At 61.5% G+C, this 267,865-nt stretch overlaps 69 protein-coding genes and 2 pseudogenes across 71 annotated transcripts in view; 39 read left to right on the forward strand and 32 right to left on the reverse strand.

Annotated features, from left to right (window-relative positions):
* Positions 1-2,910: 2,910 nt before the first annotated feature.
* PUF5 (putative pumillio protein 5) lies at positions 2,911-4,356 on the reverse strand (the record flags this gene model as incomplete). The annotated part of the gene is made up of 1 exon (XM_001463052.1): positions 2,911-4,356. One exon carries the CDS (start codon positions 4,354-4,356, stop codon positions 2,911-2,913), a length of 1,446 nt encoding a protein of 481 aa, XP_001463089.1.
* A 4,078-nt stretch (positions 4,357-8,434) lies between these two features.
* On the reverse strand, positions 8,435-9,403 carry LINJ_06_0060 (conserved hypothetical protein; the record flags this gene model as incomplete). The annotated part of the gene is made up of 1 exon (XM_001463053.1): positions 8,435-9,403. The coding sequence occupies one exon, from the start codon at positions 9,401-9,403 to the stop codon at positions 8,435-8,437; it is 969 nt and encodes a 322-aa protein (XP_001463090.1).
* Positions 9,404-11,070: 1,667 nt separating this feature from the next.
* On the reverse strand, positions 11,071-12,441 carry LINJ_06_0070 (annotated as a pseudogene). Its single transcript has one exon. A coding segment is annotated over exon 1 (1,371 nt).
* A 2,317-nt stretch (positions 12,442-14,758) lies between these two features.
* putative ABCG1 (ATP-binding cassette protein subfamily G, member 1) lies at positions 14,759-16,732 on the reverse strand (the record flags this gene model as incomplete). Its single annotated transcript, XM_001463054.1, has 1 exon — positions 14,759-16,732. One exon carries the CDS (start codon positions 16,730-16,732, stop codon positions 14,759-14,761), a length of 1,974 nt encoding a protein of 657 aa, XP_001463091.1.
* A 3,464-nt stretch (positions 16,733-20,196) lies between these two features.
* Positions 20,197-22,188, reverse strand: putative ABCG2 (ATP-binding cassette protein subfamily G, member 2; the record flags this gene model as incomplete). Its single annotated transcript, XM_001463055.1, has 1 exon — positions 20,197-22,188. The coding sequence occupies one exon, from the start codon at positions 22,186-22,188 to the stop codon at positions 20,197-20,199; it is 1,992 nt and encodes a 663-aa protein (XP_001463092.1).
* Positions 22,189-23,601: 1,413 nt separating this feature from the next.
* putative ABCG3 (ATP-binding cassette protein subfamily G, member 3) lies at positions 23,602-24,438 on the reverse strand (the record flags this gene model as incomplete). Its single annotated transcript, XM_003392170.1, has 1 exon — positions 23,602-24,438. The coding sequence occupies one exon, from the start codon at positions 24,436-24,438 to the stop codon at positions 23,602-23,604; it is 837 nt and encodes a 278-aa protein (XP_003392218.1).
* Positions 24,439-26,053: 1,615 nt separating this feature from the next.
* Positions 26,054-27,859, reverse strand: LINJ_06_0110 (conserved hypothetical protein; the record flags this gene model as incomplete). Its single annotated transcript, XM_001463056.1, has 1 exon — positions 26,054-27,859. The coding sequence occupies one exon, from the start codon at positions 27,857-27,859 to the stop codon at positions 26,054-26,056; it is 1,806 nt and encodes a 601-aa protein (XP_001463093.1).
* Positions 27,860-29,210: 1,351 nt separating this feature from the next.
* CYP2 (cyclophilin 2) lies at positions 29,211-29,774 on the reverse strand (the record flags this gene model as incomplete). The annotated part of the gene is made up of 1 exon (XM_001463057.1): positions 29,211-29,774. One exon carries the CDS (start codon positions 29,772-29,774, stop codon positions 29,211-29,213), a length of 564 nt encoding a protein of 187 aa, XP_001463094.1.
* Positions 29,775-30,717: 943 nt separating this feature from the next.
* Positions 30,718-31,278, reverse strand: LINJ_06_0130 (conserved hypothetical protein; the record flags this gene model as incomplete). Its single annotated transcript, XM_001463058.1, has 1 exon — positions 30,718-31,278. One exon carries the CDS (start codon positions 31,276-31,278, stop codon positions 30,718-30,720), a length of 561 nt encoding a protein of 186 aa, XP_001463095.1.
* Positions 31,279-32,812: 1,534 nt separating this feature from the next.
* On the reverse strand, positions 32,813-33,556 carry LINJ_06_0140 (putative 20S proteasome beta 6 subunit; the record flags this gene model as incomplete). Its single annotated transcript, XM_001463059.1, has 1 exon — positions 32,813-33,556. The coding sequence occupies one exon, from the start codon at positions 33,554-33,556 to the stop codon at positions 32,813-32,815; it is 744 nt and encodes a 247-aa protein (XP_001463096.1).
* An 832-nt stretch (positions 33,557-34,388) lies between these two features.
* Positions 34,389-34,718, reverse strand: LINJ_06_0150 (conserved hypothetical protein; the record flags this gene model as incomplete). Its single annotated transcript, XM_001463060.1, has 1 exon — positions 34,389-34,718. The coding sequence occupies one exon, from the start codon at positions 34,716-34,718 to the stop codon at positions 34,389-34,391; it is 330 nt and encodes a 109-aa protein (XP_001463097.1).
* Positions 34,719-35,344: 626 nt separating this feature from the next.
* Positions 35,345-36,709, reverse strand: LINJ_06_0160 (conserved hypothetical protein; the record flags this gene model as incomplete). Its single annotated transcript, XM_001463061.1, has 1 exon — positions 35,345-36,709. One exon carries the CDS (start codon positions 36,707-36,709, stop codon positions 35,345-35,347), a length of 1,365 nt encoding a protein of 454 aa, XP_001463098.1.
* Positions 36,710-38,077: 1,368 nt separating this feature from the next.
* LINJ_06_0170 (conserved hypothetical protein) lies at positions 38,078-38,503 on the reverse strand (the record flags this gene model as incomplete). Its single annotated transcript, XM_001463062.1, has 1 exon — positions 38,078-38,503. The coding sequence occupies one exon, from the start codon at positions 38,501-38,503 to the stop codon at positions 38,078-38,080; it is 426 nt and encodes a 141-aa protein (XP_001463099.1).
* Positions 38,504-38,993: 490 nt separating this feature from the next.
* On the reverse strand, positions 38,994-40,982 carry LINJ_06_0180 (kinesin-like protein; the record flags this gene model as incomplete). Its single annotated transcript, XM_001463063.2, has 1 exon — positions 38,994-40,982. One exon carries the CDS (start codon positions 40,980-40,982, stop codon positions 38,994-38,996), a length of 1,989 nt encoding a protein of 662 aa, XP_001463100.2.
* A 1,580-nt stretch (positions 40,983-42,562) lies between these two features.
* On the reverse strand, positions 42,563-44,326 carry LINJ_06_0190 (conserved hypothetical protein; the record flags this gene model as incomplete). The annotated part of the gene is made up of 1 exon (XM_001463064.1): positions 42,563-44,326. One exon carries the CDS (start codon positions 44,324-44,326, stop codon positions 42,563-42,565), a length of 1,764 nt encoding a protein of 587 aa, XP_001463101.1.
* A 1,886-nt stretch (positions 44,327-46,212) lies between these two features.
* On the reverse strand, positions 46,213-47,706 carry LINJ_06_0200 (conserved hypothetical protein; the record flags this gene model as incomplete). The annotated part of the gene is made up of 1 exon (XM_001463065.1): positions 46,213-47,706. The coding sequence occupies one exon, from the start codon at positions 47,704-47,706 to the stop codon at positions 46,213-46,215; it is 1,494 nt and encodes a 497-aa protein (XP_001463102.1).
* Positions 47,707-50,282: 2,576 nt separating this feature from the next.
* Positions 50,283-52,286, reverse strand: LINJ_06_0210 (conserved hypothetical protein; the record flags this gene model as incomplete). The annotated part of the gene is made up of 1 exon (XM_001463066.1): positions 50,283-52,286. One exon carries the CDS (start codon positions 52,284-52,286, stop codon positions 50,283-50,285), a length of 2,004 nt encoding a protein of 667 aa, XP_001463103.1.
* A 903-nt stretch (positions 52,287-53,189) lies between these two features.
* LINJ_06_0220 (conserved hypothetical protein) lies at positions 53,190-54,050 on the reverse strand (the record flags this gene model as incomplete). Its single annotated transcript, XM_001463067.1, has 1 exon — positions 53,190-54,050. One exon carries the CDS (start codon positions 54,048-54,050, stop codon positions 53,190-53,192), a length of 861 nt encoding a protein of 286 aa, XP_001463104.1.
* A 691-nt stretch (positions 54,051-54,741) lies between these two features.
* Positions 54,742-55,383, reverse strand: LINJ_06_0230 (conserved hypothetical protein; the record flags this gene model as incomplete). Its single annotated transcript, XM_001463068.1, has 1 exon — positions 54,742-55,383. One exon carries the CDS (start codon positions 55,381-55,383, stop codon positions 54,742-54,744), a length of 642 nt encoding a protein of 213 aa, XP_001463105.1.
* A 1,104-nt stretch (positions 55,384-56,487) lies between these two features.
* Positions 56,488-59,031, reverse strand: LINJ_06_0240 (conserved hypothetical protein; the record flags this gene model as incomplete). Its single annotated transcript, XM_001463069.1, has 1 exon — positions 56,488-59,031. The coding sequence occupies one exon, from the start codon at positions 59,029-59,031 to the stop codon at positions 56,488-56,490; it is 2,544 nt and encodes an 847-aa protein (XP_001463106.1).
* A 1,893-nt stretch (positions 59,032-60,924) lies between these two features.
* On the reverse strand, positions 60,925-61,761 carry LINJ_06_0250 (conserved hypothetical protein; the record flags this gene model as incomplete). The annotated part of the gene is made up of 1 exon (XM_001463070.1): positions 60,925-61,761. One exon carries the CDS (start codon positions 61,759-61,761, stop codon positions 60,925-60,927), a length of 837 nt encoding a protein of 278 aa, XP_001463107.1.
* A 1,786-nt stretch (positions 61,762-63,547) lies between these two features.
* Positions 63,548-68,047, reverse strand: LINJ_06_0260 (putative 5'-3' exonuclease; the record flags this gene model as incomplete). The annotated part of the gene is made up of 1 exon (XM_001463071.2): positions 63,548-68,047. One exon carries the CDS (start codon positions 68,045-68,047, stop codon positions 63,548-63,550), a length of 4,500 nt encoding a protein of 1,499 aa, XP_001463108.2.
* Positions 68,048-70,433: 2,386 nt separating this feature from the next.
* On the reverse strand, positions 70,434-71,372 carry LINJ_06_0270 (conserved hypothetical protein; the record flags this gene model as incomplete). Its single annotated transcript, XM_001463072.1, has 1 exon — positions 70,434-71,372. The coding sequence occupies one exon, from the start codon at positions 71,370-71,372 to the stop codon at positions 70,434-70,436; it is 939 nt and encodes a 312-aa protein (XP_001463109.1).
* A 705-nt stretch (positions 71,373-72,077) lies between these two features.
* LINJ_06_0280 (conserved hypothetical protein) lies at positions 72,078-74,645 on the reverse strand (the record flags this gene model as incomplete). Its single annotated transcript, XM_001463073.1, has 1 exon — positions 72,078-74,645. One exon carries the CDS (start codon positions 74,643-74,645, stop codon positions 72,078-72,080), a length of 2,568 nt encoding a protein of 855 aa, XP_001463110.1.
* A 2,161-nt stretch (positions 74,646-76,806) lies between these two features.
* LINJ_06_0290 (putative ribonuclease H1) lies at positions 76,807-77,559 on the reverse strand (the record flags this gene model as incomplete). Its single annotated transcript, XM_001463074.1, has 1 exon — positions 76,807-77,559. One exon carries the CDS (start codon positions 77,557-77,559, stop codon positions 76,807-76,809), a length of 753 nt encoding a protein of 250 aa, XP_001463111.1.
* A 2,287-nt stretch (positions 77,560-79,846) lies between these two features.
* On the reverse strand, positions 79,847-80,356 carry LINJ_06_0300 (MYND finger domain-like protein; the record flags this gene model as incomplete). The annotated part of the gene is made up of 1 exon (XM_001463075.1): positions 79,847-80,356. One exon carries the CDS (start codon positions 80,354-80,356, stop codon positions 79,847-79,849), a length of 510 nt encoding a protein of 169 aa, XP_001463112.1.
* A 3,871-nt stretch (positions 80,357-84,227) lies between these two features.
* Positions 84,228-86,261, reverse strand: LINJ_06_0310 (putative folate/biopterin transporter; the record flags this gene model as incomplete). Its single annotated transcript, XM_001463076.1, has 1 exon — positions 84,228-86,261. One exon carries the CDS (start codon positions 86,259-86,261, stop codon positions 84,228-84,230), a length of 2,034 nt encoding a protein of 677 aa, XP_001463113.1.
* A 594-nt stretch (positions 86,262-86,855) lies between these two features.
* Positions 86,856-89,930, reverse strand: LINJ_06_0320 (conserved hypothetical protein; the record flags this gene model as incomplete). Its single annotated transcript, XM_001463077.2, has 1 exon — positions 86,856-89,930. One exon carries the CDS (start codon positions 89,928-89,930, stop codon positions 86,856-86,858), a length of 3,075 nt encoding a protein of 1,024 aa, XP_001463114.2.
* Positions 89,931-91,400: 1,470 nt separating this feature from the next.
* On the reverse strand, positions 91,401-94,955 carry LINJ_06_0330 (conserved hypothetical protein; the record flags this gene model as incomplete). Its single annotated transcript, XM_001463078.1, has 1 exon — positions 91,401-94,955. The coding sequence occupies one exon, from the start codon at positions 94,953-94,955 to the stop codon at positions 91,401-91,403; it is 3,555 nt and encodes a 1,184-aa protein (XP_001463115.1).
* Positions 94,956-95,690: 735 nt separating this feature from the next.
* On the reverse strand, positions 95,691-98,408 carry LINJ_06_0340 (oligopeptidase B-like protein; the record flags this gene model as incomplete). Its single annotated transcript, XM_001463079.1, has 1 exon — positions 95,691-98,408. The coding sequence occupies one exon, from the start codon at positions 98,406-98,408 to the stop codon at positions 95,691-95,693; it is 2,718 nt and encodes a 905-aa protein (XP_001463116.1).
* A 752-nt stretch (positions 98,409-99,160) lies between these two features.
* Positions 99,161-100,384, reverse strand: LINJ_06_0350 (NAD(p)-dependent steroid dehydrogenase-like protein; the record flags this gene model as incomplete). The annotated part of the gene is made up of 1 exon (XM_001463080.1): positions 99,161-100,384. One exon carries the CDS (start codon positions 100,382-100,384, stop codon positions 99,161-99,163), a length of 1,224 nt encoding a protein of 407 aa, XP_001463117.1.
* Positions 100,385-100,969: 585 nt separating this feature from the next.
* LINJ_06_0360 (conserved hypothetical protein) lies at positions 100,970-102,325 on the reverse strand (the record flags this gene model as incomplete). The annotated part of the gene is made up of 1 exon (XM_001463081.1): positions 100,970-102,325. The coding sequence occupies one exon, from the start codon at positions 102,323-102,325 to the stop codon at positions 100,970-100,972; it is 1,356 nt and encodes a 451-aa protein (XP_001463118.1).
* Positions 102,326-108,674: 6,349 nt separating this feature from the next.
* On the forward strand, positions 108,675-110,129 carry LINJ_06_0370 (putative glutamine synthetase; the record flags this gene model as incomplete). The annotated part of the gene is made up of 1 exon (XM_001463082.1): positions 108,675-110,129. One exon carries the CDS (start codon positions 108,675-108,677, stop codon positions 110,127-110,129), a length of 1,455 nt encoding a protein of 484 aa, XP_001463119.1.
* An 806-nt stretch (positions 110,130-110,935) lies between these two features.
* Positions 110,936-112,141, forward strand: LINJ_06_0380 (conserved hypothetical protein; the record flags this gene model as incomplete). Its single annotated transcript, XM_001463083.1, has 1 exon — positions 110,936-112,141. One exon carries the CDS (start codon positions 110,936-110,938, stop codon positions 112,139-112,141), a length of 1,206 nt encoding a protein of 401 aa, XP_001463120.1.
* A 951-nt stretch (positions 112,142-113,092) lies between these two features.
* On the forward strand, positions 113,093-115,816 carry LINJ_06_0390 (conserved hypothetical protein; the record flags this gene model as incomplete). Its single annotated transcript, XM_001463084.1, has 1 exon — positions 113,093-115,816. The coding sequence occupies one exon, from the start codon at positions 113,093-113,095 to the stop codon at positions 115,814-115,816; it is 2,724 nt and encodes a 907-aa protein (XP_001463121.1).
* A 382-nt stretch (positions 115,817-116,198) lies between these two features.
* LINJ_06_0400 lies at positions 116,199-117,100 on the forward strand (annotated as a pseudogene). Its single transcript is given in 3 exon segments — positions 116,199-116,600; positions 116,605-116,775; positions 116,777-117,100. Coding segments are annotated over 3 exon segments (897 nt in total).
* Positions 117,101-119,097: 1,997 nt separating this feature from the next.
* LINJ_06_0410 (putative 60S ribosomal protein L19) lies at positions 119,098-119,835 on the forward strand (the record flags this gene model as incomplete). Its single annotated transcript, XM_001463085.1, has 1 exon — positions 119,098-119,835. One exon carries the CDS (start codon positions 119,098-119,100, stop codon positions 119,833-119,835), a length of 738 nt encoding a protein of 245 aa, XP_001463122.1.
* A 1,317-nt stretch (positions 119,836-121,152) lies between these two features.
* Positions 121,153-121,722, forward strand: LINJ_06_0420 (conserved hypothetical protein; the record flags this gene model as incomplete). The annotated part of the gene is made up of 1 exon (XM_001463086.1): positions 121,153-121,722. One exon carries the CDS (start codon positions 121,153-121,155, stop codon positions 121,720-121,722), a length of 570 nt encoding a protein of 189 aa, XP_001463123.1.
* A 794-nt stretch (positions 121,723-122,516) lies between these two features.
* On the forward strand, positions 122,517-123,233 carry LINJ_06_0430 (putative 60S ribosomal protein L19; the record flags this gene model as incomplete). The annotated part of the gene is made up of 1 exon (XM_001463087.1): positions 122,517-123,233. The coding sequence occupies one exon, from the start codon at positions 122,517-122,519 to the stop codon at positions 123,231-123,233; it is 717 nt and encodes a 238-aa protein (XP_001463124.1).
* Positions 123,234-125,364: 2,131 nt separating this feature from the next.
* LINJ_06_0440 (conserved hypothetical protein) lies at positions 125,365-127,083 on the forward strand (the record flags this gene model as incomplete). The annotated part of the gene is made up of 1 exon (XM_001463088.1): positions 125,365-127,083. One exon carries the CDS (start codon positions 125,365-125,367, stop codon positions 127,081-127,083), a length of 1,719 nt encoding a protein of 572 aa, XP_001463125.1.
* Positions 127,084-128,644: 1,561 nt separating this feature from the next.
* On the forward strand, positions 128,645-130,720 carry LINJ_06_0450 (conserved hypothetical protein; the record flags this gene model as incomplete). The annotated part of the gene is made up of 1 exon (XM_001463089.1): positions 128,645-130,720. The coding sequence occupies one exon, from the start codon at positions 128,645-128,647 to the stop codon at positions 130,718-130,720; it is 2,076 nt and encodes a 691-aa protein (XP_001463126.1).
* A 1,227-nt stretch (positions 130,721-131,947) lies between these two features.
* On the forward strand, positions 131,948-134,926 carry LINJ_06_0460 (conserved hypothetical protein; the record flags this gene model as incomplete). Its single annotated transcript, XM_001463090.1, has 1 exon — positions 131,948-134,926. One exon carries the CDS (start codon positions 131,948-131,950, stop codon positions 134,924-134,926), a length of 2,979 nt encoding a protein of 992 aa, XP_001463127.1.
* Positions 134,927-136,880: 1,954 nt separating this feature from the next.
* Positions 136,881-138,251, forward strand: LINJ_06_0470 (hypothetical protein, unknown function; the record flags this gene model as incomplete). Its single annotated transcript, XM_001463091.1, has 1 exon — positions 136,881-138,251. One exon carries the CDS (start codon positions 136,881-136,883, stop codon positions 138,249-138,251), a length of 1,371 nt encoding a protein of 456 aa, XP_001463128.1.
* A 2,355-nt stretch (positions 138,252-140,606) lies between these two features.
* LINJ_06_0480 (ATP-NAD kinase-like protein) lies at positions 140,607-144,437 on the forward strand (the record flags this gene model as incomplete). The annotated part of the gene is made up of 1 exon (XM_001463092.1): positions 140,607-144,437. The coding sequence occupies one exon, from the start codon at positions 140,607-140,609 to the stop codon at positions 144,435-144,437; it is 3,831 nt and encodes a 1,276-aa protein (XP_001463129.1).
* A 1,291-nt stretch (positions 144,438-145,728) lies between these two features.
* LINJ_06_0490 (conserved hypothetical protein) lies at positions 145,729-149,202 on the forward strand (the record flags this gene model as incomplete). The annotated part of the gene is made up of 1 exon (XM_001463093.1): positions 145,729-149,202. The coding sequence occupies one exon, from the start codon at positions 145,729-145,731 to the stop codon at positions 149,200-149,202; it is 3,474 nt and encodes a 1,157-aa protein (XP_001463130.1).
* A 1,019-nt stretch (positions 149,203-150,221) lies between these two features.
* On the forward strand, positions 150,222-151,199 carry LINJ_06_0500 (conserved hypothetical protein; the record flags this gene model as incomplete). The annotated part of the gene is made up of 1 exon (XM_001463094.1): positions 150,222-151,199. The coding sequence occupies one exon, from the start codon at positions 150,222-150,224 to the stop codon at positions 151,197-151,199; it is 978 nt and encodes a 325-aa protein (XP_001463131.1).
* Positions 151,200-152,362: 1,163 nt separating this feature from the next.
* LINJ_06_0510 (conserved hypothetical protein) lies at positions 152,363-153,823 on the forward strand (the record flags this gene model as incomplete). The annotated part of the gene is made up of 1 exon (XM_001463095.1): positions 152,363-153,823. One exon carries the CDS (start codon positions 152,363-152,365, stop codon positions 153,821-153,823), a length of 1,461 nt encoding a protein of 486 aa, XP_001463132.1.
* A 1,164-nt stretch (positions 153,824-154,987) lies between these two features.
* LINJ_06_0520 (conserved hypothetical protein) lies at positions 154,988-156,625 on the forward strand (the record flags this gene model as incomplete). Its single annotated transcript, XM_001463096.1, has 1 exon — positions 154,988-156,625. The coding sequence occupies one exon, from the start codon at positions 154,988-154,990 to the stop codon at positions 156,623-156,625; it is 1,638 nt and encodes a 545-aa protein (XP_001463133.1).
* Positions 156,626-157,365: 740 nt separating this feature from the next.
* LINJ_06_0530 (hypothetical protein, unknown function) lies at positions 157,366-159,348 on the forward strand (the record flags this gene model as incomplete). Its single annotated transcript, XM_001463097.2, has 1 exon — positions 157,366-159,348. The coding sequence occupies one exon, from the start codon at positions 157,366-157,368 to the stop codon at positions 159,346-159,348; it is 1,983 nt and encodes a 660-aa protein (XP_001463134.2).
* A 2,813-nt stretch (positions 159,349-162,161) lies between these two features.
* Positions 162,162-167,807, forward strand: LINJ_06_0540 (conserved hypothetical protein; the record flags this gene model as incomplete). The annotated part of the gene is made up of 1 exon (XM_001463098.1): positions 162,162-167,807. One exon carries the CDS (start codon positions 162,162-162,164, stop codon positions 167,805-167,807), a length of 5,646 nt encoding a protein of 1,881 aa, XP_001463135.1.
* Positions 167,808-168,490: 683 nt separating this feature from the next.
* LINJ_06_0550 (conserved hypothetical protein) lies at positions 168,491-169,372 on the forward strand (the record flags this gene model as incomplete). Its single annotated transcript, XM_001463099.1, has 1 exon — positions 168,491-169,372. The coding sequence occupies one exon, from the start codon at positions 168,491-168,493 to the stop codon at positions 169,370-169,372; it is 882 nt and encodes a 293-aa protein (XP_001463136.1).
* A 1,101-nt stretch (positions 169,373-170,473) lies between these two features.
* On the forward strand, positions 170,474-173,404 carry LINJ_06_0560 (conserved hypothetical protein; the record flags this gene model as incomplete). The annotated part of the gene is made up of 1 exon (XM_003392171.1): positions 170,474-173,404. The coding sequence occupies one exon, from the start codon at positions 170,474-170,476 to the stop codon at positions 173,402-173,404; it is 2,931 nt and encodes a 976-aa protein (XP_003392219.1).
* Positions 173,405-174,283: 879 nt separating this feature from the next.
* On the forward strand, positions 174,284-179,530 carry LINJ_06_0570 (conserved hypothetical protein; the record flags this gene model as incomplete). The annotated part of the gene is made up of 1 exon (XM_001463101.2): positions 174,284-179,530. The coding sequence occupies one exon, from the start codon at positions 174,284-174,286 to the stop codon at positions 179,528-179,530; it is 5,247 nt and encodes a 1,748-aa protein (XP_001463138.2).
* Positions 179,531-180,465: 935 nt separating this feature from the next.
* On the forward strand, positions 180,466-181,272 carry DUT (dUTP diphosphatase; the record flags this gene model as incomplete). Its single annotated transcript, XM_001463102.1, has 1 exon — positions 180,466-181,272. The coding sequence occupies one exon, from the start codon at positions 180,466-180,468 to the stop codon at positions 181,270-181,272; it is 807 nt and encodes a 268-aa protein (XP_001463139.1).
* A 1,364-nt stretch (positions 181,273-182,636) lies between these two features.
* LINJ_06_0590 (putative 60S ribosomal protein L23a) lies at positions 182,637-183,074 on the forward strand (the record flags this gene model as incomplete). The annotated part of the gene is made up of 1 exon (XM_001463103.1): positions 182,637-183,074. The coding sequence occupies one exon, from the start codon at positions 182,637-182,639 to the stop codon at positions 183,072-183,074; it is 438 nt and encodes a 145-aa protein (XP_001463140.1).
* Positions 183,075-183,531: 457 nt separating this feature from the next.
* Positions 183,532-183,969, forward strand: LINJ_06_0600 (putative 60S ribosomal protein L23a; the record flags this gene model as incomplete). The annotated part of the gene is made up of 1 exon (XM_003392172.1): positions 183,532-183,969. One exon carries the CDS (start codon positions 183,532-183,534, stop codon positions 183,967-183,969), a length of 438 nt encoding a protein of 145 aa, XP_003392220.1.
* Positions 183,970-185,608: 1,639 nt separating this feature from the next.
* Positions 185,609-190,132, forward strand: LINJ_06_0610 (conserved hypothetical protein; the record flags this gene model as incomplete). The annotated part of the gene is made up of 1 exon (XM_001463104.1): positions 185,609-190,132. The coding sequence occupies one exon, from the start codon at positions 185,609-185,611 to the stop codon at positions 190,130-190,132; it is 4,524 nt and encodes a 1,507-aa protein (XP_001463141.1).
* An 872-nt stretch (positions 190,133-191,004) lies between these two features.
* Positions 191,005-195,105, forward strand: LINJ_06_0620 (conserved hypothetical protein; the record flags this gene model as incomplete). Its single annotated transcript, XM_001463105.1, has 1 exon — positions 191,005-195,105. One exon carries the CDS (start codon positions 191,005-191,007, stop codon positions 195,103-195,105), a length of 4,101 nt encoding a protein of 1,366 aa, XP_001463142.1.
* Positions 195,106-196,345: 1,240 nt separating this feature from the next.
* On the forward strand, positions 196,346-197,266 carry LINJ_06_0630 (putative carbonic anhydrase family protein; the record flags this gene model as incomplete). Its single annotated transcript, XM_001463106.1, has 1 exon — positions 196,346-197,266. One exon carries the CDS (start codon positions 196,346-196,348, stop codon positions 197,264-197,266), a length of 921 nt encoding a protein of 306 aa, XP_001463143.1.
* Positions 197,267-198,992: 1,726 nt separating this feature from the next.
* On the forward strand, positions 198,993-202,025 carry LINJ_06_0640 (conserved hypothetical protein; the record flags this gene model as incomplete). Its single annotated transcript, XM_001463107.1, has 1 exon — positions 198,993-202,025. The coding sequence occupies one exon, from the start codon at positions 198,993-198,995 to the stop codon at positions 202,023-202,025; it is 3,033 nt and encodes a 1,010-aa protein (XP_001463144.1).
* Positions 202,026-203,652: 1,627 nt separating this feature from the next.
* On the forward strand, positions 203,653-209,382 carry LINJ_06_0650 (hypothetical protein, unknown function; the record flags this gene model as incomplete). Its single annotated transcript, XM_001463108.1, has 1 exon — positions 203,653-209,382. One exon carries the CDS (start codon positions 203,653-203,655, stop codon positions 209,380-209,382), a length of 5,730 nt encoding a protein of 1,909 aa, XP_001463145.1.
* Positions 209,383-211,808: 2,426 nt separating this feature from the next.
* Positions 211,809-221,258, forward strand: LINJ_06_0660 (putative protein kinase; the record flags this gene model as incomplete). Its single annotated transcript, XM_001463109.2, has 1 exon — positions 211,809-221,258. One exon carries the CDS (start codon positions 211,809-211,811, stop codon positions 221,256-221,258), a length of 9,450 nt encoding a protein of 3,149 aa, XP_001463146.2.
* Positions 221,259-222,786: 1,528 nt separating this feature from the next.
* On the forward strand, positions 222,787-225,810 carry LINJ_06_0670 (putative lanosterol synthase; the record flags this gene model as incomplete). The annotated part of the gene is made up of 1 exon (XM_001463110.1): positions 222,787-225,810. One exon carries the CDS (start codon positions 222,787-222,789, stop codon positions 225,808-225,810), a length of 3,024 nt encoding a protein of 1,007 aa, XP_001463147.1.
* A 2,226-nt stretch (positions 225,811-228,036) lies between these two features.
* LINJ_06_0680 (conserved hypothetical protein) lies at positions 228,037-230,076 on the forward strand (the record flags this gene model as incomplete). The annotated part of the gene is made up of 1 exon (XM_001463111.1): positions 228,037-230,076. The coding sequence occupies one exon, from the start codon at positions 228,037-228,039 to the stop codon at positions 230,074-230,076; it is 2,040 nt and encodes a 679-aa protein (XP_001463148.1).
* Positions 230,077-232,614: 2,538 nt separating this feature from the next.
* Positions 232,615-236,526, forward strand: LINJ_06_0690 (conserved hypothetical protein; the record flags this gene model as incomplete). Its single annotated transcript, XM_001463112.2, has 1 exon — positions 232,615-236,526. The coding sequence occupies one exon, from the start codon at positions 232,615-232,617 to the stop codon at positions 236,524-236,526; it is 3,912 nt and encodes a 1,303-aa protein (XP_001463149.2).
* A 1,563-nt stretch (positions 236,527-238,089) lies between these two features.
* LINJ_06_0700 (conserved hypothetical protein) lies at positions 238,090-238,821 on the forward strand (the record flags this gene model as incomplete). The annotated part of the gene is made up of 1 exon (XM_001463113.1): positions 238,090-238,821. The coding sequence occupies one exon, from the start codon at positions 238,090-238,092 to the stop codon at positions 238,819-238,821; it is 732 nt and encodes a 243-aa protein (XP_001463150.1).
* Positions 238,822-239,563: 742 nt separating this feature from the next.
* On the forward strand, positions 239,564-240,775 carry LINJ_06_0710 (conserved hypothetical protein; the record flags this gene model as incomplete). The annotated part of the gene is made up of 1 exon (XM_001463114.1): positions 239,564-240,775. The coding sequence occupies one exon, from the start codon at positions 239,564-239,566 to the stop codon at positions 240,773-240,775; it is 1,212 nt and encodes a 403-aa protein (XP_001463151.1).
* Positions 240,776-241,893: 1,118 nt separating this feature from the next.
* Positions 241,894-249,789, forward strand: LINJ_06_0720 (conserved hypothetical protein; the record flags this gene model as incomplete). Its single annotated transcript, XM_001463115.1, has 1 exon — positions 241,894-249,789. The coding sequence occupies one exon, from the start codon at positions 241,894-241,896 to the stop codon at positions 249,787-249,789; it is 7,896 nt and encodes a 2,631-aa protein (XP_001463152.1).
* A 1,942-nt stretch (positions 249,790-251,731) lies between these two features.
* On the forward strand, positions 251,732-253,951 carry LINJ_06_0730 (conserved hypothetical protein; the record flags this gene model as incomplete). Its single annotated transcript, XM_001463116.1, has 1 exon — positions 251,732-253,951. The coding sequence occupies one exon, from the start codon at positions 251,732-251,734 to the stop codon at positions 253,949-253,951; it is 2,220 nt and encodes a 739-aa protein (XP_001463153.1).
* A 6,133-nt stretch (positions 253,952-260,084) lies between these two features.
* LINJ_06_0740 (hypothetical protein, unknown function) lies at positions 260,085-260,606 on the forward strand (the record flags this gene model as incomplete). The annotated part of the gene is made up of 1 exon (XM_001463117.1): positions 260,085-260,606. One exon carries the CDS (start codon positions 260,085-260,087, stop codon positions 260,604-260,606), a length of 522 nt encoding a protein of 173 aa, XP_001463154.1.
* Positions 260,607-263,643: 3,037 nt separating this feature from the next.
* LINJ_06_0750 (conserved hypothetical protein) overlaps positions 263,644-267,865 on the forward strand; it is a gene marked incomplete at both ends in the record, with an annotated part of 5,289 nt that continues 1,067 nt past the window's right edge. Inside the window, one exon of the mRNA XM_001463118.2 lies at positions 263,644-267,865. This exon is cut by the window's right edge and continues 1,067 nt beyond it. Coding sequence (XP_001463155.2) covers positions 263,644-267,865 — 4,222 coding nt within the window.

Raw genomic sequence — 267,865 nt, forward strand, 5'->3', positions numbered from 1 at the left:
CAGCGTGAAAACAACGCGACGTGCGACTGACCGCCGGCTGAAGAAGAGAGGGAAAAGGTGAAAAGGAGAAAGCCCAGAAGAAAAAGGACACAATCAGCGTATGCAAACGCAGGCGCGCGTACCACCACAAGCCTCGCAGTCCTGCGTCAGCATGTGTCTGCCTGTGTGTTTGCACACCGACAAGACGCTACACGCGCACGTACATGCACCGTTGGATGCCTCAATCTCCTTCAGAGACCAAGACCCACGTGCTCAACACCAGCAACGAGAAGATTGCGGCTTCGGCCCACACGCAACACCCAAGTGAAACAAAGAAAAAGCGAAGCAACATGGGAATGCGCTCTTACAGCTACGGCACGAAAACGCGCGCGTCCGGATGTGTGCGAGTGCAGGTGCACAAGCATGTCGGCACATCGTCGCCTTTTTGCTATCGCGTCTCGCCGCAGATGCACACAAGAAACAACTATGCTTAAAACCCATATTCACCACTAAGTGTTTCACATGGCAGGCCTTCCTCGCAATAGCGTTGGCGATTCCCTTGCTTACACCCCCCGGCACACAGCCCAACCTCTACCCTTTAGCACGCGCACGTGACAGCAACCGTCGAGGACAGCCGCCTCCGTACGTCAGGACGGGGTATATGTATGGCACCAGACACGTTCTCTATTGAGTCGCTGAGTGCCTTCTCTCCCCATCTTGCTTCTTTTTCTCCCCCCGCTCCCGTTTCAACTACGTCGTTAGAGATAGCTCGGGCAAGGAAGGAAAGGGCAAGGTGGCGGTGTGTGCGCCAGCGCGCTCGTAAGCAGGGGACGGGGGTAGAAGGGAAAAACATGAGAACATGCCGAAATGCCGAGCAGGAACGATGCAGCAGCACACAACACAGAAAAAAGTTTCAGCAACAGCGACCTACAGACGCCGTCCAACACTGTGAGCGACACGCAGGTGATTGACATCCCGCGTACCTAAAGCTTCCGGAAAGAATGCACGCAGAGACGCGCACACAGAGAGAGAGGAGCGAGCACGAGAGCCATTTATGAGAAGGGGAACAAAGGCAAGAAAGCCGAGGCACACATCAGAAAATCGGGGCAGAGGGCAAAACCCGCCTAGACGGGGGGATCGAGAAGGAGAACCACACAAATCAGCAAGCGCATACAGAGAGAGAAAACATCACAGGCGTGGAGACGTGTGCGCTTGTGTCCGTGCACGGGCACTCCGACAGGCACCGACAAAAGCAAACATTGTGGCTTACCAGCCACGTACACTCGACGCTGAAGCCCCGCTGACGGCGTCACCGGCGTTGCGGCCGCTAGCGCGGGTGAGCTACCGGTCCGAGAGGAAGGAGGAGATAAGGGGAAACAGAAAGGGAAGCGAGCGAAAGGGGTGTGAAGAGATGATGATGGAGGCTTTTCTCCTTCGTGGCCGCTCTCCGTCATAGAACGCGAACTCAACCCCACGCGACCCCCTCCCCCCTCAGCCTGCCACTGGCCCCATCGTGCGCTGCCAAGCAGCCCTAGATGCGTGTTTTACAGCCATGCGCCGACTCCGCTACTGGAGCAGGGCCTGGGCAGCACACTCTACCCACCACCCGCTCCGCAGGTCGCCCCACAGCCGCTCCCACATCACGCCGGTCGCCACCCCTGGTGCGTCCCCCTCACGGCGGCCCAGGCTCCCCACACCAGCGGGCAGTGCGAGAGGGCCGGGTGTGAGACGTTCGCGCCACGTTGGCATTCCGCCTAATCTACGGCTGGTGCAGACGCGTTCACTGTCGCAGGTCGCTCTCGCGCAGCGCCATCCACGGTCTGATCGCCGACATCAGCAGCGATACATCGCTCTGATCGCACCCTCCGTTGTAGGCACTTGACCCTGTCACCACCACAGGTAGCTCGGCACTAGCAGGGGATAAGAAGAGGAGGGGCTGCTCCGGCTTCTCTCCACACAGAGCGTGGCATCACAAGACACTGAGACACCACGCGCTGAGGTGTCCCCACGTCGTCAAAGGCTGACACAGATACAGGAACGAAAAAGAAGACAGAAGGGGCAAGTGGTGCGGAGCACGCGAGCGGGGGGAGAGGGGACAACAGTGCAGGCAGAGCAGGTAAACAGAGGATGGGGGTGCGGAGGAGGAACAGAGTTGCGGCGCTCCCTCGGAAACACTCGCCACCAGCGTCAATCGCCTCGTACCCTCCCTCCCTTATTCGGTCACCGCTCGTTTATCTGAGGAAGAGGGGTAGAGAGATAAGACGTATCGGAAGTGGGGCTCGCGTGTGCGTGTCGGCGATCCAGAGGAGAGCGGGAGGGGGGGAGCTGGACAGAGGCGGCTGCGGCGAAGAGGAGCAGAGAAAAGATGGCGTGAAGGCAAATGAAACGAGGAGAAACAGATAGAGGAGAGGAAAACATGCGTTGTTGGAAGCACAAACACACGCACATCGTAGCAAAGAAGGGAAGAGATCAACGAGAAACCATTGTACAAGAGAAGGGCGGTGGAATCGAGAGAAGAGACAAGAAAAAAGAAGAAAGGGGGCCATCCGTCACTACCATCATCGTCGCCAAGGAACTCGTCACTGCGTTAACACCTATATATACATACACAAGCACGCAAGCCCGCGCCTAAACGCAAGCACTCGTAAAGAAGTGCATGAACATCGCGTCTCATCATGGGGGAGGGGTCGTCACGGACACACACGCAGCGACTCCACGGAAGGCCCGCTTGCTTTCGTTGGTGTCAGCCACCGTTTGCACTCACGACTCGAACGACTCGCGTGTCATGCGTTTCTTTTCTTTCGTTGCTATCAAATATGCAGCTTCCTTTCCCGCGTCGCTCCTTCACTTGCACTCCCTCTCTTACTGTTGTGCGCAGGGGGGGGACACGAAATAGACGGGGCTAAGAGGGAGGAAGCCATTTGCCGTTCTCTACTTGTTCATGGCATCCACTGGAGTGGTGCCTGCCGGGGCCGACTTGCTGTAGAGAGCGTCACAGCGACTCTTCAGCTTCGCCTCGATCCGGTGCCCGTACGGACTCGTGTGCAAAAGCGGCGTGACGGCGTCGTAAATCAGCCCATACTCGTACTGGTTCACCGCGCTGCCAATCACAGCCTGCAGGACGTAGTTGCCGAAGCTGTTCTGCATGAGGCACTGGAGGTGCGCGACATCGAAGATGAGCTCATTCACAATGCGCTGGCGCAAGCTCCCCTGAAGCATCCCGACAATCTTCTCCATCACGTTGGAGCTGTACTTGTCACACGACAGCTCCACCCAGTGCCCCTGGAAGCTTGCAACCAAGTCGTTCAGCGAGACGTACCCCTCCATGTTCTTGAGGATGCACTGCACCACGTAGTTGCCGAACTGATTCTTAGCCAGTGTCGAGAGGAGCGGCACAAGGGCGCTGATGAGCGTCCGCTTCTGTGCCGGCTTCGCGTACTCGATGATGCGAATGATCGCTATACACCCCTGCTGCGTGACCGAGAGATGTTGGCAGTCCGACGTCACCACCTCAACGATCGGCATAAGCGCATCGGACTTGTGGTGCTCGAAGATTGCCTGGAGAACGCGGCGTGTGTGCTGCGTGGTGGTGGCCATCTGCAGAATGACATGTGGGTCTATGTACGGCACCAGCGCCTCCATTTGAGGGGTCGAAATGTATTCGATGAGCGTGCGCGCCACGTGGCAGCCGTGCTGGTCCATCGCGATGATGTTAAACTGCGGCAAAAGCTCGTCGTAAATCATCTGAATCTTATCCATGTGCTGCAGCCAGAGCACGTTGAGGAGAATATGGCGGCCACGCGACGACATCGCCGTCGAGGGAATGTTGCCGAGGACGCTAAGGAACTGGTCCTCCAGCATGTTTGCCAGCGCGCCGGCCTCACAGCAGCTGCCCTCCGACGCGGCGTACACCGGGAAGGTGCTGGCGCAGCTGGAGTGCGGCGGCGTCATGGCAGTGGTGCGAGGTGCCATTGCAGTGATGTAGGGCGAGGTGAAGCTGCTGCTCTCCATACTGGTGCTCTGCGAGAGGCACGCGGACGGGGTGGTGCAGGTAGAGGCGTAGGGGTTGTGGGTGTATATCTTGCCCGACTGCTTCGAGGATTCGATAGTCTCGTGGCCGGCCATCGGAATGAGCACCGTCGGGCGAGGAACGTGCGCCTGCAGCATCTGCGGGCTCTGCAGCGACGTGGGCAGCGAAAAAGGCTGTGTCAGCGTAGAGGCGGCGGTGGGGTTTGCCGATGCGCTGTTGTAGCACGGGCTGCGATACGGCTGGGGGCCTTTCTTCGGTGGCGCCCCCATCGCCGTCGGCGGCTGGGCATCGGGGTAGTTCGACTTCAAAACCATCGAGGCGTAGAAGTTCTTCGAACCGGCAGACATGGCTGCGAATGAAGGGGGGCGGAAGGGAGAATACGATGTGCAGTGGGTCTGGAGAGAGGAACAGAAAAGAGCGGAAAGGGTTCACCAAATGATGGCCACAAGCGCGCACAGTGAGAGAGAGAGAGACACGCTGCAGCGAGGTAAGTGAGGTACGGCTCTTCCACCGAATCGCAGTGCAAAGGGAGCAAGCTGCTCTGCTTGTTCTCCTGTAGTGGCCGTTGTCGCCGCGCAGGGGAGGGGTTAGGAAGCACCAAATGAAGGGAAATAGAAATAAGAGAAGAACACAAAGTCAGAGGGGGGAGGAGATACGTGAGGCGCGATCTATCCGAGCTGGGAAGTGGCGGCGGGGGAAGGAAGGGAGGGAAGGAGGGGCTCAAAAGAAGAGAGAGAGACAAAGAAGAAAGTGCGCGGAGGGAGGGCGAGGGGAGCGAGGAAGGGGAAGGAGGGCAACGAAGAAAGGGGGGCAGAGGGGAGTGTTGGTGATAGTGGGAAGTGCGCACACACACACATGCAAGCCCACAGAGAGGGAGACGGAGAACGAGAACCACCTTAAAACTCCCTCGCAGACACCACTACTGCCGCTAGACGCTGGCTCACAGGCACACGTAAAGGTAGAGAGCAGAGAGACAGGACGGGGGATGAGGAAGAGAAGAAGTAGAATTGTAGAGTGACCTCGTGTGCGTGTGTGTCTGGCTGTGTGTCTCTGTCTGTGTGAATGGAAAAGGGCAGGAACAAAGAGATAGCAGAGCCTTTGGGTGGGGGTGGGGGGAGGGGGTTCTGTCAGCGATCAGCCGTCGAGGAGGCGGAAAATAAGAAACGAAGTGGGGGAGGAAGGCGATGGACGGCGCAGCGGCAAGAAAAAGGAAGAGGAGGGGAAGAGCAAGGAAGAGAAAAGGCGAGATGGTTTTGTATTGCTGCCGGGGAGCTACAGTGGTAAACAGAAAACGAAAGAGGGTCACTGAAACGGAAGAGAGGGAGGGGGGCGAGAAGGACAGCCAAAGAGAGGAGATGAGAAAGAGCGAAGGCAGAAGGAGGGGGACGCAGTTCGAGTTTGCTTGTTGCGTTCTTGTTTAACGTGTTTCTCTTTCTTGTGTGTGTGCGTGTGTGTATCGTTGATGCGTATCTTTTCGCTTGTCGACTGTCCTCCCAATGTGTCTCTCTCTCCTGTGCGAGTATCTTCTCAGAACACGAGAAAGGAGCAGAACTCGTAAGACGGCGGTGGGGGGAGCAGAAGAGTAACGCGACAAAGACGAGAGAAGGAGAGAAAGAGAGAAAGAACGCGAGCGAGAAGGGGTTTGGGGAAGTGGAGAGCGTACGTTGATGGGCTCGTGGAGGAAATCGGGGCGGAGAGAAAAAGAAAGGGAAGGGAAGAGAGAAACACTCGATCAAGCATACACACACGCACACGCACGAGAAAAAAAGAGCGCAATCAACGTATGACTGATTTTTCTGCGTTGGGGGGCTTGGCAGGCGAGTGGGCGGGGGGGTCGCCGTCGAGTGGATGACTATAGAAGGAGAGAGCGGAGGAGAGGAGGGCACACACACAGTAGTGATGAAGGTCACGCAGGGGCGCACACTGGATCTCTAAAGCTGCACGATATGCGTGGCGGCAGTGGTGATGCGAGAGTGAGCACACAGAGGGGAAAAGATGGTCAAGGAGAAGAGATGAAAAAGGGAGGTAAAAGAACGATGGAGACACATGAGCGAGGCAGGCAGAGGGGAGAGGGGTAGATGGGTTCATGCGCCGGAAGGTAAAGGGGGTGATGTGGCCAAGCGAGTAGCCAGGGATGTGGAGGGAGGAAGCAGAGACGGGGAATTCACGTGTGTACAAGACAGGCAGAGATACACACAAATGTCGAAGGAGGGAGGAAGAGAGGGACGGCACAGGAAGCCTTCTGCGAAGGCGCGATGGCAAGGTATAACCACACTCCCGGCACAACACGTTTCTCAGCCCCACCCCCCACTTTCTCCATACTTTAAGGGTTAATCGTGTCGTCTTTTTTTGTTTCTGGCTACTGTGCACGCGCGCGCACGCAGAGTACAAGTCACAGACGGTATGAACAGCGGTGGACAGAGAGAGGAGGGAATAGGAAAGGACGAGGTCACCTTAGCGGGAGCGGAGAGGAGCACAGAGAGAAAAAGTGAGTCACAGGAAGAGCGAAACAGAATAGGGAGGAAGACGGTGTGTTGGGGAGGGGGAGGGGGTCTGCGGCGAATCAGCCACACAAACGAGGAGAAGAGGGGGACAATGAGCAGCGACGGCATGGGGTGGGCTTGGAGATTTGAACGCAGGAGAAAAGGAAAAAGAGAATCACATAAAGGCGGTAAAAGTATATAGAAGCGACGGACTGTGCGCCGAGAGAGAGCACAGCAGCACCGCAGACGGTGCAGGCGTGAGGTGACTCCGGCGACGGAGTCACGGGCAGCCGCCACGGTTCTGCGGCGGCAGGGAGCACACAGAGAGAAAGATTGCGAACAAAAAAAAGGAGGAGAGCAACCGACACACAAGCGCAGCTGGAGAGAGAGGGGGAATTGTCCGCCAACGACGACAACACGCGAAATGACTAAGCGAGGCGGTGGCATGAACAATGCAGGGAAAAGGAGCAACTTAAAGTGATGCAGGCGTGGCAACGACACGAGAAGATAACAAGAGGAATAGACATATGATACAAACAAGTGTCTAGCAGGAAGGGATAAAAAAGTGCTGCCCACCCACTTCCTCTGCCCATCCCTTCCCGCTTGATCCGCATCCTCTCTTTCCTTCTTGATTCGAAGGGGGGCCGCTGTTGTTGCCTACATATGTGCGGGCGAACGCAGTGCGCTCTCCCTCTCGTTTCTGTGTTCTTCCTCAGCGGCTGTGAAATTTGCGCCCCGAGACTCGTCTCTGTGCACCGTCAACAGCGGCACGTTCCGCTTCATAGAAGAGACAACCGAAGTTGAAGAGAGCACCGAACACGGAAAGGGGAGGAGAAGAGGCGGGTGACGAGGGTGACAGAGACATATTGTCAAAGCCCCTGCCTCTCCCCCACCTTTTCCCTTTCGGCCTGTGCGTTGATGTATGCGTGCGGAATTTCAGCTGGGCGCGCAAGTCGCTCTCTCTCCCTACAGCTGTCTGCCTCTCCTTCCATCGATGGCTGCGCAGCAGCACCTGTGAATGCCACTCCACGGCCGCTGCTGTTTGCCCGCTCGCTTCCGTCTGTCAAGGACGAGAGAGAAGACGCGAGAGAGTTGGTGAGCGGACTCGCACATACGCACGTTACGTGCGCCAAGTACTACGGCCCCATACAGCAACGAGGGACCGTGCGGAAAGGCACATATGATGAGCATTGAGGGGAAGAAATACAACGGAAAAGGCAGAGGAAAGCCAAGAACAGACTAGCGGCCACCCTCCCGAGAACTCCGCATAACCACGCATCAGTGGGCAGCCGGCATAACATCAGTAGACCGTCACGAATGGACTCTATCGTGGTTGCAGAAGACAGTGAGGCAGAGAGAGAAAGAGGAGAGAAGGAGCAACAAGGAGGAGTGGGAGAGTGTCTGCAGTCACAGAACCAAAATCGAAAAAGGAAAACAGAAAGGCTACGGCGGGTGCCTCGATCATAGAACGTACACATAGTGGCACGCAGATATAGAGAGAGAGAGCGGTGTACACACGCGGTGAGCTGCGGGGTGTCTTCGCGGCAGCATCGCGTAGTGAGAAGCCCCGCAGTGAGCCTCGTACCCACCCACCCACGCGTCGCCAGCGCCGACGCCCATGACTGCACACTCACACAAACCCCGCCGAAGCCTGTCGTTCGAAATGGCCAAATTCCACCACAAGAGACGCGAAACTGAACGAGCTCGGCAGCGGCCAGAGTCATCGCCCAGCCTCAACCTTGACACTACGGTCTGTGGGGCCGCAGCGTGTGGAGAACGGTGGAGCGTGGGAACATGACGCTTCCCTGCTCGATAAGGCTGAGCAAGTCGAGGGTGCTGGTAGGCATCCAGAGTTAGCGACGTAACGGCGTGCGCGTCTTGTCCTCGATCTCTGCAGAGGAGAGTACCGCCTCTATTGTCTTGAGCGCCGGCGGAGGCTTGTTCATGTTTGTGCGAGAGCGGCGCAATGCGACGGCGACGGATGCGTCTCCGCGTTCACGTGTTTGGATGCTGGCGGGGCCAGCGCGTGCGATGCCGTGGGCTGGGGTGGCTGGCAAGGGAGCAGCTGTGAGAGTGGCCGTTGGTGCGACACGTGAAGTTGCGAGCACACCGGCTCCTGCTGCTGCTGCTGAAATACTTGCGGTGCGGGATCGAACTTCGGTAGCTGCGCACTGCGGCTCCACATTTTTCGGGTCTCCTCCGGCGTCTCGCTTTCAAGCGATAAAGAGGCCGATGGGGCAACGCGCGCCAAGCGGAGCCGGTTTACGGCATAGCGATGCACATCCTCCTCAATAGAGTTGATCTGGTCTCTTGCGTAGCGCCGGTTTGCGTGATCAAGATGACTGGCCGTGGTGGTCGCTAGTGATCGCCACTGCGCACACTCGTACGCGCTGACCTCGCCTTCCCTACGGAGCTTTTCGAGGTGGTGGAATAGTTGTTGATTGCGCTTGTCCGTCGCCTCTAGAAGGTGCGCGGTGGCTACACTCTTCGCTTCGGCATTGCGCACCTTGGCCTTCCACACATCCTTCTCGCTCTGCGTGTGCAGTTGTTGGGCGTACAGCTGCGCTGAGATGGTGCTCACCTCCGCGCGCAGCTCGTCGACGAGGTCGCTGAGCTTCTTGTTCTCGTCCTCCAGCGTCTTCACGCGGCGTCGCAGCTGCATCTCAGATACGTAGGAAAGCGTGCCTTTGCGCCCATCCGCCTTGTGCGCGGCCTCCAGCGGTTTTACGTCGGCCCGCCACGGTTGGGCCTCGAGCTCCTCTACGCGCTCCTTGAGGGTGCTGACGAGCTCCTTCTGGCGAAGGATGATGAGTTGCTGCTCATTGATGGTCCGCAGCGTGAGGGCATCAAGGCCGCCAACGAGTGGTGCCTCGTCACCGGCACTCCCGCTACTGCCCAGGGTGCTGTTCATGGCACCCGGTCCTTCAAAGGGGAGCGTGTGCGTGTGTGTGTGTGTACGTGTGTGAGTGAAGGCGAGCAGGGGATGTGAGCAAGCGAATACGATCCCGTGCCCGCACACCTGTGTCTTTTGCGCCAACCGAAGAGAGAAGCGGAGCGCACAACCACACAGGCGCACCAAGAGAGTAGGATCTATAAACACCCAAAACAAAGAAGAGGAGGAGAGGGAGGGATGGCACGCACAGCTACAGCAGCAGCACTGGGGGGAGGGGGTCAGTGAAGTCCTCAGTAACGCTCTAAGAAGGCGAGAGCGTCTAGGACGAGCGCAAGGATTGGTAGAACAAGCAGTGTACACACATACAGATCGACACAAAACGCACGCTGGCAGACGCGCGTGAGGGAAAGATCAGCTGCTGAATAGCAATGAGCGTGAACGCTTGTGGCGCGTTGTGTTTGGCTGCGTAGTTGTTGCGCTTCCTGTGTTCCGTCTTGGATGTCTCGAAACGAGGCGCCCGCGTGTGAGTGCAGGCGTGTAGGCGTATGGTTGTGTGCAATTGTGAATCGATCGATGGTGCGCACGACGACAGAAACAGAGGCAGAGCCGGAGAGAGAGAGGGGGTGGAGGAAAGACTCAATCACGGACACATGCACAGAGACAGTGATCAAAAAGCACGCACTCGCTCGGCACATCAATGAAGCTAAAGTAAGTGGGACCTCTGCGGATGTACTCGACTTTTCTGTATGCCTGTACGCATGAGAGTACGAGTGAGGCGTATGCTAGGAGGTGATGATAAACTACGACACCGACTCGCACCGAGGGCGCCAATGTACAACTAGCACAGGAAGAGGGGAGAGACATGTCGGTACGACAGACCACAAAAAAATGGCCAGCGATAATGGCAGTGGTGTCGGGAGGAAGAAAGAAGGAGAGTAAGTGTTCCGCAGCCACCACAGAGGAAGAAGAGAGCAAGAGAAATAGGCAGATGGAAAGGGGTGAGAGAGATGAAAGGGAGAGGGGGCGATCTCTGAAAAGTGCGCACATACCAAAGAAAGGCTTAACGCGCATCAGTAGCAGAGATGGCGTGTGTGACTGCGTCTCTGTGATCGTGCATGCGTGAGCGTCCGTCGGCGAAAGACGTGTGAACCGTATCAGCTGGTGATGAGCCCGCTGCATCTCCTTCAGATTCGAAGGCAGCCATGCATGCATGTATCCATGAAGACAATTGACGTGATGCACGCAAGCCAGAGGGAGAGAAATCGAGAGGTCAAAGTCCATGCGGGGTGGCGCAGCGGAGAAGGAAGCGCAAAATGAAAACGGAGGCACATCGCGTATACACATCGGCCCAGTCCGCCAAGAAAATGAAGACAGAGGAAGGAGTGCGGCACGGCAGCGGAGAGTTCGGCGAGAGCGAAGAGGCAACTCCGAGAATCTTGGTAGGAGAGTAGCAAGCGAAGCAGTAAAGCGCGCACGCACGCGCGCTGACGCAGACCGACACAAACTACGCCACACCCACACACTCGCGAGATGCTGGAAGTGGCACACAACGAGAGCGAACGAGCGAATAACGTGAACAACGTGAGATTGCACACGTGGAGCCACAGCGCTAACATGAAGAAAACATAAATCGGCAGCCGACTCAACAACACACACGCCGCTCTCCGCCGTATCCCGGTGCGCGCTCAGGCCTGGGCAGCGGAACCCGACATGCACTCGAGTGTCTCGCGCACCACTATGACGCGCAGATCCTCAACATCGAGGAAGCCGTCATCGTCCTTGCGCATACTCGAGGCGCTCCTTGAGAACTTCACCCTGCGAGAGACCGTTGCGCCGTGTCGGGTGTCCAGGTACTGGTTGCACGTCGTCTCCACTGACAGGCATTCATCACCGCTCTGGTCGTGGAGGCCAATGGTAAAGCTCATCTTTGTGGTGCGATACACAACACAGAACGTGGCCGTCTTGCGCATCGGCGGTGGATGCTGCGGCGGCGGCGGCGGCGACCACGACAATGGCAGCTGCGGCGTGGTACTGTCAACCGTTGCAGTCAGTGCTCTGCAGCTTGCGCTGACGTCGATTGGGCTGCCAAAGTCCACCATGAGCCCCAGAACCAGCTTCATGAAGTGTAGCGGCTCGCGGATGCGGCGGTACAGCGTATGCTCCAGTCGTGGAATATGATCTGGGAAGCCGGCACCCTGCTGGGTCATGGATAGTCGCGGAAGGCCGTGCAAATCGACTCAGCTGTGCAGAAATGAGATAAGAGAGTCGGCAGCGCGCCCCTCGGTGGTGGCACCCGCTGCTGCGCCAGCAGCAGCGTCACGAAGGCGCAGCACTACCGACTCTGCAATGAGAGTAATCCTGCCAGTCCGCTGAGCCGTGCGGAAGCGCGTGTGCACGTCGGCCTCGACGCTGGTCAGCTGGTACGATGGCTTCCACTTGACATGGGACACCTTGCAATACAGCACTGCAACCTTGTTCAGCGATTGAAACACCTTCGCTGCCCGCCCCTTCACGAGCAGCGGTACGGTAAAGCTGATGAGATGGTGGCCGCTGCCGTCCAATGTAGGCGCGACAAGACCACGCACAGTGCGCTGCCCATCTGCCGAGCTGATCAGTTTCAGCACCGAGTCGTATTCGAAAGAAAGCGCTGGGGAGGCGCTGCGCAGGTGGTCAATGAAGCGTGCTGCGTAGTACGCCGCATAACAGGCCTCCATCCAGTGCTTTAGGCGCGCCTGGCACGTTACCAGAGCCTCGCCAGGCACCCGTGATGGCTGCGGCTGCGCTGTGAGGAAGGCGTAGTCGACAACCTCGCTCTTATCGTTCATGGCACTCGCCTTCGCGTCGTAAAGCACAAAGTCGAGCTGAAAATCTTCGTTCTCCGTCAACGTGCCCCCATCATGTGACCTGTGCTGCTGCCACTGCTCTTTCTGAGAGATTCGTGCCGCATCAGCGGTGGCGGAGGCCAGCAGCAGGCTGTGGGTATCTACGGCAAGCCACGACACATTGCACACGGACACTTCGGCGACGACGAGCACGTCGTCGTGCATGAGGGTCATGCTGATAGTGGTGCAGCGCCGTCTCCCTTCCGAGTCTCCTCAATGGATGTATTGGCGTCGTGTGACGCCCGTGGGCCTTTGCGTGGAGGGGGAGGGGGAAAGCGAGCCAATCGCCGAGCAAGCACGGGCACGCACACTACACGCGCATGTCGGGAGGGAGCGAAGAGGAGCGAAGAGGAGCGCAGTGCATCGTCTGCTTGCACGCGTATACACGCGCGATGCCACGAAAGACGCTCGGTAAAGCGATGCAAGGCACGGGAGGGGATCGCACAGCAGCAGCAGCAGCGGGCAATCAACTGGGCTGTCGGCTTTGCTCTTGCCTGTGCGACGCCGTGTGGTAGGGTGGCCTAGAAGAAAGTGGGGGAGAGGGAGAGGGAGAGGGGGTGGGGGCATCGATGAAGGAGGTGCGTGAGGGAGGGAGGGGCATGAATGGCGTCGTGGAAAACCGCAGAAAAGGCAAAGGGAAGAGGCGCGACGCCCTTCCCACGAGAAGAAGGGCACTTAAACACATCTGACAGCAAGTGCCAGCTACCAGGACCGGAGACACAAAGAGAGACGAGCCCACACGTCGTCCTTGATGCCCGCTTCCATGCATCCTCAGTATCGATGGCCACGTCAAGATGCTCCGGCATTGCCGACAGGAGCGGCTACCTTCTCGAACGCGCTTGCGCCGTGGCTGTTGACTTCGTAATGCATTTTCTGTGGTGCGTATGGCGGAGTGCATGCACCACGGTACGGAACCGACCCATGAGAGAAACCACAAGTAGAGCACACTGAAAGAAAGAGCGTGGGCTGGGTAAGCTGGCGCGTGACCTGGTATATGTGATGGTGGAGCGTCGCCAGAGGTCAAAAGAAGGAGACGCGCAGGAGTAGCACGAGTCGAGTGGTCTTTGCCGGAGAGCGGCTGCAGCGGCGGGTGTCGAAGTGAGCTCTCCCACCCCCTCCCACGCTGACACCCTGGCCAGATAGAGATGCGCAGCCATCTTCCACTCACCGCGGTAACCTGGACACAAGAGGGAACCGTAGCGCGAAGAGGAGGAAGCGCGCCAAGACGTGTCGCACCGAACACAGCGAAGCAGCAGTTTCAACCATCACGCAGCTCATGCAAAACACGCTCTCTTGCACTCCGTGAAAGAACACTTCAGCCAACCAACACACACCGCGAGCGGGGGCACAGCCGTGCTGCACGCGACACGACGACTAGGTGGCTACGAGGGGAGAGGAGAGGGAGGGAAGGCGTGTGGATGTGCGCTGGGGACGGTACAAGTGGTATGCCGTCACCCTGGCAAAACAAGCAAGAGGAGCACAGAAAGCGTCCGGCACAGCACCCGCACCCAGACGCGACTCACCAACAGAGAGAGCAGAGGCGTTGCAAGGTAGCAGCAGACAATAGAAGAGAGACGAAAATTAGTCCCTGCCGGCCCACAACGTGGCACCAGGGAGAAGAGAGGTGAAAGCCCTCCATGCAAGCACGAACGACACCAGCATCACGGGCACATGGCGAAATGCAAATACATAAATATATAGATATAGCGGAGCAATAGCAAGAAAGAGGGAGGAGGCTAGAGTGGCAGGAGAGACAAAACATCACGGGCACCCACATACCAACGCACACACCGATGCACGTGAGTGCATCCCCGCCCCGCCTGCCCATGAAAAGACAAAAAAAACCGCTATAAGCGCGTGACGTGGTCATGTGAGAGCTTTCCCCTTCTAGATCTCTCGTCGAGACAGTGAGAGAGCGAGCGAGAAACAAAAAAACGATGCAGCAGGAAAGAGAAGCACAAGCAGCGGCCGTTGGAGAAATAAAGCACATCTCCTACACGCAGCACGATGTGCACTGATAGGCGGGCTCCAGCGCACCTTGCCTCATCCAGTGTTCGCGCGCGTCACCAGTTGAAAGAAGAGGGCGGCAACACATCCGCCGCAGCGTCACAACCTGACAGCAAGAAGAATGGTCACGAGGGGTGCGGCACCGCAAAAAGACAGAAAGCACTAAAGGCGTCCGCCCCACCCTCGGCAGAGCACGAAACAACTCAGCAAGAGCGATGAGGGCGCGCATACTCATAGGCTGCAGTCCGCGGACAGGAGGTCTAAAGCCCTGAAATTGACCTACACCACATCCACCGTCATTGCACATCGATGAATCTATCCCCGCTACACCGCTCCACCTTCTAACCTTAGCCGCCACTAGGCCCACAGGAAGGCGAAGCGGTGTCCTCATTCTCCCTCTGCCAGCTTTACCACGGCCAGGCGCCACAAAATCGCGTGATGCATTATCCACAACACCCGTTACGCAGCACAGTCGTCTGTGTCGCTACGTCTTCTCGCGAGCAGCCACCACCAGCGCGATCACGCTGATAGTGCGGAGCAGGAAGAACATAATCACAAGCGACACCCACATGTACACGCTCGCCGACTGCGCATCACCATCAAACCCAAGCAGACGCATCACCGTGCGTCCGTCACGCGGCTGGTTGATGCAGTACCCGTCGCCCCAGCGGTAGTAGTCGCACGCAATGTGGGGAACATTGTGCAGCTCATTGCGCAGCACGAGGATGTACGCGTGGCGCATGAAGGACGGCTTCTCCAACCAGTACCAGTACGGGCGCAGACGGTCCGTGCTTGCGAACAGACCACCGCCTACAGACAACAGCATAAAGGAAACCGACGCCATGGCAGAGCTCACCACAAGCGACGGGCACGAGGTGGAGATCGCGAAGCCCAGACCAGTTGCCACCTGCGACAGCAACGCAATCACACCAAAGTAGTAGAAGAAGGAGCCGGGATGACGATGCAGCCCCACCATCCAGTAGAGGATGCAGCTCTCTACCAGCACTGCAAGAATCTGTACGGGAAACTCGGCGAAACTACGGCCAAGGAAGAACATCAGCGGCGAGTACGCACCAGCTTGCTGCTCACGCATGAACACGGCACGCACATTGTTGAACGTATTGATCATGATGAACGTGGAGCTCATCACACGGTTCATCACGATCAAGAACAGCACGCCTTGGCGATCCTGAATTCCCTCTACGTTGGCCCGCACATTCAAGAAGATCAGGCCCACAACGGCGGCGAAGAAGATCGCCTGCGCCGTGTACGAGAACAGATACAGGGAGTCGCGCGAGATCTCCATCATCCTGCGCCGCGTCAGCTCGTACAACTGCACAGCCGGCGAGCTGCCGAACTTCACAATGTATGCATCCAGGAACCGCGCAGCAGACGACTCACTGCGGCTCTTCGCGAAACGCACAGCGGCAGTGTGCGGCGTGCGAGGTCCGTTCTTCAGGTACTTGCGCCAGCGCTTGATCAGGACCTTGCTCGTCACGCTGTCCTGCAGCAGCACCATGTAGTAGTCCGTCGGCGTGTACTTGCTCGGGCACGGGAACCCGATGGACTCGAAGTAGTCCAGCGACGCAGCCATCGTCCCGTGGTACGCAATGCGGCCCTGCGTCATCAGCATCACGTCGTCGAAGTACGACAGCACCTCCGCAGTCGGCTGATGGATCGTGTAGATCACAGTGCGGCCGGTCCGCGACAGCTGGCGCAGCAGGTGCACCACCTTCGCGGACGTCACGGAGTCCAGCCCAGACGTCGGCTCATCAAGCAGCAGGATCTTCGGGTCGCAGATCAGCTCGATCCCGATGCTGCACCGCTTGCGCTCCCCACCAGACAGCCCAGCCTCCAGGCCGGGAATGCCGACCTTCGTGCCGCGGCAGTGCCGCAACCGCAGGACACTCAGCATCTCCTGCACACGCTCCTCCGTCTCCGCACGGCCCGTCCCGCGCCGCGTGCGCAGCGAGAACCACAGCGCGTCGTACGGCGTCGACAGCGGCGAGATGATGTCGTCCTGCGCCACGAACCCCATCGCCTTGCGAAAGTGCCGCTCGAACTCACAGTCGCCCAGCTGGCGCCTCCCGCTCAGCTTCAGCTCACCGCCAGACGCTAGTCGGTCGCAGATCGCGTTCAGGAACGTTGTCTTGCCGGCACCGGACGACCCGAGGATTGCGAGGCATCGCCCGGGCAGCGCCGTCCCCGTCAGCCCGCACAGGATGCGCTTCTTGCCAACGCTGTAGCTAAGCCTGTGCCACGACAGCGGCAGCGAGTAGCTGTTCGGCACGCCGATGGCAAGTGGCGTGCTGGAGTCAAATTCAACGATGGAGCCGTGCAGCTGGGGGTTGTCCTCGCCAGAGGAGATGGTCTGGTGACCGTTGCTGCTGATATTCTGTTGGTCCTCCGCATCGGTGGTGATTCCGTTGTGTACCTGTTCGTTGTGTAAGCGGGGCATCTGGGCAGGAAGGAAGGAGGGCGCAGTAGGGCAGAGCAGGCCGCCAGTAGGAGGTATAAGGAGACGCGCTGTCCGCAGCACTGTAGGATCGTCGGTTACATGCTTGGTAACGACAGAGAGGAAAGATGACGAGAGGAAGTAAAGAGAGACAGTGGCCGCAGTGCAGTGGGGAGAGATGGGAGAGTGAGAGATGCGGGTGGGAGCCGAAAAGGGAGAGGGGAGCTGCGCGTGACGGAGCAGTGGCGCCAACACTCTGATAAACGAGCACACTCCAGGACGGTTGCAGCGGCATCATCCATCCTCTCCCTCTTGTCTGTCCCCACACTCAAGGCGACTCGCACGATTAAATTTGATCAGAACGCCTACGCTGTTGAAGTGAGTGGATGCGGAGAGTGCGCGCAGTCTGCAGAGATGCAAGACGGCGGCAAGCCAGTTGTTCCAGAGAAGGCTGAGAGGGCGACGCACCATCGTCATACAGTCCCAGTGTGCCGGGCTCCGTTGTTCTCTCTTTTTCGTTTCTAACATTAAATGAGTAGGACGTATGTTGGTGTAGTGGCGCGGCTTGTTGGGGGACGGTTTCCTCCGCACGCCCCACATGCCCCCCCCCCCAGGCGCAGACGCACGGGTGTACGTCGATGCAGCATGCACGCGTGTCGGTAAAGGTGATGAGCGAAACGGAAAAGAAAGAGGGGTTGCAGAGACAGGGAGGGAATGCTGCTAGATGGACACGGTGGATGAAAGAAGAAATAGCGCGTGGCGGTGGTGAGTGAGAGCGGGCTCGATGGAGCAACAAAAATGGGGCGGGGAGGGGAAACGGAAGGAGCGCACACTCACGCGGGCGCGTACGCAAGTGGAGGCGAACAATGGCAAGTATAAAAAGAGCATCCGCACACGCGAGCGTGAGAAACCGAGACGAGGGAGATGAGAGATGAGACAGAGGCGCAGGTGTGCGCACAAGGACGCTGAGGAATGCTGGACGGTGGAGACGCACGCACACGTGCACACAGAGACGAAAACAAAACAAAAACGGCAGTTAAAAAATTGAACCACGTTAAGAAGGGGATGAGGGGGAAGAGCGGAGAATGAAGACGGCTGAGAAACAGCGGCAACAGATAACAAAACGCGCACCCACGCACAAAGAAGGAGAAAAAGAGACGAAGGAAAAAGAGCGGACGAGAGCATCTGCAGCGTGCGTGCCCTCCCCTCCCCTCCCCTCGTGTCCCTCATCACAATCCTGACGACCACCGCAGCCGCCTCCTCCCCCATTCCGCATTTGCAGACGCATACACACACACACACACACACAGAAAGGGAAACGAGTGCGGGGGAGAGGCGCTGCATGCAGATCAAGATGAGCAACCGCACAACTCCGCGACGGGAGGCATCGAGAGGAGCGCGAAAGGAGAGGGGTGGGAGGATGGAGAAGGAAAGAGAAGCGCGCCAACGAAAAGGCACAAGAAATAAGTGCGCAGACGCTGAAGATGTGCAGTGAGCGCAGGCAGGCGTGCAGACACACACACACACACACACACACACACACACAACGCACATGCAAGCACATCTGTAAGCAAGTTCTTGGCGCATAAAAGCTTGCCTTCTGTCCTTTCAGAAGAGCGACGTGTCCCTCGCACTCCATCCCTCCTTCTCGCTCTTCCTTTACCCTATTCTTTGGGCTCTCGCTCTCTCTCTCGTCAGTGGCGCTCTCTCCTTCTCTCGCCCTTCCTCTCTGTGGACGACTGGGCTGCAAAGGACGAGGACCAAGACACGAGACGCATGGCAAGAAGCGAGGGATGGGAAGAGGGAGTCGTGGGTGAAGTCTACATGCGCGCTCGCCAATATCGGCGGCAGCGGTGGGGGAGGAAAGACGGGGGAAGCCGATAGAAGCAACACAATACGACAACAGCAACAACCAGCCGCTGCAGCACGGGAAGCGAAAACAGACACAAGGAAAGCGTAAGGAGAGGGAAAGATAGAAGGGCTGAGAAATCAAGAAAGAGGCGCAAGACACACACCCGAGCACAGCCGAAGACGCGCGCACAGGAGAGACAACCACAGCGCCCCCACCCCTTCACCAATTGCTGTGATAGGCAGCCTGTGCGTGCATGCCCGGTAGGCGAGAGGAAGATGAGAGCGTGTGGATGTGCTCGTGTGTGGTTGCTGTTCGACGGAGGAGGGTGATGACTCCGGAAGCAGAGGGGTCCATGTAGTGTCCCCCTGGGAAAGCACAACGGCCAACACCGCCGCCACCACCACGAAGCGCGCAGATACGATTTCGAACGAGAGACACAGCTGAAAAAAGGGAAAGACGAGAGGCCACACTGGCGCACACACAGCGAAACACACGAAAGGGTCTGTCGGCGCAGCGGAGTGGCAGCAGTGCGCTAACATCCACCCGTCGGCACGTGCATGTGTCTGCAGACGACGGTGGCGTAGATGCCGGTGAGGGGAAGCGGGCGAGAGAGGCGAGAGAGAGAGGCGTAGTTTGTTTTTCTCACCATCAGTCTTGTACTCCGCTCCTCTGTGCCCGTATCTTGCAACGGGGCATACCGTCCCCGTGAACAACATCAGCGGATATAAGGGTACTCGCAGTGGCAGCAGCCACCACACCCACAAGTCGCCCTCCTGCTCCGAGCCCTCAAAGTCCCTCTTTCAAACCAAAAAAAAATACACGCCTGCGTGGGTGTGGACGCCGGAAACGGATGGCGGGGGAGAGCCAGAGCGGCACACATCAGCAGCACTCGATGCGAGAGAGAGTGAGAGCGTGAGACACACAAAAACGAAAACGCTGCTGAGGCAAACACGCAGAACAATGACGAAGTCAAGACGAAAAGCAAAAAAAAAACGGCACGAACGAATCGTGCACATGATGTGACACTGCCATCCACAGCACTGACAACGGCAATGCCCCCGCCGTGCCGGCCGCTCTCTACGTCCATCTTCCGCCTCCTCGCCTGCACCCCCTCCCTTCATGGATTCCATCTACCTCTGATGCTCTACTCACTTACCCCTCCCCCTAACTCTTCTGCGACTGATACCGCCGCGTCATCAGGCGCACGCGCACGCACACATAGAGACAGGCAGACAGAGACAGCGATCTATGATGCTACAGTGAGCCCCGGCCATGTATCAACGCACCACAAACGGAAGGAACGCGAACCAGCGCACACGGGCAGTGAAAGCGCGTGTCAACTACACGCCAACACGAGACAGAGAAACATAGAAGAGAAGCGCACGCACGCCCACACCGACGCGCACAGAAGAAAAACAAGAAAAATCGGATGAGACTGGAGGCGCACGTCCGTGCGTCGCGGACACACACACGCACATGTTCACACACATCACCTCATCACAGCTGCCCAGATGCGCTGCTCATGCACGCGAGACGTCATGGATAGCTCATGGCACATGCGCCGGAAAACAAAAAGTAAGAAGCTCCACCAAAGTCAGAATTTCCACCTCAGTGTTCATGCCGTTCTCCTGCGGCCCGCCACAGCGAGCGCGATCACGCTGATAGTGCGGAGCAGGAAGAACATAATCACAAGCGACACCCACATGTACACGCTCGCCGACTGCGCATCACCATCAAACCCAAGCAGACGCATCACCGTGCGTCCGTCACGCGGCTGGTTGATGCAGTACCCGTCGCCCCAGCGGTAGTAGTCGCACGCAATGTGGGGAACATTGTGCAGCTCATTGCGCAGCACGAGGATGTACGCGTGGCGCATGAAGGACGGCTTCTCCAACCAGTACCAGTGCGGGCGCAGACGGTCCGTGCTTGCGAACAGACCACCGCCTAGAGCCAGCGGAATCAAGATCAGCGGCGCCATGGCAGAGCTCACCACAAGCGACGGGCACGAGGTGGAGATCGCGAAGCCCAGACCAGTTGCCACCTGCGACAGCAACGCAATCACACCAAAGTAGTAGAAGAAGGAGCCGGGATGACGATGCAGCCCCACCATCCAGTAGAGGATGCAGCTCTCTACCAGCACTGCAAGAATCTGTACGGGAAACTCGGCGAAACTACGGCCAAGGAAGAACATCAGCGGCGAGTACGCACCAGCTTGCTGCTCACGCATGAACACGGCACGCACATTGTTGAACGTATTGATCATGATGAACGTGGAGCTCATCGCGCGGTTCATCACGGTCATGAACAGCACGCCTTGGCGATCCTGAATTCCCTCTACGTTGGCCCGCACATTCAAGAAGATCAGGCCCACAACGGCGGCGAAGAAGATCGCCTGCGCCGTGTACGAGAACAGATACAGGGAGTCGCGCGAGATCTCCATCATCGTGCGCCGCGTCAGCTCGTACAACTGCACAGCCGGCGAGCTGCCGAACTTCACAATGTATGCATCCAGGAACCGCGCAGCAGACGACTCACTGCGGCTCTTCGCGAAACGCACAGCGGCAGTGTGCGGCGTGCGAGGTCCGTTCTTCAGGTACTTGCGCCAGCGCTTGATCAGGACCTTGCTCGTCACGCTGTCCTGCAGCAGCACCATGTAGTAGTCCGTCGGCGTGTACTTGCTCGGGCACGGGAACCCGATGGACTCGAAGTAGTCCAGCGACGCAGCCATCGTCCCGTGGTACGCAATGCGGCCCTGCGTCATCAGCATCACGTCGTCGAAGTACGACAGCACCTCCGCAGTCGGCTGATGGATCGTGTAGATCACAGTGCGGCCGGTCCGCGACAGCTGGCGCAGCAGGTGCACCACCTTCGCGGACGTCACGGAGTCCAGCCCAGACGTCGGCTCATCAAGCAGCAGGATCTTCGGGTCGCAGATCAGCTCGATCCCGATGCTGCACCGCTTGCGCTCCCCACCAGACAGCCCAGCCTCCAGGCCGGGAATGCCGACCTTCGTGCCGCGGCAGTGCCGCAACCGCAGGACACTCAGCATCTCCTGCACACGCTCCTCCGTCTCCGCACGGCCCGTCCCGCGCCGCGTGCGCAGCGAGAACCACAGCGCGTCGTACGGCGTCGACAGCGGCGAGATGATGTCGTCCTGCGCCACGAACCCCATCGCCTTGCGAAAGTGCCGCTCGAACTCACAGTCGCCCAGCTGGCGCCTCCCGCTCAGCTTCAGCTCACCGCCAGACGCTAGTCGGTCGCAGATCGCGTTCAGGAACGTTGTCTTGCCGGCACCGGACGACCCGAGGATTGCGAGGCATCGCCCGGGCAGCGCCGTCCCCGTCAGCCCGCACAGGATGCGCTTCTTGCCAACGCTGTAGCTAAGCCTGTGCCACGACAGCGGCAGCGAGTAGCTGTTCGGCACGCCGATGGCAAGTGGCGTGCTGGAGTCAAATTCAACGATGGAGCCATGCAGCTGGGCGCCGACCTTGCCAGAATCCCTTCGCTGGTGATGAGGCGCATCGGGCTCGTGGATATCGATGGGAGAAAAGGAGTATTCGGTGTAGGTGTCGTCTGTAGGCGCACGCGTGGCTGCGGGTGGGGGCATGTTGAAGGCAGAGTGTCAGCGGGTCGGCGCCGGCGAATGAGAAGCCAGTGGAAGGATGTACAGGAAGGAAAAGAAGACACAAACGGGGCCTGGGAGACGCTGGCCGGAAGACAGGCGGAGAAGGCAGGGAGAAAAGGGTTGAGGAAGATCGTCCTAGCGCGTAGGGAAACCGGGCGGCCACTCGAGAGAGAAGACGCGAAATGGGCGAGGATAGATGAAAGCGGTGGCCGGAGAGAGGGAGGGGGAGACGAGTGTAAGGTAGGACCAAAGAAAAAGCGTGTCCGCAACGGAGGGGCAGGCGACAGGAACAGGGATAGCGGCCGTGGCACGAGCGCCGTGAGCAGCGCGGTCGAAAGCAAGTGCGCGGAGCCAGAGCACACGGGAAGCGACGAGCGAATCCCAAAAACACGTGAAAGGGCGTAAGGAAGAGCCGGATCCAGGAAGGAGCGCGCCAGAGAAGGCGCGCACGAAGCAGCTGGCGATGGGCAACGTGGGGCGAGTGTCAGGCTGCGCGAGACGCACAAACACACAGAGAGAGTCGTGCAGACGCAGTTATGAAGTCGACAGGGAAGACGGATGTCGGAGAGGTGAGCAGGCACAGAGCAGCGGTTGGACAACTAGGAAATACAATGCGACCCCATGGAGGCGCAGGGGCACGAAGGGCACAAGCTCGCACGAGCCAGACGTTGCTGAGCGAGACCCGCTGCTGGAAATCAATGGAGGCTGTGAGAGAGACGAGAGAGAGACAGCGAAGGCGGCTACAAGTGCGGTGGTGAGTCAAGAGAAAACGCGGAAGAAGTGCGAAGGAACGAGCCGCTCCGTGGCTCGATGCGCAACCGTGTCCGCCGCAGAGACAGCGATACCTGCGCACTGGCAGAGAGAAGGCAGAGAAGGTGGGGGTGATGAAGGACCCCGCACGCCACGTTCCCTAGGCGCACCGGAGCACGCCAAAGGCTAAAAGAGTCGGGCGTAGGCGTCACGGGCCCTGAGGAGAGCCCGACGCGACAGACGCCGTGGGGAGGGGATGGAGAAGGACGTGAAGGTGAGTGTCGTCCGGCCCGCACGCCTGCCCACCTGTGTCTGTCATGGGAGGGAGTGGAGGGGGGGGGGCATCTCTGTGCGACTTTGCGCGTCATCGGCTACGCGGGGCATCGTCTTCACAGAGGCGCACGCCGGCACACTTCCCTCCGCAACATAACAGCGAGTTCACATGGAGCCGTGCTGGAGTCCATGCACTTCCCGCTCATGTAGGAGTGAAGGTAACGAGAGAGAGACCCGCACGCTGTAATGCGGGAGGGACACCGAACCGATAGCACAGATGAACAGCCATGGAGAGACACACCGCGCCAAACAACCCACACAGAGCACACAGACAGAGTATGGGGAAGAATGAAGAGGAAAGTGGGGCGCTGTCTACGTAAAAAAAAAAACAATGAAGATCAGGCCCACAACGGCGGCGAAGAAGATCGCCTGCGCCGTGTACGAGAACAGATACAGGGAGTCGCGCGAGATCTCCATCATCGTGCGCCGCGTCAGCTCGTACAACTGCACAGCCGGCGAGCTGCCGAACTTCACAATGTATGCATCCAGGAACCGCGCAGCAGACGACTCACTGCGGCTCTTCGCGAAACGCACAGCGGCAGTGTGCGGCGTGCGAGGTCCGTTCTTCAGGTACTTGCGCCAGCGCTTGATCAGGACCTTGCTCGTCACGCTGTCCTGCAGCAGCACCATGTAGTAGTCCGTCGGCGTGTACTTGCTCGGGCACGGGAACCCGATGGACTCGAAGTAGTCCAGCGACGCAGCCATCGTCCCGTGGTACGCAATGCGGCCCTGCGTCATCAGCATCACGTCGTCGAAGTACGACAGCACCTCCGCAGTCGGCTGATGGATCGTGTAGATCACAGTGCGGCCGGTCCGCGACAGCTGGCGCAGCAGGTGCACCACCTTCGCGGACGTCACGGAGTCCAGCCCAGACGTCGGCTCATCAAGCAGCAGGATCTTCGGGTCGCAGATCAGCTCGATCCCGATGCTGCACCGCTTGCGCTCCCCACCAGACAGCCCAGCCTCCAGGCCGGGAATGCCGACCTTCGTGCCGCGGCAGTGCCGCAACCGCAGGACACTCAGCATCTCCTGCACACGCTCCTCCGTCTCCGCACGGCCCGTCCCGCGCCGCGTGCGCAGCGAGAACCACAGCGCGTCGTACGGCGTCGACAGCGGCGAGATGATGTCGTCCTGCGCCACGAACCCCATCGCCTTGCGAAAGTGCCGCTCGAACTCACAGTCGCCCAGCTGGCGCCTCCCGCTCAGCTTCAGCTCACCGCCAGACGCTAGTCGGTCGCAGATCGCGTTCAGGAACGTTGTCTTGCCGGCACCGGACGACCCGAGGATTGCGAGGCATCGCCCGGGCAGCGCCGTCCCCGTCAGCCCGCACAGGATGCGCTTCTTGCCAACGCTGTAGCTAAGCCTGTGCCACGACAGCGGCAGCGAGTTGCGAAGGGAAACAGTATAGGTTGCCTAACGCGCCGCTCTAAAGTTCCTAAGCGGATGCTGGCCAGCAGATGGTCTGCTCAAGAGGCGATTTGAACGCGGGCTCGTGCAGCTCATCATAACCAGGCGTGTGGCGGTCAGAAGGCTCATCTGCCTGCCAGTAGTGCGCTGCTTGCTTGTTGCTCTGCGGGCAGCCAGTGCGTCGTTTGCCGACAGCCGTCATCAGTCTATGTCATACTTGGCGCTCCGGTGGTGTTCGTCGTGCAGAGCCAGCAAGGAAAAGGCGTGGCGGAGAGGCGGAAGTGAACGGTGAAAGAAGGCACGCACGGTGCCGATGCAAAAACATGCACAGATAGAGGGCACCTGTCCAAACACGTTGGTGTATTCCCTGTAGAGAGAGCTGCAGGGCCGGAGAGGAATCGGCGAATCAACATCGTCAGTCGAACCTGCCGCGTGCGCCTACTGTCATTGCTTCGTTGGTGTTGTCGTCGGTAAGCGAGGGAAGAAGGACGGAGGAGAGAGCCGAGCAACGCAGGATGTGCGGTGGCGGTGGCGGGTGAAGAGACGGAGTAGTCAGACGCAGGCGCAGAAAAGCCGCCAGAGAGGAAGAGAGAGGGAGAGCAAGAGTCGCCTGGTGGGGGAAGGGGGAGGGGTTGTTCGACGTGTGTTGAACCGTATACACGCGTGGAGAATCTGGGAAAGGGATGGAGGAGGAGGTGGTGGTGGTGGCTGGGTGGGCGGTGATGGTGGTGGTGGCAAGTCACACTAACGATACCACCACCACCCCCTCCTCCTCTCTTAGCTGAGCGCGGGTCTTCCAGTTCGTCTTTGTCAGACTGCTTATCTTCTGCGAGTACATGGCATGATGCACACGCAGAGGTACCGAGGGAGAAAGACGAATTCAAGGGCTGAGGAGCGGAAAGGCAAGAGGCGACGGTGGGCAGCGGGCGGTTCGGGGAGCGTTATGTCTCCCTTTTTCGTGGTCTTCTCCCCTGACTTCCTCGCGCTCGCCTTCCGATTGGCGCATCGCCGCCGCCGTTGCAGTTCCCCCCCCCCCCAGCTCGCTGCTTTCCGCTTCAGCTTTTATATGTAGATTCTAAGCCGTGCAGAGCTGCTGTGGTTGGAGGGTGCTCATGTGTGTGCGGCTCACGCTCGTCGCCGTCGTCCGGATGCCTCTGACATCTGTGCACCGGAAGAGTCCACCGGTGCGTGTGTGCGCTCTGGAAGGAGGAGGGCGTCGGCGTATCGACACTAACGGAAGGGTTGGGGGGGAGGCTGCGAGTGTAGTTGAACGGGCGGTGTGAAGGCGTGCGCTACAAGGGCAGAGAGGGCGCACCACAAGAGTCCACATGCACGGCCACGCTCGTCACGCGCGTCGTCACGACTCTCCTCCGGTGCTGGCCCAGGCGGCACGACGACCCTCCGTCACCACCTTCAGCAGCCCCACCTCGTTCAGGTCCACCGTGCTGCGCACCCCGCCGTACACGTCGTGGTAATAGACGTGCACCACCGCGGCAAATGCTAGTATGGCTTCCATGAGCGACGTTGGGCCTTGTCGGGTGGACAAGAGCGTCTCGTTGCTGCCCTGGCGGAAGCGTACGTAGAAGTACGGTTCGCCGGTGTCGCCAACGTAGAGCGCAAGGTCCTGCGTCTGCAGCCCTGTCTGGTAGCCGAACAGCACGTATTCCTTCAGCCCCTTCACCGACGTACGCAGTACGTGCAGGAGGAGATGGGCGTCGCAGGGGAAGCCGCTGCGCCACGTCTCCACATCACCCCCGCTACTGTTGTATGAGATAAGATAGCGTTGCTTGGCGAACGTCCGCAAACGCTGCAGCACGTACTCGCGGCAGGCCGTCAGCTCGGCATTCGAGGGTCGCGACGCAGACGAGGAGGGGAAGGTTCCGCTGACGTCGAGACGCGCTTCTAGCGTGAGGCGCTGATCGTACCGCAGCGCCATATCCAGATCCTGCATCCCCTGCTGCGTCTGACGGCAGTGCCCCTTCTCCCTCAAGAGGGAGACCAACTTGGTTTCGTGCTGAGGAGCGGCGGCTACGGAGGGTACCGGTGCCGGGGGACCCCAGCGCATTGTGGACGCCGAGGTCATCGCTGCCGGCTGCGGATGCGATGGCGGCACCGGTGCAAGCTCCTGCAGGGAGTGGTGGCAGTCGTACGCCTCGATCTGATGCTCGTTGAACCAGCGATCGCACTGCTCCACGTCGGCCACCAGGCGGCGACACACATCACTCATCCACTCCCGTGTGCGCTGGAGGGTCTCCTCGAGGTGGAAGATCCCGAGCTCCGCCCAGGGAATGGACAACGACGACGACGAGGGCGAGGAGGTGTGCGCGCCGAAGGCGGCGGGTGCTGCAGTGCCGCTGCGGCCGCGCTGATGCAAAGGCTTGTTTTCATACAGTACCGAGATGACATCGCGCTCGGCAGCGTCCACTGGACCGCTATCCACGCCACCGCCACCCGCCGCAGCAGCGCCACCTCTATCGCGGTAGCGAAGCGCAACTGCACCGGAGAGCGCAGCTTCCGCGGAGCGCCGCTGCTGCTGCTGTGCGTTCTCGCACGCCAGGAACCACTCGAGGTCCTTCTCGGTGCGCATGGGCCGCGTTGGGTCAAATATGCTCTTCTGCCGGGCCAAGGCGGCGGCGGCAGCTGTCGCATCCGCCGGCACAGCGCCGCGAGTGCCGCGTGGCAGGTTTCCATCGGATCGGCGCCGAGCCCATGCCGGCACCGCAATCGTGCTGATCTCCTTCATGAGTGATGGCTGACTTGCGTTGTGGGCGGTAGCGGTGCCGGCCCTCGTTCGGCCACCTCGCGTTCTCTCGCGGGCAGTTGCCGTGGCCCCAGTGTTGCCGGCCGGCGCTGCGCTCGCAGCGGGGCATAAGACGCAGTGTAGGAGGGCGCGGAGGGCACCGCAGCCGACGCTGCCGTAGAGCAGCCAGGGTCGTGCCCTCTCCACCCAGTCGTCCTCCACCACCTCCACGAGCACACTGTCGATCCACACATGACGCACCGGCCGCGGGTACCGCCACACGTTGTACGTGCAGACAATGTAGAAGCTGAGAAACACCACGGTGAGCCACGTTAGGTGCCACATGCGCGCCTGCCACCCGTGGCGGCCGTCCCGCTGCTGCCGCTCCACGTCAAGGAGGGTGCGGGAGTGCGAGTAGCGCATTACGGGCTGCCGGCGTCACGTCGCAGTCTGCCTAAACTGTTCCCTCGAAGATGTGGGAAGGACGCGCGGGTGGCAGTCAGTGGCGGCGTTCCTCAGAGCGCGCAGCAGCGCAAAGTCGCCCACCTCCTCCTCTTCTCGATCACTGCCGAACTGGCCAGTGGGGGCGGAGAGAGATTTGTGGCTAGAAAACAAGAGGCCACAACGATACGCGATGGCAATGATGTGCGAGTGGCCCGACACGGCATGAAGAGAGGAATGGGGATGTGGTGGCCGATGCCCCCGCCTAAACAGGAGTTGGATGCAGAGGGGAGGCAATAGCAGTCCACCTGAGCCTTATCTGCGTTTCTCTGCGCGCACACGCTCACGCAGCCACAAACAAGGATGCGCTAGAGATAGCTGAAGAGGTGCACGTGCGAGTTGGAAAAAGAGAGGGGGGAGTTGGAGAGTATCTTACTCATATCGACGTGCACGCACTCATAGCTGCAGGGCCTGCACAGGGGCAGGAGAGGGAAGAGTGAGGGTGGACGTGGTGTGTGTGTGTGTGTATGTGTGCCGTTCGCCGCAGACCATCCGCGTGAAGCAAGAACAAGGCAGAGGGCATGAGAAGGGAGCACGGAAGGAAGAGGCAGATCTTGCTGCCATTCCTCCCTCCCTCACCCTTCCCCACTTGGAGACACGGACGCGCATACGTGTCCGCGATGGCAGTCACGACTCAGAGGGCGCACGCACCCCTAACGCTGCCGTTGCACGTTTGATTGTTCCTTCCGTGCCTACACAACCACAGCACCGCCACACGCGTACACGGGGGGAAAAGAACAGAGAAAGAGTCCATGCGAGACGATGAGGGGAGTGCTGGCATCGACGATCGGGAGGAGAGGGCCATTCTCTCGGGTACGTGCGCGTGCACCACCTCCGTCTCGAACGTACGCACAAGGAGAAGGGGGTGGACGGGAGTGAGAAAGGCGGGTGTGTGTGTGTGGGGGGGGGGGGGAGGGGCATGGAAGAGAAAGAAGAGTGAAGACACGAAAAGAGAAGATCACCAGAAGGCGCATACATACACACGCATGAAGAAAAAATGGAAGAGAGACTACAAGCTAGAGGAGGGGAGGACATGCAGCGAGAGGCGAAGAGCGGGGCGGAGCACGCGCACGCACTCTCGAAGCAGAAAAAAGAAAACGAGGAGGGGGAGGTGGGGGAGGGCACCGCACTGTCAGTTTGAGCGACCTCCCGCCTCAGCCTCCCCCTTCCTCTCTACGCCTCTCCCCATGCTGCTTCTCCGTGCACTTGACCACATCACATGAGCACATCTTCACACCCAGCACTGCCACCACCCAGCGCACTCCTTCGCGCTCTACAGCTCACCACTGGCAACGATCTTCACGGGCTTCACCGGGCGATCGTGGCTGTTCGTCTTTGTCTTCTCGATGCGGAGCACCACGTCCATACCATCAAGCACCTTGCCGAAAACCACATGGCGGCCATCAAGCCACGGCGTCGGCGCTGTCGTGATGAAGAACTGCGAGCCGTTTGTGTTGGGGCCGGCGTTTGCCATGGACAGCGCACCCACAAAGTGTTTTACCTTCAAGTTCTCGTCCGCGAACTTTTCGCCGTAGATCGACTTGCCGCCCGTGCCATCGAAGTTGGTGAAGTCGCCGCCCTGGATCATGAAGTTTGGGATGACGCGGTGGAAGATGGAGTCCTTGTAGCCGAACCCATGCTCACCCGTGCAGAGCTGCCGGAAGTTCTCTGTCGTGAGCGGCGCATCCTTGCCGAACAGGCCGATGGTGATGCGGCCAAGCGGCTCGCTATCGATCATCACATCAAAATACACCTTCGCGGTCACCTCCGGCTCCGCGGCGACGTTGAGAAAGGAAAGGGCGCACAGCACCACCGCCAAGACAGCCACAACACGCATGATGAGGCGCACCGAGACAACTCTGCGGAACGACGTGATAAAGAGTGATAGTGACGGAGGGCAAGAGAGAGGAGAGGCAAAGACACGCATGCAGACCCTACGCCACTACGAAGATGAGAAGCTTGTCTTATCGCCTGTCGACCCGCTCGCGGCTGTGGTGCTCGGTTGGTATCGTCGAGTGGGAGGAGGAGGAGGAGATGTTGTATTGTGTTCGCTGAAATCTACGTTGGCATCGTCGTTGCCGCGGTGGCAGGACGGATGCGCAGATGTGGGGTGGGCGACAGAGAGAAAAATAGAGCGACGTGGCGAGGGAGGGAGAGGAGTCGATGTCCTTGCTTACGCGCCAACTCACATCAACGCATACATTCCGACATCCATACCAGCTCACGCGTGTGCATGTTTGGCTGCCGCTGTCCATGGGAAACTATGGGGCGACGTGGCGAGCCGTGACGTCGTTGATGCGAGCGCGGACGCCCACGCATACGGGCATGCACTTCGACGTACACACGCTCCACTCGCGCACGAGTGCTGTCGATCGCAGTAATCAGCTCTTGCTGCCGAGATGACACAGATCGGCAGAGGGGAGGGGAGGGCATGCCCAGTCCGACAAGCTTAAACACCGACGCGCAAAAAAAAAAAAACAGAAAAATGCGCGCCTAAGAAAGAGAGCGCGTATGTGTGCCGCGTTAGGGCCAGGGCGGACATCGATCCCGCCACCACCACCACCTCGTATTGTACATCATCATAGCCCCCCCGCTTCACGTGCACGTACCCCCATTTGCCATGGACAGACGCCAGCGAGGCTCCGGTAGCGCGTCAATACATGTAAGAGGTAGTCGGCAGTAAAGGGAAGAAAGCCCGTGAAGTGTTGAGGGAGCACGACAAGAGGTGCGGCGCCTCGAAAACGCGCGCACCCGCCCTTCAGCGTCCTCGGACCCGCATACTATGTGCGAGTGGCAGGGAGAGCGGTGGACTTGGCGGCGGCAGACTTACTATGCCTGCCGGAGGCCGACGGACGTTGCTTCTGCCGTTCCTCCTCACTATGTAGACGTGCGCGGACCGCCATGTTCACGACGCCGAGCACGTTCTTACCCTTACCGTCGCCGCCATCGCCCCAGAAGTCGTCTGTAGGCGTGTGGTAGAGCAGCAGTGAGGGCTGCGTGCTGAGGAGCACCGCACGCGCTGCTTCGTTCTGCTTGAACTTAAAGTACGTGCCAAGCAGCATCACGTCTACCTTCACCTTGTTCCAGTTATGGCGCTGATACCCCTCCTCCTCCGCCGTCTTGACGAGGCGTTCCAGCGACCATACCGTCGTCGCCTCCGCCATCCACTGCTCCGCCGGCGAGCCTTTAAAGCGTTCGCAGAGGAAGTAGTGGTGCAGCGAGGGATACTGGACGTGGCGCACGACGAGGGGGCTGGGGGAGAGCGGACTCAGCACGCCGTACAGCGGATCATGCACTTCAGAGAAGGTGACCACGTTCTGCTTCTTTGAGGATGACGGCATCTTGCCGGGCGTGACAGAGGGCCGCCCCCTTCCACCACTACTATCAGGACTACTGCTACAGTCTCCACTACTATAGTGGGTGGAGACAGCGAGTGCTGTAGTCGGTGGCTCTTGTCAGGAGAGCGTACAAGTGGAGAGACGGAGGCCGAGAGGTATACGGGAGCTTAAATACGTAGCAGCCAACAGCGTCGCCCTCGGTGGAGGGGTGGGGTGCAACGAGGTGTGTCTGGAGGGGGGGGCGTGGATGCTACGTAGTCTCGTTTGGGTATGCGCGCATGTGGCTCTAGAGAGAAAGTTTATGGGTGTTGGTGTCGGTGCAGCAGAGTCTTCGATGAGAAGGGGGGGGAGCAGCACCGGGCGGAGAAGATGGGGAAGACGATAGAACGAGAGAGAGAATGCGCACATCACACAACGCCCAGCGGAGCCTTTCCTTCCAGAGCGAGCGTGAGCAGGTGTGCATGTGTGCATGTGTGGGAGTGAGCACACACACAGAGGCACCGGAAGCGCTCTACGCACCCACCCACCGGCAGCTGCGACTCTGGTTGGAAAGAAAACGGCGGCAGAGAGACGCCGGAGGTGAGTCTGAGGCGCAGCTGACACTCTCACACACAAAACGAGAGGAAGACGCGCTCTGTTCCTCTCCATGTGCACGGCCTGTAGCGCGCCTGCCCACCCCTCTCTCTCTTACCCGAGCCGCTTGTTAGCGATCCACTTCCGCCTGTACGTATCTTTGTGTCTGCGCGTGTGTGTCTGTGAGAATGCGACACACAAATACAGACACACGCGCGCGCGCAGGCACGCGTGTTCACCGTCGCGCTCCCCATCCACGCGTTTTTATGTGGAGGTGTGCCGCTGCGACACCGCGGCTTTTCAGTGCCTTCCCTGTTGCCGTTTCACCGGATATGCACAGGCACACACACGCAGCGTCAAAAGTCAGAGAGAGATACGCGCTCACATGCTTTTCCGCGAGCAACACCGCCCAGCCCCCATCGCGCACCACCATCACGCGCATCTCACAGGAATAGAGGAAAATCTAAAAGGGCGCGCGCCCACGCACACAAACGGAGCCGCAGAGACACCACGTGCGTGGGTCCGTAGCGTGTAGAGCGCACATACATACGTAGAGAGAGGTGGAAGACAGACAGAGAGACAAGAGCGGGGGGCGGTGGGAGAGCAATAAGGGCTGGCCGGCTGTAATCATCACCACCGTCACTATCATCATCGAGCACCGCACATCAGGTGGCATCATTCAACAAGGACAACAACAGAGTAGAAGGAAAGGGGGGAGAGAGAGACGAGACGAGGCGAGACGCCGCCGTAGTCAAGAACGAAAACGAAAAACAAAACACGTTGCGCATGCACAGTCGATGCGGGAGGGAGACGAGAGAGGGGGGCAGCGCTGGCCTCCTCTCAACACCTGGATGGCTGCCCCTTCCCCCTCCTCTCGTGCTCGCTCTCTGGTGCACGCACACAGAGACGGAGGGAGGGGAGAGGCAAAGGGATGCAGCCACGGCTACTCGCGTGCGCGTGCGCATCAGTCCTTGCGCAGCTCGAAGCTCTCCCGCTGCACGCCGTCCTTCGTGATGATAAAGAAGGAGACGGAGTCGCCGGTGTAAATGTCGCGCTCGGCTGCGCCGGTGAAGGCGTTCTTGAGCATCGCCAGCGTCTCCTCCTTTGTCATCTCCGGCGGTGCCTGGGCGGTCATATGTTGGCGGTTGATAAGGCAGTCGAGCACCGGCTCCAAGAAGCTGGCCGCGCTACCCCGGGTACCGTACAGGAAGGGCTCCGTTGAGCCGACGGCGTCGTAGCTGTAGCACACGCCGTGCCCCTCCTCATCCAGACCAACGACCATATTGAACGTGTAGTAAGGGAAGAAGCGACGGTGGTACAGCAGCGTGGACATGAGCTGCGCAATTGCCTTGGTCGGCGGCACCCTACCGCCGTTGTTGTACTGGTACCACTTGACGCGGTACTTGAGCATCTGCTGGAGCTGCAGCCGGTCCGCCTGCATGCCGTTGCTCGCCATGTACGTGTACGGCGTCAGTTGGAAGATCTTGCTCTGATCATGGCGGCTGTGAAGGCAGTAGTCACCATTCAGACGAGTGTCACCAGCGAGGATGACGAAGTCCTTCCCAGCGATAGCGGCCGTCGTGCCTCCATTGTCCTGGTAGGGGCTCCACTGCTGCTGCTTCGCTCCCTGCTTCGGTAGGGTGAGGGTAGAGCTGGCCAGCTTCTGGGGGTAGTGGTTGTGGCCGTACTCGGCGTGGTCCTCGATCATGATTGCGTGGTGGGGAAGAGATAGAGTGGGTCTATAAATAGCGGTGGGTGGGTGGGTGCGCTTGTGGATGAGCGGAGGGGCACTACAACGTCGTCGACGGAAACAGGCGGCGATGATGACGTGTACAGCGGAGGCACGCACGCAGTTGCACAGAACGAGAACCACAGAGATGTGCAACACGACAGAATAATCACAAGCAGAGGTAGATGACAACAACAACTGCGAAAGGGAGGGGGAGGAGGGCGATGAGGTGGTGAGGTGGTGAGGTAAGGGCAAGGAGATGTGGCCACAAGCAATATGTAGTGGAAGAAGGGCAAGAGAGGAAGAGAAAGAGCGGGAGGTGCATAGAGACGCACACACAGTCGTGCGCGGATACTGCACTGCGCGCTGGTGAGTCAGCGCGCGACAGAAGCGCCTGCGCTGTACATGATGCGTGGCTGTCGTCGCAGAATGGGGTGCACAGACACGAGGCTTATATACCCAGCCCACAAGGAGGTCTGCGCCCCCGCCCTCCCTCCCCTCCCTTTTACTGTTTTTTTTTTCTTTCGCTTCGTTCTGCACACACGCACGCACGCGTGTGTGACCCGACGCCAAGAGCTGCAAGCCACCAACTGCACAGACGCAAATCGCACAGGCGTGCCGTCCGCCTCGATTCTCATCACGGCACGGAGCACCGCGTAAGTGGCGCCCTCTCCCAAAGGAGAAGCACCAAAGGACATGACCAAGAGGATGAGCGAGAGGTGGAGAGGGAGCGAAAGGGACAGGCGGCAGCAGCGCTTGAGCCGCCACAGCAGCAATAGAACGAGAAAGAGAAGGTTACCACCTCCGCGTACTAAGACGCATGCGGTTTGCGCAGCTTCAGGCTGTACCGCGTCTGAGCTTCCGTCTCCCGCTCCCGCTCCTCGACACGCTTCCGGTAGTGCGCCCGCGCAGCCTCGCAGGCGCTGCAGGTGTCGCCGCGCTGAAAGACGCGCTGGATCTGCTGGTACACCTCGAAGGCGAGCATCGAGGTGAAGACGACCGCCGTGCCGAGCCACATCATGTAGTTCTGCGACCCCTCGTGGTAACCGAAGTCGCGCACGTTAAAGATCTCCCATGGCCGCTCACGTGGACGGCGGCACTTGGGCAAGCGCACAAGCAGCCGACTACTGCGCCGCAACATTCTCGTGGTCCACGTGCACGCCCGCAAGCTGGCGAGAGGAAGAGCGCAAACAAGAAGACGAACGCAGAAGAAGACAGAAGAAGGGGAGTGATGCGGGGGGAACGAGCGGAGGAGACGACGCATGGGCATCATGGGACTCGAAACAACAACCATACGCGACATGCAGCACATGCACGCACGCAGGCACGCAGGCACGCACACGCGGGCGGGGCCGCGGACATCAATATGCGTGATAAACGTGTCTCTGAAAATGAAGAGCGCGCGGCACGGAGCAGCAAGGGTGCTCACTGGCCGCAGCGTCAGACATGGGCGGCAAAGCTGTGGCGGCGTCGAATGCTGGACGCCTCGCACAGCACACACGTGCGCGCCCTCGAGTCGTTACTCCGCCGAAGGGGCATGACGTCGCGTTTTACGGTGAGGCGTTCGTGTGTTTGTGTCATCGTCGTCGCACTGGCATGGCAGGAAGACAAGAACGGCGAGGAACGGAAACGGCAGCGGCGGCGGCGCACGCGCCTCGAGCGCAATTGGCTACGGAGAGCGCGCGCACACACACCTGCACTCGGTCTGCAGCGCCCATCACCCCCTTACCCAAAGCGCCGCCGCTCCCTCTCTCTCACACACACGCATCATTTTGTGTTGTAGAAGGGCAGGGACTCGGTGAAGAAGGCGGCGTACTTGGGGTCAGCGTTGAGTCGCTCGCAGGCGCGCTGCACCGCCCCGTTCGTTGGGCGGCGCTCAAACACCATTAGTGTACGCTCTTCAAACTGGAGCGGGGTGAAGAGCGGGCTGCCGTGCTTTAGGTCCTCTGCAGGCTTCAGTCGCGTGAGAGGCTGTGACGGCTTCTTGGGGTTGAAGAAGAGCACGGACTCCAGCGGGTCTGCCGTGCCCTTGCCCTGGTTGATTACGACCACCTCCGCAATAAAGTCGTCCGCGTTGAGCGGGAACGACGGGTGGGCGTGCTCGAGAATGGCCGCCGCCCAGTCTACCGCCGCCATTGGCGCCCGCATCGTGATGTCCAGAGACGACGAATAGGCGACGCGGTAGATGTCGCGGGTGCGGAGTCGGTGCAGAATGGCATGCGCCTCGGCCAGATGCGGGGCCTCGCTCACCTCGATCGCCTCCAAGATCCAGTCGCCGAGTTTCAGAAAGAGCGTCTCGTCCTGAGCGCACTCGACAAGGGTGTGGCCGCCCACCCTAAAGTACGGTGCCGCGGCATGGATGACGTCCCCGATCATGTGGCCAATTGCCTTTGTGACTTGATGCTGGTACACGTTCTTGTGCAGCTTCGCCCGCAGCGTGAAGATCTCGCGGAGGGAGAGGGCCAGCTTCTGCTCAAAGGCCAGCTGCCACTGACCCTCCTCGCACACTATGCGTGCAGAGTTGAAAAGCCGATTTATGCGCACGTCGACGGTGGGCTTGCCGAAGCAGCACATCGAGTCACGAATGAAGTAGTCGAGACGGTCCACATCGATGCCGTTCCGCTTGTTGCTGATGATCTCGCCGTATGTGATACCCAGCAACGCCTTGCCGCGCATCAGACCCACCACCACGTCCACGTGCGTCTGCGGGACCAGGTCGCCGAGCACACGCCGCGCAATCTTCTCCGACATGTCTTCATGGTTGAACTCGATGCCGCAGCGACGCGAGACGACGTCCTCGAACAAGTGAGAAAAGGGGCCGTGGCCGACGTCGTGGAGCAGCCCCGCCAGCATGCCGAGCTCGATGTCCACCTCACTCAGCCCCAGGTCCGGCTGGTGGTGTTGGATATTTAGCAGAAGGGTGCGGGCCATGTGGGCAACACCGATGCTGTGCTCGAAGCGCGTGTGCACAGCGCCGGGGTACAGGAAGGAGGATGCGCCGAGCTGGTGCAATGACCGCAGTCGCTGGAAGGCCGGCGTGTCAATTGCCGCCACGACGAGCGGCGGCAGGCTAATGTGCTCATAGACGCGATCCAGGATGGTGAGCTCCCGGGGACGGTGCTTGCGCAGCATCTCTTCCCGTTTGGCCCACGCCCCCCCCAACCCCTACCCTGTTTTGAAAAGCGCCTTGACGGTAGGTGCGAAGGTGCGGTGGAGACGCATGCACGCGCAAGCCTGTAGCGCGCGACTCGCTCCGAAATCCTGAAGGGTGCGCCCTAGGTGCGTGCGTGTGCGGCTCTATTTCGCTCTCTCGCTGCTGCTGCTGCTGCTGCTGCTGCGTACGTCAGTGGGCGTGTGGCAGCTTTGGAAAGCGGAAGAGGAATGGGGGGCACCGTGTGCGTGCACACACGAGCACACGCCCGCTTGGTGTGCACGTGTCCTCTACACAACAGTCGGATAGAGTACACGAAAAGAGCGACGGCAACTCCTGCGCCAGAGCGGCAGGGAGTCACTCGACGGATACGGAGTAGGGAGCAGGTGTCCCTGTGTCGCTGGCTGTGAGTGCGTGCTGGCGTGTCTGCGTGTGTAGGACACGCGCGAAACGGCTCGCGCAGATGCACGAAGAGTCTAGCACAACAGGCATGCCCGTGTGAAGCATGGCGGTGGGTGGAGACAGGAAGGAGAAGCGCACGAGCAGCAGCAGAATAGCAGCAGCAACAGAAAAATGGACGGAACAGACGGACGGGAGAGGCGTGGAAGGGGATGGCGAGGCGGATGTGAGGAAAGAGGGAGAGGGAACAGTGGGTCCGTTCTGCGAGCCCGCAACCGATCATTACTGATGGAGGGAGTCTGGGAGGGATGCTTCACAGGGGCAGCAGCAGCTGCCACGCAGGTAACTGGGTGTGCTCGCCACAAGCGCGCACACTCACGACTCCCAGGGACTACTCGTTATTGCTGTCGCACATGCGAAGATCTACTAAATCTTAGCCTTTGAGGGCGCCCGTGCCCTACATTTTCCTTCTCTCGCTCGCCTTCCCCCCCCCCCACGCGCACGCGCACATGAGGAGGATCATAACGGGCGAATGAAGAGACAGACGGGATCGATCTCTGTCAATTTGCGCCTGTCGGTGGTTGGGTGCATGCTTGCTGCTGCTGCTGCTGTGTGTGTGTGTGTGTGTGTGTGTGTGTGTGTGTGTGTGTCTGTGTGTGTCGGCGAACCTTATCCGAGACGGCTTACGCGATTACATGAACGCCTCGGCTAAAAGGTATTTAAGTACAGAGAAGAGCGCATCTGAGCGCGCACACACACGACCTCGCCACTCGCCACACGCCACAAGCCACGCCATACCCGTCGTGCAATGGCCTTCACCCCCTCACTCATGCATGAGGCAACAGCGGGGAGACAGGCGAAAGCTTGAAGAGAAGACGGCGATGATACGGAGAGGGCGGGGAAGGAAGGAGAGAGGCACGTCGACGCACTCGCTCACTCAGCGATGCACACTACTTCGCCTCAGGCACGAAGTTTGGAATGAAATCGTTAATCGCAAATGTCGTCTTGCACGCCGGACACTCCAGTGTGCCGTTGCGCACCGCCACGACGTTCATGGCGTAGTGCACCGTGCGCAGGAACGCGCTGTGGTCGCTGAAATCAGCGCCCTCCATCGTCTCTGGCAGCTCAGAAGATGCCGACGCCGCCTCGGCCGTATCAGCGCCCTCGTCGTGGGACAGCCCACGCACCAACTCGTGCGCCTCGCGCAGTGCGTGAAAAGTGGTGCGCAGACTTGCGTAGTCGACACGCGCCAGCATGCGGCGCGTGAACTCGGCGTCGTACTCCACCGGAATCTCCTCCATCTCCGCGGCGGTCACATGGAGGGGGTACGTGTCGCACTTCAGGCAGGCGAGAAAGTTATGCGTAAGCAGCCGCATTGTGTAGACGGCAGTAGAAGCGTGAGTGAAGGCCTTGAAGGGAGATCAGCGGCGGCAGCAGCGTTGCACGCCTTTTACCAAGCGGGTGCGAGCAGCTGAAGCACATACGCACGCACGCCGCCGGGTGCCGTAGAGAAGAAAGGAGAGCACATAAAAGATGATGCGAGAGTGAGAAGTAAATGGGTCAGCCCATGCTAGCTCGTGTGTGGACGCGAAGTCACTGACAGAAAGAGGCGGCAAGGAGGAGGCGACGTGCGCCCCAGTGCCACCACCATCCTCTACGCCTAGATCTGTGCGCACTCACATGCGCGCGCGCCGTCAGCAGCAGAATCGGCCTGACATGCCCTGAGGAGCCCTCATAGATGCGAGTGCATCCGGCAGAAGGCCCTGAAACGGGAAGCAGAGATGAATTCCAACAGGGGGAGAGACGTGTGCGGGTCGGTGCAGAGGCGCACGCACCAGCAGCGACAGACAGCTGCGCTTACACTTACTATGTGTGCATCGACCGTGTGTCCGGCAGCGCCTCCAGCAGGTCCAAGATGCTCACCGCGGCGGCTCGCGGGACACTCGACGGTAGATCGGCGTTGCCTGTAGCGCTTGGCGGCCCATCATCCGCTTCGCTCTCCGTGGAGGACATCACCACCGTCTGCGGTGATGATGTCCGCAGGTCAACTGCGCCTGACGCAGCAGTGGCCCCATTCGACACGAATGGCACGGCAGGGCGAGACGGACTCACCCGCGTCGCCCGTCGCTGTTGTGGCGGCGAGCCCTTCCGTGGAGTCGAGGACAGCCGTGGAGGAGCTGCGGCACTGCGTGGCGGTACCTCATGTGGAGGTGTGGCAAACTGAGCCGCGGCCCACGCACGATGTAGCTCCTCCAGCCGAGCCTCAACTTGCCCGTCCTGCAATTTGCCGACTCGCGGAAGCCCCAGCGCGCGGCGCAGCAGCGCATTCTCCTTCCGCAGTTCCTGCACCTTCTCCTCAAGCGCCATCCGCGCCTGCGTCGCGGCGTCGACGTGCACGACCGGTGTCGCGCGAATGTGGCGCGCCCGCTCCGCGTAGTGGAGCGTGCGCAGAGACTCCTCGAGGTGCAGCGCGCTCGGACTCACGCAGGCGACCATCACGGTTCGGCCGTGCCCATCCAGGCTGTGCATGAGGAGCTGAGTGAGAACGCTTGAACGGTAGGGAATGAATGGCGGCGGCTGCGTTGACGCCTTCGCCGGTGGCATAGCATCGGACGGTGCAGGCGGCGAGGCGGAGAGGAGCTCCAGCACACGACCGAGGGTGAAGAGGGACTTGTTGATAGACCCCGCCTCCGCATTGCTGGCCGAAAGCGTCTTCTTGAGACGCTCCGATCCAGCAAGATCCACAAAGACGAGTCGCCCGTACCGGATGGACGAGAGGGGAGCTGAGGCGCCAGGCGGCGGCGAGGACGACGGTGCGCCGTCACTGTCGACACCCTCCGCAGAGGTTGCAGCGGCCGCCTCGTCTCGCACTTCGAAGAAGACGGTGAAGACGACGTGCGAGCGGCTGCTGTCCAGGTTGAGTGCGTGGCTGCCGCGCTGCCGATTTCGCTGTCCCTCGCGCAGCACCAGCAGGAAGTCCTCGCGGCCGCGGCACTCCACCATCAGTGAGCCCTCTACGAAGAAAGACGAGGCTGCGGCCGACCAGCGGCACCGCACCCCGTCGCCACCATCTGGTTGGAGCAAGTCGTAGAGGGACTCTTGGTAAAGTTCGACGTAGGAGCACTTCGCCGTCACCACCGTGGCCGCGGAGGCAGAAGCTCCAACAGACGCGCCGCTGACGCCACCATCATCGCCGCGATCAGCTGAGCCCTTTCCGGCGCCGTCGCTGTCTCTGCGCTTGCTCTTGAGCTTCCTTGACGTCCGACGCAGCTCCTTGAGTCGACGCGCGATGTAGTGCACAGCCTGGTACTGCAGCCCATCCTCGGCGACCAGCGGCGTAGGGGCGTCGGAGACGGGCCCCGCAGTCGCCGGCGCGGGGAGCGTCCGCCCGCTCAGCGAGTACGTCTTGCCGCTGCCTGTTTGCCCAAAGCAAAGTACCGTCACCACCTCACCCGCAAGCGCCGCCTCGCACAGCGCCGGCATCTCCAACATGTCGAAGAACTCCTCCTGCGTCGTGCTGGGGCCGGCGCAGTAGTCAAAGGCGTAGACCCTCGCTGTCTCGCTACTACCCCCGCCGCCACCGCCGCCGTTCCCGAGGCTATGCGGTGGTGATTGACGGGTAGGCATGGAGGGCCGATGAGCGCTGCGTCCATGTCCGGCCCCCCCGGCCGGCGGCCGCAGCACCTCCAGCATGTATGGGCTAGACATGGGTCGCGTGAGTCGGCCCGCAGCTGTGACCACACGAATGACTTCGGAATACGACGACTTCGTCCCGCCGGTGTCGCGCATGTGGCAGTCGCCCTGCAGCTGTGTCGGTGGCGATGCGCTTGGTGCGGGTGCCATCTCCGTCTCCATCAAGGGGCGGACACGTACCGCAGCCTTCACACGAGTCGGCGGCGGTGGCGGAGGCAATGGAACGACCGAAGCAGTGGAGGGGCCAGTGGTCGCCACTGCAGAGATGCTACTAGGTCCATCCGTGTTGCCTTCAGTGACGGAGCTGAGGCGCGAGCCACGCCGTGTTATCATCCTGCCCGAAGTCGATATGGTTTGACGTGGGCCTGGCCTGTGCGCCTCGTCGCACGCCTATGTATAGGTGTGGGGGAGCGTCGAAGGACTGCCTGTGGTACGGCTACTGTACAGACGTGGTCGTTCGTGTTCGGCTGTGAGTGACGTCGACGAAGGTCAGTTGATCGCTGAGCCCACCCACCCCCTCCTGCGCTCTTCCCTCTTCCCCCGTCACGCAGTCCGCCCTCCGTCTTTCGTCCTCGATACGTTTTACGAGAAGGCGCACCGCCGCCACAGCCGAATGTGCAGAGCAACGCAGAAAAGGTTGAGTGCGTCTCTTTGTTTCTTCAACGCGTCACGCCACAGCGAGCAAGTTGATACTCGCGCGCATGCACGACTGCAGCTCACCTGCCTCTGTGGCACGGCTGCAATGCCAAGGGAAACAGGGCTAACCAACACCGCCTGGCGTCGTTCAGCCCACTGCAGACAGCGCAGGCTCCGTCCAGGGCGGCGCTCAACGCCACCCGAAACGCAGCGAAGGCAGAAGAGCGGCGGACAGATGTGTGCGGTCGTCGAGAGAGAGGAGATACCAAGGAAGGAAGGGAGGAGTGATGAGTGAAGGATATGGTCGGGGGAGGGGGAGGGCGCACGCATGCACACATACGCGGCGAAGATGTTTGCAAAGAGTGGCCGTAGTAGAACTGGCGCACCAGCGAGGGAGGCACATGTGCATGCGGCTCCAGACCCAGGAGGAGTAGGAGGTGCTCGCGGGCCTTCATGATCACTCCAACGGTAGCAGAAACTGTCCTCACGCGAGCCTCCGTCTGCCCGCGCGGATCGGCAAAAGGCCTAAAAGGAGCTCGTTCTCCCCCCTCCGCTTTTGCACAGGCACGCACGGATACGCATCCCTCTCTGTTCACATATCATTGCTTGGCGCGTCACCAGCAGTGCTCACTGTAAGATGAGCACCCCGTACCTCTGCGCAGAACGATACACCATAGATACGAAAGGAGAAGGGCAAGGCAGGAGACGGGGCGCCAACACAACATGCGAGCGAGGAGACATCGTCAGGCGGCGCCTCCGCCTCATAGCCATCACACTCGACGCTTTCCTCACCACCGTCCCCCCCCCCTCCCCCCGCCTCTCTCTATCGCGCCTCCTCGGCATCGTCTTTCGGCCCAATGAAAACGTACAGTGAAGGTGCATATGTACATGGGTGAGTTGGTGGGGAGACCTCCCCCCTCCCGACAGCGATGGCACCGTGGGCATTCCATGCGAAGGAGAGTGGCGCCCCGGTGTGTGAGACGCGCTGGCACCACTTTGCCAGTCTTGGCGCAAGTCCCTTGCACTTGAAGAAGCCACCCTGTATTTCACTGCAATGAGGCGCGGGCGCAGGCAGCTGAGGAAGATGCGCACGGGCGTAGGCGCCGCTACTTCGTCTTCCTTTTCCCGGGGGTGCTGCCGCCGCTGCTGCTCGCCCCGCGTGAGGTCGTCGGCTTTAATGTTGCCGCAGCAGCGCCGCTGCCGTCGGGGTTAGCACCAGCGCAATCGAGACGCCCACTTTCTGCCGATGGCGTTGACAGCCCAAGCGCGCGCTCCAGAGCCACGACACGCTGGAGAATGCGGTGCTGCCGCGCAGCCAACGCATCCTCGATGCTTGCGTACACGGCCTGCACGGCCTCGTTTGTTCTCGGCTTCTCGAAGAAGAGGTGAACATCGGCGGCGTGCTGCTCGGCTCGCTGATGTGCCGCCGTCTGCGCAAGCTCTTCCTCGTAGGCAGCCCGGTACGCCGCGGCCTCTTTGGCCTGCTCCGCGCGTAAGGTCTCCATGGCTGTCGGCGGTACCGTCAACTCAGGCGCTGCGGGGAGATTAGAGGTGGCAGCAGCCGCGGCCTCGGCGGCATTAGCGGCGGCGGCGTCCTTGGAGGCGCCCCTGATGGCGCGCTTAGAGTGTGTGCGAGGCCGCCCGCTCACGGGTTTGCCGTGCCCCGAGGCGGATGTCGGGCGAGGAGACTGCTGCGGCGTCGCGGCACCACCAACGGTCGCATCGCCACCCGCTACTTCATCGCGTGTCGCGGACAAGGTCGAAATGTTGCCGCTGCAACTACTTCGTTGAAGAGCAGAGAGACGAGTGGCATCCCGCAGCGGCAGCACGGGCATTGGCGTCTCCACCTGCACTGAGAAACACACGGGCGCGCGCGCCGACGGTGAGAGGGTGCTCATCGGCTGCTGAGCGTGCGAGGTCACACACATGTGCAGGGCAGTGTGCGAGAGGAGATCCTCCTCGACGACAAACTGCAAGAAGCCGTCAAGCTCGTCCTTCGTCAAGAAGATGTTCTCCGGCGGCATGGCCGCCACGCGTGCCAACCGCTGCTCCTCAGCCTCCATCTCCTGCTGCTGTAGCTGCTGCAGCTTCGCCTTCTCCGCGCGAGACGGCTTTGCCACGCCGGCAGCCGTCATGCCGGAGATGCTGCGCATAGGGCCGCCGCTCAAGCTTGTTGACCGCGGTTGCGTAAGGGCCACAGCTGCGCTCACGACCGGTTCGCGGGGCACCTGCCGCCACGCCCACTCGTGCTCCAGCTCCCACTGGACGAATCGCTGCAGCTCCCCATGGAGCGCCTCGGCGTGCGTCGCGTACAACAGCGGCGTGGGCACGGCGGCGGCGAGGCTGGCCACTGTCCCTGCAAGGTCGTCCTGCTCTGAGCTAGGCGTAGCTCCCGCAGCCGTGATCGCGCTCAGGCGGCGCCCCTTCTTGGACGCCCTGCCGCCGCTGCCCTCCTTGCCGTGAGACAAGGCCGAACCGCCGGCCGACCCGTGCTCCCCACCACCGGCGCTACCACAACTCGCATTGCCGCTGTGGAAGTGAGACGGTGGGATATTCCTCTGCGGGTTTCCGTCAGACAGCAGCAGCGGTACGATGGGCGTCTCTGCGGAGACATCGGCGTCGCCACGAACCAGCGAGCGGTACTGCCGCCACCAGTTGAGCAGATGCATCGTCTTGAGCGCCCCGAAGCCCTCCCTGGCGCAGTACTGAATGAACTCAACGTGCTGGTCCACTTCGATCTGATGACCAAGGTGCACCCAGTAATCCTCGAGGCGCAGCGCCTGGGCGACGAGGGCGGTCAGGTAGAAGGCGCCGGCCTCCGCATTGGTGAGCGTGCTAGTGGCGCCTCCACGGCAGGAGCGATCTAGCATCGCGTTCGGAACGCTGACCTCGTTCCAAGTAGACGCCGCTCGTGAGAGCGTAGAGGCAGATGGGGAGACCGAGCAAGGGCCGACGGGCGCTGCTGCCGTCGTGGGCGTCGTCGACCGCGTCTCCCCACCGCCACTAGCGGTGCGAGCGATATTGGCAGAGGACGAGAAGGGCGCCATGGAGGCGCCGAAGGCGTGCTCCGAGACATCTGCTGCCCCGCTCTTTGCGGGGCCACCGGCGCTGTTCGGCGCCGTGTTCAGGCCCTCGGCGGCGGGGATACTCGAGAAGTCACCCGCAGCAATGGACAAGAGCTGCTGTACGGTATCGGTGGTGTCGAGGGAGGGCTCGGCGAAGTTGAACCCGGGGGCGTCGTTTAGGCCGCGGTGGGAGCTGCCGATGCTGCCCTTGGGAGGCCCCATTTTGTGGGCGCGCGCCGGGGAGATGGTAGCCCCACGAAGCGCACCGCAGTGCGAGATGCAAGAGCGAGGAGGGTATGAGAAGAGGGAAAACTCACTATGGCGCTTCCGATCTGTGTGTGTGTGTGTGTGTCGGGACAAAGGAGGAGTTCGGGTGGCGTGACGATGGCAGCGGGCAGTTCGTGTGTGCGCGTTGGTTGGCGCCAATGCGAGCGCTGCACAAAGAAAGCGAGAGGGTGGAAGGAGATGTACAAGAGAGGGGAGAGTCACGCATGCACACATCCGCACACTCGAGGGCACAGACATATACATATGTCTGTGCCTGTGGGGGGAGAGAGAGACAGGGGGGGAGCAGGAGGGATACATGTAAGGGTGCGCGTCTGAGAGAGCCGCCATGGACGCACGCCTGCGGTCCCTCACCCATCCTCCATCATCACCAAAGGTAAGTCATCGGATTAGGGCAGTGTTAGTGCGAGGGCGAGTGCTAGTGCCGCCCCGGGCATTGCAAGTGCACCGACGCACACAGACGCGCGCGTCCCCCCACCGCCACCACCACCAGGGATCACCTCCTCACTGCATGCCACGCACGCCCAACCGTGACGACGATCACGATGATGCCACGGCAGTGGCGGGTGCTGTGGGCGTCCCCCTCATTCTTGTAGTTGCCTTTCTTTGCGAGGTCGAGAGAAAGAGAGAGTCTATGTCGAGATCTAAGTGGAAGACGGCGAGCGAGTGAGTGAGCGGGAGAAGAAGGGGCGGTAGACACGCGCCTGCATGCACGTGCACACACACACACGCATGGCCAGGAGTCGCTGGACAGCACAAAAAAGAGATGGCACTATTTTGTCAGGGGCGTGAATGCGGTGTCGGTCAATCAAAGAGAGGGGGAGGGCACCGACGCGGCCTTGCGGAGGCTTCGTCTACAATGCAGCCATGCAGACCAGCGCGTCGTCAGGCAACGCCGCACGGAGGCAGAAGTTGAACGAGTCAGTAGAGTGGGATGTGAGAGAGTGAGAAAGGGAGTGAGGGGTAGGCGTGTATGTATGTGGGTGGATGGAGGCGACATGCACGCTATGGTGATGCGCCTGCAGGTGAGCCTCTGCGTCTTGTACCTTTTTATTCCTTGTCACGCAACCAAGTTGACTGTTGGGGAGGGGGGAAGGCTTCGGCAAGCCACCGATTCGCCCCACCCCCTCACGTACACAAAACACGTACCGCCTCACGCCACTCGTCCCTGATGCCTTCCCATACCTGTCGTCGAACGCATACACCTTTATTGATACGCTTGCACGCATGCACAGTACAGGCCAGCCCCTCTCGATAATTGCGACACCAACAGCGGAGAGGAGATACAAATACAGGTATGAACTGAGCGGAGCGGAAAAAGATGCGTACGCGAGCATCGACGTGTGTGTGTGTGTGTGTGTGTGTGTGTGAGTCACCGGGAGGAGGGAGGGGAGTGTGCGGCGGCGTCAGCGTCGCTTTAGGACGTTGCGCAGGTGATTCGCCTCCGTCGCCGTCGCAAAGCCGAAGACCACCTGCGAGGGCCGAGTCGAAGTGCGCGCGACGACGGTGTACTGCCGCTCTTCGATGTGCTCGTCCTCCTGCACTACTCTCGTCGTGAAGACGTCCAACACGCTGGCCAGCGGAACCTTGATGGTCTGCTTCCCTCCCTTCGGATTGCGCTGCGACCATCGCAGGCACTCCTGCTTCAAGTCGATCGTGACGAGGCCGCTCAGCGACGTTTTGAAGGTTCCGACCAGACTCCAGAGGGGGCGGACGCAGTAGCGCTGCTGCACTAAACCACCACCCGCGGCGGAAGCGGCGACAGCATCCATCACGGGTGCAGCGCAGACGGTAGAAGTACAGTTCGGGTGCAACGCATCCGCACCAACAAAAAGCTCCTCACCGACCGGAATCGCGCTGAGCCCGGCGAACATCCCGGGGCAGACGCGTGGCACAGTAAGACGCTGCGCCGCACTCTCCGCTGCCGGCTGCGCCACGTAGAATGACGGTCGAGAGGTGGGCGTCGGCTGCTGCGATGCTGCCTGCACCGGCAGCGGCGGCGGCTCTGCCCAAGAGCGTGCACGCTTGTAGGAGCTCACGGTGCTGTCCATGCTGCTGTCGTTCCCGCTGTAGTCGCTGTAATCGCTGCGGTGGCGGCGCGTGTGTGAGGTGATCGGGATCGTGGGAGGCAGGCACAGGCCTCGACGTTCCGGCTGCTGTACCGGCAGCGAGGACGTGTTGCCACCCAGCGCAGAGGTAGCTGCGCGGCCTTTGTCGCTGGTGGCATGGCCACCGCTGAAGGGGCGGCGCAGGACGGCGCCCCCGGCGTGCTCGAGGGCGGCCGTCGCGCGGCGGACCGCCTCTTCGTCGTCGGCTCGCCGGCGAGACGTTGGCTGCTGCCGCTGCTTCACCGCAGAAGCATTCGCGTGGTGAGACGTAGAGTGGCTGCGCGAGGTGCTCATCTTAAGCGGCCACTGTCGCCTCTCCGTGCCGCTGTTGTTACTGAAATCCGCCTCCTCAAAGAAGTTGGGCAACGAGCGACGAGGGTGCGCATCTTTGCCGCGATTGCCACCGCTGTCGCTGCCGCTGGCGGTGGCGGTAGTGGTGGTGGTGGTGGTACGCGTTACCGTCTGCGCTGGCGATGGCGCAACACCGCACGGAGTGCTCTTGCCATGGGATGGCCCGGTCTCGTGCAGCGTGTTCACGTCCATCGCGCGCAGCGCAGTGCGTCTTGACGGGAGAGCGGCACCCGTGGCTTCCGGGCGGCCGCCGTACGCCATCTCGTCGCCGCCCCGCCGCGGCTCTCCGCGACGGAACCCAGGACGCAGGAGAGAGGCGGGGCCTGGCGTGACGTGTCCGCTGCTGTAGGCCGAGGAGGCGACGCTGAGGGAGCGGGGCACGGTGACAGCCTCCGAGTTGGGCGAGATCACCTTCACGCGAGGGCCAGTACGAGGCGCCATCGTGCTCTCCTTCTAAAGGTGTTCTTTTTTTTTTGGTGAGTGTAGATGCGTGTGCCGGTTGCTGGGTGGATCGCTCTGGGCGGTTGCTTTCCCTCCGTCTATATGTCGCCTCGATAGGGTACTCAGCCAAGCGTGAAGGCATGCGAATGCTGCCGCGTGCGCTGCTCACTCGTCGCCCTGGGGAGCATCTACGTTGTGCGGGTGAGGGTGAGGACGAGAGGTCAAAGGGGGGAGGGGAGACCAAGGGGAGATGAGGCGCGCAAGTACAACAACACACATACAGAAGAGAAGCACGAAAGGGATGGAGGAAGGCTGCGAAAGCACGGCAGAGGCACGGGCATGCGCCTGCTAGCCTGTCTATGAGTGCGTGGTGGACGGAGAGAGAGGGCGAGAGGAGGATGCGTGCATGTCTACGATGATCCGCTGCTTTGGCCGAGCGCGCTGACAGCAGCGTGTAAACACAGACAGACAGAGAGAGAGAGACTGCCGAAAAAAGGAAGTGAATCGCGCAAGCAGTGCCACATTGGGGAAGGATGGAAGAGCAGCCCGCTTGTGTGAGGGGCACAGGCGTATCCGTCTATGGCGTGCACCCACTACACACACACACACATACGCACACGCCCTTCGTCATCCCTTTAATCGCTCTCCTTTCTTAGACGCCCTCCCCGCCTCTCTCTGTTGGGCATTCATGCGCCTTTCGTGCCGTATCCCTTTCGCTGCCGCTGCTCAGCGATGGAAACGGTGATGGAGGATTGGCACGCGCACGGGCGCGTGCTCATCCCCTTCGCGTCCCTCCCTACCATCACCACCGCGACCCGCCGCTCACCATGAGAATATCGACGCAGTGGAGGGGGGCCAAGATGGAGTGATGGGCGCGCGCATGTGTACCCGGGTGTGTGCGGCTGCGTGGACGGAGCGAAAACCAGTGGTACGAGCACATAAGCCCACACGCACGCGTCCTACTGGGTTGTGGGGGGAGCAGGGCCTTTGGCGCCCAACAGGCTCTGTTTGATGGCCGCCATGAAACCATCCGAAGCGGCAACTGGCTGCATCGGCTTCCACGCCATCTCGCCCGCCGTGTCCTTCGGCACGCCTCTGCCTACGGTGGGGTCCTCGTCGAAGTACTCACCATCATCCTCGAGCACCACGTGCTGAGGTGGCGACGCCGGAGACGATGACGCTGGTGCAGATGGCATGGATGTATGTGGAGGGCTATGTGTCGTTGTGTGTGGATAGCGAGGCGGGATCGTTCATCATACTGTAGACGTGCTCAGCCAGAGAAAAAGGGGCGAAAGGCGGAGGGCAGCGATGAGCGAGCATGGAGAGAGAGGCAAGTCAGTATCACACCGGCAGCGCGTACTTTTTGAAGTCCTGCGAGAACAGAAACGACTGACAATCAACAGCCGGCGATCCTCGACGACGTCGCTATGGCGCATCATCACCCGCTGCTGGAACGGATATATCTGCCCCTGGGCCGTTGGAGGGGGAGGGCTGCGATTCACCTACGTAGCGACGCACGTGGAGATGGTGTGCGTTAGGAGCGAAAAGAAAAATGGCACGCCACGAAGGCCGAATCGAACGGCTGTGAGAGCAACTCACCTACGGGTTTGAAGCCCGCACCCAGCACCAGCTGAGCTCATCGCGGCTCTCGCTTTTTCTCAAATAAATCACGTCAGCGCGGGAATCGAACCCGCGACCCGATCAGGGTCGAAGGCGCGGCCGATGCAGCCAACATCCGGATATGCTACCGTGGCATCAGCATCAGTGTGCACCTTGGGCACTCTGACTCCGCAGGGCTGTGAAGACGTGTGTGTGTGTGTGCATGGTTACGTGTGCGTGTTGGGCGAACGAGTACGAGTTGATGGAGGCAGCCGACAGGAGGAGGATGAAGGTCAGGCTCGATGGCAGCAGCAGTAGGCATCACGACTAGAGACGTGTACGAGATTCGGTGCCTCGACGCATGGAGTGCGCGGCAGAGCAGGAGCTCCGCGGCGGACTCACCGAAGGAAACGTGCTCGCAGAGGGGGGGGGCTTGCGCACGGAAGGGTGCGCAGCTGCCACCGCAAACCCGCCGGCGCTCACGTGTTTACCGGTGTCATGTCGCTGCTGCTTCTTTTTGCTCGCTCTCTATACCGCCTCGCGTGTGAGGCAGCGAAGGGGTGGGCGGGAGGAGTGTGTACGGCGCACGTGTCCCCGGAGAACAGGCAAAAGACGACATGAACGACAAGGAACGCTCGAGGCGGGCGAACGCACTCGCGCGCACATCCCGCTCACCGCCTCAGTCGCATCAGGGGAGAAAAAAGATGTACAGAATGGCGGCTCTATGAAGCGTTGCCTCGGAGGAGGAAGCGAAGGGGCAGCGGCAGCTGCTGCCGGAGTAACTCAACGGTGGATGGTCGGAGGTGGCCGCGAGGGAGGCCGGGTGACCTCGCAGAGAGAGGGAGGCGCACAAAGACACATGCACATACGCACGTGGACAGAAACGCGCGAGGTCTAAGACACACTTCACTCTCCTCCCAAATCCTCCACAGAGCACGTTTGTGGAGCATCTCCCTCTATCTCGCTGCTGCTGTTGCTCACGCGGAGACGGCGCTGGAGGGTGCAGCAAGAGAAGGGGACAAGATCACGTCGAAGGCAGCGCCATCCACAACAACCGGCGCTGGCACCTTCTGCGCTGCGTAGTACAGCTTAAAGTGCATAAGCCACGCCTCGAAGCGCGCGGCGGGCGTTAGCGGCGACTTCTCCACATCAGCAGTCGCAGTATGAGTCGGCTCCGCCGCTACAGAGGGAGTCTTCTCCGTCCTCTTGCAGGCCTTGCGTGCGTTGCCCTTGGTCACTTTAGAGCGGCCGCGACAGCTGCTTCGGGCTTCATCAGCGGGAACCGGCACAGCTGCGGTCCGCTGCGACAACTCCCACACCACCCACCGGCTCTCCGCCGACCCGCTCAGCACCGCGGCGTCCACGAGGGGCAGCTGGCACCCGTCCTTCAGCTCTACAGCGATGCCCAGCCGCTCCGGGCAGACAACAACCGTTGCCAGAGACGTCACAGGGAGCATGACATAGAAAGGTTTCGTCGCTCTGCCACTCGCACCACTGTCGTGGGGTGCAGCAGCAGCAGCAGCGGCCTTGTCCGACGGTGACCGCTGAAGACGCGACCACATCTCGTTGGGGTTCGGCATCGTCCACTTGATGTGCATCGGCGTGAACGTGAGCTGGGTCGGCGCAACGACGGCAGCATCCTCGTGGCGTACCCGCTTTTGCTTCGGCGGAGTTGCCGATGCGGGCGAGTCACGACGGCGTTGCTTGCCGCTCGGTGTGGCCGACTCAACGTCCTTGTCGACGTCAGCATCTGCGTCCGCCTCCAGGTCGCGCTCCTCCCTCGCCACCCCACGTGCGTCGTAGCTGACGTTGCCAAGCCGCACTGCGTCGTACACGACTGCAGCAGGTGGTTCAGCAGGGACAGCTATGGCGACGGGATCAGCCAAAGGCGTGTGAATACTGTCGGCTGTGTCTTCCACACCGCTCGTCTCCTCTACCGCCTCCATGGAAGTCGCCCGTGCGTCCTGCGAAGCGACTAGGGACACGCTGCGCCGTCCGCTGCTACTAGGCTTCTGCGCCTCCTCCACTTCTTCCGCCGCCTCTCGCGTCGCGTCCTTTTCATGAGAAATCGGCGAGGTGAATAGCTGCTGCGGTACACCGCGAGGGGACGTGTCGCATCGGATGTCGAAGGCAGTCAAGCAATGAGCAGCTGAGCCCGCCACCGCTGGGTCAAGGGAACGCTGCTCTACCACCGCCGCCACGGTAGCAGCCGCTGGCGTCGCCGAGGCTGGCGTGCGCATTGACGACGGCATCGGCTTCGCAAGTGAGCGCTGGGCCGTGTCCAACAGCGCACGCTCCTCCACCTCTAGCACGCCCCTCGCCGGCAGTACCAGCGGCGTGGATGTGTACTCGAACGTCTCCGGCGGCCGCTCCGCCGACAGGCGCAAGTCCACGCGCCACTGCACTAGCTCAGGGCCGTCGTAGGCGTCTGGCGGAAGAGCCTCGCCCACGGCCACGTCACGCATGCCGCCAAAGATGCACACGTCGCCGTGATTCAGCTCGGTCGGGTCGGTGCCGCTAATGCGAATGCCGTTCACGAAGGTCCCGTTCGAGCTGCACATGTCCGTTATGTACACTCGAGTGGTGCGGTCGACGTGCCCGCCATCACGGAGGGTAGGCTGATGGCGCGGGGTGCTTAGCGTGTCGGCTGCGTCGATGGGTGTGTCCTCGCAGTGCGGAGCTGTGCCACCAGCACAGGCATGGTTAGGCGTGGAGCTGGCGTCGGCCGTCATCGGGGTGTCGGTGGCAGTAGTTGCGGTTGACGTTGACGGTGCTGCTGCCACGCTCTTCACCTGCATGGCGAAGAGGCTGCACTGCACCTGGGAGGAGAAGAGCAGAGACGGATCAAGTAGTACCGCGCAGTGCGTGGCGCGACCCACCGTCACGGGTGTACCGTTACTCGGGAGTGTGACGCGCATGCGCCGGTCCAGCGACCAAGGCCCGCGCACGAGCACAAAGTCCACCTCTACGTCATTCGCCATCTCGAAAAACGTGTATGCAGGCGCTATGCTACCCTGCTCCTCTATCTGTGTGTGTGTGTGTGTGTACGAACACTCCCGCCTTCTCTGAGCGGCGGCGTGTTGGCCTTCGATCGTTGTTTCGGTGCAGATGTACCTTCTTGTCTGCGGGCGTGGATCTGTGTGCGCATGCTCCTACGCGTGCGTCTCCCCACACATGCTCCGAGGGACGATGATTGCTTTGGTTGCTGCTGATCAGCCGTGTCTACGCTTGTGTGTGTGTGTGTGTGCGTGTGTGTTGGGGTGTCGGGTGGAGGGAGGCGGGATGGAAGTACCAACGGGAAAGAGAGAAGCGAAGAGGAGGGATGCGCCAGGCAAGGGCAGGAGCGCAACAAGCGCATCGCGGCCCGTCTGCAGCGCCGCATCGCCGCTCTCTTCACTGGTGTGGGAAGCTTCGGTGAGGGAGGATGGGGCCGAGGGGAGGGGAAGGATCTCCGAGGTGCGTGTCCGGGATGAAAGCAAAGGTGTTCGGAGTGGCTCTTGCCGCTCCATCCTTTCATGTGTGGCGGTCCTCTTCGCATATCCGCTTTCATTGTTGGTGTTATTCGTCCTCGTGCCGGGATAGGCGGTGTGTCGGTGTGTGGGTAAGGCGTTCATGGAAGGCGCGGGAGGTGGCTGAGACGCTCACAGGACAAAAGAGAGGGGGTAGAAGAACTCGGCGCACGCCCCCCCCCCTCCCCCTCCCCTCCTTCGCCATGAAGACAACACCCAACACACACGGACACACGTGCACGCACCCTTTTTCCTATTTTACATGCTGAACCTCAGCTTGGCGCACACACGTGTGTTTGTGCAGGCACGTCTGCGCAGAGTTGCTGCCAGACTCGAGCGATGGCCTAGCTTGTTTCCTTCTCCCTCCATCCCAGCCTACATGTTCATAGATGTCGCCCCACCGGTGCGCTGCTTCAAGTTGCGCGTGAACTGCTGCGGGCGGCCGTGCTGCGGCAGCTTGTAGTCCGAGGGTGTCGACTCCTTTCCGTACTCCTCGTTTGTTGTAGTGTAGAGCGGGTGCTGGCGGCCCTCGCCAAGCAGACGGCTCAGACGGGAGTGGCTGTGCGAGCCGGTCAGCTGCACCGTCGCCTGGCTCTGATCTAGCTTCGGTCGATCGAGGCAAAACGCCCGCGTGCACCACAGCTCGAAGTCGGTGTCATCCTTGATCCGCATCGAAACACCGACGCAGTACATGCGCATCTCTGCCGCTGTCAGCTGCACCATGGGTGTGCCGTCGGCCGCGCAGAAGTTGTCGAAGAAAGCAAGCAACACATCGTCCTCGGAGCGCGCGCCGTTTCGCACCTCTGGATGCCGCAGCACGTCGTAGTGGTCACTTAGGGTCATGTAGGAGATAGTACCGGTGCCCTTGGGGTCTAGCTTGCGGATAACAAGGTCCACCACGTGCTTCCTGCGCGACGTCAGCGAGGCTGTGCTCAGACTCTCAATGAGAGCCGACGTGTCGATCATCCTACAACCCTGCTGTCCGTCAGTGGCGCCGGTGGCGTAGGCCTCGCACATGTGCGCGTAATCCTCGTCGGAGAAGAAGACGGAAATGTCCCGCAGCGCATCGCGCACCATGTCTGCCGAGGCAGGCGATGGGAAACGCTCCAGCTGGCTCGCAACACGCCACAGCTGCTTGTGGCAGAGCCGCTCCGCAGCCTTGCGGAGGATGTCTGCCAGAAACGGCTTCTTCGTCAGCTCTAGCGACGAGGACGGGGCCACCGTGGAGTGCTTCATGGGCGAGTGTGTACGTGTGTGTGTGTGGTGTTTGTGTGGGTATATGTGGGTGGCGACGGGCAACAGTGAGGCTGCTCCCTGTAAAAGATGAAGGGAGGAGAAAGGAGGAGGGAAGAGGTGGGGTGGTGCTCAGAATCTCTATCAACGGAAACGCGCCCGTCTGCCTTCGCCCGTTTCGGCTCTATGGGGTTCCTCCCTCCCCCCCCCCGGGAAGGGAGAGGAGGGGAGGGGAGCGAAAACCAAGAGGGAGACAAGGGCATTGCCAAACTGCACCTGCGGAGCGCCCCTTCTCCTTGAGATGCACAGCCGTGGAGCTACCGGGTGCGGGGCCGAGATCCAGAACTCGCGTCGTGTCCGCTGCGCCACGCCTGCCTTGCTTACTGCCTCTGCATTCTTCTTCCCTGTTACGTTAAGCGGCGTCTGAGTGGGGTGTGGCACCGGTGCACACGTCTCCAGTTCGAGGGGGAAAAGATGGTGGAGGGCGACGCCGCTTCGGGGTGCACTTCAGTGCATGCGCTTGTCTCGCTTGGCAGGCAGAACAGCCACAGCGAAAAGAGGTGGGAGGAAGCGAGGACAGCAGCCACACAACCTCGCCTTCGGAAACCGATAATCATAAGGAAGCGCACGCGCACCAGCAACACGACAATCAACGATGTAGCCATCTGCCATCGTTGGCTGAGCGCCTTGCCCGCTAATCTTCCTTGTTCCCCCTCCCCTCCGCCGGGGCACGGAAGACGGTGGCCGACGCCGCCGTCATCAAGGCAGTCATCAAGACAGTACCCGCCATCGGCATGCCTGACGCGGCGCCAACAACGGCACCGATGGCGTGCAGCCCCCACGCAGCCGTCGCGGCCACAGACTGCCCGGTAGTGAAGCTGCGGCACATGGCCAGCATCGTGATAAGGGTAAGGTATGCCTCGGCGCCACACGCCAAATTGGCCGCCTCGAAGCCGCGACTAGACATCGAGTGGTACCATGGGAACCAGCGGAAGAGCACGGTGTAGCACAGGCACCACATCGTCGCCACCGCCGCACCTGTATCGCCGTCCCCGCAGTCGTGCAGGTGCATTACCTTAGCCGCCTTGGCGTCGTTCAAGATGAAGAAACAAAACGCGACCGTCACCAGCGGCAGCAGCGCGCCCTGCACGCAAACCTGCGCCACCACCACGTCAGGCGGCACCGCCATGGTGATGGTGGACTGCGCTAGCTGCACCGCGGCCATCACAATGCTCAGTTTCGCCAGTCTTCTCAGCGAGATGTTGTGCCCCTTCACCATGGCGGCCAGCGGGATGATCATGAGACCATGCACGCTCATGTTTAATATGATGCCCATGTTGCCTACTTGTTGTATGTCCGCGTGTGTGTGGGTGTGGGTGCCCTTGTGTAGCTAACGTCGATGGTGGAGCGCCGTCGAGTGCCTGTGCGAGTAAGCAGGCGAGCGGGTGGGTGAGTTTCCTTTTCTCTGTATGTTGCAGCACTGCGCGTCTCGTGATTTGCGTCCCTTGTTGCGTTGCTCCTTCACATGCAAGCACGGAAACACCTTCAACACATAGAAGGACGTGGACGTAGGTCGTGCGGCCGATTGGCGGTGAGCGAGAGAGAGGGAGAGGGAGAGAGAGGGAGGGAGAGGGAGGGAGGGAAGAGGGAGGGGCAGAGTGCCGCAAGAGCAACAAGCATGGGCAGACGCCCACACGTGCATGTATCGGTGCACATGAAGGGGAGGCGGCGGGCGAAATATGCGGTCTTTCGTCAGAAAGGAGGCGCGGAGGTGAGGAGGGGGGTCCGGCGAAGCGGTGTCCGCCCCCACACACACTACACACACCCTTTCTTCGGCCTGTCTTCTTGAGTGGCGTTCCATACCCTTCTTGTGGCGGCTGTTCTCTGTCTCGATTCGAAGTTCGGGATTGTACGCACCTCATCACCATCACCATCATCCGTCCTGCTGCACGCAAGCACACGCACGTGAAGAATCAGAACCCGAGCGAGCGAGGTGCGCGTGGGTGCGCCATCTCGGACGCATGTGCATTCTCATGCACCGATGCGCAGCAACAACCGCAAAGAACAAACAAGTGGGGGGAGGGGGGGCGAGGAGAGCTGCTCAAAGGCAATACGCGCGAGCGCCCAAGACCTTCGGCACTACGAGAATCGAGAATATCAAGGAAGAAGCACACGACATCGGCGCACATCGGACAGAGAGTCAAATGGGTGGAGAACCGCGACGGAAAGGCTCGTGGGGGGAGGGGGAGGAATACATCGGTGCCACGTGTCCACTGTGAAACAAGGAGAGCAGCGGCGAGGTGCGCCGTGGTCGTGCCACGTCCTCCCTCTCCTCCCTTGCCCACCTCCACAGCGACCACCGCCACGCGCATCGCGCATCGCGTCAATCCCCATGGCGTCCACTCCCCCTCCCCCTTGCCCCCCCCCCCTCTTCAACGCTTCAGTTACCGCGCGGAATGGGTGCCAAGTACATCGCAAGCGTTTGAACCGCCTGCACTGACATGCCCAGCGTGTACTCGGAGGCAGAAGCCTGGAAGAGGAAGGCATTGCCCTCGCAGCAGACGACGATGGCGACGCGCAGTGGGTCGTCCAGCTCCTCTTGCGAGCGCTGAGACTCGTCACCACGCGGTCCGTAGAAGGGCTGACTCTCCTGATCGCCCCTCGTGCTTGCCTCGGCACCACCACTCGCCGCAGCACCGGCGGCAGCGGCGGCAGCGGCCTTCCGCAACGACGCAGCTGTCACTGGAGTGCTCGCCTTCCCGGTCGTGCCGGAGGACGCAGGCGTGGGTTGTGGCTGCTGTTGCTGGCCCCAGAGGTAGCTCGCTGGCGGGGGTGGAGGTGGGAAGTACTGCGCGAAGGGGTTCAGCTGACCAATCTCCTCCTCCAACAGGGCATCCCGGGCACCTACCCAGTCGGACGTGACCTGCGAGCTGCCACCGCCACCACCAACGCCACAACCCTCGTCCCAGCTGGTCACAGAGGACGCCGGTGGCACGGCGCTGCCGCTACCCCCGCCGATGCGTTGCGCGCCTCCGTCCCCAATGTCCCCTGCGTACCACAGAGGCTTGAAGCACACACGGACGGCCGGCATCGCGTTCATCGTAGTGCGCTCCTGTGACACAATGTGCACGCCGCCAGGGAACTGAGCAAGGTAGTAGCGGATCATGTGCTGCAGTTGTCGGAAGATGGAGCGCTGACGAGTACCTCGGCGCTCTGCAATGGGGCGCGGCGGGAGCGCCTTGGACGGCGTTGGAGGCCGGCCGTCCGTCGTTGCCGTGGCCGCAGCAAAGCCAGTACCACCGCCGCCACTGCTGCCGTCCTCTACCGGTGACGTGGTAGACGTGAAGAGCGGAAAGACGCGCACTGTCACGCCGACCTTCTCCACCCCGTACGTGGCCTGCACCACACAGAGCGGATCAGCCAGCATGGGCTCCTCGACAGTCGCCATCCCAGTCGGCGGCAGCGACAGACGGAAGGGCAGCACGTCATGCCGGATATTGCAGTACAGCACCGACACGCTCTGGCCGTAGTGGTTGCCGAGCGACACAGAGTTCATGACGGTGGCGCAAAACGAAACAAACTCCGTGGAGGTGTGCCGCAGCGCCGAGGCAATGAAGTGGAAACTCACGCATGCCGTGCCGACGGGCACGTAGAAGGCGCTCCAGTACGCCTTGACCGTGCCAGCAGTCAAGTCAGCCACCCCCGTGGAAGACCGCGAGCGAGCAGCGGCCGCCGCAGCAGCAGCGCTCTCTAATGCGTCCGGGACGAGGGTCAGATAGGCACTGTTAACGTCCACGCGCACTTCGCGGAAGAGGGAGAAGGCGGTGACGAGCGCCACTGCGTCGCTGTCCTCCTCGCGGGTGTCGTCACCAGCGCTGAAGTTCCCCTTGAGCGCGATCGACAGCGGGTACGGCTCTACCAGCAACGTCTGGCGCGAAGGCGGGTGCGCGGCGTTGGGGGCCTGAAAGACGACGTGCGGTGCACGGTTGTCATCGCTGCTGCCGAGCACGAGGCCCAACTGGCGCACAGCCTTGCACACCTGCTGTTCGAGGTACGTTTGCCATGCATACGGGACCCCGCTGCCAACCGTCGCACCTGCCGCGCCGCCGCCGTCGAGGGTGCCCGTCGCCGTGGAGACACCCGCTGGCTCGTACGAAGCAATGAGTCCCATGCGACGACCTCCACGACTCATCGCCGTTGCGTATGGCACCATCCACGCGCCTTCATCGCAGCCGCCGCCACCGTGGCCAACGTAGTAGTAGGAGGGACGGCAGTAGGGCGGATACGCGGCCCCGTCCGCACCTGCAGTACCTCGTGTGTACGGCTGGGGTGCATTGATGCCGCCGGAAAAGGTTGACAGGAGCCCGCCACCACCGGCAGTCATAGAGGAGGTGAAAAGGCGGTCCTCGACGCCGTCGCTCTCCGCAAGGCCCTCGTGGACAAGGAAGTCCAGGGGCAGGTGGTACCCCAGGCCTAGCCGCGGTTCAGACACGAGAAGGTACGACGGCGACGGAGACGGCGTGGCAAAGGCGAGGAAGCGCACAATGTCGTAGACGGCTGTCGGCATCACGCTGCGCACGCGCGTCGGGGCCACGTACTGCACCGTCACCGCGAGCCGCTCGTGTACTACGAAGATGGAGAAGACACAGTTCATGACCTGGTGGTCATCGACGTAGCAGTACTCCGCTGCTGGGTGATCCTTGCTACCAATGCGCGCGGTCGATTGTCCTACAATCTTGGCGCAGTCGGCAATCCGGCCGAGACTAGCCTCTCTATACGCCGCCGCTGTCTGTGGCTCGTAGAGCTCCTCGATAGTGACCGCCATGCGGTGCGTTGGCTCCCGCACCGTGCGGAAGGTTAGCAGGATCAGCGGCGCCTGCCGCTCCTCTTGCTTCAACTCGAAGACGGGGGAGAAGGGCAGCTGAATGCCGAGCTGGGCGTCGTACCACTCCATCAGCTTCGCATTGTGCCGCTTCACGTGCATGGAGGCGCGAACAGTGAAGTAGTTTCGCGGTGGCAGCTGAGGCCGCTCCGGGGGGGTTCGCGTCCCCGTCGCTGCCACCCCACCAGCGCTGCCGCTGCTGCCCGCTACCACCATCTCGCTGTCATTGCCAGCACCACCACCACCAGCACTCGTGCGGCCACCAGCGGAGGACGGACCCGCTCCCTTTGCCTTACCGCTCGACGCTGCCTCCCTCGGCGCGCCCTTTCGCTGCCCCCACTTGGAGATCGCTGCCTCGTCTTTCGCCGCCGCGGAGGCGGCGGCACGCTGTGCCAGCCATTTCCGTACGTTGGCGTAGGTGGTGATGCCGAGCATGACGGCCGCGCACAGCGACACCTTGCCGAGTGAGCCTGGAAGGGCATCCAACCGTGAAAGCGCCTTCGGGTTCACAGCGCCATGCGTGTCCGGCATTTTCAGCGCTTTCTCTGAAAAGCGTGCGTGCGGGCGTGTGGGCGAGAGCGAGCGCGTTGTAACGGCGGATGTCAACGACACACGCACACGCACACACCAATGATACACACACACAGAAAGGGAAAAGAGGGTGAGAGGAAGTATCGAAGAGGTGTGCCGGAGGACCTTCGGCGGCGGTGCCGCGCGCGCAGATGTCCCGACTCGTGCCCGAAGCTCAGCAAAGGCGTTTTTTTTTGGGGGGGAGAAGGGGTAGGGAGGGAGGCACCAGTACACACACACACACGAAGAGAGAGACGTAGATAGGGAGGAAGGAGGCACTGACGGGTATGCTCGCACAGTGCGGAAGGAAATGAGAGAAGCTACGCGCGAGAGATGTCCTGCAGGACTGCTGCTGTTGCTTGAATGCAAGGGCTCTTGCCCGCCTCCCTTTTCCTCAGCGCATGAGACAGACTCTGCGCCTGTGTGTGCGTGTGCGTGCGTGTATGTGTGCGTACGCTTTAGCCCTAGTGGTGGTGGTCGTCGTCGTGAGCACCAGAGCATGCAGGGAGAAGAGAAGAGAGGGTGGATGGGAGGCGACTCAAAGAGCTGTGGCTGTTGCTGCGGTTGCGCGCAGAATCCTACTCAGGGTAGGTACCCAGAGAGCAAGACACGCACGCAGCTACTGTCACCTCCCAGGCAGGCATACATGCATAATGGCTGATGAGGGGACAACGCCAGCGATGGTAGTCGCCGTTGTCGTGGTCTCGTTGACACTGTTCGCGGGGCGGGCGGGTCGTGCAGGGTGCACTTGACGATGAAGAGAGACGAAGGGGAGGGAGAAAACCGTCCGTGGGCAAGTGGCCCAGTGTTTGCGCAGGTCCTGTAGGCGGATGTGTGTATTTATGCAGGGAGGGGGGTTGTCCGTGCCTTCACTTCGAAGACGCACACATACGTGCACACGCATGGGGAGGGAGGAAGAGGCGCATACACCCCCATCACGCACATATGAAAGCACCGGGACAGAGGCGGGGGCGGGGGTCGGGGGCGCGGCACGTCCTTGGAAGGGAGAGCGAGCGAGAGATAAGGCGAAAGAGGTGCGGCAAGGCGAAACGCAGTCGCTGACTTAGGCACCGTCATCCACTCGGGTTTGAGTGAAAGGGATGGCGGGCGGCGCGGACGGAGGAGTCGTCGTGCGAGAGGATGGACGTGAAAGGGAGGGAGGAGACAGACAGGAGATGCACACGCACACACATGCAAGGCGGCAAGGAGAAGAGCACGCAACCGGGGAAAGGGCACACAAAAGCGGCTGCTCACCGTCCATCTGCCCGTGCCGAGCGCAGCAAACACACACGCAGACACGGGGTCACATGCAAGCAAGCAGTGTCGCCTGCTGTTCGACTCCTCACCTCCTCTTCCTCATCGCAACCCTTCCACCCCGTCCACCCCGTCCACTCCATTCTCTACGAAGCCACCGCCATCTCGCGCTCAGTCGTCCTCGGCATTGATATCGTCGCCGTAACGGGCGAACGACGGATCGTAAGCAGCCAACCGCTCACGCATCATCTTGAGCTGCTCGTTGCGCTGTGCCAGGAGATGCTTCACTTGCTGATACTGCGTCGACTGGTGCAGCCGCGCGGCGAGCTCTCGCTTCGCCTCAGCCACCTCGGCGCGCAGCTCCTGCACGGTCGCCGCGAGCGATGGGTCCTGTCCCTGGCACCGGCGCGCCAGCTCGGCGGCAAGGCGCTCCTTGTCGTTCATCGCATCCTGCATCGACAGCAAGTTCTCCGTGTCCGACGAGCGGCCCCTCATCACCTGTGTATAGGCGTCTGTCACTTGCTGCAGTTTCGCCTGTAGCCGCTTCACCTCTGCGTTCGCCTCTGCCAGTTGCCGTGCCGCCTCCCCAGAGGCCTCCTCCACGGTGAGGGGCGCCAAACGCCCTGTCGGACCGCTCATTAACTGGCGGCCGTGCTCCCCCATCGCGTTCACGCCGCCGGCGTTGTTCAGCACCGATTTCACGTCAATGTCCAGAGTCAACCGCTGCCGGTCAGCCTCGCGCAGCACCGCGCGCATGAGCTCGGCTGAGGCCGCCGTCGTTCCCTCCATCTGCGTGTCCACGACACCGAGCATCAACGCCAGCTGTCCATTCAGCATCTGCACCACCTCCGCCTTTGTGTATTGCTCCCGCCACAAGTTGCCGGCTTGAAACGCGCTTGCCTCGACGGTCAAGTCGCGCTTGAACTTGTCGAGGGAGAGGCGCGACCAGCGGAAGAAGTTGTCGATCACATTTCGCGACTCCGTCGTGAGTCCCGCCAACGGGTCCATTCGTGCCTCTCTTCGTGTCAGTTGTATAGGATGACTCTATGTGGGCGGTGTTCCATGCAGGCGAGAGTGGGGAGACGGGAGGGAGACGTCCGCGATGTGTGTTTGTGTGTACGTAACGAGCTACTACTAGCTCAAAGACTGCGATGAGGATACGACCGATGCTCTCGATTCGGGCGGCTGTGAGATCGAGGGGCCGACAACGGTGTGGCGGTGACTTTCTCACAGTAAAGCGTGTATGTATGGCGGGAAAGGGCGGCGACGGCGGCAGGGAGAGGGAGAAGCAGCGGTCAACCGCCTCCGCGAGCGCCTCTACACGAGAGCACGACAGCAACACGCAGACACACGCGGGTGAGTGGGGAAAAGAGAGAGAACGTGCGTGGCGGGTGTGTGTGCTGTGCGTGATTCTTGACAAGACGAAGGCCGTGAGAGCATGCGTAACAAGACGAGGGGCAAGAAGAGCAAGAGGTGGTGGCGCACAGCGATCGCTAAACAAAAAGCGAGGCGTTCCTGCCTGTCGTCGTCGTGTTCGTGTGTGTGTGTGTGTGGACGTCCATGCATGGATAGGAAAAGAGCCGTCTTCGCGGAGACGACGGAGAGAGAAAGGACAGGAGAGGGGCGACTTGGCGGCAACAGCTAAAGGTGCGTGAGTCTCGAGTCCCCTCTCCGCGTAGCGCTCTGATGGAGAAATGGCGGTCAGACATGCCCGAAAAGGTGCACGCACACGCATGTGGATGCAGCTCGCAGCAAAGGACTCCCACCCCACCCACCCCCTCACTCCGGATACACCTTGACGAGGTACTACTTGTCCGTAGGCGTTGGGGGGGGTGTAGCTGGCATGTGAGAGCAATATAGTGGAGGGGATGGGCAAGGAAGACGAAGAGCAAGCGAAGGAGGCCACATCAACACGCACGCGCATGCAGCTCTGCCGCCGACCTCACCAGATCACACACGCGAGTGGCCTGTGATGGGTATGGTGTTGCTGCTGCTTCCCCATCCTTCGTCATGGCATTTCTGCTGCGTGTGTTGAGATAGAACAGTGACAAGGATGGAAGGGGGGAAGGAGGGCACAAGACGCCCGCGGCACGCCAACACATGAGCGCCCTCCTACAGACAACAACATACACAGAAAGAGCGCGCCCGTGCGCGCTTGAAAAGCAACCAGAGAAGTGTTGGAGGTGGTGAAGAGAGGGAGAGGCTACAGACACGTCCTACGCGACTCACCATTACGGAGAGCGGAGAGCGGAGAGCGGAGAGCGGAGAGGGAGGGCGAGGCCGCACAGGTACAACCCTCTTCCTTTCCTCTCACGTACCGCTATTATGGCTGCGCTCGCTCCGTTCGTTTCGCTGATCTCATCGTGTCATCGCAGAGCACCATCGCTCTCGCGGGAGGGAGCGATAGCATCAGGAGGCACGAGCGACGCTGATGCAACCACATGAGCACGTAAGCCGCACACGCGTACACTTCCTCGCTGTGTAGAGAAGACGATGGGGGCAGGCACACCGGCTAGGGGACGGAGGCAGGCAGAGGATGAGGGACGGGTGTGATGGTGCTGGTGCTAGTGGTGGTGGCACACGCACGGAAAACAACCATCATCGATCGAAGACAACAGAAAATGGGGGAAGGGGAGGGCGCTGGTGAGACACGGAAGACGGCAGACGCGACACAGCAAAACGAAACAACACTGATAGAGAAGCGCACACAGAGGCGATCATGCGCGTCGACGACAACAGTGGCACGCACCCACGCATACGCGCTGACTAGCGCGCGCGCATCCTTACGCAGCCTTCACAGGGGATTCGCATTCCCCTCCGCCTCCAGCTCGGCGAGGGTCTTGCGCACCGCCTCCGCCGTGAAGGTGTCCAGCCAGCTGCGGAACAGCGAGCCCGTGTTCGTGTACTTGATCTTGAACCGTCCACTGACGAAGTCGTCTGGGATGACGTGCAGGTCGCGCGACTTGCGGCGCGTGTTTGAGCCGGGGGAAGTCTCGTTCGACTCATTGCTTTGGCTTGGCGAGGCCACAGCTGTCGTCGCCGGCGGCGAAGCGGGCTGCATCGGGTGTTGGTGCTGCTGCGCAGACTTGGGGGCCGGGATGGTGATGCCGCTGAGCGCCGCCGCCGTTGTTGCCGCAACTGCACCCGACGCTGGAGCGTGGCCAGCCGGCGAGGCGACAGTGGCGGGCGAGCGCTGGGATGTGGAGGCCGGCAAGTGTTTGGCCAAGTCTTGAAGGCTGATCCCGCTGCTCCCTGGGGCAGCCGTGATTTTGAGGCTCGCGGGACTGCTGTGGGTCTCTCTGGTGATTGGCGTCACCGAAGACGTTGAGGACAAGTGGGCGGTGGCGGAGGCAGGGGTGGCGCGCTTGCCTAGTGTCGCTGGTGCCGGCGTCTGCTCCGTCGCAGCGGCACTGCGCGGCCGCGGCACAACGCTTGCACCGGCGCCTGCGGTGCTGCTATGGCTCGCACCAGAGTCGGCCGGCGCAGCGCGAGCCGCGGCACTTGTGGGGCTCTGAAACGCTGCAGGCAGCGATGGCGGCGACACTGTGGACTTGCCCGAGGGGTCCACGTGAATGCCGTTCGCCTGCAGGAGGAATTCCAGCTCCCGCAGCTTGGCCGACCCGTTCGTGGTGGCGGCTGCAGCGGCCCTCATGTCCGGCTGCGTCTGAGGTTGCAGCTGTGGCTGCGGCGCATCCGTCGACTTGAGTACAAGCAGCGCCGACAGCTTCGTGATGGCGGCGCGAGTGTCCTTGAGGCGGCCATCGAGTCGCGTGCCTCCCGTGAAGGGGGTATCGTAGACGACCTCTGCTTCCCTGCCGCTGGCCAGCAAGCGCACGATCGTGCCTTGCGTGCCGAAGGGAACAATGCCCGTAGCGCGGCAGTTCGCGACCCGCGAGCCCAGGTAGAAAGTCTGCTCCTGCGGCAGTGGTAGCGGCACGAGATGGCCGCAGCTGCTGCGCGTGACAGGAAAGTAGAGCTGATTGCGGCTTACCTGCCGCAACGAGAGCTCCTTGAAGCTGCGGTTCTGCTGCTCCTGCAGCGACGCCTCGAGCTGCTCGAGCAGCTGCTGCGGAAACGCCTCCTCCGTGGCCGTGATCATCGGCGTTTCGCGCAGCCCCGACTCGATTAAGAATGTCTCGATCTCCGTTAGCACGTCGTCGACATCCCTGTCGCGCCACTTGCCCGTCAGGAACTGCTGCGGCTCAACGCTGTTCGAGTTTACGCCGCCCGCCTCGATGTACTGGATGAGTGGGCGGAACCGCTTCACGTAGTCACGGATCAGCTCCTGCGCGTCGCGGGAGAAGTACCACGTGCCGCTGCCACCACGGTTGCTGCTCGAATTGCCCGTGAAGTCGCCCTTCTCGCCCATCTCCAAGTGGTAGCCAATGTCCTCCGTATCCTTTTCCATGCGGGCAAAGATGTCCTTGTTCCCAACGTACCACGGGTTCAGACTGTGCTGGACCAGCTTCGCGTACCCGACCTTGGCGATGCACCGCCCAGTGAACTTTAGACACAGCCCCAGCTCGCGAGAGCCAAACTGCGGCGACGTGACGATGGAGCTACAGATGATAGTCAAGGTGTGCGGTAAAATGTCGAGACTGATCGCCACCTGCGGCAGCGCCGTCCAGTTGCGCTGTGCGGCAAACTGCAGCAGCTCCGCCGGCAGCCGCAGCGGCTCCTGAAACACCTTGAGGCGAACCGTCATCTGATCGCCCTGCTGCGTCGTCGTGTCGTGCTGGCCAGCCGTCACAACCGTGCCACAGCTGCCGTACACGTCCATCTGCGACTTCTTCGACTTGGGCTGAGGACCGATGTAAACGCAGCGGGCACCAAAGGCGCTGTCACCTTCGCTGCGGTCGCGCTCGACGTAACGGCTGTCCTCCTGCATGTCTATGTTATCCAAGGTGCAGATCAGCTGGATTGGGTAGCACGTCCAGGTGGTGGCGAAGTGTCGCTCAATGTGCCCCTTGCGCGTCACCTGCATTCCGTTGAAGCGGTGCACGTACACGAGAACTTCGACCTGCTCCACGGCGAGGCCCAGCTGCGACTTCATGAAGCGCGCGTGCGTGTCCGCCTCCTTCACGAAGGCAGTCGACTCTTCGCGGTTGTTCTTGTGCTCCTCGGTGCCGCTGAAGGTGCCCTCCTTGCTGTACGAAGCAGTGATGGACTTGTGCACATCCTTGAGGGAGGCGATGCGGGCACGCTTGTAGTGCGGGAAGCCGACGAGCACCTCCTTGCCGACGAGAGTCGCCACCTGGTCGACTGACTTGGCCTTGAAGAAGTCGCGCATCTGCAGGATGAGACTGTCGTTCTTGGTGGGACGGCCAAAGATCGACACGACCCCAGCCTCGAAGACCGGCTGGATTAGGTCGCGCTTCGACTGGAGGGTGCTGAAGCCCTCCAGCTGCCGCGTGCCAACGTGCACGCCAGGGCACAGCTGTGGAATGAACTTGTCGATGTGAGGGAACGCGTATGTCTCGCGCCTCACGAGGACATTCCGGATAGAGCCGAACATCTCATCCTCCAGGTCGTACGGCGGCATCTTGCCGTCGTAGCAGAACCGCAGCGGGGGGCCATTCACGTTGTTCGCGGCGTCCTCGGGGCTGACGTTCTTCTGCACCGACTCGTAGGCGGCGAGCAGCGTGCGCTCGTCGATGAAGGGGATCAGCACAATGCCCTCCCACGGCGCGCGCGCGCCCTCGCGGTCAATAACGATGTGCTCGGGCAAGTACTTGGCGAGCGGGCTACTTGGGCTGCGCAGCAGGGGCCAGTAGGCCTTCGGCATGGACAGGTATGACATGGGCGGCAGCACGGCCAGCAGCTGCTGGTGCGGCTGGAAGGGCTTGCCGAGTTCGAACGAGACGCGGGCAGCGATAGCGGGGAGGTTCACCATGTCGCTCGCCATGGGTGCGTAGTAGTGCGGAAAGAACCACTTCCATGAAGGCACGCCTTGATAGTAGTAATGCATGACCCACATGAGCCCCTCCACGTAGTGCTCCCGCAGTCGTTGCATGTCTTCGCTGTTCGCGTCCCAGCCGCCAGCAAAGCCGTGCTTCTCGCCGTAGTAGCGCTGTTTGAACTCCAGGATCGACGTGATAGGTATTACGGAGGCGGTGTCCACCTCGTGGGTAGGGTCGCGGCGAGCGCGGTTCTTCTGGAACTCTGCCTCCTCCTGCTGACGTCGCCGCAGCGTCTCGAACTCGAGCTTGCCGACCTCGTTCAACCACACCTCGGCGTTGCGCCAGTCGATCTCGCCTTTGTGCGTCAGGTACTTGCTCTTGCTGAGCATGTTGTCCACGTAGATGCGCAGGAGCGCCGGTATGCTGCCATCGTTAATGCCGATGGTCGGCAGCGTCGGCAGAAAGTCGTTGCCGATAAAGAAGCACATGAAGACGAAGTCGTCGATCACTCGCTCAAAGTCGATACTCACGCTGCTCTTCGCCTTCGCCAGGTAGCCCTTCACCTCCAGCTGCAGGTAGTCGCGGAAGACGTTGATGTGCAGCAGCACGAACTCGTCCGCCTTGTGGTACGCCTTGTCCTTCACGAGGCCCTTCGCCTCATCCTCCTCCTGCCGCTCCCGCTCCTTGCGAGAGCCGGGGCCGAACGTGACCACCTCGCGCAGCAGCACAAAGTGCGGCTCGTGCGTGGCGAGCGCCAGCATGACGAGATCGGCGTCGAGGCCGTACATGCAGTGGGTCTCGTTGGGGTCGTAGTTCGGCTGCATCTTGCGCCGGCGAATAAAATCGACGATCTTGTGCTCACCCTCGCCGGGGCAATCGTGGCCGGAGAAGATGATCTGGCACCCCTGCCACGCCGGATCGGTGGACAGCTTCATGGTGATAAAGTACTGAAACTCCTTGCTCACGCGCACCATGAACGGGGTGCCGGGGGTGATGCAGTTGCTGTCGAACACGTCCTTTTCCTCCGGCACCTCCTCGCCCATCGCGAGCGCCTCCTCACGCGCGATCATCATCTCGTAACCGGCGCGGTAGCGGCGCTGGCGCTGCTGATTCATTTTCGCGCGCGGCGCGACACCATCGACGGCAAGCAGGAAGTACTTGCGCGGCTGGATAGCGTTGAAGAGTTTCTCCAGATAGACGAACATCGCCTGAATCATCTCCTTCTCTGTCGGACTGCGCCGCGTCGCGTCGACATCGTTCGGGTGCGTGCAGTTGTGGATGATACCATTGATATCGAGGTAGAGGTTGTCCACCGGCGGTGGCGAGTCCTTGAAGGGGGTGATGATGGAGGGGAAGCGCTCCGCCGCCCAGCGGAAGAACTTGGGAACACCCATGATGGCACCTGCTTCGGCGCGAAAAGAGCAACAGCACCTAATTTAGATATCACGCACTGGTGTGCGTAGCCGCGAGTGCGGCGACAGTAGCTGATGGAGAACGAAAACGAGGGACAGCGAAAAAGGAGAAGCCCCCGCAAGGCTGCACGGAGATGGTGTATGCGTGTTAGCCCCTGTGCTCGTGTGCGTCTGTGCTTGCTTGCGTCAACGGCAACCCGCTGCAGTGGATGCTGCGGAGCGGTGGGATGGCGGGTATCTCTCTGCCTCCTCCTCTCCTTCTGGCTGCGGTGAGCACAGGAGAGGAACAAGTTAAAGCGGAAAAGAGGTGAGGAGCCCTGCAGACCGAGAAGCGAGAGAAGCGAAATCACACAAATGCCGAAGTCGGACTTGAATGGGCGCTTACCTGCGAAGAGGGAAGAGAGGGGTCACGCACACTCACGCACGTAAGCCTCCGCCAAGGCAACGCCAACAGCAACAACAACGAGCAAGAAGAAAGTACCGCTGTCGCCACCGCCCCCCCATGTGTGTCAGCAGGGCGTTGTCGCACAACGTCAGTCACAACCACAGCAGTGCGCAACAACAACGCACGCACGCACAGAGCGAGAGAGAGAGACAGACAGTGATCACGGTCACGTGCGCATGTACTTTCTCATACACGCATGCACACACGCACACGCAGGGGCAGATGACGATGCGCGTGAGCAACACTTGGTGTGGCTGCCCTAAAACGTACTCGAGAACGTGTGTGTGTGTGTGTGTGTGTGTGTGTGTGTGTTTGTGTTCGGGTGGGAGGAGGCGTTGTGCTCAGATGTGTTGGCAAGACTCGTATCGATACCCTCCTCCAGAGCGGAGACACGCACACACACACAGAGAAAAAAGAGGTGAAGAGTCGGAGGATGGATCTTCGAAGACGCCCACACAAAGAAATGGACGAGGTGGCCGTCGAGAGAGAGAGGGCTTGGGGGCGGGGAGACGATCGTGAAGCTGAGAGAGAGAGAGAGACGGGGATGCCAACAGAGAGAAAGACAACAGAAGATGTATACGTATGTATGCGTGCACACTGTATCCGGCACACTCACGCGCGCGCGTGTGTGGAAGTGGGAGTGGGAGTAGTGGACGCACAAGCAGGAAACCGAGAGACACGCATGCAAGACGAAGGAAGGTGGTGGTGGTGATGGTGCGAATTAGCAGGCAGGGACGAGGAGGGATGCGTCATGACAGTGGTGGCGGCGCATGAGTCGATCGCGAGGCGTCCATTTAAGATGGGTGAGGCGGAGATTGCATCACGATGCCAGGCGTCACCGAGGGAAGTGACGCAATGAGAGGGTAGGAGGGGAGGCTGTGTAGCCGAGCACGTTGATGTTACCCAGCGTGGTATCGCCGCCTCTCCACAAAGTACACGCGCACGTATAGAGGGGAGGTACAGGGTAGCAGAGGGCCACCTCTACCCGCGTATACGTGTGCGTGTATGGGTGTGTCAGTCTGTGTGCATCCACCTAGGGGCACATGGACGGATACACACGCGCAGACACACAGACATCAGTCCGTCTCTCCAGTTGTTTCAACTCGGATGCTGCCATGTGCTTTCCCTGTTGCCTCCGTCATTGCTGCTGTTTGTGGATCTCGGAGGACAACTTTACATATACAGATACACACACATACAAAACACAAATGTATATGTATATGCTGCCTTGCTTAACGTCCCATGTCGACGCACATGCACGCGCGTGAAGACTTGGATCGCGTCTCGTTCTCCCGATCCCCATCTCTTAGACGCGTGTCGCTGGCGCACCTGTCTCTCTCTGCGGTCCACGCACGCACACACGTCACGAAGAGGAAGACCGAGAAAGCGGCACGGCAACGGGGAGGGCGGCCAACGCGCGTGCTGCACGGGCGCGAAGAGCAGGCGATCTCCGGGGTGTAAAACGCATGAAAAAACGGGCGGGAAAAATACACAAGATGGAGAAGACCAAATAACGACTGTACATCAGCAAGCCAAGGAGGCTATCACCCCTTTCCCTCTCTCACTGTGGATGTATGTGTGTGTGTGTGTGTGTGTGTGCACGCGCGCATGCGCTCCTGGCAGTACGAGTATGAAGGAGAAGAAGAGGCGACACGAGGTGACAGCGGCTGTGACGGCGCAGAGAAGTGAGAGACGAAGAAAGAGCAAACCGCGGCGGGAGGCGGCGGCGGTGCACACCGTACAACAGAGAAGGATCACAGCCTGTCTCATCCGTACACTCCTACACACAGAGAACAGCATCTACAAAGCCGAGCCGCGCAGACGCACACTCACGATCTGGGAGAGCGGGAGACACACACACACACACATCCACAGGCGTCACACCGTCGCCCACCTCTGCCTTTAACAGCCGAATACATACTCCTACGCCGTCTCTTCGTCGGCTGCTGGGGCGGCCGCGGCAGCGACGGTCTCGCTGTCCGCCACTCCCGTACAGCCGAAGCGCGGCTTGCAGGCGTGGCGGCGGCCAACGATGGAGGAGCTCGCCTTTGACGTACCAATCGGCGAGTAATCCTTCTTCACGAGACGGTTTCGGTGGTCGACCGTCGTCCCCTCGCACGCGAAGTCCATCGTGTGGTCGCCGACCTGAAACACTTCGTTGCAGTGGCAGTGGCGGCTGGCGTGCGAGGTCCCCGTCGCCTCCTCCGGGCGGAGGTACGAGCGCGGGCGGTAGTCGCAGCTGCTGTGCATGAAATTGCTCTGCACGTTGCGGACCCCGTGCGGCGGGTCCTGCGGATTCAGCAGGAACGTGTTGTAGCTGATCGGAGTGAAGTCATAGCCGGGCTGGCACAACACCGGCGGGGGGCAGTTCTTGTAGAGCTCCTCTGGAGCGAAGGTGCGTGGGATGGGCTTGCTGCTAAGGTGGCGGCCGCGCTTGTCCACCAGCGGGCGAAGGCGCGGTTGCTGCTGCGTGCGGCGCATCGTCGAGAGCGAGAGCGTCTCTGCCTTGAAGACATCATTTGGACTGTACGTCGTGGTGCTCTGAAGCGAGTCCATGACGGACGGCGCCACCCGCTCAAACTGCTCGTACCGGCCATCGGAGAAGTTGAGGCGGATCTTGATCGGTCCCCACGGCTTCGCGTTGGCCGTCTGCACCGCCGACACGGCATCCTTGTACGTGCACCCGTCTGGCAGGCTGAACGTCTTCCAGGTGGCGAGCGGGTGCGTGGCAAGGCCGCCGTTGTAGTTCGCCTCATCCGGGTTGTAGCCTTTGCGGCGCATGGTCGCCTTGCTCGGCAGGCTCAGCACCGCGTAGCTGGTCGGCACGGCGGCGCTGCTTGGCTCCCTGTACGTCGAGTCCATACCTAGGGGGAGAGGAAAGGAGCGGATGATGTGATGTGCACGTGTGCGCAGTTCGGTGCAGTGGGAAATGGTACAAAATACAAGCAAACGCGGAGACACGCAGAGGCGGAAGACGGGCGGGAAAAGGGAAGAGTTGTTACACGTGCCTGAAGACGCGCACGGCTATATAGATGTACGTATGTATGTGTGTGTGTGTGTGTGCGTGCGCGCGCGCGTTGATGGATGTGATTGCCGAAAGTGGCGAGAATCGACGGTGCATTCTTGGGCATGCACGGGCGTGAGTGCGTGTGGTAGGCGTTGATGAGCGATGGTGGTGTCATGCAAGCATCCGAATAAGAGTCAAAGGAGAAGGTCATCGTGGCCAATGATGGGGACAAGGAGTAGGCAGAAGTGTGCATATACACCCGAGGAGAGACCGAGAGAGAGGAAGAGATGGAGATGGCACACAGAGAAGGGGGTGGCAGGCGCCTCAATCTTTCCGTTCGCCCCCTCCCTCCTTGTGTGGATCACTGCGTAACACGTGCGGAGGGAGGTGATGAAGCCGCCGCCTCCCTCCCCCCCTTTCCTCTCCTCCCCTCTCCTCTATACACCGCTGGCAGTGTCACGGCCCGCAGCGAGCATAGGCGGCAACAGTTCTTTTTGGTTTTGCCGCCGTTGCCGATGATACGCTCACGCACACACAAAGAGGGACAGACACGGGCGTTCTCAGAAGATCCCGTCAATGTCGAATATGTGAAACGCGGCCGAGTCTGCAGCCGAGGCAGACACGTCCCCGCCACGACCAACGCGCGTGGCAGTCGCTCCGACAGACCCTGCCGTCATGTCCTCCTCGTCTTCCACAAGCACGATGTTGTCCGCTGGACGACGGCTCGCTGCGCGTGCCATGCCGCCGCGGGGAAGACGATTGGCAGGTGTCCTGGCTGCTGCAGCAGAAGCGCCGCCACCGCGTCCTCCCCGTCGTGCAGTTGTTCCCCTCCGCCTGCTAGATGCATGGTGCGCAACGGTGTCGAAGGTGTTAAAGGCAGGATTGGTCGTCTCCGCAACGCGACTCGCCAGCCCGCCGTTGCCCATCACCACCTGCTCTGGCACGACATTCTCGGCGTCCACCGTGGGCACGCGAGCTGTCAGCATGCTGGCCGCCAGCTGACGCCGAGGGCGGTGCTCCTCAAGCTCCACCAGTGGTTCAGGAGGAGGAAGTGCCTGCTTCACAAAGAGCTTCGCCCCGCGTGCAAACCCGACGGCGGCAGCGGCAGTCGCGCTCGCATCAGCGGAGGCGGCGCTGGCGTCCTCGAAGCAGGGATAGGGAGGCAAGGAGTAGGGCCCCACAAGCAACTCCACTGTGCGCACAGCGGCACTGCCGTTGGGCTTGTTGTCCGTTGAGAGCCCCGCGGGCATGGGTGCAATGGTGGCGGGCCGCTCGAAGCTCACCCACCCGTCTACGTCCTCTTTGCGTGGCCTTCGATGGACACGAGTGTCGCGCATATCACCACGGCCCACGCCGGCGTCGCTGCCTTGCACCAGCTCTGGGAAGAGCGGCTGCGCATCAGTCCGGCGTCCCTCCTCATCACTGTCTTGCGTGTGCTCCTCCGCCGCCTCCTGCGCCGTGGCCGCGGGCGGGGTGGATACCAATGCCGTCGCCGCCGCCACGCGAGCCTCCACCTCCTCGAAGGTCTGCGGCATCTGCACATCGGCCGGGTAGGGGGGCAGCGGCAAGGGCCGCATTGTCACAATCGCCTCGATCAGCGTGCCGTACTCGACACTGCAGAGGCTCAGGCCGTGCCGCACAACATCCACGCACCCCGGCCATGGCAGCAGCGGCTCTGTTTCGTTGAAGAGCAGGACATGCCGCTGATGGCGCACGAAAAATGACTGTAGCGCCTCAAGCGCCGCTCGCGAGGACGAGGTGGACGCGCAGAGCGGGGCTGAGAGGCCGCCAATACCGCCATCTTCCCACACCACACGGGCGCCAGTGCCGTCGAGGTAGCTCAGCACCTCCTCGTACAGCGGATACTGGAGGAGGACAAAGGTGATACCGCTAAGCAGCTCTCGGCGCTGCGGGTGTGGGGCGAAGTAGCGCAGGTGCGACGCCGCGGCAGCTGCAGCGGCTGACTCGCCTGCCACCGATGTCACCGTGGTGGAGAGGTGTGTGAGAGTGGACGCGGTCACCGAGGCGTCGCCCTCACAGGGGCGCGATTCGCCGGCTGACGGCCGCACGTGCGTCAGGAAGTCACGCCACCACGAAGACAGGGGCGGCAAGTAGCGCGACGGATCGGGCAGCGGAATCTGCGGCGAGGCGCGGTCACAAACGGCCATGAAGAAGTCGGGGGTGACGATAGGCACAGCCCTGCAGAGCATCGCGACGACCGCGGTCGAGGGCTGCACCGTGCTCGTCACCAGAAAGCTCACCGTGTTGTAGCAGCGTAAAACGCGTGAGGAGAGCGCTGCTTCGCCAGCAGCCGCAGCCGCAGCGGTCACGACAGTGGGAGACGGAGTCGCCGAAGGCGTGCCTGCAACCGCTGACCGCTGGCTCAGGGAAAGGCCGCTGCCGTCGATGCGCGAGCGTCCCACAGCGCTGCCTTGTGTCTCGGTCGCACTCAAGGCTTGGGTGCTGCCAGAGACGGTTTCCTGCCGCACACCGCAGCAGTGCAGCGCGTGCAACAGCTTTGGCTGCACCTCCGCGTCGACATCCTCGCACAGGGCCGACACGTCTAGCCACACCAGCTTCAGCGCAGCGCCATGATGACCTAGGTAAATGGTGAACTGATGCCAGGAGGAGCGATGCACCGGCACATGGCAAGGGACTTGCTTGGTCAGATGCAGGGCAGGCTGGGGTGCCCCGCGGCCTGAGGTCGATCCGGAGCGCTGCCGCTTGCGGGCTGCCGCTGCTGCAGCGGCTGCGGCGGGGGCGTAGCAAAAGCCGAGAACACCCATCTCTGGAGCAGGTGACGTCGCAGCCCCGGCACCGCCGGCACGGCTATCACCTCCGTTATGTGGAGTGTCGTCGAGTGTCTCGGCGTCGTCGGCATCCTCTCCGCATGCTACAATGGCGGTGCCGTAGGTGGATGAGTCGAGCAGCGAAATGGGCTGTGGGGCCCACTCCTTGGCATCACGGGCCGCCGTGGACGACTGCAAGCCTACGGTGATGGTGAGGTGGGTGCGGCTGATGCTGCGGTCATCCTGAATGACGACGTGGCAGTTCGCCTTGCCGACTCGGTAGGACTCCCCGCCCACCAACCAAAAGTGCGGCGTGTCGTGAAAGAGGACGACCCACATCAGCGGGCGGGGACTGTGGCAGAGGCCAGAGAGGAGGGCAGCGCAGCTGCGCACAATCGGCAAAGAATGTAACGCAAGGGAGATGAAAGCCGTAGTCGATGCACCGCTCACTCACTCGGTCCTTCTCTGTATCGATGTAGGGGTGTCTGTGTGTACGTAGCGCTAGTGAAGGTCTATGAACGGGGGGAGGGGCCTAGTGCGTGTGCACACACACACAGACGCAGACACTGGTGGACGCGTGTGCCGCACACTTCTGTGGTGGTGTCACTGCGTCAGCCTCCCTCTATGCGTGGGCGTGTGTCGATTGGGCTCCGCCCGGAAGCCGTGAGGAGCAGCTGCAGAGGATGAAAACCGAAAGACAATGGGAAGTTACCACTGCACCACGAAATGGACATGAAAACACAGGAGAGCGGAGGCGCAGGAGAAGACCGCGATGGGCAGATGGCGTGGGTGATATCGACGATGGTGCACACGCACCGGCGTAGACACCCTTCCTTCCCAGCCTTGGGTGCATTCGCAGCATCGCAGGAGGGGACAAGCACATGCACGTGTACAAGAGTCTGCCCAAGTCGTTCATTCGTGTGTGTTTGTGTATGTGTGGTTGTCTTTGAGCTTGCATGGAGCAGCTACACAGCAACAGCAGCAGCCAGAGAGCGGGGGGAGGGGGGGGGCGTGCAGACCCCACTCCACTTTGTGGAGGGAGCTTCTCCAGCACTCTACCACCGAGACACGTCGAACATTCGACCACGACTGAGGCAGCCTCTTCCTTCAGCGCACCTCAAAAGCCCCTCGCCCTCGACCACAGCAGCCAGATACTGTGCGCCGCCAGCAGCATCAAGATCGTCATCAGTACAGTGCCAATCACCTCGTAGCATCGTGTGAGAGGGTCCACTAGTTCGGCGGGGCACTCGGCCGCCGCAACGATGCAGTGGCCGCCGCGACAGGTGGCGTTCGAGCAGGTGAGCAACGCTGCGTCCAGTGCAGCAACAACCGCGGAGCTGAGAGGAGACCGCGCCCCTCTGCCCCCCACATCTGCTCTTGCGAAAGGGCTGGCGGCGGTGGGGGCGTAGCACCGAATCAAGGGCTTATGTGAGACAGGCTCAGCTGTTGCTGTCGTCGCGGCGACGGACTTCTCGCCAGCGCGGCAGTATACCCCACCGCTTTCGACACACTCACGGCAGGTGGGTCGGCTGCCGTAGAAGCACGTGTTGAGGTCGATGCACGGTGTTTGCCCCTCACACTTGCAGTCGCTCGCCGAGTAGCACCGCATCGTTGTCGGGCACCATCGCTGCGATGCGTTGATGGTGCACTCGCTACAGCTCGTGACGGTGTGCAGTGTCTGCAGGTCTCCTGAGACGGGAGCAGAGGAAGAGGATGACGACGATGTCCTAGACCTCTTTGCAACGGCCAAGCTGCCCGACTGCGTCAGCAACAGTGCCCCCAGAAGCAGCACATGCATCACCGGAATCAGCAGCCTCGAGAAGTTCGTCAACGGCGCCAGTGCCCGGCATCCACCTCCATGAGCCACGCAGGCCTCCCGTCTTACAGCAACGGGCAGTCGCCAACAGCTTCTACTAGCATGCATCGTGTACACGTCGAGGGGATAGCGATAGAAGCGTGTGCGTGTGTTTAGGTGGCTGCACCGCGTGGCACTCTCTCTGTCACCTGTGACCTTGCGATATCGGCGCTGTGCCAGGTAGCCGTGTGCATGCGGGGTAACTTCGGACGGCGCGCCACGAAAGCGGAGTGGAGAAGCCGCGACCGACAGAGGAGCTGACGGCAAAGTAGCGAAGCACGCAGAGACGCAGGTCGGACAGCAGGATGCATGCGGTGCTGAAGAGTGGTGGGTAAGAGGAGTCGGAGGGGTGAGAAGGGCCGATGCCGACTGTGATCAGCAAAGAGATGGTACGCGACGGGTGACCTCTCGGGGAGGGGGTGGCGCAGCGTCCGGCAAAGCATGGAAGAAGCGCCTCGGGTATGTCGCTGAGGGTGTGTGTGTGTGCTTGCAAGGAACGCTCGTGCGCAGCGAGCGGGGCGCCAACACAGGTGCGTGTTCTTGTGTAGTCGTTTGCGCATACATACAGCTGTTACCTCGCGTTCTCTGTGTCACGCATACGTCACGGGTACCTCTGCGTCTACGCACACGCACGCACGCACCGCGCTACGATCTGTGCAGTCGAGACCCCATCACCGCCAGCGAGTCAGCCATCTCGTTACCGTGAACCTTCGAGTGACCTCGCACGTGAATCAGCTCAACGCCCTCACTCTTGTCGTTCAGGGTGTTCTGGCACGTGTACCGTACCGGCTCTGCAAGGTCTGCCTCGTTGTGGTGCCCGTCACCCCATTGACGCGCGCGCTGCTGGTCGTGCTGCTGCCTCGCGTAAAGCGTGTTGTACCGGTCGCGCAGCCGGATCAGCTGCCTCCACAAGTCCTGGTTTTGCACCGGCTCATTCGTCGACAGCAAGAAGCCGTTCTGCACCCATTTCTTCGCGTACCGGGTGAGCCCGTCGATAACATAGCGGCTGTCTGTGTAGATAATGAGATGTGGCAGTGGTCGTGTGAGGTTGACGAGGGGCCACGCCGACGGGTCGACGAGGTGGGTCGCCTCCAGCGCATCTGCAGGGGCGCCAGCATCGACGAAAGCCTGAACAATCGCGTGTATGACGGCGCGCACCTCTCCACGGTTGTTCGTCTGCGACTCTGTCAGCGGCACCGGACACGAGAAGTTGCGCGGATCTGACATGGAGCCGTAGTAACCGCCGTATCCGGCCCGCGCATGGGAAGTTCCATTGTGGCTGCACGCACCGTCCACGTAAACCACCTCGAAAGCCCCAGGTGAGCTGGTCGTGGTGGTGGTGGCAAGCGGCTTCGAGGCTGTCGTCGAGGGAGTCGCTGCAGAGAGAGAGGTCGACATAGAGGACGATGCAGGAGGAGCGACGGCAATCTGTGCATGATCCGCGCGGCGCCGTCGTGCCTGCCGCGCTGCCACCGATTCTTCACCCGCCAAGAGGTCGTCCCTCGTCTCTCGCTTCAGCCTCCCCTTGAAATAGCTGCTTCCGAGTGCGGCATGGTCGCGACTGGGTGGATACGGGGAAGCGACACTGCTGCTGCTGGCGCCGCCAAGGCTCACGGCGGAGCCAGTGGAGGGCAAGGGATGAGCGGCCAAGAAGCTTCGGGCCTCGTCCAAAGTCCGGAAGCCCTTGTAGATGCTTCCTGGATACCCCGTCACCTGCTCAGAGCACTGAGCCCACGTTGAGTAGATGCCACGTGTTTTGCCGACGGCCACAGCGTAGAAGGACGGCTTCATGCGAAACGTAAAGGATACGCTGGTGTTATTAGCAGGAACGGCGGCGGCGGTGGCAATGCTTGCCGCTGGGAGAGGCTAAGGTGACGGACAAGAAGCTCTGCAGGCCTTCCAGCTTGCCTGACGCGACGATTGGATCGAAGCCAGTCTCCCCCCCCGTCTCACGCTCAGATGCCTGCTTCACATGCGGCCTGCACGCCCTCGATGTCCCCTCCCGGCCTCCTCTAGTCTGCCCTGCCCAGGAGAGCCGCGCTGGGGTAGGAGGAGAGACCGAGTGACGAGGCAAGCGCACGATACGACACGGAGAAGCTGCAGTCGCGGCACGTGACGTAGTCTTTCGTGACCGGAGCCCCACGTGAGGAGAGCGATGAAAAGGGGAGGTGGGCACGCCAACAAAGAGCGAAAAGACCCATGCACAGCGTACGGCACTTTCCGAAGGGAAGACACGGCGGAGCCGGAGAGGGGGAAGGGGAGCGGGTTCTGAGGCGCTGTTTGGTACGGTGGCGATGAGCACCGAGGCAGTGGCAAGCCCAACGTTGAAACGGCAGAGTAGCACGATAAGCAAGACCAAAGAAAACGGCACTCTCTGCTCCGCGCTCGTACACATATGTGTTTATGTGTATGTGAACCTGTATCGCGCTGCTTGTACGAGAGGCAGCCGAAGAAGTCGCCGGGGGGGAGGGAAGTGATGCGTACGTACCACGGGAAGGAGAGGAGGGGAGCAGCGGGTGTTGCTTAAGGCCTGTACTCCGTGAGGCGACTGGATCTTGCTTTGCACCGCCCTCCCTCTTGGGCGCACTTGTGTTTTCTGTGATCGGCTTGTACTGCAGATTTGATGTGCACACGTAGCCCATGAGACGAAGGCGTGTGTGTGTGTGTGTGTGTGTGTGTGTGTGTGTGTGTGTGTATGTGTGTCGATGATGCGTAGAGAGGGGGAAAGCGAAGTACATAGTGGATGGCGTAGCCAAGGAGGTTCTTGCGGCGCGAGGCATGCTCAGCGAAAGTAGAAAAACAAGAGCACATGTGCGCACACGCATGGAAACGTGCACGCCCAGATAGAGGGGGGGTGCATGCTGTTGCGGTGTAGTCCCCGCTCAATGGCTTTGCGCTAGAGCAGTGCACTACTCCTTACCATCCTAGGTCATCTGCCACCTGCTTCGCCTCCCCACACCATGTGTATGCTCGTGTGGCAAGACACTCAGAAGTGCGCGTAAACGAACCACAGCATCGTTCTCTCTTTCTCTGGCCTTCTTTGCTTGTTTTCTCGCTTCGGCGCATCCGCACGCGATCCGGTGCGCGATGCTGAACAACTGTCCAGTCCGTCTTCTTGTCTGCATGCAGCACACACACACACATAGGCGGCTTATGCCGCGATATGCAAGATGTATACGGCAGCGATAGATGAGTTGTGGAGTGATGATGAAGAACAGGGGCTGGAGAAGGAGAGGGAGGGAGGGAAGGGGGAGGAAGCAGAACGCGATTCATGTGATTGTCCCTCCCTCTCCCTATCCTCCTATCCCCCCTTCCCCCATGTCCGTCCGTCATCGCTGCTCAACCCCCTCCATCCGCCCTTTTCGAGGCTATGCACCTGTATTCTCATGTGCGGCTGGGCGAAAACGGCATGGGTGTACGTGTGTGACGCGCACTCTGCAGAAGCGAAAGCGGCACACACGTGCGCACACATGGAGACAGCAGACCCTCCGTGCGATGAGCGTGAGCGGGGGGGATGCAGTGGGTCGAAACAGTTAGCAGCAGCAGCAGCGCTGCGGCGTCGAGAGCAAGAAGCGGCAAGAAGAACCTGAAGGGGGCCACCAGAGAGAGGCGCGCGCGCGTGACGGTCGACACTGCCCGCGTCTACCTTTTCTATCCTCCCTTCTTCCTCTGCGTCATTCTTCACCTACCCGGGGGTACACACCTGCTTGTGCACCTTCCAGTCCGCCTTCTGGCACTCGACACTGCAATACTTGGCCACCTTGCACCGACTGCAGCGCTGAAGCGGTACTGACGTTGTCGCTGCACCCCGCGCCCCCTTGTGACAATGAAAGCAGCCGTTGGGGCTCGGCATCCCCTGTGCTGTGGTGGCATCCTCCATGTCCATCAAGTACCGCGACTTGGCTACTACCTCGCAGTTGGCGGAGTTGCACACCGGCTGCGGCAGGTCCTCCACGCGTGGAGGAAAGGTCTCGGCAAAGAGCATCGTGTGGTGAATCAGTCGTGTCGCAGGTGCTGCCTTGCACACGCAGCAGAGCGCATCCTCGTCCGTCAGCTGCTCGAGAATGGTGGAGCTGACCTCCTCGATGGCTTCGTTAACGTCGAGCTCGTACGTCTCCTGCGTGAGCTTGTTGATGTTGGTGGAAAACTGAAACTCCTTCTCCCCCACGGCGGCATGGTAGATGTGAAGCACCATCGGAAGGCGCGGTAGGCTAGCACGAAACCTGGAAAAAGGATGACGTTGACACCTGTGTTGTTATATGTGTGTGCGTGTGGGTGTGGGGGTGTGTGTGGGTGTTGCGAAGAATGACGCAGAGGAAAAGGAGGAGAGACAAGAGTGGCAGCAGATCAGCAGGGGTCTGGTCGACTCATGGAAGGCATGGCAACATACACCCCTTCACTGGCGAAGGACATCGGCAGCTCTCTCAGACAATGCGGGAGAGAGAGCGTGCAGAAGAGGGGAAGGCCATGAAAAAGGGGGTGGAACAGCGCTGGTATTGGCGGCAAGCACACATCCAGAAGAAAGGGCGAAATGGACCTGAGTCACACCTGCACGTGTACCCCGTCCAGCACCGAGCTGAGGAGGAGCTGCTTTGTTTCTCGTTTTCCTTTGAAGTTTCTCCCCGTAGACCCCTGGAGTCGTGGGTGTGGATGGTCGATGCCTCTCTCTTTAGTCACCCTTCTTCTACCTCCCCGCTTGCAGGCGCGCGCGTGGGCAGGGGCAGGGTGTGGGGAGGTAGCAACCAAAAAAAAAATGCTATCGGGTGCAACGGAGGAGAGGCACACACACAGACACACGTCACACACGGACAGATGAAGCAGGTAGACAGGCACAGAGGCACAGCGCATAGACATATAAGTGGTAGGCCGTTGATGATGGTGTTCCGTAGGAAGACAAGCACAAAAAGCGTAAAGCGAGAAGATGCGACAACGGGGGAAGCAAGACGTACGCGCAGTGCGTGTGCCAAGGTGGTGGAGGCCAACGAAGAGCACGAGATCGAAAGGCGCGTATAAAGAGGGAGAAGGAGGTGGGAGAGGGGCCTGTATTGATGCGGATGCGACTACCCTTCCCCATACGTATCTATGCATACACACATACATGCGTACGCAGAGAGAGAGACGCGCCGTAGAAGGGAGGAGCAAGAGAAGAGAGAAAGACATGAGAGAAGGCAAGAGAAGAGAAGCGACAAGCCGTTGAAGGCAACAGAGGTGCTTACGATGCTAACCGTGACGATTAACGCCCGGCACACACACGGGCACACGCATACGCATATGTAATAGAATGTGAGAGTAACCCTCATCCTAGCTTGTCCGCGTGTGTATGCGCGATGGGGTGTCGCTGTGTCGAGAGCGGAGGAGGAGAACATTGGAGGGAGAAACAGCAGCAAAGAGGAGGAGTGTGTGTGTGTGTGTGGGGGGGGGGGCAAGAGAGCGCGCCTAAGATGGCACAATGCCTGCGCGCGTCTGAGTCTCTTGCTGCCAGCTCTTCCCTATCAGCGAGTTGCATTCATGCAACTGCAACGAAGGTCCGAGCCGTCTCTGCGTCCCCCCTCCCCTCTTCAGCTCCCCCCCCTTCCCTTGTTCGTCCGCCTCTCACGCATTCCCTCTCTCCGACAGCACCCACAAACACGCACCCGTGGACAGGCGCTGAGACAAACCCACCGCGACCGCCAGCACCATCACCATAAGCAGCCGGTGGCCTTCGAACAAGACAACAAGGGAAAAAGGGGGCAAGAAAAACGGAGACACACGCCACACACGTCAATGTATATTAGAGGGGAGTACAAGAGGGAGGGAGGCGAATTTTTTTTCTGTTCGACGTGTACAACACACGCACTCCCCCGCCTGATGCCGCAGTCACCGCACCCCCTGAAATCAGGGTCGCGTATCTGCTCTCCGTGGGGGGAGGCGCTCCCGGTGTCCGCAGGACAGGTCTGGACTGGCGGTATGCCGAAGAGACGTGCGGTCATGATGGCATTGGCACCAGCTCACTACGGAATCGTGTCGCTGACTCCACAAAGATCAACACACCCACACGCCTTTGACAGGCGTGTGGGTGCAGAAGGTGGAGTGCCCCATGCCGCCACGGGCTCCTGGCAGCGTCCGCCTGTCGAGAAAGGTGAGGGCAAGACATCCAGAGACGCCTCCCCTGGCGATATCGACGGAAACGACAAAATGAAGACAGCGAGCCACCCCTTCCCTAGACTCCCATGCGAAGAGACGCTGCACCATACTGTGGAATGCCGCGACTTTAAGCGAGCCAGGTCGAAGCATGGCACACAGGCAGGATGCAGTGCCTCAGAGGGCCCTGACCCGAGGCTGGCCAACATTCTCCCTGAGGCTCATCTCGCATGCACCTAGACCACCCCCTACCACCCGCACGACGCCCGCCACCGCTTTCCGCCATCGAGCAGGACCCTGCACGAGACCCGCCTGAATCGGAACGCGCAGTGCAGCCAGGTCACCCTCTGGCGCCCCTCGCACAACACGTATGCGAAGAAGGGACGAGAGGAGCACGCTAGACGCATAAACCGATGCAACGGCGGACAGCTCGTCCTAGATGAGAGGGACGTAGCCGCAGTGCCACATAGTTGAGCTGCAGTTTTGTGTGTGTGTGCAAACTTATCGACTTGCTCGTGGTGGAATGCCGCGTTGAAGCAGGAAAGAGACGCGCCCTTCGTTCGGCGCAGGGGGTGTGTGGGTGCGAAGAAGTGCACAAGTCAGTCATGCGTCGTTCCGTCTAACGAACAAGCAACGAAACGGAGAAGCGACCGGTACATGCGTGCGTATGCATGTTCGTGGGGGTGATGGGATGGAAAGATGAAAAGGAGAGTCGTAAAATAAGAAAACAAGCAGTCGTCATCGGCGGAAGAAAGCACAGAGAGAGAGGCGCACACGCACACACACACACACACACACACCTGCGTGCACACCGTACAGAGAGAATAGAAACAGCACTAGAGGCTGAACAAGAAAAAGGGTGAAAACAACGAAGAAAAAGATGAGGGAGGGAGGAAAGGGTGCAGTGGCGGTGGTGATACCGGTGATCGCTGCAGCTGCTGCGGTGTTACTGCTGGTCACCTCTTGCCTAGTGGGTTTTCGAGAGTGAGTGAGCGTGTGTAGGTGTATTCTACGTAACGCGCTCAATCATGGTGCATACACACGCCCCTCTATCATTCTCATGTGGGCTTCCCTCTTGCCTCGTGAGACGCAGTGGCCCTCCTCCCCTCACCTTCCCCCTCCTCTTGTTGCTTTCAAAAGGGAAACCAGGGCCGCTGCGTTCGCTGTGCCGACGACGGTCGGGAGGAGGGAGTCGCCATCGAACGGATGACGAAAAGGCACACGTTGCGGCAGAGTTTCGATTCGGTACACCCAATGCACCCGCCTGCCGCGACTGCGGCTGCCGTTGCTCCTCCATAGAAGCGGACTGGCTTTGCTGCGACCATTCGGCTCCTGTCGCTGGCGCACGGCTGTGACGACGACGACCACATTCGTGAGTTCCCCCTTTAGCGGCCACAAGAGCATGAAAAGAAGACGTTCGGAGGCACGCAACTTCGTCTGCCCGGGCGTGGTGAGTGCGAGGGGAGGGGAGGGGATTGGGGCGAAGGGAGTGGGAGGAGAGGAAGTGTCCTGAAAACGGAAAAAAAATTGAAGCTTCGGTGCGCTGACGCGCATAGATAAAAAGAAAAAAGAGGAGGAGGGAGTGTATGCGTGTGTGTTTGTGTGTGTGTGTGTGTGTGCGTGCGTCTGACGCGATAGACAGAGGCACAGACAGACGGGAAGACGGTGGTCTTTTACGGGCTGTCGAGGATGGCGGTCGCTGTGAGGGAGAAGAAGGCGGAAGTGGAAACAGACCGTCGTCACACTCGGCACCTTCACTTCTTGCGCTAGCCAAACCCTCTACCAGCCCCATCGCTCACCCACATATTCATTCCCACCGTAGCTACCCTCGCGTCTTCTCACCAATGCCGCTGTGTGTGTGCAGGGGGGGGGAGAGGGGGAGAGAAGGAAGTGGGATGTCTGCAAGTGGCCGCTCACTCTTTCAGTCGCCCTCGCACACTCACCCTTTATGGAGGCAACTCGTTAATCGGCTCCCCAGGCTCGCGGCGCTGCTTGCGGTGCAGCGACCGCGCCTTTTGCTTGATGATGTTGCCGTTGACGTCGATGTCGTCGCAGATGCGCGCGGCCGGCACCAGCACAAAGCTCAGCGGCACAATCAGCATCGGCAGCAGGATGTGACCAATCAAGAGCAGCATCGGCACATTCGAGAAGTCGCACGTGTCCTTCGTCGTGATGGGCCACTTAAACTCCATCAGCAGGGAGCCCACCGTGTTGGACATGGAGGCGCCCAGGTTGCCGAAGCCGGCGACCAGCGCGTACACCATGCTCTCGGAGCCGCGTGGGCAGATGCGGGACAGCAATATCACCGTTGGCATCCAGGCGAGGTAGTAGCTCACCTCGTACACAATGGCGTCGCCGAAGAGGTACATGGCGTGATCCGGGATGCCAATGTATAGGTTCCAGCGCTTCACGATGATGATGTCGAAGGCGGAGGCGAGCACCTGGATGAAGTACGTGAACATGAGCGTGAAGCGGAGGCTGTGCTTCGAGAAAAGGTACGGGAACGCAGCGACAGCCGCGATACCAGCCAGGTTGCCAATAACGGCACCGATCGTGTTGTAGAAGACGTATGAGAAGTGCGGGCCCTCCGGGTAGCACTCCTTCGATGCCATGTAGAAGCTGTCCAGCGCGCCGGGTAGCTGCAGGTACAGAAAGGCGTAGCTGAAGAAGTATATGCTCACCTTGGCGATGAGAAACGGCAGGGCCCAAAAGGCGCAAGCCCCACACGCCAACACCACTGCGATGCAGGAGTACAGCAGTTGCCAGCGCGTGCCCAGGATGGTGACGCACATCATGGTGATCACCGAGCACGCCATCAGTGAGCTGTACACAAAGATGCGCCAGTTGCGCATGCAGACGCCCTTGTTGATCTCCACGATGCCGCCGCAGCAGCTCACAATGTTCAGCGCGGGGGCCTCGTCCTCGGCCGTCTCCCCGCCGTCGTGCAGCGTGTCAAGCGCGAAGTCGCCGTTCAGCTCCCCCTCAGCGTTGTAATAGGCAGCCGCCTCCGCCGACACGGGCTTATCGAGTCCGGAGTCCGCCTTGCCGTCCTCCTCCTTGCCGCTGCCCGTGGCCCGGAACGACGACACCAGCTGGCGCTCCCGCAGCGCGCGGTTCAGTTCCCTCTTCAGTGTCAGAGCATCTGCCAGCTGCTCCTCGCGGTTCGTCCCCTCGCCATACCAGTTCCACACAAAGAAGAGAGCGCTGAGGAGCTGCGTCGCAGCGGCAATGAACAGGCCCACCTGAGGTAGTTCCTTGTCCGAAAGCGGTCCCTGGATAACGGCACCGACGATGGTCGCCGACAGGATGAACCACCAGATCCAGCTGATGAGGGAGGGGCCCGACGCGGGGCGACGGCGCATGAGGCGGCTGTAGTGGCCCTCAGAGAGAATATCCACGTTCGCGATGCAGAAGCTCGTGAGAAAGATGAAGCCGGCAGCGATGTCAGCGCTGGACTCCTTCTTCGGCAGGCAGCCGTACCCTACAGTGAGGGCGGCGCCAACGATGCAGGCCGCCGCGCAGTACCAGCGCTTCGTGTAGCCGAAAATCGCCAGCGAGTCGGACGTCATGGCGGCAAAGGCCTTGATGGAGAAGCCCAGCTTGGCAATGCTGGCCAGGCGCTGGTAACGCACCCCCGACACGCCGAAGCGGGAGGTGAACATAGAGAAACACGCGTAGTTGATCAGGCTGTACCCGACACCCTTATTCAGGAAGTACACGAGGCCCAGAGAGAAGGTGCACCGAGGGCCGTAGCCCTGGCAACTCTTGCCAAAGATCGGGATGCGCTCCAGGCACGGCATCTTTTCGAACAGCGCGCGTGCATCGGGGTGGACGTAGTGGCCCTCCTCCCCGGCAGCCTCATCGGGTTTGTCATCAGCCTGATTCACATTGTCGATGTCATCGATCGCAGAGAGGTTTACGCGAAGGCGGCTGTTAAACTCATTGTCCTTCTCGCGGTCTTCTCGGTAGTTGGCCGCCATGGCTGCAGGCTTGTTGAGCTCGGGAAAGAGAAAAGGGCGGCGAGGGGGAGAGGGAGGATGCCGCGTGCGTGAGAATCGGTGTTGGTGGGGGGGAAGTACAGAGACACACAAACTGGTGTGTGGCGAGTGGGAAGGGATCAGCGATCGCGACAACAAGAAAGGGAGCAGAACCCCGAAAAAGCGAAGAAGGACCGAGAGCGAAGAACACCGGAGATCAGGTAGGCGAAGGAAGGGTGAGAAGCAGAGAAACAAGGAGGAGACAATTGCGTGGAGGGACAGCGGTGGGCGAATGGAAGAGGTAGAGGGGGAACTTGATGCACGGGAAGCGGGGAGCGGGGGGAGGTGCTCCTTGCCCCACTTGCTGAGCTCGCCCCGTACGTGCACGAGAAAGAGAAGGTGGTGTGTCTGCGGTGTGTGTGTGTGTGTGTGTGTCTTGAGGTGGCGGCTGGACCTCGATAATCACTCTGCAGCACCGACGCACACGCACAGAGAGAGGAAGAGATGGAGCAGCGCAGAAGCCAGCAAAAAGAAAAATTGCCGTGCGAGCAAACGGAACAGAGCTGGCGAATCACCCGCGCTCGCGGTCTGCACGCGCTAGCCCGGGTACTGCTCCGCAAACTCCATCACGGAGGAAACAAACGTGGCGTACTCCACAGAGGCGTCATCCGCCGTACCACGCAGCGAGTCCAGCAGCGACGCACCCTGAGTGGGCAGGCTATGGCCGCTGTGGTGGTGTTTGCACCAGGCAACCACACGGCGACACAACTCTCGGGTGGCACGGACCCTAGTAACACCATGTCTCTCCAGCACGCAGTTCACCGCCTCGGCGCACATGCCGTACGTGACTCGGCTCTCCTCCCACACCGACGAGTCAAGGTGCGAGCTGTAGGCAGTGCCGTGGTCCGATGTCGGGTTGCTGCGACGTTGCACCTGCCCTCGTCTCCTATGGCGACGTCGCATGTTCGACTCCTCCACGAGGAGGAGGAACATGAGAAGCAGGTCCCGCGCATGCGGCCGCACTGCCTCGCACACGTCCAGCACCAGACTCAGTCGTGCTCGCTCTTCCTCCGCTGCAAGTCGCTGCCCCCGCAGCTGCTCCTGCGTCGCCACGTAGTCCGCCGCCGGCGCGATGAGCCGGGCGGAGCGCACGCTCACTCGCGCATCGGCGTACTCGTGTGACGTCGTAGTGCACCTGCTGCTGCTTGGAGAGCGCATCTGTCGCGCGAGCAGCGTGTGCAGGGCGTTCCTCCGCTCTCGCTGCAGCGTGAGCGAGCTGCGCTCATCAAACCGAGTGGCGGAGCTCGACGACAACGGAGTGGCTTGAACACACTCAACGGAATTGTTGACATGGCGTGATTTACGGAAGGACAGCGTGGAGTTCCGACCGCCTCGCACCTCGGCTCCTTCGCAAGGCACATCAATGATCCGCGGTGGAGGGTGGAAGCCGCGGCCAGGTGCCGGCGCCTCCTGGACAGATTCGACCAGGTACCGCACGTCGTGCAGACTCGGAGTTGAGGCTTGTGGGAGGTCGTCATCAAAGCCAGTAGCACGATATGCCTCGCGTGATGGCTGGTGAGTGTACGTCCGAGGCAACCATTCCCGCGGCACCGTCTGAACCGCTTCACGCTCGAGATGGCTGGTCTGTGGCAACCATGAAGCCTCTCCTCGCGGCCAGGCCCAATCCTCTTCTGCGCCTTCCCCCTCCACCTGCAGTTGCTCCACATCCTGCGAGGCCGCACACCCTTCTCTGCCCTTCTTTGAGAACGCTGCAGCTGACGCAGTGGCACCAATCGCGCTGGATTTGAAGAAGGGCTGACACGGCGGCACTCGGTGACGAGGGCGGGCCTCAGGGGGAGCACTTGCACCGCGGCTGGCACAAATCGGCTCTACAGAGTACCCGCACAAGATGAGAGACTCATCCTGCCGGCTGGGCTCCAGCTCCTCGGTTTGCACGCTGAAGTCGATCAAGTCCGGCACCGCGTCTACCTCCTCCTCCTCCTCCCATGTCTTGGGAGGTAACAGAGAAGGCGAGGCATCGAGGTCGTGGTGGTGCGGCTTCGGCTCCGGGTGCTGGTAGGCCACTGTAGCTGGGTCGCCCCCAATGAACTGTGCGTCTGTCAGTGAGACCAGTGGGCTGCCGGAGCGAGCGACTGGGCAGGTGCGGCCGTGGAGCACGCCCGGGCTCGGCGTGGGTGAACAGTTCGAGGCGTCACGACCACAACGACCGCCTTGCCCTCCACCTCTCAGCAACAGCACCCCCTCCACTGAGACGGACGAAGAGTAAGAGAGGTCGGATCTGTCACCCGTCTCCTTGTAAACGCTGGTGTGGAGACCAGCTGTCACGGTATCCTCCCCATCGCCCTCGTCGTCATCCATCATTGTGTCGTCCACAAGAATGGTCCGCGTTGGGGTCGGGTAGTGGCCTGTGCACTGAAGAATCAGTGGTACCCCGCGCGGCGGACGGTCTCGCACCACACGCGTCCGTGGACCCATCAGCGCCGTGGTCTCGAGGGCTGGGAGCATCGTGGGCGTGCGAGTGTCTTTTCCACGTTGCTGCTGCGCTGCGGGCGGCGTCGCCGTCACGGTAATAGGGCGTGGGGGCGGCGAGTTGGCGGCAGCACTGGTGTCATCGGGCGAGAACGAGACGCGAGCGTCACAGTCGCGCGGAGCCACGCGTGGGGGTGTTGTCGGTGTAGCCGCAGAGGCCCTCTTTCCTCCGTCGCAGCCTTTGTGGTTGCCGTTCGTCAGCACATCTGTGAGTGGCAGCACGTGCACTGCATCGATAGTGGCCAGAGTGGACGCGCGAGAAGACGAGGCATAGTTCGTTCGTCGGTATCCACGTGCGCCTTGATCAGCCATGCAGGAAGCGGCACCGTTCAGCTCTGACACTGGTGGCGGCGACGGTGCCGCTGTGCCCCCGCGCTCCATGACCGAAGAAGATCCTCCGTGGTAGGGCAGTGCGTCGGTCCGCCGCTCGAAGCGACTCTCGGACGTGCGAGCAGGGGTGTGTGGTAGCACTTGGCGCCGAATGAGCACGTCTTCCGGCAGCTGTGGCTTCTTGGGGTGAACCGCAGCTGCATCCTTGGAGTACGGTGTGGACAGGCCACGCAGCGGGTCGAGCCAGCTGTTTCTGCGCCCTCCCCCACTCTTCAGGGGTGGGGAGGGCCCTATAATCTTAGCCGAATGGCCAGCAGCGTCCAGTGTTAGCGCAGGCGCCGGGAAGGAATCTTTTCTATGGTTCACCATGATGGACTCATAGTCGACATCGCACAAGCCGTCTGCATCCCCCTCCGCAACAACGTCCGTCACCACCTGCGCGCCGTTGTCATCGCTACAGAGGTGCGGAAGCAGTTTTCGACTGCATGCATCGCCCTCTTTCTCGACCTCACTGCCAAGTGGCGGTGGAGGCGGCAGCGCTGCCTGTTCATCGCGCCTCGCTTCTCCTGCGTAGTCACTGAAGTACGATGCGTCCACGTCTCTTCTCACCTCCTCCACATCAGTCGAGCCGTCGTGCTGAGGGGGGCTGGCCTCCACCTCAAGGTCCGGCGCTCTCTCATCGTCACTGCTGCAATGATCAGTCGAAATTGTAGACGCGTACAACTCGTCCGCATCGGCCTCATTAGTAGACACGTGATATGCAGCGATGCGCATACACTGACTGGCGGGCATGGCATGTCAATGTCGCTGTCACACAGCACTGTAGAGATGGAAGAAACTGAGTCAACACGTGGAGCGATGTAATGGATTGGCGGAGACGTGCAGAGACACGCGAGCGGCGCACACGCACACGCCCGCGTGACCCAACCAAAGAGAAAGGGATAGAAAACCTTCTAGCAAGAAAAGAAGACGAGAGAGAATAGGACTGGGGATAGATATAGCAGTGGCGGCGGCTCTGGGCAAAGGTAAAGGTGCCAATCAAAGACGAGGTTGTCGCGGTCGATAAGGGCTTACGTGTGACGGTCCCTGTGGCAGCGTGCGGGTGCGGCTGTGTGATCACGATCGAGTCGGGAGCGGCTGCGTCTACACGCAAGAGGCGTTTAGTCACACGCACACACACACATATAAAAAAAGAGGTGTACTCGTTGCCTATGCGTGTATGCTCCCGGCAGCGGAGGAAGTGGAAGGCTGAGAGACCCCAAAATGAGACTGAGGGCGAGGGAGGGATCTACAAGGCACACGCACACGGATGCGCACATGCACGCGTCTCTGTCGGGGGAAGGAGGAGGGAGTAAGGAAGGGCTGAACAAGAGACGAAAAACGAAAAGAGAGAGAGCCAAGTTGGGCGGAGTGCCAAATCACAGAGAGAGGGGGGGGGCGAAAGCGAAAGAAATGACGAGGGGACGGCATGGAGAAAGGCAGCCGAGAGATGCGCGCGTCTCTACACCCCTCCCCTACTGAAAAAAAAAAATGTGAGGCGGTCCTTATTCACTTCCTTTTTGCGTTCGCCCTCTGTGCTGTACGCGGGAGGTGAGCCGTGTGCCCATACGCACACCACGCACGCTCCTCACACCGCCCTCGAATGTGCTCGCACGTGGGCGCGGAAAGAGAATGACGGGGTAGATGGATTCGAAAGAACACAAAGGAGGAGGAGAGGGAGGGAGGTGGTGTCTCTTCCCTGCTCGTGCTTCCCGCGGGCAAAGTGTGGATGTGGGTGTGGAGGGGAAGGGGCTATGCGCGCCTGCTTGAGCGTCCGTGCCGCTACCGGCGGGTGTGGGTGCGCCAGTAATGAAGAAGGACAGGTGGGGAGGGAGGAAGGGAGGAGCGAAAGAAGGAAACAGAGGAGGTGGGGCATCACGGAAGAGAGCGGTGGGGTCGCAGGCACATCCAGGGAAGGTGGATGCGCACCGTCGGCCACCGGGAAGGCAAACGAGGAAGACGGTGGTTTTGTTAGTTGTAGCGGTACATGAATGCCTCTTCCTCCTAGAAAGGACGAGGGAGTTGGAAGAGAAATGGGGAGCAGTCAGTTGCGGATGCCTGTCCATGAGCTTCTCCCCGCTGCTCTGCGACCTCTCCGCAGACATAACGTAGGCGGTGTGAGCGGTCAGCCGTTGTGCACCCATATGCGCTTGCCTCCTTGCCCCCGATCCCCTCTCGCCGCCGCTGGACGCGAGCGGGTGATGTGGACGTCGTCTGCTGCTACTACTGCCGAGAAGTAGAAGCGGCAAGCCTAGACCGCAACTCCCGGGCCCGGGCACCTGCCACTGCGTCGCCGAGTGCAGCGGCGCGGTCGTACAGTCGCAGAGCCTCCTGCGGCTTGTCGAGCAGCGCCTCCAGAAGCACGCCGTAGTTGTACGCGGTCATGCGGTCCTGCGGGTCTAGCTGCAGCGAGCGGGCATACCACTGCGCAGCTGCCGCATAGTCCTTCTCGATCGCCTCCGCAATGTAAGCGTGAGCCTTTGTGCCCATCACGTCGTTGGTGCCGTGAGCGCGGCACACCGCCGTCCACGCACGATGCGCTGCGGCGACGTCCCCGCGCCTTAGTAACGCCCATCCACGCGTGAGCGCCTCCTTCGCAGAGAGGGCGCTCATCTCACCCCCACCGTCGCTGTCATCGCTAGCGGGGACGGGGACGGGACGAGGGCGGCTGGCAAAAACCGCCGTGCTGCGATCGAGACTCGGTTGCTCGATGCGAGACGATCCTTCTGCAACAGCCCTTTTTCCATCTGCGCCAGCAATCGCAAGATACTGGGCGTACAAGCTGCTTGGCGGCGGTGAAGCGTGCTTTGTATGACGCGTGGACGGGGCACGCGACGCGTGTGGCGCTGCGGATCCTGGCACGTGGGATTCACGCCCGTCGTCAGCCGAGGCCTCCGGCAAGCGACTCTCATTCAATCCCACCACCACCGGCGAGCCTTTTGAGCGCACTTTGGAGGTGGGCGAAGAACGAGGCGGCAATGCCGGCGGCGGCCCATCCAAGGGCAGAACCAGCTCCAACGGAGCCGACGGCACCCGCTCCTGGGCCCTTGCCATGAGCTGCTCCACCTGTCTCTCCTGCTGGATGTGCTGCAGCGCATTCACAGCCGCAACTGGCGTACGCTGCTGCATGGCAAATGCCAGTTTCTCGCCAAGCCCGTCCACAGCTTCCAGGGTCGCCTGCACCTCGGTGCGCTCGGCATTGATGCGGGAGAGCTGCGCCTCATCCTCCAGTTGCACCTGTCTGCGAATCCTGCGAACGCGCTCCTCCGTCTCTTTCTGCAGCCGGTCAATCTCGCGCTCCGCCTCTACGCGGCGAGGCGCGGTGGGCATGCTGCTCTCTTCGTTTTGGAGCTGGTTGGTGTAGGCGAGCATGCTCTCTTTCAGCGCGCTGACCATCCGCTCGACCTCTGCCAGACCCGCCCGCGCCATCACTGCGGCTTCCTCAATCGGTGCCACCTCCTTACCCTTGTAGGCGCCCATCACTACACAGCGGCTGCACGCGAATGCGTGGTTTTCCATCACGTAGTACTCAACCGGCCTATCGGGGTGCGCGGGGCACGGCTGCAGCTGCGGGTCGACGACACACTGCAGAAGAAGTCGTGGTAACACCTGCTGGCGAAAGTAGACAGCGACGACTGGTCCGTTGGCTTGGTCAACGTAGGCGCAGCTGTCGTACTTGGCGAGGAAGTCGGCGGCCGACCTCCGCGGTGCGTGCACGGTGGTAGGGCACGAGTACATTTCACCCACCGCGACCTCGCAGACGAGAAGGGCACAGGAGTGCTTTTCTGTGCAGTGCCGAAAAGGTTCGCGTAGGAAGATAAACGGGCCGTCGCCTGTTGTCGCACTTGCGTCGTGTACCGTGGCCGAGGAGGATGCAAGCACATCTCCGTAGCGACCTGCGGGGTCTGCCGCGGCGCGAAGGCCAAAACGGGCGACGTCCATGAGATTCTTCCAGCCTCCGACCAGTACCAGGCGCTCCGTCTTGGCCCGCTTCGCCTGCCCTTCCACGTACGCCACGAACCCGGCGTACTGCTCCTTGTGAAAGAGAGAGCTCACACTCATCACCTGCAGATGCAGCGGCTGGAGTCTGGTCAGCCGCACTGCCTCCTGCACGGCAGCCGCGTAGTACGCATCGCCTGAACCCAGTGCTTCTGTGCGAAAAGCGTGATCCAGGCGGTGCGTCCACTCCTCTACCAGCACCTGAACCTCCCCTCCGTCCGGTGCCTCACTGAACACGTGCAGGGCGCGCACCGCCGCTGCAAACTCGTCTTGGTCTAAAAAAAAAAGAAGGTGCTCCCGCCACGGCTTGGAGTGCCGCTGCCGTGTCTGCATCATCGAGCACATCTTGCGCCACAAAGCGTCCCGCAATGCGGTGACGTCTCGCCGGCTCGCACCGATGGTCGTGCCCGGCACGATCACTTGGTCCTTTGGTGTGATGACGGGCTTCGTTTCATGCCGATCACCCGCCACAGTAGCCCTGTGTTCGCCGCCACGTGGAGCACCGTCATCAACGGCAAAGCTGGGCGATCGATCAAGCGAGCGTGCCGTCTCCAGCGGCGCCTCCCGATTTGGAATCGGTGTGGGGAACATGGGCACAGAAACATACGGGCGCTCCGGGGCAGGCGTCGGCGGACAGCGCTGTGGAGCAGCGGCGGCCGCAGCACTCGCTCCTGCGCTACTTCTCGCAAGCGACGGGGAGCCGTGATGCAAAGAAAAGTGGGAGTGGCCGTGACTGCCGGCCCCCACCGGGACTTCCCTGGTCCGCGGGGGTGATGGTGGTGCGGGGGTGTACCGAGGCGTGGCGAACAGGTACGTGCGCGGATCGGGCTCCGGGCCGTAGCGCTCCACGAGAGCAGAAAACAGTCCCGCTGGTATGCTCGCCTCCTTCTCACCCGCATGTGCGGCGAATATCTCTTGTACGCCGGAGGAGTTCTGATCAAGCTGATAGGCAGCCAGGTACGCGGTCAGTCGCTGGTGCTGATCGATCGTGGTCACCTCTGGGCCATTGTCGAGCACTAAGTTGCGCATCAGCTCCTCCTCTCGGCCCTCCCACTGCCGCAGTAGCGATGGGATTTCGCTCTTGTACTGAGGACCGTACACGTCGAAGAAGCTTGCCAGTCGCTCCTCGTAGTTTTGAATCGAGTAGCGCCGATATAGCTTTGTGAATGTGTCCAGCTCCGAGACGACCTCTACCACGTTGGGCACAAGCCGCAGTCCTTGCGGGTTGTACGCGCGCAAGAAGCTCTCCAGGCGGTGGCGGTACCCCGCCTTGTCGCCTGGGTCTACGGTGAAGGAAAGCCCCACCTGACCCATTTCCGTCCCCACGATCCGTGTCGTGAGTTTGTGCACCTCCACAATGTCCTTCGCGTTGAGCGGCAGTGGAGCTGAGGTGCCCACGACACGCGTGCCATCGAGATCTCCGTCTGCACGACGACCTGGACGATAAGGAGAGGAGGAGCCTCTGATGCTGCGAGTGATTTCTCTCACCACCACCACCACCTCGAGCTCCGGCACCGCGCATCGCCACACCTTTGGCCCGCCCCCGTCTCCGTCGGAAGTGCACCGAGCGGCATCGTCGAAACGCACTTCAAATAGGTTGGGAGTGGTTGACACAACGTCGTCCGTGGTGAACGTCGCCGTGGCCACTGGAGCAGAGTAAGCGGACACGCGAAGCACCATGTGTGCCTCCACGACGAACGACCGCAGGCCGTTCTCACAAGCGGACAGCGGCACATTCACGAGGTTGTGGATGGTAACGAGTATCGGCCATGGCGGCATGATGATAGCGCCAGTGCACGTTTCTCGCACCACTCGTCGTTTGATTCGCTTCTAGTTGAGGTGAACCAATGCGTGCGCGCGAGTGCCCTCTCGGGTGCCGGCACGCTCTTTATGTGTGTGCGTGTGTGTCTATGCGTGTGAGTGTCGCTGTGTAGCGTGAGGATGGCGCGCCGTGGCCGCGCGCGCATGTGCTGAGCCGATTCTGTCGGAGGCAAGAAAGGAAAGAGAGGGCAGGAAGGAGAGAGACGTAGTAAGCAAATTTTAGTGTGCCTTTGTGTAGGTGCGCAGCACCGCCTCTGGCCGCGCATGTGCACAGATGTAGGCACCCCTTTTTTTGCCCCGTGCCATGGAGGCATTGCACGCAAGGTCTTGTGTGATAAGTCGAGAAAAGGAAAGAGGTGTGAACCCGCATGGCGGCCATGGCGGCGGCACAAGTACCTTCGATGTTTGCCACCGCCCCCACTCCCTTTCGCCGTTTGTGCCCGTCTCTGTGTTCTCCCGCACTGCAGCCATGGAGGCTTTACGAACAGGGTGCGCGTCGGCTGCGGCGACGGGGGTTTGAAACACAACATGTGTGTTATACACCTGTTATCTTTCTGTTGTTTTTCTGTGAGAGCTAACGGTGGCTCACGACGATTGTACACATCCGAACCATCATAACGCACACGGGGTCGACTCCATCCTGCGCTCACACACCACCGCCACGGAGGCGCTTTGCACACGCCATCGTAGAGACTACGGCTTCCCGCGCTGCTCCTCTCGATAGAGGTTGCGACCGGTTGCCTTGCCAAAGCTCCCCAGCTTCGCCCCAGAGCGAACGCTCTCTCGGGCGTCGCGTTCCTTTGCACGAAAAATTTCGTCCACCTTCTTCTGGTCAAGCTCCGAGTCCGTCGGCACCCAGAAGAACGGCTCCTTCCGAGCCTTCACCGTGCGGAAGTTCGGCTCCCAATTGAAGGAGTTCAGCTTCACGTGGTAGTCGATGCGCTCCCTCTCCCAGTTATCCCATTTCAGGAACACCTTTTGCTGGTCGTCGTGATCCATGGCACCGGTGGCGGTAAGGTTGTGCATGTGGGTCATGACATCCATGTCGTTAAGCATCTTGCCAGGACCCTCAAGGTCCAACTGCGAACACAGAAACGCAAGCTCCTCGCAGATGTTCTCTGTGTCGCCCCAGAAGTAGTGGCCGCCGCTTGGTCGCATGCGCAGCACCAGAGGGCGAGCGACCGGGTCCACGTCCTTGCGGGTGCGCTGCTGCCGCAGCTTTGCCACGTACTTGAGCGCGTTCCAAGCCGGAACACGGTCGTCATCGAGGCAGGCCGATATCATCATTCCAGGGTACGTCACACGGTCGTTCAAGTTGTAGTATGGGTCGTACTGCTTGAGCAGGTCCAGGTCTCTCTTGTTGTTGAGCGGGTCACCCCAGTCCTCGCGCTCGGCGAGTGAAAGCGGGAGGTCGGGATCTATCATGGTGTTAATGATATCCAGGAACGGCGACCGCATCAGTACATTGCCGAACAGCCCACACCCGCGCATGTTCATGGCTGCCGCAATCGGTACACAGCCGGCGCTCGCCCCCGCAGCCACCATCAGCTCTGGCTTTGTGTAACCCATGTCCACCATGTGCTCGCAGCACGCGATGAAGTCCTGGATAGACTTGATTTTGTTCTCTCCCTTCCCCAGCTGTGCCCAGTTGGGCAGCTCGCCGCCGCCACGGACGTGCGCGAAGGCAACGGTCCAACGTCGCCGCAACATCCACATGTACGGGGCCAGCTGGAAGTGCATCGACGGAACTTCGCCGTAGGAGCCGTACACGTAGATGAGGCAGTGCTTGGGCGTGTTGGGCTGCGCCTCAAAGTCCGTCGCTTCCTGAATGAATGCGTCACGGCGCTGGCATATCGTTATTGGGATCTCCGTCCCGTCTTCCGAGACGCAGACATCGCGGTAGATGCTGTAGGGCCACATGTAATCCCACGGCGTGAAGTGCTCCGACTGGCGTTGTGTGAAGAGCGCCTCAGACGCGCACAGCCTCGCCTGGCTAGGCGTGATGTCAGAGTCGAAGTTGAAGACACAGTCGCGCGGCGGCTGAATCAGGCTGCTGTAGACGAAGCTCATTGCCTTTTGCCTAAAGTTCTTGTTCAGGCCTGGGGTCACCGTGCTTAGCGGGGGAAAGTGCAGCACCACGTCCTCGCTTCGTGGTGTCTGCGCAGCGGCGTCGAGGCCGCCGTCGCACTTGATGACGCGGATGTGCTGAATGCGCTCGAAGGCGAAGTGCGACTCGTGAAGGATGATGCGACCGTGGAACAGATCGACGTCATCGATTTGCACGTTGTCGCGGTGCGGCACAAGCTCTTTCCACTCCGCCTCCTTCCCATAAGCCAGCGCCACCTCGTCGCGAATGTACACCACACGGTAGTTCGGCCCCTTGTCGGATGTCACCATGACAAAGCTGCCGTTGTAGTGATCCAGCCAGTTCCATCCTGACTTCCCTGCAATCTCGAGCGGCTTGCCCTCCTTGAAGAAGGACTTGAGAGGGGTCGGAATAACAGGGAAGGATGCGGGCACGACTAGCGCGTTGCAGTTCACCTTCGAGTCCGAGGTTATCGTGACGTACTTGTTATCCTTCGTCTTGCGCACATCCACGAAAAACTGCTCGTCGTCGTCACGGTAAATCTCCACCGGTGGCTCTAATATGCCGGGTCGTATTTCCTGCATCATGACGCGGTGAGGCCGGTTCAACTCGTTCGACTCGGTGTAGAAAAACTGGTTGCCGGAGCCAAACTCGATGCTCACGATGTTTGTACCGCGAATCACGTGAAACAGGGTGGCATTGTCAACACTGCGAATGTGGCACAAATACCTGTCGCCACCCTCCACCGAAAGGGTGTATGCGAGGTAGCGGCCGTCTTCTGAGACGCGGCAGATACCAATGGAACAGTCCTTGTAGCCGAAGTGTTGCTGGAGGAAGAGAGGGTTGATGAGTTCCTCGGCCAGGAGATCAACCTCCCCAAATCGCTTCCGGTAAAACCCTATCGCATTCGAGTCGTGCCCGGGTACGACACGGGTAAAGTACACGTAGTCACCGATGCGCTCCTCGCCCTTGTCGTATCCGCCCTCACGGCTGCTCACCACCACCTTGGCATCAAGCTCCGCCCACAAACGACCCTTGGAATGTCGAAAGTCAAACTTGCTGCTAATCAGGGAGAAGTGCTGCATCTCCTTTTTCGTATATTCTTGAGTGTTCCGGTCGAACAAGTCTTCCATGTAGCGGAACGGGTCCGGTTTCTGGGTCTCTCCATGCAGCTCGAGACCCTCAGGCTTCTCGGTGGGGAGCGGTCCGTCCAGCATAGGAAGCGGATACGAGCTGCGGAGTTGCGGGCACCATTTGTTCACCACCCTACGCGATAAAGAGTAGCCCAGATTCGACGTTGGCACCCACGGAAAAAGTGCAGCCATTATTCCCACCTACCCTGCGCCTTGCAGTCGGGCTAGCCTCAGGAGAGTTGCTTTGTGTTTTTGGTGGGCGAAAAGGGGGGAAGGGGCCAAGGCCTATAGACCGTCGTGAGCAGCGTTCGATTATGAAATCAGCAAAGACACAGAGGGAACGCCACGTGAAGCAAAAAGGCAGAGAAGCCGAAGGGGGGAAAAATGCCGAGCGAGCGTGAGTGAGCCAAAGAGGTTGACTCAGCCGCCCTACTGGCTGTGCATGATGCTCTGTCACGCGAACACCCGATGGCACGACGCTAGCGTCGACCACGAGCGCTTGCCAGTGAGCAGTGTGGGCAGTAGCACAAAGAGATCGCATGATATGTACTTTCGTCTGCGGGGCGATGTCACAGCCCTAAGGTCAGAGAACTGCAGCGCGCAGCGGCCCTGCTTCAAAACAGAAAAGCATTATGCACTGGTTTTTTTTTGCTGTCCATCTCCTCTGGCACGGCGCGCAGTATGTTGTCAGCAACTTCAGGCTCTCCGCCTTCCGTGTAGTGGGCTGCCTAAAACACCCCACAAAGAAGTCAGATTTCAGAAAATCTACAGAGCCGATCGCATACCAGTGATTATTCTTCATTCTGTTCGTTGATAGTGAGCCGGAGCTTTCCAATAAAACGGGAGCTTGTGGTACGCACACGCACGCACACACAGGCAAAAACAAAGAGATAGGAGCCGGAAAGTGGCGTTGCATCAACATTTTTTGTTGCTTTTTCGGTTTGTTACTTGTCCTTGCGGGCCTGGATGTTGATCTTCTGCTGCGATCCGGAAGAAATGCCGGCTATGGAGCTGTGATCCTGCTTCTTGAACTTAGGCAACCAATTCAGCTGGAACCATTCGATCGTATCGTTCCAGCCATCCCCAAAAGGAATGATGGGTTGAAACTCGAGATCGTGCTTGGCCGCGTCGACCCGAAACCAGCGATTCATCGTGAGAACAAAGACGTTGAAGACGTTGAGCTTGAACGTTGTCCCCATCACCCACCCTGCCAGTTCCGCGAAAAGCGCTGCAATATAGAGGAACCAGAACGGGTAGTGAACTTTGTTCATGATGGATCCAAACCCCATCCTCACGATAGCCTTATCGAGCTCCTTCCAGAAAATGCAGTACGCCGCCGGCTCAGGATGCGTGTCAGCATCGGTCACAATGTAGAACCGCCCAAGGTACGGCGAATTCTTGTACAACTGCTTCTCCGCAATGATGAGGCCATGACAGTAGTTGTCCACGTGGGTGAAGCAGATGCGGTTGTCGCCTTTGCCGAAGACGCGCAGCTTACCTGTACCCGCAGCCTCCAGCATGTTGGGCAAAAACAGGTTGTCGCGTGGGCCATACACCTGATGCGGAGCGACCGCAATAGACCAGAAGTCGTCGTCGATGGACTCCCGCATCGCCATTTCGCCCTCCGCCTTTGTCTGTGCATACATTTGCATGTAACGCTCAAGCGGCAGTTTCGGCATTTCATCCTCGGTAAGCCCGTCGACGTTCGGGCGGTGGAAGAGACTACCGTTGAACCGAGTCGAAGGCGATGAGCTGAAAATCATCTTCTTCACACCGTGCTCCTTGCAGGCGCGGATCACGTTCACCGTGCCCCCATAATTGACACGCCTGTACAAGTCGTGTGGGTGAAAAGGCCCCACAGCAGCTGCAAGGTGCCAAACGCAGTCACTCCCCTCTATGGCTGCCGAAACATCAGAGTAGGACGTAATATCCCCAACAACGTATTCGATCGCCGGGTGGTCCCAGACACCAATAGCCTTTTCTTTTGGAACTATATCAAAGCACACTACCTTCTCGGCGCCTCGTTCGACTAGCATCTCCACCAAACGAGTTCCCACGAACCCCGTTCCCCCAGTTACCACGCATTTCTTTGGAACCGGGGGGTAGCTCTGGCTCGCCGCCCTCTTCTGCTCAGGTGAAAGCAGCGGATTCAGTTCTTTCGGCGGCATTGAAGATTCTGAAAAGGCCTTGACTTGATTGCCTGGATTTAACAGGCCTTTTGATGCACAACAACACTATTGTTCTGGTGCAAGCGATAGAAAGACTATTTAAAAAGAGCAGCACCGCCGATAAAAATCAAGCAGCCGATGGGAAAAAGAAAGAAACAAAGCTATGACAGTTCTTTCACCAAAACACTCCTTTCCGACTCTGGAAGCTTGCCGATTTGGTTGTGCATGAAAGAAGGAAAAGAAATGAAATTAAGTGCACATGCGTGCAATGCAAAGCAAATAAGAAATACAGTGCTAGAAGTAGCTACAAAAGCGAGACAGCTCTCATGCCGCTGTTGTTCGCGCTACAAGGCAGGAAAAAACACTGACAAGCCCTGTGGGATACAAAGCGCTTCTTGCAAAATTCGCTTCGTACCACTTCACCGCCCTGCGTTCAGCAGTAAAATGGCGAAAATAGTGAAAATAGCCGTTATCATTTGTTGCTTTTGTTCGTTTGTCTGTTTTGTATTACTATTTTTGTGTTTCACATGAAAAACAACATAAATCCAAGAACAATACTTGCACAGTCAACAAGAGTGGACAAAATCATGCCGCATCTTCCCTCCACTTGCAGCATAGCCTTTCTAGTGTCACCAGCGCATCAGTGTCAGTTTTTTCAAGCATGTTGGTCACAGCAGACTTGACAGGAATAAAGCAAGGCCCATCCGAGCTTGATATACCTCGCGTCCTTTTCCTGTTGAACAGCATATCACGGCGCCTGGAAGCGGAAATTCCGCTTGCTATACTTTTGGTGGTTGGCACAAAAAGACAATCTCGGCACAAATATGCCAGCTGGTCAAAATCACGACAAGAGGAGCTCGTGCCCATAAATCCGATCTCATTTGGGATACTCTCCATCAGCTGTTCCCTTACGCAGTCTGCACGACGAAGCGTCAACGACTTTTTGCCTTTCGTTGCTGGTTTCGCACTGTACTCCGTTGCAAAGCTTGCACCGATCTCATAGTGCTCTTCCTTGATACCACTACCCATTAGAAAGGGCATGACACGCGGGTCGATGAGCGGTACTGTGTCCACAGAGGCTGAAACAGATCGCGGATTCACAGACAGGCACAATGAGCAAATGTCCAGAAGAGGAGACAGGAGCTCACTGTAGCTAACCTTACGTCCATCAAGTTCAACCAGGCGCGTCGACCAGCGCGAGCTGCAGAGGAATAAAAAGAGGTTTCTAGCTTCCGGAAGGCTCAGGTACTCGGCAGCAACAAGAAGGCACCAAAGTGTGAGGAGAAAAATTCTCCCAGATGACCAATCACATGTGGGACTGTCCCAAAGAATGTGCACTTCTCCTCTTGTGTGTTTCGGGAGCTCTCCGGGGTGAGAGATAAGCGTGCATCTTGGGAGCACAGTATTGATAAACGTGCGCACCGCAGAGGCGACTGAAGCGGACTCCTTCACATCTGTATAATTTCCAACTGTCGCTATTCTCAAGATGCGTTGGGCGGCCTTCACGTATTCGAGGTTTTGTTCAGCGCTGGAATTATCGGGAACGAACATTTGAATTGGAACGTGCGTGCTCAGTGGCACTGCAGTCTGGCTGTTGCTCCCATAACAGCTGGGCTGCTGGAACACGCATCGGCGGTCCTTTGACTTGGGGTACATTGAGCTCAGCAGCTGCACGGCGATAGCTTTCTCTGGTGCTGCAGAGAGCACGCATGCGCTTGTGTGTTGATTCAAAAGCTCCCATATTGGCATGCAAGACACTGTTGCGAGGGCCGATCCATCTGCACTGTTCATTGGAACCTCGCACCACACATGCTGCAGAAATCGTTGATATGTCGCACTAAGCCTATTGTGGACCTCGTTGCTGAAGAGACTATCAGAGGACGCTAACACATCCTCGATGTCATCGACACAAGCTTTCACTTGGCTCTGAAGCTGAGACATCTTTGCCTCTTCTTCACAGAATGCGGTAGCTACTGAAGGGAAAAAAGTGGGAGGCGAGCAAAAGTAAAGGAAGTGGAATGTTGGCAAAAAAGTTTGATGAAAGGCAGTGCGGAAAAAAAACGCCCACGTTCGCCGAGATTAAATGCGTATCGCTCCCGTGGCGAGTTAGGCAGGACGCTTCGTTTCTAAACTCAGAACTTTGTTCCTAGTTTGGCTGGCACTCCACTGTGGTACCACGGTCTTTTGAGAAACGGGCAGGAAACGATCTCCTAGAAACCACTCGATAGTCGTGGTCGCAGCTGCTATGGAAAAATAAAAATCTGGTTTTTGACAAAGATATTCAAAAACTCACGAGACAGCATGAATAGTGGGCAGAAGTGAACCGTAAGAACAGAATGCGGCTCTTTGCCGACGCGTCCTTTAATGCTAGGCCTCTTGGTTGCTGACCTGCTCCAGTTTCGAACCATTTGCCGCAGTTTCCTTGCAGCGTCGAAACTATAAAGTTTCGCAGTTTGTGTTACTCATATTCACGGACCCTGTGTGTCTCTTGCTTGAAGCTCTGCGCTGATGCTGCGGCAAAAAGCTTTATTCGCGTATGTGGGGCTGCCATGGTTGCGCATGTTCCGCCAAACCACAATGATCACTTCCACCAACTCTTTTCATACTTCTGCCCCCCCTTTCCGCACAGCGCCATTGGCAACCCCAAAGCCCCAACATGGCCCAGCCCCAATGCCGTCACCAGCACAGTAAAAAAGCGCAACCAGCATGACCACAGAGAGAGATGCAGCTCACGGCACTTTTCTTTCGAAGCACTTAGATGTGTAGCACATTCGACACCCTTCCACCAACCAAGCCGAAAACGAAATAAGAGTATTGCCCAAAAGCAAAAGCGCCCCACCTTCCTAGACATAAAGCTGGGAGCAAAACTGCCAGAACGCGCGTGAACGAGCGCGTGCCTGGAATTAGCCTTCACAGAAATTCAGCTATTCCCCCTGACCCGCCCAAGCCACCACCATTTTGCAAGCCAATACCCACAAACACAATCGCAAAGCCCCGCGAAGACCCAGCGGCCCACCCAGCCCTTACGGAAAGCATGGGCTCATTAAATCGAAAGAGTATCCAGAGGGAACACCCGAGCGCCCCGCCCCCGGCGCCCGCGGCCGCAGGAAAAAAACCCAACCCCACGCAGCGTTCTTGTTTCCGGAGAAAAAAGAAGGCCGCGCACAAACGCACTGCGAGCACACCGCGGTTGAACCTCAAATCAAAAAAAGAGGTCATCCCCCATGTACAATTCAAGAAACCACGGCGGCACATGCCGCACAAGCGCACCCCCGCACCAGCGCCTTTTAAAGGCATGAAAGGACACTTTTTATTTTGCAGCCTTACCCCTTCTTTAAATTCCCTTTAACCACTGTTGCGCATCCTCTGCCACCCCCCATTCCACCCACGGGCGAACCACCGGCAGCCCCAGAACGCACTGCAGCCAAATCGGGGACGATTGCAACAGCAAAAAGACAACAGGGACACGCATTAGGCAAACACCGAAAACCCCCGAGCAAAGAAAGAAGCCGCCAAGCAGAGCCACAGGGGTTGCGCCATTGGGCCGTGGGGCTTTTGCCTGCCCTGAAACCGTTCCCCCAGACCAAGACCACCTTTGCCGAACAAGAACGCGCTAAGTTCACCCCCCTCCTTAAGAGTTCCCCGGCCGCCCGGGGCTTTTATTTTTCGCCCACCGCCAGCAAAAAAGACAAGCCGGTTTTGAAGCGGGCCGAAGCATCAGCAGGCCACAAGTAAATCTTGATTTTTTGTGTACGATACACCATAAAAAAAAACTGAGCGGGGCATGCCGTAACCTTTTTTCTCTCCACATACACGCTTTTTCCCCGAACCCCACCCCCTCGCAATTTGCCCCCCCCCTGGCAACTACGAACGCACCGGGCGCCCCACACAGCGTTTCATCCACTCAACTGTCGTGGCCCCCTTTCTTTCAAGCCAGCAACTCTTACACGCTCCTTCAAATTATCTATGACATACGTCTTCAAGAAAAAGATGAAAGCGCACATGACGCCGTTCAATGGCAAGCCTGCTCGAGAAGAATCCGTGGCAGCGGCTGCCTCGCCAAACGGTCCTGCAAACCCCCCAAAAAAGCAAGCCGGGCCGCCCAAACGCCCGGGCTTTATTGTGGGAAAAAAATATAAGCAGAGAACCGCTATGTGCAACTGATGGAAGAACATTCAGCGCCGCGAGTGGCGGGATGCCGTGCTTTCCTGCGCGCACGAAAACAGCCCGCGCAAAAGCCGTTTGGGGGAAGGGCATGGCAGGGGGCCGGCTGACGAGGCTGCGTTTATACTTTGGAGGGGCGCACACCACCTCTTCAAAACAATGTGCACAAGGAGAGGCTATCTTGCAAGAAAAAGCGCTTTCCATGTCGTTCTTCTGTGGAAATAGGGTTTTGCATTGGTGCCATCACCCTGCCGCAGACCCTTCTCACCAATAACCCCGCCAGGGGTTTTGCGTGGTGGAACCGAAATGCGTCCTTTAGAATGACCCCTGCTAATCATCAGCCGCTGAAACGCACATCAACAGCCCTCTGGCCACCCCTGCCCCACAAAGCCGTATAATGAAAAAGTCGGCCCACAACAGCCAGATGTCGTATGCGTTGCGTGACCCAGGGATGTGGTTTTGCGGTGGCTAAAAGGTGCTCGGCGCGCCTGGTTTTCCCGATTAGAAAGCCATGGGGGCCCTTCGCCGTTCAAAAAATGAAGAAAGGTTTGGAGCAGATCCCCCGTTCACACCATGCTTCAACAAGCGCGCGGGCTTGACCTAGCCCAGCGGCGGGTTCGGCGGGGCGACCGCAATACAGGGGACGGGGACTGGCTAACCAAAGCTTGCCCACGCCATTCGCGGCACCCGAATGCCCCCAATGCCGAAAAAAAAGCCGCGGGGAGAGGCGCCATATCCCCCCCCCCCTGCGGCGACCGCCGGTAAGACCAGATCCCAAACTGACGTTCGGCTCTATCGTGCGGGTGCTCATGTTTGAGAACCTCGTTGTTGCCTCGCGGCGCGCCGCCGGCGCTGCCGTCGTGCGCCTTTGCGACGAAAGTGGCAGCGAGAGGGTCACCGTATGGGCGCCGTTTTCTTTCCAACATTATTACGCATTCATTGAATGCGTGGGTCTCTCCCCACCCCTGGGTGGGGGGTGGCCGAGCATGAGTTTGAAGAACCCGGCATCATTTTAGCGCGCGCGCAAAGAAACGAGCCACAATTTCAGCCCCCTTCCCCCCACAAAATTATCAGCACATGGGGGCCTGGCGCGGCAAAGGAAAGAATGAAATCCGCCCACGCTTGTGAATTTCTGCGCTGGCTGCTTTTATAAATTGAATCGCTTGATCCAGAGACAAGCCCGGGAAAACCACAGGCGTTTATTGCTGAGCCACCGGCGCCGCTGATGTATTTTGGCACGCTCTACGGCCGCCTTGCGGCTACGCTGGCCGATGAAGTGGCGGGGTCGGCGCCCCACTCAGCCCAACGGACGAAGAACAGCGGCAAGGCCACGGAAGCCCTTTCCGCCGGTTCCAACGGGCGCCAAGCCCCCTTTCCCCCCGCCAGCCGGCCGGGTGGCGCGGCGCGCCTAAGAGTATTTGTGTGGCCGGGGGTCGGGTTTGTGATGTGGTGGGGGGGCGGCTGGTTCTGCCTTTGGCCCCCCCCCGCGCGAACAAAAGAGGGAAAGAGGCACACCGAATATCCAAGATCACGAAAGCTGAGAAAAACTAGCTTGGCGGGCTTCCTGGGGAATTTCCCCGAAGCTTTCGGTATGCCAAGCTTTTTGCGCGCTCCTGGCCTGGGGGGTGGCTTGTGCGCGGGGGCGCCGGGGCGGTTGGGACCACGGGGCTGGCTGGCCAGATCAAAAAAAAAGACGGGGGGGGGCCGGCGCGTCTTTTCGCGGGCTGTAAAAAAATCCTGCGTGGCGCTGCGGGGTTGACTGGGTTGTGGCCGCCGGACCCCGCAAGCAACAAATCGAGCCACCGTGCCCCACTTTCGAAAATGAAAAAAAAAAGCCCATCCGCGCTTTAGAAATAAAATCGGGTGAAGCACAAGACGGCAAGGATATGGGAAAAAATATTTTGATAAGAGTGGGGCTTGGCGTGGTGACGGCGCGCTGTTCGCCGATAACTTGCGCCCCCGCCGCCGCGGCGGGCTTATGCCGGCGCCAGGGCTTTCCACGCGGCAAAAAAAAAACCTGGCTTCGGTGTCCCTAGGGCCGCGGGAAAGGGCGGGTTTGAACTCGCGCCAAAGGGCGCAACCATTCGTGATCCTTCCGTTCGGCACGGCGCGCAATGAACATGTTTGCGGTGGAAAAAAGTGGTGTGGGTGGGAAAAAGGCCTTTTGGCTAGGCCTATGCGCTTTTTTCCCGAAAAGTTTACTTATAGCCAAACCTGTGGGGCAGAGAAAAAAGACAGGCGGGTTTGGGAAAGTCTGGGCCGCGTTTGCGCCGAGCTTTCGGTGGCTATAATCACGCTTCTTTCCATGCCTCTGTGAAAAAGCTGGTCCTTTTTTTTTGTGGAAGCAGGGTTCTTTCTCGGTTTTTTGTTGGCATGAGCCGGCCGCTGAAAGAGTCAGTGCAAACCAAAAAGCCACGGCGCCGCATCTGCGCCGCTTTAAAATTTGTGCCGGCGTGTTCTTCTTTCATGTTCTGTGGCCTTCTTTATTTTCGCAATGGTTGGCGCGTCTTTCTGGCTCTGGGCGTTTCTTGGCTGGGTGAATTTAAAAAAGAGGGGCGAGAGCCGTGAGTTTTCACGTTTTGCAGTGGCTTTTTAAAAAATGCGTAGGGGTTCTCCAGCATGTTGTTTGTGGATTTTGCGAAGGCTGGGAAATTCTGGGTTGCTTTGCGCCACCTCGGGGTAGATGAAAAATCACAGAAATTTCACACCACGGGCTCGTTACCGGCGGTGGTGCGGTAAGTTTTTCCGCGCTTGGTGTAGGTTAGGGATTTGGCAAAAATTCCACAGCGGCTGCCGGAGGTTCTGCGGGGGCCGCGCTCTCTGTTCCCCTTTCGTGGCCGGTTGGGGCGGGGGGTTGCATTCTGGAAACTTTGTGGGTGCTCGGGGGGGCGGTTCTCTTCGTGTTTGGGTTGGGTGGGTTGGGCTTGTCGTGTGGCCTTGCGTCTTCGGCGGCCGCGCGCCGCGCCGCCGCCGGCGCCAGCAGCGGGGCCCCCTTCGTTACGCACGATGGTGAAGAAATGGGGGCGGGGGAGGGCAGCACACTTCTGCTGATCAAAAGGGTGTGCGCGCTGCGGGTGGCGTGGCGGCCGGCGTAAAATGGGTCTTTTGCAAGCGGCCACCGGTGAAGGATTTCGTGAAAATGGATGGTAGTGAGGGTGTGTTTGAAAAGCGGTAGGTTTCTTCGAGGGGATGGGGCGTCTTGGGGGCTTGTTTGGCGGTGGTATTTACCTTCTCGGCGTTTAAATGCAGCTTCGGGCGATGGGGAAGGGGGGGCGGCGGCGTGGGCCTTCTGTGGGTAAGGCGGTGTCGAGCACTACGGGCAGCTGTTGCCGTACGTGCTGTTAGTGCTCATTTTAGTCGCCCTTTTGTGCGCGGCTGCGCATGACGGAAACAACCTGGAACTTTTCATGCTGCGTTCTGAGCTGTTCCGCGGTGCTGCTACTAGTGAAGTTTTAGTGTTGGCCATGGGTGTGGTTCTTTCTCTTCAAAGTGGGATTCGGGTTCGTGAGAAAGGGATGCGTATAGTTTAGGATGATGAAGGGGGAAGAGAGGAGCATCGAGGAGTTATTGTTTCCTTTCGATGCGGAGCTTTCCGCTTTGCTTCGGCAGGTTTTGCTGCGCCAACTGTGAGTCACCCGAAGGGGTGTGAGCTGCTGGGGGGCTGGGCCCTGACGCGCGAGATTGATAAAGTTTGCTTGCAAACTGTGAACAGTTGAATGATCTTGCGGTTCCTTTGGCGACGGCTGACATGCGCAGGGGGGCTGTGGCGGGCGCAAAGGAGGGGGGAGGGGAACATAGGGATTATTGCCGTGAACTCTTTTTTTTCCAGACCACAACGCTGCGGATGAGCTGCTAAAGCGGGTCGATGATATCGAGTGGACAGTTTATCACAATGACACCTTTCTATCCAAATAGCTTGCTTTTCAGGTGGGTAAATGTGGCTTCGCGTGTTGACAGATATTGAATAGCATGCCGAGAAAGCTGATGAAAGCAGCTGTGGATGCGGTGGAAGTGATGGACTGCTCTGGAATCGCTTTTCGTTCGACTGGAAAATCAATTTCCGTAAACATCTTCAGAAGCTGCCGCAAAGCCGATCCCACTGAACTTTTTTCCCATTTGCCAAGTAATGAAGTCTATGGGTGACAGACACACACAGAGGAGTGAGAGAGGATTTGAAAGGCGGCATTGGGTTTGTGTGCGTATGCTGCGAGGCGGACCTGCTACACATGAATCTCGGTGCAGCTTTCTTGGCTGCACTTGGTTGCTTGACATACTCCCTCATTTCTGCCACTCTTCCTTCAATCACGTCCTTTTTTTCAACCGCTATAAGTATCAACAGGTAGTGTGGTATCCACTCCTAAGGCTGGGTGATTGGCTAAAAGCGCATTGCTCTTCTCCTACTACCGACAACGCGGCAACAGTGACAACAAACTCAATCACAATGTCCTCGTCAAATAAGCAGACTGTGCGTGTCACTTACATCTGGTTGTCCGGCAAAGATTCACATCATGATATTCGCAGCAAGGACCGAACGATGTACCTGTCTCAGGAGCATGTTGCAAAGCACCCGAAGGACTTGCTTGCCAATGGCGTTTTCCCGGTCTGGAATTTCGACGGCTCTTCCACTGGTCAGGCGAAGGGGCTAGACACTGAAATTCTGCTGAAGCCTGTTAATGCGTTTCCGTGCTGCCTCCCAAGGACGTCGTCAAAGATTCCGTGGATCTTGGTGCTCGCTGAGTGCTACCTTCCTAGCGGCGAGCCGACAAGAGACAATTCTCGTGCCACAGCTCGCGAAACATTCGAGCAGTGCCCCGAGGAGCATCCGTGGTTTGGCCTGGAGCAGGAGTACTTCATCATGGGACGTGATGGGCGCCCTTATGGATGGCCCGCTCACGGATTTCCCGCGCCGCAGGGGGCGTACTACTGCAGCACCGGCTCGAAGTCAGCGTGGGGTCGCAAGTTCTGCGACCAGCACTACGAGGTGTGCCTCGAGATGGGGCTGAACATATCAGGCACGAACGCGGAGGTGACTCCTGGACAGTGGGAGTTCCAGATAGGCCCCTGCGAAGGCCTCGAGATGGGCGATCAGCTGACTGTTGCGCGCTGGGTGCTTTTGCGTCTGCTGGAGGAAGAGGGTCTGGATGCGGACTACCACGCGAAACCGATTCAGGGTGACTGGAATGGAAGCGGCCTGCATACAAACTTCTCGACTGAATCGACCCGCGCTGAAAACGGCCTTGAGGTCATTCATCAGTATATCGACCGCCTCAGCAAGACCGTTAGCAAAGATATCGTATTTTATGGATCCGAGAACAACGAGCGGCTTACAGGCAAGCACGAGACGTCGAAGGTATCTGAGTTCAGCGCTGGCGTGGGTACCCGCTGTACTTCGATTCGCATCCCCAACGCGGTCGCCAGTGAGGGAAAGGGATACATGGAGGATCGCCGCCCTGCTGGTGATGCCGACCCGTACTTGGTGACCTCGCGTCTTTTTGCCTCGTGCATCGGCTTGGAGACACCGTCTCTCGATCTGGCGTCTCCGACACACGAGAGGGACTGGATGCGTAATGCTTTCAAGTAAAGGGAAGCGACAGTGCGTAAGCTTGCGTCGGTATCCCGCAGTCTCTGAGTTGTGAACTCTTTGGTGGACTCATCCGTGTGACGAAAGTTCTATTTTAAATTGCTTTGGCGTATTTGAATTTGATACCTTGTCCGTTTCCAAATTGTATTTACACCATCAATACCGATCTTCGGCAGAGTTAGGGGGCACAAAAAAACACCGGCGAACAAAAAGTATGTAAAGGATGACAGATAAATGATTCGCTTCTTGTACGGCTACTATTGTGACTCTTTATTGAGACTCAAGTGTGCTCAGCCAGTGCGAGAATATTTGCCGTTATAATTAAAAAAAATGGTGTGTTCGCATCTCTGTCATATAAAACTCTTTTTTTGCGTTGTTTTGTTGTTTCCTTTTTATCATTCACCCTTTAACCAAAAGAACCTATTTTTCGCTATGACCCAACTTGATTGAGCCGTTGGGCATAGAGACGGGCTTTGTCTTGATTGTTTAAAAGGAGTGAGGTCTGTGAAAAGTAACACAACCGTGTATGCTGTAGTAAGTTTGCTTTTTTTTTTCGTTCCTCAAGGAGGAGTCCCATCGATAGCGTCTCTTTTCGGTACCATTGAGAATGTTTGGGGTCGAATTACCAATTGAGAGAAACTGACAGGCAGTGGCCCTGAATGCTGAAGTATTGAACGCTAACGGCGTCCTTTGCTCAGGCATACTTTTTTTTTTTACGATGCGCCATACCTTGATGAGGACGAAGGCGGTGGCTGCTCCTCACTTCAATGGGTTTGGGGTTTGTACTGCAATGTTGTTGGCAATAAATGTCTCAGCTACTACCGTGCCTTTTCCTGGCCTTCTTGCTCTCTCCAACCGACACACTGGTTAGCTTCCCTTCAGCAGCAATGATACCCCAAAGGCAAAAACCAGGCGGCAGGGTAAAAAGGCACTGGCAAAAGAAGAAGAGTCTTTATGATGAGTACCTTGCTGACTCCGGGGACAGCGAAGGCACGGGAGCCGATGAAGAGCGGGAAGAGACGTTCGAGTGCGAGCAGTACTGTGTGCATATGGACGTGAATATTCTTATCCAGCAAACGGTGCAGAATATCGTTCAAAGCGTATGTCTTGAAGACCCAGATGGCTTCGCTATCTTTGGCGATCATGAGCTGATTTGTTTTGCGGCTGCGGTGAAGCATAACAGCTCTATCATGTCTCTGCAAATACGCTACTTGGACGTTTCTGATGTGTCGCTGATTCCGCTTTGCAAGGCTCTCGAGCAGCACCCTAGCATTCGGGCTTTAGATCTTTCCGGGACTCACGGTGGAGAGGGCACTAGCAAGGCGCTGCGACAGCTGGTGTGTACGAATCCAAACATTATTTTCATGCGTCTTGAAGACACCATTGTGAATCCAAAGGACGCAAGTATTATTGAGAAAGCAACTCGGTACAACTCAATGTCATGTCCAGATCCCAACAACAACCCCTTTCATTTAGGTCTGCTACGACGAATGAGCGCGATGGATGAGGAGCACAAGTTTCACGAGCAGCTTCACGCGCGCCCTTGGCTGCTCGGAAACGGGCCGTCCAATCAGAAGAGATTCAAAAAGACGGTTTTGAGCACAGCTGCTTCATCTCATATCGGCGGCGAAATCTGCGCTCAATTCATTCAAGGAAGATGCCCTTACGGCTCGCGGTGCAAGTACATTCACCCCGAGCGTACCGTTGCTCTGAAGAACGCCGTTGCGTCCAGCCTGTACAACCGTGCAGAGCAAAGTGGAGGCGGCGACGCTGTTTCCACGGCCTTTTCAACTACATCGGTGTCTCGGCAAAGGTTACAGAGTCGCCTACGACCACCTGCATTTATGCTGAAGAAGCCGGAGCAATGCGAGAGGGAGCAAGAGAATTATGAGATATCGATGGAGTCTCCACCGGCGGAGGACGCTCCTTCCACCCAACCTCCGGTTTCTTCATGGTGGGTGATGAGTGTAACCGTCGTGTGCTGCTGCGTGATAATAGTTGCAGCTTTGTAAGCGAGCAGACCACTTGTCACAAGGAACAATACTATTCATTATAGCAGTTGCTCCCTTTCTCCTGCAAACACTTTAAAGCAGACGTGACGGAAAATAAAAGTGTCACACAATGCTGTTGTCATCGCAACTCTACAAAGAGCAATCCTTTTGTTGGAATGCACACACTTCTCAACTCCCCACCTGCAAGCCTTTCTCAATCCCCATTTATGTCTCTTGTTTTTTCTCTCTTTCCACACTACTCTGAATCCCCACATCGAATGTAGCTATTTAAGCAACTCAATCGCACTCTAGTGTTCCTCAGAATAGCAGAGATACGTGGAGGACAACATGTAATTGTCATTCTGCTCTGCCCTAGACCGCTCGCCCTCTGGGTGGGATGATATGCGAACCGAGGCGATTTCTGCGACGCGTTGTATTTCCTTTCCGATGACGAGGCTCAGGGTGTGACCATTGGCTTACTCGTAGCCGTTTTGGCCTGAGTATGAAACTGGAGACTGTTTTGTGCAAGCACCCCACCTTTTTGGGGAAGGCCGCCTGCACGCAGGCACTAGCATCCTTACTCTCTCCCTAGTGAAGTGTGCGTGCAGAAGCTGTTGGTGACACGTTCTACTGTTTTTTTTTTGTCCCCCAATGCTCTTTAGAGGGAACGGACAACATTAGCGAGATGCAAGTCTAATGGCGGTTTGCTCTTCACAGATGCCGATTCTACCTTTTCGTTGACTAGATGAGCCTTCTTTCCGCGCTGCGCAAGGGCGCCTATTTGTTGACTTTGCCGACTGGGTTTCAGTCTATGCATGTATCACGACTACTTTCTTTCTCCTTTGCATTTCTTTGTTTGCCCCTCTCGCTGCCGCGAATTCAGTTTTCGGTTCTCGAGTTCATTTTAGCAGGCCAAGTAAGCGGTAGAGAACGCTTAGCTCATTCCTCGACATCAGCAGTTCTTGGCTCGATATGACTTACTGCATACCACCACGCGTAGTGCGGCGGCTGTGTGACTCGGAGTGGTTCAAAACAGAGTTTTTAGACAAGGAGACTGGGACTGTCAACCACGATCTCGCCGTGGTCAGCAGCCAGTGCAGAAGTGTGGGTCAAGCAAGCAAACATGAATGTGCCCAGCTCATCTCTTCATCCTTTCGGCCGTTCATTGAGAAAGTGCTTCCTTTACCGGCAAGTGCATGCGACAGCGTTGCGGCAGAGTGCGGCGGGTGTTGGTTTTGGGAAACGTATCGGCATGCTTTGTTCGGGGAGAACGTGCTCATTCATCTGGGCGGCTCTGGCATTTCACTGGCAGAAGACAGACTCGACGCACAAGTCGAGCTGCGATTGAGGATGTGCGCAAGCAACACCTTGGCTTTGCCATCCCAGCACCGCACAAAGGTGCTGCTGCATGGTTCAGCAAAGCTAGAGGTTGTTTACGCTCTCGCTCTGTCTGTCGCGCTTCATGTGGCAAAACAGCCGCTGCTAGAGCATGGAGAAGGGCCTCAGGCGCTGGTCTTGTGCGCGACCAAGGACCAGTGCGATGAGATAGCGTGCGCTTTGAACGAGTTCTGCGCCTCACTACACCTAATTGTGCACAACCTCTTTGAGCCATATCCACCGATGCCGGCAGACAAGCGCGCCGAGGTTGTCGTCGCCACTCCGCCGTTATGGGAAAGCTTGGCAAAGTTTATGCAGCACCCCAATCATGCACGCCTGGGCACCGCGTCTCAGAACGAAGGATTGGAGGACTTGCTTCTGAAGGTGGAGGGAGAAGGCCAGCTACCACCAACGTACGACCTCACACGATGGCGTCCTTATAATATTACGCACGTGGCGCAGCTTGTCATCTTCGATGTGGAGCTGCAGATAAACATGGGGTTCGGGGCTCTTCTAAAGCATCTTCTCGGACTTCCACATGAAACATTTCCTGTACGTTGCAAATTGGAGAGCTCCTCCGCCGTGGGCAAGCTGCCTCTCTCGTGTCAACTGTATGCCGTTGCAGGTGGCGATCGATTTGCCGTCGAAGCGGATACCGTGCGTTCACTGCTCGAAGCAATCCGTACCAATGGACGACTCCGATTTAATCATGGTACCGCAGAGCTTTCACTGGTCAGCCCCCGTCCTGTACTTGATTCTGATGAAGACGGTCGCGCACCGCTCTCGCATGGCGTTCGCAAACGACAACGGACGGAGGACGGGCTGGGTGATCACAGCGGGCAGGAAAGGCCGTGGAAAGCCAATGCCACCACCTTACGACATGGCAACGGCACGTCTTTCGAAGGCATTCTTATCCGAAGCGCATTGTCGCACGGACGACTCCTCGCCGACTTCACCGCGTTTACTGATTTTGTCAGTCGCGTGATGCAGGAGGCCAGCACCTTTTGGGAGAGCTTTGAGAGCGGCATTTGCGACGACTCGGGCTCCCACGGGACGCCGTCACCAGCCTCGTCGCCCCTGACAACTGGCAACAAGGTGAGGGATGTAGATCGATTTCCTACCTCAGCCGCTTCCGCATCTTTTCTCCAGTGCGCGCGCGTGGAGCTGGCTCTCGTTTGCACTAACTCAGCCAACCCCGGTTCCCATTCATGCTTTGCAGCGTCCGAGACCTACCGTGCTCAGGAGGTGGGTGTGTGGGTGCATTCTGCCCCGTCCTCTCCTGCAAGCCTCTCGTCCCGTCTGACGCTCTTGTTCCAGCACTTGAATGATCGGTTGAATGGCGAGCTGTTTGACGGCAGCGTTGTACAGTGCGTCCTGGCAAGTGACATGGCGCGCCTGCCCTTCACACTTAGCCCCATCACCGCATCAGCAACAGACGGTGAAGGCAGTCGTTTGGTGCAGCAACATGAACTGTTCTGTTATGGCCCCAATCTCATGCAACCAGCTCTGCTGTGTGCTGCCCGAAAAAGTGGGGATGAGGCTGCGGCTGCAGCAGCGGCGCGCAACGCCGAACGCGTTGAGACTCTATCTGTGGTGGAAGAGCTCACCGCTGCCACGAAGGGCGCAGAGAGGTCTCCTGGATGTGTGCCGAGGTGTTGCTTCTTGTCAACGCCTCCCCACGCAGGCCAGGCCGCCTCATCATCGCGGGGGAGCACCGTTGCTCCATCGGATGTCAGCACTGTGTTGGTGGTGCGCCACGTAGCCCCATCGAGCGTTGCCTTGTGCGGTGGAGAGAGAACCACCAGCTCACAAACGTGTCCACCAGGGGAGGTGAAACCGCTGGCGCTTTACTTGCTGGAGGAGTGCTGCCAATACGGACGCGTTTTGTCGTACTACGCTTATGAAGCCACTCGGACGACGGTCGTGGACGCCGTAGAGGACGGGCAGGAAGCTGGAGGTAGCGACGGGGAGGCGCTTGCAGCGCGAACAGAAACAGCGATGGAGCAAGGGCAGCCACTTGCCACTGAGGGACAGCTCACAACTGCGTCTCTCTTTATTGAGTTCGCCAGTGCCGATTCTGCAGTAGAGGCGGTTCGGCTCCTTTCGCGCCGTTTCGCCTTCCAACACCAGCAGTCGCAGTCGCAAGGTGCACCTGCTCGCCTTCCGCGGGCTCGCCTGTTCACCAATCGCACATACTACGAGGGCGTGCGGCAGGAGCTGTCATCGCAGATGCTCTACGACGGAACTATGGGCAGAGACCAGAGCAGCGATGACGACAGTCGCTTCAGTGACCTTCACATATCCTTACTCGCGGAGTAGCTTCACGGCCGATTAGCCGCACAGCCGAACACCATTACGCTTCCTTTTGACCTTTCTTCGCGACAACTCGTAAACCCTGAAAACAGGTAGCTCCGGAAATGAGGATCCTGACAAGCTTAGGCCTTTCCTCTACCCTCCATGTTATACCGCGTTGCGACACCTTTCCTTCCGCTACCCTATCCTCTCTCCCCTTCTCTAGACTTGTCCACTCTTCTCCGCCTCACGCACACGCACACGCACACATGTTTCTAAGCCCCCCTCCCCATTTCGCTCATATCCACTCTCGCACTTTTTCACCCTCGCACCTTGCCTCTCCTTTCCACAAGCAACCAGCCGAGCATGTCTGCCACTACCAAGGTACTATGGTCGAAGCTGCCCGCGCATGGCCGCATGCACAGAGGCTACGAGAAGAAGCTGCTGGAGACGGTGCTCATCCTCGGGGCGGACGAGCCGAACGTCGTGTAACGCGCCGTTCATGCCGATGGGGCCGGAGAACACGCTTGAGGACTGCCGCAAGTTCCGCGTGATCCTGCTGGCGACGGAGGACCTGAGCAAGAACGTTGGCGGTATGATTCTGAGCAAGGAGTCCGCGGAGAAGAACTGCCTTAGCGGGACGATGTTTACAGAAATGCTACCAAACAACAGGATCGTGTCCGGCATGAACGTCGACGGCAAGCTGCACTCGTTCTACGAGGGTGCGCCAGGCGAGGAGATCACTGCCAGCATGGGGCGGCTACGTGGAGGGCGTGCAGCACTACTACAAGCTTGGCTGCCTCTTGTGTAAGTGACGCAACGTGTTCAAGATTCAAAATGGGAGCGTGTCTGAGTTGCTGATCCAGTTCAACGCATACACGCAGGTGCGGTATGCTGCGCTATCGCCACTGAACGGGCTTGTGCCGATTGTGGAGCCGGAGGTGATGGAGGTCACGCACGGCGTGGTCCTGAAGGGCATGCTCCTGAAGCCGAGCACGGTTGTTGCGGGCCTCCAGTCGGGGAGCAAGTGCGCAACCTCCTCCGGTGCCTGCGATAGGATCCCCGTCTTGCGGCCTGAGCGAGCTGCAGTCTTCGGGGTACCTGAGAGCGATCAACAGCACGCCTGTGCCGCGACCATGGGACCTGGCGTTCGCGTTTGGGTGCGCTCTCCTGCGGGGGAGCGCGGTGAGGACATGGAAGGGCAAGAACGAGCTAATCCCCGAGACGCGCAGGGCGTCCCTGCATCGTGCGAAGGTGAGCTCGCTTGCTGCGTCCGGCACGCACGATACGGAGCTAGAGACGTCGGCGTAAGTGCGGCGCGCACGTGAAGTGTCGGCCTGTGCATGCTGTTGGGACTCGCGAATTTCGTCTGGCACTTCCGGGTTTTCAGCTCTTCCATGCCGACGTATGCTAAGGTGTAGTGCACGGATGCATAGGTCGGGCTCGAGATCTTTGCGAAGCTTCATGAAAGGGACTGATGCTCATTCCGTCCCGAGGCGGCGACGTCGCCTGATCGAACGCCTTTCCCCATGCACGTCTTCCCTTGCATTGTCTAGTTGATAGCGATGTGTGTTTGCCGCCGTCATCGCATCTGTTTTCTGCTTGTCAGGCTCGCTGTAGTCTTATCCGATTCGTCCGTGTGCTTGCCTTTCACTCGGGTCCAAAGACACCTCTCTTGCTCGGCAAAGGCTGGGAGGAGGGCGCGTGATGTCGGTATCACGCTGACCCCCGGCAATAACATCGCTGGAGGGTGCCGCACACGATTTCACATACTTCCAACGAAGCGTTGATTTAGTATGGCACACGTGCGTATGCAGAGAATGTTTGTCCCGCTCTTGGTATTTGTGTTGCTTCTCCACACACATTTTCGTGTCCCGGATGACGGGAGACACGCACACATGCCTCTCAGTGCGTGCTGTCTCAGGCTCCAGTACAACCCCACTCTCTCTGCCTGGGGAGAAGCCAAAGCAGCCCCCCTCCCCTCCCCTCCTATGCCTGCCGAATGCCGAACTCGCCTCTGGTGTGTGACAGGGTCAGGTGTCTGTGACGTAGGCGGAGGTCCGCGCGATGCATCGCTGCTGATGTCGGCGGTGAGGGCCTGGATGGCGTTGCGTCGGGGCGACCTGCGACCGTGCACACGCCTGCACACCGTCTATGTGATGGGCGAAGTGCCAGCGTGGCTCGAACGCACCCCGCACGGCCCTCACACTGACCACTGGTGGGGGGCAGCCTGAGCGCCACGCCGAGGGGGATGCACCAGGGGTGGCGACCGGCACAATGGGGGAGCGGCTGTGAGGCGACCTGCTCAGCGGGCATGTGGGCTGGGCTCGAGGCAGAGGCGGTGCTGAGACGACTGGGTCGGCGCATTGCTGCCATGCGCGCGTGCCTAGGGCTTCTTCACGTCCACTCTGCCTGCTCTGCCACAGGCCCATTTTGTGGTACGAACTCGTGTTGTAGGGAAGAATACGGAGACGTTGACGAGAAGACCCCCACGCCTACGTATGTTGTTTGCTGATGGTCTGGAGTCTCTCGCCTTCGCTGTATATGCGTGCGCGCTTACGTACTCCTTATCACCATTTCTGGCCCGGCAAACCAGGAACACGGAGGGGGAGAACGAGGGCGATGTGCACGCTATGGACATGGTCGCCCTCATCAGCCGGAGCCGCCGCCGCCATTGCAGACACACCCACATGCATGTACACCCTCACCCCGCGTACGTGTGTCTCAGCGACTCGCAACCATCGTGCTTGCGTGTGCAATTTGTGCACCCTTGTTCACAGAACGTAGATCTTGCGTGCACGGGCTTGTTTCAAGGACAAGTGAAAGCTATGCTTTTCATAATGCAGGAATGTCTCCCGTCTGAACGCTCGCACTCGCTCCTTCGGCACTGGATGACGGGGAGAGGCGGATTGTAGCGGTGGTAATGACGAGCACATGTGTTACGACAGCTCTGTGCGCGCTGCTTGATCCTTGAGTTTCAGTTGAGGTTGTGCGGGGTAGCGAAGGGGTGGGGGATGCATCTCCTTGATCTCGGAGCTACTCGACGTAGTCTCTACGTCCTCCCGTCCATCTCCCACCGACTACCCAGCCTGCCTGCACTCCCTTCTTGTACATGGCATTGCTAGGGCACCGCCACCCCCTTCTACGCGCCAGATGCCACAGTCCTATCCTTCACGCCCTCTGTTCATCGCTTTCCTACTCTATCGCCTCTACTCGTTTCCCTCCGCCACTGCCACGACACACATTGATGACCCTTCTCTCCCCTCTCTTCCTCCCGCTGCAGTTTTAAGCAGAACGAAACGCAGAAAATGGTGTCTCTGAAGCTGCAGGCTCGCCTTGCGTCGAGCATCCTCGGCTGCGGCCGCGCCCGCGTGTGGCTGGACCCCAACGAGGCGGTGGAGATCCAGAACGCGAACTCGCGCAAGAGCGTGCGCAAGCTGATCAAGGATGGCTTCATCATCCGCAAGCCGGTGAAGGTGCACTCGCGCGCGCGGTGGCGTAAAATGAAGGAGGCGAAGGACATGGGGCGCCACAACGGCGTTGGCCGCCGCGAGGGTAGCCGCGAGGCCCGCATGCCGAGCAAGGAGTTGTGGATGCGCCGCCTGCGCATTCTGCGCCGCCTGCTGCGCAAGTACCGCGCGGACAAGAAGATCGACCGCCACGTGTACCGAGACCTGTACGTGCGCGCGAAGGGTAATGTGTTCCGCAACAAGCGCAACCTTGTGGAGCACATCCACAAGATCAAGAATGAGAAGAAGAAGGAGCGCCAGCTGGCGGAGCAGCTTGCGGCGAAGCACCTGCGCGACGAGCAGAACCGCAACAAGGCTCGCAAGCAGGAGCTGAGGAAGCGCGAGAAGGAGCGCGAGCGCGCGAGGCGCGACGACGCTGCTGCCGCTGCGCAGAAGAAGAAGGCGGACGCCGCGAAGAAGTCTGCCGCGCCTGCCGCGAAGTCTGCCGCGCCTGCCGCGAAGTCTGCCGCGCCTGCCGCGAAGGTTGCTGCCCCCGCCACGAAGGGTGCTGCGCCGGTGAAGAAGTCGAAGAAGTAAGGTGGCGGACCTGGCGTGTGTGCGTGTCTGCGCGCTCACGCTCGCTCTCCGCCTCTCTGTGCACACGTGTGTGTGGCTGCCGCTCTCTTTTGTGGCGAGCGCACGCGTGCGCTCAAAGGTGTGGGGAGGGCGAGCGAGATGTGCGTGTTTGCGCGCGTCATGATGATGCCGTCGCCGTTGCACTCCCCGCTCTCGCGTCTCTTCGCCGCTGCTTCGGTGATGCGTCGCGTGCCGGCTCTCTCCTCATCCGTGGTTCTGCGTTGTCTGTGCTTTTTTTTTTGGTTTCGATCTCATTTTGGTCATTTTTCTCGCCGAACAAAACAACACGAAAACGAAAGGGGGGGGGGGGGCAACACCACCACGTCGAACTACACGCTCATAAAGACAAGGATACGGGAACACACCGACCTCTTCGTGACGTGACACCCAGCATAGGGCTCTCTTGTTCCTCCCTTCGCTTCTTCCCTTTTCGTGCGTCTCTCGTCTTTCTCTGCTCTCCCACGAGGATGATGGAGGGGGGGGTCGAGAAGCCTGCGCAACCAAGGAAGCAAGAGGAGGAGCGGGAGGCGGCCAGTGCTGTTGGTGAGGTCTGTAGAAGCGGGGAGGTGGTGCAAAGGTGTCTCGCGATATGGTGAGTGTCTGTGTGGAAGATGTCACAGCGTGCCTGGCTGTGTGCACGTGTGTGTGTGTGCGTAGCTCACTGCTCGCCTGAAGCTGCCTACTGAGTGCCCACTCGCGCATTCGTGTGTCGTGGGCATTCTTGGCGCTGCTGCAGCTGCCGCCTGCTCGAGCAGCAAGGGGGTGTGCTTGCAAACAACTGCACGAGATGCTCTACCGTTCCACTACAACTCGTCTTTCCTCAGCCGGTGTCGACTGTGTGTGAGCACTTCTTTCTCTTCCTTTTGTTTTTCCCTCGGACACAAGTACGGTTATCGGCGGCAGCAGGCGATAAAAGTCGCACGGCGCCGCTGCTGCACCGCACCCGCCGCACACCCATCGAGAAACACCATCAGCGATTCGTATTGTCTTTGTGACGGCATTCCTCTCTTCCCTCGACCGACGGCCTACACGGCCACCTCCACACATACCTCCTTATCACCCTTTCTCTCTCTCTCAGCCACGTGGCCGAGTCACGTTTCGAATCCGCCGTCTTTCTGGTCACGCACGCACGCACACACGCGCCCTCTTCTTCTGATCGTCATTATTGGTTCTCTTCTTCCAACTCAGACGTTCGTCACTCGTTCTCCTTTCTACACCTCTCTTCTTCCTTTTTCTTCTCGCTGGCGACACCCACACGCATATAAATCCGTGGCCAGCATGTCTCACATGACCGCCGATCTCGAGTACTTCAAGTGCGACATGTGCGGGGTGTACATGCATCGAGACATCTTCTGTGATCATCGACGGGACTGCCACGGTCTGGGTAGCACGCAGCTGAAGCGCGGTGAGTGCCAGCGGATTGCCGAAGCGCTCGGGCGGGAGACCCGCGAGCTGCTGCTGAGAAAGGATGGCGGTGGCATGCGTGCGGCCTCTTCGAGCCAAGGTAGTACACACACTCAGACTGGCGCTGCTTGCACGACCACAGTGACTGCTGGGGAACGCAAAGACCTAGAAGCGCATGCTGAGTCGACCAGGTATGTCGAAGGAGCGGCGGCGGCGTCCTCCGGACACGTGCCGCTCTCATCTTCTGCTGCTGTGTCGAGCGTCCGTGCCGGCGGCGCAGTGCCAATCAGTTTGACGCTGTCGACGAAGGCGATGGAGAAGCGGCAGGAGGCGCGAACGCGGCGCGCCGTGTCGGATCGCTATCAAGCCGGTGTTGATGCGAAGATCAGCTCATTGCTGACGGAGGGCAAAAAGGCGGCATTGCTAGACTTCTTGAATTCTTGAGAGAAGAGCGAGCGCCTGCACTTGCTTCCCAGGTCCTGAGAAGGACCACACGTGTGCGTGTGTGTTTGTCGTTGATGTAGAGTACTTTATGCGTTGGTCCTAGCCGTGTGTGTGTGCGTGCGTGTGTGTGTTTTTCGGCGCGAGCAAGGCGTTGACCCCATTCTCTGTATGCCTTCGTCCTCCTCCCTCGCTGTCCTTCTATCGCTGTTCGCTCACCGTCACGTCCTTGCCCTTCCCCTCTGCGCTCCTCTCTGGGCGTCAAGATAGGGCGGGGAGAGGCTCAGGACACTTGGTGGTGCAGGGGTGCAGGTGCTGACGAGCAGAAACACATGCGGAACAAACAAACAAAAAGCAACCGAGGGTGGATATGCACCCGTTCGCCAAGAGGACGCGTCTACCAGCCACGCGACCTTTAACCTCCGGATGATCGCGCGCTCCCCCTCCTTCCGCCTGCGCCGTGCGTTTCCTTTGCGCAGGCCATCTCGAGTCAGCGTCCACGGCGATGATGCCATCCACAGTGGTCTCCAAAGACACCGTTTCTGCTACCCTCACTGTCTTCCCTCTCACTTTTCATTGCCCTACTTGCTGTCGCTGTCGCATGCACCACTGCTGCAATACGCGAATGCATGTGCGCGTGCATGTGTCCCTGTTTGTTGCTCACTGACTTCTTAACTGTGTATGCTTCCCCTCTTTCCAACCTCTACCAAACACACACGCGCTGACACCTCACCTTCACAAGGAGAACATCCACAAACCCGACCCCCCCCCCCCCCCCCACACACACACACAAGGCAATGGTGTCTCTGAAGCTGCAGGCTCGCCTTGCGTCGAGCATCCTCGGCTGCGGCCGCGCCCGCGTGTGGCTGGACCCCAACGAGGCGGTGGAGATCCAGAACGCGAACTCGCGCAAGAGCGTGCGCAAGCTGATCAAGGATGGCTTCATCATCCGCAAGCCGGTGAAGGTGCACTCGCGCGCGCGGTGGCGTAAAATGAAGGAGGCGAAGGACATGGGGCGCCACAACGGCGTTGGCCGCCGCGAGGGTAGCCGCGAGGCCCGCATGCCGAGCAAGGAGTTGTGGATGCGCCGCCTGCGCATTCTGCGCCGCCTGCTGCGCAAGTACCGCGCGGACAAGAAGATCGACCGCCACGTGTACCGAGACCTGTACGTGCGCGCGAAGGGTAATGTGTTCCGCAACAAGCGCAACCTTGTGGAGCACATCCACAAGATCAAGAATGAGAAGAAGAAGGAGCGCCAGCTGGCGGAGCAGCTTGCGGCGAAGCACCTGCGCGACGAGCAGAACCGCAACAAGGCTCGCAAGCAGGAGCTGAGGAAGCGCGAGAAGGAGCGCGAGCGCGCGAGGCGCGACGACGCTGCTGCCGCTGCGCAGAAGAAGAAGGCGGACGCCGCGAAGAAGTCTGCCGCGCCTGCCGCGAAGTCTGCCGCGCCTGCCGCGAAGGTTGCTGCCCCCGCCACGAAGGGTGCTGCGCCGGTGAAGAAGTCGAAGAAGTAAGGTGGCGGACCTGGCGTGTGTGCGTGTCTGCGCGCTCACGCTCGCTCTCCGCCTCTCTGTGCACACGTGTGTGTGGCTGCCGCTCTCTTTTGTGGCGAGCGCACGCGTGCGCTCAAAGGTGTGGGGAGGGCGAGCGAGATGTGCGTGTTTGCGCGCGTCATGATGATGCCGTCGCCGTTGCACTCCCCGCTCTCGCGTCTCTTCGCCGCTGCTTCGGTGATGCGTCGCGTGCCGGCTCTCTCCTCATCCGTGGTTCGCTAATTGTGTGCGCCCCCTTTCCCTCTTTTCTGCCCACCGGGCTTACGATCGCAGTTGCAGTGCTTACAAATGCGCACAGACCGCACGAGAGGTTTTGCGCTCATGGGAAACACTCTGCGCCCGCGCGTGTGTACTTGTGGGCTTGTTTGTGGGCGGACGCGGGATCGGTTTGTGTGTCTCTCTTTATTTCGTCTTTTTCATCCTTTTCGAATGTCATTGTCTTTCAACGAAGGCGCCAAACAGCCCTGCGGCACCCAGCCAGAGACAGTGGTGGGATGGGCAAGGACCGCCGGAGTGGACGACCAGCCAGCATGGGGTGGCTCTCGCCACGGAGCGAGAGGGAGAAGAGACGGCTGGTATGTTCTCCTCTCATGCGGGGGGGGGGGGATGCGAGCATTAGCGGCGGCTGGGCGCTCATTGCGCCACCGTTCCTGTCCTCGCATTTCTCACGACGCAAGCACCGCGAGGGGGAAGGCATGCAAGTGTCAGTTGCGTGTGTGTGTGCAGGAGGAGCAGGTATAACGTCACACACACACACACACACACACACACACACACGCAGCTGACTCACGAGGAAGCACGCATGAGTCCCTCTGTTTCGTTCTGCAGTGCTGCACCGCTCCTTGTATGAACTGGGGCGTAGATGATGCCTCCATCTAACTCTCTGTATCTAAGCAGCGCACTCCTCCCTCTCCCCGTCTTGCGCCCGCCTCTTTCTCTCTTGAACACACCTGAGCACACGCGCATACATACATATGATTGCTGATGCACCCCTTCATGCACAAGTGGCCACCTGCGCTGTACTTTACTACGGCCAGTGCGTATACCCATCTACACATATATACACGCCTCAGTGATCATCATAGAGAGCGGCTCCCTGCCCCCCCCCCCCGTTGTCTAACTGCTGGTGGGCACACCAAGCGCGCGTGCACGACGGGCTCTTTGCTCCTTCTCATCATTCCCCATCTCTCCTACATCTGTGTGCGTGTGCGTGTGCGCATTTCCTTTGTTCTTCGGCTTCTGGACTCTCTACTCTCTACGCGCTTGCGTACACATCACACGTCAGCGTGTGCCTGTGTGCACCAAGGGCACTTCTGCATCATATTTGCTGTTCCCTTCTACATGTTGGGCTGGCTGTTATGCCATTGTGTCTCGCCACCCTGTCATCGTTTCCTGTGTCTGTCTGTCTGTCTGTGCTTGTACTGCTGCTGCTGCTTCTCTTGCCATCTAGAGGGTCCGACACGCACGCCTACACATTGCCAATATCCCATCACCGCATCTTCTGCTCGTGCACACCTACACAGAGGTTGCTGCCGCCTAGCTCGCGGTCTGTTTTTGTGTGCGCCCTGCTTTTCTTCAGCGGTGTGTGTGGGTGCTCTTCTCCGTGCTTTCCTTTTTGTAAACTCGTTGAACATTCTCGGAAGAGAGGGAGAGTGCGTGTGCGTGTGTGCGTGTCTGTGAGAGATTTTTTTTTCTAGGTAGGTTGCGAGCGTGGAAGGGTCGTGGTGGGCTGTCAACGGTGCACGTGTGCCGTGCGGCTACGGTGGTGGTGGTGGTGTGTGTGTGTGCTATTACCACTCCTACTTCTTTTGGCTTCTTTTTTGGCCTGCTTCTCGTCTCTTTTTGTTTTGCTTCGCTCAGCCGCGCGTGGTCGGAGGGCGAGAGGTCTGACGAGGGGAGAGAGTCGGCGCGTGCCTTCTTGCCGTCCTCTCCAGACAGTCCTTCCACCTCTTCCCCCTTGTATCTCGTGTCTCCTTTTTGGAGGACACCCTCCTTGTCCTCCTCTTCTAACGCATACATCAACGCAGCGCTCTGCGTGTCTCTCTCTCCCTGCCGTGCGCTAGGACTTGCTCAGTGCCGCATAGCGAAGAAAATGATCCCTGCGCTCAACATGAACAGCATTCATCGCCACACCACCGTGGCTATCCCTGCAGTTGGTGGCAGTGGCGGGACAGGCTTGAACAGCAGCGGCTCTGGCAGCGGCGGTGCACGGCTGGCGACAGGGCGGCAAATTTCTCCTCGCACCTCGTACCTGACCTCCACGGGAGAGACGTCGAGCTTGCCGGCGGCGCACCTCCAGCGGCGTGCGGCGGATGTGGCCAACGTGCTAGAGATGAACCCGCTACAATGCCACAGCGTCGCCGACCTGCAGCGCAAGCTAATCGAGACAGCGGAGTGGGTGGTGAAGCTGCGCCACTGGTACACACATCAGCTCCAGGAGCGAGATCTGTGGTGCGAGAGCCGCCTGAGAGGCTTGGAGGACTCCTTCCATGCAGCCTTGGCCGCCTCCGCCGCAGCGGGAACGGCACACGCCACGGCTGGTGCGGGTGCGGTCTACACAGCCACAGAGGACAGCTTCACGGAGCACGCGGCCCCTTCCACCATCTCCGCCTCCCGCGCCGTCGCCAGCGGGGCGCCTGCAAGCAGTGCGATAGCGGCGACTGCTTCTGCGTCCGCAGACAAGGAGGCCGGTAGTGGCACACCGCTGCGGCACCGTAGTCGCGCCCACAAGAACTCGGCTTCAGAAGCATCAGAAGCTGGCGCCAACACTGCAAACAGCTCTCATCCAGTCAAGCGAAACCAGTCATCATCAGCAGGCACTGCCGCTGGCGTAGCGGGCGGCGGCAGCAGTGGCGACAGATGCAGCAGCGCCCCACTGCGCGCGGGTCCGCCAAAGCGGTCAGCGCTGTTGCCCATCGCGCAAGGCCGCCTCACAGCCTCTGCCGGTTCCCCTGGTCGGCAGCCGCTGCACCCGGAGGACAACGAGCCTCCGTGCACTAGCGTGGCAACCACCGTGATCGATCGGGGTGAGTCTCGTCCGACCCTTGCGGCGCGCGCCGTTGCAGTCACGACGCCGGTGATTGTGGAAGGCGATTACGACGCATCCGGTGTACCACACCATCCATCAGCGTCCCCGCACCCACGCGGCAGCCGCGCCGGAAGCATCTCTCTCCCATCCTCCGCCGTGCGTACACAGGTCAACGGCATCCCTGCGGCCGGTGCCATTAGGCTGCGCAGGGATGTACACTCGTCCAGGACACCGCTGAGTGGTCGGCCGTCGTCAGCGAATGCACTGTTGTTGGCTGCTGGTGCTGCGACGGAGTCCTCGGGCCGCTTTTCCGCCAGGGCGGGTGGCAGCGGAGGCCGCAGGAGTGATGTCGCGCAGAGCGAGCGCAGGCAATACTACGCTTCCTTATCACGCACGGGGTCTGGCAGCATCAATATCAGCGTGCCGCACTATGCCCAGTACTTGGACGTCAGTACTTCACGGAACCCCATCGCGGCAGAGGTAAACACGGGAAACAGCGCCACTGACGTTGCCGCCCCGGCGTTCCACAAGACGGCTCCTCGCTTCAGCAACTACCTCTATCTCCTAACCAGCGGCGACGACAACCACACCCGCAAACCGAAGCGGCGCAGCCTCAGCAGCAGTGGGGGTCGTCACGCGAGTCGAGTGTACACAACCAGCGGGGCGAAGCAGAATGCCATGGGTCGCGGCGCCTCTAGCCAAAACCGAAAAGGAACCGGGAACGCCGACGCAAGTCGGCACAGCTCGCCCACTTGTTTCATCCGCCAGCAGTCGTGGACGTGAAGGAAGCCCTCGCCTCGCACAACACACCCAAACACACACACACACACACACAGATGTGCGACCGGTACATGCGCGCCTTCACACCCACACATGGGCGCATTCGGAGTATTGGACGACGGCCTGTGTGTGGCCTGTGATGCGTGTGCCCGGTGTGTGCGTGGAGGCGCGGACGACCATCGTCATGTCTGCCGCATCTCGGGTTGTGGCTTTCTCTCTTCTCATTCCTTCTTGTTCTTCTTTTCGCTTGCGCCCTTCACACGATGGCGTATCCTCATCCTCTTTACCAAGAGCAGCAGCAGCAGCAGCAGCACCGAAGCGTCGCACACGGACACGGCGACTGGTGCGCCGTAAAGGGCTGGAAGAGAGAAGGATTGCTTTGGTGAGCTCCATCATCCTTCGGCTGGGCACGTGCGTTTGGGGGCGTGTGTGTTTAACTGCGCTGGTGTTGGTGAAAGCCGGCCCATGGGGACCGTTTCCCTTCCCCTCTTCGTGCCTCTCACATCGCCTTCGCATCTTGCCGCGTCTCAAGCGTACCACACGCGCACATGTCTCAAGCGTGCGCCGGTGCATGTCAGCGACGGCATGAGAGGGAGAGAGCGCAGAAATACACACACACACATAAACATACACATACACATACACACGTTCTCGGAATTTTCTCCATCTTCATCGTCTCCTTTTCGTTCTCTCCTTCGCTCTGTCTCCTACAAATCGTGCTTGCTTCGCCGCAGCCGTAACGGTGTGTAGAGAAGCTGGCGCCTCTCTCTTTTCCCCTCCGTGCTGCCCACGCACTCACACGGCTGCGACACGCACACACGCACAGAACAAGGACCTCTCTTTCCCCCTCCGCAGGGCGCGCTCAATTTTTTGTGCGTGTCCTGCTGATCTCACTCCAACAGCACCGTGCGCGCACCTCACTCGTGGCTCGTGGCCCCGCGTGTGCTATTGAGTGACGTCTAGACGCAACGAACGAAGGGCACGTGTGCTGCTGCCCTTCGCTCCACGCGTCCAGGCGTGCGCCGTCTCCCCTTCGCCTCGCAAAGACAGAAAGAGAGAGCGATCTCTCTTGCGAACGTCGTTGTTGCAGCCGACGGGGCAAACGTGGGCAGAGGCCCCCACCCCCACATATCTATACATACACCCACACAAACCGACGCACGCACTGAAAGACGAGGAAATCATACACATATGCAGAGGCCGACACGGACGTCTTCGTTTCTTGCGTTTTCCTTCGCGTGTTGTGTTGCTGTTAGCTCATTCCTTAGACTGCTAGATCTACAGAGACTCGCGTAGGTAAGTGTGTGTGTGTGTGTGCGTGTTTATCGCTCAATCCACCCGCGTCACGTCTCTCCGCTTCTGCCCTGAACTCGAGTTACGCATCAGCACGTACAGAGGCAGGCACACCACCATCAGGCAAGTCTACTTGACGCTTTAGCGCATCGGTCTGTGTGTTTCCGTTGGTCGGATACGCGCAGAATATTGCCACCTTATCGCTGAGGGCAAGCTGTGTACGGCATCGGGTGCGAACCGAACCGCCAGCCGCATCCGCGACTCTGTCAATATGGACGCCTTCAGCCGCAGCAAGTCCTACAGCCAGGCGGCCTCGACTTCCACCCCACCCCCATCGCGTTCTGGGGCCGCCGCGCCAGGTTCCACCGCCGCCCAACAGCAGCAACATGTCTTCAAAAACATTTTGAAGAGCGTGGAGAGCCACGTGCGGATCATGTCCGCGGTGGAGCGGACGGCGACGTCGTCGAGCTACACGTCTTTGCGTGTTCGCCAGCCAGACAGCGACGGCGCAGGTGACAGCGGCACCGCTTCTTCTTCATCGCAGGGCCCGCAGAGCAGCCAGTCCGCCGGCGGGTGGTCGCAGCCGTTCAACGTCACCCGCGTTCACCGTGGTGGGACGACAGCGCGCTTCTACGAGGAGGTGGTGGCGCCGTGCGTGTCGAACTGCACATCCGGGCAGAGCTACGTCTTTCTAGTGAACGGGCCGCCTGAGAGCGGTCGTAGCCAGACCCTCTACGGCAGCCCTCACCACAGCGAGCTGGGCATCGTCGAGCTGGCGGCATCCGACTTGCTGGAGCGGATGGCGTCCCGCGGCAAGGTCATCATGCGGAACCATCGTGATCGCCCGGACGCCACCGGGAAGGAAAACGAAGCAGCCTGCGGCACACAGTCGTCGACCACCGCCAACAGCGGGCGGGAGGATGTGTCGGAGGTGGCCACGACCGGTGGCATCACCGTGACCTACGCCGCCTTCACCACCCGCGGTGGCAAGATGCTTGAGACGGAAACGGGCGAGCCTGTCCCGCTCGTCGAGTTCCCGCCGCCCCTGGGGCTGGTGCCGCTCCCCCGCATGCGACTGCTCGAAGACGCCAGCAAGTCGGTCCTGCTCCCGGAGCGCAAGCACGTGGATACGTCGTGTGTGATCCAGTTCCATGTATACGCGCCTGTGGACACAACGGGGCGGCGCTCCATGGCGACGCTGACCTTCGTCGATGTCGCTGCGATCCGCGAGCCGTTGTGCAAGGAGGTGTCGCATCTCATCGACACTGTCGAGCGGGTGGCCGGTGTGTCCACCAGCGGAGGTGACCCTAACTTCAAGGAGACAAGGCTGACGACCTTGCTAGAGCCTGTGCTAGTGGGGTACATCACCCTCGTCTCCATTACCACCGTCAGCGGCCGCGCCGACCTCTACGAGTCCACATGCACGGCACTGCGCTTCGCTAGCCACCTCAGTCGCATTCACCAAGTTCTCATGCTCATCCACATGAACGCACCGCGATGGATCTTCGACACGGCGGTGAATCTGGAGCAGCTGCGGATGCGCCGTGATCAGCTCATGGCGGAGCACTACGCCCGTGGCGTGTACGACTGCTATCAGCGCACCTCCCGCTGGCTGCAGGCCAACGTCAGCGATGTCGGCGGCAGTGTCGATGACCTGCTGCAGGAGACGGCGCGTCTTCGCAAGGACATTGCGCGGGCTGTTGAGGACATAGCTAAGGAGCTGCAGGCGGCCATTGAGAGGGAGGATGCGAACTGCCGGGCCGAGGTGGAGGCGGCGCGGACGGCGTACGAGGCCACGTCGCAGCTGTTCGAGGAGGTACGGCGGTTGGATGAGATCATCACCGCCCAGCAGCAGAAAATATCTCAGACGGACATGCAGAGCAGCCAGCGCATTAGTGAGATGCGGCTAGAGATATCCGCCCTAGAGGCCAAGGCTAACAACCGCCAGCAGCAGCTTCAGCAGCTCGAGAAGGAGATGAGGCTCTATTTGCTCAAGAGCGGCGAGGTGGCCGCGACGTTGAGCAAGGCCGCGGAGGACACGCAGTATGCGCAGAGCAGCTACGCCATGTCGCACGAGCTGCTGCAGATTGGACGCAAGCGCAAGCGTCTTGAGGCTGATTTGGAGCTGGCGTCGCACGTGGCACAACGCACGACAGACACAATGCGGGTAGATCGGGAGCGACGCTCGCGCATTTCGCGACTGAGCGCGATGCAGCAGCGCGTCCATTCCCTGCGCGATACCGTGTGCTGCTCCACAAGTAACCCGACGACGGCACCGTCGCAGCACCCACAACAGCCGTCGCAACGCGCGTTCTCCGCGGGGAGTCGCTCCGGTCAGACTCAATAGGCGAGCGTGTGTGTTTGGGGACATCAGCCAATGGCTGTGGGGCGTAGTACGTGTTAGCGATGTAGAGAGCGATGACGTGCGTAACCGTGTGTGTGCGTGCGCATGCCTCCCTTCCTCTCCTTTCGCACTTGTACAACTCTTTCTTATTTTGAAATTTAGATTCTTGTGCGTGCAACGCTTGCGCGCTTGCTTGTCTGTCCTGTTGCGGGTGCCGATGCTTCGCATCCGTTGTCGTCGGCCGGCACAGATACGCGCACCCACGCATGCAATGGCAGCATTGTGTGCGCGTGCGCATGAGTGTGTCTCTGTGTGTGCATGTGGTCTCCGTGCCGTGTTCTCTGTTTTTGTGTTCTCTTCCTTCTCCCCCCTCCGTCTCCGTCTCTTGTACGAGCTACTCAATACTCAAGTTTTGTTTTTCGTCTTTTACGTCTGTTGCGGATGTGATGCCGTTCGCCTCCCTCCTCGTCGCCCTTCTCGACGTCTACGCTGCCCTTACAGGCCATGAAAGCCAGCAAGCAAAGGACACACCGCTGACAGTCAGGGATACGATGTCAAGCTGCAGTTCATGGACATTGAACTCGTGGGGGTGAAGGAGTATGCCTGTGTGCGTGCAATGCCACCCATCGTGAGCTCTCTCTCGCCGTAGCCTCCCTCTCTTCTCCCCCGATGTTGTTGCTCGGTGGATGCCTTGTGTATTGTAATCACGCATGTCTGTGCGTGCTTGTGCCTCGCAGAATGTGCTGTCGTCTCCAGATCTGCTGCTGAAGTAGGGCTGCAGAGCGAGAGAAGAGTGGTATGTGGGGGAGGGGGAGGGAGGGAGGGGGGCGTTGCCGTTGCTGCGCCTTGATGCGTGCGAAAACGGAAAAGCATCATTCTTCGCTGCTTCTCTTGTCTTTTCCTTTCTCCATTCTCTCTTGCCATCACGTCACCTTCGCTGCCTCTCTGTCTCCGTCTCTGTCTCGGTGTGTGTGTGTGTACGTACGGTACCTCGACGCTGAACATCGACACCACTACAGCGCCACACTCGCTTGTTTTTTTTTTCCAGTGCCAGCGCACACGCACCCGCACAGATACACACGTGTGGCTCGCACTCGAGTTGGGGGGTGGTGGTGGTCACAGAAGCCATCGACGATTTCCGTTGCGTGTCTGAGCCGAATCTTCGATTTACCATCCAGCAACCCGTCATCGCACCCTTTGAACACACAAATACAAGACGCAGTCTCCGTGATGTTGCACGAAGGCCAACCCATGTACGACACTGCGCCGCTCAGTGCGTTTGACACGGGGGACGTTGCGGAGAGGGACGTGCTCGCCTCCGTCGACAACACTTACTCTCCCTGCCACAGCAGCTTATCGACTCGCCAACGGCAGCAGCACCAGCAGCGCATGCTGCGTCACAGCATGAGCGGCAGCGGCTCCTGCATCGCGGCGGTGCGCTGCACCAGCTCACTGCCGGTACCGCAGGGCAGCGCTGGCTCTAATCCACTCTCGCCGCCAGCCGCTGCCCAGCCTCAGCTGCCCTTTGCGCCAGTCGGTGCGGCTGGCACGGCAGACTGGGGCGACCATGAGCACTCCATCCCCCAACAGCTGCGGCAGTTGGAGAAAAATCCGCCGCCGGAGGTTCCTCCGCTGACCCCCGCCGCCGAGGACTTTGTGCACGAGATACTGGCAATGAACACGTTGGCGATGGAGCAGTGCTACGCTGCCATTGCCGCGACCAGTGGTGCTACCCTTGTCGGCGCTGCCGTCGCCAACTCCACCCCCAACCTCACCGCTGCCTCGGAGGAGCCCATGAGGATCCTGAGCGAGGCCTACATGCGGGTCGACGAGACCTCTGCGCAGGATTTCCCGGTGCCGTTGCTTGATGAGCTGAAGACCACGACACTCAATAACATGGGCGTTGTGGAGTGCAATCGCGGCCAGCCACGGCAGGCGCTTAGTCACTTTGAGGCTGCTCGGCAGCTGGAGGAGAACAACGGCATGGCCTCGCCCTCCATCGCCCTCAACATGTGCGCAGCGTACAACGCGTTGCGTATGTTTGACAAGGCGACAGCGGCCGCGCTGGAGACGATTGACATGCTGCGCTCGTTGGCGCTGCAGCGACGGCGTAATCGTCGACTGAATGCTACCGCGACTGCCCTTCTCGGCGGCAGCGGTCTTCCGTGGCACGGCAGCGGTGGCGGCGCGATGGACGGCGCCAAGGACGGAGACACGTCAACGACAGACCTGCTGCTCGAGGCCGCTGCGGCTCCGAAGATTGCGGACTCGCAGAACGAGGCGCTATGGGGTGCCGCGTGGAACAACTTGGCAGTTGCGCAGATCAACACTGCTCGCGGCTCCAAGGACACGAGCGAATACACGAATGCGCTGTCCCTCTTCCAAAACGCGATGCGAGCGACGCAGGAGCTGCTCGGAATGCAGCACCCCATGTCGAAGGCAGTCGTCGAGACATTCCGCTCGGTGCGGCGAGCCTTGCGCTATCACGGCGCCTTTAAGCAGCACCGCTCGCTGCTGCGTGCGCCGCTGCCGCCGGTGGACCCGCGGGAGCGAGAGTGGGAGGAGAGGCAGGTGGAGGTGATGCCGGGCCACACCCGCCACGGCACCCTGCAGCAACAGAGGCAGCAGCTGACCATTACGTTTCGCGGCGAGGTTACAGGCGGGCAGAAGGTGGTTGAGCGGCTGGACAGCACCCCATACCCCGGCGCCGCCTCCGAGCCATACCAGAAGCAGCAGCGCATGTGTGGCTCAAACAGCGGTTGTGGCAACACCTCCGCTGCGACTGGTAGCCGCAACCGCAGCCGCTCCGGCAGCAAGAAGCAGCCCAAGCCGCAGAGCGGCATATCGCAGCTGATGCGCAGCATACCACTCAGTAGCACCCTATGCCACGCTAGCGCCGTGTACGGCAATCCGCACCCCCTTCTCTACTCCCCACCACCGTCAGGGCAGTACGCGGAGTCGGCCCCGCTCTCCTTTTCGGGCAGCGTCCGTGCGACGGTCAACCAGTACGACGGCTCTGCCGCCGCCCCTGGACGTGCCATGTCCGCCGCCGACTCGAGCCGCCAAGGCCGCAACAGGGGCCAACACAGCCACACCACTAGAAGCCGTAGCGGTGCAACAGGGCGCACACCGCCCCCGCATCGGCAGCAGCAGCAGCCGGCAGCCACAGCAGCAACGGAGAGGGGTGGGGGCAAGCGGAGCAAGTCCCGGAAAACAGGGAACAATCACTTTCAGACGGCCCCGCACCCGAGCTCCTCGCGTAGCTACCCGCATGGCAACGCGGTAGGTGCAGCTGCAGCGCCTCCTGCACCGCAGCCAACTCGTCCACCAGTGTCCAAGGCGCTGCCACCTATCGATATGGGCGCTGCTGCTGGTGGTGCTGCCGCTACTCCCGCCGCCTTAGCAGAGTATAATGAAGGCCATGCAGGGGCTGCTGGTGCCGTGCCTCTCGGGTATGCCACTGGCACATTCGGCGACAGGTCCAGCAGGCCCACCGTCACATCTATCTTCACGCAACATCAGCCGCAGCGGCCGTCGAAAAGGATTCCGTCAGCGCCGCATGGGTCTATGTCTGTCTCTCCTTCAGCGGGTGTTGTCCACAGTGGTGCTGCGGCCACTTCACATGTGCAGCAGTCGAAAATGCTTCTGCTGGCTGCGCCGGCGAGCGGCGTGGCCACGACGACGACCTACTACCCGCTCGAGGTTCCGTCAGAGGCAGTAGCAAAGTCTGCGGAGCACCGAGGGCCGATGCTCACGCCGGCGACGGTGCAGTCCGCTTGGCACGACGCCGGAGACCCGAGCGCGGGCACCCACGAGCTGTTCCGGGGCATGTGGGTCACCGCCGACCCACACTACGTACACCGCGGCCCGCGTGTATTCGGCCGACCGGCGTACTACACGATTGCCACTACGCTGGGTGTGACTGAGGATGGCGTGGGCGGTGGCGCTAGTGTCGCCGGCACCGGCACCGGCGCTGCGGCTTCAACAACACAGACGGACTCAGCACCTCGCCCAGTGCTGCCTACGCTGACGTACAGCAGCAGCGGCAGCGAGGAGGACAACGATGCTGAGGGTGAGGAAGGCCATGGGTGCGAAGGCGGCGCGATGGATGTGCGCCACCACACCTCCGTATCCACCGATGCGCCATCGTCGTCTGCTTCGCCAAAGAAGAACACCCTGGCGGAGACATCGCGGATGACGAGTAGCTGAGTTTGTGTGTGTGCATGTCTCTGCGTTACCGCGCATCGGACACAGTGTGGCTGGACGAACGCCCTCACCCTTTTTCGGACTTGCTTGCTGCGCTTTTCAGGTTCCACTGCTGTGGCGGGTGGTGCTAACCGTCGAGGGACACCAAGCCGTCTTACCGTGGCGGCTGTCCGGCGTGTGCGCACTCGACGTGTCGTCTCTGCCTTTTGCGCTGCACGCATTAGCGGCATCGCCATCATCGCGCGTGCCCGTCTGCGTCTGTCCTTCCCTCCTCCCCTCTCCTCCCCTTCCCCTTTCTCTGTGTGTGGGTGTGTGGGGGCCGCACGATGGCCGGCCGGGCCGCCTGCTTTTCTTCCTTAGTGTGGCGCCTTCTGTGTTCGACGGGCCTTGGACACGTCCGCCTTCGTGCGGCCCCTCCGCCCTCCCCCCGTATCATCGCTGTTCTGCCTGTCTGTGTGTATACCAGAACATTGCCGCTAGTGTCTGTGCCTGTATCTCTCTCTGTGTTGGATGTACAGTAGTCGTTTATTCGGCTTGTCTTGTCTTCGAATCGTTCAAGTGGAAGAGCAAGGTGCGGAGGGGGGGGCATGTGGGGTGGGTGTGGGGGCTGTCCATGCGTGCGCGTGCGCGTGTGTCTGCATCGCCTTGCGCCTACTCCGTCCTCCCTTCTCCGCTCATCTCTTTATCTTCTGCTTGCGTGGTCCTCTTCGCATCTCATGTATCAGCTCCGCTTGCCACCTCCACCCGCAACGACGTGTGTGCGCGACGTGTGCCGATGGAGGAGGATGGTCTCATGTACATCTTTCGTGTGCGCCGACTTGAGAGGGACCACCGGTCAGTGCCCCTCTCGTTCGCTCTATCTCTGGCTGACTGCCTCTCTCGCGTCGCCTTAGACTACCCACACCGACGTACGCATAGACACAACGTTTTTCTCTGCGTATGTGTGTGTGTGTGCCGGAGCCGCGCTCAACCTGTCAATCAAGAACAACAGCAGCGGCAAAGATATGCGCATAAGAGTGCGACAGCGGCAGGGGTCGACGAAGCTGGTTTTTGGTGGTGGTTCGCGCCGGTGGTGGGAGGGTGGATGGCTGTGAACTGTGGCGTAGTGGCGCCTCTGTCCGCCCTACCTTCGGCAACACGGCCTCCTCCTGCTCTTCGCCAACGGAGTCTTGAAGCTCCCAGGGCGTCGTCGTCTTTCTCTTGGTGTGTGCGCGAACGCATGCTGTGGTGAGGGTGTCCTGCGCGGGCGCGAGTGCGCAGCTGCGGATCGCCCCCGCGGACGTCCCTCTCATCTCTTCTCTTCCCCTGCTCTCCCACACACCTTAAAGCGTATTCCGCACGTGCATGGGAGGGTATGCGTGACTGTCGCAGACGCCCTGTCTTCCTTCACGACCCCCTCCCTCTCTGCCCCTCCTCTCATTCTTCTGCCAACTCGCAACGGTCACGGCCCCTTCCCTCTGCATAGAGCCCCTCTGCACGCGTCGTGTCGGGCTCTACGCTGACTGGACCTGCTGCAACGCACTTCTTTCTTGGCAACAAACAACAACAGAACGTACTCTAGTGTGTGTGTGTGTGTGCTCACACAGCGCCGCGCATCGCGCGTGAGAATGCGTGCTGGTGTGTGGCCGCTTCCCTGCCTCTGTTACCGTTCTTTGCTTGTGCGTCTGTGCGTCCTGCGGGCAGTGGAGGCAAACACTACAGCGGCAGACGCACATCGTGTCACTTCGGGGGGAGGGGGCCCTGGGTCTCACCCACTGCGCGAGAACGAAAAGCAGAGCACACACACGCACGACCTGCACCTATGTGCTCTGTCTTGGGCTGCCTTTCTTCGTTCGCATTCTCCCGTCCCTGCGCATCCGCAACGCCAATCAGTCGCACACACACACACTGAAGAGTACGCTGGCTGTCTATAAAAACGTATAGGGTGCGGCTCGCGATTAAGCGGCAGCTCTCCGCCATGCTCGCTCATCGCCGCTACTCTAGCGTATCATCCTCGTCGTCCGGCGTCTTCAGTGAGCCGAGTGATGGCGGTACCAGCAGCGGCAATGATAGCAACTCTTACTACTCCGAAGGATCCGGCTCCTACCGCTCCGTGTCCTCCGTGCTGACCTCCTCTCGGTCCGGGGCGACGACCACCGCAGCCACGGCAGCCAGCTCCACCTCAGCCGTCGACTCGTCGTCCACGAATACATTCTCAGATGTGCTGACAACATCGTCGGCGCGCTCGCACTCCTCAGCACCCCCCAGGCGCGCAGTGGCCCGCTCCGCTGCCTCCAGATCCGAGGTCGTTGGGCACAAAACTACCAAAGGTGCCAGTGGCGTCGTCGCCAACCACAATAACAAGGGGGTAGGGGACACGCTGGCGCAGCGGACAGTCTTCACTTTCACGGAGACCACCACCGCCAGCAGTGCCACGGTGGACGACACCGACGCGCTCGTGAGTGCGCCGCAGTCGCCGATGCCGCAAGCGGCACTCGCACCCGTCTCCAACCGCACCGCGGACGTCGCCAGGGAGAAGCGTTACCACATCTCTGAGGAAGAGCTGGTGCGCCACCCATGGGCGCCGGTGGACTGCGACACGACCGTGGACGCGCGCAAGGGGGGCGGCGATCGCGGTGGGTTGGCACTCAGTGTGCTGGACACGATTCACACGGTCTCGATGGCGGTGCCGCCGCCGCCAGAGGAGGCGCAGCGACGCCGCGAAGAGGGCGGCCTGACTTATCCGAGCCGTCTGACGCTCCGCTTTGTGCGCAGCTCGTCACCACTGCGCCACTGCGCCAGCGCTGTGGCGCAGGACAAGGACGGCACGGGAAACGGCGGCGGGGGAGCGACGTTGGGAACCGACGGCGCCACCGCCACACGTGCGCGCAAGACCTTCATCTGCTGCTGCTTCCATGGTTGCAGTGGGAAGGCGCCGTGCAAAATGAAAAGTTACACGGCGATGCGGCGGAAGCGTCACCATCCCCTGCGCAGCCATCACGTGCCGCTGGTGAACTTCTGCACGACGCGTGAGCATGGCATTCCGATGGAGGGCGTCCAAAACGTGTTGCCGAGCGTCGAGGAAGCTGCCGGCTACCAAAACCTCAAAGTCGACATGATGGGCACAGAGGAGCTCCCGAAGCAGCTGCAGAAGGCAATACAGCCATGGGGCCGACCTGCCAGCGGCTTGCGCCTTGAAAAGTCGTACGCCTTTGGCCACGGAGCTGGCGGAGGGCAGGACGGGGCCGGGCAGTCTGCCTTTATGCGTGACGGTGACCCGCAGGGCTTCTGGATCGCGCAGCTGCACAGGCACGCAAGCGTGCGCCTCGAGCCCATCGGGATCGAGTGAGGCGTTCATCAGCACATGAGGGGTGGCGAGAGCGCGCGAGAAGGTGAGGTGGGGAGAACTGGGCTGGAGGGTGTGTATTAGTGCGTACGGTTTGTGTGTGTTGGCGGGAGGGGTGCCGCACAGGCATGAACGGAGACGCTCACGGCACCATGCTCATCCTTGTCTCCTCTCTTGCGCAGCTTCTGCAGCCCACGCAGGCGTGTGTGTGTGTGTCTTCTCCTCGATCTAGAGTTCTTTTTTTTTGTGTACATGAAGCGCACAGCTGTGCACGTCACGACGTTGCCTGTTCATGCGCTTGCATACGGGCGTGTTTGTGGATGTTTGCTAACTACCCCATTCACCTCACCCCACCCTCTCTCTCCGTGTGTTGTACACCTGCGTCTATACCACCGCACCTCTCTGTTACTGTTGTCTTGCTCTGCAATCTCTTTTTCTCTCTGTGTCTCTTTCTGTATTTCTGATGCCCCCCTCCCCCATCTTTCTTCTCCAATGCTTGACACTGTGACCACGCCTCAGCGCCTTTGTCGGTCTCTCTATTCCCTCTCCCCTACACACACTCGCTCTCCACGTGCCTCCAGCCCCTCCGCCGTCCGACACGCGCCGCTCTCTCCCCGATCTCACGTGTTGGAGTCGTTTTATTCGGCCAAAGCCACCGTTCCCGTCGCGCTCGTACGCCTGATCGTACACCGACTCTCTCCGTTCTGCGTCTTCTCGTGCGTGCGTGATGGAGCGAAGCTGGTATGCAGAGCTTTAGGCGAGAGGCTGGTGCAGTTGTGCTCGTGCTCCGGGTGAGGTACTGTTGGCGGAGCGAGCGAGCACGAGAAGACAAGAAAGAAGTGTGCATGTGTGCATTGTGTGTGCGTGAGTCGGTGAAGGATGGCGAGCGCATACACACGCACCGAGGGGGGTGGGGAGGGCCATCACTGCCTTGTACATCTGCATCTCTCTTCCGCTAGAGCAAAGTAATGCACAAGACGGAAGCTCCCCAGCTGAACACGCTTGCACGCCGCTGCGTGAAACAGAGTAGTGACAGCCTCCGCATGAGGATACGCTTGGCCTTCTTGTTCCTCTTCCGCGAGCCTCCACCCCTCTCGGCGTGTCGGCCGGCCCGTCTCCGGTGCGTTCGCACATCGGCAGTTGCCGCAGCTCTTCCACACATACGAAGACGGTGGAGGGTAGGAGCGGAGGCCACGCGAGGTGGGAGGAAGAGAGGTCAGAGAGATGGTGAGGGCACACTGCCAAACGCGCGCGCAGGTCTACCAGGAACCTGTACGACCCGCGTCATCGTCGTCTTCTCCTTGACACAACCACAACCGCGACACGTGCAGGCGGGGTGGTGATGGTGGCTGTTCAATGGATGAGACTCATTGCGCCCCTTGTGTTCGAATCTTTTTTTCTGCTGCACACGGACAGACAGCGACAGACTGGGGCACACATATCTATCTCTTCTTCCGCTCTCCGCTCCCCCTCTCGCCATTTCACACGCCCCCCAAACGCACACGCACACAGCTGCCTTGCACATTTCGTGTTTTCCTTCTTCCCTCGCCCTGTGTGTGCACGCCTCTTTCGCCTTGTCTCTCCATCTTCTTCGCTGGCACCACCACCATCTGCTGCAGCGTGTGCGTGCGTGTGTGTGCACATCTCTTCCTCTCTCCCTCGTGTGTGTGCGTGTGTGAGGGTCGAGAACCCCAACTCGGTTGTCTTGCCGTTCACACGCGTAGCGCGTGCGACACGCGTGTGTCGGCGTGACGCTTGGCAGCGCTCTCCTTGTCTTTTTGGCATCATTCGTTGCGCCTACCTACTCTCTCACTGACACACGCACACACACACGTATATGTATACGTATATACATACATGTCTTGCGCAGCAATCGGTGCAGTTCTCCCCCCTCCTCCTCTTCTTCCTCTTCCTCTCTCTGCCGTTGTGCGTGCGTGTGTAGGTATTTCTTAGCCACTTCCTCTCCTCCTCTCCTCACCTTCCTGTAGGCTGCTGCTACTTCACATCGTCGCAGCCATAGCAATCATCGCCGCTGTGTGCCATTGTTAGTACTACTGCTGCTGTTTTAGGGCGTCACTGTGTGCCTGCTCGTGTATGGGAGAGGGGCAAGGCTCAAGAGGCAGATCTGTCACCGCCTTTCAGGATAGCGAAGGGTGTGCCACACCACCACCAACCTGCCGCTTCTCTCCTCGCCTCTCGCCGTCTCTCTCTGCGTGTGTGTGTGGGTGTGTGTGTTTGCCCTTTTCCTTGTGTGTTGGTTACGCGGCATTTCGCACGGAGCACCACTGGCACGCTACCGTCACCGCCGTTCCCCCTCCCCTCCCGCATCGAAAGCCGCCGGCTGAGCGAGACGCGCAAATGCGCCGAATGCAGGTGGCGCTGTGCACCAGCGGTGACCCGTATCACGTGCCGTCGCTTGCACGTGTCGCACTCTTCCCGCTGCATCTGGACCCGCCAACGAAGCAACATCGCGAGCTGTTCCGGCTGCTGCTCGGCGCGCCAGATCTCGCCGCCGGGCCGTCGATGCCCTCCTCTACGGCATCAAAGCTCGCGTCACCGTTGCCGAGCATCTCCACCGCTGCCACGTCGGCGGCGGCGGCCGCGTCGTCGTCCTCTTGCCTCCCTCGGCGGTCGCCCTCTGTTTCTCCCGGGCTCTTATCCGCCACCGCGGTTCCTTCTCATGCGAAGGCGATCCAGTCCGGCGTCACTGCGCGGGGGCTGAACGTGTTCGACCGCTCCACTGAGGGGACCATGAGTACGTCATTGCCACCGTCACCGGTGGCACAGACCAAGTCTAGCGGCGAATGGCAGCAGGGCGTTCATTTCGCGAGTGCGACAGCACCAACGCCGTCGACCGACACCGCGTCGTCCTCCGGCATCTCCAGCGTCAACGACTCTGACCCCATCTCCTGCGGCACCTCGTCGCCGTACTGGTACATGGAGGCGTTCGCAACGAGCCTGCGCGAGGACAGTCAGCTGGCGCCCTTTGACTATATCATCCTTATCCCCAACACCCGATACCCTGTCAGCCTGCGTCAATCGACGCACCTCGCGGCGCTGGCGGTACTTGCGGCGCGCGGCTTGGCTCGCGTGCACGTCGACTTCACCGCGCTGGAGCACCCAGACGAGTCGATGCCCATCGTATACGAGCTCATCTGCCGCTACCCCAACAGCGTGCTGGTCCACTGGCTGCATGACGCTTACGAGGTGCTCAACTGGAGCCACTTCGCCGACTTCAAGTCGACGGTGCCGATGCTGCTGCTGCAGACGCAGAGCTACCCACCGAAGGCGCTGGAGCGACAGCGGCCGATGGGCGGCGTGTCGCGGCTCACGTCACGACAGTATCACTCGCCGATTGGCCAGTACGTGCGCAGCCCGGAGGAGGCGGACTACTATCGGCGCGCAGAGCGCTTTATGAAAGCGGCATCCAAGTACCGCCGACGCAACGCGACGCCCATGACGACGGCGACAGCAGACGGCGGCGATCCGGAGAGGCGCTACGAGAGTGCCTCGCTGGTGGATCGGGAGTCGGACTACTTCGACGACGTCCCCAACGTGCCGTCGCCGCGGCGTAAGCTCGACGAAGACGTGCCGGAAAGCGGCACCGAGGCGACCAAGAGGTCGCTACAGCCGGAGTACGCGAAGGTGCTGGCCCGCTCGCCGCTGCTGCGCGGCGTCGACACCACGACGCGGACGGCCTCCACGGCCTCCACCTCGGTCTCCATCTCCGCCGCTGGAGGTCGCGCGACAGGCCTGAAAACGGGACTCCCGTGGCGGGAGTCCTCGTCGGTGCACGGGGAACCGGGGCTGAGCTACGTGAACTGCGCCAAAGGTCGCTGGTGGAACACGCCTGGCGGCCGCGGCGATGACGAGGTCGAGGTGAGCCGCTCGTACTGGAGCTCCACTAGCAGCAGCTGGCTCGGCGGCGGCACTGCATCATCTGCGGCTCTGCCCGAGTGGATGGAGGAGGAAGGGGTGACGACGGCGGACCACGCGCGGGGAAGGCACCAGCGCCGCCGCGTCAGAGACGCCTCTACCGTCGCTGCCGAAGCCCACGAAGCCGGTGACGTCTTCGAGACGGGCGACTGCTCCGGTGAGAGTGATCAGAGGTCGCAGAAAATGGACACGGTGGTGTCTGACGACGGCTTTGCGCTCATGGAGGACACTCCGGCGGACGAGGGAGCCGGCGCCGGGGTCTCTCGAGCAGGCTCAAAAACGAACACTGAGAGGAGGCAGCTCTCTCTGGCCAAGTCGGTGGCTGGTGCGGCGTCTACAACCACGAGAGCAGGCACGGCGCCCGCCGTGCCCACCTCGCCGGAGGGTCGCGAGGCCGCAGATGAAGAAACCCGCAAGCGCTTTCTGACCCGCGAGATCGAGGAGGTGCGTGCGGAGCTGAAGCGCATGCTAAGGCCGGGCAGCGCCGCCGCCGCCACCGCTGTTTCCATGACTACCTCGGGTGGCGTCACCACGGGCGCTGCCGCTGCTGCTGCAGGCGGGAACTCCTCTGACGGGGTAGGAGCGGCGAGGTCGAGCTCAGCATCGGGCGGCCGGGTATCGAAGACGCGCGCTAACATCACGGCTCGTCTCGCCGCTCACTGCGCTGCCAGCCCTTTCGGCGCTGAGGATGCTCGCCACGAAGAGCACTACCCGGCGCGACGTCGCAACCGCACCGTGCGCCAGCTGATCGACGAGCTCTACCCGCCGCGCGCGTATGCCTCCGTGAGCGCTGCGACTAGCGCGAGCGCCGCGTCCGCGGCCACAGAAGCCGGCGTGGTGGGCGCCACATTCGCCACGGACTCATCGCACTTCTTTTCGTCGTCGCATCCGATGCTGAAGCCCAGGGCAGAGCCGCAGTCCTCTGCGGCTGCGATGCCGTTCAACCAACACGACGGCAGCAGCCACAACTACGAGAGCGGCGACCGAAATAGCAGCAGCGGCAGCGCGTTCATGGACCTCAGCGCGTGGTTGGACGCACCAATGGTGGAGGTTCACCCCATCACGCGGAGCACCGGCGCGGATGTGCGGCAGGCGCTTTGGGAGCAGGAGATCCACCCCTCTTTCATCTTAACGGATTGCGTGCAGCGGTACGTTGAGGGGCATGGCCTCTACCGCGACCCCCGTAAGGCAACAGCCGCCTCTCTCTACGGCAGCGTCGGCGTCAGCAGCGACTACGGCAACGGCGCCCGCAGCGGCAGCGGTGGCGGTGGCGGCGCCTCCGGACTGGGCGGCAGCGCCGGGGCGGTGGGACAGATGGGTGGCTCCGATGCCGGGTTCCGCGACTCGGCGGCGGCCGGCGTCTGCGGTGCTAGCAGTGGCGTCGGCGGCGGCATGGGCAACAGCGCCGGCGGCAGTATTGGCATCCGCCGCGTCGTTGCCCCACGCGACACGGCCACGCTCTCCTTTCCTGGGCTCATCCCTCGTCTGGAACTCCACTACGATCGCAACAACCTCCTTGCACGAGAGCAGTACGAGAAGCTGCGCATTTTCCAGTGTCAGGACGGCGAGGAGCCGGACCTGATTGTGCCTATCGGCGGCGATGGGTACATGATGCACTGCATCCGCAAGAACTGGCGACGCTTCATCCCCTTCTACGGCGTCAACGCCGGCCACGTCGGCTACTTGCTGAACGACCGCTCTACCTTGGAGGAGCTCTTCTCCTCGCCGCTGAAGCTGCACTTCACGACAATGCTATACTGCCAGGCGGAGAAGGAGAGCGACACGGGCGAGCGGATGTTGCTGTCGGAGCTGGCGTTCAACGATGCCTGGGTGGAGCGGTCGAGCGGGCAGACGGCGCTGATCCGCATTCTCGTCAACGGGCAGGAGCGCATTCGACGGCTGCGTGGTGATGGCGTGCTTGTCTCCACGGCCGCCGGCAGCACAGCCTACAGCCAGGCTCTGGGCGCGTCCCCTGTGCCGGTGGGCGCACCGCTCATCCAAATCGTCGGAAGCAACGTTGTATCGCCCGCGCAGTGGCGACCGGCGCATCTCGATCAGGAAGACCAGGTGGAGTTCGAGGTCATCGACAGCACAAAGCGGCCATGCCGCTGCTACGTCGACTCCGTTGATGTTGGTAACGTAACGCGCTTGCTCATCCGGTCCAGCCGAGTCGCCGGCGTGACCCTCGCCTTCTCGAAGAGCTGCGATTTGCAGCACAAGTTGTACCAGATGCAGTTCCCCAAGACGCTGTGAAGGTGGCAAGGTAGTCGGGGTCTGAGGGGGTGAGGGTGGGGGAGAGAGATGGGTCTTGGCTGATTCTGCCCATGCATGTCTGTCTCTGCTTCTGCCGTGTGTATGTGTGCGTGCGCGTTGACAAGAAGTCCGCCACTACCACAGCAGCGGCAGCAGCAGGCGCAGCTTACCATCTGCGTGCACCCCGTGCCCACATCAGTCGACACACGCGCCACGGCGCTTTTCCTCGCCGGCCTCGTCGTCCTCCTCAAACAATCGTATCCCTTCTTCTTTCCGTTGCTTGGGCCATCGTGTGAGGGGGATGCTCACGGTACATCTCTGTCGCTGCCGTCTCCCTCTCTTTGTCGTTCGCGTTATGCATTTTCAAACCACGATGTGGCGGATGCTGCAACCCTCTCTCACTCCCTGGCGCAGCCATGCAGTGAAGGAAGGTGGCCAATCAGGTGATGGTGCAAGAGGTGAGGAGGTTGTGCGCATACAAGCATACACACAGCGGCGTGTGCGTGCGTACTCACTCCGTCTCTCCTCCACCGCCTTCTCTCGTTCTGTGCGTGCACCGCCACCTCTCTGTCGAACGTGCAACTGCGCACAGGAAAGCAAGGCCCACTGCTTGCTGCTCCCGCCACGCGCACCGACAGCATCTCCACTTATTCTCCTCCTCACCTTCCCTCCCCCTCCTTTCGTTGCGCACCGCTGCTCTGTCTGTCGCTCTTGCGCGAGCGGGTGTGTGCCTGTGTTCCTGAAGTGCGGTCGTAGCCAATCGACGGCCACTGCTCACACGCAAGCGCATCCATACAAAAAGAGAGAGAGACTTGGCCACAGATTTGGTCGGTTTGATACTTCGAGTATTTCTCTACTTGTTAACATAGATAGAAGGTGGGCGGCGAGGACATCGACAACAACTCTGCCCCGCCCCACCCCCACCTCACTCCCGCCCCTCTTCGGCTCTGCTCGGTGCTTCCCTTTTTCATTGGTGTTAACACGATTTTCGTTTTGCGTGTGCTTGTGCGCGCGCGCGCCTGCGCTTGCGCAGACTCTCGGATCGTGCGCTGAGCTTCTCGGGTGCCATCACATCAAAGCAAGTGCGTCGCACATCAAGGCCTCTCGCGGGAGGACGGACGTGCGGTTTCTCGTTTCCTCTGTGCGTGTCGGTCTCCTTGGAGCTGCTGCGCTCGCATCACGTGAGGGCATCGGCACGGCGTATGTGCCTTTCCTGCGTCTTGCTCCTCCGCCGACCCTTTGCCAGCGAGAGAGTAGGGGTGCACCCCTCTCTTCCTCCCCAAGCACGGATATGCACACGCCAGAGCCGCGTCTCCGCCACAGCCGCGGCGGGAACGCGAGTACCACGCCCCAGGTCGATTCGAGCAACGCCACGCCGACGCCGCGGGCTGGTTTTCTGCGCCGCGGCGGTGACGACGGTGGCGGCGACACGCTACACGGCGCCATCGCAGCCGGGCCGTCTGTCCTGTTTGACGAGGAGACAGGCACGGCCGTGGCCGTCGATGGCTCTCCTCAGCCCACTCAGCTGACGCAGCAGCAGCAGCTGTATCCTGGTCAGGCCCGACTGCCGCGCCAGCGTCCGCGCTTTCACACCGTGCAGGACCTTGATGTCGCCCTGAATCAGGCCATTGAGGGCAAGATCACCAGCCGCAACGCGTGGGCCAGCAAGGAGGCGAGTGACCTCCTGGAGGGCATTACGCACACCATCGAGACGACGCTGGACAACGCATCGACGGACGACTACGCTGGCTTCGCTAAGGCGGCGACGGTTGTGGAGGGCTGCTCGAAGGTGTGGACGAGCCGCGTGGACAGCACGTATCAGCGGAGCAACCAGATGGTCCAGCGCCTGCTACGCAAAGATGACACGTCAGGCAAACCGCCGACCGGCGGCAGAGACGACGGGGAAGGCGGAGACGGCGAGGAGGGGGAGGAGCAACAGCGCGCGAAGAGCCGCTCGCGTAGCGTGGCGACCGCGTCTGCCGCTGCCGCTGCCACACGTACTCTGGCAATGGAGGCTGCGGAGATCAACCTAGACAGCAAGAGCCGCACGGCGCTCACGCAGACCCACGTCAACGCGCAGTTCCGCGCGATCACCTCGAAGTTCGATCAAGGCAACGCGCAGGGTCTTCTCATGAACAATGCGCCGATGGGCCGGGCCGGCAACATCATCTTAGACGTTGACTACTCCGTCATGCCTGCTTCGGATGCCGTCGACGGTTGCAGCCGGCAGGGTAGCCGTCGCATCTCGGGCCCCAGCGCTCGATCGCCGTCGGGGGGCAGTGGTGCAGAAGGCCAGGAAACTCAGGCGGAGACGGTCACGCCTTCGCGCGTGTCGCAGCACGCCTCCGTTGAGCTCGACGCAGCCGTGTACGAGACCGTCGCTGATTTACCCCCGTACTATGGCGTGACGACAGTTGTGCCGCTTACTGGCCAGCTGAGGAGCATCCGCGGCTCCGAGTCCTTCCCGCAGGCGCGTGACAGCGCCGGCGGAGTCAGTTCTGCCGGCGACGCGCGTGGCAGTCAAGCAAGCGCTATCGACCCGCTGCTGCTCCTCCCGCACGTCTCGCCGCCGAGGCAGGACTTGAGTGACCTCGCCCGCGTGTCGCTCAAGTCCGACCCACGTGAGGGCTACAACGGCAGCGGCGCCAGCGGTGAGGCGAACAGAGAGAGTCGAAGTTGCATCACGTCTCACAGTGACAGGACGGCGGCCACCGCTGGTGGCGGTGATGCAGCAATGAGTGCCTACGACAGCCAACAGGAGCAGGAGGCTGAGGGCGGGTTTGCAACCCGCGGCAACGGCAACGACGACGGTGTCGATGGCGATAACGCCGACTTCGATGACTGGGACGGCGTCGGCGACGACGACGACGACAGCAGGTGCTACAACAAGGCAGACATCAGTGCCCGCACCGACAGTGAAGGTGCCGACCGTGGCGCCGAGGCCCGCCGTCTTGTGTCAGGCGCTGCGGAGATGGAGCTGATGGACAATCTCTTCCACGGCCACACCCAGCTGGCTCTTGAGGCAGAGGACCCGACGTCTTGGTGCCCGCTGAGTGAGGTCTCTGCGAACCCGCTGGCAGGCGTGCAAGGGCTCTCGGCGCTTTCTCGGCTGCACCGCGAGCACCGCTTCGCACAGTCGCAGAAAGGCGCTGACGGCGACGACGCCGCCCGAAACAGGAACGGGGGTGAGCGTGGAAGCAGCCTCAGCAGCCCAGTTGGAGCTCAGCTGCAGCCGACCACAAAGCGCGGGCGCAAGGAACGCACCGTGGTGTTTCAGTTGCCACAGTCACCGAGCTGTGGCCGGGGGGCTGGCGCCAGCGGCGTCGCCTCTGCGACAGCCGCGTTTGCGACGGAGTCGAGGCTGCTTCTCGACGACAGTGCGCTGCGTCAGGCTACCACCGCCGCGCGTAATATCACCCCGCTCGGCAAGCAGCTCCTCTTCGCGAGGAATGCCGCGCAGGAGGTGCTGGCCTACACGCAGAGCGCTGTGCAGCGCAGCAAGGCGGAGCAGGCGGGGTTGCTGCTGCCTGAAGCGCCGATCCGAGGGAAGACGATCCCGTCGTACATGCCGTTCCCAGTGCACACGCAGGACTTCTTCCAGCCCTTCAGCACCTCGCTGACTCACTGGAACCTTCTGCGCAAGTCCGCGACGGGTCACCTCGTCGACAGCACCGCCGGCGCGCGCAACAACGAAGGGCCATCGTCGTCATCCGTGATGGCTGGGGGCAGCAGCAGCTGCTGCATCACTGGTGACTGCAGCAGCCGCCTTGGCCTGGCAACACGCACCGGCGAATACTTCAGTGCCGAAGCTCTGGACGAGGACAGCTACGGCGGTGTCGGTGCCCGGTACGGTGACGACAACATGCCAGTCGAGTTCTTCCCTGGCGGGGCGGAGGTAGAGGCTCAGGATGGTGGTGAGGCCGGCGGTGACTATGCTGATTACGCCGAGCTCTACGGCCCCGACGACAACCACAGCGACGAGGAGGAGGAGAGCCGCTACGTGCAGGGCAGCTTCCACAGCTCTGCAGATGCGCGCCTCATCGCGGAGATGGAGCTGGCTGCGGCTGCTGCGACATCCGTGACGGTCTCTGGCGGCTCCTCGACGCGCAGCAGCGGCACTACCACTGATGCCCTTCTTGCCGACCCTCTGGAGCTGCTGAAGGTGCTGAGCCCACCCGAGGCAACCCTACCGAACCAGGTGGACGTGGTGAAGCTCCGGCAGCTCATGTGGGAGGCGCTGCGGGGGCGTCTGGCAGCGAACCAGCAGGAGAAGGCCGTGGACCTCGCGACGCTGCGCTGCGGAGCCGCAGCGGCGGTATCGCAGATAGCGGAGGAAGACGAGGATGGCGTCGCCTCCTTGCGGGAAAACCGCAAGGTGGCGATGGTGAAGGCGCACGCACAGGCGGCGCTCAACGCGCTTCGACAGCGTGTACGCTCGACAGACGCCGGCGAAAATGCGCAGTCTGCGAATTGCAACGAGGACACCGTAGCAGACCAGTTCCTTGACGCAGATTCGGCCGCCACTGGCGCCACTGCTGCTGCTGCTGCTGCGACGCCGGCGGGGGTGCCACCCACGCGGTTCAGCGACGTTGTCCGCTCCGTCCTGCCACATATCTCTGTCGTGTCGTCCACCAACACGCTTTCGCCTGCCTTTTTCTTCTTTTCCATTCTCTTCCTCGCGAATGAGCACAACGTGGTGCTGCAGAGCGTTGAGGACTTGAATGACTTGGTGGCCTGCGGCATCGCCGGCCGCGTCGGTGAGTGATAGCGTGCCTGTGCGCCTCCTGCCGTCCTCCTCTCATCACGCAGCCTCTCTCTCTGTGTACGTGGGTGCGTGCGTATGCCACAGGGCACTGTGGGGGCTTCGTGGATTGGATCACGGGTGAAGAGAGACAGGGTGGGGCGAGGCGAGGCGGAGGAGGAGGAGGGCTCAGGCGCTGTAGACCTGTGCATGCACATGCACGCAACAGACGCGTGCCCTACAAGCCTTCAAGCACACACCACTTTGTGTGTGCGGTGTTTTCGCTTGCTTCTTCTCAGAGCTCATAGAACATGGACAATACGAGTCTCTGAACGAACAGCCGTGCAAGAAGAGATGCGGGAGGAGGAGGAGGAGGAGGAGGGGGGTTGCCGCGAAGTGCCGGTGGCATGCAGACCTGCCAACCTACACGCACGCACTCATACACACACACACACACACACACGCGCGCGCGCACGGTGCAGTGAGACACTTCTTCCCTCTCGCGTCTGTGTTGCTGCGTTCCGTTGTGGAGCGAAGGCAGCGCAAAGCGAGACGGGCCCCGCGCGAAGTAGCGGGATGGGTTGGGTCGCCCACTGCGTATGCGGGTGCGTGCGTGCGTGCGTGCGTGCGTGTGCTGCTGTGATTGCAATGCCAGACGTGGGGGAGGGGGGCGGCGTGTCGCCTCTTATCTTTTGCCTGCCTTCCCACGCTGCTGCTGTGCTGCTGCTGGAAGGCTTCCGCTCCACACACGCGTCTCTCTCCACCTCATTTCTTTTTTCTGCTTTGACTCCTCGATGGCCGCCACCACGCCAGTATAGCGTTCGTTTCGCCACTTGATTGGCCCGAGACACACAACCACACAGGCCCAGTCAACCTGCGAACCGGCGAGACACGTGGAGGCCAGAGGAGGGATACGACACTTGAGGGCAACAGTAACAGCACCCGCCTCTCTCTCTCTCCCCCTCTCTCAGCGTGTGCGTAGGCGGCCGCGTACGCACGCGCACACGGACATACGTATAGCTCGTCACGCCGTATGTGAAGTCATGCCGCACATCCCACGCAACCATTATCTCGTCGTCCACGACGCCATTCGCAAGCTTCTCGGCCCCGATGCGCAGCTGGCAGCGTTCGTGAAGGCACAGCATGCTTTCCAGTGCGACATGCTTGTGAACGACGCTCGCACGGATCCAGAGGAGCTCATGCGCGCAGGGGCGCGACACAGCGGTGGAGGCATCGGTGACGATGCAGCCGCCAAGGCTGGCGTCGGCGAGTTCGCGCGTAGGCTGCAGGGGGTGCTAGGCATTTGCGACGTGGTGCCCCACACCCGCCGTGTCGACGTCATCTTCCGTGATCGCAGCTTGATCCAGCTCGCCCTCGGCGCGGCGAAGAGGGACCTTCCCTATGCACTGGAGACCGGCGCGGACGTCAACCAAGAGCCGGACTGGCGCCTACGCAATCGACTTCGTATATCCCTCGGGTACGACGAAGAGCTCTTCCTAGCGCAATGCACCCGCAGCATGAACGTGGCGGCGCGCATCTTGGAGAAGCGTGCCTTCGACTCTGCTCGTTACTCGGCCTTGATGAGTACTAACGCGGCGATGGCGGCGATGTACGAGGCAAGCGGCCAGCGGTGGCAGGCGGTGCTGCCTCCGGTGACCTACTGGCAGGCGCACTGCTACTCGCTGATGAAGGCGTACCCATGTCGTCACTATCAGCAGATCGTCGCAACTGTCGAGCACAACTACGCTGCGTACTATGGCGAGTTCCCAATGACGAACCCGTACTGCGACGGCGAGGACCTCAACACGATTCAGGTGGTGAAGTGGTTGTGCGAGGCATTCAACGCGGGGGCGGCGGTGTCGCAGGTCACATCGGCTGCATCATCACCGGCTACTTCCAACGAGTGGCAGACCGTGGACTGTTCCATGCCTGCAGCGATGGAGGACGGCGATGCAGAGAAGGGTGCTGCGGTCATGGACAACATGACTGATGGCAGGTCGAGCCAGGAGGGGCGACACTGATGCACTCGATGGGGGATGCGTCGGATGGCACGGGGCAACGGCAGCGTCCTACTTGTCGGTGTGTACGTGTGCGCCTCTTTCTATCTCTGTGCGGGACACACAGTGCAGTACAGAGGGCAGGAGGCGGCGGAGCTTCTTCACACACACACACACACAACCTCGAGCCACTATCCCTTCGTTGTATGCTTGGCAGATGAGCAGCCTCTTGTGCCTCCACCTCTCCCGCCCTGATGGCCCGTTGCACTGGAAGGGTCAGGAGGGGACGCGGAGGCGAGACGGAGACCACCTCACAAGCGAACAGGAACACCAAAAAGAGTAATGGGGCACGTTGGAGAGCACCAGCCGCAGCACAGCGGCAACACCGCACCGCACAACGGCGGTGGCGGCCACAACGCGAGCAAGAGAGAGGGAGGGGAAGAGGAGGCGAAGAGCCAAACAGTGCGCAGGTGACAGGGCGGCTCACCGCACATGAGTTCCTTCTCCGACCCCCTCTCCCTCCCTCCCTCTCCTCTCGACGCCGTTCACCGTTGCTCGTTGCATGCATGTGTATGCTGTCCTGCTCGCCTCTCTTCTCTCCGCGCATACGGTTTTCAATGGCCACCCTCTCACTTCCATGGTGTTCTCCTTTTCGTTCTTAGGCGGCGTGCGGTGTCTCTCCGTCGTCGACGCCCTCCTGTAGTGAATCTTCACGTAAGCCTGCTGCACCATCGCTCCACTGGCGAGCGACAAACACGCACCGACATCCTCACGCGCGAACACACGCACATACACACATAAGCAGTAAGTATATTGTCTAGCAGGGGGGCGACATGGCAGCCGACAAGGACACACCCGACTCACCACGGCGTTCGTGGGCAACGGCGGCAGAGGGCACCAATGGAGTTGCGACGGAGCAGCAGCCACAGCCCTATTCATCCAGTTCTTCCGCCGCCGCCGCCGCCGCCGCCGCCACGTCCATGTCTGTTGCAGAGACGACTGCGACCGACGCGACGACAGCGGCGGCCTCGCGCAAGGCACCGACTCCGCACGACAAGGCGGTCGTGGTGGATGAAGGTAGCACTGCGACCGCTGCTGCCGCATCTTCCTCCTCTTCCACTGCGTCGTCGTCGGCGAGCGTCGATGAGCAGCGCCGCCGCCGCCTGGCCCTGTACGGCAGCCGCGCTATGGCTGCAGGTGGCAGGAAAGGCTCTGCCCTGGCGGCGGACCCGCATCACCCGTCCACCCCGCATGGAAGCGCGCACGGCCGCCACGCCCTCACCGCCTTCGGCGCTCGCCGCGGCGGCGAGCTCGCCTTCTACATCCAGCAAGGCGGCGATCTCACCTCTCAAGGTCGGTATCTAGTCATCGGCGACGGCTTGATGGCGCCGTTCATGGCGCTCTGCCTGCGCGTGCATGGGCTCGAATGCGATCTCGCCCACCATCCGTCGCAGAACGACCTCGACCGCGGCACAATTGTGCTGACGCCGTCCGTCACGCAGCTTATGGGCGACGTGCTCAACGTCTCCGTGCCGTCTGGCAGCGTCGTTGGGCGGGTGCTCACGTTCGACCACGTCGGCAACGACATGTGCGACATCGACCTCAACGAGTTTCGCGAGAAGGGCGAGAGCCCGACGTTCTTCTGCTGTGACCGGCTGAAGGTGGAATCAGCGTTGATGTCGCTGTGCCGAATCGGCGCGCACAGCTGCATGGTGCTGCCGAAGCCTCAGATTGACAAGGGCGGCCTCGAGCCCCTCGAGAGCGGTGGGGTGCGGGTGCGCTTTACGAGCGGTCTGCAGCAGGATTACCTCGGCGTCATCTGCACGGCACGCAACCAGGAGCTGGCACCGGAGCTGACGATCACAAACGAAGAGCTGCAAGCGCGCGCGGAGAACGCGGAGAAGTACCGCGATACTTTCAGCAAGTCCGTGCGGTGGATGGAGCTGTGTGTGCCGCCGCTGCCGGAGCTTGGCAAGTTCGAGAAGCGCTTCACGCCCGGTTCGCAGGAGATTGTCGAGATTCTAACGCCGCGCGACGCCAAGATGACGGTGCGGCCGACGATGATGGCCACAAAGCTGTTCTACAACGTCACACTCACCATCCCTGACGGCACGGCGGACCCGCGGCTGAAGAGCACCAGCACGAAGCTGTTCTGGGACGATGTTGTCATGCACTGGACGTCGGGTGTGCCAGGGTACATATCGCACACGATGTTTCGGCCGATGTTCACACACCTGCAGCAGAACTTCACGAAGTCCAGCGCGCTTGTTTACCGCACGCCGCTCTTCTTGATGCCGCACTGGTCGGAGGGTGGCGGCCGCGTGATCAAGGTCGCCCATGCCGCGCACGGCTCGTGTTTCGACGCGGTGGACGTGTCCGACGCGCAGAGCTTCACCGACTGCTTCACCCTGGCGCGCACGATTGCCGGCGGTGAGGACGTGGCGGCGTTTCTGAAGGAGCGGCGGCTGCAGGTAATGGAGGAGATGGACCACCACTCCCGCCTTACTTATTACGGTCTCAAGGAGCGGGGGCAGATGGCGTACATGATGTCCCGTTTCAACATGAAGATCATGCGCAAGTACAAGAAGAGCTGGCGGTTCATCCTGCAGAACTACGTTACGCTGATGCCCAAGAGCATCCCGCGATGAACGCACGTGTGCGGTATGGCGCATCAGGTGCACCGTCGCCGTCGGCTCCTGCGTCCAACCCTTCTGCGCGACTCCTGTATGTGTGTGTGTGCGCTTGCACCGGGGTCTGCTGCTGCGCGGAGGCAGCGCCGTAACCTTCGCCGCCCACCACCGCCCCGCAGGCTTGGCATTTTGTTTGCGCGTCGCACCCGCCACTGCCCTCTCTCACATACACTGTGTGGGTGGGTGTGACGGAGAGCCGGGGAGGAGGGGAGGAGTGATGGCTATGTGCTCGAGTAGAGAAGATGTCAAGTACCAAAACGCACTCACGCAGAGAGAGAGGGAGCGAGAGGAGGGGGGGGGCGACAGGAAGGAGGCGACGACGCTTATTAACGGCAAAGACCTCTCACACTCTTCCAAGAACGAAGGGCGTAAGCCGTGAAGCGAAGGGGCCGCGATCGAGCCATCCATCGTGAACCACATCGCGCGATGACGTCAGGGATGGGAAATGGTGCGTGATGAAGCGCATATGGAGGTCGACGCCACTGCTCTCGCGTGCATGTTTGATTGCAAGTGGATGTATGGGTGGGTGTCTCTTTTTGCCGCTGGTCGTCAGAGACTCACCGAACTCGCCGCGTATGCGGCGTGTCTCTTGCCCTCCAAAATTGTGTTCTCTCCTGCCCGTGTCGACCCCAGGCACCGCCCTCTTTCCTCTTCCCTGGTCTCTACGCCAGCGTGGCGAGGACGGCCGTCAGGCTCGCGGTGCGTCGACCTTTCAAGAGGTAGTGAAGAGGTGGGGGTGAGGCGGTGGACCAAGATGCCTTGAGGATGCGGCGGCTCTGTCCTCCCTCCCCCCACACACAATACACATGTCCGTCTCCTCGCCATCCCTCACCACCCTCTCTTTCTCTCGCTCTCTCTCTACGTATGTGTGCCAACGCGCATCTCCATCTTGCATCGGCCACGGTGCTGCGGCTTGTTGTATGACTTTCGCTGCACGCGCACATCTGCGGTGGACGGATGGCGCTTCGCACCACTGCCCCACTGCGGGCCTTCGCTCCCACTTTCTCTTCGGCGAGAAGAGGAGCGGAGACTCGTGTGTGTGTTCGTCGACGCATCGTTCCGTCACACTCCCATCACCATTTTACAGCCACGTCACAACCTCCTCGCCGCGGGACGTGCAGCATGGCTGCTCAGACCTCCGCATTCGTGCTGCGGTGCACGCGGCCCCTGCTGGCGTACAATAAGTCTAGCGGCTACCGCTGGAGCCCCATCCCAAAGCCACCTCCCCCTCACTACGATCGCCTCTACGGTGTCCACTCGGTGCTGAACACGCTGCGTGTGGCGGCGCAGCGGCAGCAGCAACAGCAGAAGACCGATCCGCTCCAAGAAACGGCAGACACACCAGGCTCGGCCTCTGCAGCTACAGCTGCAGCTTCCACTGCTCTCCATGACGCTCATCAGTCGTCAACGGCCGCAATGCCTGTGTCGCTGCTTCACCCGCATCGCGCGCATCTCGCGTGCCTGTACGTTCGCGATTTCAGCCTCGAGGAGGGTGGAGAGGGCGTAGAGGAGCTGGGCGGCTCCAACGCCGACGATGCCGTTGCCTATGATGCGGTGAACAGCACCGATCCTGGGTCCCGACCGGACAAGCACAGCCACTGCCCAGGGCGAGGGCGGCACATTCGCAGGAAGAAGGTGATTCCTTCTCGCTACACGGCGGTGCGCTGCATCACTGCCCTGGCCAAATCGTTGAATGTCCCTGTGCGGTTCGTGCCACGCGCGGAGCTGGTGCAGCTCTGCGGGGAGCGACGGAACCAGAACATCGTTCTCGAGGCGTCGTCGTATAAGCCGCAGCGGATACGACACCTCGGCGAGATATGGGGAGCGGAGGGCGCGGCGGCAAAGACCACAGCTGCCGCCTCCGCTGGCCTCGTCACGGTGCTCTTCCTCGAGCGCATCGTCGACCCCGCCAACATCGGGGGCATCCTTCGCACCGCGTTTTTCTTCGGGGTCGATCATGTGATTCTGAGCCGCCAGTGCGCGAGCTGCACGGCAGCCGTCTCGCGCACAAGCACGGGCTTTCTGGAGCACCTGCGCGTGTATCAGGCCTCCACATCCTCCGCCGCCTTCCTGCGGGCCTCGCGGCAGGTCTGGGCATCGGCGGTGCCGTCGTTGTCGTCGTCCATCACCGGTGCCAGCGGGCTGGAAGTGATTGCGAGTATGGTGGTGTCGCGCACGAGGGCGCAGCGACGTGACCGGAACGAGAGCGCTCCGGCGTTGCAGTTTCCCGCTTCCGACGAGTCGGCGCCGTCCGAGGTGAGCGTCGAGAGCGGCAGCGACCACGTGCGCTTGTTTGCCCAGCAGCCGAATTCGTGTCTCCCTGCTGTGCGCGTGCTGCTGCTCGGTAACGAGGACGCCGGCTTGCCGCCAGATCTCCTGCAGTGGTGCACACATGTGGCGCACATCCGCTCTCCACGGCAGGCGCGTCTGCGCCACACGCGCACCAACATGCAAGGAGCGTCGCACGAGGAAGAACCAGAGACGTGCGCTGTCGACGCCGCGGTGGGCGGGACGGACGTGCAGCTCTCCTCCAACCCCCTTGACAGCACCGCCGTCGCATCCGCGGCTTCAGCGGAGGCGTTCGATAAGCACCAGCACAACCTGCGCCGCCTGGCACGTCTCCGCGACAAAGAGGTGTCGCTGAACGTCAACACCGCCGCGGCAGCGCTGCTGGCCGCCTTGGGCGGGGTGGAGGGGCGGCTGGGAAACGGCGGCGGTCAGCTGGGGTTGGTCGATGTGCAGCCGCTGTGTTCGCCCTGAACCCCATCCCTCACCCCCGCCTCTTTGGCTCGCCTATCCCTCCTCACCGGCCTTCACAGTAACGCCCCGTGTAACTCCGCTCTAAGAGGTACGCATGAGCACAAGCCTCAATGCGAAAAGTTAATAGCATCCGCAGAGGTGGATGAGGCCCCCCTCCTCCCCCACAGACCCACACGAACAGACACATACGACCATGGACTCGATGAGTAGCGGTGCTCATGAGGGAGGGGGAACAGGGGGCCTCTTGCGCCTCCTTCACCGTTGGAGAGGACTGGACCTTGCCCGCGGTGCGTCCAGCTTTTCTCTTGTGAAGCGCTGCTCCCTCGTGCTCCCTGGCCAGCGCGCAAGTACGTTCTTGATGGTTACCACGACCAAGACACATGATGCGCGTCGCCCACCCCATATCAAGAGGCGTCTCTCTCTCGGTGCGTGCTTTTCAGTGCTCCGCTGCTCAACTCCGTCTCTCTCGCTCTCTGTCTTTCGTGCCGTCTCTCGCGGCTTGTAGGAGTGGGTGTGTCTCGGTTCACTGTACGCGCTTCATTACGCAGTATTCACACACACGGACGTACGTACGTGGGCGCGTGTGTGTGTGTGTGGGTCTGCGAGCTGTGCCGATCGGGGGAGGACTGCCTCCGCCTTCCACCACCGCCAACCACCTTTGCTCCTCAGCTCGTCTGGCGCACGGCTGTCTCCATGTTTCTTCTCCCGCCACGCGCATCACCGTCACCGTCTTCTCAGTCATGCAGACAACGAACTCACTTCTCGTCTCGAGAGCCGTGGCGCGCCTATGCGCCGTCCTCGGCGATGAGCTTTTCCCGGTCGTGATTTGGCTTTCCATGTTTGGCGCCACGCGTCTCGCACCCTCCCTGGTGCTGCACTTATCAATGTCTCTCCCGCAGGTGATGGACGTGCCGCGGCTGCTGCTGTGGCGACGAAGGCGCGGCGTCTACGACGGTGCCCCGAACAGCAGTTATTTGGGCTCAAGCATCAGCGCCGCTGCCGACGCCGCCGCCGCACATCTTGCGGAGCTGATCAAGAACACACCTCCGGGCTCCAGCAGCGACGGTATTCTCCTCGGCGGCAGCAGCAGCAGCAGCAGTGGAGCTTACGACGCAGCGCTCCGCGCGTCGTGGCAGCGTATTTACCATCAGTCGCTCGAGGTGCTTGTCTCCCTCGTCACGTACCCGACACGTTTGTGGACGTATTTTCTTTTCCAGCGCAGCCAGCGCGCGTCGCTCAGGGATGCAGCTGCCGCAGCGCGCGGTGGCGGGAACGGCCGAGCAGCGGTGGCGGAGCTTCTCGTGCGCCTTGTGACTAGCTTCACCTCCACGTGGATTCACGCGAGCGGCAGCATGCTCTTTGACACCATCGTCACTTACCTCAGCACTCGCATCGGCAGCTGGGGCAGCGGCAGCGTCGGTGGTGGCAACGCCATCGGAGGCAGTGGCAGACGCCACAGCGGCTGGCGTGACCTGCTCGTCGCGTCGTGCGTGTCAACCGGGCTCAACTTTGCACTGCAGACGTACTGGGTAGAGGCACTGACGAGCATGGGCGAGCTGCGGGCGCTGCCGCTGGCGACCACAGCTCGAGAGGCGCTGTCGCTGTCCTTCAGCGAGCGGATGCAGCTTGCGCTCTCAGCCCTCTCTCGGCTAGGCGGCAAGGAATTCCTGTACCGCTTGTGCCGCGTGGCGCTGCAGCCGCAGCCGGACCAGCGGACTAGCCCCGCCGAGGGGGAGCAGGTATACGCGTCACCGCTGTCGCCCTCAAACACAGCAGCGCTGCAGCCACGCACTCGCGCAGCCGATTCTTCGTTGCTGTCCTCCCCAGCTTCTGCTACGCCGCGAGCGCAGTCCCAGCCGGCGCGTGCATATCTGTGTGGCGGCAACGCCTTCGTCTTCGCCCTCAGCGGCTTTCGCTTTTCCTACTACGGCGACCCGCAGCAGTTCACGACGGCTGCGTCCAACTGCATTACGGACGCCTTGGACCTCGTGCTGCGGCAGGCGCGCCAGCGGGCCGCGGCGCAGAACGGCCGTGTGACAGAGGCGCTGCTGGAGGGGCAGGTGTGGCGACCACCCGTGTCGTCGTCGTCCTCATACAGCCACGACGTCGTTCTCGCTCCCGCCGCCTCCCTGCAGCTCCTCCCTGTGTATATAGCGAACTTTGCCGTTGGCGCCGGTGTCGGCCTTGTGTGGCGAAGGCGCCACCTCCTCGCCGCAGCCCGCCGTGTGCCGCTGCTGAGAAGAGTTGTGAAGCTGCTATTCCCGCTGCCGCCGCCGCCACTACGGCTGCCTGAGGCGTTGCAGGAGCTGAGCCCGGAGTGCCATGTGCTGCTGGTGCACCCGGATGGCCGGGTCGAGGTTTCCGGGAACGCGCCGCTGCCGGAGTCTATTTCGAAGGCTGATGCGCCGGCAGCGACGACGACGATGATGCCAGACACGCCCTCTGCGGATGCCTCTCCCTCGCCACGAATAACACGCATTGTGGTCGCGCAGGACTTGTTCTGCCCTATCAAGCGCACACTGATGTGTGACCCGGTGCAGACCGCTGACGGTTTCACGTACGACCGTGACAGCATCGAGGAGTGGCTGCTGGCGCATGACACGGCGCCGCTCACGAACTTGCATCTCGATAACACGACGCTGCGTGTGAACTGGAGAGCGCGGCAGCTAATCAGCGGACTTGTCCTGCAGTACACCGCTGCAGCAGGAATCACAAGCATCTGAGGAGGCCAGTGAGCGCCAAAGGGCGGACTTGATGGACGGGGGAGAGGGAGGAGGGTGAGGGTTTCGGAGGACGCAGGAGAGAGAATTTCGGCGAATGTGCGTGTATGTGTGCGCCCCCTCCTCCTCCCTGCGTACGGGTCTGCGCCGGCTGCTCCATATTATGTGCTTTATCACCGGTCACCGTCTTGACGAATCGCCGATCGCGGCGACGACGACGACGACGACACACGCACACAGGTGTTTTTTTCTGTTGACACGCTTGCTTGATTCTCTGTCTCCGTCTCTGTCTCTATGTGTGTGTATACGGCACCCTCTTTTTCTCCGCTTGCTCTGTGTCTGCCTCTCTACTATCAACCAATCTGCCCCTCCCCCTTCCACATGTCTGCGTATTTCTCTCACGTCCGCACCACCCCCACCTCTCCTCTCCATGCACTCACCCTCGTTCCGTCTCCTCGATCGGCGAGGGGCCTTATCCCCGCCTTCATCATGCGTGCACAGACACGTACAACACACCGACGGCAGAGCTCCGCATATGAGCTTACGCATGCGTGAGAGAGAGCAGGCGCGTGTCTGTGCGGGGGTCGGCCTGCCTTTGATGGCGTCTGGTCGCCGCTGCTGAGGAGACTGTTTCTGCTCCTCCTCCATCTTCGTGCACAGCCGTGCCGTCGCGGGTGCGTCAACACGTGGCTGGTCGCCCTTTACTTTAATGCTTCGCCTTCTCGCCCTCGATGACGTGGGAGGTTACACCAACCCCCCTCCCCCTCCCACAACACACACACATGCCTCTCAGTGCGTGCTGTCTCAGGCTCCAGTACAACCCCACTCTCTCTGCCTGAGGAGAAGCCAAAGCAGCCCCCCTCCCCTCCCCTCCTATGCCTGCCGAATGCCGAACTCGCCTCTGGTGTGTGACAGGGTCAGGTGTCTGTGACGTAGGCGGAGGTCCGCGCGATGCATCGCTGCTGATGTCGGCGGTGAGGGCCTGGATGGCGTTGCGTCGGGGCGACCTGCGACCGTGCACACGCCTGCACACCGTCTATGTGATGGGCGAAGTGCCAGCGTGGCTCGAACGCACCCCGCACGGCCCTCACACTGACCACTGGTGGGGGGCAGCCTGAGCGCCACGCCGAGGGGGATGCACCAGGGGTGGCGACCGGCACAATGGGGGAGCGGCTGTGAGGCGACCTGCTCAGCGGGCATGTGGGCTGGGCTCGAGGCAGAGGCGGTGCTGAGACGACTGGGTCGGCGCATTGCTGCCATGCGCGCGTGCGCCCAGGGCTGCTTGGCACCAGGCGGATGGGGCACCTGTGGCAGGGGTCTGTGGTGGTGCGCGGTGGGCGGAGCGGCATGGCGTGACGTTCGAGCTCGCGTTGCATGGCGGAGAGTGAGCATGCTGAAGGAATGTCTTCTTGCTACCCCCGCTGCAGTGCCGGCTGGGGGCGGGGCGGAGAGGAAGGGGTGATGTTAAGAGCGAGAGGACAGACACGACATCACCATTTTCACGACGAAGAAACCAAAGAAATGCGTCGGCTGCTCATCCCTTTACTCCGCCGTGGGTGGCTCTCTAACAGGAGGGTGGAGAGTCGGTGAAGCTGTAACCCGTCTTGCCTTGCCCGCAGTTGTTGTAGACACGCGCGTGCGTGCTGGTCTGCACATCACCATCAACTCCATGTAGCCACGCATGCGCGCACACACACACACACACACACACACATGCAGATGCATGAACACGCTCACACATACGTTCGGTGCCAATCACATTGATGAGGTGCGCTGTGGGACTGCACGCAGACGTCGCGCATGGGCTTTTATCATATTTCTCTCCATATCTTCTCAAGTGACCTCGCTCTGTGCATACACCTCGACGCAGTCTCACCGCTGCCGCTACGTCACCACTGCCACGACCACCGCCACCACCAACCAGCCCTTACACAGCACTGCCACACCGTGTTTCAGTTGAGGAGCGTCGCCACACACTCACACGCCCACGCATATTCCCCATCCACGAACGCGTGCGTGCCTTTCTGCGTTGCTGCGTGTGTGTTTATGCATAAGCCTGCTTTCGAGCTGAGCCGTCACGGCGAGTGCGGTGCGTTCCGCTTTCTCTGCTCCTTCCCCCCCTTCGCCTTCCTTCCCTCCTTCCGTTGGCCTGCTGTCGACTTCATCGTCTCCGTGACTCGCTCGCTCGCGCCTTTTTTTCCCTTTTTTCGTTCAAACCTGTATGTATATATCCACACTGCGTGCACGTCTTGTTCGTGCGCGTGTGCTTCGTCTCTTCATGGTTTGAGAGTGCTTAGGCGGTGGCGACTTCGTTGAGCGCCCCGCCCTGCGCCTCTCCCCTCCTCTGTTTTCTCTTCCCGGGCGGCGTAGCGGAAACACATACACATTCCTTCTTTCTCTTCGCCTCCCGTTTTGTGTCTTGTAGACTCTCTTCCTTTATACTTCATCTTTCTCTGCGTGTGTGTGGCGTGTGTGGCTTGTGCGTGGCGATCGGCGTCGCTGTCTTTTGCACCTTTGGTCATCTCCTTGTGCTGCCGTCCAGCACGCACAAGACGTGCATCGGCGCGCTCGAAGAAGACCCGAGACAAAAGCTGAGCGGGGAACCTCGACGCGCCGTTGTGCACACACATATATAAATATATATATATATATTGGCTCATTCATGATTTTGCCTATGGTGCTCTCCTCCGTCTCTGCCGGTGCACCTGTTTCTCCCTCCAAGCATCCCCGCTGCAGGCACCCAACAGACACCAAACACGTACACACACACACACACACACACACGACACGCGTGCAGCTCAAGCTGTGAAGGAAGGATGTCGTCATTGCCGCCGTCGCAGCCGCGGTGCGAAGCGCCCACTGTCGGAGCAACACATGCACTGCGGCCGCTTCATTCTCTTCCTCCGCCGCTCACTTCAGCGCCTGCTGGCTCGACTGCTGCGTTGTATGAAGGTGTGCGCCTTACCCCCAGTGCTCTGAAGTCCATCATCGGGTACTTGCCATGCAACGCCACCGCTACTATCGGCAACACAGCCAACATCCACAGAAATGGCGGTGCTGTAATCAGTGCCAGTCGTGCTGCAGACGGCCGACCAGCATGCTCGCCGCTCATCATGGCCGACGCGCTCTTTGCAGCGGCGGCGCAGGCGCCGTCTACATCCGCAGCGACCGCTGCCTCCGCTGGCGCACCGTTGACGCCGCCGGTGCCGGTGACTGTGACGCGACCGCTGGCATTCGTGGCGGCGTCTCCGCAGTCGCGGCGCGGGCTGGAGATGCACCTCACCGGTGGCTGCGCGCTGCCGCCACTTGGCTCGCTGGTTCTGCAGGTTCAGCCACATAGACCGTCGCCGGTCGCCGCGATGCGTCCGTTGCGAGTGGGTGCGCGGCACGCGTCTCGACGCCGCGTGGCCTCCCCGGCGCAAGTCGGGGGTGCCCATCACCATGATGAGAGGGCGTCAGCCGCGTCACTCCCGGCACTTATTGTATCGTCTACGAACGTGGCCATCCCGGCGCTGCCGTTCCAGCCAGTGCGCTCGCTCTCGAGCTCGCCAGTCACGCGGCCGCAGACGGCAGCGATGCCGTCGACGTTATCAACTCCGTTACCACCAGCGATGGCAGCGGCCCTCGGCGACGATGATGTCCGCACATCGGGTAGCTTTTCGCCAGCACCCCAACCGCCGCCGCCGCTACCCTCGCAGTCCGCTGTTCGTCAGAGTCGCCGACTTCCAGTGGTTGCCGCAACGCCGCCCGCTGACTGGTCTCCATTTTCCTCGGCACTGGTGGCGCGGACACGCACCAGCCCTGTTTCGGCTTCGCGCCGCTCGCTGAAAACTGCGTCACCGACCTCGACAGCGCAGGAGGCCTTCGGTGCGGTGGCGGTGGGGGCCGATAGCAAAGCCGCCTTCGCGTTAGGTGCCAGCGAAGCCCCCACAACGCGCGCCTGTGTTTCCACCGGCGCGTCGCCGTCGCTGCGGCCTGCGCGTGCAACACCGCCTGCCACTTCTCCTCCGCCGGCGCCGCCTCCGTCGTCTACGTCCGCCGCTCTGCAGACGCTCTGCCACGCGCTGTGGTGGGTGCGCCGTGGTCCGTTGCCAGTGTCGCTGAGTCTCTGGCGGTACAGGCAAGCGGACATATCGGTTGTGTGGGCGATGCTGTCGGAGTCACCTCCGCCACACCCGCAGGAGGCGGCGGGGCTGGCGATGAGGGGGGAGGGCACGGAGAAACCACGACCTCTTCCTTCATCACCAATGCACGAGCACCGCGGTCAGGCGGCACACACGCTTGATAAGCCTCGGGAGAACTGTCATCCTACTCCAGCGAGAGAGGGCGATGACGTGCGTGGCTTTAGGGCCCCTGCCAATGACCCGGCCCATGGTCTCGTGGCTGATGTGAGTGGCGGGGCAGTGGTGGTTGCCAACGCCGAAGGGGTGACCGACACAACACAGTCGTCTGGCATCACGGAAGTCATTACGACCACCGCCGCCTGCAGTGGGCACTTGTGCCCCGCGTGCCATTCTCTGAACTTCGATCCTGCATCGACACAGCCGATATGGCCACCAAGGGCACCAGAAGGAGAGGGAGCAGCTGCCAACGCCGACAAAAACAACGGCACACTTGAGCATCGACTGGGCAGCCCTGCCGACACCGTGCCAACGTCGTCTTTTGCACCGGCGGCACCAGCGAATCCCATGCTCCGCTCCCCTGTGATGCAGCTGCATGTCCACGGCAAAGCGGCCGATGCCGCGCTGACGGAGCTGCTGCCGGCCCATCCGGAGGTGCGTTCGCTGCGTCTCACGCATGGCACCCTGTCTGACGCGCAGCTGCGGCACCTCGCCCGCGTCTGCCCCGACGTGACGCATCTTTCGCTGGCCATGAACAGTCGAATCCAGACAACCGCCTTTCTTTGCCCGCCACTGTCGGATACTTCATCCGTATCGCCCTCGGCCACCACGGTCACCACGACGGCGACCTCGCGGACGGAGGCCGTCGGCTCGCCCAAGCAGGACTTTCCGCACCAACTCACTCGCCTGCATCCGGGAGGGGTATACCACACTGCCGCCACCACCTCCCAGACGGCACCGCCGGTCTTGTCACCACTCTCCTCTCGGCCTCCCTTTGCGACGCGTGGCGCGAGCGACACGGCGGACGCGCTTGGCACTCGCAGCGAGGGCAGCCGTGGGACAGACGCCTCCCCGCCGCAGTCACCGTCGTATTTGCCACACAGCCTGTGCTCGCCGTACCAGAACAGCCAGCTCGATCTCTTCGCCCCGGACGAGGAAGGGGAGCTGGAGATGCGGATATCGCTTTGGCAGGCGGCGCAGACAGATGCGGAGGAACGGCGCCAGCCCGTCTTCATTCTACGCCCGCAGGACGTCGTACTGGGCAGATATGGCGGAGCAGCAGGCAAGGATGGCAGCCGTACTGGTGCCTCGACGACTGGTGGTAGCAGGGACGCTGCTGCTGGCACTACCGCTGCGGCATTCTCGCGCACGCTGCAGGACAGCGCCATCGAGCAGTGGACGGCGTCGCACCGGCGGCCCTCACCGCACACTAAGACCGCTGCCATCGGAGGCACGCCGACAAACGCAGAATCAGCTCACGATTCTCGGAGGGTTGCACCAGGAGCGCCACTCCTGATGGCCAGCACTGCGGCCTCCCTCGCGGATTTGTCTGGCACGATACTCAGCCCGCTTCACCTGTCTTCGGCTGCACATACACCGACGTTAGCTTCAGCTGCAGTTTGGGCTCACACAGACCCTCGACACGGCCTGCGGCTGCGGTCGAGCAACGCGTCGTATCCGGAGCTGGTGGTGTCGCTGCGGCAGCCCTCCGCGCCGACGTCGACCTCCGTCACTGCGGCAGCCTCGCCGTTAGCCCTGTCTCTGCCCACGCCCCCCACTGCTACGGATGCGGCTGCTGCGGCTGCTGACGAGGCAGGGCGCAGTGCAACTTCAGACGCAAAGCGAGCCGACGGGCGTGCGTTTGCCGTGCCAGGCCCGCCCGCACCTGCAGCGCCTGTGCATCCCAGCTCACCATCCAGTGGCAGCGCCATGGAACCCGCTGCGCCGTCTGCTTCCCCACGCCATCGCTCTCGCGAGCGCCGCCATCATTGTGAGGGCTACGGCGGCTCTTTGTTGCGGCCGCGCCCCACATACTGGGCCGACACCTTGGTTGACCTCGACCTCTCCTACACGCAGGTGTCTGACGAGGACGCCACCCGTGATCTGCCACAGCTGCGCTGCTTGCATCGCCTCTCTCTGGAGGGATGTATGCGCCTTTCGCAGGTCACATGGGCGCCGCTGCTGCTCCATCTGCGCGAGCTGAACTTGTCGCTGTCCTCCCTGCAAGGGCACGCGCTGCACCCGCTGGGGCGCTGCCCACGGCTGGTGTGGCTGAAGCTAGAGGGGTGCTCGTCATTCACCGCCGTTCACCAGCTGTGGAACAGGGAGGCAGACACGGTCGATGCGGGAGCGGGGGGCGATGGCAGCGGCTCGACAGCCGCAGTCGCACGCATTGTCGCTCCCGCCACGCCTGTGGTTCGTCACACCACCATCGGCGGTATCCCAGCCATCACGGTGCTGCCCCCGCCTGCAGGGCTGATTACGACTTCCACAGCAACAGCCACACCAACGGCGGCACCAGCTCTGGCAACCTCTCCCTCTACCGGTGCACGTGCGGCGACAGCAGCCAGGGGTGTGGCGGCGGCGGATGCTCATGGCGAGGGCAGCGCTGCCGCCACTGTCGACGAAGCGGTGGCAACAGGAAGTGCCGAGCCCGTTCCTCTGCTGAGTACGCTCTGCGTCCTCATCGCCGCCAGCACAGGTCTGACCGATGCCGGGCTTCGCTCCCTCAACAAGTTCGTCGGGCTCGACTGCTTGGTGCTGGACCGGTGCCCTGGGGTAACAGACGTTAGCGTCGCTGCAACGCTGCCGTCTCTGCACACCCTGGACGCCAGTCGCACCCGCGTGACGTCGGAGGGGGTAGCGGGCTTGCGCCTCTCTCGCACACTGAAGCAGCTGCGGCTGCAGGAGTGCCCGGCGTTGTCTCGCCTACCGGTACTCTTGGTCGAGCCTGGCAACCGTGAGGCTACCACGGCTGGTGGTGCTGGAGACGAGGCATCGGGGCTACGTCGACCGGCGGCGAAAACGGCCGGCATCTCGCGTCGTCCGTTCCACAAGTACCCGCCCTTGACGGTGCTGGACCTTTCCTACACAAGGCAGCTCACCGCCGACGGGTTGGCAGGGCTTGTGGGCGACGAGGCAACCGTGACAGCGCAGGCTGCTGCTGCCGTGGTAGAGCACCTTGGAGGGCGAGAGGTGGACGGCGACGACATGGGCCTCGCCCTGGCTGTAGACGAGTCGCTGTCGCCGGCATCGGTCTTTCCGCACGTACGCCACGTGCTGCTGCGTTCGTGCGACGCCGTGACGCAGCTTCGTCCACTGCGCGGCTTCACGAACGTCGTAGAGCTTGATCTCTACCACACCAGCGTCACGGAAGCCGCTCTGACGGCTGCGCTGGCGTCTTGGACGTGTCTGGAGGTGCTCAACATTGCAAGTACGCGAGTGCGTTCGTTGGCGGCGTGGTGTCCGTACGAGCCAAGCGAGACGGTGGCGACTGTTGCAGCGACTACCGGACGGAGTGGGGATGGGGATGCAGTGGAAGGCGACGGCGACCTGCATGCGCAGTTGCCACCGCTGCCGTGGCACGGTCGACTTCCCGCCTTCGCAGCCACCCTGCGCGTACTCGTTCTTTCGAATACCGACGTCACGGCCTCCGGGCTTGCGGCGTTGACGTTCTTCCCTCAGCTGGAGGTTCTGCAGCTATCGAGCTGTCCGCGACTCTTGTCCTTGCGGTTCCTGGCGCTGGCTGCTGGCGGTGCAGCGCGGCGCCCAGCCCTAGGTGAGCTTACCGTCACTGAAGCAGCGTACCTCACGAACGCCGAAGCTTTCCCGTACATCGCGCGCTGCCCTGGTCTCCGCCTTCTCTCGCTAGTGGGGTGCGTGCAGTTGGGCAGTGGTGGTAATGCACTGCCGGCGCGAGGGACGCAGCATGAGCATCTGTCGTCCTCAACTGACGACGACGTCGGCGTGCTTGGCCGTCTGCGGGGGCTGGCAGAGCTGAACCTGTCCAATACTGGCGTCGACCTTCTCGACCTGAAGAAGATGCTGTGTGCGCCGACGTCTCTGGGTTTGCTGACAGCGACCGCAGCGCAGCACGAGCATCTCTATCAGCGCGTGCCCTTGTCGCTGCAGCGCCTATGGCTGCGCGGGTGCCGCCACCTGGACGAGGGCGCGCTCATGTCCACGGCGGCCGCAGCCCTTGAGCACAGCGAACTCCCATGCGACGGATCCGGCAGCGGCGGCGGGCGTCCCATGACGTGTCGGCTGCTGCCCCTGCTACGAGAGGTGTACCTCAGCCATGGCAAATACGGCGCTGCAGTGCTTTCTGGTCTGTTCAGCTGATCGACTTGCGTGCCGCCGTCCGTGCCGCTCCTCCCCCCCCACACCACACACATGTGCGTAGCTCTTCTCCCTTGAAAGGTACAGGCCTGCAAAACGTCGGAAAGAAGACAGAGCGGGGTGTATGCCCCCCCCTTCTCACCATGACCTCTTCCCCTCAACGCGCGCGCAGGCGTCGACCGCGCGGTGTCGGACATGTTTCCATGTATTTGCCTTTGCATTATGAGTACGGAAGCGTACGTGATCACGTGCACGCATATGCATGCCCGCCCCCTTCTTCGGAGGCACTGACACCACTTCTCCGTCGCCCTTTTCCATCTCCCCCTTCTCACGCTGGCATGGGGAAGCAAGTGCTCGCGTCAGCACGGGGTATATACGCATTACGCACGCATCAGCTGCGGCCAGGAATAGGAACCACAGCCCCGCCTCGCCTTCCCAGCGAACACCGCTTTCGTTTCTTTCCTTCCCTCTTCTCTGCCACCATTCTGCAGCGCGGACGTCAACGACCGCCGGACGGCATCGTCTGCCCGCCCCATATCTGCCTCGTCTCTGCCACGGCACTGTCGCTGTGCGTCTGGGTGCGAGGGCACTCCTCCAGTAAACCACCGACCTTCTTCGCGAGCTCTCACTCCTACTTCTCGTCCCTTCCTCCTCTCTACGCAATCATCTGCGCTGGCACAGGAGCGATGAGCAGTCACGCGTTCTCGTCTGGGTCGGCGCCGAACGTGAGCTCGGCCACCACGGGCACTGTGGCGCAGCAGGCCGACACCCTCACCCGCAACTTGATCTTGGGTATTCCGAAAGAGGGGCTCTCGCCGAACAGCCCTGAGGCGGCGGACCTGCAGGCCGCTGAGGCCTTCGTCAGCGACATTCAGCAGGAGATCCTCGCCTACGACATTGCCAACGCGAAGGCCATCGAGTCGTACGCGGTGCGTTGGCGGAGCGCTGTGCCCTTCTTTGGTCGCCACGCTAAGCGCGCACTGGAGGCCGAGTCGACTGCTGCTGCCGTGGCAGCAGCAGGGGAGACCCACAAGAGCACAGAGGCTGCTGCTGTGGTGGACGGCAACGCGAACTCTTCGGAAGGGCACGGGCTGCGCCTCTCCCCCGAGGAGGCCGCCGCTGCACTTCAGTCAGGCGGCGCCTACCTGCACCGGCAGGCGTCGCAAACGCCACGTGGCTTCAAGGTGGAGCGGACATCAGCGATAGACCCGGCGCAGCTGTCGCAGCTTACTGGCGGTGCGAGGTGCGCATCTGGGTCGAAGGCTGTACCTGTGCCGAAGGTGAACACGTGGCTCTTCCGCCGGCAGCATCCGAGCTGGGTGCCGCTGATGCAGCGCTGGTGGGTGCCGTGGCTCTGCTGCGGCAGCATCGTGCTGATTTGGACCCCCGACGTGTGGAAGCTGCGCACGCTGTACTTCTGCGATCACCAGTATGCGCTCCTCCGGCAGTCTATCCACAAGGCGTATTGGTGGGCGACGATGGCACCGGAGGACTACGCGGCACACATGGCCGCCATCGCGGCGGAGCGACCGTCGAGGGTGAGGGGCACTAGTTGCCCATTCGAGTAGGTATTGCTTGCATGCGAAGGGTGAGATCGCTAGCGACCACAAGCGCTGCGCGTACAGCCAAAATGGAGGGCGGCTGCTGATGGCTGCTCTCCTCTTAAGGAGGTCTTCTCTGTAAGGTCTGTGTGTGTGAGAGAGTGTCACGGCCAGGGAGGCGCTTCGCGGATGTGTTGATGCCGCTGATGAGGGTGGAGGAGGAGGACACCCATCGGCATCGGTGCCTGAGTGTCTGTGTGTCTGCCACCATTACTATTTCACATGTCTCTCGTTGCTCTCATGTGCGTGTGCAGCTGACGTGGGGGCTGCAGGCTGCGCTTTCTCGCCTGCTCGACACACGTGCACACGCACACATGCCTCTCAGTGCGTGTCGTCTCAGGCTCCAGTACAACCCCACTCTCTCTGCCTGGGGAGAAGCCAAAGCAGCCCCCCTCCCCTCCCCTCCTATGCCTGCCGAATGCCGAACTCGCCTCTGGTGTGTGACAGGGTCAGGTGTCTGTGACGTAGGCGGAGGTCCGCGCGATGCATCGCTGCTGATGTCGGCGGTGAGGGCCTGGATGGCGTTGCGTCGGGGCGACCTGCGACCGTGCACACGCCTGCACACCGTCTATGTGATGGGCGAAGTGCCAGCGTGGCTCGAACGCACCCCGCACGGCCCTCACACTGACCACTGGTGGGGGGCAGCCTGAGCGCCACGCCGAGGGGGATGCACCAGGGGTGGCGACCGGCACAATGGGGGAGCGGCTGTGAGGCGACCTGCTCAGCGGGCATGTGGGCTGGGCTCGAGGCAGAGGCGGTGCTGAGACGACTGGGTCGGCGCATTGCTGCCGTGCGCGCGTGCGCCCAGGGCTGCTTGGCACCAGGCGGATGGGGCACCTGTGGCAGGGGTCTGTGGTGGTGTGTGGTGATTTAGGCATGCAAGTCACGCAAAAAAAAAGCTTGCATCACGTGCGGTGATCCTTCACTCGCGTGTATCTTCCTCTCTCTATCCTCCACCACCTCCGCCCTGCGGCTGCAGTCCTCTTCTTCAACGACACGCACGCTCTTCACCCCTCTGCCACACGAGCAGGCTGTCTGCTCTCCACGTGACACGCTTCGCGTCTCCACATGCATGCTATGGTGTGTAGCGCCAACCGTGGCACCGGCGCAACGCCGCACCGCCTGCGAGGGAAGAGAAGGAGGTGCTCCCGAGCGGGAGGCTGCCGCCTCTTCTTAGAGCACGCATGCCTCCCTCTCCCTTTCAAACCACGCCGCCGCCGTCGTTGTATGCTCTCCTCCTCACTTCACCCTCCCCCCTCCACTTGCAACACCTCGTGGGCGCACTCCCCAGCAGCAAATAAACGACACCGACAGACACTCTACACGCGGTGCTTCGGGCGCCGCTGGTCTCGTGCAGCGCCCGCCCCCCCCCTCCCCATCCGTCGAGGTATGCAGTCCACTGCAACAGCGGCAGAAGTAGCGATGGATCCTCTGTGTGCAGACGCCCACGATGCTGCCGCCGCTAGCGAAGTGGAGACAAGTGAGGCCGATGGCGCACCTGATACCACTGTTGCCGTACTCCCTGTGGAGCAGGCAGTGGATGCGTCGACCCCAGCGCAGGAAGGGCAGCAGGCAATCGCTGGCGAAGCGAGCGATGACTTCGGACATGGCCTGTGCGAGGTGCAGGTCAGGGCTCCGGAGTTTCTGCAAGCTCCTTCTGACCAGCCGGCATCGCCGCAGCTGAGCGCAACGACACACGGGGTCGCAACGACGCCGCGGAACTCCACGGCGTTTGTGCCGAATATGCCGGCGGCGTCGGCGGTGAATGAGGTTTATGTGCGCGCACCGCCTTACGCGTATGCGACGACGACGGCAATCAACGCACACAGTGCTGCTGCTCCGGAAGACGACGCCGGACCACTGGAATCGAGGATCTCTTCCGCGGAGACGAGGCTCGCCACGGCAGCAGCAGCCGATGGAAGTGACAGCCAGCAGCAGCAGGATCATGATCAGCAGGTGGACGGCACCGCATCCAGCCCGCGCGGAATACCAACGGCTGCTGCGGCGGTGGCCGACTCGCAGGCCTGGGTTATCAACTTCGCACCCAGTAAGCCGATCCCGACGCGCAAGATGACAAAGAAGGAGAGGGAAACAATCAAGCAGTTGCGACTGCGCAGTCAGACCATCGGCTCAGGTGCACCGACTGCCACCATGACCGCGCTGGCAGCCGGTGACGGCCTCGGCGCGGACAGCGAGGGAAACACTGTTGTCACGCTTGGCGTCGGCACGTCAGCCGCATCGCCGTCTTCGCCGCTGCAGGTGGTCCACCTCGAAACCCTGGCCATAGACCGCGAGGCGCTCATTCCAACGAACCTGCCAACGACGCGGGCCGACCTCGAGGCGCGGCTAGTACTGCGCCTTCCACGCTTACTGTGTGTAAGCAAGCAGTACCCACGCGGCTGCGGCATAGCCTCGCTGGCGTCCGTGTACAACTACCTTTACAGCTGGCTGGGCGAGAGCGCCGTCGGGGCCAACCGCGCACCGCACTCGCAGGAGGAGCTCATGTCGATCCTCGGCTTTGAGCCGCCCTTCGGCGACATTGCGTGGGGGCCGTTCACCGGCAACGCCACGCTGATCCGCTGGTTCCACGCGCTGAACCGGCACTTCGGCGTGCGCGGGCGTGCGTATATTCTATACAAGGCCCACGGTAGTGGCAATACAGCGCACCTCTACGCCAACAACACCGAGGCGCTGGCAGCCGTGAAGGCTGCGCTGCGCGACCCGCACTGCGCCCTCATATACCACTGCTACAACCACTACATGGTGCCAATCGGTTACCAGGACATTCCGCTTGCGCAGACGGACTTCCTCAAGCCGGACGTGCCCGAGTCGAACTGTGACACGACTATCTTCATTGGGGAGGTCAGCCGCGGTCGGCACGAGGCGATGTACGCGCGCAAGTGGTCGCAGATTGTGAAGGATATCGAGTGCAAGTCACCCTTCTTCTTCAACATTCGCCATCCTGAGCAGGGCGTGCAGCGGCGCGAGCCCAAGAAGAAGTCGTACAAGGAGGGGGTGAGCGAAGGTGCTGGCGCCGCTGCCCCGCATGCGACCACCGCCGCTACCACCGCGGCGGCGGTGGCAACGGAAGAGAAGAAGGAGGTGGAGGAGCCGCAGCCACCGCAGCCGGAGCCGGAGGGCCAAGGGCGGCAGAACAGGAGCCCGAGCGGGGTATACAGCGCCGCTGTGAGCATCCTAGCTGCATCGACGAACGCCCCTCCGGGCAGCGCCGCTACTGTGCCGCACGACATCAACGACAACGATGTCGACGCCGACGTCCTTGACAATGCAGCGCGCAGCACAAGCAGCGATACGGTCGAGATGATGCCCTCTGCCGCCGCCGCCACACCATCACTGCCGTCGGCGGCGTCGCCGTCACCTTTGCAGCAGCCGCTGTCGCACTCTTCTCCGGCCCCAGGGGTGTCAACCAGAGCCGTTCTCAGGCCTGACTTCGCTGAGCCGTCGGGGGACACAGCCGGCAGTTTGTCCGTCAAGACAGAGCTGCAGCCGCAGGTAGTGGTGGAGGAAGAGCTGGCGGCTGCGGAGTGTGGCATAAACTGTGAGGAGAGTGCTGGTGCGTCTCCCGCCGCTCGGTCGGCATCACTGTTGCTCAGCGACGCGCCCGGAGCTCCTCTTGCGGACAACGCCATGGCTTCGTTCACCGAAGCCATCGACTCAGTGCCCGAACCCTCACCTCCACCAGCGTCGTCCTCACCGAGGCAAAAGCCGACGCAGCTTGGCAATGCGTGTGCGCGTGCGGGCAAGGCAGCGGAGTCTCCCCACTCTTCGCAACCGGCGCGGTCGCCAGCCAAGTCGAAGAAGGGGCAGGGCAACTTGCACTGCATCATCTGCTTCCGCAATGACGAGGTGGAGCCGCACCTGGAGCGGTACGAGGACGCGCCGGTGCCACTTGCCGGAGCCGCCGAAGCACCGCCGTGGAGGTCGTTGTCCTTGCCATCCAGCGACAACAGCTCGAGTAGTAATGCGGACGACGCATGACCATGCCCGTCGATGCGTGCCACGTGCAGAGTTGCCACCAGCCGATGCGACGAGGACGTGCACGAATGGGTATGCCGTTGCGGGTGTGGGTGCATCTGCATGCATGCACGTGGTCTCCGCCTCTCCGAGGAGCTTGCTCGCTCGTTCCCACAGTCGCTCTGTGCGCGTGCGCCATCCACTGCTTTGAATACGTGTGCCTGTAGCCGCCGTATCGCTACGCTCTCCCTCCTTCTCCATAGACACCAGGCGAACAGGATGAAGCTCCCCGTGCCTCCCGCCATCACGATGGCGCCGATACCGGCTCATGCCGTCCTTAGTGATTCACCTATATATACGTATGTGTATGCGTGTGTGTGTGTGTGTGCCTCTCCTTCCACCGCACAACGCCCCCTCCCCTGTGTCGGGGTGGGCATATGATGGCTTCCTGCAAGACTTTCGACTTCTGTCTGCACTCCCTTCCTCTTCCCTTCCGTCGTATTGCAATCTCTCCGCGGCTTTTGAAACCCATCATCCACGCCCCTCACTGCCTGCGATGCACCGCAGTAGGACAGAGGGCATCTGTGTACCCTGCGATAGACGCGCACCACCACCGCCGCCACATCCACTTAACACTCCGTACGTTTCCCGCCGCCCCTCTACAACACACTCACACACTGTGTGTGTGTGCAACACCCTGGTAAGGTGGCCCACTACCGGCCTAGTCGCCTACACTAGCAAGACGTAGGCACGCCCAGTCGTGCGCCTCTCAGCCTCTCCCGCCTTTTCCTTTTGCTCTCCAGCCCTGCTCGTCCATACGACGAGGACGGTCCTCTGAAGCATAGACGTCTGCGTGGGAGACCCCGTCACACACGGCAGCGTTAACGAAGGGGGCTGCTGGCAATGGAGACTGGCCGTCGCCGCCAGGTGCGCAATGCGCGCCGGCTGCGGCGTCATCAGCGCAGTGGGGCCGATGGCAACGATGCCCAGGAGAGGTGCACCGGCTCGGCCGCTGACAGCGGCCGCTCTATTCCGCCACCACCCAGCTCTGCCCCAGGTGTGATGATGGGCGCTGGCGCAGCGGCATCTGGAGCTGTTGGTCACCGTACCTCGGTCGTCGCGAGCCGCGACGAGGCGCAGCGACTCTCCGAGCGTATGAAGCAACAACGACAAGTGAAGAGCCGCGCGGATCAGATACTGTCGCAGCGCGAAGCGCTCATCCGGGAGCGGTACGCGCCAAACGCGGTCGCCGCCACAGCTCAGTGGCAGTCGCAGCAGCAGCAGCAGCAGCAGCAGCAGCAGCAAGCCTCTGCCTACGCTTTCGACAAGGATGACTTGCTCGCAAACCTTATCGGCGAGAGCAGAGCGAACTTCCTCAAGCTGGACCACGACCTGACGGAAGACCACACGATTGCCACGCATCGGCTGCACACCTCCGTCTTTTCCCACGCGAAGAGCTTCCTGCTTCTGTTCCGCGACGTCGACCGTGCCAGTGACCTCGTTGAAGCCCTCAAGGCCAACGTGCAGGGCACAAAGGCCGCAATCTCCAGTATCAGCAAGTACTCTTCGAACTTCGTGGCTGGTGGGTCGATGTCTTCGGCAGACAAGCTGCCTGGCTCCGCCACCGCCGACGTGCGTGGTTGCAGTGCCGGAAGTGGCAGCGTGTTCAGCGCAGCGCTCGGCGGAACCCCTAGCGATGGCGATCCGCGACGGTTCGCACGACCGAGTCTCGTATCTCGCCGCATCACGCAGCGCTACGCCTCGGGCGGCAGCAGCGATATGGCGTGGCTGAATGACGATGATGCCGGCTTCGGCTGGGGCACCGGAGGCACCGCCAATACCGGCCCGTCGGCCGCCGCCAGGTCCAGCCGCACCACAACGTGGGCCTCGACGGTGCATCGCAGCGGCGTGGCGGACGAGGAGGGAGCGGCGGCCGACGGTGGCGCGGATGCCGTGACCACAAATGCAGGCGCCTCGCGGCCGACGACGCGCGGGCTGAACGTCTCTTCGGTGCGACAGTGGAGATACACAATCGGTATGGGGACCGGCCTCGCCGCTAGGGGCAGTGCCGGTGACCGCGAGGCGGCGGAGAGCAGACTCACAGCTCCCGGGCGACAGCTGCGAGGTGGGTCTGGGCTGAGGGCTAAGTCCCGCGCATCGACGGGGCACACCACCACCGCTGCCAGGTCAGAAAAGGAAGCCGCCGACACCACCGCCTTCGTGGACATCCTGCGCGAGGAGGTGAACCAGCTCCTTACGGAGCGGCGTCATGTCGACGCCGCGGAGCTGCTGTACCGCCTTGCCGACGAGGCGAAGGCGAAGGGGTGCGTGCCGTTCCTGCTGGACCTCGAGGCGGCCCTCGTCAGCAGCGTTATCACGAACGTTGTCAAGATTCCAATCACGCCCATGTACGTTGAGAGCCTGCACGTGCCGCTGATTCAGCTGCTCCTCCGCTTCGGCCGCTCCCGCAGCGCGGCTGCCGTGTACCTGACGATGCATACATCGTGGCTGCATAGCGAGGTGCAGAGATTGCAGTCGCGCGTGGACCCACAGTACGCCAGCCTCATCGCCGTTGACTTTCTTGTGCGAGCGACACGGGCGACGGTGCGGCGGCAGCGCACCCTCGGCCTTGCCCTTGCAGCGGCGCGGCCTTTCATGGAGGACGGTGGCGCCGGCACGGCCGGAGCGGCTGCGGCGGGCAAAACGGACGGAAGGCGACCTGCCGCTGGAGCCAGCCGCGCCACCGCCAGTGATGCTGCTGGTGCTGTCACAACGCAGAAGCCTGCGCCGCCGAGGGGGGCGACGGCCGCTTCGCCCGGATCGTGGATCCCGCCGAACTCGGCTGTGCTGTTGTGGGTGCGCCGCAACGTGGAGCGCTTTGCGTGCGACGTGCTGGCGACGCACCTGCTGAGCTTCGGCAGCGGCACGGACGGCGGCGACCCGACTCGCATCCGTCAGGCGGCGCAGATGATGGCGCAAACTTCCCGCGTGATGCAGACGCTCAGCAGCGACGGATTCGCCGGCTGCGACACCCTCATCATGCGGCAGCTGACGCCGAGCCTGGTCATCCTCGAGGACGACTTCACGCGGCTGACCGGGGAGCGGGTGGAGCACGGCGGGCGGGCGATGATGGAGCAGCTGATCATGGGCAGCCTTGCCTTCTACGAGACGCACGCGGCGAACACGGCGGCCACCGCGACGGCCGCGACGACTGCTGCTACCACGACCGCAGACGTGAAGGCGGCGACAGCAACGCCGCCGCTGTCGCCGATGCCAGTGCAATCAGTCTCCCGACTCTACACGCCTCCCTATCAGCCCTCCCGCTGCGATGACGTCGCTCGAAAGGTGCGGGTGCATTGCCAAGGGCTGGTGCAGCTGATTCGGTCCCTCCCGCTCTCTGGCCATTCGCTGCTGGTCCAGTTGCTGCTGGCGCCTGCCTCGTCCTCTTTGTTCAAGAACGTGACCTCAGCTGGCAGCGCAGCGCAGGGCACATCGTCGCCGTCGAGGCCCGGGCCGGCGACACGGAGCTGCGGGTCCGCCTCCGGCGCGACTGGCGGTGCAGCCGCCTATCGCACGGGTGGTGGCTGTGGCGCGACGGCGCTGCTCAGCAAGGCTGGCGCGACCTCTGCGGCGCCACCCGCCGCCTCCCTCACCACCCCTCTGTTCTCCACGGCACCGCCGCCGCCGCTGTCGTCGGAGCGCTTCCGGTTCCTGCGCTACGCAAACGGCTGCTCCAGCACGCACGTGCGCCTGCTGCAGTCCTTGTGTGGCTACGTGGCCGCGCTGACGGGGACGGACCAGCTGCCCGCGGAGGTCATGGCATCTGCGGCGGCGCAGGAGCAGGAGAGCACCAACTCGGCCGCAGCTATGGCGATGCGGGTGCAGCAGGCAGAGTGCGTAGCGTACCTGCTCACGAGCGCGGTAGTGACGGAGTCGATCGATGTCGTGCTCTGCAACTTGCTCTCGCACATGATGGCGGTACTTCTGCGCCAACGTAAGGCGCTCGTGCGGTTCCTGTCGTCGGAGGCGTTCCTGACGAACCACCGCCGTGCCTTTCCATCGGCGGCCGCGAAGTCAGCCGTGCCCGACGCGCCGTTCTTCTCCGACCCTGCCTCGTCACCGGCGTGGGTGCTGGATAGCACGCTGTGCCTGCTCTCAGACGTACTCGGCCTCGGTGCGTGGGTGTCGTTCTTCACCAGAGGCGGGGCGATGGCGCATATGCTGGCCGACGCGCAGTTCGGCTTCCGCACGCAGCACTTGGAGCGTGTGCAGTGGGAGATGCCGCGACTTGTGCAGGGGTGGATGTGTGCGGCGCTGCTGCTCAACGCCGATGTGACTCGCGCCAATACCGTGCTCGCCCCGCCGACGACGTCGGTAAAGGCTTCGGCGCCATCCACGGCGTCCGGGCGGGGCTCGTCGGTTCCTACACCGCTCTTTTCACCGCAGCAAAGCATCCTGTTTGGCTCGCAGCCGCCAGACCGCGTCGATGGCCGGCCGCCGACGCTGTGGTCGAAGAGCAGCGTCTCGTTTTCTGCAGTTGCCGCCGCCGCCGCAACGGCAGCCGGGGCGACAGCGGCCGCTGCGGCAAAGAAGGCGAGCAAGGCCGGCGCAGACGCGGCCTCGGTGCTGCTCTCTATTCCCATCACGTCGCCTTCTTCAGCCACGTCGCTGTCCGCAGCGACAGCTGACAAGAGGGAAACCATCACTGCCCCGTTCTTCGCTGACACCGGCGTCCGGGAGGAGCGGGTGCTGAAGCTCATCATGGCGTTTCTTAATCGCAAGTACTCTACCCCCGCCGGCTACATGGTGCACCGCTACGTTGTCGACTCGGCCAATGCGTCGTCCAACGGGAGCGCGAGCGCCGGGCTGAACGGTGTGTGGGCGATTCGCAGTCGGCTGAGCAGCTACCCCGAGTTCCCGATCGGCGAGATGCGCGAGCACCGCGGCGACGAGGTATTTCTGTTTCACTGGTGCGTGCAGGTCTCGCTGCACCTGCTCACCTTCTTCCAGGAGCGCCTTATCACGCCGAGTTACGTGATGAACCAGCGCGCAGCAGAGGTGCAGGGCGGCATGACGTCCTTTCTGAATGCTGGGCTGCCCTTCCCTTTGAAAGGCTGCATCACGCCGCAGGAGGACACTGTACTTGCCGGGTGGTGCGCCGGCGGTGGCAACTACGTGACAGCTGTGGCACTGTTGCAGTTTTTAGTGATGCGGGTGCTGCGCGACGGTCTTTGCCGTGCTGACACGTGGTCGGCGGTGTACGGCTGCCCCATGGCGCAGTGGCGCAGCGACGAGGCGGTGCTGCGGCAGCAGCTCTTCTTCTTCTCGCTCTTCGCTTACCTGTGGGCGCCGCTGTTTACTGGCGGTCGCACACCGCGAGCGCGCGCAGCCGCGGCCGGCTCGTCTCCGGCCAAGGAGGAGGCGCCGGTGAGTTCGTATGTGGTGGACGGTCTTCCCTCGCTGGCGGTGCTGGAGTGGATGACGTGCGGTGGGGTGCTCAACCCTTCGACGAACGCGGATTCCGTTGCTGCAGCGATGGCGTCTGCCGCGCTCGCCACTATACCGGCCAACCTCACTGCCGTGGATGTGCTGTTTGCCACAGAGGGCACCATCCACATGTCATCGGGAGGCGACGAAGGCGCGGGTGCTGGTGCTGCGTGCGCTGCTCACTCTGCAACTGGCGGTGGTGCGGCGTCATGGAGGGCTAAGGCGGCCGGCAGAGGTACCACAGCGCCGGCGGCGGTGACAGGTGCATCGGTCGCCTCGCCGGCAACGCCCACCAACGCGATGCTGGCAAAGCGCGAGCTCTTCGGCTCATGCGCTTCCTACATTCCAGATGGCCCGTTGCGGGTGCTTCGACACTTTTTCGAGGAGCAGCTGGGCGAAAGTCGCGCCGCTCGCGCCATCACGTCGGATGTCATGCGCACCCGCGTCGAGCGAGCCATGGCGGAGATCAACCTACTTGACTTTGTCGGCACATCGCTCGGCGTGGGCGACGAGGGGGAGAGCGAGGATGAAGCCACTTCATCGACGGCGACCCGCTCCACCGCAGGCGCCGGTTCAGCGAACAGGATGTCGCCGTCGTCGCAGAAGGTGACCTTGCAGAACTTGCGAGACTTGATTGCCGTGTACACAGTGCCGCTTTCTTAGCCGCACAGCGGCAGTCGATGCGCTGCTGTAGTTTGTGTGGCTGTGCACCCCATAATGGCAGCAGCTTGCTTGCGTGAGTCTTTGTGTCAAAGCCTTTTCTTTGTCTTCGCCCCACTTTCGCCGAGTGCACCCCGGAGATGGGCGCCCGCCAGTCTTGGCCGCGCAAAGGGCCAGTCGGGTGCGCCGCCGCCCGTGTTGCCTCCGCGCCGCGCCCCGGCATCGCGGAGGGGGCGTTGGGCGGTGTGCGCGGTCTGCGTTGTCGCCCGGTTTCTTCACTCTCCCCGCTTTCCCCTCGCTTTCTCGTCTCCCGCCCCAGCGCCGCGGGCGGGCCGGCCTCTTGCTCGGCGTTTCCCCATTTCCCTGGGGGCTCGGGCGCCGCGCCTCCGGGGTTCCGCCAGGGCGTGGCCGCGGGGTTTTTGGGGCGGGCGTAGGGGCCCGCGCCGCGCGGCCGCCGCCGCCCCTCTCGGCCCGCCTGGGAGGCCCCCCCCCCCTCTCAGCGGGGCGAGGAGGAGAGCGCCGCGCCGCCGAAACGACGGCGGCAGCGCCAGGCGGCAAACACAGCGATGCCGCAGATCGCGCCGTCGAGGTGCCTCGCCGTTGTGTTGGTAGTTTTGTTTTTGTGGCGGCTTCAAACAAAAAGGAATACGAAGAAGTTTGCCAGGTGCGTGTTGCCGAAGCGACAGACATCACCTAATGTTTATTTCTTCTCGATCTAACCGTGGCCACTCCCGACTGTTGAGTATGTGCTCCGCTGTTTGATGCATTTTCTTTGTTCTCTTGCTGGTAGCATGCACTCCCTCTCGCTCCACAAGCTGCTTACTGGTTCCTTTTAACCCCTGTTCCTTCTTCTCGGGCCACCCTTAAAGTTCAGATCTCCTACTTGCTCTCTCACAATAGAAGCATCAAACTACTGCACTCAAAAAGGGCGAAAGATGATGAAGCGCGCTCGCAGCGCCAATATTCCAGGTGCGATTCTGCACTCTTTGGCAGAGCTGCAGGATGGCCTGAACGCGATGATCGACCCTTCCTGGCGAGCTGCTCGCTCGCTGGACAATTGGGCTCTAGCCATCACGATGGAGTCCACGGAGCTGCTGGACTCCTATCCGTGGAAGTGGTGGAAGAACGTCAACGCTACGCCTGATTTGGCCAACGTTAGGATTGAACTGGTCGACATCTTTCACTTCTCCCTTTCCGGTGCTATGCAAATGCGCTCTACCCCGGACGATGAGATTCCCGCCGCTTTTCTCAAGCCTCTGAAGGAGGTCATGACAACTTTTCTGCCGGCGAAGGAGTGCACGAGCGACCCGTACGGCTTTGTGTTCTTTCCCCTCACTGATACGCAGAACGCCATTGCGAGCTTTCGTAACGTCATTCAGCTCGCAAACGCCTATCGCTTCGATGTCATCATAGAGAGCATCATATACGCCGCTGAGGACCTGGGGTTCAACTTGGTGGCGTACTATATTGCAAAACACACTCTGAACTGCATTCGCCAGCTGAGTGGCTACAAAGACGGCTCTTACGTGAAGGTGAACAATGGTGTTGAGGACAATGCACTTCTGCACGGCTGCATCAAAGACGTCTCCCTCGAGGAAGTTCTCGACGCCGACAAGTATGTCCAGGCGTGGAACAGCATCATGGCTAACGTTTACGAGGCTTTTCAGGTTAAGGAGTCTGACCGAAAGGATGCGGAGCGCTGGTTTGCCCTCGCGAAGGAAAATCGGCTGGCAATCAAGGCATAAAACTATTTTTCCCAAATCCTCTCATGTGAAAGGATCGACTTTTTTTTCTGTTTGACTACCAAGCTTCAGACAGTCAATTTGTAGACATGCGTTTTCTACCGACATTCCTTTTGTGCCTTTAGGGGGGGAGCTCATCGAGGAGGTAAGGGCTTCTTTTTTCTCCTCTCTTTTTTCGTCTCTTCGATGTCTTGTTTTCGCCATGAGCATGACCATCATCGAGGATCTTTCTCCTGAGAGGGTCAGAGGATCTCATCGATATGGAGTGAAGATGCTTACCGCTTTTCGTCTCTGTTTCACTCATCCATGCCCATTTTCTTTGCTATATATGTATATATATATATATATATATGTACATATATAAAGACATAGAATTTTATAAAAGAAGGAGGGAAGCGAAAAGAAAAATGAGCGAGGTAGTCGAACGGCCGTGCCCTTCGCAACAACAACAGAAAAAAAAACCATGAAACTCAACACTGTGAAAAGGAGAGATCTGATTTTTTCGTTTTTTTTTTCGCACAATCTTCACCCGCATGCTTGGCACGCTGGAAGGGTGTTTTCAAAACGTGTGATTGGGTTTGGGGGATTCTGCCTCAACGGCGTGATCTCCCTGTCTGCGGTCACAACATCGTGAGGGCAAACCCAACCGGATGTTTTTCCCTCTTTTAACTACGCTATTTCTCGCCCAATACCTGTGCACCAGCCGATTGCAGCTCAGACCTCACACCGGGTGTTTCAAACTCAGCAGCCCGTTGCGAGCTAACTGGATATCTAACAGAAATACCTTGCAGCTGGATTGATTCTCAGTTTTTTCCTCACAGGAGCAGATTCAGTGGGAATACCTTGAAGGCTTGTTAGCTCTCCGTGCTCGGCAAACTCACAGAGTGTGGGTGATGCTTCAAACAACATCTGCGTTCGACCAAAAAGCAATCAGTTTGCTTAGACGAATATGCTGAGTCTGCTCTCCCCCTTTTGTTCGAGAGTCTGCTTGGGCCCCTCATAGCAGAAAAGAATGCATCAATAAGGTCGCCTGGTTTTGCTTGCGACGTGGGCCCCGATATGTTGTCGGTTATGCAAACAAGAAGGAGGCACTTGAAGGAAAGTCGAAGCCCTTCGATTTGCTGAGTCTCTCACTAGCGTTTTCGCATCAACGGTCCAATACGAAAAACAATGCCTGTGCCACGCATGAGTGTACTGCACTTGCCTGTATGCTATTGTCTGTATCTGGGCCCCACTTTCCTTTTCTCCTGCCCTCTCTCTTTTCCCTCAACACCTTTTTCGCTTTGGCGTCTCACATCATTTCAAAAACGGCTTCTCGCTGAATCCAATTTCGCGTGCTCATTTCACAGCAAACATTCATTTTCATCATGCCTCCTGCTCAGAAGACCGCCAAGAAGGCCGCGCCGAAGGATGCGAAGGCGACCAAGGTCGTCAAGGTGACGAAACGCAAGTCGTACACCCGCCCCCAGTTTCGCCGCCCTCACACCTACCGCAAGCCGGCAATGGCAAAGCCGAGCAACCGCGTGACCGTGGAGTCGAAGGATATTGCGGCCTTCAGTGTGATCCGCTACCCGCTGACGACAGACAAGGCGATGAAGAAGATTGAGGAGAACAACACCCTGACCTTCATCGTTGATTCCCGCGCCAACAAGACTGAGATCAAGAAGGCGATGCGCAAGCTGTACCAGGTCAAGGCCGTGAAGGTCAACACCCTGATCCGCCCGGATGGTCTGAAGAAGGCGTACATCCGCCTGTCTGCGGCCCACGATGCTCTGGACACCGCCAACAAGATCGGTCTCGTCTAAGCAGAATTTGGATGATGCGATTACTTGAGATAATTTCATTTTCATCAGCAAAAACGAAGTGCAACGGTATCTTTGGTTCACCAGAGGCCGGCAAAGCTCTTAGGGTGGTGTAATGGGCTGTTAGCGCTACGGTACACTGAAGCGATCAGCTGCGGTATCTGTGTGAGCGTCAAGGGTGCGCTGGTTTCTGCATCTCCGAGTTTTTGATTCGCTCTGAGGATGTATCGCAAAAAGCACGCTGCGGTGCTGCTTTACTACTCCTGCGCTGCTGCTCCTTCAAATGCGTCGACATGTCCGATTTTCTGCAGCTACTCGCCTCCACTTTCATCTCTCCCTCTTCCTTGTTGTTTTCTGTGTGTCCATGCGCCTTGTGTGCGTCTCAACTTGCGACAACTTTTCTTTCGCGTCTCTGTGGAATAACATCTGAACAGCTTTAGGGCTTCATTCGCAACGGATCATGCCTCTTGCTCAGAAGACCGCCAAGAAGGCCGCGCCGAAGGATGCGAAGGCGACCAAGGTCGTCAAGGTGACGAAACGCAAGTCGTACACCCGCCCCCAGTTTCGCCGCCCTCACACCTACCGCAAGCCGGCAATGGCAAAGCCGAGCAACCGCGTGACCGTGGAGTCGAAGGATATTGCGGCCTTCAGTGTGATCCGCTACCCGCTGACGACAGACAAGGCGATGAAGAAGATTGAGGAGAACAACACCCTGACCTTCATCGTTGATTCCCGCGCCAACAAGACTGAGATCAAGAAGGCGATGCGCAAGCTGTACCAGGTCAAGGCCGTGAAGGTCAACACCCTGATCCGCCCGGATGGTCTGAAGAAGGCGTACATCCGCCTGTCTGCGGCCCACGATGCTCTGGACACCGCCAACAAGATCGGTCTCGTCTAAGCATGTTAGCTGACACTTCTTCCATGGACAAAGTTTTGAGATGACTTGAGGTATCTCTCCCTCTCTCTCTGCGCCTTGCCTCGGACTCACCACTTACTTTGCTGCGAGAAGCTCTGGATGCGCCGTGGCCCTCTTTTTCATTTTCTCAGTTCCTGCGCCTTTACGAAAAAAAAAAGAAAAAAGAAAAGTGAAAGAAAGTAGTCAGCGCTGTGAAGCCGGAGGAGAGCCGGAGCACTTTGATTGCGGGAGGAAAGGGGACAGCCAAATCTCTTCTTTCAAGCGTCACGCTTCGCCGCCACTTTTCCATCTCTTCAAGCGCTGGCGAGACGCCATCTCGCGACGTTCTATCCCTGCTTCGCCTCCCGATAGGAATGAGCTGAGGAAAGAGGGCGCTATGAACGTCCCACCCCTGCTTGCGTTGCTGCCTTCGGCACTGCAGCAGCAGGAGAGCTATCGTCTGCCAGCGGCTTGAGGAGAGGCAAACATTTTTGCGATTTTTTCTGTAATGGGTGCCGTTATGCAGCCCCGCACATCACTTTCACGCATTTGTTTCCATCACCTTCCCGTTGACCGTTCCCGTCTCGCTCTCTCTCCCTCTCCCTCTCTCTCCATCTTTTGATCTGACACATATTCTTTCTTGATTTTACTGCGTGGGCGTACCCTCTTGCACCCACTCGCATCTGCACTCTATGATTCCTCGTTATATATATATATATATTTGATTTTTTGCGGCTTGGAAAATAAATCAACACATACTCGGACATTGCGCTTTTCGTCTCGTGCACGCGAGCATCATGTAAAGCTAACCACGTACTCATCTCTTGGAAGAGGGGAAGAGGAAGCATACACCTTCCACAACGAGAGCCTCGCATTCGTTGTCGGCGATATTATTCCCTCTCCACGGAAACTGTTTGCCTGTCTCGTAGTGACTTCTCCCTACCCTCGCTTGCCTGTTGTGTGCACAGCTTTGAGTCAGCGTTCGCCGTGTACAAGGGAGGACGAGGAAGGAGAGAGCGCTTCGGCGGGGATGTCGGACCGCCTCTGCGCCCCGTGTGACGAACGCACACCAAGGCGCGCACTCACGCACCTTCTGCCTTTCCCCTTCTGTCGTGCTTGCGCCTAGATTGGGGCTCGCCATCACAGACTCTCGAAGGGAAAAACAGAAGGCGAGAGGGCGAGAGAGCGACAGGAGGAACGCACCGGCGTTGCCCATTTTGTTTTGCTTTGCCTCTCTTTCTCTTGCTGGACTCGCAGAGTCGATAGAAACCTGCCCCGGCGGCGTGTGTGTGTGTGTGCGTGGCGACATTGATCATCACGCCGCCTCATTTACATCCCCGCTCGTCTCTTTCTGGTGTGGCGCCTTTATCGGGTGCCACGGGGGAGCTGATCGCTCCGAGGACTACTCTTCCCCCTCCCCCTCCGAGAGGAGGGCGAGAGAGAGTGTGCCTGAGAGCTGGATAGAAGGCTGCACACACAAGATTGGGGGAGGGGGATCGGCTAGGGGAAGGGAACAGGTGCCGCACCACATCTGTTGTCACCGTCTTTTTCCTTGTTTCGCCCTTTGCTGTCACCCGCCGCGTTCCTTCCGTCTTCCTTTTACTCGCGCGCGCTTTGGTGGTCCTTTCCGACGCAGCGCACGATGGACATTAGACGTATTCTGCGCATCCCCGATAGCCGGGGATGTGTACCAGCCGCGCACGGTGATGCACTCAAATCCTATCCTGATAGCTACGTCATGTGCGAGTATCTGAGCTGCTCTTCAGGCATGAGGCACTCCTCGCGTGATGATCAGGCGGCCGTAGTGTCTAAGTTGCATGTGCTCGCCTCCAAGTACGCTCAGTTTCAGCGCAGCATCGAAGGCTGCGTCTTCGCCATGAGCAGCGGCATCGCTGCTTCTCTGTGGGGGTCCGCACCTGCGGCACGCCAGGCGTCCTCGCGTTCACCCAGCGAAGGACTCGCGCCTTTCAGTGCTGCCGACAAGGGACGAGCGGCAGCTGCGAGCAGGATGGGGGCCATCGCCACATCGGTATCCACTGGATCGACCTCACAGGTGCCAGACTTGGAGTCGTGCTGGATGTCGACCTCTCCGCTTCCCCCGACGGCGGTGCTTGCGGCGCTGTACGGCATGACGCCTCTACATAGGATTTCCTGGAGCGGCAGTGGCGGAGGAGGCCCCGATGCCGGCGCCGGGGAGAACGTGGGCACTGTGCCGACTGTGGATGCCAGCAACCTCGGCGAAACTGACTCATCGACGTCTTCGTTCGAGCTTCAGTGGTCGCTCTGTCGATGCGCCACGGACGCGATGGCAGCGCAGGGGCGGTACCAGGTCACTTTCAGGGACGCGTTTGCCATGACGACGGTGGTTGCCCACATGGCGGCCGCTAGCGCTGACGGCGGCAGTAGTTGGCAAGGCTCTACCTCGCTTCTGCCGCCGCCGTCGTCGTCATCGTCAACGTCGTCGTATTCCCTCGCGCAGCAGCTGCGACGGGCCTCTGCCCTGCTCGGTGTGGACAGTGAAGGGCCGCTGCCAGAAGCGTCGGCGGCCGCGGCACCGTCCACCTCGTTGCTGGATTGGCCAGAGGAGTTCTTGTGGAACTTGCTGGTGTCGCTGTTATCCAGTCTCGCGCTTGTGCACAGTGCCGGCCTTCACTTGTTCGGTCAACTGACCGCAGCTGATGTGCTGTGCGTGGCTTGCGCGCCAACACTGCCGCGGCAGCTCGAACAGACGTGGGCTGATGTTGCCGCAGCGACGGCAGCGGCGGCCAGCAAAGAGGATGCGAGGAGGGCAGTGTCCGGCACCGTCTCCAGCAACATTGATGATGATCGTGTGCCGATGCACAAGGAGGAGGATGCCATCTTCCGGCGCTTCTGCTCGACAGCTGTGCCTAGCGTGTTGCTGCCGCAGGCGACCGTCACCGCCGCCACTCCGTGTCATCACGTCTTCTTCGTCCTTCATCCATCGCCGGAGTTGCTGCAACAGCAGGGCGATGGCCGCGCACATGTTCCGCGGCAAAGCGTGCCAAGACTCTCCGCAGCGCAGGAAGCAGAGCAGGCGACACCGGCGCAACAGGCGCAGCACCAGGCGTCGGACTTGGCGAGCGTGGGCCGCTTGATGAGCCTCTTGATGGAGCTGCGAGCGCGGGGGCGCCAGAGTCGCAGCGGGCACGCGGAACCAGCAGCAGCAGCCCCTAGCTCAGAGCTGGCGTTTCTGGTTGGGCGGCTGTGCGAATGTGGTGGGGCGAGCGCGGGCCCTGCAGCGCCAACGCAGTGCCCTACCGCTCTGCAGCTTCTGCAACTCCAGGCGCTGCGGCTGCGCACGGAGTCGTGGTACTACCGCCGCCTGGCCGAGGAAGCGTGCGATCGCCTGCTGCTTGCGCGGCGGCGGCTGGAAAACACAGATGCCACACTGCCGCAACCCTCGTCTGCAACGCTGCCGCACGCGAGGGACACGGACACGAAGGGGCAGAGTCGCGAGGCGCAGCTGGCGGACCGCGAGGCGCAGCTGGCGGAGCGAGAGTCCAAGTTAAATGTCCTGCTGGGGCTCTACGAGCTCACGCATGAGCACTTGGACGCGCTCAAGCTGCCGCAGCTGCCCCCAGCTCAAGGGGGGACAAAGTTGGCAACGCTTTCGTCAGCGTTACCATCGGATGCAGCGGCAGCAGCGGCGGTCGATGCCTCGGCTACTTCGACGGCGCGCAACGGGAGTACTCGCGGCGCTGACAGCGTTGAGGCAGAGCAGCGAATGGCGTCGCAGGTGCCACAAGGGGACTCGCTAGACCGCCTGCTAATTCAAACTCTACTCCAGCAGCAGCACCAGCTAGCAGGTTCCGCGGGCGCACTGCTTGCAGGCGTGCCTGCCGCATCCGGAGCGACTCCGGCAGGCGTCCGCGATGGTAGCCATTTGAGTCCCCCAGCCACCACCACGGCGGCCTCCGTTGCTGCTGCCGACGAGTTGCTCGGCTTGTCTCCTCTTGCGTGTCGCACCACCGCGGATGACAGACTGCTCTCGAAAAGCGCTGCTACGCCGTCAGTGGTGGCGGAGACACTGCCAGCGCTCACCACGGATCGCCATGTGGACGTCGAGAGCGTCCCTGGAGGCGGTGTTGCGACACTCACGGCGGCGGCATCGACCGGCCATCACCCCAACAACGAATCCCGCGTTGCCGTGGTGGAGGTAGACCTGGATGCAGCAGAGAATGATGGGCGTGGCATCAGCATGGCAAGCCAAGGGAGCGCAAGTCCGACGGCGATTCACGCTACACCTGCTGGAGGATTCGAAACACGCGCGGCGTGGGGGTGGGCGCCAACGACGACGTCCCCGTCTGCGTCGCTCTCGGTTTCAGCTGCCGCTACGCTCCAGCAGGGGGCTCATGGCTCGCCACTGCCGACCTCCCAGCAGCAACGACAGCAGCGACAACTTTTCTCGCCCCCGCTGCACGCCTCCCCGTGCCAAGACATGGAGACTCCCATGCGCTCCCCTGCGCTACCCAACATGGGCTACGTGGGGGGTGCAGCCGGCGGTGCCGTGGCTTCCCCTGGCGCAGGCTTCAACGGTGGCAGTGGTCGTAGCCACAGCAAGTACAGCGCGCTGTCGCTACTGCGCACGCCTCCGTCGGCCCGCCGCGCTGGCACGGGGCCGGGAGCTGCTGCCGATGCTGCAGTAGCCACAGCAGCGACCAGGGCCGCGCCTTCCTTCTTCCGTTCTCAATCGTTGCACTCGCCAGACAGCTATCGCTCCTCCACTAGACCGCATAACGCTGCCACGGTCGATGCCTCGGCTAGCGCCGCTGCGGCGTCTTCTCCACATGACACGGCGGAACGTTTCCTTCCGCAGCCGCGCCAGCAGCGACGCCGATCAAGCTCTCGTGGTAACACCAGCAATAACAGCGGTGGCGCGTACACGGCGACCTTGGGTGGCCGCTCACCACGCACGGAGGACCATCGCCAGCACAAGGATGGTGTCGCTGCATCATGGGCGCATCAGCAGTTGACAACGCTGGAGGAGATGCAGACGGCGCTGAGAGCGCAACAGTCATCAACGCCGCGTAGTCGTGCGTTAGCCGCGGCGGCGATCCGCAGCCGCAGTGCAGACATGGCGGCGCCTCCGCGCATGCAGTCCCCGGCGACCCCACCGCTTGCGCCGCGCGCTGCACCGCGGCTGTATTCCTCGTCCACGCTCGCATCCTCGGATGTGACACCGGTACGCGGCACAACGCCATCGTACTACGGTGATGACTCCGCAGAGATGTTTCGCGTGGAGAGCGCTCACATGCGCAGCAGTGACAACCGCAGCGGAGTCCGCCGTGGTGATGACTGGGGCGGTTCCGTTGGCGCGTCTCGCGACTTTGGTGGCGTCGTCATTGCTGAACCTCCTCGGGTGCTGTTGTCCTTCACTCCTCCGTACAACACGCCGCCGACGTCGTCGCATTACATCTACCAGGCCTCCACAGCGACGACGACGGCCGCTGAAAGTGGTGCGAGCCTCGCCTACGCAGCTACTGGACCCTCAGCAGCACGAGATGGTGCCGCCGGGCAGCATACACCACCGCAAATGCAGAAGCCTACCGCAACGGCGCTGTATCGGAGTGCGCCACAGGAGCCCGCCTCCTCTCTCTCGCCGCAGATGCTGGCGAAGTTTGTTGGCAGTGAGACCGCCGCAGCCACCAGACGAGGCAACAACAGCCGCAGCGGCGCCCCGAATGCCTTTCACGCATCTGCCCCGTCAGCGCGCGGGGCTTCAGCACGTGGCAACGGCGCAGCTAACCTGCACCAGCGCAGCCCGCCACATCACGCGACCTCGTCTCCCGCCATAGTGTCTACGGTGAGGGCGGCGGCATCCGCTTTCGGTGTCTCCGCTGGGATATCTGCTCAAGGTACGGGTGGCAGAGGCTCTCACCGCTCTCTTAGCTCACGAACAGCGTCCGCAAACGCCACCGGACACAGCGCAGGTGGCACGGTCGCTCGAGGGACCACAGTGAGCACCTCTAGCGGTCGCGCCAGCGGTGGCCATGGCGGTGGCGGTGGTGGACCACTGCAGCGGTTTGGCGATGCCTATTCTCCGTCACCTTCGTCGGCATCCTTCGTCCATGCCGGCGCCTCGCGTACGAGTTCCACGACGGCGGTGGAGCTGCTGCGGCGACTGCGCGCCAACACAGGGGCGTGATGGGGAGAAGCGTGGGTGGGCCTGCGTGTACGCTGCCGCTGGCACGTACAGCATACACGTACCTAGCCAAACGGAGGCCGAGTTTACCGCGAGTAACGTGCAACGCGTAGCGCATGGGCACACGCCCGCTCGCTTGGGTAGCGTGTTGAGAGTTGTTCAAGTGGTGAGACGAGTTGGCCGCGGGGAGGGAGAGGGTTTGGGACTCCGTCGATGACGGCAGCTAGCCTGTAACGGCGGCCGCCACCTTTCGACCCCCCTCTCCCTGCCTCCTGCCTTTCTCTCTCGCCCTTTGTGACTATGCCCCCCTCCTCCCTCCCCACGTCATCGCTGCCTCCTCCTCCCCATCTCTCCCATCTTTCCGCCGGACCACTACCACCGGCTTTCATCCCCCCTCACCTCACGGCGCACCGCAGCGAGACACGCACACGCACGCATAGGCGTACACGATTCGATAGACTTGCATCAAGACAGATCCGCGTACCCCACGCAAGGCGCGCATCACTGAAACTGCTGCTGCGTGCGGTGTGGGCGAGGAGAGGAACACAAGCGCGTCGATCCGCGGTAGCAGTACTGTGTGCATCCGCCTTTCGTGTTGCCGACCAGGCGGACTTCCTCTTCATCGTAGCACACACGCACACATGCAGGAGCAGTATGTGCGCAAGGCGTGTGTGACCATTGCTAGCCAGATCATCCTTGTGACGGCTGGCGATGGCACCAAGCACACGAATACCAGCACAGGCAACAACAACAACAGCGTGGTGGCAGCGACGCGCGTGGCTACCACTCACCCTTCAACGACATCAGCGGAGACCAAGGCCGTCACTGGTCTTGATGATCTGCAACGCGCCTGCGACGCGGTGGTGCGGCACGCCATGACGCTCTACCGGCTGTGTCGCCGCCCCGGTGGAAGCACCATCGACATCGTTTCCGTTGGCACGAGCAGCGGTGGCAGCGGCGCCGGGGCGGCGAGTGCGACCGAGGAGGCCGCGTATTGCGTCTGCGCGGCAGTCATGGCGCTGGAGCCGAATCTGTGGGCGTCTCTGGTGCGACGAGCGCAGCTGCTGCGCCCACGCAAACCGAGCTTTCTCTTCGTCGCCCCTGTCGCTGTCCCACCGGTCGTGGTGAAGGACGTGGTGCGTTTTTTTGGGCGTAGTCGCCATCTAATGCGCTCCACCGCAGCACCTACAGTGCTCGCAGGTGGCATCCCCACTAGGGCAGCAGCAAGCACTGGCGCCGCAACGTCGTCCTTGGCTTGCACAGGGGTGGTAAGGGCACCGGCACCAGCCGCTTCCGCATCCGCTTCGCCCTTTTCCACCACCACTTCCACCACCAGCACCGCAGCCACCGCTACCGCGACCTTTGGACTGCCGGCCCGGCAGGCGGAGGCTGTTGCTGCATGTTTCTTCTTCAAGACCATGTCGGCAGCGGAGAGACTGCGACGTAGTGACGTCTTTGAGGTGCACGCTCGGCTGCCCGATGCAAGTCGCGCTGTGGGAGCGTCGGCCAAAGCAAATACGCTCACGACGGCAGCAGCACTCGACAGCACTCCGGTGGGCGCGCCCGCCGTGGATGAAAGGGGTGGCGTCGTCGTTTCGTCTTCTCTGCAAAAACTCACCGGTGCGGTAACGGTTGCCACGGCTACGAGCGCGCAGGAGCTGACTGCAGGCCCGGGGAAAGGAGGGCGCCGGTCCGGGCTTCGAGCAATGGCACGTGACGCTGCTGCTCCGGGTGACACCGATCGCTCCTTGCACACACGTCCGACACGATCAGCGGCTTCACTGCTGCCGTCGCACTTGCCTGCTGCATCGATGCTGTTCAACGACGGTTTGGGTGGCTGGGGTGGCCAGCAGGTAGCTGGCAGCACTCGCACGAATCCCTTGCCGCTCTCGAGTACGCGCAGACCCGGCTGCGTGGACGGCGCTGAGGATGACGCCGGGATCGGTGGCTGGCCAAGCGGGATCAGCAGTGAGAGCAGCTCGCAGAGTCGGGGCTCGAGCCCAGGCGACGGCGACATCGGCACGGGAAAGGCCCAGGGTCGCCATCCGTTGGCCGTCAAGGGCGATTCTGCACACGACCGGCAAGCGGCCGACACCGCTGCCGTGCTTACGCGACTGTACGCGTTGGCACTATCGGCAGAGGACCCAGCCGCTGATGTGCCTCTGAATGCCGAGGCCGCCACACAGCAGCAGCAGCAGAACAGTTGTGGCAGCGACCAACATCGGGTCGGCGATGCGGCCGCCTTGTCAATGGGCACTCACACCCTCTTCTCAGCCGCTGTCCCCCCAGCCATGCTCTCATCGGGCAGCGGGCTGAATCTTGTCGCACTCGGCGCCTCCGTCACGTACGCATGTGATGCGCTGCACTGGGGTCGACTCCAGATGATGGTGCGGTACCCGCTGCTGTTTCGGGCCATTCCAGCTCCTGCCGAGACGAGCACCACTATCGCGCTCGCAGGCGGTGGTGAGGCACTCACGGTGGAAGCGATGGCACGCATGAGTGGCACCTTAGGTATGGCTCGCACCGCCGCCACCGTTTTCTCGCCGGCTTCAGAAACGCCGCCTGACTCGACTGCAGGCAACTGCGACGCGACGCCTCCCTCCTCTGCTTCTCTTCTCGCCTACATGTCGTCTCTGTATGGTGCTGCCGGCTCCATCTTCAGCCCGGCGCGTCTGCGCACGTCATCACCGCCGCTGCTCCTCCCTCCTTCACCGAGCCTCGTCACGGATGGCTTCTTGTTTACTCGGCTGCTGATCTGCAGTGCGTGGCTTCTCGTCTACGCTGACGGTCTCTTTGGCAGCGACGACAGCGTAGCGAGTGTGGAACCGACCCAGTCTGTCACTAGCGGCAGAGGCCGCGGTGGCGGCGCCTGGCCACGAGTACGCCCCACCCCAGCCGTGCAGGCCATCGTCGCCTACTGCGTTGCAGTCGTCCGCGAGGCTCGTGAGATGAGCGCTGGCGTTACCGCCGCTGCCCGCTCAGGTCACGGCAGCCTCAACGGCACTGTTTGCTGCCCCGTGTGCGATGACCTGGTCAAGGAGAAGCAGCCGGTGCTGTGGTGGTCAACGCTGTGTGATGACCGCGCTTCATGGCGAGCGCAAGTTCGCTCTGTGCTGGAGAACAGCAGCACCGACGGCGATGAGGCGGAGATTGCGGCGGCTCTGACAGATCATCTCGCCTGCGAAGGACGTGGCCGCCGATATGCGACACCGTTGCTGAGTGGCTCTGAAGGGGCGCCGTGCCGAGTAACCGCGCTGCAGCAGCGCTGGGGGGCGTACATAATGCGGGCCGATACTTCGGCGACCGATTACCGCTCCGCCGCCGCCACTTCTGTCACACGCAGTGGCGCCGAGGATACATCCGTTAGGGTTGACGCTGTGGAGGCTGATGCGGACTTGCAAACGGGCGGCGCCGCCGCTGACGCCCGTGGCACAGCTGGTGACAGCGCGAAAGAGGCGGCAGCGTCAGCGGAGGCGCTGTGGACGGCGCTCACGCAGCGCATCGCAGCCGCCACGGACTTCTGTGTCTTTCTCTCGGCGCACCCGACCGAGTCCGCCGCCTCTGATTCTCCTGCGGCAGCATCAGTGACCAGTGGCCGCCCGAAGCGTCCTCGAGCCGAGTACGACAAGGACGCGGCATCCCGAACACTTCTCCGCCATCGGAGGCAGGATAGGCACCACCGTGGTGAGCGCGCAGTCGGCTCTGACGACAGCGACGACAGTGAGTGGGGCGATGAAAACGGTACTCGCGCCGACAAAGCCTCGCGTGCCGGCGTCGCGCTGCGGGGGAGCCGACACGCTGTCGAGGAGGCCGAGGAGTGGAGCCGGCTGCTGTGCCGGTGCGGCTGGGCGAACGCGGCCCCACCGTCTGGCGCGACCTCCCTGCGCGTGTACGAGGAGTGGGCATCGTCATTGTTCTTGCCGTCTGCCATCCCGACACCTCAGCAAGCGGCCACGCTGCGTCGCCGACTTTCGCGCTACAGCCTCGAGGAAGTTGTGCGTAAGCTAGTGCTTGGCCGTGGAGGCAGCTGGGATCGCTATGCGCGGCTACTGTTTGGCGACGACGTGCGCACCGATTCCACCGCATCACCGTTCTGTCCACCACCAGCCATGGAAGTAGGTGCTGCTGCCACGAACGACGCTCCTGCGCAGCCGATGGCACAATCACCAGCGTCACATTCCAGTCCGCGGCCAAGGGCGCCGTCTCTCTCGCTACTAGAAGAGGCAGTGCCAGACACGGAAGGCGTGCACGTACCACACATGCATGTGAACCCGCGTGCTACGCAGATATCGCCTCCCCCGCGGCAGCTGATAGCCGCAGCGCAATCAACTCCGCACTGTTCTTCAGGCCTCGCGCTATCCCCACCGTTGCCCTCCGACGCAGCCCCTACCAACGCGGACGCCGACGCGAACCACGCCGTTGCTGCGGAGCGGTGGGCAGCAACGCCAGTCGGTAAGGGAAAGGTGCCGTCCATCCCGCTGCTCGTCTCGCCGCTGACGCGGCAGCACCAGATGAGGGCTGTTTTGGGTGCTGCTGCAGCATCACCACCACCGCTGCCGTCGCCGGCAGATGCGCTTGATCGCGCGACAAGCGTGGTGCCCGAGTGCGTTTCCGATGCCGACGCGGCACCTGCGCGGCGGACGGATGCATCGGCGAGAACGTCTCTCTCTGTGCCTCTAGAGCAGCTTCGTGCTCAGCAGGCTGCTTTGTACGACTTGCTGCGCTTCCGGCCACGCCTGCCGCCGTTGCGAGAGGAGGACGCCGTGCTGGAGTGCGCCTCGTGCTTCTCGCTCTTCCACCAGGAGTGCATTGCGCCGGTGCAGCGGAACTTTATGGGGCAGACATTCCTGTGCCACACATGCCGATTGCGGTGGGCGCGGCCCTACGTGGCAGGATGTGGGCTCGCGCACCAAGCACCAGAGCAACACCACGACCCTGAGGTGGCAGGTGGCCGCTGTGCAGCTGATCGGCCTTGAAGCCTCGGTGAGGAGGGAGGCACCGCTCGCGATGCTTCGTGAAGCGACGTGCTTCACTGGGAGTTGTTCTGCAGCGCAGAGGTGCATCTGCTGTGCCTCACTTGCCTTTTCACACACGCACACGCACACGCATATATATATATATATATATGCGTGTGCGTGTGCGTGTGCGTGTGCCTGAGTGTGTTGTGCGCCAGCCAGATGACAGCCGCCACTGCTTCATGGACAGCTGCTCGGTGATACATTCTGAGCGGAGCTGCTTCCCTCCATCGTATTAGTCCAGCTACCCCTTCCCGTCGGCTTCTCTTCATGTGCTGCTGCTTGCCAACGGTTGTGTGCGCGCCGCGTACGACTCTGTGTGCTGCATCTTGGCGCCCGCGCACGCACACAGCGCAGCTCTGCTGCTTTGCTTCGCGGGCCCTCCCGGTTTCCCACTGCTGCAGTCCCGGCCATCACCATTCTGCCCGATTTCTCCGGCTCTCTCGCACCGTTTCTTGCCATTTTGGACCCGTGTATGTGTCCGCGCATGTGCTTGGTGGCGCGCCTAGTTCCGATGGGCACTCCACACAGCTGCACCCTCCGTCACGCACACTATCTGCCATACATGCGCGTCCCTGTGGATTAGTATCATTATTCACCGACGCACTGCTAGCAGCCGGCATCCGGCCTACACGCACACACAGACATGCTCGTACCTTCGCCACGCGCGCATTGCGGCTCACTGCTGTTCTAGACGCCCCGAATGCATCTCTCACGACACACACACACACACACACACGCGCGCAGACGTTGACTGCTCTCGGCTTACACTGCTCTCCCTTCTCCACTCCCCGACTCCTCTGTTATCACCTCGCAGGTGCTGCTGCTTTCCTGTGCCTGTTTCCTCTCCGTCTGGCCGTCAACACTCTCGTTTCGTGTGGGGGAGCATCACCTTCCTTTCGGTCTGCCGCGACGCGACTGCACACGCTTTATACTAACACCCGCACGAACTCTTGAGCACATGCTCGCTAAGCCTCTCGGCTTGGGTTCCGGGGGCGCGCTGCGTCGCACTGCCGGCGCCGCGGCTGGGGTCGTTTCGATGCTCCCATCGGCGGCGGCTGTCGTCGAGTCGCGTCGCACGCACTCCAAGGTGACGCATCCACCGTATCCTTCTCCCCACCAGAACGATCGTGCACGCCAAGCTTCCGCAGGGCTGTCGCGGAGCAGCGACCTCTTTGCTGCGTCACCCTGCAGCGCACCCATGTCGCTGTGCAGCTGCGGCTGCCCGCACCCCACGAAGCCGACGCTTGACGTGCCTTCCATGTACTTCTCCACCACACCGGAGTTGCTGTGCAACCGCAACATGTCGGAACCCTCGGCGAATGCGACTCTCACGAAGGAAAAGCTTGCTAGCCTCGTTGGCGGCCGCCTTGTTCAGTCTGTGCAGCGTGAGCAGCCGCCGCGCGGTAGCGGTATCCAGCCGCTGCTGGACTTCAACAAGCACTGGGCCGGCGAGATCGTGCAGCTGAACCCGGACTACTTTGTGGAGCTTGCGAAGCAGCAGAAGCCGCAGTACCTGTGGATCGGCTGCAGTGACAGCCGCGTGCCCGCCAACGAAATCGTCGGTCTCTACCCCGGCGACATCTTTGTTCACCGTAACATCGCGAACATCGTCTGCAACAGCGACCTCAACGCGCTCGCTGTTATCCAGTACGCAATCGACTGCCTGAAGGTGGAACACGTGATTGTATCGGGGCATTACAAGTGCGGTGGCGTGACAGCCGCCCTGCACGAGGACCGCGTGGGTCTTGCTGATCACTGGATCCTGCACGTGTCGGCAGTGAAGAAGCGCCACTGGCGGCGCATGCTCACTGAGCTTCCCACGCGCAACCACCTCGACGCCCTGTGCGAGCTGAATGTCCTGGCGCAGATGGAGCACGTTGTGGAGACGCACCTGATCCAGCGTGTATGGTCAAGGCAGAACGCAGAGGATGCCGCGGCGAAGCGCGAGAACCGCCCGTCGCAGAACAAGCCCGAGAACGAGGTGGAGATTCATGGCTGGGTATACGGGCTGGAGGATGGCTTGATTCGGCCGCTTCTGACGCTGAACCGCCGGTCAAACGCGGAGAAGGAGCTGCACAACGCCGCTGATGCACTCTTCTGGCGCTACGGGCAGCTGTAGTTGCTCCTTTCCTCCTCTGCGCGTTCGCCTGCCGGCTGCTACGTGACGTGCGATACATGCAGATGGAGAGGCAGGAGGAGGGGGCCGAGGATTGTCCTTGGGGAAGGGGTGATCATGGATGGATGAAGTGGCGAGCTTGCGCGGGGGCAAGGGGGCGCTGAAGGGCAGAGGGAGGCCGCGGAGTCGAAGGTTGCAGCGGTGCTGCACGTAAACGTACAATAGGCTCTCTCTCTTTCCGTTGGCACCGTGCATGTGCGCCAAACGCTTACTCGGCGTGGTCCGTTCCCCTCGACGCGCTCGCACAACTCGCCTCTCTGACTTCGCTTCTTTTTACTTTCGCCCCTGCCCCCTTCGCATGCCCTCTTGCTGTGCGCCTTTCATGAGCCCACCACCTCTGTGGGTGCCTCATCACCTTCCCCTCACCCCTCGGTTGGCGCTCTCTGGCCCTCTAGCATCTCTGAGTGCCTGCACGTATGCTTGCGTGCACGTTCTTGCCCACCCTCTATGGAGCAGCTGACGCCCTCACTTTCGCTGAGGAAGATGATTATCATCTCTGGAAGACGAGGACACAGCCACCGCCAAGGCATGCGCGCGTGTGCGCGGGGGCTTGAGCACAGGGAGGAGGTATGAAGGGTTGAGTGGGGGCAGCTGCGCGAAGCGACGGCCTCTTCTTTCTCGCTCAGCTACCTCTCCCCTTCCCCTTCCTATGCCTGCCGAATGCCGAACTCGCCTCTGGTGTGTGACAGGGTCAGGTGTCTGTGACGTAGGCGGAGGTCCGCGCGATGCATCGCTGCTGATGTCGGCGGTGAGGGCCTGGATGGCGTTGCGTCGGGGCGACCTGCGACCGTGCACACGCCTGCACACCGTCTATGTGATGGGCGAAGTGCCAGCGTGGCTCGAACGCACCCCGCACGGCCCTCACACTGACCACTGGTGGGGGGCAGCCTGAGCGCCACGCCGAGGGGGATGCACCAGGGGTGGCGACCGGCACAATGGGGGAGCGGCTGTGAGGCGACCTGCTCAGCGGGCATGTGGGCTGGGCTCGAGGCAGAGGCGGTGCTGAGACGACTGGGTCGGCGCATTGCTGCCGTGCGCGCGTGCCCCCAGGGCTGCTTGGCACCAGGCGGATGGGGCACCTGTGGCAGGGGTCTGTGGTGGTGCGCGGTGGGCGGAGCGGCATGGCGTGACGTTAGAGCTCGCGTTGCATGGCGGAGAGTGAGCATGCTGGAGGGAACGTGTATGTCGCTCTCTGGCAGGCAATGGGCACATCGTCTCAGCACTCCTCCCCATACTTCCCTGTTTGGTGTCTCTCATTCTCTTCAGAATTGTGTTGCTTTCTCCAACTCACGCACCCACACACGGGGATAAGAATAAAATCAGAGAGGACAACTAGCAAACGAGGAAGGCTCTATTTCGCCGTCGTGCAAACTTCCCCCCTTCCATTCCCCCGCTCCGCTGTCGTCCTTCTCGTTATCACCATCGCCGCCATCATCCGCATCATCCGCGGCGGTTCTCCACCTTCTCCCTCATCTCCTCACATTTCTGTGCTGATGCCCCCCTTTCGTTCTCTTTTCTTCCGTTTGGCGAGTTCGTGGCGCCCTTCCGACGAGGGTTCTGTCGATTGGCAGCCCTTCCCCTCGCCCTCACACACACACGCGCACGCATCCATCTTCGCCCGCATCGCTCACATATACACACACACACACGCACACCAGAGAGCTTTTCAATGAAGGGCATCGGCCGCCAGTCTTTCCTCGTCGTGTTTGACTTTGACCACACCATTGTCGACTGCAATACGGATGAGGTCATCCCAGCGGCGCTGGGCCGCCGCGACATGCAGCGGCGCATGATGTTGGAGAAGAATCGAATGCAGTGGACGAAGCTGATGGACACCATCATCGCGCCCTTCCACAAGGAGGAGCTGAGGAAGGCGGCGCAGGACAGTGTTACCATCGACCCGAAGATGCCCGAAGTCTTTCAGTATCTGAGAGATGCACAGAAGCAGTACGTCGTCGCGGCGCCTGGGCCGGCGTCACCTGGCGATGCGCGTGCGGCGACAGTGCAGGACAACATGCCGGGTTTTATAGAGATGAACATTGCCAGTGATTCGAACCTTCTGTTCATTGATGCGGCGCTCGATGCGCGCCTCCCGGGTGTGAAGGAGTGCATGTCGCAGATTCACAGCAACCCGTACTACGACCTGACAGCGCCTGGCGTGTCTCAGAGTGCCGGCTTGGACGTTTGCTATGGCGCAGACCGGCCGGCCGGCAGCCTCAACGTGAACGACGAGGCGGACCGTAATGCAATGCACAACCCGGGCATGACGCGCAAGTCGCGCGTGTGCTGGTACGAGCCGCACGGCCACCAGTGTCAGTGCTGCCTCGCCGGCGGAAAGCCGAACATGTGCAAGTCCATTATCATCGAACGTCTACTGCAGACAACGTCGCTCATCGATCCAACTGTCATCTTCATCGGCGATGGCGCGAACGACTACTGCCCCGTGCTGAACGTGCTGCGGCCGCGTGACTACATGTTCGCCCGCCGCGACTTTCCGATCCACCACATCCTCGCCGGTGCGCCGCATCCGGCATCCAGCAAGAACGGCGTCGCCGGCGACGTTGGCGGGTGCTGCCATATTGGCCTGTGGAGGAACGCTGCGGAGCTGCGAGAGCTCTTCCAGCTTGCCATGGAGCACCCTGGCGCACGACTCCCGACGCTCGTGCGGTTCCGCGATGCGGCTGCAAAGGAGTTCCGCTCCGTCACGATGGTAAAACGCATACCTTCCGTGCTGAGGCGTACCTTGGAGGAGCTGCGCAACGCGTCCGCGGCGTCCGAGAAGGGACGCCAGCGTGCCATTGAGCTCATGCGCGCTGTAGAGGCGAACGGCATGGTGCCGCCGCTGCCGGGTCAGGCGTGCGTGCCGGCGTGGCTGCGCAACTACGCATACGTCTCTGAATACGACAAAGTCAACGCCACTGATGTGGCACGGCGAGTGAGCCCGCCGGCGGCAAAGGGCAAGGAGCATCTTATTGTGCCGCGCTGGGGTCAGTTGCCGTGGCTGCATGGGGAGATCTACTTTTACCATGTGCTGTGGCAGTGCTTAATGATGCAGGACGTGGCCGAGGGGGCAGCGGAAGAGGATGTGACAGCCGCCGCGGGGACGGCGGCCACCTTCAACGTTGTCACTCAGCACGCCTTGCACAACCCGCTGTTCTCGCAGGAGTGCCGCGTTACGTCGACGCCGGGATTGGTCAGCCCGCCGGCGATCGCGATGCAGAGCGCACGGAACGTGGCGCCGCTGGTGTGCCGGCCTGCCTCGATCGCCGAGAGTGTCGTGGTACGACGCGTGCAGCCCGGCAGCGATCGCCCCGCTAGGCAGGTGCCATACGCGGAGATGGTGCGGCAGCCGAGCGGCTGCGTCATCCCTCCAGCCGCAACGTTCTTCTCCCAATATCGCGACATCTTTGCCCACGAGAAGCACGATGTCTTGATGGACTTCTTGAAAGTACGCGTGGTGCCGATGCTGGCGTGCCAACCATGGGGCGCCGATCGCGACTACGGCGGCATCTTGCTGCGGTGGATGCTCTGGGGCAACGGCATCGACCTCTCTATGTTCACGCTCGATCAGCTGGCCGACTCGCATGGCAAGGCAGCGGGCGGCGAGGACAAGTCACACGCAGGCGATGTGGCGGCGCTGCGGGAGGCCGAGAAGGCTGCGTCCCTGGCGCAGGATGCGAACCTGGTTGGTAACGAGGTGGCCAAGGTGGAGGCCTACCTGCAGCGGCTGCTGGACCCTGGCGACGCATGCAACGGTACTCGTCAGGTGGACGTCGTCATGGACAACGTTGGCGTGGAGTGCATCTCCGACCTGTGCTTTGGTTTGTGGTACGTGAACCAGGCGGCCAAGCTCGGCGCTGCCGCTGCTGCCGGCAACGCGCGTGTCGTGTTTCACGTCAAGCCAATGCCGTACTACGTCTCCGACGTGACGCCGCGCGACTTCGACCTCACACTCGCCGCTTTGGAGGATTCCTACACAAGCGAGGCCTTCGAGCCGGATGCGGCGAGGCGGATGACGCTGAAAGCCGTGCTGGAGCCGTTCATTGCGCAGGTGCGGGACTGCTTCGCGCGTGGCGCCTTCGCTGTCGACGCCGACACCGTGTGGACGCAGCCGTCCGAGTACCGAGACCTGCCGCCGCGTGTGATAAACCTGTACTTCTTTACCCAGTGCGTGTCGGCACCGACTTCTGCTCGTGATGCTGCCACGACGATGGCGGTGTCGGGTGTGGCTGCGGCGCTGGCCGACACGGCCTGCCCTGCCTCCTCGGCGGCCGGGCTCTACCGCATGAACAAGGCGCACGCCCAGGCCCGCAGCGGGTTGGTGCTCTTCAAGGGCGACCTTAACTACCGCCGCCTGGTTGGCGACCGCTACTGGGACCGCACCGACTTTTTGGCGACGCTGGCGAAGGAGGAGAGGCCTGACCTGCGCAAGGCGCCAGAGAGCTACAGCGCACTGGAGCAGTCCATCGTGGCGGAGTTGACGCAGGACACGCCGGCAACCGCGCTGATGGACGCACCGACCTTCGCCGAGGTGATGTCGGCATATTGGCCAACGCAGGTCGTTCCAGTGTGCTCGATCCGTACGATTAAGAGCGAGTGCTGTGTCGGCGTGCCTGGCGACGTGAAGGCGAGGCTGGACCAGGAGCTAGGGCTGCCGTGGCGCGTCAGCGGCAAGTATGGAGAGATTCTCTTTGCTTGCTGAGGGCAGTCGCGGCCCTGAGTATGAGCACCGTGAGGGTCAGGAGGTGGAGGGCACGGGAGGTGCGTGTGCACAAGTGAATGACACGCTCGATTCCTTGCATTCCTTCGCTACCTTTTCGCACCCTCCCCACCCCCTCCACGCACGCACACGGCGCGACTGATCATCGTATGATGCGCCTGCCTTTTCTTGTTGGATGTCGTCGGCATCCTCTCCCGCCTTCTGGGGGCGGCCAAGACAGGGAAGCTCAGCGAACGACGAGGCCCGCCCCCACCCACTCCTCATCCTCATTACTTGCCGAAAAAGCAGAGGACCTCGCCGAACGTAGACAGGCACTTCCGCCTCCAAAAGGGAGGCGCACACGCGCCATGTAGGCGCACGCGCGTGTGTGTAGGGCCGCTAATGCCGCGCGACTGTGGCTTTCGCGTCCCCTTGCTTGCTTAAGGGGCGCTGCTTCCCTTGTTACCGGATTCCTGGCCTCTGCCCCGCCATGACGCACGTCCGTTGGAGGCACGCGTGCTTCTCTCTCTTTTCCTCTCTGTCTGCCGTTGGTATTCATCTTAAAGAAACATGTCGTACGTGAGCAGGGGCGGGAGCGCGCTGTAATGGTGATTAACGCGACTTCCCCGCCACACCTCCTGCCCGATCTCTCGCCACCTTCTGGGGACCTTCCCCGATCTCTGGCCCTATCCTCCTCTCCCTGCGTCATGGGCCTTGATGGATCGGCTGCCCACCCACCCACGCCCACCTTTCATTCTCTTCATTTCGCTTGACGGTGAACACGTCTTCTCACCATTGCTCCTCCTCCCTGCTCTTGGCGTACGCGCTTCGGTCGTTTTTATGTGAAGGATGATGATGGGGCCGAATCCCTGATCCGCCGGTCCAGTCACGAAGTTCATGCGCGCATGCGCACAATCATTAACTAACACAGGCGTACACAGCTATCGTTTAGAAACCCTATCGCAGGAGAGCGCTGCCGACCGCGACTGCACCGGCGAGCACCGAGGGAGAGGGCTCGAACCCCTCTTGGTGCTACTACCTTCCACTGCTACTGCCTATACGCTAGAATTGTATCCCCCCTCCCCCCATTCCCTGCATCAGCCATCTTGCTCTCGCTCTCTCCACACCTCTATCACACTGTCCCACACCCACACAGACACACGCGCGCACACCACTAACTCTCTTTATTATCGTTCCTCCTCTCTCTTAAGCGTACGAGCACGACTTCACTAAGACGACGATCACCGCCACCGCTGCTGCGTGCGCGCGCGCGTGTGTGTGTGTATGCGTCTGAGCTTCTCTTCGTTTATGTTTGTGCACTGTTCTCTCTCGCACACTCTCTCGCACTCCTATTCGAGCTCGTGGCTGAGTGTCGCTGGACGCCCTTGTCTGATTATTCTCCATCGCGATCTCTCTCTCTCTCTCACTCTCACTCTCACTGAGGGCTCCGCGCAAGTGTGTGTGTTCTCTGTGTCTTCTTGTCCCTCCCCCTTTCTCCTTTCCAGTTCCCCCGGCAGCGTTGGCAGAGCGTCTCACGTCGACCACGCCATCAGCCAACTCCCGTCCCGCTGCACGCCTCTCTTCCTCTTTTCCATGCCTTTGAGCTCACTTAACAACAGCGTACGAACACATGCCGCGACTTCATCGACGGCAGACGCGTGGTGTGCGTACTTTGTGCGCCGCCGCGCCTCCTGCGCATCCGTCTCGTGCTCTCGGCAATGCCGGCGGCGCAGAAGTCAGCCGTCGCCGTGTTGCAGTTACACCCGAAAATGCCCCTTCGTATGGCTCTTCATCGTTGTTGCAGTCGTCATTGCAGTCGCTGTCGCCTCAGTCACCGTCGGCGGCGCCGGTAGGGCGGGTGCGGTTGTCTTGCAGACACCAAGGGAGACGCCTCAGGCATCGATGGACACTGCTCTGTGTCTCGTCCGCTCTCGTGGTGCTGGTCGCCCTGACACAGATGCTTGCGAGACCGGCAAGTACAAGTACCAGCCACGGCTGCGGCAAGGATATCCTCTCCAGCGGTCTTCTCGGCCGGATGGAAACCGCCACGGCTGTGAGTGCGCACTGGTTACGTGCGCAAGATAAACTCTCAGCACCCGTGCTGCCACAGTGTAAGGACTTTGCACCTAATGTCTCCAGTGCAGGCGACGCGCTGTGGAAGGTAGATAACGCAGAAGGGCATCTCGCCGCATGCCCTCCGCGAGACGATGGCGACGACGTGAGCGACGCCGACGCCGACGGGGTGGTGGAGCACATGGAGGAGGTGGTCTGCGGCGGATCAGAGGCACGGGGGGACCGCGGGCGCGGCCGTTACGAGGACGCTCGGCAAATGGACGGCTGCACTCCCACCTTTGATGGATCGTGGACCCGCCTGTGCTCGCCTTCGTCATCGTGGTGGTTTTCACACAGCAGATCCTCCACTGGCCGTAACGCTGCGCCGCCATCTGCAACGCGACGAAGCGTGTCAGGTACTCCCGGCGCCACTGCGTCCGCCTCATCGGCTGCCGTGAACCCCGAAGTCGCACCGCAGAATGAGGTCACCCTCAACCTTGCGGGCAACGTGCAAACCCGGTGGCGGGAGTACCGCTCCAGCTACCCGACGCTCCGTGAAATCGTACACCAGCTTGCGCAGGCGTACAAGGAGGAGCAGCGGATGAAGCACGCATGTTTGTCCGCCATGAAGGCCGCTGCGATCGCGCGGTATGGCGAAAGGACCAGTGACAACGGCACCAGCAGCTGCCGCTGCTGCGGAGGTGGAGATGCACACTACGTTGTTAACAGGACCCGTAACGATGCGTCACCGAAAGCATCACCGGCGGCAGCCACGTGTGCCGCTCTCCCAACCCTTCGCACCTCTCTGGACTGGGTGCGGTACCTGCCCTACGTGCCCATGCACCCCATCGAAGAAGCGGTCGAGCACCTCGAGCACAAGCAGGACGACGACATCCTCTTGGCTCTCTTCTACTCTCCCGACTTGTTCAACGCGTACAACTACGTGCAGTGGATTGGCTTGATGGTGAAGACGACCTGCTCGCTGCTGCGGGCTGGCGTGCTGGACCCGATCACGCACATCCGCGGCGACGACGACGTTGGCGGCGTCTTCTCCAGCTGGTTTCCGCCGAGTAATTCTACGGGAGCTATGATGAATAGCGGCAACCGCAGCAGCAGCAGCAGCTGTGGCGGTGCCCATCACCGCTGCCAGCCTCCTCTCTTCTGCCGTGATCTTGCGCTGCCATCGTTGGAGGGCATGCTTGGCCCGGCGGACATCACGCACATGCGTGACAACAAAGTTCGCGTCGCCATCATCGATGGCTATTATCCTCTGCGGAACGTCACGCACACGGTGTGGCGGCACATGGACCGCGACACGTACCACGTGCACGAGCGGTATTGGGGGTTTGGGTCAAGCGACGGCGACGACAGCGACCACTATGACGAGGCAGATGCGACCGAAGCAGCGGAGACGGTGGAGGCGCCAACGGCGAACGGCGCCGGCAGCCTTGGCGTGACCCGCGATGCAGAGGGGCATGAGGAGCTGCAGGCACATACAAGCGCGGCGGCGTTCACTGGCTCATCTACATCAACCTACTCGTCGACATTCGACTCAACATCGACCGCGCCAGACCCCGCGGCGGCGTTCCCCGCGGGTGACTGGGGTCTGACGTCTGTGCAGCACTGCAATGCCCTTCTCCGTCTTCTCGCCCACGAAGGTGGCCGGCCGGACGACATTCGTGAAGCACTGAGGTCGATGTCGTCGCCAGCTCAACGTGGTGACGCCACTAGCATGGCGGAGACCGCCGAGGACGAGGTTCACGACGCGCGAGCGCAGCGCGACCAAGGCCGCGGTGACAGTCTGCAGGACTGGAGAGAGCAGCGGCGAAACACTCATCGGCCGCAAGCCCGTGAGGATGCAACAGTGCAGACCGCAACGGTGACAGAGACGAAGGCAGGCAGTGGAGAGGCAAAGGAGTACACGGATGCGGCGCGCAAGGCCTCCATCACCGCCGCAGCCGCCGACACCTCCTCCACAGCTGCTTCGTCTTCGTCGCTTCACCCTTTCATGAGCGCGGAGGAGGCACGCTTCTGTCCGAACGACCGCATCCACTTGCTCGCTCGCTACATCATCGACGAAAGCAACACGTTTCCGCTCAACCGCCCCAGCGTCCTCCTCGACGCGCTGCAGAATTCTCTTCACCGCGTGCGGCATCGAAAGCAGCTTCTGGTGGAGCGGATCTTCAGCTGGAGCCAGAGAATGACGTACCGGCTTCACGTTAACATGTCTGCGCAGCGCATTGACGCGTTGTTCTCAGACCACCTGTGCGATGTGCGCTATCAGGCGATGCCGCACACGAGTGGCGTTACTGCCCCCACCGCAGGAGGCGACAGCACCGAAGAGGAGTTGGAGGACGAGGAGGCGATGGACAACGACGTTGTTGTCGATGCTGCACTAGTGCAGAGTGGCTTGGGTGCCAGAACGAGCTACTTCTATCACCAGCGCCTGTGCAGCTTTCACACGTCGGCAGCGCTCGACTCTGCATCGGCGCTGCAGTTCAGAAAGAGGAAGCGTATGCATCGCCGGAATGGGCCCTCCGCCTCCATGTCCCCGTTGACTGAAGCAATGACTACGCTGTCGACGCCGAAGCAGCAGCAGCAGCAGCACACCGCACCGGCCTCGCCGCCACCTGCTGCTCTGTCGCTCACGCACGACAGTGCCGACGGGTTATGCGAGCCGCTTGATGTGCGTGTTGCAGACGCCTCTGTCGCAGCTACTTTGACGACTTTGGCGACGACAACTGCGATGGCCTCAGGGGCGCAGGGCGACGGCGGCGACAGCCGAGGCGCAGAAAATGTCAGCGACGACGCAGCTTCCGTGCAGGGGGATGGATCAGCGGGCGGTACTGGCGACGCGAGTGGGAGCGCAACCGGCACGCAGGGTCTTTCCGGCACGCCGGCGTGTCGCCACTACCTGCTGCGGAAAAGCCCGCCGGTGCTGCTCTTTCCACGCAAGCAGGGCAGCCGCCCGTACCTATTTCCGCAGACGCTACTGCGCCTCACGCCCCTGAGTTTCCCAAAGTCGCGAGGGCAGCCGCCGCCGCACGAGCACGCGCGTCGTATGCGGTCGCGGTGGGGCTGCATGCCTGTCGTGAACTTGTCCACCACGGAGGGGGTTGCGGGAGAACCGTCGATGCCTTATGGCGGCGCCGCTGCCGATGGCGGCGGGGATGGCGACAGCGGAAACGTTCGTAGGGGGCCCAACGGTGCATGGGCGGCGGCAGAAGGCGAAGGGCAGCCACAAGACAGCTCGACACGCTCGGGCCCGCGTCCCCACAACGGAGATGACGGCAGCAGCGTGGGCACCAGCGCAGCGCCTTCGTTGGCGTCAGAGGCAGCCTCGCCGACGCCGGCGACGTATCGCGTGGTCAGCGTGCTTGACAACCCGTTCAGTCGCATCGGGGTGGAGCATCTGCACTACGACTTTCTGATCAGCGGTCCGTCCTCGCCGATGTCGACCGTGCAGCTGCTCGTGGAGGAGTCAAGGCGAGCGTCGACCCCAGGCGAGCTAGAGACTCGCACGCATCGCGAGTCTGTCTACCGCCTGCAACGACGGCAGTGGATGGAGGCGCGCGCGAAGGCGGCTGTGGTGGCTGCCGCGGCTAGCAGCAATGTGGGGGTTGACAGCGATGACGGTGTCAGGGGTGCTGGTAGCGCGGACACCGATAGCCCAGCGGAGGCAGTGTCGCGGCAGCTCAGCAGCGAAACGGCTTCGTTCTTCTCGCAGCAATACCCAACGCACGCGACCAGCACGCCAGGCGACCACGGCGAACCCTGCAACACCACCGACAGCCACCGATCGCATGACCGACTTCACCGCAGTCGCCAGCACCGCCTCGACAGCAGTGTCTGGACCCGTTCCGGGGTGGACGAGACCTTCTTTGAGCACGACGTCTCCTTCCGCCCTGACCCTGACCGGTTCATTGAGGGCGCCCCGCTGACGCTGCAGTTTTTCCTGCGCACGCCAATGCACATCATCGAGGAAGCGATCATCGAGCCGCTGCGGAAGCAGGTTAAGACACTGCGTCAGCGCTTGCTGGACGCGATCGTGGAGGAGGCGCTCCGCTACGGACGCTGTGAAATCAGCGGCCAGCGCTACATGCAGCTGCTGGCCGACGGCAGCAATCCCATGTGCGCCAACGGCACGCGACAGCCGGCGCTGGAGAATAGGGTGACGAAGCCCGTGGCTGAGTGCTCGGTGGAGGGGGTCTTGGATGCGGTCACGGAGAGGAGTGCCTCGGGCGGGGTGCTGGGTGATGAGATGTCTGCCATTCCATACGGGTACACGGACGACGGCAAGCCGCTCCTGCACTCGCTTCGCCACAGCGCCGCGCTGTCCGTATGGCGCTTTACAGCGGACCTTCAGCGGCAGTTCTTGCAGGCCCTTCGCGGCAGCCGCGCCAGAACCTCGGCATCCGCGTCGCACCCTCCATCGAACGACGACGAGATGCGTGAGCCCATTCCACTTCCGCGTGATCTCGCTTCTGTTGTGGAGCTGCTGCACCAGCCGCACGATGTGCTCCAGAGTAGTTCTCCCCAGTTCCGGTCGTCGTCATCGTCATCCTGTTTTTCGAGGCTCTCAGCGTTGCGGGCCACCGATGCCGCAGACCCCGCCACGGCGCCAACAAATGACGCCAGCAGCACGAGGGCGGGCGAGAAAGACGGCGACGGCGACGACGACGCGGACACGCCATTCTTCCTCGCCCATCTTTTCGGGTGGGAACATGGCCCCATGGACCTTGACACGTCCCACGGCAGGTTGGCGGCGAGGCATCAGACGCTCCTCCAGCGTCGGCAACTGCAGGAGCGCCTGTCCATGCTGCAGCTGGCGATGCGCGCGCTTCTGGAGCGGTCGAGCCCGTGGTCGACGGACTCCTTCTTCCAGCTGATCTCGGCCGAGCCGGGGGCGGCGCTGCTCGTGGAGACGTCGTCGACACGGCCACCCGAGTCCGCCACCACCACGACACCGGACGACGGCTCTGAACCGTCTCCGTCACCATCAAAGCCACCAGATTGCCTGGGGCAGTTCAACGCCACGTACCTCGCGGTCGCGTACCTCTTCTTCAACGGCACCGCCGAGGCGTACTTCCGCACCCATTCCCTCAACCAGCGTCGCATGCACTTGCTGCAGCGGCTTGACGAGGCGGTGCGGCTCTCACTGAAGGCGCGCTTGATCCTATTAACGGCGACGGAGGAGGACTACCGGGCGCGCCACGTCGAGACCGCGATTCAAGACGCGGCTCGACGTCACTGCATCTTTCGGCGGGATCGCTCCCCTCACGAGGAGAAGCAGCCCTCCCCGTCTTAGCAGAGCGGCGGTGTGTCGACGCGGGTGGTGGCAGTGCGCTGGAGAGCATCGCGTCGTCGTTGGCGATCATCACCGGGGCGGGCGACGGCGATGGCAGCGATAGCGGATCTGGTGCTGTGGACTCAGTCGCCGCGAGGCAGCGTTCTCGACCATCCGCAGCCACACTGAGCACCGTGCGCGACACGGGCGATGACGAGGCCAGCATCTTCGAAAGGAAGGACATGCACGGCCTCTTCGCCCGCCTCTCGTCGTTTTCTCTTCATTGCCGACTAAGACCCCCGACACGAATGACAGCGCCGCCAATGTGGCGGATAGGACGCCACTTCCTCATTGATTATCGTCACTGGTGCCGAGGAGAGAGCGAGGGCCACAGGAGGGATTCTGCTGCGCGAACCGCGGTGGCGCGCGACGATGACAACGGTATGGGCGGAGCTCAGCGCTACCACCTCGACAGCACCGCCTTGATCTACGCCTCGACTGGGACCCCGATCGCCAGCAACGGCCCGAACTAAGATCGTCTTATCGGGCACTGCGTGCGTCGTCTGGCGAGGGTGGACGAGGATTCGGAGAGATGTGGCGTTTCTTGGGGCTTCCCCGACAGCGGCGCGAAGGCTGCCACCGCCGGTGACGGGAAGAAGGCGGATGACGACGACACCGAGTCGCATAGGCTGGAGGCACCGCCGCCGTCTGCGGTGATCGCGGATACAGACGTCACCAAGCGAAGCTTATTCGAGGAAGAGATACGGAGGGCGCCGACATCGGCGACAGCGACGACGACAAGGATGGATGACGTATGGCAGGTGGAAGCAAAAGGCGGCTCGGCCGGCGCACACCACTTCGTGGACGACAGCAGCGACATTGAAGCAAGGGGTCTGCGACGACGTCGGCTTGCCGAGCACTACCGCCACGCCCCGAAGCTGAAGCAACGGCTTATTCATCAGCGACTGCGTTGGGTGGCTTCCCTTTGGGATGACCAGCACCGTCGATGGGCATCGGCGCACGCAGAGCAAACCCACTCGCAGCGTGGCTGCGAGGCGGCGCAGCGGCAGCTGTGCTTCATAGGCTTGTGTGTGTGTGATATAGTTTTCGGATGCGAGTGTCGCTCATGCGCCGTTTCTATTCTCTCTCGCCTCCATTCTCTTCGACGCTTGTGTCGTCGTTCTATCGTGAGATGCATACAAAACAAGAAAAAGAAGCTCATCAGCAGCTGCAGCTGCAACGGCATCAACGATGCCGACGCGCATTGATGTGATGACGGCTGCACGCGGGAGTGATGATGAACATGAGAATCACTTGACCAGGGGGGGGATAGCGTATGCGCCAACGTCCCCCGCATCACTTCGGCTTTGCCTCTCTGTCTTTCCTCATTGTCGTTGCGCATGTGCATGCGCGCTCGTGGGATTGTCCTCTCAGGGGGCACCTCCCGGCGTCACTGACGCCGGGGGCCTCGCCCGCATCTCCTCTCCACCTCTCATCACCTTCTCTTCTGCTCTTCGGTCGCTGTCCCTCTCGCTCTCAAACGGACTCAACACGGCACCATTCACCGCTGTTCCTTCCTTCTCTCACCACGCCCGGCCCCATCCGGTACCTTGCGGGCTCGCTTCGCCCTTCCCGCTCTGCGTTGCCGCACGCGCTCTCCCAATCCTTCTGACCCTCTCCACACGTGCATGCGGCGCCCTCAGCATTCTTCGCAAAACGCCTTCCATTTCCACCACCACCATCACCACTGTGCGCACACCGCGCTCGCAGGGATCGAGCGTGGGCAGAGTTGCTCACTGCACATTGACGCGTGTCGCTTGCTCCCTCTCTCTCTCTCTCCGCGCGTGCTGGGATTGGCTCACGCGCGTCTCCTCGCCACAACCTCTCCTCTCCTACACTTCCAATTGGCACCACTACACTCAGGCGGGCAGTCTCGTTTCCTCCCTCTCGCCCTCTCTCTTTTGTGTGTGCGCGCGTGGCTGTGTTCCAACGCTACATCCGTTGTAGCCACCGCGACGGCCAACATCACTCTTGCTGCCTCGCCTTTTCTCCTTTTCCTTCTGTCGTTTCCGCGCCTGCCGGTCCCTTTCCTGCTCTCATCAGCACCCTCACCCCCCACAGAAGACAGAGAGGGGCGAGGGTGGAGGGGAGAGAGGGAGGAGGGGTCACCTCATCACCATCATCCGTATCAGACGCCGTCTTACACGTGCGCCCCTGAATGTGATAGCGGGCTTGTGTCTTCTCTGTTCGTCGGTGCTTCCCTTTTGTTTTGTGTGTTGCTCGTTTTCTGTGCGTCACACCCCGTTGGCTGCTGCTGTTGCATCTCCCTCTGTTAGATTTGCAGGTACCTCTTCCCCTCTCTTTCCCTCCCTCCCTCCAGCCCCGCCTGTGCTGGTGCCTGCATGTTCTCCTGTTCGCCTGTCAGTGCTTCGTTGTCTTAGCGGAGAATGCAGCCGCCTCAGCTCAAACCTGCGCTAGCGGGTACGGCCGATGTGGCCCTCCCGGCTGCCTTTGCGGGGCCCAGCATGACCTACGATGGGAGCAGCGGCAAGTGCGAGAACTTAGATTCGAATCCGCGCTCATGCGAAGGGGACGAGGACGCCGGCACCTACTCGGCGGACTACCGCGTCTACCAACAGCGTCCCGACGACACGCACAACGCGACACGGCGAAGATCTTCATCGGTAGGGCAGCTCTCCGTTGAGCAGGTGCTGACATCGGTTGCCCCGCTCTCCTCTCCTCCTCAGCCTATGGCCGCGCGAACGCGTAGCAGCCACTTGCCGCATGGCAACGGCACCTCTGCGGATCGCTCTGCGTCCGTATCACTGCCGCCAGCCTATCCGGATCGATTCAGCACCCATGCTGTGGGCGACTGCCCAGCGCATCATGGCACCGTCTCCTCATCGTGGTGCTGCGACAGCACCTGTGCGACGCGCACAGGTGAAGCGAATGGAAAGGTGCCGCCAGAAGGTGACGGCTGTAGCGAGCGCTTCTCGCCGCATCGCATCGGCTCAGCGCTGTTGAGCTCCACAGCGGAGACTGCACCCGGATACCTGTTGGCGCTGATCGGTGTTGTGACAGGGATGCTGCTTTTCCTGCCGTGGTCGTCGAATCCGGTGCACATTGCATTGATGGTGCTGTCGTCATTGGTAGGGTGCGTGTGCGGCCTGCTCTACTGGATTTCGGAACGGCGGTGGTACCGACGGTGGCGGCATGGCTTCTACGACGCAAGCGGCGCAGCAGCGGCTTCCTGCAGCGCCGGCGGTGCCCGCGGCTGGCACGTCGAGTCTGCCGTTGGCAGCGCTGGCCCTCGGTATCACGACCACGATGCCGATGATGAGGTCAGCAGCGTCGGTATGTGCTGCTGCGCTGGCTGCGTGAGCCACCTTATTGATCGCCAGCACTTCCGCGTTGTGCTGCCGACGGCTCAGCTGCTGCTGCTTGGCACCTTTGTGCTGGTGTCACCCCAGGTGATGGCAACGTGGACGGCCCCGATGGCGTCAACGACTGGCCGCGGCGGCGGTGCCATCCTCGCCGACCGCGGAGCAGGACATGCGGCTCGCTACGGGGCCACGCTTTATCCTGTCGAGGCGGTGTGGAAGACTTGCCTGCTGCACGCGTGGATTGGCATGAGGTTTTCCCTGCCGCTCCTGTGGAGCTTGCTGGTTGGCCTCGTGCACATGGCGGTGCTGCTGGCCCAGTACCAACACGCCGGCCCTGGCACGCTGCTCACGCTGGTGGTGTGGATGAGCGTGCCGCTGCTCTGCTTCGCTTTTGCGATGTGCATCACCAGGCCCCGACCAGCAGTCGTGGAGGAACAGCAGCATCACCAACTGCTGCGAGGCCGCGCCTCTGGTGGGGGAGCTGCTGGCTACTCAGCCAGCTACGGCGCTGGTGTGGGTGAGCCGCTGCCGCCTTTTGTGAACTTCTTCATCGGCCGGAGACGTGACGCGCTCGAGGCCACGTGTGCTTCCGTGCCATACTCCAGTCCTTCGACGGTGACAACAGCTGCTCCTGCCCCAGCCACGCAGTACAGTGCCCACCCATCTCGCCGGGTTGTCCTCCCTCCGCCACCGGTCGCGGCGTACTCGCCTGCTTCATACGCACAGATGTTCTCCGCGGAAGGCATTGACGGCAGTTACCTAGCCAGGCTGAAGGTGGGCGAGTTCGGGAGTCTCGTACGCGGCGGCAGCGGAGGAGTGGGCATAGCAGCTGCCCGGTACCCCCAAGCCAACTACGGTGGCCTTGGCACGGTAGTGCCCAGCCGTTATGAGTCCGACCAGCGACTCATTGCGCCGCAGCGGCCCGTGCGCCCACGCTACAACGCCGCCGCACGATCGCCGGCGCCGTCTGTGCAGCAGGGCGCGCCGCTGTTGGCGCCAAAGTTCTTTGACAGTGCGGGGGTGCCGCCGCACGACGACCTCATCGGCCTCGCAACCCCACATGACATCACCCTGCCTTCGCAACACGGGCGAGCACGCGACCTGTCTGCACCCTTGTACTCCCCAAGCTCTCTTTCTCAGGCAGTGCGCGAGGCGCGCTACGAGCCTGCCCATTACCCCGTCAACAACATGGATGAGGTGACGTATCCCACGACATCAGCAGCAGCGATGCTCCCATCGTCTGGAGACGGCACCCATCCATCTCTGCCACTCCCGCAGACGTCGCGCCAGCTCGCTCCGCCCTCGCGCTTGTCTATCGTCAGCAGCAGCACCCCCTCGACAATGCTTGTGAGCAATCTCGAGCCGGCGCCTCAACCGCGGCGGCAGCTGCGCAAGCACGTGCAGCAGGCGGCGGCTGGAGAGGTCGAGGAGGCCGGCGCGTTTCGTGACGACGCGGTCGACAGCGACGGCGCCGCGGCGGCGATAGTGCCAGCAGACTCGTCGCATCAGGAAACTCGGCAGCATCGGCGAACAGGATCGGCGACCGCCAAGGGGCAGAGAACGTGGAGCGGGGTCGCCGCCACCGCCGCAGCCGCTAAGAGCATGTCTGCAGCTGCACCCGCGGCGGATGACGATGGCTGCGCGAACGGCGTTGATGTTCCCAATGCTCCTGTCCACGGCCGCGGTGACGACGGAGAGGAGTGGGACAGCGAGCCGCCCTTACCGGCCGGAACCTCGCTGGAGGACGCGTGCGCACCGTACCTTGTCCTCGACGCTGCCCTAGTCATTGTGGACGTTGGCCCGTCCCTGTGCCGGCTTCTGGGTACCACCGTCGACGCTGTCTTGTTCCGCCGACTGCCGGACGTGCTCGCGTGGCTCGATGTCGTGGAGCGGGAGACGGCGGTGATGCTGGTGAGCGCTGTCGCGCAGCCTCTGCGCACCGCAGCCGCCGCAGTGCGAGGCGAGAAGCGCGGCGCGGGTGCCCACTCTACCAGGGAAGAGAAGGCGAAGAAGGGGAAGGACATGAAGAGGCGTCACAGCGGCGCCCAGGACGGCATGCGAGATAACCATCACGACACGAACGAGAACCGCAACGCGCCATCGGGGGCGGCGAAGCAGCTCCAGAAGCCGTCGGAGATGGAGGTGCGCGACAACGTTGCCGAGGGGGCGCCTGTGCGGCGGATCACGCTGCGGGGACACTGCCCCTACTACGCAAAGGCCAGCGGCAGCACGAGGGAGATCAGCGCGGGTCGATGCAGCCGACGGCCGCCGTTTGCACTTTGCTTCGACGTCTGGGCGGAGCGTCTCGCCGCGCCAGCACCCAGCACTGCCGGCTCTTGGCGGAGGCACAGGTCCTCGGCGGTGGGTGGCGGCCGGCCGCTGCCGACGCCCTTCGTGATCATCCTTCGGCGCCCTTTATTGCATGGCTTGTGCGATGCGCTGCCGCTGCCTGTTGCACTGGTGCACCCCCGAACGGGAGAGGTGCTGTGCTGGAATCGCTACGCTGCGCGGCTGACGGGGTGCACCGCTTATGACATGCTGGGGACGCCCGCGTACGGCAGCTTCGTGTACGAGGGATTGCCCGGTGCTGCCACGACGGCGGCAAGCCAGGGAGGCTTCTCCAGCACTGGCCGCCATCTCCCGCCGCCGCCGCCATCGCCGAGTGTGGAGTTTGCGTCCTCCACGCATCGGCGACAGCAATCATCTAATACGGCTGCGCTGTCCGCGGCGACAGCGGCCGGCACCGTGCCCGATGGCGAGGTCGCCTCGAACGGCTTTGCGCCTCCGCCTGTCAAGTCAACGTCGCCCACTACCGCGGCGCTGCTGCTCTCCTCACAACAGACAACGTCGACAGCCTTTTCTCCTCTCCAAAACGCTCGGCTGCAGCGGCAGCACGGCGGCGCCGGTAGCCCAACCTTCGTAGACCAGGCATCACCGCCGCCGCACGCGGCTGGCCTCTATGGCACTTTCACCGTTGTGGCCTCGCAGCAGCATCGCGACACTCCGCTTCCTGGCTTCTTTTACGTGCCCTGCACACGTGCTGCGGCTGCGGTGGCAGGCGTACCGCTCTCCGCTGTTGGCCACAGCGGGGAGCTTGCAATGACGACCGCCATTGGTGGTGGCGGCGCTCGACCAAGCAGCTCCTCGAGCACTGGCGGCGGGCCGCACCAGATCTCGTCTTTGCAGCTGCCTTGGTCGCTGGCCGGCCGTGGCGGTACTGTGGCAGCGGCTGCCGGGCACGCAGATCGAGTGCCCTCGCAGTTGACCGCTGCCTCACAGTCTCCTCTTTCCTTCGGAGTCGGTGGCGGTGGTGGCGACAACAAGAACAGCACCAGCGGCGTAGCAGTGGGTGCGCGCTGTCCTCGCCCACCACCGCCACCGCCCCTCGCGGCAGGACTTGATCGTGGCACCGACCCCTACGACGAGGCCGGAGTCGCCACCGCCTTTGAGACAGACGGAAGCAAGGAGGCGCAGGGAGACGGCGACGAGGACGTGATGGCGGCACCGTACTGCTCTTCACCTGTCATGGTGCATGGACTGCTGTTTCGCGCCACCTTGCGACCACTGCGCGGCGTTCTGTGCAGCGAGGAGGGTGGCGTAGTCGAGAACCAGCTCGGCGGTCCGCTGCGGACGAGCGCCAGCGCCGTGGAGGGCGAGCACACCGGCGGCCGTGGCGCGGAAGGAAACCCCTTCTTCAATCAGCCGCCGCGTGCGGCGCACGAAGAGGACAGTGCGGCGGTGGAAGGAAAGGACGCAGAGGAAGGGCAAGCGCTCGCTCGGGAGAAGAACATGCAGGCCCATGGCGACGACAAGAGCGGCAGCGACGACAGCGTTGAAGCATTGCTGTCGGAGCGGCAGCCGCATCACCGACACCACCGTCTACACCGCACTGCTGCAGGTGCACGCATGCCGAACAGCGAGTGTGAGGAAGACAGCGGCGCCGAGGACCAGTCGGACATGGACGACGACGATGACGACGACACTCCCTTCGACGAGGACGACCTCCCGAAGGCAATGGCTGGGACGATGAACGGCGGACTGACGCTTGCGGCGACGCTAGAGCAGCTCTTCGCGACCAAGGCGATGGCGTGCAACTTCGGGTTGGACAAGGAGCCCGCAGCATGTCCACGCCGCAGTGCGGCATCGACCGTGACAACGACGGCGACCGCGGCCTCTGGAGCGCTGCTGAGCTCCGAGCTGCTGCCTCAGTACAGCCTCCGTGAGGCACTTCAGCAGCTTGCCGCAAGTGAGTCACCTCTCTTGCTCACATTTTCCGAGCCTCCCCTCTATGCCACCACGTGTGCAAGCGCCGAGGCGTTGCTGCAGGAGCGACGACTAAGCCACCACCGCGTAAGCAGCCCTTCCCCGGACGAGCACGGCTACTCGGGCGTGCTCACACACGCGAATAATGGTGGCGTTGCTGCGGCGGCCAGTGGCGGTGACTGCACCAGCGTGCCGGAGAGCTACCTCGGCACCCCGCAGGCGCCTTTTCTTCGCCGGCAGCGCCCGCAGGTGCCGGCGTTGTGGGGTGACGGCTCATCCAGCCTCCAGTTCGTGGCGGCCGTGAAGGAGGCGGTGGATTCGTACCGGGAAAGCATCGAAGAAGATTCGAGCGGCTACACGGACCTCCTCGGCCTCCTCTCACTCAGCGGTGCCAACGGCGGTTGCTGCCCCAGCAGCGGCTATGCGGCGCGTAACTCGTCGTCCTCTCTGACGCCCACCTCCTTCGGCGGCGCTCCGGATGCCGCCGTGACGACTGCCATCACCGCCGACGCAGTGCGGCAGCTACGCCTCCTCAAGTCCCTATCTGATCAGCTGCTGCAGGCGACGGCCGCGTACAACCGCACGCGCCAGTCGATGAGCTCCACCACGTGCGGACTCAGCGGCGGCTGCGGCTGCGGCGGCGTTGCCGCGCGCGTGTCCCCTTCATCTTCCTCCCCGTCGCTCTCACTGGGCCTCTTTGCAGCCCCTTCCGTGCCAGACGCCGACGCTGCACACGAACGCCACCTTCACGCGCGTCGCCACGGCTCCGCCACAACGCCTTCGCCGCACAAGGACCCCCCCGCCGGCGGGCCGCTTGGATTCTCTGCGCACCAGTCCCCGTTCCAGCCACCGCCGCCGCCTCCACATCTCGCTTTCACCAGCGAGGAAGCGAGGGGCGCGCATCGGCGCCTACAAGGCGGCGGCCCACACCGGCGTCAGCCAGGCGAGCCAGCAGCGAGTGCGAGCACAGGCGGCAGCGGGGCACATACGGGCATCTACCGTGACCCCAACAGCACGCCGTTCTCCGTTGCATCGGAGGATGTCACCGGTGTGGCCCCCAGCGCCGTCGGCGACAGCAGAAACTCGGCACTGAAGGAACCACCGCCGCCGCCACATCACGGCGCCACACGCACCAGCGGCAGCGGTGGGAGGAGAGACATACAGGATGGCGGCGCGTCTCCCGTAAAATCGCGGCCACGCCATGCAGCGAAGTCGTCCACGGCAAGCGCGCCGCTTAAGGTGAGCAGGGGCAGGCATACTGGTGCTCGTCACGGCCGCCGAGGCGGCGCCGGCGCCGGCGCCTCTACCCCGGCCCCCAGCCCGCCACTCGTGCCCTTGGACGCGGCGGTGGACGTAGCGAAGGAGTCGCGCAGCTCTGGGTACATGGGGGAGATCAGCGGCAGCACCCCGTCTTCTGCCTCGCCTTGTGGTGTCGGAGGGTCGGGTCGCACCGCTGCCGCCGCCCCTGCCGCGACGTCTTCCTTGAACGCCAGCACATTATTAGTGGCGGCGGGGTCTGTACCGGCGATGTCTACCCCTCGCCCGCACGCCACAGGTGCCAGCGCCTCTGCCCTCGATGTGGCAACGCCGCAGACGGAGTTACACTCCTCTCCGCGACCCTGCGACACTGTTGTGGCCTCCGGCGAAGGCGAGGCGAGCGGTCGCGGTGGCGGAGCGGGCGAAGACGCCGCCGCTGCGGGAGGCGTTACCAGCCGCTTGACGACCTCGCCGCGATACCAGGGTAGCCTCTTGCTGAGTCCGTCCTTGGCCGCAGCAGAGATGGGCGAGCTGGAGGCCAGCTACGGCACCGAGTCGCGCCAACAGCGGCCGCAGCATCGTAGCAGTCCCAATATCATTTCTGGTGCAGGCAGTGGCAGGGGTGCAACCCCAGTCAAGCGAGATGCGTCGCCGCGGCGTCGCTCCAGCGCTGTGTACAGGCGGGAGAGCTCGCTCGACGTACTGCCAAGCGCGCCGCTTGGCAGCGGCAGCTTCCGTGGCAACGGCGGACTCGTGCCAACGAGCAGCAGCGCGTCACCGTCGGCGGGTGCGGGCGCGGGAGGCCAGGGGACAGGCTCGCCATCGCCGCATCCGGCCCGGACTGGCAGCGGTAGCCTCAACGCCAACGCTAACGCCGCCGCGGCTGCCACTGCCGCGGTGCGGTCGACACCGCGGCGGCCCGGCGAGGGCGCCGTCTGGGCAGTCCTTGTTTCGCGCGATGAGGCGACGATTCCGTCGTGCTGCATCAGCGTCAATCTCGGGGACGAATTTCGGCTCGGCCGCAGCAGCAAGTGCACGGCTGTCGTGTCGGACAGCTTTGTGAGCAGCACGCAGTTCTCCATTGTGCGAACCGTGTCAGCGTCGACAACGGCGCAGGACTCGCAGTCTCCCGGCAGCGGCCGCAGCGAGCGAGGTGCGCGTCGAAACAAGGCCTTCACGGTCACTCTATACGACCGCAGCGCCAACGGCACGTACGTCAACGTGAAGAAGCTTGGCAAGGACAAGAGCTGTGTGCTGCGCGACAGGGCTCTCATCACGTTCCGCCTCAGCACCTCGCAGTTCTTCTTGGGTTTCGTCTTTATGCTGACTGACGAGCGTGGCGTGCCGCTGGACGACCGCACTGGCATGGGGGGTGGCAGTGGGCTGCGCAGTTTGCTGGACGCACGGCTCTCACCGCAACCGCAGACAGGGCGGCGAACTAACGCCTCGTCGACCGGCGGTGGCGGCAAAGAGAGCAGCAGCAGCCAGAACACGGTCATGGCCTCACCCAACGCCCTCTCCACTAGCGCTGCCCGCCGCAACACCCCGCGCGCGCTCTCCACCCCGGACAATTCGAGCTTCGCGAGCGGCACCCCGAACGGCTCGCGGCGCGCCGGCGGCGGGGCCCCGCGCAGCAGCCGCCACGCTCATCGCGAGACCATCGAGTGGAAGATCGGCGAGGAAATGCTCGGCAAGGGCGGCAATGCAGAGGTGTACCTTGGCATCAACCTGACCAACGGCCAGCTGATCGCGGTGAAGCGGGTGCGGCTGCCGACGTTTGCACACGGCAGCGACGCCGAGCAGGACCCGGAGGCAAAGGCGATCCTGCAGCAGTACCGCTCTCTACAGGAGGAGATCAGCGTCTTGTCCAAGGCGACGCACCCGAACATTGTGCAGTACTACGGCTCCTCGCAAAACAGTACGTACTTCAACATTCTGCTGGAGTTCGTGCCAGGCGGATCGCTGCGGCACCTGCTCGACAACTTCGGTGCCCTCAGCCCTGGGGTCATCCTGTCCTACGTGCATCAGGCTCTCGAGGGGCTGGCGTATCTGCACCGGCACAACATCGTCCACAGCGACTTCAAGGCAGCGAACATCCTCATCACAGAGAAGGGTAAGGTGAAGCTGACCGACTTCGGCACCGCGCGGCTGCTGACCCGACCGCATGCAACAGCCGCCCGCGGCGGTGGGGAGGCGCAAAGCGTGACCTCGCGCACCACCCCTGGGCAGCGCAAGGACGACCCTGTCTCTGTTGGCGCCGGAGGCACGCTGCACATCGCCGGCACCCTGCGCTGGATGGATCCGGCCCTCTTCCACAACCCCCACTCGAGCGGCGCCGCCGACGTCACGGCTGCCGCCACGGCGAAGGACTCGTCCGACAAGCTCGGCGGCCCTACGAAGGCAGGTGATATTTGGTCCGTCGGCTGCACGATGATTGAAATGATGTCAGGCGAGGCGCCATGGTTCGAGTACGACTTTGAGAGCGAGGAGCAGATCGTGAACTTGCTCACCTACACAGCGGAGCCGCCGGAGATACCCGAGTGCCCGGAGTGTCCAGACTTGGTGACCATCGCGCAGACGTGTCTCAAGATGGACCCAGCACGGCGCCCCACATGCGAGGAGCTGCTCCGCATTGTTGAGGAGGCGACGGCACGGCTGCAGGCGCAGTCGACGAGTCCGTCAGTGAGCCCGTCGCGCGAGGTGTCGCAGCAGCACCCTGCAGTCCCGGGCTCTGTATCCGGCGCCGGCACGGGTTTGCGGTCCAGCAGCACTCTGTTGTGTCCTCAAATGGAACCTGGCACGAATAGTGCATTCGCGTCTCTCACGGCCAACCCGGCGGTGGCCGCCTACGGCCCAGGGACAGACGACCGCCGTCGGGCAGAGCGTGTCGGTCGCCCGAGCGACTCCACGCCGATGTCATTTGCCGTTGGCGGCGATGGAGGCAGCTCCGCTCAGCTGTCTGCCCGCGACGCCGCCTTGCCCACGGTGCTCTAGCGCCCCTCGGGCGGGCGAGCAAGAAGAGTGGGGTTGGGATGGCTGATGGTCTTTGTGTGTCTGTGTCTGCGTCTGCGTGTGTGTGTGTGTGTAGGCTGCTCGTGGCACGTAATCGACGTGTACGAGCATGGTGGCTGCCGGTGGCGATCCTTCCTCCACGCCTGTGTTGCCGCCATCGCCCCCACTCCCCCGCTTCTTTTCATCCGATCGGTGTGCCCGCGTGCTGGTGCACGTCCAGGGCGCTTTGCCTACGCTGTACAACAAGACGAACAAGCGAGTAGGGCGGACGGAACGCATGCGCGGGGCGGGGATGGCGGGGGGTGGTAACTGTATCGCAGGCGGCAAGTCTCATGTGCGCGGCGACGGAGCTCCTGCTGCGCTTGCTGTCATAATGTCTCTGCTGTGCAGGTGCTGCGAGAGCGACGAGGCGGGTGGGTGGTGGTGCGACGGGACAGAGACGGAGAGGAGGCAGGTATGAACTTGCTGAACGCAATACTATGCGTGCATGTGTGTGCTCTTGAGCACGGCTTTCTCTCGCTCTTGCTACCGTTAGCGGATAGATAGCCTCCGACAGAAGTCCTTTGCCATGCCTCTCCTCTCCCTCTCTCTCCTCATCCTGCACTGCCACTGGAATGCAATCATCTTTAGCTGTCCCCTACGCGCTCTCGCTCTCTCGTACACTAATCCTCTCTCCACGCCTTCCACGCTTGCTGCACAACAACCCCTCGCTGCGCACGCATGCATGTGCGCGCCTATATGTGCGCATCCGTTCTTTGCGCGCCACCCCGACGCCCACGCCTCCACACCAACCACACCCGCTGCGACACACGCACGTCGATGCGTCTGCAAGCAGCTTGCGTATTCGTCCGCTCATCACTCCTTTTCTTTGCCTTGCTTCTTCGTTTCTTTGCTTTTTACTTTTTCCGTGCTTCGCCTCGTTGCGTGCGCGTGTGCGCAGGTGCACGCCATCGTTTCTTGTGTGCGTCTCCGTCTCCCCTCGTCTGTACGGCCTCTCTCTATTTCGCTGTGCGTGTGTGTGTGTGTGCCGGCAGTGTAGGGGGCCTTTCGGGGTAGGTATATATAGGTATCTATATCTTGTTGCCCTTCACCAGCCGTGCCCTTCTCACGCTCGCCTTCGCAGTCAAGCCTGTCCACGTTACTCTCTCTCACACACACACACACATAGGCAGACAGACACTCGCACACTGTTACGCCGACACTCGTCGGATTCCGCTTCGTTCTCCTCCCTCATCTCGCTTGATCTGCGTCATCTCACATGTGAACATCCGCGGCCCATTCGAAAGAAGGACAAGACAGCAAACAACATCGACGAGGAGACGCCGTCGAGCCCTCCTCCTCATCCTCCTCCGCTGGCGCTGCATTCGTGCACACACTCAACTCACCGACTCATCCGCTGACGACGCCATAGCAACGGACGACGTTCATTGTTGGCTGCTCAACCACTTCCACGCGCGCGCGCGCTCGGACACAGTCACACACACGCACAGGAAAGACGCGCGAGGAAAGTATGCACACCAACAAAGGACAGTCCTCATCATCGAGGGCCGCCGTGTCGGGTTCACCGACCAAGCCACACGATACACGCGTGAATGGGCTCACCACCAGCAGCTGCGGCAAACAACGCGACCCACCGCGAGGCGCCGTCACGAACGCCGTTGAATTCGTCTCGGACATCCTGCGCAACCTCTACGCGCGTGTTGCGGCCATTGCTCAGCCCTATGCGGCAGAGCACGCGTCCTTTGTCGAGTACCAGCGTACCCTACCCGTGCGCACCGTCGTGCCGGAGCCGCCGAACACGCTGCGCGACTACATCCGGCGTCAGCTGTGGCGCGTCGGCCGCACTTGTCTTCTCTTTTTCTTTTTTCTGTTCACGTGGCCGGTGTGGCTGACGCTGCATCTGCTCCTGAAGCTGCTCGACGCGCATCAGCGGCGGTTGCGGCTGCAGCATCACCGCGCTTGGGTGCACCCAAGCGTGCCCCACGTCCGCGCCAATGTGCACAAGCACTCGAAGGAGTTCCCGCTGGGCTCGTGGCACTTGCGCTGCGAGGATGGGCGCCAGCGGTGGTACTTTGGCGAGCCGCTGCGCGAGGGGGAGGAGCACAACGAGCTCGCCATGGCGCAGCTGTGTGGCTTGCACACCGTCGGCGACTATCATGCGCTGCTCCGCCAGCGCGCCGCATTGGACTCGGGTGGCGGTGACGAAAAGCAAGACAGCAGGGGTAGTGGCTTCAACGGCACCGGCCTCAACGGCGCCGGCGTCACCAACAGCCGCGTGCCCTGGCTGCCCGACATCCTCCAGGAAAAATGCTCGAAGCGGTCCTTTGTGGAGCGTTACCACATCGGCCTCATCCCCGCCTCGCCCCCGCAGCCGCGCACGACATCGGAGGCGGCCATGGACGACGGCATCCGCTTCCTGGTCAAGCTGCAGGACCCCTTCTCGGGGCACTGGCCGAACAACTACAGCGGCTGCATGTTCCTCGTGGCCGGCTTCGTCATCACCAAGTACATCGTGGCGGGAGGTGAGACAGACCGCCTGTTCCCGCCGTTCCCTGACCACCACCACGTCCGGCTGGACTCCAACGGCACGAAGCGGCGCGGCAATGGGGGCGACATCCCGGAACGTATCTTGGGTGTCTCTGCCTTCGAACATGCCGGCGAGGTGGGCTGCCGGTGCGGCGAGGCCACGCGTCAGGAGCTGATTCGGTACATCCGCAATCACCAGAACCCTGATGGCGGGTGGGGGCAGCACACGGAGGGCCACAGCACGATGATGGGAACGGTGCTGAACTACGTCAGCGTCCGTCTGCTGGGGGTGCCGGCGAGCGACCCGCAGGCGACGTGCGCACGCAACTGGATCCTGGCCCACGGCGGCGCCACCAAGACGCCGATGTGGGGCCGCGTGTGGCTGAGCATCCTGGGCGTGTACAGCTGGGACGGCGTGAACCCAATCCCGCCGGAGATGATCTTGATGCCGGACTGGATTCCATTCTCGCTGGGTAAGATGTGGTGCCACAGCCGCGTCATCGCCATGCCCTTCTCATACTTCTACGGCTTGCGCTGGTCGGCGCCGGCGTTCCCGACGACGCTGGCGTTGCGCAAGGAACTCTACACAGAGCCATACGACGCCATCCCGTGGCGCAGCTTCCGCGGCGTGGCGTGCGAGCTGGACGTGTACACGCCGACCTCACCGCTGCTACGCGTCGCCACGGGCCTGTTCGACCTCTACGAGCGGCACCCCATCCCGTTCCTGCGGCGGTACGCACTGGAGGAGAATTGGCGGCACATCGCCTACGACGACGAGAGCACGAGTTTTATATGTCTAGGACCTGTGAATAAGTGGCTCAACATGCTCGCCACGTGGGTGCGCGAGGGCGAGCACAGTGCCCGCTTCCAGAAGCACTGCCATCGGGTGCAAGACTACTTCTACTTGGAGAACACCGGCTTGTCCATGAGCGGGTACAACGGCTCACAGTTGTGGGACACGTCCTTTGCCGTGCAGGCGATCTGCGCGTGCCGCCGCGAGATGACGTTCCCGGCGGAGATGGAGCTGGCGCACCACTACATCGATGTTGCCCAGGTGCAGGCGAACCCGATGGCGGCCGCCGACTTCTACCGCCATCGCACGAAGGGGGCGTGGAACTTCTCTACCAGGGCGCAGGGGTGGCAGGTGTCGGACTGCACGGCGGAGGGGCTGCGGGTGCTGCTGCTCCTGCCGCAGTACGAGTTTCCAGTGCGGCGCATATTTGACGGCGTGGACGAGGTGCTGTCGCTGCGCAACAGCGGCTTTGGCGGCGATGGCGGGTGGGCGTCGTATGAGCCGACACGCGGCCCGGCGTACTGCGAGCTGCTGGACTGTGCGGAGCTCTTCAAGGACGTCATGATCGACTACAGCTACGTCGAATGCAGCAGCAGCTGCATCCACACGCTGTCACTTTTCCGCGAGCACTACCCGCACTACCGCCGCCGTGACGTGGACCGCGCCATCAGCGAGGGTATCGCGTATGTACTGGGCCAGCAGCAGCCGGACGGTGGCTTCTACGGCAGCTGGGGCATCTGCTACACGTACGCGGCGTGGCTTGTCGCCGATGCCCTGCAGGCGTCGAAGGAGCTGCCGGACATGGCCGTGCACCCGCACTGCGTGAAGCTCGTGGACTTCCTTCTCTCCCACCAAGGTGCCGACGGCGGCTGGAGCGAGGACGTCAGCGCATCGGCGCGGCAGACGTGGGTGGACAGCCCGGACGGAAGCCAAGTGGTGAACACGGCTTGGGCAGTCATGGCCATTATCTGCGCCGCGGGAAAGGCCGCGCACACGGAGCCGACGCGGCAGCGCAACATCCGCAGCGCCGTGGACCATGGGGTACAGCTCATCATGTCCCGCCAGCTTGCGAGCGGTGATTGGCCGCAGGAGCGCATCAGCGGCGTCTTCAACGGCAACAACCCGATTCACTACCCCGGCTATAAAAACAGCATGACCGTGTGGGCGCTCGGCAAGTACAACAGCTGGAAGCGCGAGTATGTGGTGGCTGCGTAGCGGTGGATGCTGGCGGGTTGATGCACATGTGTGTGTGTGTGTGTGCTTAGTCAACGCGGCCGTTGATGGCACTGTCGGCGGACGCCATCCTCATCGTCTCTCAGCGACACACGGCGGAAACACGTGAAAGGGGGGGAAGGGGGAGGGCGGCGCCCCACAGCCTACACCATGCAAGGCGAAAACATAAGCTATATATACATATATTTATACAAGCGGTCCTCCTGCTCTACAGACGCAGTCCAGCATCATGCGCGCAGAACAGCGCCTGCCTGCTGGCGTGCGTGCGCGCGTCTCTCGCGTCGAATCCTCCTGCTATTTGGCGCCTGGAAGACGGAGGGAGGGAGAGCGAGCGGGGTGGTGGTTGGGGAGGGTGAGCGCAGGGCCGCGAAAACAACCGCACACGAGGAGTGGCGAACGGGATGAGTATCAAAGCGACGACAGCTGAAGATGAGCGGGGGGCTTCGATGGTGACGCTGACGACCCTGACTGACATCTCTGGCCTCCTCCCTCCCTTCCTCCTCCCCTCTCGCACACAGCTCCATGCGTGCGAGCCTCGTGCCCACTTTAGCTACACGCAGTGAGGTGTCTCTCTCTCTCTCTCTCTCACGTTCTCTCTGCGGGCCCGTGCCGACGGCGAATGCATATTTGGCATTCAGCGTGTGCGTGTGCGTGTGTTTGTCCCTGCCGTTCTCACGTCACACTCTACCTGTGCTGAAACGGGCCTTCTCGCCTGCTCGACACACGTGCACACGCACACATGCCTCTCAGTGCGTGCTGTCTCAGGCTCCAGTACAACCCCACTCTCTCTGCCTGGGGAGAAGCCAAAGCAGCCCCCCTCCCCTCCCCTCCTATGCCTGCCGAATGCCGAACTCGCCTCTGGTGTGTGACAGGGTCAGGTGTCTGTGACGTAGGCGGAGGTCCGCGCGATGCATCGCTGCTGATGTCGGCGGTGAGGGCCTGGATGGCGTTGCGTCGGGGCGACCTGCGACCGTGCACACGCCTGCACACCGTCTATGTGATGGGCGAAGTGCCAGCGTGGCTCGAACGCACCCCGCACGGCCCTCACACTGACCACTGGTGGGGGGCAGCCTGAGCGCCACGCCGAGGGGGATGCACCAGGGGTGGCGACCGGCACAATGGGGGAGCGGCTGTGAGGCGACCTGCTCAGCGGGCATGTGGGCTGGGCTCGAGGCAGAGGCGGTGCTGAGACGACTGGGTCGGCGCATTGCTGCCGTGCGCGCGTGCCCCCAGGGCTGCTTGGCACCAGGCGGATGGGGCACCTGTGGCAGGGGTCTGTGGTGGTGCGCGGTGGGCGGAGCGGCATGGCGTGACGTTCGAGCTCGTGTTGTGTGGCAAAGAAATGGAAGCGTGGAACGAAGGGACTCTCCTCCCCATGATGGCGGCTTGGAATGCACGTGGCGCGGTCCACCTGCATCATTGCCGCCTCATCGCTGTTCCGCCCCACACGTGCACCGATCAACCGAGCACAACTGTCGCATAGACGGACATGCGAAAACGCAAAGCCGCTCTCAGGCTCACGGCTATGCATACAGCGTCTCGCATCCCCCTCCCTCCCTCTCCTGCTCTACCACCTTACCGCCGCGTAGTGCCGCCTCCGTTAAACAGCGCGTCGCTTTACTCTTCCTTTGCTTGTGGGCACCATCCACGACGAGCTTCCACACATCAGCGCGGACGTACCGTAGACGCTTTCCTTGCGCAACCCCCCCTCCTCCCTCCCTCACCCGCTTCTCTGTCGTCTCTCAAGACGTAGGCACCAACACGTGATCTCTTTACCAAGTACCCATTCTCGCCCCGTCGTCTTCCTTACTTCCTCTGCCTCGCTCACGACCCTCTTCGTGGGCCTCCCCTCGCCGCTGCGCGCCAGCACACCGACACGCACGCGAGCAAGGAAGGTCGCTCACGAGACACGAGTCACATCAACATCAACGCCATCACCGCCACGAAGGCGACGCGCGCGCTCCAGTTGTATCTACATCTATATATATATATATATATATATACGCATACACGCGAGGTTTTTCGCTCTGCCCCGTTTTCCGTAGCCCAAATCCTCATCGACTCGCTATTGTGCCACGTGTGTCGCCTGCCACACCTCTGTTCCCCTCACCCTCCCCCATCCCCCGCCTCTCTCTCGTGCGGATACAGCAACACACGGCGGTGCTACACACCACGCCCAGTCACCGAAACGACTCGCAGAAGAGGGGAATGGGCTGCAAGTGCACAAAGACCAAGGATAAGAGGAAACACGAGGGGCTGCCCGGGGCCTCCGCAGAGGACGCGGGGCACGAGGCGGTGCAGTACGCCGGCACCTCCGAGCTGGATGAGGCGCTCGTGAGCGAATCGGTGCGCCCTTCCGCGACAGCGAGCGCCTCCCACAGGAGGGGTGAGGGGAGCCCCAGATCGCCGGCGCGACTGCCGGAGGAAGCGGTAGCGGAGCAGCAGGCAGACGATGCGGCAGCTGCCGTTGGTGCACCTGATGACTCGACGCAGACGACGACAGAGATGTCGGTGAAGCCGAAGCAGAGCGATAATGCTCCAGCAGAGGCCGACGACGCCTCCAAGAGCGTCGGTGTGGTGCCGCACTCGTTCACAAGCCGCACCTGGACGCCATCAGAGCAGCAGAAGCCCGAGCGGGAGGTGCCAAAGGTTGGCAGCCAGTTCGACTTTGAGGCGGAGAGCACCGACAGTGAGGAGAAGGCGGCGGCAGATGAGTGGGAGGTGGAGCTCTCGCAGCCGTGCTCCTTACCGCCATCGACGCAGCAGCAACCGGAGCCCGCGCCCGTCCCGCCAGCGGCAGTGACAGCGACGTTGAACGACGCGGAGGCAACAACGCCGGTCGCCATGGAAAGTGTCCCGCAGCCGATACCGAAGCGCGAGTCACCACGCTCGCTGCCGGACGTTGCCAACGGTCAGAGCGCGAGCGCTGCAACGTCGTTGAACGCACCCGCTCCCGCGCCGCGCCGCCTTTCGCGGAAGCCGAGCATCGCGAGCTCTTCGTCCGTTTCCGTGCGGCCGTCACGACGGCCGTCTCAGCGCAACCTGCTGCAGCCATCGACGCACAACGGCGGTAGCCTGCGGGCTTCTCAGTACGTCGCCTCTCCCGCAGCTGCTGCTCCACCCCCGCCTCTCGCCCTTCCTAGGGACGAATATCGCGCTGCTGCAGCGGCGCCGCCGTCGCCGACACCGTCGACGGCCTCGACTTCAGTGACACCCATCAATAAAAAAGCGTTGATACCGGTCGGCAAGCCGTCTGAACGCATGGAGGCACTTCACCACGGCGCTGACACCGGCCGCGAGACGGTGGCGTCGCGACAGCACCTGAACCGGTTTCTCTACCGCGAGAGCCCGGTTGGCCTGTGCACGCCACACTCGCAGCCGCCTCTGCGGCCTGTGTCTGGACAGTGGCGGCGCGGCTTTCTCTCTCCCATTCCGTATCGTCGGGGCTACACGAACCCGAACCCGGGCGCTGCCCCTCACAAGCACCGCATATCAACGACGTACATGCCCCCGCCTACGGCGTACGTCATGGGGGCTGCCGGCGGTGCGCCGCCACGGCTTTTGTTCGACGCTTCAACGCTTGCCACCATCGAGGCATCCACCACTAGACTTATCGAAGCGCACACGCTGCGCCTCGCCGGCGCCCACAACGGCGCGGCGGCGATGATAACGGGCAACGGCCGGGCGAATGGGGCGCCCGTTTCCGCGCCGCAGCGCTTTGTGGCGCCATCGATGTCGGTGCCACTCGCGTCACGACTGCCGACGCCGAACCTAAGCGATCCCGTGCCCTCCCTCGCTGCGTCGGCAGCAGGGGTGTCTGCTGGTGCTTCCGCGCCACCGTCGACAACCGCTGGCTCTTCGTACTCGCGCGGCAGCCAGAAACCAAAGTTGGCCATGCCAGCACCTCGAGCGCAGCAGCAGCAGCGCTTTCCCGCCGCTCTCCACGCTGCAGAGCAGTCCTCGGAGCAGCACACGTCTAATCGCGCAGGCATGCCAGCACAAGCTGCGGTAAACCAGACGGCGAGGTACGACGACGATGGCGTCGACGCCCCGAGTGCGGATGTCTCGTACGGCGCGGTGCAGGAGCCGGGCGTGCACGAGCAACAGTACTGCAACACGCTCGAGCCCCGTGAGGACAGTGTCACCACCTACGAACCGTCGACAACGGATGAGGTGCCGACAAACGCGGCCGTGCTGCTGCCGGTAGGCTGCGATGAAGGCAGCTCACCCATATTCCAGTATCCTTGACGACGCGGACGCCGACAACACTCACGCCCGAAAAGGCGGCGGCCACGCACCCGAATCTCCGTCAGCGGGAGCCCCATGGGGAAGCTGCGGCGCCTAACACCGCCACAGAACGAGCTGAAGTAGCCTGCGGCAGTGGCCACGTGAATGGTGCACAAGGACCCTGCGTTGCAGCCGCTGCCGCCGCCGTCGCCGTAGAGGGGGAAAAGCTTTAGAATTTGGCCAAGATCGTGGCGCAGATGGGCACCATCACGCCCATGTAGCTGGAAGCAGAGAAAGGACTGCGGGAGAGTGTAGATGTGTCGCAGCTGATAGGAAGCGCAGCCGCCTCGCTCTCCTACGGCACCATGCAGCCGTGTGGGAGCGGCGCCATCGACGCTGGGGCGGGTCGAAGAGGGAGCGAAAGTCTAGTGGCAAGCGTAGAGCAGGCCTCTCGCCTTGCCAGGGCACATGTGAGCGTGCTTCGCCGGGCCTCTATCACTGTGCAGCTGTCTGCGTCTCTCTGCTCTCTGCCTGTTTTGCTCGCGTCTCGCTTCGTTTCCTTACTTCCATGTGCTGTTGCCATTCTCTTGTTGCTTCGGTTGTTGAATTCGCATGAGGGAGCAAGAGAGGAGGGTGTGGAGAGGGGGGTGGGGCGCAGCACCTTCCTCCGGCCCTCCGGCCCTCCTCTGTCGTTGTGTGTGGGTGTGCGCGTGCCTGTACCGATGTTCCTGTGTTTCTTCTGCTTCGCTTCCCCAATACCGCCGCCGCCACCGCCACCGCTTGTGTGCGTCGTCTCTGAATTTGTATGTTTGGTCTCTTAGAAACTCTCTTTCCCGTCGTGCTGCGATGGCGGGCCTGCATGCAGCAAGCCCCCTCCCCCACCTCGTGCAGCTCCCCCTTCTACTCACCGCCTTTGCAGCTGCGCCGATGGACGGATGACGAGTGGATGTTTTGGAGCTCGCGACGTTGTGGTAGGCCATGTACATGCTTGTGCTGTATGCAACGCCTTCTTGGTGTGCGTGTATGAGTGGAGGGGGAGGAGTCCATCTCTCTCTTTCTCTCGCGTTCTCGTTTCGTTTCTTCGCATCTCCGTCGCTGATCTCCGACCTCGATGCGCGTGTTCTCTATGCGCCTGCCTCGCCTGCTGCGTGCGGCGGCATTGCTGCCATTGAAGCTGCACCTCGCCCTCCTTTCTGTGGCGCCGTGCGGATGCAGAACGCGCATGGTTGGTCGGCGCGTAGAGGCGTACGTATGCTTCGATAGCCCTGCTGTGAGGGGCCACCCCACGCCACCCTACCCCACCCCTCTTAACACCTCTTGCGCCCCTTCGGTGCCTCTTCTCCATCCCTGACGACACACCCACGCGAGCGCATTACCAAAATCTGCTTCTTGTTATCGAAAACGTTTGACACACCCTCGCTGGTGCAGGAATTCCTGAGGTGCTTGGCACACACCTTCCCCCACACCCAACCAAATATATATATATATATACGGCAGCACGCGGGTGCAGGGTGGACATATATATATATATACAGGAACGAAACGGGGACGCTCATCACAGGAATTATACGAAGCAGCAAGCACACGCGGCACTCCCCGCCCCAGCCCATACAAGCCAGCGCACGCATCTCTCTCTCTCTTTATCTGTCTCGTCTCCCCTTTTATATCTATCTGTCTATCCCTCTGTTTCGCCTCGCCTTCCCCTCGCCTGAGCGTCCATCACCACCGGCTTCCACAACTCCTTCTTGTTGTGTTCTCTTACCTGTCTTTCCTCACTTCCTGCGCAGGTGTGCGTCTCTTTTCACGCATCACACCCACCACAACCACCAACACCCGCCACCGGAGGAGGAGAACGTGCTTCTTTCCGCCTTCTTCCGTACGCGTACCACAGCGCACTTGCCGAGACGGGGCAAGTGCGAGAAGGTGCGACGTGGCAAATCTAGCGTGTGCTCACCACCTAACACACAACACACACACACACACACACACACAAACACACGTGAACGCTGACGCGTGCACAGAGGGAGAGCGCGCACGCCATATATCGATTACCTTCTCGCCTCTTTGTCTCCTTCACTTTCCGTGGCCGTGCCTGTAGGTGCCTCACTGCCGCCACTACCACCGCTGCTCCGCACTCACAGACCGCGCACACCGACCGCCCATCGTCGCCTGTAGAAGCGTCGCCATCACCAGTGCTATCATCATCACTGCCGTCGGTGCTGTTTTCCATCATCCACAGCGCCGCACGCATCGCGGCCGCTTTATCAGCGCATTACGTTGTCGGCGTCGTTGCCTGTGCGCTCCCCGCGCTGCGCCTTTCTCTTCCATTCTAGTGCGTTTCGCTGTCGACTCTTACCACATCCCAAGACGGGAGAAGAGGAACCGACGACAGAGGCGAAGCAGCACGCGTTGGGCAGTCTCCGCCCATCCCCCCCCCCCCACTCCGCCCCCGGTCTTATCACTGCCAGCTCAACCGCTGTTGCCATCTTCAGTGTCGTGGCTTTCTCCTGGACTGCGGCTCCCTTCAGCATCGGTAGTAGTGAGGGATAAGGCGAAAAGATGGGCGGCGTCTGCTCACGTGCCACGGCGAAGCGCGCGCACCACGACCGGGGAAGCGCGGCTGGTAAGGACGCCAACCAGAACCATGCCAGCTTGCCAAAGTCACCGGCTGCGAACGCTGCGCCGGGCGGGAGCTCGGGCACTTACGTGCGCGTCACCGACCGAAACGGTGGCGCCGGCAATCCAGAGGCCGGCGTCCCGGAGCGGCCGCTCAGCGGCAGCGCCTTGGTTCTCCCCACCAGCGTTGACGCCCGAAGCAGCAACGCCAGCAGCGACTTTACCAGGAACATCGGCCTTCTCTCGGCGAAAGCACCGTTGCGTGACATGGAGACAAAGACGAGCAGCGTCGCCACCGCCATCAGCTCCGCCGGCGGTAACCTGGCCCCGCTGATGAACAACGGTGGCGCATGTCCAAGTTCGGCGCAAGCGGGACCCCTCTACGACACCTACTTCCCTCCAGGCCACGACGCAGGGATGAGGCTAGGGACTGACAAGTACACCGGCGTCGGCGCGAGCCCGCTTTCAGCGGTCAACTCACCCGATCTGCAGAGTTTCGCCTCCACCGTGTCCTGCGGCAAGGAAAGCAAACCGCGCGACCAAGTCGCACACTCCGGCATCGCGCGGCCGCATGCGAACCCGATGATTTTCACGGACGATGACACGTCCGTGATGGAGACCGCGAGCTCGGCGTTTGCCACGCCGAGGGAGCTACGCAAGAGCTCGAGCAGTATTGCTGGCTTCCCTCGCAGCGCCTCCATCATTAGCCGCGGCAGCATGATGAGCCAGCAACCACACGGCTACAGCTACTATAACAGCAGCGCGACATGCGCGGAGCACCGCCCGATGCCTCCGTCTTCGTCGCTTCCACTGAGCGCGGCCCCGACATCCCTCACCCCCGCCGCGCCGAAAGGAAGCCAGAGGCAGCAGCTTCAACAGAAGCCGCAGCCCGTCTCCCCTGGCCAACACTCCAACACGACCCTCACGAACGTGCGCGCGAACCGGCAGGTGCTGGCGACGAGGAGCTTCGGCGGCGGAAGCACGCCGCTCACTCGACAGGGCTCCATCGTCGGGTCGGACTGCTTCCAAAGCTGCTGCAGCTACACCGACGTGATCTCGTCCGCAGCTGGCCACCTGACTCCCGCCACCCCAGCAGGTGCGGCTGCAGAGGCAGACGTGCGCCTCCTCTCTGGCGGCTACCCGGCGAGCACAGCCGGCGGAGCCTCTTCGATGGGGCGACAGCTCTACACATGCCGCAGCGCCTACACGCCCTCCACTCATGCCCGATCACTCTCTTCTCCTGCGGCGGCCACCACGGGCTCTGCGCACCCGCTGGCAGTCACCCACAGCCAAGGCGGGACGGTGCTGTCCAGCGTGCAGGACGCGTCGCTGTTGCCCCCACGCTCCCCGCTGCAGACCCCGCGTAGCGCCGCGGGGCCGTGCAGCACACCGAATGCGCAGCAGCTGTACCTGAGGCGGCAAGCAAGCCTCTGCTCCGGTATCGAGGACGCGCCTGCGTCTGAGGACTTCTTCTCAGTCCCGCCGAGCGCCCGCAACTTCTTCCTCGAGCGGTCCTCCGCAGCTGCATCGACGCCGGCCAACCACTTTGCCCTTGGCAGGGGCTTCACCGATACCGCGGCGGCGGCGGCGGCGAACGCAAGCCACCAGAGCACCACCACCACGCTCACCGGCAGCGGTAGCGCAGCAAGGAAGTCGAGAAGAGTAGAGAAGTGCAACGTTGCCTCTCCCGAGTCACGTTACTCGCGCTCCTTCGACGATGCAGCAGCACTATCATCGTTGAAGCCCTTTTCAGAGTCCTTCAACTCCGGCTCCGCTCCGTCGTCGTGGACGGACGCATCACCGCTGACCAGGAGGGCGCTGCCAGAGGAGCAGCAGCTTAGTCACACGCCCGCTGCGACCGGAAAGAAGGCCGCCAGCCATGGCAAGAACAACAGCGGCGGCAGCAGAAAGGGAAGGCGGCTGCGGAAGCGACCCCACGCCCGCAGCGACTTCCTGCTCGACCTGAATCCGCCGCCACAGGCGGCGCTTGAGATGGCGGCAGCAGCGACCGGTAAGGCGAACCCTTCGCCGTCGTCCACCTCTGCAGCAGATGCTATGGCGATGCCGCCGCTGCCGAGTGTCGCCTCGAACACTGTCGCGTTGGTCGACAACCACGGCACTGAAGCGGCCTTTGTATCCTCCTCGACCGCGAGCAAAACAAGCACGCGCAAACCCGACGCCGCTGATGGCCATGTAGCTGCAAGGGGAGTACGGTTGACTCAGGCATACGTCGAGACCCTTCCGCTCGCGTCAGATGCTGCTGCTGCTGGTGGCGGTGGTGGCAATACCGCGGTGCTGCCCACCTCGCCCTCTGGGAGCATGAGCTCCTTCTCCACGGTTGCCTCGTCGTACCGGCGCGACGTCCGCGTGAGGGCGTCGTCGCGGGGTTCGTCGGAGGTACCGCAGCAGTCGCAGCGGCCGGAGAGCGACACTGCTCCTTGCAGGCGGCGGCACTCCTCCCGTGGCGCAGGCGGTGACAGTTCGAAGCTGCGTTCAAAGGAGGCCTCTGCCGCCTTCAGCGATTCCGCGGAACATGGCGGGATGGAAAGCCACACTCCGGCTGCCAAGGCCACCAGGGGCGCCGGCGCTGCTGCTGGTGCTGAGGCAACGTCTGCGTCATCGGTGGTGCCGCTCACGACGAACCCAAAGCCGTGGGTGCCGAGCGGTAGATCGGCGGCGGCTAATGCCGTCCGTTCTGACCCACGCAGCACCGCCGCCACCACAACAGGGCCGCCTGGTGACACCAGTCGTCGCTCGTCGCTGGCTCGCCGCAGCTCGACTCCAAAAAAAAGTATCGGCGCGCGGCCCGCTTCTGCAACGATGGCTGCGACTGCGCGTCGCTCTCCTGGCGGCGCTGCCAAGCCTGGCTCCGGGAAAGGAGCGCCGCGGCGGACCTCGGCATCGGGCTCCCTCGTGCCTCCGTCGCCCACCGGTGCGCGCAAGCCGACAGCGAAACGGACAGCCGCGGCCGCCGACAGAGAGCCGTCGGATGCTGAGAAGTCCGAGTCCGTCGTTGAGTACGCCATCGGTATTGGCGATACAGAGGAGAGCGAGGGGCCAGGGATGGACGTCGTGCACATCGACGGTGGCAGCCGCGACAACGGTCTGCAGACCGCGCTAGAGGCCGCTTCTCCACAACAGCCGTCACCGCAGCAGCACGCGGACAGGACGGAGGATGCCGTAAAATTCAACGACGCCAAAGATGGCTTCCCGGAGCCAGAGCGCGTGCCGCAGCCGTGTGACAGCAACGCAGATGACGCTGATGAGCCACGTCTCGCGGGCTTCCGAGCCTCGCCTGATGTCTCCAACGCCACGGTTATCACGTCGTTGGCGGATAGCGCCTGCCTCCAGTTGTACACGGAGGCGCAGCTGGTTACGATATTCGGCGGCTCCGCAGCTAGGCTGCACGGTTGTGACAGCGACGATAAACACCTTTGGGCCTCTGATGAAGGAAGAGGCGGGGGTGGCGCGGCCAAGGATGGCGACGACTCTGAGGACGACCGCGCCGCACTTCCCGCCGACTTGGAGATGGTGGTGGAGCACCGAGCGGTGTTCTCCACCGACGGCGACGGACTGGGACCGTCCTCGGTCTCCGCAACATCTGCTGAGGAGGTGATGCTGGCGGCGACACCCAGTAGCGCTGCACGGAGTAATGCCGAATCACCCACCGCAAAGTACAGGGACGCACCAACGCTGACGAAGGAGGATACGGTGCCCCCAGCGCTCGCCGTCAGCAACGGCGGCAACAAGTGCGAGGAGGCCATGGATTACTCACCGGTGGAGATATCGAGCCGCTCTTTTTCTTCGGGGTCCGACTCGCACGCCTCAGAGATGCAGGTGACCACACTGCACTGATGACGCCGCAATCGAAAAATGGATATAAGTCCGTTGCTTCTTTGTCCGCCCGCTCCCACTTGCTGGATTTTGTGTGTGTGCGTGCGCGCATGCATGCATTTGTGTGTGCATGCGGAAAGAGTGCCTCATCTTCGTTTTCCCTCCCTCCCTTCCTCTCCATCGTGGTAATGCCGTCCTTAATCGACTCACCTGCGCACGTCGCTCTTCACGGTGCGAGAGCACCAAAAATTCAATGATGATTGCATGCAAGCATGTGTGAGTGCGTGCACTGCCCCCTTCCTTTCTTCCTTTCCTTCCCCTCGACATATCCATCCCTTCCTTCATCTTGTGGTGTAACGGTGTGTGTCTTGTGGATGCCGATGCTGCTGCGGCGCTTACTTTTCCGTCCCATCTTTCTCTGCGGTTGCTTCTTTCTCCCTCTCGGTGTGTGTGTGTGTGCATGCGCCCCGCCGTCCGCTTTATTTGATCGATTTTGCTTGCGCTGCTTTCTGATGCCGTCGTCTTCCGGCCACTTCCTTTCTTCGTAAAGAGCCTCCGTTCTCCCTCTGTGCGTCTCTGTATGTCTGTACACAACGTGTGCGCACACCGTGTGCAGTCGGTGCGAGCGGCGCGCACGCATGCGCACCTCTTTATCTCTCTCGCTATGCACGTGTCTGTCTTGGTGCTTTTAGGGGGGCCTTCATGGAGTCGGCGCAGATGGGCGGGCGGCTCTCCAACCGCACGAGCACGCGCGTGCACGCTCGACACCAGCGCCCATCCAGAGGTCTCGCGTGGTGGCGCGGTGGAGGCGTGCACGCACGCGTGTGTTTGCATTTTCTCTTTGGTTACTTTGGCACACCTGCGCTCTCCCTCTCTCTTCCTCCCCGCCGGCCTGCCTGTGGGTGCGCGTGCTCATGTGCACAGGTCTGCCTTTGTCTGTCCGCCAGCTGTGAGAGGGAGGGAAGAGGGGAGGGAGGCGGCATGTCGCGTCCGGTCGCTTTCCGTCCCGTCTCGCTCTACCTCTGTCTCTGTCTTGTGGTGTGCGTGTGTGTGTCTCTGTCTCTGTGTGTGTGTGTACCCTCCATCTCACGTAGATAACGGAACAAAGGACAAGGGAACCCTCAACTACTCTTGGAGAGGATGGCAAATCACCACAGCGCATGTGCGAAGACGCACACATGATCCCCTCTCTCTCTGTGTGTGCCTCCCCACACGCCATTCTGAACGCATCACGCGCTGCTCTCCTGCCCCTCGCACAACGTTCCGGCGTCTTCTCCATCTCCGCCCTCCCCCCCTCTCTCTCGCGTCTTCCTTCTGACATCCTCCCTCTCTGCCGCTTCCCCCTACCCCATAGAGTAAAAACGATTCGGAAGCGGCGAAGCCACAGAGTCTCCCCCCTCTCTCTCTCTCTGCGCGTGTCTGTGTGTGTGCCTGCGTTCTGCCGCCACCGCCGCCCTCTCTGTTACCCCCCCCCCCCCCGACCACCTCCATCACCGCCATCAGCGGATCTACAAGAAGAGCGCATTCTCGCAAGCCTCCCTCACTTCCTGCTGGCCGACTGGCGTCTGTGCTACCAACACAGAGATGGGCGCCAAGGGCTCAAAGGCGGTGTCCTCGTCATCGGCAGTGCCGGCTGCCGCGACCACCACTGGCGACAACAAAGGCACGAGCAACTGGTGGGATGGCGCGGTGAGTGATGCTAGCGACGCCGACCTCGGCCTCACGCCAGACGTCTCGCTCAGCTCAGATATTAGCACGCCAGAGGAGAATGCGGCGAAGCGCAAGGCCTACGCGCACCTGAAATCGCCATATGCGAGGCACCGACCAGCAGCATCGATGAAGGGGCGTGGCAGCAGCGGCAACAACGGGGCGGAGGCATCCGCCAACGCACACGTAAACCTCATCGAGCAGATCTACAACGAAGACTTCGAGACTATCGACCACATCCAGGCACTGCGCCTGCCGCCCATGGTGGCGCGGCAGCTGCAGAACACTGTGCGAGACGAGGCGGAGAGGCACTGCGCGGAGGTGGAGAAGACGATGGCACGCTGCCTGCAGGACAAGATGTGGACCTCGTGGAAGTGCCAGAAGGAGCGCGACACGTACTACCACTGCGTCGAGGAGATCGAGCAGCGCAATCTGCGGCCGGACCCGACGAACCCGCACTGGGTCGACATGCTCACATCCTTCCGTTGGAAGTATAACCTTGGCGTCTTCCATGGCGAAATTATGGGGCGCAACAACATTATGAAGGAGATTTGGCGTGAGCACTACCCAGATCGCGAGTTGCCGCATCCTTGGGTAAAGGACACATAAGCCGTGTAAGCGCATGTGCTGCGCGTCCCCATCCCCTCCCGCGTCGTCGTCGTTGTGGCCAGCCAGAGAGGAGGGCGAGGGGGCGCGCCCCTCTCTGTCTTGCTCCTCATGTCAGTGCTGTTCCTCGCGTGTTTTGCGCTTGCGTTGTGGCGTGTGCTCTGTTCTCTGTTCGACGTCCGTAACACGTCCCACCTGTTCACATCCGCACTCTTCGCCGGTGTGCCCTGGCACACACACACACACACACACAGTGGTAGCTCAATCGGAACGTGATGGGCGATACGCAGGCAGAGAAGGGCGCTCGCGCGCTCGCTTAGGTGTGCGTGCGCGTGCGTGCATCCGACCACATCTGCACTCCCATACGTGCTTGCTCTCCTGCGACGATGCGCACCGCACGCGAATCTCCCTCTCTTACCCTATCTTCCTCCGCCGCCAACCTTTGCTTCTCGCGCGCGCATGCTCTCGCCATCTCCTCTCAACCGCTCCTCGTGCTTGCTTCTTTGGACCCCTCCCTCCCCTCCACCCCTCCCCCCACTGGCTCGCATGTGCGCGTGAGCTGGTGTGGCCGATGTGTCGTTCATCAGCGGACGTCTACAGTGACGGCAACAAGCACCGTGCAGTGCAGCAGCACTACCAAAATAGTATTAGCGTGAGAGCACAATAGAACCCTTCGGCAACACGAGCCACCGTGTTCACCCCTCACCCCTTACTCCTCACCCCTCACCCCACCCCGCCCCAACGGATGATCCGCGTCTTTGCGAAAACAGATGTGCCAGTGATGGACATCATCGAGCTGCAGGGCAAGATCGTCATCACAGAGGAGGCACTGAGGGCCGCACGAGACGCCAAGGAGCGACGACGTACGTCACGGCGTGAGCGGCGCAGGAGGGGGGCAGCCAACAGCGGCACCGCGGTAGGAGAGGACGCCAGCTGCACGGGCGATGATCTCATGCCTCTGTCTTTGGTGCCGTCGTCATCGTATCCTTCCTCCGGCTGCAGCAGCAGTTGCTCTAGTAGCAGCACCGGTGGTGATGATGACGACGAGGGCGGAGATTGCGCCACGGCAGATCCCGGCGAGCTCGCAGATGTCGATGCACACTGCTATTCTTCACACAATAGCGGCGATCAGCGCGGTGCTGCAGACTCGACAAGTGCAGCTGCATCAGCGCCGCGTCGCACATCGTCCCCAGGCTGTCCTTCTCCCGCCAGCCCTCGACGGCCGCGACCGAACTCGCCCTCCGCCTCCCGTCGCGCCGCCGTCGTGGAGGTGCCGCTCGGCCACGTGGAACAGGACCGCCTCGACGAGAAGCGATGCACCCTCTGCATCGACACGCTGCGGGTGCACGGCAGCCGGTCCAGCTTCAAGCGCCCGTGGCTTGTACTGCGGGAGTGCACGCCAGCGCGTATGCGAAAGCTGCGTCGGCAGGTGGTACGGCCACAGATACCGCGTGATGTCACAGAGCCGCGCGAGTTGCTGGCGACAGGGGATGGTGGTGGTGGTGGTGGGGGTGCAGGAGTCGCGGAGTCGGCCGATGGCGCGTCACCGTCACCGACGCCGGAGACAACCATACTGTTCTCAGAGTGGCTCGGGCAGCACCCAGACGCGCTCTCCCTCAACTCGCTTTTCCTCGATGACTTTGCTACCGGTGATGGGGACGACGTGAGCGGATGTGGGCCGACTGCAGCCGGTTCCGCATGTGCTGCGTCGGCATCGGCGTCTTCGGGGAGAAGCGGTAACGGCGTCGGGGCACACAAGCGCCCTCGCGAGGCGGAAAATGTCGGGGGTACCGCACTGGACGGCCCACCGTTCTCACCTCAGTCACCACAGAGCGCCTCCGACGTCCCCTCAGCGGCACAGACGACGGCAGCGACGGTGTACAAAGACTACGAACTGGTCGGCGTTGTGCGCGGCTCGGTCCTGTTCAATTCTAAGCCGGCACGTGTCTTTCAGTGAGGACGCGGATGCTGTGAGAGGCGTGCGCCTGTATGCGTGTCTGTGTGAGGAGAGTCCTGGCGGGCCATGCCAGATCAGAGGGGAGGTGGCCGATAGTCTTCTACTGATATATATATATGTGCGTCTGCCGCGACAGCGGCTGCCGTGACGACAAGTGGGGAAGAGTACTGCAACGACAAGGGGTCGCTGGCCCATGTCGGTGGCTGCCTGCCTGCGTACGCACTTGCGGGCGTGTTTGTCTGTCCGCTGTTCTTGTTGTGCCGCATGGTGGCGGGGAAGGCACACGGTCATCATGTCCTACCTGTGCTCTTCCTTACCCCGCCTCTCCCTAAAGCGTTCGCGCCTGCAAGAAGTGCACGAAGGCAACTACGCAAGCACGGCTGCTCACCGCTGCGCTTGTGCGGAGCATCGTGTGGCCGCCGCATTCTTCTCTCGGGACGCCACCCTTCCTCGCTTTCACAGACGCGAGCCCACCTCCGTTGTCGCCTGCCGTTCAAGGGCCCGAGGGTGGACGTTGATGGCGTGAGGGTTGGAGAGGTGCGGCATCGTTCTTTTCATGTGCTCGATGCTGCAGACGTGTATGCTTTTTCCCCCTCTGTGCGTTGCGCTCTTGCGCCATTCCGCCCTCTCCTCCCCGCTCTCTCGTTCCATTGTGGGGTAGTAGCCGTAGCAGCAGGGCGTGCCTTGCTCACAAGGCACGCACCCCCCCTCCTCCAGCACCCACACCCACACACACGCGAGCGCGCAGAGTCACCACTATCGTCACCATCGTCGTCATCTTTCTCGGCGCTCTCGTTAAGCTGTGCCGAAACACAAAATCGAGCCGACATCGCCGCCGAAAGCACGCACCCACCAACCTGCACACACACACACCCACACCCACCTGCACGCTTTTGGGGAGGTTTCTTTTTGTTTCAAGTTATTTTCCATCTGCACCACCGCACGCGCATGCGGCGGCTGAGGCAACCAAGAAAGAGCTTGCTCCTGCACCAGCGGAAGTCCGGCGACCCCCTTGCCACGTCGGTGAGAGTGCGCGCGCTAGCGGTACCGCCCCCTTCCTAACCCCAGCACCCGCACTCGTGCGTCACCACCGGGCAGTGGAAAAGCCCGACGGGTTCATGCGGCCCCCCTTGACGCTTCGGTCTTCGCCGTCGAGACACCCACAGTGGGCTTGGCGCTGCCCGACACCGCCGCCGTCACTGCAAGCTGGTTCTTCTGCGTACGAGACGACCGCCTTGAGTAGGTACGCTGCCATGGCCACGCCCACCGCTGTTGTAGCCGCTGCATACTCGGGACGCTGCGCCAGCGCGTGTGCAGCGCCGTCGCGAGCCCAGATATCGTCCTCCTCGCTGCTGACGGCTCCAGTGGGCTCAAACGGAGCGCCGCTGCCGTGCGGTGACGGTGGAGACAACGCTGTCCGCGCGCACGTGGCGCGTGCCGCGACCACGATGACGGCGGCGGCTTTTCTGCCGGGCATCACGCGGCTGGACGGCGCTCTGCTCTGCCGCGATGGCGGCGATGATGGTAGCTACTGGCACACGAGTGCTTGTCGGGGCGTGGCAAGGCTGCGAACGCTCGCCTTGGCGTCGACGATACTTGGAGCGTCCGCTGGCCTTCCCGCGGCGTTGCCGCTCGGCCACGCAGCGCGACACGCAAGCACCTACACCGGACGTAGCGGCACCGGCACAGAGGCGTCTTTTCACGAGCCTTCAACGCAGTTGCACGCAGCGGCCGCCCCACACAGCCGCGGCCATGTCGCGGAGGAACGTGGCGACGGCGAGTCCGTGCAGACCACCTTCGGATCGGCGCATCATCGAGGCCGCTCAGCACCGTCCGCCACATCTTCTCGTTCTCCCTCCACGACGCCGCGCCACGCGTCTGCTAAAGCCGCTGTTACGCGTGGCGGGGGCAGTGACAGGGTCTCTGGTGCGGTGCTTGCGGCGGCCATCATGCGGCATCACCGCCTTCACACATCTCTCCACTACCTCGCCATCTCCTCTGGCGTTGAGGTGCCGGAGTGCGCTGGCGGCGCCTACCACCTCCAAGAACGGCCACCGCTGCGCCACAGCGCCTTCGACACTTCTGCGGCTGCTGCCAGCGGTGACCGTGGCGGCTATCTCACCCGCTCCCGCACCTGTGCTAACAATGTGCGCATCTCTGTATTCCCCGCGGCGTCGTTGCGGCCTGCGCCCGGCACCGGGGGCGTTTCGTCCTCTTCTGCTCCCTCACCAGATGCGTGGTCTTCATCCACGTCGACGTCGTCGGCCACTGCTGCGCGCGCGTCGCCGACGGTGCTGCATCGCGATGCAGCGCACCTGCGCGCACAGCAGTACGAGCCCTTTGACCGCCTCCTGCACCGCTACCTCGAGCGCGGCCACGTGGCATACATCACGCAGCGACTCCTTCACCACCCTGATGCCCCCGCGCCGGCCGTCCTCCTCGACACGATCCTGCGGCATAGGCTTCCCGCGCCGTCGTTTGTGTGCCAGGCGTTACTCGCCACGATACACACGGCTCGTCGAGATCGCAGCACAGCTGCCGCCGCGGGCTTAGCGCTGGACCGCGTTGCGGTGCGCCTGCGCACCGACGAGAAGGCGCGCCTGCTCTACCAGACTCCCCAGGTGCGGGCGCTGCTACTGGAGGCAACGCTGCAAGAGTCACTCTTCGACACCGCTGTCGATGTCGTGACAGACATGCCGGCTGAGTGGATCACGCCGCATGCGTGGTCGCAGCTGGTGGTGATGGCGGGGAAGTCGAAGCTGCCGCACTCGCAGCTTCTGTGGCGGCTCTTGAGCCTGCGCGAAGAGCCTTCGTCGACGTTGCGGAGCTCTTCATGTGAAACGCCGATGTCTGTGCATCCAGTTTTGACGCGAGCCGGTGAAAGTGCGCTCCTCGGAGCACTGCGCCAGTGTCCACTAAGCGCTTCCCCGAGTGCTGTGCACCTTCGCGACGTGGCGGCGACAGTGGCCGCCACCGCAGTGCCACATGGGGCGCTCGACGCTCGCGCGTGCGCCACAGTCCTCGCACCTGCGAACGGTGCGATCGGAAGTGCCGTCTTCGCCGACGCGACTGTCGCAGGCGAAGAGCTGCCTAGCGACGAGGGGGATGAGGAAAGCGCGCAGCTAGCATCAGGGGGCAGCGAAGACCAGCCGTCAGCTACACCGGTGACGGCGGTTGTGCCTGCGGGCAGCGCTGCAGGCGGTGGCTGCGGAGTCCGCTGGTGCGCGGTAGGAGCGGTGGAGCTCGGCTACGCAGTGGAGCACCACAACGGCGACACAACCCCTGCGGCAGGCGACTTCCGGGCTACCGGTGCAGCCGGCGCGCTCTACAGTCACTCGTCCTTCCAAGCATTGCTGGCGGATGTGGAGAGGGGGGGAGTGCAGGAGGGCGGCGCTGCCGCAACGTCGCCGGCGGCTCGGGCGCGTACACTGTGGGAGACGACAGCACTGCGCATGATCAACTCGCGCCACGGCATCGTCTACGGCCTCAACGCCACGATGGCGGCGCAAGTGATGCTGCGCTGCGGTGTCTCCTTCGCGGCGCAGGCCTCGCCGCTGCTGGCGTTGCACGTGCTGCGCCGTTACCTGCGTAGTTGTCATCTCCTGCGCGATCAGGTGGTGGCGGCACAACGCCTGGTGGAGGCCCAGCTCGAGGCGGCAGCCGAGGGCTCTAAGGACAGAGCCTCAAGAGCTGCCACTACCACCACAGCCTCGACGGAAAACCCGCCAAGATCACACCACCACGGGGAGAAGGTGGCGGCCGCTGACCCCTACCCGCGCCTCTCGCGCGCTGCCATGCCACACCCCGCGCCTTTCCTGGTCTTCTTCAAGGTGATGCGTGATGCGCGCGACGTGCTTGCGCACGCCGTCTACGGTGGCGACGAAGAGGACGATGCGGTGACCGCGCTGTCCGGGGCGCGACGGTATCGTGGCACAGCCGCCGCTGCCGCCGGCCGAGCGCACGCGTCTCTGCCGATGATGCACTGGGAGCTCGTCTGGCACACGTTCCAGCAGCTAAATTGTGAGAATCCGCACTGGTACACGCAGCTGGATGTGCCGGAGGCGGGCGACCTGTGCCTCGACGCGATGGAGGTGCTCTGTCACGGCGCGGATCCGTGGATGACGCTGAACGTTGCACGTCGCGTGTCGGCGCGGCATATCATCGACGGCGTGGAGATGTCGCTGTGGTTGCTAAATCGCTTGGACCCGTCACATCACACCGACGAGGCCCGCGAAGTGGCGCGCAAGCTGTTCCGCTGGCTGCTCGTTGACGTTGGCGTGCACGTGCAGCCGCCGCTGCATCGCCACCTCGTCCCCGCCGCACGAGCGTTGATTCGGCTCGGATTGCAGGAGGAGCTGAGCACCCTGTACAACGCCGTGCTCGACAACGTCTTTCTGTTCACCTCAGAGCACCGCGACGCTTTCATTCACGTGCTGTGCGACCTCATCTGCCCCGCGTGCGCCAGCGTACTGCCGGAGGTCGACGTGTACGTCGACCGTGCGTGCCCGAACTGCATGGCGGTCGTACCGGCGAAGGACGCCGACACCATCCCGAGTTTTCGGCTGTCGGCAGAGCATGTGGAGCGGCAGCGCGCGCAACGCAAGCAGCGGCGACAGAGGACTCGCCAGCGACTCTCGGCCAGTGTGCGTCGACTGCAGCAGGGCGCCGAGGGATGGACGAGCAGCGACGCCGCACTGTGCCATCCGCCACGCGACGCGGCTGAAATTCTCCGGTGGCACCTTAAGCGTGACGGCACCGAGCAGGGAGGAGAGAACGGTGCACTTGACGTGCCGCTATCGTCGTCGCTGCTAGTGGCCACCGGCGCCGCTGCAGAGGCGCCTTTAGTCCCTGGTGTCTCCGTGTCGACTGAGTTGGCGCTGTTCCCCGTTGCAGGCGAGGCGGCAAGCGGTGTGCAGGTGCTGGACGTTCGGGCAGCCATGGAGGAGTCGTCGCGCCGGCTTGAGCTGCAGCGCGCCGCACGGCGGTACGTGCTGGCGCAACGCGGGGTGCGTGATGTCGCAGACGACGGCGCCGCCGGCGCGGCATCGCGCGTTGCCTTCGCGACACTTCCAACGACTCTGCCCGTCTCAGCACAGTCGCTGGATTCGTCGACACTCAAGTACCTATCCACTGCGGCGAACGCCGCTGCGGCAGCGGGGTCGACATTGACGTCTAAGCAGGCTGTTGACGGCGCCTGGGTGTGCGTGTGGTGCCATGAGAACAATACCGAGTGGAGCAGTCGAGTGCAATGCAGCGCGTGCGGGGCAGAAACCGGGCCCGCAGCGCCCTGGCGGGGCTTTGCGTACGCGGCAGCGAGCGGCGATGCCATGGAAGAGCTTCGCGGACGCATGTCTAACTGCGAGGCGCGTCCAGTTGACGCGGTTGTGGCCGGCTACTTGCTGATGTTGTACCGGCGCACCTTCCAGCTGCGTGCGACGCCGGCAGATCAGGACCGCCTGCTGCGGCTGGTGGAGGTACTGTGTCGGCTGCAGGAGCGCGTGCTAGCCGGCTACGTGTACACGAGGTTCATCCCTGTTTCTCAGCGGCGCCTCGGCATTCCGCTGTCCTCACTGGCGCAGGCATGTGGCCAGGATATGTCGCCTGCCTACCGGGCGCTAACGCAGAAAGACCTCACGCGGCCAGACGCGGACGACATCTTCTTCGACGCTGTCTTCGGCGCGCAGACGTGCCGTGTCTGCTTTGGCCAGCACGACTGGCGCCTGTGCCCGATTGTCACCCGAGACTTTGCCGCGTCGGCGTCGGCGGCCGGGGAGGGCCGTCCGCGCACCGCCATCAGCCTCAGCCCGGAGGAGAAGCAGCGCGCTGTGCTGGAGCGACTGTCACAACGCATCCATCAAGCAGTCACGTCACTGGCGCCGTCCGCTGCGGAGCCCGAGTCTGCGGCGGCGTCGTCTTCTTCCCCGCCGATGCTGCTGCCGCCGGGAAAGCCGAGTGCGCGGCTTGTCGTGGACGCCTACACGGCCTTTGTATCCTCGCCTTTCCGCGAGATCTTCGCCGAGCTGCACTCGTCCGACGCAAACCGTCTGTCGCTGCTTCTGAGCCGCGTGCAGCAGTACCGCCGCGCCGCGTTCGTCCTTTGCCACGTGCCGCCGCCGCAGCGCGCGACGGAGGCCTACCTGCGCATGGTGCACTACTTCAACGTCACGGAGGCGGAGGCGCTAGCGCTGCTGGAGCAGCCGCCGACACCGACACCGACGACGCCGTCGAAGGGACCCACCGCCAGCGGCAGCAGTAGAAGCGGCCACCCCACCTCGGCAGCGAGGCAGGTCAACTTCGTCCAGGTGACGCAGACGTGCTGCATGTGCCTTGACGCACGCCATGCATCACACACGTGCCCGCGCCTCGACGAGTGGCTCAAGGGGGTACAACGTCTGGCCCTGTCTGGCAGCGGCAGCACCAGCAGCGGAGCTGCTGGAGAGCCTTCGCGGTCACCCACTGCCGCGGCTGTACTCGACATCGAGGGTGACGCGCGCCTGCGGCGGCGGCTGAAGGCGCAGGTGGACGGCTGGACCACGGCGGGGCCGGAGCGGCTGCATGCCTTTTACCGGTACTTGATTGCTCACGTTGATCTTCTCCGGCCCGTGGCGTTCGCGTCTACCGGCGCTGGACAGCAACTGGCTCGCCGACGTGCCGACTTCGACGACCCGCTCGTGTACGCCGTGAACAAGACGATAGCGAAGCTGTCCGCGGTGGGACAACGTAGTGAGACGTACCGTCTCTACGCTCACACGCCGGTGGAATACGTGTCTACGGCGACGACGGCGACGGTGTTGCGCATGAACGGCTTCTCGGACGAAAGTGTGCGGGTGTTGCTGACATGCGCGTCTTCTTCCTCCACTGACGGCACAGCGATCGCAAGCGACAGCGACAGCTTTACCAGCTCGCATTGCTCGTCTCTGATGCAGCACGCCCCGGTCGCGGCTCGCGCGGCAGCTGTGCCGGTGCGACAGTGCTGCCTTATCTGCTTCTCGCCCGATCACGCTTTTGTGGAGTGTCCAGAGCTGGCGGCGGCGTCGACAGAGGTGGAGCGGCTGCTGCTCGTGCTACGCAACGTCGCCGGGATCGCCTGCGTGCACGACGGCATCGGTGCAGCCGCGGCGTACGTCTACAGCGAGTACAACCGCGGGCGGCTCTCGGCGGACATGATGCGCTCACACCCGGAGCTTGTGACGGAACTGCTGACGTTGACGCGCCGCTGCTTCGCCACGCGCCAGCTGAACCACGGCGTGCGAGTGCTGCGGCGTATTCCAGTGGAAATGGTGCCGCCCGACGCCGCCTACGTCGATCTCTGGCGCGCGGCTGGACTGCCGGAGGCTGAGGTGGAGCAGAAGCATGCGCAGCTGCTGGCCCTCTTGGACGCGGAGGCGGTGCGGCCGTCCATCGACCCGCTACCACCGCGGCCGACCTACACGAACGCTTTTTTGTCGAAGCTGAGCCGCACCCTGCACGACGACTTGTGTAGGCACTGCTACGAGCACGGCCACACCATCGCCACCTGCCCGCTCTTCCATGCGGAAGTGAGTTTCGGCCGCGACTACGTGGCCGCGTACCGCATGAGCATGATGTCGGAGCAGCTGGATCGCGCCTGGCAAGAGGCGTACTTGCTGAAGCTCGTGGACTTCTTCGCCGCGCACTACCTCTTCATGCCGTACCACATCGCCGGCGTGGCGAACGCCCTGAACGCGATTGCCTCCATGTGGAGCTTCCGCGGCGAACCGGGCATTGCGCTGCGCCATCTGCTGCGCATCCCGCCCGCCTACCGTCGCCGGCAAGCCTTCAAGCACGTACTGCACTGCCTGCGTGTGCCGCCGGCGGAGATCACGAAGCTGCTGGGCGACTTCTACTTTGCCCCCGATGGCAACGCCACGGCGGTGCAGCAGCAGCAGAAAGGTAGCGGCCCACACAGCACAAGTAGGTACTACGCACAACAGCAGCAGGAGGTGGTGATGGCACAGCATCTGCTGCTGCCAAAGCCCGCCATTCGCGATGTGGCTCGCAAGCAGATCTTCGATCAGGTCCCGGCGGCGATCGCGGCGCTGGAGGAGAGCGAGGAGCGCATGGCGGAGATCCGTACCCGTCACGAGCGGCGTGGCGAAGGCGGTGGCAGCATCACCGCGGAGGTGCGAGAGTGTCTTCTTCGCCAGCAGAAAAGCGAACAGCCGGGCCGGCGTTCTGCAGAAATGGGCGACGCCGACTTGCCGCACGCCGCGGCGTCCTTTCACGCCCCCGCGCTGCGGCACGTCATGCAGAGCGGCGACATTGCTCAACTGCGTGAAGACTTCGACCCGATTCTGTCCGAGCTGGAGGACGCCGTTGGCATGAAACTCGGCAGCCGCCACACGCTCTTCACAAGCACCGTCGACATATTGTCCGCTGCTACTGCTGCGGCTGCCGCGTCGAACCCGACGCCGGCACCGCCGTCACCATCAGCGCTCGCAAGCTCGGCTTCGTCCAGTGCGAGCACCAGCGAGAGGAGTGGCATAAATTCGACTGCGTCGTCGGCGGCAGCGCCCTCGTCGCCGACCTTCTCGCAGACACCCGAGGCGGAGGTAGTGACGGAGGTGCAGACGCGCCACGCTCAGCCGCGTCGCCCCGGCTCCTCGGGAGACCGGTCGCACAGCTCCCGTCAGCCAAGCGCCACCAAGGCGCCCACGACTTCGTCCGCTGCCGCTGCTGCCGGTGCGGCATCGTTCTCAGAGAGGATCCAACATCAGGCGGGAGAGGGTGATGCTTCCGAACCCGTGGGTGCGTCTCCAGGGCGCAGCAGCGGCAGCAAAGACAACGACCGTGGCCGTGGCAACATGAGCGGCAACGGCAGCCGCGCTGGTGATGGGCGGAATGAGCGCCGCGACGCTCGCGGCTGGCACAGCAATCGCGAACGAAACCCGCGACATCGAGGCGGCAGCCAGTCGCCGTCGCACGCCTACAACCACGACCGCGGCGGCCGCTCCCGCCATCACGGCAACCACCGCAATCGCAGCGACGCCTCGTAGGGTAACGAACAGCAGAAAGCGAGCGACGCCACTCAGGTGAGACGGGCGCGCGCCTTGACGACTCGTAAGTCGGCCTGCACAGACACAGACACAGGCGCATATATATATATATATATAGGTAGGTAGGTAGGCGGATCGAAATGGGTGCGCAGGCACCACCTCGTCACCGTCACCATCTTCCTTTCTCTGTGTGTGTGTGTGTGCATGCATGCGCTTCTAACGGGAAAATAAAATATATTCGTAAATCTCGTGTGTTTCAATGATCCCTAACCCGAAGTCCTCTTCCCTCGCCACACCACCACCACCCCCACCACCACACATCGGCAGCAGAGCTTGTACGTGCAGCTGTAAGCATCCACACGCACGCAAAGACATATCTATGTACATATATATGCATACATGTGCGCAGCCGTGGGTGTGTTCCTCTCTCCATGCCCCGTCATATATGTATGTATATGTATGTATATGCATGCATATGTATGTATATGTATATGTATGCATATGTATGTATATGTATGCATATGTATGTATATGTATGTATATGTATGCATATGTATGTATATGTATGCATATGTATGTATATGTATGTATATGTATGCATATGTATGCATATGTATGTATATGTATGTATATGTATGCATATGTATGCATATGTATGTATATGTATGCATATGTATGTATATGTATGCATATGTATGTATATGTATGCATATGTATGTATATGTATGTATATGTATGCATATGTATGTATATGTATGTATATGTATGTATATGTATGCATATGTATGTATATGTATGTATATGTATGCATATGTATGTATATGTATGTATATGTATGCATATGTATGCATATGTATGTATATGTATGTATATGTATGCATATGTATGCATATGTATGTATATGTATGTATATGTATGTATATGTATGCATATGTATGTATATGTATGCATATGTATGTATATGTATGCATATGTATGTATATGTATGTATATGTATGTATATGTATGTATATGTATGTATATGTATGTATATGTATGCATATGTATGCATATGTATGTATATGTATGCATATGTATGTATATGTATGTATATGTATGCATATGTATGTATATGTATGCATATGTATGCATATGTATGTATATGTATGCATATGTATGTATATGTATGCATATGTATGCATATGTATGCATATGTATGTATATGTATGTATATGTATGCATATGTATGTATATGTATGCATATGTATGTATATGTATGCATATGTATGTATATGTATGCATATGTATGTATATGTATGTATATGTATGCATATGTATGTATATGTATGTGTGTGTGTGTATGTGGCCTTCCTCGAACCTGGGAAAGGAAGGGGGAGGACGCCGACCTCCCTGCACAACGCATTGCATGCGTGTCTCGGTCACACTCCTCTGCAAAGAAGACGGAGTGCAGGCGCCACGCACCCTTCCCCCTTCCCCTGTTGCCGCCGTAGCTGCAGGCTGCAGGGGTAAGGACCACTCTTCCTGCACTGCCGCTCACCGTGCCGTTTTCCTTCGCTGACCACCGACTCGCCTCACGATCCCTCCCTGTGCTCCTTCACGGTATCACGACGCTCACTAACGTCCACACATCCGTACATACACACGCTCTTCGACTCGGCTCATCATTGCCATTACCTTATCTTTCTTTCTCTCTTACTTCCATGCGCACGCGCAGTCTCTCTCGTCTTCTGCGACTCTCTTCACCACCACCACCGCCGCGGCCGCCGCTTGCACGACAACCGTCCGCTAACGATCACCGTCGTTGTTGTTCCTTTCTTCCTTCCTTGCCCCCCCCCTCCCTCTCCCTTCCCTCTGATCAACTCTCTTTCCGTCTTTGCCTTCTCTCTTCTTCAGCCCCCACTCTCCTCCCACTCCTCGCCCGCCGCCACTTTGGTACGCCGCAATGCCGAACGCCGTTGTCACGCTGACCATTGTAAAGGCGGAGGCCCTCGTCGCGCTCAACCCTGGTGGCACGTCGAACCCGTTCTTCACTGCAACGATCGGTGCTCAGAGTGTGACGACGCCGGTGGTGTGCAAGACAGTGAACCCGGTATTCAATACGACTTTTACTTTCTACGGCTGCCCGCTTCCGGCCATGTTGACGCTGCGCGCCTTCAACAAGATCCAGTTTGTGGACATCGAGGACCCGCTCGGCACCGCCACGGTCACCCTCTTCGACCTGCAGCCGGAGACGACGACGAAGGTGGTTCAGCTCAGCCACGGCGGCGTCGCGGCGCTGGCGCAGCGCGCACTGAACGGGTGCGGTGCGGTTACCATCACCTACAGCGTCGCGCCGATGCCCGCTGAGGAGGCGGACCCCGCCGTGGAGAACGCGGCGTCCAAGCCGAGCAGCCTGCCTTCTTCCACCGCCGCGCCCATATCCGTGCCCGCTGCCCACAACATTGATGGCACCGGCCCGGCGTCTATCCCCGTCGCCTCAGTCCCACGTGAGGGCGCCGCCGGCACGCTGGGCTCCGTCACGCACGGCAGCAGCAGCAACCTGCTCGCCTCTGACCCCAGTGCCACGAACCCAGCCGCGACCACCGCAAGACTGAAGCCGAACGAGGGTGCGACGGCCGCTGCCAGGGAGGGCGCAGCCCCGTCTTTCTCAGTGCTTGGTGCGACACCGCAGCAGAGAAGCCAGCTTACGCCGCCCAGCCTGTCACCTGCTCGGCCGCCGGCGATCGCCACCTACCTCGTGCCGCAGGTAGCCCCACCCCCGTCATCTCCCGCCACTATGCACATGTCTGTGAAAACGGTGCCAACGAACGGGTATGAGAGCTACGCTGTGCAGGGCGCGAAGCTGCCGCCGCCGCCGCCGATGCCCGAGGAGGCCGCCGCCGCCGATCAGGTGCCGTCATCCACGCCAGCGGAGTCTTACTACGCGAACAACACCGCCCACAACGCCTCTGCGGCGCCGCCATCGAGCGCCGCTGACGCGCCGTCCTTGGGCAGCCTCGCTATGCTTCCGGTAGCGCCCAACATCCCAGCCTCGACTCGCTTCGCCTCCCTGCAGGAGTCCACGAGTGCCGCGCTTTCCTTTGACACCCAGCAGCAGACGGCATCCGCCAGTTCCCTGTACACCAGCGCAGCGCAGGCCCCGGCCACGGCGTCGCAAGCGAGGCTGCTCGTGATACCGCCGCACATCAACGGTACCGTGACTCCGACGTTCTTCCACGCCTCACAAGCCTCGTCTCTCGCGGGCTCGCGTCATCCCTCCGCCGGCCAGCTCCCGGCCTCTACGAGAAACCCAAGCGAGTGCTTTCCTGCTCACGCCCAACCGCCGCCACTGGCTGGCGCGCTCCCGGTGGCGACGGCACCTCGGTCGCCGCCGCTCACCTCGAGCACGACCAGCAGCCTTCGCTCCACCCCCGCCGCGCAGTCTGCGCAAAGACGCCACAATACCGTTTCCTTCGCGGCCAGTCCGTTTCCTGCCGAGAACTTCGTCGCTGCCCCTTCGTCCGCGTCGACCTGTGCTGCCGCTACTCGCCGTGGTGTCGCACCAGCGTCTGCGACCGCCGGCCTGCAGCACAGCGCTGGCGCTGGCGCCGCCTTTCCCAGCGGTGCCGACCGCTGCGCCACCTACGCGTCGGCGTCTGTGGCCAGCGGCACCACCTCGCCAAGGCGCCGCAGCCCCCGCAGCGAGACCGAGCCCGGCGCCGAGGCCTCCGCCATCACATCTGCCTCGCAGATCTACGCTGACAAGGAGTACCTGTTTGAGGTCGCCGCCACTGGTGCTGACGTCGAGGTGTTCCGGAGGCTTCGCCAAGTCGATCCCGCCCTCACGAACGGCTTCCTCGAGTGCTTGGACTACTCGGGCCGTAGCCTTCTGCACATCGCCGCGTGGAACGGACAGCTGCGCGTGCTGCAGATCCTGCTATGCCCCCAGCCCGCCGAGCCGATGATTGACCTGCGCTCGGTTGTGGCGGCGAAGAGTGGCAACACGATCCTGCACGCGGCAGCGTGTGGCGGCCAGGCCGAGGTGGCGCAGTGGTTGCGCTACTCGCATCCCACGGCTGGTCCACTGCTGCTGTCGATGCACAACGCCCGCAGCATGACGGCGGCAGAGTGTGCCATGGAGGCAGGCTTTCCGCATGTGGCACGCCTGCTGATGCCTAACTGAGCACTGCTCTTGAACCGTTTCTGTCTACCCTCAGCCGCGGGTGGCCAGTGCACACTCTGCACGGTTTGAGAAGACGAAAGCGGCGGGGGGTCTTGAGCGGCAGCAGCAGCAGCACTGCGGCAGCCACGGCGCGCCTGCCCACGGCTTGCACACGCATGCGCGCATACCTTTGTGCGTATGAGCGCGTATGCGTGTGTGCACGTCCGTGTGCCTGTCTCGCTCTCGCTCTCGCTGTCTGTGCGCCGACGGACGTGTGCACATCTTTCTCCTCTTACATTTTACGCGGCTGAATGGCACACGCGCATACTGTACAAAGAATGGGGAGTGTGAGCGGAGACTGTTGCGCGCCCGTGCTCGGAGGAGGATGGGGCCGGTAGTGGTGTGGTGTTGTATGGTGGGGACAGTGGACACGTGTGAACAAGGAAGTGGCGTCTCTCTCCTTCGACAAGCCACTCCATCGCGCCCCTTTTCCCTTTCGCACAGATGCTTATCGCACCTGCCTCTCTGTGTCGAGTGGCATCTCTGCGACGTGTACCTCGTGAGGTGCATCGTCGTCATCATGCCTGCATGTGAGCGGGCGCCTGTGTCTGCGCGTGAGTTTCGGTTACGCAGCACGACGCCAATAAAGGAAGCATGCGAGACAGCAGAGAGAGAAGGTGGACCGTGCAGCGGAGGCCGATGGCGGTGGATTGCTGTGTTGCTGAGGCTGTGCAGAGGGGGAGCGCGTGCACGCTCACAGTGCAGGAGATACCCGACGAGAACACACAAAGTCCTAAACAAAGGAAAGCGACGGTGCAGTGCCGATGGAGAACCGAGGAAGGAAGCGGAGAGTGACGCGGGGAGTGCGAGAGGGAGAGAGCGGTAGGTGGCTGTAAAGCGAAGAGACGCGCGCGTACGTGTGACGTCTGCTTGTGCGCATGTAAGTGCCTGTGAAGGGGCAATGCGTAGCCGAGGCAGACACTGGCGCAGGTTTAGGCGGAGGGCGCCGGCGGCTTCGTGCCTCTTATTCGCGTGCCTCGTTCTCGATGTCTTTCCGTGCCCGCGACTTCGTTGTAGCTGTCATGATAGGGAGGTGGTTGTGGTAGGGGTAAGGCGGCCGCGGAAGGAGCATCGAGAGCGGGAGAGCAAGCGATCGGTGTCTGGCTGTGCACGTGAGGGCGCTGATGTGCACTGTGTGCGCCAGCATAGGCGCGGGCGCCTCCTCGGAGACGTCTCTTCGGATTGCTGCTCTCTCTCTCTGCTACACGGCCTACGTTCCTTTTCCATCTCGCGCACACATGTGGCATCTACGCATGTGCGTCATCAACGCCGCTCTCTTCGTCTTTGGAGCGCTTCGCCTTCGCTCCCCTTGCTGGAGGCTTGCGTGTGTGTGTGTGCGGCTATCCGTGCGTGAGTGTACTCGTCTGCGACAGGCGGTGTACGCTGTGCGTTTTACGGGTCGATTCTCTGCGTCCTGCGCGTCTGTGGCGGTGTGTCTGTGCGCGTATACGTGCAACATATACGTATGTATGTGTGTGCACGTCTACATAACGGCTCTCGTCGTTTTTCCTGCTCCGCTGTCGAGGGCTTGTTGTTGTCATTCCACGCACCTCTCTTCTTCGTCGTCCCTGTTCTGTCCTGTAACCTCCCTCGCCTTTGCAGGGAGACCTCATCGATGTTGTTGTCTGTTATGTATGCGTGTGCGTGTGTATACTCTCCCCCGTCCTCCCTCCACACACGCGAAACAGCCGGAGAGGAGGCATACCTCTTTCACGGCACTTCCCCTCCTCTTCCGCTGTCGGCCTTGTCGTTGTTGCATCTAATGTTGTGCGCGGGCGTTGCGCGTTCGCCTTGGGTGTTATCGGTCGGTCTCTCTCTCTCTTTCGCTTACTACCTTCTCTATCTTTCAGCATGCGTTCACGCTAGCGGGAGGCGCACCGCGTCGACGGCGCCGTCCTTTACCTTCTATTTTGTGCACAGTGTGCGTGTGTGTGTATGCACGTCTCGTTCCTTCAGCTGTGTGTGTGTGTGTGTGTCTTTCTGTATAGCTTCGACCCCTTCCCCTCCCCTCCCTCCCCCATTAACATATAGAGCGAGGGCAGGCGACTGACTGATGGCGGCGGTGATGACGGCCATCCAGTGGTCCCCGGCTCTCTCCTCTCTCCTCTCTGTTTCTTCTTGATGATCTTCTCTGGTGCTGGCGATGCTCCCTCGCACTTTCTTTGCCTGTACGGGTTGACTGCTTCGTGTGGCGCTTGCGCGCGTCTGTCCACCACTCCTCCCCGCTATGGAGAGCGAGAGGGCGAGCGAGGCAGTGGTGCAGGCGTATCCTACACCCGCCCCTCCTCCACACAACGACAAATACGGACATACAAGGGGGTGGGGTTGGGGGAGGGCAGGCAGTCTTATGGTCTTCCGCTCCTTTACGCGCTCGCTGTTTAACCGACAGACGCAGATTAGAGTCGTCGCGCGCACACGCGGGCTCAGGAGGGAGAAAAAAACGAAGCACACTAAAAGGCAGCACCAAAGAGGGCAAGAGCAGGGGGTGGGCACGGCCACCCAGCCGGCGAGCACCTGTGGTGCAGTGGGGGCGAAGGCGAAGAGGGAGGCGGGAGCATGAGAACGGGTCGGAGGGGAACAGCGACAGTGCTGAGCCACAACGCAACTAGGGAGGTGCGCTCCTCCTTGCTTCCTCCTTCTAGCCTTCCCCCCCTCTTACCCCTTCTCACGTGCGTGTGCGTGTACGCTGGACAGCTTCGTCGCACACGCTCCTCCCGCTCTCCCTGCGCCCGCCTTGACGTGAACGACTCGGCCTCGTGCCCTCCTCCCTCCTTTGTGTGCTCGCATTCTTTTTGCATATCTCTGTCGATGCTTTCGGCTTTTTTGATGGCCACCGCGACTTCTACGCATCTCTCTCGCTCTTGCTCTTGTCGCCGATGTACGGGCCTGCGCCCTGTTTTCATGTAGACGCGCGCGTGGCATCTCTCGCATCGATGATGAGCAGCTATGTGTGTCTGCTCATCTCTTGACTGGTTTCACTTCTGGTGTGCGTGCTTGCGAAGGGCGACGGGGGGCATGAGGGGCGAGCCTGGCATCGGCCTGTCCTGCCTCGCCGGCCCGCATTGCTGTCCTCACCGCCTCCAGTGGACAGATGTTGTTCTGCATCTGTGCGGGTGCGCGCGAGTATACGTGTGTGTGTGTGTGTGGTGCTTCACCTGCATGCCCATCTATATATTTCTCTATATACTCCTTCTGTTGTTCTTGTGCTCCCCTCTCTCGCGTGCTTCCACGCGCCCGTCGGCGAGGCTCCCCGCCGCCGCCAACACCGCCACCGCCTCTCCGCTCGACCCCTGTGCACTCAAAAACAGCTTATGGCGCCCGTTGGCGGCAAGCGGTGGGGAGATAACGCGTGTTCCACAGCGCGAATGGGCGTTGAGTTGGGGGCTAGAACAGGCGCGCGCAGGCAGCAGCACACCCGCACAAGGAGGCACACATGCGTATGCACACGCGCGTGCGCACAAGTAGCGATGTTGCTACGAGGCAGATGCTGCCACACTGGGTCAGCAGTGGGAGCTAGAGAGCTACAGAAAGCGCGCGAGCAAGTGAGAGTGCGGCAGCAGCAGCCGCTTGGTGTGTCCGGAAAAGGGCACATGCACCCCCCATTCTTCAGGTGGCAGAGAGGGAGGGAGGCTGTAGCTAATCAAAGGGAGCGCGAGGGGAAAAAAGAAAAAAAACAGCTCGAGCCACCACCCCCTCCCCTTCCTCCCTCTCTCCCTCCCTCCCTCCCTCCCGCCTTCCCTCTCTGCACGCATACTCGCCGGAGTCTGCTGTAGTGTTGTACTACGACTGAATGCTTGCCTCTGTGTTTTGTGCGCGTTACGCGAAGGGGAAGCGGCGACGAAACCTGTATAGAGTGCGTGAGTGTGTGTGTGTGTGTGGGGAGGGCTGAGGGCGCCTGCCCTGCCTAGCTCTTTCGGTGCCCCTCCGCTCTGCCCAATTTCTCTCCTCTCTTTCCCTAGACTCGCCCAAGACGAACTCTCTATCATTTTTGTTGCTCTGTGGTGCTGTTGAGCTGCGGCTGACGTTTACGTATTCCCCTTTAACGGTGTCTCAGACACACACACACACACACGCACACGCTTGTCGGCGCCAAGTGAGTGCGTGTGTGTGCCGCAGGTCCGCTGCTCCTCCACATCTTTTCTTTCTTTCCCGTTTGGCCGATGTGCTCGGTGTGCGGCGTCCGCGTGACACATCTCTCTTCGAACACGCAAACATTAGTGTTGCGGTCCTGCCCGCTGTGCTTCCCTCCAGTTGCGCCTGTCGCGCTGCTGCGCCTCTCCTCCCCTCCGTTTTTTGTTGGCAGGATCGCTCACGCGTGCTTCTCGGTGCCTGGCTCTCTGTGCGCTTGTCCAATCGTAGACGACGACCACACAGAGCATCCAAGCACGCAAGGTGACGGAGCCGCCCCCGCCCTCCCCTCTCCTTCCCGTCCCTTCTCTTCCTAGCACACACCTGCACAGTCGCTTCGCCAACACAGTTGCGCAGGTGCACGCACGCAACGCCTGCCGAAGCACGAGCGCTTTTCTCCCTCGTCTCTCTTCCTGGACGCCTTTCGAGTGCTGTGTTTCGTGCGCCTCTGTGCCCTTCCTCCCCTCCCCTTCCTCCTCCTCTGCTCCCTTTTCTCCCTCCCTCCCATGCGTCTCTGTAGATTGTCGATGCCGAGCAGCTCTCTGTGTCCCTCCCTCTGTCCGTCTTCCTTTATCTGGCTGCTTTCTTGCGAAGACGCACACATAACAACAACAAAGAGGAGGAGGCGAGGAGGAGGGCGCGATACTCTTGACATCCGTTTTACAGATTTCCAATGCCTGTGTCGCCCCGCGTGCCTCTTCTCTGGAGTGCTTCCCGTGCCGCTCGCCGCCCTTTTTCTGTCCATCGGTGACGCAAACACACGGGGCCTCCTCTCTTCTCTTTTCTCTTGTTGCCGCCCTTTTATTTTAATCTTCACCGCCACATCTGGCTAACTAAAGCAGGCAAGCACACACACACACACACACATACACGAGCAAATAAGGATGTGCTTGTGCGTGTGTGCATGGGCACGCGCGCTGTACGCGCGCGGATGACCATTTCTTGTTGTGCCCCCACACGCCCTCCCTAACCTATGAAGGAACAGCAGACCACACGCAGAAAACGGCTTATCAAACGCACAGCGCCTCTAGCGGGCGCTGTGCTGGTGTGCATGCCGGCCGGCAGCAGCAACGACGCAACGGCGTTGGACGTTTCGCGTGCGCGTGCCCGCGCAGGCAATGAAAGAGCCGCTGTTGAGCGTCAACCTTCGTCACTGGCGGTGCGTGTGCATGTGTGTGTGCAGGAGGGCTTCAGCGACAGCGCGGCGCTCCTCAATCATGAGGGACATGGCTGAGAAGAGAAGACGCGAGAGTGCAACGGGTCGGGATCTGCAAGTGGGCACCGACGACACCGCCAAGGTGGCGAGGACACACACACACACATAAACAGACGCCCGCAGAGGTGTTAATCAGTGCCTTGCTCTCGCTCTATGTCGATCTCGTGCATCACGGCGACTGCTACTTCTCCCCCACCGTGCTGCACCACTCTCCCTCATGTGCTGACGCACGTGCTTGCTCTTCAGCTACTCTGGAATCTCTGTCGTCATCTCGCGCCTCTTTTCTTCGATCGTTTCTTCGCTTTTTTTTTTCGTCTCACGTCCCATATCGATGGCTCCACCTGGCAGACACAACTCACGCACGCAAAACACCCGGCACGGGGCCCAAAGAGTCGTGCAGCGCCTGCCCCTTGCCCTTGTTTTCTCACGATATCCTGGCTGTGCGTGCATGCGCCTCCCCTTCTACGATCGTCATTTTCTTTGTTGCTGCTCTTGCTCACGCTGATGCCCGCCACCGCGAAGCCACCACCACCCACCACCGCCACTGAAACGACCGCTGACGGCCTTGTGTGGCTGCTCCGAGGCCCGCCGTTGTGAGCATGCGAGGACGGTCTACTGCGCGTGCAGCCACGGTGCACCGTGACTTCAGAAGCCGCCAATGATGAGGGCGAGGGCAGAGGCGGGAATACCGACAGCGGTGGCGGCGATGGCAGGGCCGCGGACACGGTGCTGACCACACTATCTCCAACAATGGTCACAGAGGCGGGGGCCGCCAGCCGCGGCAGTGCCACGGCAGTGGATGGCGCAACGCGGACGAGGCACCTCTGGATGCCACTCCTCCCACTTCAGGACCTGGTTAAGCAGTTCACCACCCACCTAAACCACTACGGCCTCACGGAACATGTGCCGAAGGCGCTCGTTGGTGCTACGGCTATGGTCAGTGCTGTCACTGACGCCGCCAAGGACGACGCCGACAGCAGCGACGGCGAACTGCATCGTGCTCTAGAGGCCTTCGCCCAGTACGCGCACGAGACGGCCTCGGTCGAGCTGAGCGTTGATGTCTTCGACTCGATCCGGGGCGCATACATGCTGCACATGCACCCGCTTCGCGCGGCAGCAGCTCGCGCTGCAAAGTCTGACGACGCTGGTGAGACAGCATCGCTGCGGCACGTGCCAGGCCTGTCCATCGTGCGTGGCTGCAGCGGCTGCTTCCTCCACCCCCTGCCGGGTAGACGCGGCGCTTCAGGCTGGGCTGCGCCGGTGGCGGCATAGACATCCATGCCGTCACGCAAGGCTACCCGGCGGAGACGGAGGAGCGCATGTTTATGCGTTCAAATCTTCAGCGATGCCACGGACGAGGGGCTATCCGCCTTGCGCGAGTTCCAAACAGCGATCGCAACAGACTCGGAGGGGGCGGCCGCGGCGCCGGCTAACGAGGACGGGGGGGGGGCTCCGGCGCTGTAGCTGCCGACCGTCCTTGCACTGCATCAGACGCATCAAAAACCGACACGTCTGTCGAAGCCTCCGTGCCGGTGGCGGCCGCGTTGTCGTCTGCCCCCGAGCAGAGCACCGGGCAAGCACGCCAATGCAGTAAAGACCACGACAGAGCTGACTGGGCAGAACTCTTGGTTCGGTGGCGCCTGTCAGGGAGCGCATAACCGCGTAAAAGGTGCCGCACTCAGCAACGCTACTGCGTGCGTCTGCACGCTTGCGACCTGCTACTCTCCCCCAGCAGCTTTTCGCCATCTCGTGGAGGGAGGACCTCGCGGCGGCGCGCGTACTGCTGGCCGATGCATCCGCGCTGCTGCGGTGCTGCTACGAGGTTTTCGACACCCTCCCGGCCACCTCCTCACCTGCCGAGCCGTGGTCGCCTTTCTCGGCGTCCTCTGCATCTCTGTGCGGCCTCTCCGGGCTCCACATGCGCGCCGCCGTTCCAGCCGCACTGCAACGCGGTGCCCTGTTTCAGGTGCGCGGCTGCCTTACCTGCTCTTTGGCGAGGAGCCAGCCCCCGCTTATGCGACAGCGCCGTTCGGCAGCATGCCGGAAGACGGCTGTGGTGTGCCTGCGGGGGCCGCTGCGACTCCGGCCATTGACCTACTCGCCGCGGCGTTGATGTTATCAGCACCGTCCGCAGCAGCTTGAGCGTCGATGCTGGCCGCCCGTGCTCCGCTCGCTCTCGACCGTGTCTTCCTCAAGGCGCTGCCGAAGCTGCATCCGGCCATCCTAGTGCTCACGAGTGACGTCCGCGAGGACGAGGTGGTGCCGACGACACTGCCGGAACGCGTATACAGCGCATGGTAGGCGCGTGCGGCGGCAACGCCCGTGCAGGGCACGTGCAGCCCCGCCGCAGCCACCACGACCGCCGCTCCCATCACCGCATCTGCCCCGCCGAAAAGCTCGGGCACTAGGGCTGTGAGGCGCAAGCGTGCGGCTGCATCTGCTGGCGCTGGTGATGTGGGAGACGAGGAGAGAATGAATCTATTTCACCATCGTTACGTCCACCTCCGTGAGTGCTTCAGCTCTCTGGCCCACCTGTGCCCTGAGCTTCCAAAATTGCGCTTTAGGGGAACGGAGGCGTACACGATGGCACTCTTCTGCCTGCCGCGTAACGCGTCGCTGCAGGCGCTGGGGGGGGACACTGGCATATCGACTGGGCTGCTCAGCCGAGGCTCAGGACAACGTGCGTGTCGCCATCGCGCTCACAGCGCTGGAAGAGTCGGCTGGAGGCGCACTAGCCGCCAAGTTGGGCCGCCGCAGCTAACCCCCCCCCCCAACTCCATGCATCTGCCTCGTCGCCCGCCGGGGATGCTACCTTTACGCTTGAAGTCATCACTACCGCGTTGCCCCACGACAGCAGGGCGGACCTGCTCAAGTACGCCCATGCGTTTCTCGCTCGCTGAGGGGTCTGTGTGCGCCGTCGCCGCCGCGGCTGCCATTGACGTCATCATCGCACCTCTTCACCACTCTTCACATTTCGCTCTCCCCCGTTGTCGCCCTCGAAGCGTCGTGACACACACGCACACACACGTGTCCACAGACAGAGCCAGGTAGACGCGGATGCGCATGCGCATGCATCTCCTCGCTCTTGCACGGTGTTCCTCTTGCACTACGGCAGCGCCACCGGACCGGCGCTGATCATGATGCTGCTCATCAGCTGTATCGCACGCACGCTCTCTGTCTGTCTCTCTGCGCCCGTGCATGTGATGTGCGCTCCGTCGATGGCGAAGAGAAGGCGAAGAGCGAACATGGCGTGCCAAGCGCTCGCGAGCAGCAGCAGTAGCAGCAAGCAGCGAGGCCTTGGAAACGAAGAGAAAGATGGCGCAGCTGCAAGGAGTGCGCGCGCGGCCTCATGATCTGTAGGAAGAGGCAACAGAGAGCGGAGGAGAGCATGGCCATGCGCACATGTATAGTTGCGCCATTTTATTTCCACATAAAACAGAGACAGCACTCTTGCCGTCATGCTGCGCGCATCTGCGTGTGCGCGTCGCTCTCCTTCCTATGACGCGGCACCGACCTTGAGTAAACGCACTGCACGGATGCGTCACCACCACCACCTTAGCGGGCGATCGGAACCCCTCCCTTTCCATTCCTTCAGTGACAGCAGTTGCGTTGAAGTTCGGCCCTGCTATCCTCCTCCTCCTCCTATGTATGTGTCTTCAGCTGCCTCTTAGCCTGTGCTGCACGTCACGACGACGACGACGATGGCATTGCACAACACTTCATTGCCCTTCCGCCCCCGCTGTTGCTGCTGCCACCCTCTCCCTTCTCCCCCTCTCTCGCTCGGTCTGTATGTCTTGCCCAACCTCTGCCGCAAAACCTCCCCCTGCCCCCCAACACACACAAACACACACACACACACACACACACACACACACACGCATGCGTGATCCTCGGCAACAAGCATTCACGCGCGTGCCGTTGCCACCCCTCCATCGTGACCACCTCTCCCTCAGCGCAGCGTCAAGAGCGAGTCAGCGGAGGGGACGCGGAAACGGAGCCCAAGGCGGGGACGAGCAGAGAAGTGGAGGCTGGACCCCCTGACACGGGATCACTGGCGCGCGGCCGGAACACACGCACGCACCCCTCGGCGTCCTTCTCCCGCTCTGTCCGCGTGCGGGTGCGTTTTTCCGTTACCCGCCAAGCGCACGGCGACCGAGGGCTGAGCTCAGCCGCCGCCGCTCCTCCAGCTGCTCCACCTCTTCGTGAGCACGACAGCGGCCTGCCTTCAGGTGAGCTCTGTCCTGCTGCTCATCAGCGCGCACACGCGTAGAGGCACGCGAGCAGTTCCAGTAGGAGACCACCACCAGCCATGTACCACCCTCTCCCGCACGGGGGTGGCGGCAGCTCGAAGAGTGTTGAGCTGCACGTGGACGGCCGCGTCTCGCAGGTCTCCCTGCAGGCGGCGGCACACGCGACCGTGGCGGACCTTCTCTCGACTGCCGTCGCAGCCTCATTGTCAACCATGTCAACAAAGACGCTTTCACCGCGGGAGTTGGCGAAGGGGTTTGCCTGCACCGACACGGCGGGCAACAGGGTCGACCTGAGCGCTCTGGCGGTCTCCGTCCCGCCACAGCTGGTGGTGACGCACACCGCGACTGCCGGCAGCGGTGGTGGCGGTAGCGCGGGCCGTGGCGGCGGTTCTGGCCGCTCGGTGTTGTCAGCGTCGGCACCTGGCCGTGGGCGCGGCCGGGGCAGGGGGCGCGGGCGTGGGCGATGCGGCGGGCGGGGACGTGGCGGCGCGGCCGCTGCTGCGAAGGCTCAGATAGCGGTGGATGACGAGGAGGATGGCGAAAATGGTGTTGACGCCGAGGACGGAGATGACGGCGAAGAGGCGGAGTCCGGCGGTGCTTTCAGAGGCATCGCCAGCGACGGTGCCACGGCAGAGGAAGACGAGAGCGCCAGCGATGAGCCCGACGGTACGTCGGAGGGCTACAGCTCCGACGACGAGGACAGCTCCGAAGAGGAGGACAGCGACAACGCCGACTCCTCACTGGCCACAGCGAGCACAAGCACCACCACGACGCGCTCACGGGGCGACCGCGGCGGAGCGACCTCAAGTGCCGGCCGTGGGCGTGGACGTGGTCGCAGCGGCAGTGGGCGAGTCGCGGGTCGGACGTCAGCCGCGTCTTCGCGAGGCTCCTCGGCGCCCCCGACGCCGACAGCGGCGAGCGCCACGGCTGCGCGGCGCACTCGCAGGCGCAGTGTCTCGGGATCGCCGCTGCTCTTCACCCCTGACGGGCTACCCATCAAGCGCAAGCGCGGGCGACCACCAAAGAGTCAGCAGCTGGCGTTTGCGACCGCCGCTGCTGCTGCTGCTGACGCTGCGGCCGCATCGAGCGGCACCATGAGCACTGCCGCTGGTGAGAAGCCGCCGCGACGGACGCGGCGGAGCGTCAAGGAGGCGCTAGCTGAGGCGGCAACGGAGGAGGTGAAGCCACGCCGGGGTGGGCGACGCCGTCGCGCCGACGCGGAGTCAGAGGAGCTGAAGGGGCAACAACGCGCAAGCGCCAGTTACAAACTCAAGGGCCGCAGCTCTGCCGTCACCGTCGCGTCAGTTGACGACGTTACCGGCACTCTTAGCGGCAGCGACCGACGAGGTGGATGGCGGAGGGGTAGCGGTGACGCGGTCACTAAGCGCAGTCGGTCGCCGTCACCCCCCTCACAGTCGTCTGGAAACAGCAGCACCACCACCACCGCGGCGGCGGCGACCCCGCTATTTACTGTGCCCGCTGTGATCGTGACCGCTGTCGATGGCACGGGCGGCGGATGCGCCACTCCGCTTTCCCCAGGCGCCCTCACCGCATTGGCGAGCGGTGCGGCCACGAATGCGGCCAGTGCGACGTCTGCTCCTGGCGCTCGTACCATTGCCGCCCTCGAGCAGCAGCAGCAGGAGCAGCCGCTACGCCAGCAGCGCCGCCGTGTGCGCCTTACGTATAACGCTTTCTACCCATCATCCGCTTTACACGCTGCGGTGCCAGCCACCATGGGCACCTACGGCGGTAGCGGAGCGGGCGGGGGCACCGCGGGGGCACGCGCGCATCAGGCGCACAGCACCGCCGCTGCAGCACCGTTGGAGGACCCTTCGGCGAGGCCGATGAGGCCGCGCTACGTTTGGAACGGCGGAGACCGCTACCAGCAGCACAGCTTGCCCTCCGCGGCGTCATCGTCGCCTGCCAACGACGTGCAGCTTGGTGGTCGTGGCGTGCGGACGATTTTCAGCGAGGCGTGGGCCACGCTGTCTTCTTGCCTCAGCAGCACTACAGAGCGCCAAGGCGCTTCATCCACTGCGAGCGTGTCCCCCACGATGGTGGACCCCTCACACACGACGAGTGCAAGCCAGCTTTACATGCAGGCGCAGCGGATCGTGTCCTCGTGGCGTGCCGAGCAGCACCGCACGCCGTCAATGTTGCTTAGCCACCCCTACAGCCCGCTGTTGATGCCTGGACTGCGCGTGTATCAGCACCCGCTGCCGCTGCTGGCGTCGACACCCGCTTCTCTCGCAGCGCCGGCGGACGCCAACGCGGCGACGCCCAGCACTGATCGGCTCAGTGCCGTAAAGGCGGAAGCGGACGACGAGGAAAGCGGCGCGGGGTCGCGCCATCGCCGCCATCATCGATGTGGCGCTGCACCACACACGACATCGGTGGCGGCCGCTGGGCCCGGTGCGGAGTGCGGCAGCAGCCGCGTGTACTGCTATCCGAACCAGACGCTGATTGTTCCCGTGGTCGTCGGCGGCTGCGTGCAGCTCGTCAACCCGGAGAGCAAGGACAAGAGCCACCAGTGGACGGTGTACGTGCGCGGCTTGTGGAACGGCCATCCGGAGGAGGTCGCCGGCGCGAATGTGCGGCCGCCGTCGTCATCGCACGTGCAGCAGCTCAGGGCATTCCCCTCGTCGCCGTCCTCGACACCACCTGCTCGGTCGAACAACTCGCGCGCCAGCCTCGGCGACAGCAGCGCAGCTGCTGACCGTGGTGGTGGCGGGGGCGCTGCTGCTGCTGCTGCCGCCCTCGGCGCGATGGGCGATTCGCAGGCCTCTGTCTTTAGCGCCTCGACCGCATCGCCGGATGACTACCTGTCGGACTTCATTGACAAGGTGGTGTTCGTACTGGACGAGAGCTTCGTGCCGTGTGTGCGCACCGTCTCCTCGGCTCCATTTGAGCTGACGGAGGTGGGGTGGGGCGAGTTCATTGTGTCTATGCACGTGTACCTGAAGGTGCCGGTGCACACCAGCGCCTCCCGGCGGGCACAGGGGCAGCTCCTCGAGTACTACTGCGGCTTCAACGGCCGCACTGCAATGCAGACGTGCGACGGTCGTGGCACGAAGCCGCACGACCCCGTCTCGACGTACGTCACTGGCGGCGTGCGTGGCCCGAGCCACTTGTGGAATGCACTGACGACGCCGCCGCCGAGCACGTCGGGCACTGTACCGCCCACCCCGGCGCTGTCGCTGCATGAGCTGCGCCACGAGTGTCACTACGACAGCTTGCTCGACATCAACTCGAACAGCGGGGCGCGTGCGACCTACTACCGTGGCCCATACCTGCCGGTGCACTTGGTGACATGCGATGCGACGTCTTCCTCAGCCTCCTCGCAGCCGTCATCATCATCGAGTGACAGCGACGCGGATGGTGGCGGTGGTAGCGACGGCGCACGCGGCCGCAGCGGCAGCGAGGTGTCCATCTGTGGTGGTAGTCCCACGGACAGCGCCCACGCACTCTCGTTCCCGACCAAGTCCGAGATGAGCGGTGACGGGTCGTTTTCCTCTTCCCGCAGCGGAAGCGTCACTCCCAGTCCGGCGCCAGCGCCTCAGCATCACGCGAGCCTGTCCTCGCAGCAGCACGAGGCGAGGATGGGTGGGTCGAACACCGCACACACCAGCAGCGGTTGCATCGCTGATGGGCAGCCGCTCGCGGGCATCGCCGCTGGCGTGGCGGACGCGTCTTCGCCGCACGCGCGACCGCCACCGCTGCCGGTGCCGACTGTCGGTCGCGGCACCGGCCGGCGCCCCCGCGGCTTTGGTGCTTCGCGAGCGCGCAGCGGTACGCCCCGCAGCCCTGCCAACGCAGGCGCTCCCAGCGCTGCAGGTGGCGGCGGCGTGCACCGCACCTTCACAGAGGTGCACGTCGGCCACGGCGGCAACGTGGTGGTGCTGCAGCACCTGCTGCGATTTAGTCACCGTCCTCGCTACGCAGCCGCTATTCCGCCAGCTCGAGACCCGCGCACGCAGGGAGTGCACCCAGAGCTGCTGGGCTACACGATGGTGGCGGAGCCCGTCGTCACGGAGCAGTATGACGAGCTCGTCATCCCGCTGGAGCCTTTCGCTGCCGTGGCAGGGCGGGGACGCAGTCAGGCCAGCCGCCGGCGGCAGACGACGCAGCGAAAGGGTGGCGAAGCATCACCGAAGAAGCCTGACACCGCGAGTGCCGAGGCGAAGCTGCACCACCTGATGGCAGCGTCGAGCAGTCTCGAGGGCCACCTGCGCGCCACGTTGCGGCGTCAGCTCTCCTTGATGTGCGATGACTCGCCATCGC

Source organism: Leishmania infantum, chromosome 6, assembly GCF_000002875.2.
Source record: "Leishmania infantum JPCM5 genome chromosome 6".
NCBI lineage: Eukaryota > Euglenozoa > Kinetoplastea > Trypanosomatida > Trypanosomatidae > Leishmania > Leishmania infantum.